This window comes from Megascapheus bottae, chromosome 1 (genome assembly GCF_031878675.1).
Source record: "Megascapheus bottae isolate mThoBot1 chromosome 1, mThoBot2.hap1, whole genome shotgun sequence".
NCBI lineage: Eukaryota > Metazoa > Chordata > Mammalia > Rodentia > Geomyidae > Megascapheus > Megascapheus bottae.
Window position 1 is genome coordinate 59878037 of NC_143509.1, and position 288358 is coordinate 60166394.

Sequence of the window (288358 nt, forward strand, 5' to 3'; positions counted from 1 at the left end):
TAGGCAAGCACTTTACCACTAGGTCAAACTCCCGGCCAGAGTTTTTGAGACATTTTTATAAAATGATTTTTGTACATGTTGGAAATGAATTATCAGTTTACATACTATATACCAACTACAAGCATATCTACAAAGTACCTCTCTAGTAAAATATGAAAAAGATTTGGGTGCTCAGTCTTGGCTTTTATTGTTGTTTGAGGCAAAAAAAATGGGTTCAGTATCCATAATTGAAAACAGAAAAAATGAAGGAAACCCTCCATGGTGTCTCTGATCCTTCTCTTCTTCTCCTCCATACCTGTCTTTTAACTACCTTGTATACATAGCTCCAAGGAAGAGCATCTGTCTCATTGGCTGGCCTTGCCAGTTTCTTGTCTTTTTTGTAGTACTGGGAATTGAACTCAAGGCCTGGTGCTTGTTACCTGAGCCATGGCCCCTGTCTTTTTGTCTTTAGTTTGTTTTCTCTTACCTTGAACTGTGATTTTCCTACCTCTGCCTCATATGTGGCTGGGATTGTAGGTGTGAGTGAGTCCAGGCTCTTGTTGTCTTCCTGATCCTGTGTCTCTTCCTTCACTATAATCAACAAAATAGTAGGAACAACATGGCAGCCTGTGGATCTGCAGCTGGTTTGCTGTGTGGTAGTCTTGTGTGCCCCTTGAGAGCTCCAGAGTTTTGGAATGTTGGGACTGTGGCATTTCACTCGGATAGCTGTAATAATCTGGGAGAAAAGCTACCAGTGTTGCAGTTACTTGGGGAGGGGAATGGATTAAAAGGAAGGTAACAGGACTCAGTCTCTTATTGGGTTGGAGCAGCAATAAGAATATTTTGTTTGTCGCTGTGAATGGACACACAAAGAATGTAGATAAGTCCTAAGGGCTCTGAATTTGTCATGGCTCCATGACAGTCATCATTACCATTAACATGAATGGGTGCCTGTCAGTAAACAGTATGGACTCCTTCCCAAACAGGGATGAGTACGAGGAGGTCTGGAGTGACCACTCAATTAGAATAGGACTGAAAAGGACAGACAGAATGTTATATGGAGATTGCATTTTTTTTGTGTGTATGTGGGTCATGTGGCTTGAACTCGGCCTGGTCGCTGTCCCTGAACTCTTCAGTTCAAGGCTACTGCCCTACCTGTGAGCCAAGCCCCACTTCCCTTTTTCTAGAAGTTAATTGCTGATAAGAGTCTCAGGTCCTTTTGTGCCCAGGCTGGCTTTGAACCTTGATCCTCAGATCTCAGCCTCCTGAGTAGCTAGGATTACAGGTGTGAGCCACTGTGTCCAGCCGATATTGCGTGTTTACAGAGATCTTGACTTTTGTTTCCTTTTAATGCCATGGAAGGAATAGAAGTTGTCTTTCTTTACTAACACTAAGCACTCATGCTTTTCATATTTTTGTTCAAATCTTACTAAAGAGTTTCCTTTTTTTTTTTTGGAGATTAGCTAATGGTATATTACATAAGGAAAATTCCCATGTTCTATTCCCCAGATAATTCTCTAGCTTTCTATCTCAAGTCAGCAATTTGGAGGCTGTGGCTCCTTGGACATGGGTGGAATGGTAATGGAGGAGAAAGTTGACTAGGAAACTTGAGGATTCATGTTTGAGAACACAAATCTCTTGCTCAATGGAAACAGAAAGTAGTAAAAAGCATGACAAAACACTTTCTCTTTTTCTGTTATTAGCAAGTCTCTTTTTATCTTTATGTTGGAAACTACTGAACTGTACCTTCTACTTTTCTACAAATAAGTATTTCAGCTAGGATTCTTTATCAGTCCCTTTCATAACTGGTTAAGGAATTTTTTTTTGCCAGTCCTGGGTCTTGAACTCATGGCCTGGAAACTGTCCTTTGGATACTTTTTGCTCAAGGCTAGTGTTCTGTCACTTGAGCCATAGCACCACTTCTGGTTTTTTCTGAGTATTTGGTCCCAAGGAATCAAACCCAGGGCTCCATGCATGCTAGATAAGCACTCTATCACCAGGCTACACTCCTAGCCGTATGTTGGATTCTTGTCTGCATTTTCCCTCTCTTATTTTCTTCACTTGTCTACCCTTTCCACCTTAACTACACCTCACCCTATTTGAGTACCCACTTCCTGGAGTTTTCTTTTCTGTTTCTTTTTTCTTTCTTTTTCTTTTTATTGTCAGTCCTGCACTTGAACTCAGGGCCTGAGAACTGTCCTTTCTCAAGGCTAAAGCCCTATTACTTGAGTCACAACCCCACTTCTAGCTTTTTCTATGTATTTAGTACCAAAGGATTGAATGCGGGTCTTTGTGCATGTTAGGCAAGCACTCTACAACAAGGACAAACTCCTGGCTCTGGAGTTTTATTTTCTTGAACTTTGATTTTGGCTCTTAAAAGGAATGACACTATTGAGATCTATATACTTCAATCAATTCATTTGTATACGTTTGCATGCCACCCTATGTATTTATGTACTTGTGAGTTTGTAAGCTAAATCTAGCTTCCATGTATAAAGAAAAACGTGGATCCTTGGCCTCTCTGGACCAATTGCCAAAGCAATTGGAACCTGAGAGGTGGTGCTCGTAATGCCATCATTCTAAAGGGCAAATGTTTCCCAGATATACCTTAGCCGGAAATCTGGCCCCAGGGCTGCTGAAGTCCATCCCCTGCTCCTGGCCACAGGTCTGGTAAACAAAGCCGTCCGTGACTCCCGTGACTCTTTCAGCTTTGTTTTCCCAATCAAGCAATCTGATCCAAAAAACCGCAAAGCCAAATCACAAGAGAAAAAGACTTTCTGAAGTGTTTGGATCCCGAATTTAGTGGAGACACAAGTTTCCTGTCCCGCCCCCCCCAAAAAAAACCCCTGAAGAATACCCCTTTTTTTTGTTGTTGTTGTTCTTTGTATTTTTTTCTTCTACCCCTTTTTATTTGCATTTTTAGGTGTTCTTATTTTTTCTTTGCCATTTTACCTACACCTTTTTTTTTTTAATGGGCTGGTACATATTTTTATGGCATTTATACATCATGATGGTTTTATGCATACTTTATTGATATGACAGGCTCTTGAGATAAGAGGGGCAGATAAGGAAATGGAAGTCTTGAACAGGTATGTCCTTGCTGGAAATATCGTGGTGCCAGAGTCCAAGGCAAAGTGGAGTCTTTTGATTTCCAGCACAGTACCGTATTTGCTTTCATTAGGGCTGCTTCATTCTTTTTTTTTTTTTTTTTCCAGTTCTGGAGTTTGAACTCAGTGCCAGAGCATTGTCCTTAGGCTTTTTTTCCCCCTCAAGGCCAGTGGTCTGCCATTTGAGCCACAGCACCCCTTCCAGCTTTTTTTCTATGTATATGGTACTGATGAATCGAACCCAGGTCTTTTTGCATGCTAGGCAAGCACTCTATCACTAGGCCAAACTCCCAGCCCCCAGCTCTTTCATTCTTTGAGGTAGTTTTCCTGAATGCTAGTTGCTACAGAGAATTGATTTCTTCTGGACCTTAAGATGTACACTTAAAAAATTCATCTGGGGGGCTGGGAATTTAGTCTAGCAGTAGCATGCTTGCCTAGCATGCATGAAGGCCCGGGTTTGATTTCTCGGTACCATATACATAGAAAAAGCCAGAAGTGGTACTGTGGCTTAGGTGATAGACCTCTAGCCTTGAAAAACATCAAGAGCAGTGCTCAGGTCCTGAGTTCAAGACCCAGGACTGGCAACAAAAAATTCATCTGGTTTCTTTGAACTCGCACTCTAGTTTTCTGCTCTTGTCCCAATTGGCTGGGTTTCCTGGGAACCTCCGAATGCTCTGCCAGCCTTGAAGCATCCACTTTATCCAAGTCTCATGTATCAAACAGTCCCCTATGAGAGGCACTGACATACTCTACATGATGGAGAATATTCAGAGACGTGTAAGTTCACAAAGAAATGTGAAGCTGTTTACTTGCATTGATTTGTAATACAGGGATAACTTTTATTATACCTGCTGAGAGACCCCAGAGATCTCCAGTGCACACACAAAGGAGTAGCTCAGAGGCCTAAGCCAGCCTGCTACAGGTGCAGGCACCATTGTTCCATTGACAGTTGTTCAAATAAGTAGTGAATATTCAGTGCAATTACGATGAATATGTGTGTGCGTGTATAAGTGAATTAGAAAAAGAAAGATATTTTGGCAGAGATGTTGGTAAAGAAGAGCATGATAAACATTTGCTCTGCATCAGTTTCTGTTTTTAAAAACAATATTTCAGTACTAGGAATTGAATCCAGAGCCTTGCATGTTCTTGGCAACAGACCCCTCCCTGAGTTACTTAAATTGTAATGTTCTCATATTTCTATCTCATATCACATATAAGTGTGTGTGTGTGTGTGTGTGTGTGTGTGTGTGCATACATGCACACGCGTGCATGCACACAAATCTATATTAAGTTCCCCAAGTTGGTAAGAGGAGGTTAGGATTTGAATTCAGGTCCCCTTTTTTCCCCTAGAACATCACAAGAAGGTGATATTCTCACTGCTCATTTTTGTTGCTAGGATTCCAGAAATCTAATAGGCCTAGTTCATTTCTCCATGGTTGAGTAGGAGTTTGACTGTAAAGCTATTATTACTCATGGCTCCTGCTTGATGGCTAGTCAACATGGACCCATAGATCTGGTCATTGGGCTTATTGCAGGAAGTGGAAGCAGCATGGCATTAGTTGGTTTGTTCTATCTTAGACTTCCTGACTTCCAAAGTGGCTCCTCTTGCTTCTGTGCTGAACTAGCAGCTCCCCAGGGAACTTCACATCCAGTCCTGTTTATTCCAGCTGATGAAGAAACAAATGTCCCGGCTGCCATACACATGCAGCGTGCTTTCAAATGTTACATATAAATAGCGTGGCAGGAGCCTGAGCTGCCACCTAGGGAAGGAAATGGCCCAACAAGAGAGGAAGGTGATTTGTCTGGTGTGGTGATTAAGAAAACATTGCCTGGCATTTGCTGGCATGCTGTTCTGGGGTTGAGTAATCTTTTATTATTTTTTCCTCACCACTTGAACAGCAGGCAGACTGCTGGGAAAGAGAGAAGCGTCATCAGACAGACAGCCTGGTCTTTCTCCAGCCCAGCCAACTGCCAGCTCCCCAATCCACGTGCTCCACTCCTTTGCCTTCTTGGTCTAGGAAGGCTGGACCTGGGTCTTTCTAAGCTGTGGTTCAGGGGTCTGGGGTTTGCCGTGAGCCCCATTTCCATCCGCAGAAGTGAGCAGGAAGAGGAGAAGGCAAGCCTTTATGGAAGAAGACCTAAGTGGACGTCAGAACTAGCAGAACAGAAGCTGCCCTGAGGTCAACTTGAAAACCTCACAGTGGTGAATGGGAGCATTCCAATGGCTGGACCCTGCAGGGGGCTCTCAGGTCTCCATCCATCTCAGATGAAAAGCTCTGGCCATGGTGGATGCTTGGGTTCAAAGCCTGGATTGGTATAGGGAGGTGCAAAGTTCATCTTCAGTGGTGGGGCACCATCCATGGGTGTCCACGAGGGATGATGTTAAGGTTCTAAGCAGGAAATGAACCAGAGAGGAGCAGGGAACAGGGAAAGAGGGCTTACTGAAGGCCCTGTTTTCCCCTTAGTTCTTTCTTGGTAGAAAAGTCAGGCTATTAAAGAATTAAGGAGCAACAGGTGGGCCATCTTTCCCTATCCACTAGTGGTTTTTGATGCTCCTATTGCTATGTCTGCAATAGCAGAAATGAAGAGTATCAACTAATTGTCACTCCTTAGTATGAATTAGTTTTCCAAGAAGCTTTCTCTTGGCCTGGTTAAGATCCACTCACAAGGAAAAGTGGATGTTGTAGGCAAGAGAGCACTTGGAAACATAAAGGAATCAGGCAAGAAAGTGTGGTCAGGTTGAGGAAAGCTTAGCCCAGTATGTTTCTCCTCTCCTTGTTTTCCCCCTTCCCTTTCTTCATCTCCTTTCAAAAAAAAAAAAAAAAAAACAACAACAAACCCAGAGGATTTTTCTCATACCTGCTTTTTATCTCATACCTGCTTCCTGGAGAGGCAAGGTGAGGCAGTGAGCCCTTTAGTCCTTGGGATCAGGGGTCAAGTGCCTGTCACATGTTGGCCACCAGGTACTCTGGACAGGTGTGCCCTCCCCTCCTCTGCCTTGCTCTGAGGTGCTTCCCGTGTCTGAGTTGGTTGTCCACAGGTGATGAGTATGTTTCTATCCTCAGGCTACAGTAAGCTGCTGGCATTAGAGCCGTACCATGGTCTTCAGACACAGAAGGAAAAGGACCACACAAAATATCCTGAGCATTGGTTCTTCAAGTCAATGCCCAGAGATCCAGCTGCTTTCCAGTACAGCATGGTAGGGTGGACATCCCATGTGAATTTCCATCCTCTCCCCCTTCGTCCGCATCCATGAGGCCCTTCTATTGGAAACCCCATTTTGTTGGACTCAGAAGGAGCCATTTTGGTCACTGATAGATGTAGTAACATGCGGGACTAGCTGTCGAATTCTGTTTTTGTTTTGTTAAAAAATACTTAAACTGCTTGACCACCTGTGTGTGATGCTCTCCTTTAAAAGCTCAGCCCCACAGAAGGTCGGGGTTGCTCTCTGTCAGGTGGGGAGAAGCCGCTGCGTTGCTATTATTACAGTAGAAGTAAAAGGAAGTGGATACGTGGTAAAGTCCGCTTTATTTACTAGCCTTAAGCAAACAAAGTGGCGTGTTGTGAGAACTTCCTTCTGGACCATAAATGGAAACCATTCAGAAGAGAAATATTTTGACAGCAAACAAAACTCCCCATAGATCACTTAAGTAGCTGGCCCATATCTCACCTGTTTTAAGTTGAGACCATTCAGGAAAAGGATTGAGTGGAGAATGGAGGTAGTTAGGGATCACTTTACAAGACAAGGGAAGTAATTTGAACCAGTGTTAACTAGAAATCAGGGAATGGTCTGGAGAAGAAGAGAGTCTGAAGGTGGCCTCTGGGAACCACCAGATTCTCCATAGACAGGGGCCACAGTAGAACAAAGGCACGAGGTACATTTTAGAAATCTTTTCCTTCTCCAACCTTCCTCTCCCAGGACCCCAGACAGGACAGAGATAAACAGAAACGTGGAAAGAAAACACTGAGAAGTACAAGCTATTTGCTATTCAGTTGGCAATGCCAATACAAACCAAATTCCTTTGAATGTCATTATGTCCCCAAATTAAAAATACACAGGGTGACAGGGGTAGTCTCTTCTTTCTAAATCCTCTTTGTATTATAGTCCAAGAAATCATGGCAAAATCTTAGACTAGGATGAAAGATACGGAGATACCTGAGTGTGTAGAGGAACTCCACACACAACTTACTCACACTTAACAGTGTGAGTAAGATCTGCATCTGTCATTGCCGAGCCCAGATGAATAGGAGAGAACAGGATCCAGCACCAAGTCCACAGCACTAGAAGGAGGTATGGCGGTGATGCTTCATACTCAATATTCAATTCTGCTCCAGAAGAACATGGTACCCAGGAGAACCCAAAACTGAAATAGAAAAGGGGGGAAAAGTGTTTTAGAAACAACTCCTACTGGAAAAAAAATGAAGTTTATTCAGGCTTAGTGACCCTATGTTGTTGTTTGGCAATGATTTTTTTTTAATGATTTAAATGATTAACATGAATAGTTCAAGGGGGTTTCATTGTAATTCTGTAAATGTGAATAAGTTCACCCCCCTATTATCTTCCCTTAACCCTGACTCCAGCACTAGATTAGACATTTATTTTCATTAATTAATTTATACTCCTCCAATGCCAATGTTTGGACCCAGGATCTAGAGCTCCTTTACTTGCTTGCTTGATGTTCTGCCATTTGAACTATACTTCCAGTCATGCCTTTTGCTGGTTATTTTGGAGATGGAATCTCAAGGGCTTCCCCCAGAGCTGGCCTTGAATTGTGACTCTCAGAGCTTAGCCTCCTGAGTAGCTGGGCTTACAGGCATGAAACTTTGAGAAGTCCTAGTAATATGGTATGAATAGAAGCTTGCTCATTACCATCTTTGCTTTATTCAAATGAATAAGTCATTACTGTGTGCTCTGCTTGATACTAGTTCCTGCCTTGTGTCAGACAATAGGGGAGTAGTTCCATGACAGATATGTACAGTGTTCCTAAAACACCTGGGAGGGCAGATTGAGGGTTCTGGATTTCCCTCAGCCTCTGTCTCCCAAAGCATGGTACGTAGATACCCATCCTTTCAGTGTCCTGTTACATCAAGAATATTTCAATAATAAGACCTCATTTGTCTTTTCCCAGCTCATGGGTGCCAACGAAAGCATCTTATGATGAAATGACTGCTGAAGTCAGCAAGAGTCAAGGCAGAGGCACCAAACTGTGTTTGGAACAGTATTCTCCCTGCTCCAAACGTGCAGTAAAAAAAAAAAAGCCAGCCTGGGCACTAAAGTCTGTGAAACTCTTATCTCCAATTAGCCACCAGAAAACCTGAAATAGTGCTGTAGCTCAAGGGATAGGGCTGTAGCTTTGAGCTAAACAGCTCAGGGACAACGACCCGGCCCAGGAGTAGGTCTGTAGTCTTGAGCTGAAGAGCTTAAGTGTGACAGTGCCCAGGCCCAGAGTTCAAACCCCTGGACTGATAAAAAAAAATCTAGCTATTGGGGGGAAGTAAAAACTAGGAAGATTGTGGTCAAGGCATTAGCCTGGGCAGGAAAGAAGCTCTATCTCAAAAATAACCAGTGCAGAAAAGAGTTGGAGGCATGATTCAGTAATGTTGCTTAGCAAGTATTCAACCCTGAGTTCTAAAACCCACTTTTTCTCAAAAAGAATATGCATAATATGTGAAGATGAGGTTGTTTTTTTTTTGCCAGCTCTGGACCTTGAGCTCAGGGCCTGAGCATTGTCCTTGGACTTTCTCAAGGCAAGAGATCCATCACTTGAGCCCCAGCACCACTTGTGGCTTTTTTCTTTTCTTCTTTTATTTTTGTTTTATTGAGTAATATCATCTTTTACAAAGATGACTAAATATGACGGTAGCTGTCAGTTTTCTGTCTGGAGTAGTTTTGTTGGCAGTGAGTCAAATTATTCTAGGATGTTAGGGGAGGGACCCCCTTATGTCTTTATGGTAGAGCTTAATGTTCAGCCAAGACTGAGAACTAGATAAAGGTCAGCAGGAAATGATGAGGTTGGCAGGGGCTGATGTTTGGAGAGAGCTCAGTGAGTTAGTGTTGGGCAGGAAACATCTAAATAGCAACAGGACAGTCCTTGAGATGCTGTTGCAACAAACTACTAAGACTGGGAGACCTGCAGTTACAGGTTGGGGTTCAGTAAGAAGTCCAGACCAGGGAAATTTGCCTTCCATCTCCCAGATGGCAAGTGCATCCCAGACAGCAGCAGAAGGGTCTGGCAGTAACACACCTTAAGGGAACCCACAGTTCTTGCTCTGGTGTCAGAAGTTTCCCCACTGGCTTCCAACCACAAAGTCTGGTGTCTAGACAGGTGTGGGGGAGGAAACCAATGGCCAGGTCAAGGCCTCTCATTGTCACTCCCCTTCCAGATAGAAAGTACACACTGGGTGGTACTCACAGTCCAGCAGAGAATGGCAAATCCAAACCAGGCAACACCCCAGGCGTGTCGATTCATTGGTCCAGAGATCAGTTCATAGCAGCCCTAGGAGAGGAGATAGACCACATTGGTGTAAGAACCAGGACAAAATATAGAAAGTCTGAGTACCAGTGGCTCATGCCTATAAACCTAGCTATTCAGGAGGGTGAGATCTGAGGATTACAGTTTGAAGTTAGCCAGGGCAGAAAAGCCTGTGAGAGAATCTCATCCCCACTTAACCATCAGATAGCCAAAAAATGGAGCTGTGGCCAGCACCCAGGCCCAGACCCAGCACAAGCTGGTGGGAGGCTGAGTCCTATTTGGTTCAATGCCCCCTCCCCCCCCGCCCCGCCCCAAGCTCAGTTTCACAACTGTGCTATTTCAACATCTCTGCCCACAGCCAGCCATTAAAAATGTGTTGCTGGGGGAACATAGATAATATTATTGAATAATTATTCTACAGCGTATTTATTTGTGTCATTGTTACTCTCTCTAGCACAATTGCTATTGTAGCATGACATGTCTCCATATTGAGTGAATTGATAACATAGTCTTAATAAAACTTGAACTCTTTTTCCTCTCAAAAGATTTTCTTAGCCAGGCACAGTGGCTCACACCTGTAATCTTAGCTACTCAGGAGGCTGAGATCTGATGATCAAGGTTCAAAGCTAGCCCGTGCACAAAAGGACCTGAAACTCTTATCTCCAGTTAACCTCTAGAAAATGGGAAATGGGGCTTGACTCAAGGGTAGGGTGTGGTAGCCTTGAGCTGAAGAGCTCAGGGACAGTGTGTAGGCAAAGTTCAAGTCACATGACCACCCCCCCCCCACGCAAATTTTCTTAGGAAGGTGCTGGTGGATCATGCCTGTAACCCTAACTACTGAGGAGGCTGAGATCTGAGGATTGTGGTTCAAAGCCTGCCCACATAGGACACTCTCAGAGACTCATCTCCAATTAACCACTGGAAAATTGGAAGTGGTTCTGTGGCTCAAAATGGTACAGCACGAGCCTTGAGCTGAAGAGCTCAGGGACAGCAACCAGGCTCTGAGTTCAACCTCCACGACTGACCAACTCCCCCCCCCCCCCCCCCCCCCCCGCCCAAAATAAGATTTTTGTGGTGACTTGAGAACAGGTTTTTGTTTTGTTCTGCAATTGTTAGTGTTCAAATTCAAATCTTTGTGTTTGCTAGGCAGGCACTCTACTAATTAAGCCACACCCACAGCCATTTTTGTGCTTTAATTATTTTTCAAGTAGGGTCTTTTTGCCTAGCCTAGCCCTAATTTTTTTGCCTAGTTTCTCCTAGAACTGTAATCCTTCTGATCTCCACCTCTCCAAGTAGCTAAGATAACAAACATGAGCCAGCATGTCCAATGGATTTTTATTTTTCTTGGGGTACTGGGGTTTAAAATCAGTGTCTTGTACATAGTAGATAAGTAATTTACTATTTGACCATGGCTCCAACCCAGAGTTACTTTTTAATTTCTTTAAAAGTAAAACTAGAGGTCTTCTGTTATCAGTGGAAATTATTTTTAAAGGAATCCTAATGACAGTTTGTAAATACTCTTTTGACATTGTATTTGAACATACCCATATTGGAATCTGTTCTTAAGATCTTGAAAAGCCATTATGTGTGTGTGTGTGTGTGTGTGTGTGTGTGTGCGCACGTGTGTGTGTGTGTGTGTGTGTGTGCAAGAGTGATTCATTTTTGTATTTATCCATTCATTCATCCATACATGTCTGAATTATATAAGTATATGTGGCCTATCTGTCCTAGTCACTATGAAAATTCCCACAGTAATAATAGAACTGTCATCTGAACAACTGGGGAACCCCCCATTTCCCCCCTAATTAGGAGATGCAATGATCAGAGCTGATTCCATGGACTATGATATCCAGATGTCCTAGACTTTTGACCAGTCACCAAATGTCCTAAGCTTACCTTCAGCCTCAGGTCCATACCCCACTTCTCTGTTCTTACTTTGATTATTCCCCCATTTAATCTTCTCCTTTAAAAAATAATAGGTATCACACTTCACAAAGATGCCCTCAAACAAAACCTTGGTATTATCTTTAACTTGCATTTCTTTTTCTTTTTTGCCAGTCCTGGGCTTGAGCTCAGGGTCTGAGCACTGTCCTTGAGCTTTTCTCATGGTTAGAGCTCTACCACTTGAGCCACAGTACCACTTCTGGCTTTTTCTATGTGGTACTGAAGGAATTGAATCCAGGTCTTCATGCATGCTAGGCAAGCACTCTACCACTAGGCCAAACTCCTGGCCTCTAACCTGCATTTCTTTACTCAACAACATCCAACTTTTAAGCAATCCCTGGAATCCAAATACTTCTCATTCTTACCTTGTACAACATTGGTCCACCAGAACCACACTTGAGGATTATGGTAACCTCCTAATTTGTCACTCAGAGCTGTGTCCACACTCACAATCTGAACCCATCTTTGCCTTCTAGCTATCTTGCATTCTGACTCTGCCAGACTGATGCTCTTGGTATTCCTCTAAAAATCTAAGGATGTGTCCACTGCAGGGCCTCTGCACTTTCTGCTTCCTTCCCCTATCTACCACTGTCATATTTCCTCACTTAATTTAGAACTCTGCAAATGTCATCATGACATAACCTTTCCTGAATATCTCCTTATTCCTTCCTACTACATCTGCTTTATTTCTGCTCATGGCATTTGTGATAACCTGGAATTTCACCATACAATTGTTTTGGCATTCTATTATGCTCTCCCATAACAGAATAAAAGCTCTCCTAGGGCAAGGATTTTACGTTGCTCATTGTGAATCTCCAGACCCTAAAATAAGTGTTTGGCACCTAGTAAACACAGAATGAAGGCAACACAAATTTTTGGTTCATCCCCATCTCAACTCTTCCTATTTTCTGTGGAACATGGTATTAAGTTGTGATTAAGGCAGCATACTTCTCTATATGCTTGATGGCTCACAAAACACTCTCAATATCCTGAAAATCTCAGGTAATGGTCATTTATCTAATAATATATCAAGAACCTTGCTTATGCCATGTACCAGGAGTTGTTATCTGTGGCAAGGCAAAAATAGGTTTTGCTTCCATGAAGCTCACAGACAAAACAAAACAAGACAAACCTTGGATTGAAGAAAAAAAGATCTCCTTAGTGTGTTTTCATGATGCTAATCAGTTTATTAGTGCTTTACTGCATTGGGTCCATCATGATAATCTTGAGATGCAGTCATCAGGATTTGCACAATGCATTTATGGGTCTGAGGCAACAGGATAGAGAATACATACTTGTACCCATTCTGCTGTGTGAAATTCTAGATGATATCTAGAATCACCTTCCTAGTGTGTTATTTTTTGTAGCTGTAGCAGCACACATGTATATTATACATATTGGAAAGGTAAAATATAGAGGTACAATCAGAGACACTCCTTTCTTCATTCCCCATTCATCCCTTCATCAAGCACTTATGGAGTGTCTTCTCGGTACCTGAAATCACACTAAGGACTGAGGATACAGTATATAGCCCTTAAAGGAGGGTTACATGGGTCTGGGTGATGAATTTTTTTTGAAGAGAAAAGTATAATTAATATTGGGGTTGTCCATTTTGCATTGAATAAAAATTTCCTGAAGGTTAGAATGGGGTATGGAATCTAGGGAACCAGTGTAGAGAAAATAAGAAAGAGTTGACAGATGTAATATGGTGTTGAAGGTGAAGAGTTAGAGTGAGAACCTAGGAGCAGAGGGAACCAGAGGCAGGAAACTGGTAGAGGGGTGAGGTTGAGTGGTGATGATTTGAAGTTATGGAACAGCGTGAAGGGAACTGAGATGGAGACTGAAGTCAGATGAGGCCAAGGTACTGGAAAGGCAAGTTGACAAAATGAGTGTGTAGATCCCAGCACAGTGACAGGGGAATGCTAGTTTGGATCTTTCCCTCAAATCTCATCTATCTGAATTTCAGAAAATAAGGATTTTAGGTTTTCTCTCGACTAGACTGTTAACTGTGCTAGGGAGACAAGAGTTGCTATGAAATAAACAGATTATCTTTTCTTTTTCCCAAGAGGTGATGCAGTTTGTATATCATGACAATCCAGTCTAGGCTGGTTGGTATGTGTCAATTCTAGTATTGAAATATTGAAAGCTTTTTTTGGTGCCAGTCCTGTGGCATGAACTTAGGGCCTGGGAACTGTCTCTGAGATTCTTTTGCTCAAGGCTAGTGCTATACTACTTGGTTCATGGCTCTACTTCTGGCTTTTTAGAGCTAAGAGCCTTTTCTGCCCAGGCTGGTTTTGGATTGCCGTCCTCAGACCTCAGCCTCATGGGAAGCTAGGATTACAGGCAGGATCTACTGGAGCCCAGCATGAACTATTGAAAGCATTTGGAGTCCTGACAGTGATAGTCATATTTCATACTGTGATTCTATGCAACACATTTAGCTCTTATTATAGGCTGAAGAATGCTGATTAAGACAATGGCAAAGCAATGTTGCTATAAAATGAATGAAGGTTGCTCTGGGCACTGCTGCAAAACCATCTTTGTCACTCCACGTTCATCCTGGATGAGTGGCTACCATCTTAGGGCAGGTGCCCTGCAGGGTATGATATGATGATAGGTAGAGTCCTGACATACAGTATATAGTATTATTTTCCATATCAAAGATCTGATGCTTCCAAATTATTTAATAAAACATATATAACTAGGTTTCCTCAAAGAGGTACCTCCCAAAGCAGAGCCCAGTATTTCAGTGTACAGGGATGGTGGGAATAAATAGGAGAGCTCACCTGGGCTTTTACTACTAATAAGTGTCAGCTTAGACTGGGAACACTGGAGTCAGAATGCTTGGCTTTGAAGGCAGACTGACACTTACTAATTGGATGATGGTATGGATTAGCGTCTCTATATCTCAGCTTCCCTTCTGTAAAGTAGGCATCCACATCTGAGAATCAAAGATGTTAGTATATATGTACATATATGGCTGTGTATATATGTATATATGTATACACATATATCACTTAGGACAGAGTCTGGGGCTGGGAGTTTGGTCTGCTGGTAGAGTGCTTGCCTAGCATGCAAGAAGCCCTGGGTTCAATTTCTCAGTACCTCATACATAGAAGAAGCCAGAAGTGGTGCTGTGGCTCAAGTGGTTGAGCTCTAGCTTTGAGGAACACCCAAGGACAGTGGTCAGGCCCTGAGCTCAAGCCCCAGGACTGTCAAAAAACAAAAAGAACAGAGTCTGGCTAAGAACTCAGTGAATGTTTTATGATCATCATCAGATCATCATTGGCTTGGAAGCACTTTTTCATCTGTATGGAAACCATTTCTGGCCCCAACCAGTAATCTAACATTTTATTAACACGTCCTATACTGCTGTGGAATATGAATGTGAATCTATAATTGCTGCATTTAGCCCATGTTGCTTGGAAACTGACAAAATGTTTCTTCTTTGCACATCATCCAGTTTATAGTTTGAAGATGTTTTGCAGATCTTTGCTTAATGTATTTCTTGAAAAACCAATTCTAGACATCATACAAATTGTCTCCACTTAAGCAAAGTTGAATTTTCCTGTTGCCATCCTGGCATTCTGTTAATTTTATTTGAATGTAAAATTTCCCAGATTAGATCTAGATTAGCATTCAGTGTCCTCACAGAGAAGGAAAGGTATAGGGGAAAAGGCAGGATTTCTTACTGGGAGATCATGACTTAGATTTGATGGCTCCTGTCTTCACAGAGCATAAGTTCACAGAGCAGGTTCTGGCAGAGGAGGGGACTCACTTGATTGTGGTAGTAACCAGGTACACCCAGTTTGCAGGCCTCCAGGTTGAGGGGTTCTTTGAGGTTGTTCATAACGCAGCACTGGCGGGGCCAAGGGTAGTCAGCATCATTGTTCTCAGTCCTGAAGGCTGATGTGTACTCCTGCCAGTCTGATGGGCCATTCACACCACAGCAATGGTCCTGACAGAAGAAGAAAAAGAGATGAGTTTCTTATTCCTGGAACCATCAATGTAGCAACTGGGATGTGGAAAATGTCTTTGTTTTTTTTTTTAAAAAAATTATAATTATTATTGTACAGTCGCTATTCAGAGGGGTTACAGTTACGCGAATCAGATAATGAGCAATGCACTATGTCGCCCCTTCCATTGCTCCCTCCCAGTCTTTCCCTCTGGTCAACATCCATAAAATATCCAGTTCATTTCCCACATTACTGTCTATAGAGTATCACTACTCTATTTAGGCCCTGCTTTACCCTTCAAAATACAACCTAGATGTCCCTCAGTGGATGAGTAGATCAAGAAAATCTCTCTCTCTCTCTCTCTCTCTCTCTCTCTCTCTCTCTCTCTCTCTCTCTCTCTCTCTCTCACACACACACACACACACACACACACACACACACACACACACACTGGAATTCTACTCATCATTAGAAAGAATGATATTGTACTATTTGTAAGGAGATGGAAAGATTTGGGAAAAAATTATATTAAGCGAAGTAAATCAGGGCCAAAGAAACATAGGCTGCATGGTTCCTCTCAATTTTGGTAACTAGAGTATGCTTATAAATTTACAAGTAATTCTATGAAGCCAGAATAACCCTCATCCCAAAACCAGAGAGGGACTCATCAAAGGAAGAGAACTATAGACCTATTTCTTTAATGAACATTGATGCAAAACTTCTCACCAAAATACTGGCCAACCATCTACAACAACTCATCAGATATTATATACTATGATCAAACAGGATTCATCACAGAGATGCAAAGTGGTTTCAATATATGCAAGTCAATTAACATAATTCATCACATCAACAGGATCAAGGACAGGAATCACATGATTGTCCCAAAAGAGGCAGAAAAACCATTTAACAAGATCCAATACCCCTTTAGGCTAAAAGCTCGGGAGAAACTAGGAATTCATAGAACATTCCTCAATATAATAGAGACTGTGTTATGACAAACCTACAGCTAGCATCATACTTAACGGCGAAAAGCTAAAGCCATTTCCTCTAAAATCAGGAATGAGACAAGGATTCCCACTCTCTCCACTCCTCTTCAGGATAATATTACAATTCCTAGTCAGAGCAATAAGGCAAGAAGCAAGCATACAGGGGATCCAAATAGGGAAAGAAGTGAAACTTTCCCTCTTTGCAGATGACATGGTTCTGTATTTAAAGAATCCTATAGACTCCACTCCCAAGTTGCTTGAGTTGATTTGAAACTTGGCAAAGCAGCAGGGTATAAAATTAACCCTCAAAAATCAATGGCTTTCCTGTATGCCAACAACGAGAAGAGCAAGGCAGAAATCAGGAAAGCAACTCCTCTTGCAGTTGCCTCAAAGAAAATAAATTATTTAGGAATTAGCTTAACTAAGGGTGTAAAGGACCTTTATAATGAAAACTTTAAAAACTTGAAAAAGGAAATTAAAGCAGAACTGAGGAAGTGGAAAATCCTCCCATGCTCCTGGATTTGAAGAATTAACATTGTGAAAATGGCAATCTTGCCAAGGGCTAACTGCAAATTCAATGAAATATCCATCAATATTCCAATGTCATTCTTTAAGGAAATAGAGGAAGCAACTCAACCATTAATATGGAATAATAAAAAACCCTATATAGCAAAAACAATCCTTAGCAGAAAGAACAGTGCTAGAGGAATATCAGTACCAAACTTCAGACTTTATTACATAGCTATAGTAATAAAAACATTTTGGTACTGGCACAAGAACAGGCCTGAAGACCAATAGAATAGAACTGAAGATCCAGAAATCCACCCACAGACCTATGGGCACCTAATCTTGATAAGGAAGCCCCCCCACCCAAAAAAAATAGAATGGAAGAAAGACAACCTCTTCAACATATAGTGCTGGCAGAATTGGTTAAGCATCTGAAGAAAAATAAGTTGGATCCTTCTATGTCACCCTGCACCAGAATTAATTCCAAATGGATCAAAGACCTTGAGGTAAAAGCAGATTCCCTGAAAACTTTGCAGAAAGAAATACTAGATACATTAGGGCTCCTTGAAACAGGTTGAAACTTTCTTGATAAAGGCCCATAAACACAATAAATCAAAGAAGCTTTGGACAAATGGGACTGCATTAAACTGCAAAGCTTCTGTAAGGCAAAGGACATACCTAGCAGGTTAAGTAGAAAGCTCATAGAGTAGGAGAAGATCTTCACTAGCTGTACAACAGACAAGCGCCTCATATCTAAAACATGCCTACAGCTCAAAAAGTTGAATCTCTCGAAAACAAATCTTCAAAGAAACAACCATCCAATTAAAAGATGGGCTAAAGACTTAGAGACTTCTCTGAAGAGGAAATAAGAATGGCGTATAGACATAAGAAGAAATTCTCAATATTTCTGCCATAAAATAAATGCAAATCAAAACAACTTTGAGATTCCACCTCACTCCAGTTAGAATGGCTATGAATAAGAATTCTAATAACAACAGATGCTGGAGGGGATGTGGCCAGGAGGGATCACTACTACACTGTTGGTGGGAGTGTAAACTCATTCAATCACTCTGGAATGCAGTATGGCGGTTCCTCAAAAGACTAAATAAATACAGAGCTCCCCTATGACCCAGCAATTCCACTCATTGGCATTTACCCAAATGTCCAGAAACAAGGGCATGCTAAATTTACTAACATGATGTTCATTGCAGCATTATTTATCTTAGCTAAGATATGGAAGCAACTGAGATGCCCCTGAGTAGGTGAATGGATTAAGAGGATGTGGTATTTATACACAATGGAATTTTATGCTGCCATCAGAAAGAATGACATCACCCCATTGATAAAGAAATGGAAAGACTTGGAAAAAATCATAGTAAATGAAGTAAGCCAGATCCAAAGGAACATAGGCTTCAAAAGCTATGTATATATGGTTATATAGGATGAGACTAAATGAAATGAACTCTAGGGAATGAAAACAAGAGGTTTATCTTTGTGACTGTTGTTCTTAATGTACTATGTGAAGTTATTTCTTTTGTCTTTTTTCCCCCTAATGGTTATTCTCATGTAGTTAATGTATCTATTTTTGTTACCTGGTATATTGTATATATGTTTGTTTCTTTGAAATAGGGAAGGGAAGGGGGAAAACAAGATGATTGGGAGGGGGTAGGGGGAAGAACAGGGGGACAAAAACATGAGAAGGGGTATCAATGTTTGAGAAGTAATGCACCCAATGTCTGATTATACTAACAATAACAAAATTTGACAAGTGAACACACTGAATGACTAGGATAAATAACACCAAGACATGATAATTTATATATCACATCTTATATTTGCTACAAAAATATCTCCCAAGTAGAGCTGAAGGTTTTGACAGCTTATATTTTAGACCATGAGGCATATGTATATGACTTTGCTACTCATTAATAAGCTTGTGATTTGAACTCTATAAGTGTCATTGTTCTTAACTATAAAGTTGGGATAAATACAGAGCTCATCTTTTTTTTATTTTAATATTCTTTTTTATTGTAATTAATAGAAGGTTACATTATATTCACCAGATAGAAGATGCATCACTTCACAATCTATATTTTTTTTGTTTACTGTTTACCTATTACAAATTCCATTTAAACTTGATCTCATTTTTACAATTATTTCTTCTAGACAGATTATTAGAACTATAATTGCTGGGTCAAAACATAGGCATCTTTCATCTTAATAGATGTTAGATAAACCAAGTTTTAAAAGTCTTGCAGACAATATGTTTTCTCCACTATATTAGCCCTGGATATTTTTGAATTTTCAAAATTTTTTGCCAGTATGATAGGTGAAGGCTAGAGCTCTACCACTTGATCCACAGCACCACTTCCACCTTTTTTCTATGTATGTGGTACTGAGGAATCAAACCCAAGTCTTGAAATATAGTATTTTAACATTCATTGGGTTGGCCTAACAAATGATAGATCTGTATTGTTGTTTCAAATGTTTATTAGCTATTTTTTTTCTTCTGAGAAATGTTCCCATATTTTGCCCATTCTCTTTTTTGTCGACTGTGGGGCTTGAACTCTGGACCTGGGCGCTGTCCCTGAGCTCTTCAGCTCAAGGCTAGTGCTCTACCACTTGAGCCAGAGAGCACTTCTGGATTAGTGGTTAACTGGAGATAAGAATGTCAACAACTTTCCCGCCTGAGCTGGCTTTGAACCGTCATCCTCAGATCTCAGCCTCTTGAGTAGCTAGGATCACAGGCATGAGTTCAGTGTCCAGCTTGCTCATTCTTTTTTATTTATTTTTATTAGAGAATTTATTAACATTGGTTTTCACATCATATTTCAAATGACATGTTTAACAATTATTCAAGAAGGGAATCTCTATATACAATCACTGGCACTTAGATTTTAGAACATAATTAAAATTAGGCTGAGAGTTTGTATGTCATAGATACATATTAATCTATGTAATAAAATATTATGTAGGATTTGTATGTCATAGATACATATTAATCTATGTTATAAAACATGTCTATAGAGTCATAAACAGCTTAGAGCTCATCTTGCAGAATGTTAGGAAGATTAAATGAGTTGAGGTCACTGGCTTAGAGTAAATTCTTAATATTTATGAATATTCATACAAGCCCTTATTAACTATATGTTATGAATACTAACATTATAACACAATAATGCCAGAGTAGAATAGTTATCTAGTATTACATATGAGCAAGTTTAAAAGCAGAAAATTAAACATTTTAGTGATGAGGAAATTATGAATAGTTATTCTTGTTTTTACATTTTCCTAGAGTAATGTCACATTACTTTTGGGAAGGGAAAGATAAACTGAAAAAAAGAAAACAAAGTAAAACCTGGTGTCATACAGCTATGCTTTTACATGGGAAAGGAAAATTTTCTTAAACTTTGGACAGAACTGGAGATAGAATAAAACAATTCTATCACTTTCTTTCCCTATCACAAATTGTGAGTTAGCTCTCAACTTTTAGGGAAAAAATGTATCCAAGGAAACTTGATGACAAAAACTCTCTTTTGGTCATTGTATTGTAAGAAATAGCTAAGCAGGAGAAATAATCATTCTATGTATGTATTTAATGTGGACTTTTTAGAGAAAAATGATTTAGCTGAGCCAGGCTTACTTAAGACTAGGATTTGGGGTCAAGAGCTTGGCCTAGTGGTAGAGTGCTTGCCTAGCATGTATGAAGCTCCAGCTTCAATTCCCAGTACCACATTAAACAGAAAAAAGCCAAAAGTGGTGCTGTGGCCCAAGTGATAGAGTGTTAGCCTTGAGAAAAACCCAAGGACAGAACTCAGGCCTAAGTTCAAGCCCAGAACTTGAGTGATTAAATCAAGTCAGATCCTCTGATCCTTAGCAGAACTAGCTCTTTTTTTTCTTTTTTTGGTGGATCGTGAGACTTGAACTCTGGGCCTGGGTTTTGTCCCTGAGCTCTTCAGCTCAAATCTACCGCCCTATCCCTGGAGCCACAGATGCACTTCCCGTTTTCTAGTGGTTAACTGGAGATAAGAGTCTCATGTACTGTAGTGTCCAGGCTGGCTTTGAATGGAGAGCCTTAGATCTCAGCCTCCTGAGTAGCTAGGATTACAGGAGTGAGCCACCACGCCCCGCCAGAACTAGCTTTTAAGAGACGTCAAACATGTCCAAAAAGCAAAATAGGCATTGGTTCATTATATGGAGTATAGAAGACAACATTAATTATCATCATCATTATTATTTTCTTTTCTTTTTTTTTTTTTTTGCCAGTCCTGGGCTTGAGCTCAGGGCTTGAGCACTGTCCTTGGACTTTCTCAAGGCTAGAGCTCTACCACTTGAGCCTCAGCACCACTTCTGGCTTTTTTCTATGTATGTGGTACCAAGGAATCGAACCCGGGTCTTCGTGCATGCTAGGCAAGCACTTTAACTACTAGGCCAAACTCCCGGCCCCCATCATTATTATTTTCAATAATAAAGAGGCCTGAGTTCAAATGTATGATTGATTTAAATTTCTTTAATCTACTCCCTTCAAAAGACTGCTAATCACTATCACAACTTAAAATATAGACCTTGAGAATTCCATAATGTCACGTGTGAAACATGTTCCCACTTCCTCCCCTCTCCCCCTTCCGCCCCCCCCCCCCCCGCCCCCTCCCCAGTCAGTCACAGAGAGTGAACTGTAACTAGTCTCTTTCTGAAGGATTTTTCCTTGAGGCACTGGCTTCAATCTTGCTCACATCTCCCAGATTACTCCATCACTCAGGACTCCATGTCTTACCTGAAGCATGAGCCTGTCCCAGGTTTGGGTGACCCCATTGTTCTTCCATTGGTCATCATTGGTTGGGGGACTGTTGTTTTGGTATCTGATCAGCATCTGCTTCAGGAAGAGGTTGGGAGTGAACTACAAGGGAGGAAGCAACCCAGGAGGTAAAGTTAGCGGCCTGCTTTCTAAGAAAAGGGAACTGGCTTTCTTGGTCTGTGACTGAGGATGTTACACAGTTCTCTTGAAGTAAAACTATACTCAGAGGCACCAAGTCCCATTGGCCAAGGTTGATTCAGCCTGGCTAAAGCCCCTAGATGGGCAAGAATCCCTTATGTTAAAAAAATTCTGTCTGGGGGGCCGGGAGTTTGGCCTAGTGGTAGAGTGTTTGCCTAGCATGCACGAAGACCCGGGTTCGATTCCTCGATACCACATACATAGCAAAAAAAAAGCCGTAAGCGGTGCTGAGGCTCAAGTGGTAGAGAAAGTCCAAGGACAGTGCTCAGGCCCTGAGCTCAAGCCCCCGCGACTGGCACCAAAAAAAAAAAAAATTCTGTCTGACCAGGTTGGATAGGAAACAGCAAAGGAAGAGGAAGGTACTAGATGGAGAGCTAAATCTTAGATGAAGTAGACTATGGATCATGTCACTGGAGGGCTGAGGCCAAGGCCATAGAAGAGCAAGAACAAGTGTAAAGGTCACCAGCTTGAGTCCTAGGACTCAGGTTGCCTTGGCTCAAAATGTGTGCCTTTTCTCTTAAGTACTGTGTGTTTTTAGATAGAAAGAGAGACTTCATCATTTTTTTTTTTTTGCCAGTCCTGGGGCTTGAACTCAGGGCCTGAGCACTATTCTTGGGCTTTCTCAAGGCTAGAGCTCTACCACTTGAGCCTCAGCACCACTTCTGGCTTTTTCTATGTATGTGGTACTAAGGAATCAAATCCAGGTCTCATGCATGCTTGGCAGGCACTCTACCACTAGGCCAAACTCTATCATTTGTGTGCCTCATTTGTTTATGAAGAAATTAAAAATGCTTAGGTTTCTAAGCATTAAGGTTCTCTCTCTCTCTCTCTCTCTCTCTCTCTCTGTCTCTCTCTCTCTCTCTCTCTCTCTCTCTCTCTATATATATATATATATATATGTTCTTTAGGTATACATCAGCATGCTTGGCACATAGAAAGGACTGCCAACATGTCAGCTATGTTATTCTGGCAACACTGGTTCACTTGATCAGTTTGCTCTGTGCTCTTTGGGGGTGTACTCACAAAGTCACGCTGTGTTGCTGCTGTGATACAAGATGCCACTTCAAAACCATATACTATAAACATCATTATGAAGTACTGGAAAGGAAGGAAATGAGAAGAAAGAATTACGTTTAGCTTCTAAGAAAGAATTCCCCAAATGATTGCTGTGACTTCGCTGCATGTTCATCTAAATAGAATCATCCAACCATTCATGGAACTAGTTATTCCACAAACCTTCTTTTTCTCAGCTGCTAGGCTGGGAATAAGATTTGGTGCTAAGTAGTCCATCTCTCTTCTTTTCTCCAGAGAGCAAATGGCCATTGTATATGGGGCTTTTGCATCCAGGACCCTGTATGTCTGTTTTAATTGGAAAAGGCCAAGATGTGAGAATGAACTCATATATTGTGTATGTGTGTGTGTGTACATGTATGTACATACTCAGTGGCATGCAAGAGAACTTTAGTGTATCACACATGACAGCCTTATAAATTTCTGATAGTGATATTTTTGTCTTTATTGATTGCAGAGGTCAGGAAAATAGGAACCAATATGTGTTTAAGACCTCCTGGTCTTCCTGAGCAATGCCAAGATAGAAGCAGGGGTGCCCTGACTCACTGGCATTCTCCTCTCCCACCCCCTCACTCCAGCACCTCTGCCACAGGGCTTACTCTGTGGTGTTGATGTTGTTGTGGATGTGGGTCCACGTGCAGCCCAGGAGTTCTCAGGATGACTATACATGAGACTGCCCCTCATCAGTTCGATCTTTAGGACACAAGGTCTGAGTTAGTGTCCTTCTTGACGGTGGGAGGCTCTCTGAGCAAGACCTTTTGCTGCCTTCACTAACCAGCCCAGGAAAAATGTTCTGGCTGCACACAGGAGACCTTCAGAGAACACATAATGTTCTCTTTAATGGCTGCCACCTTGCTCATTATCAGAGAGTTTCTGGCTCCTCTTACAGAGCCTTAGAACCCTTCAGTAGTTCTCCACAAAGGACGTCCCAGTGTTCCCTCTCAGCTCAGTTTTTAGGGCTATGTCACACACACGCACACACACACACACACACACACACACACACACACACACACACACACACACACGAGGACTGGTCAAAAGTAAGCCTGGGATTCAGATGAAGGTTATCTTTTGGGGCTACCAGTTTCTCCTCTCCTTTTCCCCTATCCTTTCAAAGTAGGTGCATTTGTCCTAGAATAGTCACTAAGGAATCATAGAAGGTACATGTTGTGCATTCCCTGCTTGCTGGGACAATGGTTAGGTCAGAGGAAAAGTAAACCAACAAGCCCCTTAAGTTGCTAGGTTCATACTATACGAGAGAAATTCAAGCCCTGTAGCATGCAGGATAGGAATGTTATTTCAGGGGGTAGGTAGAGTGTGTGTGTGTGTGTGTGTGTGTGTGTGTGTGTGTGTGTGTGTGTGTGTGTGTGTGTGTAGGTCCATTACAATCAAGAAACTACTGCCCTGGGACACAGAGGTAGAAAAAAGAGGTTTCAGGCTCAACTTAGGTCTGTATCAGCTCTTGCCAGCAAGCAAGAACTGCCTGTGTTTTGGGACAGAGTGTACATCAAGGTTGCCTGGGGGTTCTCAGCACTGTGAAGGACAATGGAGAAAATGTAGGCCATTATAGAAGAGCTTCCAACCCTGAACTCAAAAGTCCTCAAAAAGGCTCATGCTTTCTCTGAAAAATTCACATGGACCTTATATTTTATATCCCAATGCATCAGTGCCTGATAAGTATTTAGATAATATTTAAAAACTACTGAATGCCAAGGGTAAGGTCTAGTAAATTCATTTCTACTGTATCTTCTCCTTTAGCTCATGGAATTCCTGGGTGTTTCAGTTGGGGCCAAGCAGATACCATGGAGAAGCACAGATCTGGATGAGACTCATTTTGGTCACCTCCAAGCATCTCCTCCTGGATTCCCTGAACCATGACTTTCCCAATTTGGAATGGCAGAGGGCAGCCTTGCCCCTTGCGGATTCATGGCAGCGAGTTTTTCCTCTTTCTCCCTCCTCACTCAGAACTCTCTGCTCCCATAGCAAACCAAACATTGTGCTCAACCAAGAAGAGACAGTCCACCAGGGAAATAGCAATAGAGCGTTTTCAGGTCTTACCACCAGAAGAATTTTCCTGTTGGACTTCATGATGCCTACAATGGCTAGAACCGACAAGCAGAAGAGACAGATGCCCACAAACATGCCAATCCAGGCAGCCCCATAGATATCATCATTGTTGGTGGCCTCAAGCAGGGGGTACAGGCTGTGTTGGTCGGACACAAAGAAGATACACTCTGCAGTCAGGGCGATGCCACACATCTGGGAGCAAGGTAAGAATGGGGTCGGGTCATTCTGGTGTCCAGCAGCACAGTCTGGGAAGTGGGCAGGGAAAGGACGGAGTGGGTTCTTGAGACTGACTCCTTTGCCTGCATGGGCTCTGTATAACCAACCTTAACTCTCCATTGCCAGAAAGCCAAACAACTATTTTCACCCTGCTACCCTCTTCCATATGCCTTCTTTCTTCCATACCTCTTTCCACAGTTACTCTGTTACAGGGAGAGATGAAACCTTTGTAATTATCAGCTCAGTGTCCATATTTTATAGATAAAGACTATTGGCACGTAAAGATGATGACTTGTTCAGAACCACACAGGGAATTGAGGCAGAGCTGAATCAAGCACTTGTTTGACTCCCAAACAAGTACTCTGCCTCCCATTCCCTTATCTACACAGCTTGGCCTCTCCCATCTGTATAAGAGAACAAGAGGATGCTAACATCTGCCTCCAACCACCTTAACAGAATCCTCAAATCAAAGTAAAATCAGAAAGAAGCAAGATGTGCATGTGTGATAGGTGTGTTTGATTCTGACCGTGGTAGACATGACTCCAAAGATTCTTTTGTTTTTGTTGTTTTGTCTCTAATTGTCGGGATAATGTATAGAATGGTTACAGTTACATTTTTCAGGTAGTAGGTGCATTACTTCTCAGACATCGATACCCCTTCTCATGTTTTTGTCGATTCTTATATTTTGAAGCCAGAAGAGGAATCCTTATTGTTTTAAAATCACATTGCTATGTGACTGTACAGTTAAATACTATCTAACACTTTGTCATCACATTTCTAAACTTGACGAAAATCAATAGGGAACCCAATCACGCTGTCATTGACTTTCTTTAAGCTATCTTTTCTTTTGTTTTTTTTGGTGCCAAAACTGGGGCTTGAACTCAGGGCTTGGATGCTCTTCTTTAGCTGTTTTGCTCAAGGCTAGCATTCGACCTCTTGATCCATAGCTCCACTTTAGGCCTTTTGCTGATTAATTGGAAATAAGAGTCTTATAGACTTTCTTGAGACTCTTCTGAGATGGCTGTGAACCACTACCCTCAGATCTCAGCTCCTGAGTAGCTAGACTTACAAAGGCAGTATCTGCTAGTGCCTAGCTACACTCTCACTTTTGATTACTCTAAAATCATGTGCGCAGGAAGAGTATACTTTTCTGAAAAATGCTCATTACTTACACCAACAATCACATGTCCAAAAATCAGTAGGCCCTGGAAGCAACGGACAGTAGAATCATCTTTGGCCATCTTTAGCGCTTCCTAGAGACTGAAAGCACAGTTGAGAACATTGCATGTTAAAAGGAACAATTGACAGACAATGATATAGTTTCCATAACTTGATTAAATCATGATACCATTGGCTTTATTTATCCCAAAGCATCCAAGCCAAGTTCATTGGACCTTCTAGTAATGGAGGAAAGTTGCTTAGCAATCTCAGTAATTTTATGAAGGAGCAAGAGGAGGGAGAGAATGAGGAGACAAGGGAGAGGGGGGGAAGAAAAATAAGGAAAGAGAAAAAGGAGGAGGAGGAGAAGGGGGAGGTGGCAATGGCGGTGGCGGTGGCTGCATCACTGATGGTAAAGGACTGAGTCTGATCAGTGCTTTCAGAAGTTCTGTAAAGTCAAGAGTGTACCAGCAGCATCCTTTGAAGAGATGAATGGAGCCCTGCAAAGCCAGCAATCAGTGAAGGCATCAACAGACAGGAGGTGGTAATGATTGGGCAGGGCTGGCTCACATGGAGGGTCCCTGGCATAGCACTTTCTGAGGGCAAACCAAAACCCACAGGGTCACACAGCCAAATGGTTATCTGGTCATCTATGGACCATGGGCTGTTAAAAAACCATGATTTTCTGAATGTTTGTAATCTTATGTGTAATCCATAGAAGAGCTGGCAAGTGGCAAAGTTCTCTGTCACAGAACAGGGGAAGAGGAACAGATATTCCATTCATTGTATGGTGACACTCTACCAGTAACTTCACATACGTATATCTAAGTCTCATAGCCCAGAATAGTAGACAAGGGAACCCCACTTTTCTGATCAGAAAACTCGAGCTGAAAATGTTGTTCCATGAATGAAGTTCCCTGGGGTCCTATAGTGGCAGTGACAGAGCTGGGGAGTGTCCTTGACCTGAGTGACTCCTGGGCCCAGGTGTTCCTCTAAGGCTCTCCCTGGCTCTTAGAAAACATACAAAGCTTAAGGCCAGATGCAGCAGCATGTGGGAAGTTCCCTGGGGCTTTTGTGAAAGAAACAAGAGTTTAAGTGTTTGGACCAAAGGATTTAACTACTGCAATTGAAAAACACATGGAGAAAAGTCACTGACATCTGTCAGCATTTAAATAAAGTAATTAATCCATTTGTGCATTCATGCTCTAAACCAAAAGATATTGCATTTTGAGGTATGCAATGACATGCCAGGGAAGTGATGGCATGCTAGGATTTTGTGCTTTAGAGTGGGAAATGCTTGTAATACATTAGTGAGACCACACTGTGGGCTCTCTGAAGTGGGAAAATGTAAACACTGCAGCTTGTTTATGGTAACCCTGTGTCAGAGGAAGGTGGAGTGGGCAACATTCCAAGAAAGAGGCAAGTTAGGGAGGAGAGGCTCAAGAACAAGGTGCCCACAATACTGCAAATTCACATCTGGCTGAACTTCTAGCTTGTGGAAGGGTTGGATGGAAGGGAAGCATTTTGTTTTTGCCAGTCCTGGGGCTTGAACTCAGGACCTGAGCACTGTCCTTGGGGTTTCTCAAGGCTAGCACTCTACCACTTGAGCCACATCACCACTTCCAGCTTTTTTCTGTGTACATGGTACAGAGGAATTGAACCCGGGTCTTTGTGCATGCTAGGCAATCACTTTACCACTAGGCGAAACTCCCAGCCTGAGGCAAGCATTTATTTGATTCAAGCTAATTTTTTAACTTCATTGTTGCATTGTTTAGATGTATGAATAACTTACCAAGTAATTTATTTATTTCTTTATTTTTGCTAGTCCTGGGACTTGAATTCAGGGCCTGGGCAATGCCCTTGAGTTTTCCCCAAGGCTATCACTCTAACATTCTAGCTTTTCTAGCTTTTCTATGTATGTGGTACTGAGGAATTGAACCTGGGTCTTTGTACATGCTAGGCAAACACTCTACCACTAGGCCCCCTTCCAAGTAAATTAAATATCTCTAAATATTTCTCCTCAAGTTTCCTGGGAAGCGGTGGGAATTTAGGGAGTTGAAATGTTTGCCTTTGGCTCTGAATCTGGCACTGCATGGAGCCCTCCCTCAATATTTGCTGGAGGAACTGAAGAATCCGATCCCTCTCCGGACTTTCTGTTTGGTAATGCCATTCATTTCTTTGCAGTAATTGTTACATGTTAGACAAAATGAGCCTTCACCTTGATAAGCTTAAACATTTTTTTTTTGTTGTTTCTCTTCTCCTTGGGAGAATCTAACTCATATAGCTGGATCAGTCACATTGTGAAGTTCATTACTAGTGTGTACAGACATTAACCATGACCAGTTGGGTGAGTCTCTAAACTAGATGCACAAATAGACTGATAGTTCAGATAACAGAAGTACAGAGAGTAAAGGACAAATATGAGGAGAGGCCGACTTCAGCACCATTACTGACCTTCATTACACGGCTTGGGCACCCCTCTGTCAGGTAATAGGCTATTCGTGGTAGTCTGTGGGGCTCAAAAAATTAAGAATACAATTTCTCCTTTCAAGGAGTTTAAAGTGTAATTACAGAAACTATGCACAATAGGATAAAAGGGAATATAGAAAGGTATGGAGAAATCAAAGGAGCCAGAATCCTCAGCAAAATTCCTATGCTAGTGATTCCATCATGCCCTGTTTTCCAAAGATGACTCGGTCCCACAGTGTTTGAGAAGAGAAGGGGAAAGGGCAAATAAACAAATATTTCATGGGAGATTTCAAGAGTGAGATTAGGGTGAAAAAAAATGCAGGTCAGAAAGGGAGACAAGAAGGACTGAGGCAGACAGGAGTCTACATGAAAGAGACCTAGAGGAGGACATAGGAGGAAATGGCAGGGAGGTAGCTCAGTTGTGGAAGGCAAGAATGATGGGTAAAATATTTTGAAATATCAGGTCATAGAATTTCTATTCCTTTTCACTTCTTTATCTCTTAGGCCATTGGCAGGTGGTCAATTAGAAAGCTATTCTTGTTTCCCAAATAGCAAAATGGCGACATGGAGCTGCTAGCCAATGGGGCATCTGTGAGCTCTCGGGGCTGTTAGCTGCTTTGTGTTCATGATCAACAGGCTATGCCATGTGTACTCCTTCCAAATCTTCATTTGCTTCCTTTTGCCTTTTAAACAAGTTACCATCAATGTAGTGCCTTAAAAGGTGCATTTTCTATGTGTGAAATGAGTATCGCTGGGCTAGTATCTCAGCATTGGCAAGGCTGCTGTCTTTAAAGGGGAGAATTTGATTTCTTCAATTTTGAAGTCGTTGAAAGGGAAGCTTGGAAATAAGGGCTGCCCTTCGACACCTTGCCAAAGAATACAGTCTGAAATTTAAATCCAGTCCTGTTTGGTCCCAGAGCATTAGCTCCATGGCTTATAAAGTCCTGCTATCCTGCTAATGTCCTCAGGCAATAATGTTTGGTCTCTTCCTTTGCTCAGATTTGTATTGGTTTTGGTATTTGTATTTGTTCAGCTTTTATGAACATCAAGAACACCAGGCTTTCTTTTCCCTTTTCTCTGGCTTATTTCCCCCCCTCTCTAACACCTCACCCCAGCACAGTGCTGTTCTCACACTCTTCCAAGAAGCCTGCTTCCATGTATCCCTAACCTACAGCTCTCCCTTCTAACTGGAGGAGCTAGAGCTCTTGAAAATTCAACGTGCAATACAAATACAAGGAGAGAGTCAGCATTCTGGAGACTTTGTTCCAGTACTAAAGACTAGGTTGGGATTTGCAGCATTTCCCCAAACAGCCCTGGATGTCAAGAGGAAGCCTAGTCTAGCTTTCTGGAGCTCACAGGATGGTCTCCTGGCTGTGGTTTAATGATAACCATACTGGACTTGGCATTCGAATGCCAGTTTTCAAGTCCTGGTTTTGCCCTGTCAGGATTTAATCTGGCCAAAGGACCCTCTTAGTGCCTGCTTGTGTAAAACACAATTTATTTGGCTGGGACTGTTATGAGATAAACTTATGGAGAAGCTTCTGGCAAACACACTGCCCACAGACTTGAGAAATGATTCATAGTGACCAGAGGCTATTCAGGAAGGCCTGCATGTTGATCTTGGGCTTTGATTTGTGTACCAGAGACCAATGGGGCACAGGAAGATTCGAAAGGTGACATTTTCTATAGCCAATCACCAAAGGCAGCTCCTAGATTGGGAGCTGGCCTTCTGCCCACTTTCTCTGTTTCCTGGCGGAATTGTTCTTCTAGAGAGGTGTGGGCACCTTCTATACAGTCATCCAATTGCGTTCTTTCCAGAGTTTTTATGGCTGTCTTCATTCAGGGAGTTTAAAAAAAAATCTCTTTCAGATGTCTGAGAAAGATTTTCTGTTGTGCTGGGGTGTGGCCAGAGTCAGGTACCAAGTTGCTCTTCTCTGTGGGAGGGTCCTCTGCATTCCAGCAGCATTCCTGAGCAGTTAACTCCTGCCCCTGCCCATCTCTCTGGCTTTGGACTGCCCCGAGGCCTAGGCTCTGGACTGCAGAGGTTACTGGGGTAAGGCTGAGATTTTCCTTTGTGCTATGGCTCAAAAGCTGCTTTTTCCCCACACAGGACTCTGGTTTGTTTCCTGTTCGCATTCTTTTATCTAGGTTCCAACTATGAGTTTGTGTACTCTTTTTTTTTTTTTTTTTTGCCAGTCCTGGGCTTGAGCTCAGGGCCTGAGCACTGTCCTTGGACTTTCTCAAGGCTAGAGCTCTACCACTTGAGCCTCAGCACCACTTCCGGCTTTTTTCTATGTATGTGGTACCAAGGAATCGAACCCGGGTCTTTGTGCATGCTAGGCAAGCACTTTAACCACTAGGCCAAACTCCCGGTCCCTGTGTACTCTTTTTAAAAATGACTATCTTTAAGTATGTGTATAAGGGAGCGGAATCACTCCTTCTATTGTTTGCCTCCTTCTTTCTCTTCCCCATACATTCCCTCGTTACCTGGCTCCATTTTCACATATGGACATTGAATATTATGACTACATCCCATCACTGTTTCTCTCTTCTGTCCTCTCTTCCCTCAACCTATTCCCCTTTCCTCTCCAAAACAAAACATGTTTCTGCTTCTTGCTATTATTTCCTGTACTTGTATTGTACAGGTCTTCAACTACAAAGTGCTGACACTCCATTATATTTTTCCTTCCAGGTCCAAGGTGGAACAGTGCCTTATTCATAATAAGCACACAATTATTTTGCTAAATAAAAGGATAGATAAGTTTATGTGAAGGAATGTGTGGGTATATATGTTACATGTTAGTGATTTGCCCAGCACTTACTGCAGAACAGAGTATAATGAAACAGGAAAAAAACCCATAGGCATTGGACAGATCTTGGTTGAAGGCTTAGCTTTACCAATTGATGATTTTGTGGATCTCTAGGAAGTTAGTAAACCTTGTCAATGGGCAGGGTCATATCTAGCTGCAAGGGGTTTTGTAAAATTTAAATGAGAATCAGTGAAGCTCTCACAGTATTAGTGGTTAAACTAATATTAGTTTCTTTCACCCTTGCCTTGAGGAAGACAATCCATTGTTATTTAGCCAGGGAATGGTGAAGACTTCTAAAGTATGGATTTCCTTGTTTTTCTGAACAAACTAACAAAAGCAGACCTTCCAGGTGCTGGTGGCTCATGCCTGTAATCCTAGATGCTCAGGAGTTTGAGTTCTGAGGTTCAAAGCTAACATGGGTAGACAAATCTGAGAGACTCTTATCTCCACTTAATCAGCAAAAAGGCAGAAGTGGGCATGTCACTTAAGTGGGAGAGTATCATTCTTGTATGAAAAGGCCAAGCAATAGTATAAGGCCCTGAGTTCAAGTCCCAATACTTACCATCCCCCCAAAAGAAAAGAAAAAAGTAATCACGTTGCAGACTCCAGTGTGCAGCTCCTAATTTTCCCATTTCTTAATTTTCCCAGGGAAGGGAAGAGCCCATGGAGACCCCTCCCTCCCCCAGAAAGTCCTTCCTGTGACCTGTCACTACAAGGACTTAAATTGCTCAACATCCTATAGTTTCTTTGTTTTGAGAAGTGCTGATTTAAAAAAAAAAAACAAACTTGAGATGAATTTCTTGCTGCTATCCCTGCCCTTCACACCTTTATTTAGTTTGTTTTTGTTATAAAAATTAATCATATTCATAGTGTGATGCTTCCGGATACATCTAATAGGTCTAAGAACAATGGCTTCCTGAACAAACCAGGGTTGAAGGCAGAGAGAAGTGAGATTCACCTGCTGAGCATGAGATCATCTTTTCAGGTTCATTACCTTTTTTTCACCAAGTTTCTGCATCAGGGAACATACAAACCACACCTCAAGTACTTCTCATTCTGGAGAAATGTGTATTTAACAAAAGAAGGGGAAAAAAAAAGAGAAATAGGAGAGGGGAAAATCCAGAAACACAATCTGCCTTAGCTTTGACCCTGAGACCCAGGCCTAGAGAAGACACTGTATGCCTTAGAATAGATATGGGTTGGGAGGTTTGGGATGAGAAGAAACCTGAGGTAGGATGGGCCCTTGACAGTGATGGAGTAGGTGCAGCATATTTCCGTGGCTGTGACCTTTACAGCACCATACCATCTCTATTTTTTTTCTTTTCTTTAAAGCTGTGTTGATATGTGGCAAACTAGTAGTTACATGTAGCTATGTGAAATCAAGTGAATTCTATTTAATAGAAGAATTATTGAACAGAAGTCCAACTTCAGTTCTTTAGTTGCTCAAGCTACACTCAGAACTCCATAACCCCAGCTGGTCAACAGACCCCTCTGGGACATTTCCATCACATAGAAAGTTCTATTAGGATTGTTCTACATTCTTCCCTATCATGATTTCATCCATCACCTGAGGTCAAGGGCTTAAATGCAAGCAGTGGCACAGTGGCTTACCAATGTGGGGGTGCCAGTGGATGCCAGCTCCACAGCAGGAACATGGCGGAAAATGTGAGATCTGAACATCTCCTCATAAAGATGTCTCTGTACCAGTTAGGCCACAGTGACCTACAGGGTTCAGATGCCAGAACATCTGATACACGGGAGTTTAGAGCTCATTAGACACTGCGATCCTAGCTACTCAGGAGGCTGACATCAGAGGATCCAGGTTTGAAGCTTGCCTGAGCAGAAGTCAATGAGAGTCATCTTTCATTAACCAGCCAAATAGCTGAAAGCACAGATGTAGTTGAAGAGGTAGAGCTCCAGCCTTGAGTAAAAGAGCCTTGTGAAAATGTGAGGCCCTGAGTTCAAACCCTAGTACCACACAGAAAAAGAATGTAAGGCAAGGCAACAAGGAAATGCTGACATCTCGCTTGCTTTTCTTAACTAAATGATTGGTCAAGTCCTCTTAGTATCTGAAAGACCATGCCTGTTCCCAAGTATTTCAGAAAATGTAGCTGAGTTGTTTTAAAAGAATATCAAGATTTATCTTATTGACTATTTAGGTGTTAACCTAATTCCTCTTTGAATTTCAGCTTGGCTGTATATATATATATATATATATACACACATATATAATATCCATATATATTATACACACATATATTATATACATATATGCACATAGATACATATATACACATATTACATTATATACATATATGTATATATTATATACACATATATTATATACATATACATTATATATACATATATATTATGTTGGTCCTAGGGCTTGATCTCAGGTCCTGGACACTGTCTATGGTCTTGTTTTGCTCAAGGCTGGTGCCTTATCATTTGAGTCCTAGTTCTCCTTCCGATTCTTCAGTGGTTAATTGGAAGGGTCTCATGGACTTTCCTTCCCCTGGCTGCCTTTGAATCGTGGCCTTCAGATCTCAGGCTCCCGAGTTGCTAGAGATTATAGGTGCCCAGCTGTGTTGATTTTTAAGTCTAGTAAAGCAGAAAGCCAAACAGCCTGTTGTAAATAGAAAGAAAATATTGCTTTCCTCCATGAGAAGTTTAATCAAAAGAACACTCCTTCACAGAGTTTGAAAACTATAATACCAATTCTGTTTTATATATGTAGATGTACATGACATAATATATATGATACTATATATAGTGCAACATTACACATAACATTATACTTGACATGCCTATACATAAAATTTCAGTTATTTCCTCTTGGGAGTTTTACTCCAACATGCAAGAAATTATTAGTTATCATTTTCTTTAATTTTAAAAAGAAGGCAAAATTAGAAAAATTTCTTAAGCATCTTTTAAGAAATCACAACTGTAGAGGATAAAGTTAATTTGTTGACTTATTCCAAGCAATGCATTGATCAATTAGAACTGTTTTCACAAATACATTGCTTCACCAATTCCATTAAGGGTTGACAAGGAGATTTCTGAAGCTATCAGAATGATTTCTGATAGAAAAGATCAGAAACTTTCTGAGGGGTGAAGGGAAAGATTGTTAGGGAGAATGATGCAGAAGGGTGATGATATCTTAAGTAACAAAAAGCGACAGACTGAGTTGAGAATATAAATTCTTCTTTTCCTTCTCACCCCACTGTTTGTTCTCAAGAAAACTGTACCTTGAGAGGGGCGGTGGGTTCCTGTGAGATGTTCTCCTGGAGCAGTGGCTGCTTCTTCCTCCTCCTTCTGTTTCCCAGTTCACTCTGAAGTCTGCTGAGAGCTGCTCCAGGTGCCGTTCCACCCAGCGGCCCTTCTGTGAACCTCTGGTCCCAGGGCAGGGTGGTATGAGATTGAGAGACTGCATCTCACATGGGCTGAGCCAGACACTGCCTGAACCTGCCTGGCTGAGGCTGGGAGTAGCTGAAGCTGTATTGGCTGAGCTAGGGTTCAGTTCATTACTTCTTTGGATTTTTTTCCCTCTAAGTCCAGGCTTTTCTTCCTCAAATACAAACTCAGGATTTGTAAACTTTTAGTTGACTTGTTTTCATTGCTATGATTTGATCATGATGTGTATTCTAAGGCCGGTTTATCATCACTTTTTTTTTTTTTTGCCAGTCCTGGGCCTTGAGCTCAGGGCCTGAGCACTGTCTTGGACTTTCTCAAGGCTAGAATCCTACCACTTGAGCCACAGCACCACTTCTGGCTTTTTTTCTATGCATGTGGTACTGAGGAATCGAACCTGGGTCTTCGTGCATGCTAGGCAAGCACTCTACCACTAGGCCAAACTCCCGGCCCTATCATCACTTTTAAGGATGCTGATACTTGATTGCTTGCACAGTATGTGTCTAATTTCAGGGACTTTTGTTTTCCTCCCTCCCTCCCTCTTCCTAGTTTCCTCTTCCTCTCTCTCTCTCTCTCTCTCTCTCTCTCTCTCTCTCTCTCTCTCTCTCTCTCTCTCTCTCTCTCTCTCTCTCTCTGTAATGGGACTTAAACTCAGGGCCTTGCACCGTGTACTTTTTTGCCCTCCAGTCCTGGGGCTTGAAGTCAAACTCTGGGCAGTGTCCTTGAGCTTCTTTTGCTCAAAGCTAACACTCTACTACTTGAGCCATTTGAGTGTCACTTCTGGCTTTTTCTATTCATATAGTGCTAAGGAATTGAGCCCAGAGATTCATGCATGCTAGTCAGGCACTCTACCACTAAGCCAAATTCCCAGCCCTGGTCTCACACCCTTGCTTGGCTTTTTAGTTCAATGCTGGTACTCTACCACTTGAGTCACATTTCTACTTCCCACTTTTGTTAGTTAATTAGAGAGAAGACTCTCACAGACTTTTCTGTTTAAGCTGGCTTCAAACATCAGTCTTCTGATCTCAGCCTCGTGAGTAGCTAGGATTACAGGTATGAACCACTGGTTCCCAGTGGCCTAGTTTTTGTTTCTTAAACTTTGTCATGTTATATTCCTGGGGTAACTGCCCATATAATACTCTCATACTGAGTGGTCCAAAGACTAATTAAGAAGCAACATATCCTGGAATCAAACAGATCTTAGACTGTAGCTGGCACTTCTCTCTTGTGAAAAGGAGTCTTGTGGATCCTTTTGATGACAATAAACCTTTCGTTTGTTCTTTGTATCTGGATGTCTGCATGGTTTTCTGGCAAAGCCTAATGTAGTCTAACAGTGGTCTTTCTATTTCTTTTTCCTAAGTACCTGGGATTATAAGCATGAGCCACTATACCCAGCCCACAAAGCAATTATTGAAAGGGTCGGAAAACAGGTGATGACAGATCTTGCCAGGAGCCGGGCCATAAGCTCCCCTGGGAGGAGGACCACAGGACATGTATCTGTGTCCCCCACAATGTCTTCTTCCTCAGCCATCTAGGGCCTGGTTAGAGAGTGGTAACTCACAGATGAGAATTCTATGCAGAAATTAAAAAGGAGGTCTCAAATCAATGTTTACTAACATAGGAATAAGCTCAGTCATTCATTCAGCTGTTATTTATTGAAAGCTGGTGATGGAAGAGTGTTTGTGTGACTTGACACACAAAAAAAACTTGTCTATGTGAACAAAAAGGAATGCATGGCAAATAGCAACATAAATATATTTTGATAGTAAAATATATAGGATTAATATAACTGTATCTATATCATGATGATCATAAAAGAATCATTCTAAAGAACATGTACTTTTCTGGGAATCTTTTTAATCATAAGGAATTAACAAGGAAGCAAACAAGCAGTATGTTTGTGTGACTACAGGGCCTGTTATGGAAGCCTTGTATTTCTTTAAGTGGTCCCTTCAATGAATGATAATGCATTGTTTTATTTGGAGAATAAAGCCAATGTATATGTTACAGACAATTATCACCTACATTTTCACCCAGTGAGGAGCATAAGAAAGATTTAGGTATAGAATCCTGAGTGGAAGGTCCTTTGGTAGAAAGCTCCTGGCTGAGTGTCATCGCTGGTGGTGTCCTTTATGTATACGGGTGGTTTTGATGATGATTGGAAATGGCTCTAGTGGCAAATGACTAAAGCACTTATACAGGTCATTGGAGAAAACCTTAGTGACTCATAATTCACTCTCTTCCTGTACCTGCCAACACATAGAGTTGAGAACTCTCCAAGGTTCTACCCAGAGTGTCTTTCCCTCAATGTTTTTTTTTTTTTTTTTTTTGGTGGTACTGGAATTTGAACTTGGGGCCTTGTGCCTGAGTAGACATGCTACCATGTAAGCTACAACCCCAACCTTTTGTTTTTTTTTATGCACTTAGTTATTTTTCAAGCTAGGGTCACACTATTCTAGCCAATATGGAGCCCAATTCTACTTCTTCCTTCTATAGCTGACATACCACACTTTTGATTGCTTGGGATAGGGTCTTACAAACTTTTTTTTTTCCCGCCTGGATGAAAACCTAGAACTGTGATCTTTTGCAATAGCCTCTTGAGTAGCTGGGATTAGAGATGGGACCTTTGTAGATGGTTCCTTATCTGTCTTTGAGTGTTCTCAATCCTCAGCTGTAGAGTCTGTGGCTTATCCTATCTGCTCTGTTTCTAGAAATTATAAAATATTTCTGGTCTCTCTTCCTCCAATTGAATATTATGGTTTATTTATTTCATTTGATAAGTTTTCTACAATTTTAAAGGAATTTGGGGAGAACTTTTAAGGAAGATGAAACAAAATAAGAACAAGACAACAATGTTACTCTGCCTAAGTAATATATCCTGTTTATAATAACAAGCCAAACCACTACAATCCATCTACTTCTGGCTTGTTACAAATACTGCCAAGACTGCAGGAGTTACTAAATTATATATACATATATTATATATATTGTGGCATGTGACAAGTTTTCCAAGTTTCTCTATACCAAACTTATCACTTGGTTGATAGTTATTGTTTCTACTTTTTGGCTATTGAGTGTTTATAGAAACATTTGCATGTATACATTTGTGTTTGGGTGGAAATAGGGTTTCAAGTCTCAATTACATATATATATATATCATTTATATAAAACATTAAGACCGTGCTGGGGATCAGAGCCAGAGTGTTACATATGCCATGTAAGTGATCTTCCACTGAATTATATATCTTAAACCTCTGCTCTCAGTTAAATAATGGATACAAAGATTCAAGGAGAGGTACACAGCCATCTAGAACTATGTTTACCTACATTCATATGTCCAACTAACCACCAAAAAAGCCAAAAGTGGAGCTATAGTTCAAGTGTTAGAGTACTAGCTTTCGGCAAATAAAAGCTAAGGAGAGCACCTAGGCTCTGAGTTCAAGTCCCAGGATCTATCTATCTATCTATCTGTCTGTCTGTCTGTCTGTCTGTCTCTCTCTCTCTCTCTCTCTCTCTCTCTCTCTCTCTCTCTCTCTCTCTCTCTCTCTCTCTCTCTCTCTTATATATGAGACCAACAAGTGAGACATGGAGGATGAGAGAAATAGCAAAATCACATAGTGTGTGCCTTTTCATGTTTGACTTCCTTTACATAACATATTATTTCCCAGGCTCATCCATGTCACAATTGTGTGTCTCTGCTTCATATTTTTTTGGCCATCATTTTTTGTGCTATGCTGCTGCATAATATTCCACTGTATGGCTTGTATCCATTTTCCCCACTTTGAATGAAAAATATTTGACCAAGGTAGGAAGCACACAATAACATTTTCCACTGCCATCATTTTTTATTGTACAGTTCAGTAGTGCTAAGATTATTCACATTGTCATGCACAGGTCCTCAACGTTTCTATCTTATACAACATAAAGTCCACTAGACATCTTGATTCCTCCCCTCCAGCCCCAATAACTAGTATCCTATTCCCTGTTTCTATGAATTTGATACTTTACATACATGATGGAAGTGGAATCACAAAACATTTATCTTTTGTCTCCAAGGGTCATCTCTTGTGGCATTGTGACAAGCTTTCCCAATTTCTCTATAGGAAACTTCTCTTTTATTCCTTGGTTGACAGACATTGTTTCTATTCCTTGGCTATTCTAAGTGCTTCTAGGAACATTTGCATACATACATTTGCCTTTGGGTGGAAATAGGCTTTCAAGTCTCTAGGTCCATTCCTCCCAGCAGTGAATTGCTGGGTAATATGACAATACAGTGTTTAACTTTCTGAGAAACCACTCAACTGTTTTCCCAAGCATCAGCACCACTTTCTAGTCCTGCCTTCAGAGCATAAGGATTTTGTTGGCTCCACGTTCTTGCCAACACTTCTTACTGTTGGTCTTTTTTGATTGTAGTCACCCTAGTGAATGTAAGTTGATAGTATCATTATGGCTTTAATTTACACTTTCCCATATGATCAATAATAACATGGTCTTTAAGTGGAAGAGAGGAGGGGACAGGCCCAGGAAAAATCTTTTTCGGTGTGGAGCAAGGCGATTGGGGAATTGAGGAAGATCAAATTGTCAGGATTGCTCAGATACAATTACTCTATTTTTTTTTTTAAAGAAATACTGGTCTTGGGTTTGAACTCAGGGCCTGGGTGCTATCCCTGAGTCTTTGTGCTCAATGCTACTGCTCTACCACTTGAACCACAGCTCCACTTCCCACTTTCTGGAAATTTATTAGAGATGAGAATCTTATAGATTTTCCTGCTTGGGTTAGCTTTGGACCATGGTCTCCTGAGAGCTAGGATTATAGTTATGAGCCATCAGCACCTTGTAACAATTGCGCTTATTATCTACCTTAACTATACTGAGGCACTCAAGCCTCCTCTCTGTAACTATCTCGTAATCAAACATCCTTGCAGACCATGCTTTTCAATGGCTGATTCCCTGACATTGAACCTTCTGTTCCCTGTTTTTATTCTACATGGCCACCATATCCCTTGCCTATTTTACTCTGAGAGGGCCACTACTCTGAGAAGGCCAATTTGCGGACTCCTTTCCTCTTCTGTTTGACAGCTAGCTCCTCTTAGATTCTTACCTGTGGTGGCCCACAGATTCTTACCTGGCCCAAGGATTTCTTCTTACCACTTCAGAACTAAGAACAGAACATTGCACTTTTACCTCCCTGACATTCTACACTAAATGTGTCCTATTAGTGCAGAGCCTGAGGCATGCATACGAAGCTCTGTCTGCATCTTTTCCTCCTCTGCTAAATGTGTCCAGACTGGCTCAGTGGATCATCCTCTCTAGTTCACTGCGTAATCATGAAAGATAAAAATGACAGTTATGAAAGGCATCACGGAAGCCCATGGGTAGGGCTCAAGTGGCTGCTTTAAGAAAGTTGGGAAAGCTATGGCACTAAATTCAACGATTAATTGCAGATGTTCTTGATAGTATCCACATTTTTGATTAATAGTAGTAGTGTACCAAATCGTTGACTAATTTTGTTCATCCAGTTTATAACCTTAGCTATGTTGCCCATTGTAAATCTGCCAGCTTTCACTTAATTTTGCAAGCCAGAACCAGCAGGCAAACCCCTTCTCTGTGTAGAAAAGATTTATGGAGTCTGAGCATATACATACATCAGATGGACAGCTGAATGAAAAAAGCTAGACTAACCTGGAAGCTATGAGATTTATGTGTGCCTGTGTGTATATGTAATTATGAAAAAGGACAGAAAATTGAAAAAGGAGATTTTGTGTTGTGATTGTTCAAATAGCAGCTTAAATCATCATAATGCAGCTGCACAATTATACTGAGTCATCAGTTAAACAGTATAAAGAATTGGATCTGGTGTGCAGTGTTCACAAAGAAGACCTAAAAATGGTTCAGTTCACAAATGTAGTATTAGATCATTGTCTCAGTTCTGATTTCTGGGCAGATAATCTCATAGCAAGTTCAAAGGTTTAGCTGTGGGATACCAGTTGAACTGGCTACACATTGTACAGGATGTAGATATCCTTCAGAGAATATAGGCAATGAGGAAGTAACCTGCCTCACCCACAGGTGTGTACAGATTATTATAACATGCTTGAACTGTATACAGCTCAGACATGAATTATCTCTGCAAGAAGACTAAACCCTATCCACAAATGGCAGAGTGTGATAGGAAGTGATGGAAAAAAGAAACTAATAAACATATATTGCAGTTACTATGAAACATGAAGGAGATATTTCAATAATTATCTATACTACAAAAACAAAATGTCAGTCGTTCAGTTATTTAAGGCTGGAGACAGAGCTCAAATGGGAGAGTGTTTGTTTAGCAGACAAAATGCCCTGAGTTGAAAACCTCAATACCTTAAAAAAAGTTATTTTGCACACATGTTCTGATTAAAATTTTGGAAATAGCTCGGTGAAATGATAGGTTTTAAAAACACCTTATGGGAAATATGTATGTCTAATAATTGTTTTTAATACTCTCTGGGACTTGTTACTTACTATTCATGAATTTAGGGGAGGGAAGGTAAACATTGAAATAGCAACACATGGATAATTGTGAATATTTCTGTAAGATTATTCAGAAATAACATATAATTGGTATGTGATGTTTACGAAGATATACCATATATTTTTACTTAAAAATAGGAATGCATTTAAGTAGAGTTACCACCAAGGCCAACTCAAAAGCCGTTTTTCAGAGTGAGGAACAGAACACGATTGACACTGATGATGGAAATCAGTACTGAAGAGAGATTCATTCCTTCTAAGTCTCACATTTGATTTCTGTTTCTGATCATATTCTGTACCTAAGGAGAATGAAAAAGAATTATTTTTCCAACTTGTAATCTTGGTGTATTTAGAATTACTATCTCTTGTAGGGGCCATAGGTATGCAGAGATTTCCATACAGTAGTCCTTGTACTGAATGTGAATTACAAAGACTTTGACAAGCATACATACATATACAAGCACACATGTTATCATTTCTAGGGGAGCTATTATAAAGCATGAACAGGATGCTTAGGGCAGTGACCATGTTCTATGTGACATTATAATAGTAGGTATAGGTCACAAGCATTTCTCAAAGCATGTATTTGAGAAATGACCCGAATGGCGTCTATAAATTATTCACAGAGAGAACATTAATGCCTATGGTAGATGTTCATGTACCAATCATACCCCAACAATGCAAAAGGTTAATAGGAAAAATTAAGGAATGGGGTAGGAACTCACGGTGCATCCTGCTAAATTTTTCTGTAATCTGATACTATAGTAGAACATAAAACCCATCAGTTAAAAAAAGTACCCCAGGTTTTTTTTTTTTGCCAGTCCTGGGCTTGAGCTCAGGGTCTGAGCATTGTCCTTGGACTTTCTCAAGGCCAGAGCTCTACCACTTAAGCCTCAGCACCACTTCTGGCTTTTTTTTTCTATGTATGTGGTACTAAGGAATCGAACCTGCGTCTTTGTGCATGCTAGGCATGCACTCTACCACTAGGCCAAACTCCCAACACCATACCCCAGTTTTTAAGAAAGTAAAAACAAAAAACAAACTTCGAAGCCACTAGGGGAGAAAATGGAGTGATAAAAGAAGGCAAAAGGAGAATGAGAGAATCAGAGCAGGTCAGACAAATAGCATAAGGAAAATGAGATTTAAAGTAAATATACCACCAGTTATATCTAAGGAAGGAAAAGCTTGTCATAGTTGAATAGTGATACTAAAAAAGCAAAGTTCAAGGATATGTGTTGATGAGAAACAAACCCTAAAGCTTAAGAACTGAGAAAGTTTAGAATAAATGAAGATGGAAAAGATATTTCACTTAAGTATTAATTCATATGCACTTAACAACATAAGTGCCACTCATATGTGCAGTCTAAATTGGCAGAACTCTAGGAGAGTGGCCAATCAAATTTATATTGTAGGGCTTGAAATACATGTTTGCCAAACTTGACATAATAAATATATTTAGATCACTTTCAGTGATTATAAACCTTTTTTCCAATTTCAACTAATTTATTCACAATAATCAATTGTATGCTGTGTTATAAATGTCAACACATTTCAAAGATTTGACACCATACAAAGTATCCATTAGCAAAATGCAGCTGATAGAAAAACCAAGGGACAACTACAAAATCCAATATCTGATAATGTATATAAATAATCATGTTCAGATAGCCTGAGTTGAAGAAATCATAAATTAGAAACTAAATAAAAAATCACATTTCAATTTATGTGATAAAGTGCTAACTGTAATATTACCTTTTTTTTAAAGGAAGATTTACTTCCGGTGTGCAGATTAACCACTTTGAAATGCAAAGACAGCTAGGATTTATAGATAAAGCGTAATCTCTGTCATCTGAACAAACAGAATCTAAACCAAAACAACTACCTGGAAGTTCAGGAGATGAAGCAGACAGGCAGAGGTGGGGTATGTGTAAGCAGTGTGGTAGATATATAAACTTGGAGTAAATGACCGACATGGACTGAAGACCTCATGCTTTCAACTTTGACCACATGGCAGGCATAGTCACAATTACCGGTGTGGCTGTGAAAGGATACTTAATCCTATGATAGAAATCTCTGGCCTTCTGGATGGAAAACTCATGGGGAGTCATCTGTGTAGACATGAGTAATTACTGAAAAGAGTGAGGAACAATTTTTTACAAGAGACAAAGGGGTCCATCAGTTCTAGCTATACAAAACTCAATTTGACTCTTGAAGTATTTACTCACAGGACAGATGCAAGGTAATATGGCAAATGCTTCAAGAATTGATCCAAGATATGACCTATCTATCACAGAAAGCAACATAAGGCTTACAGTTTGCATTTAAGTATGTGATAGCCAGATAAAACAAAAATACCATTCACCAGAGGAATAACTACACATAATAATGTTCACAATATCCAAGACACACTAAAATGACCAGAAAACCTAGAAAATGCATTCCAGCTGATGCCAACTTTAAGGTGATCCCATTGTGGAGATAACTGACAATTCTTTTAAAACAGGTGAGATACTTTTGCTCAGTAAAGGAAATATCACAAAACAGGAAATATAGAAAAAAACTAGAGAAGATAAAATACAGAAAAGTTTAAAGTACAGATATGTGCCAAATAGTTTTATTGGGGGGGAAAGGGATTGTGGGGCTTGAACGCTAGGCCTGCGCTTTGTCACTGAGCTCTTCAGCTCTAGCGCTCTACTCCTTGAGCCACAGTGCCACTTTCCGTTTTCTGGTGGTTAATTGCAGTTATGAGTCTTACAGACTTTTGTGCCTGGTCTGGCTTTGAACCATGATCCTCATATCTCAGCCTCCTTAGTAGCTAGGATTACTGGTGTGAGCTACTGGTGGCCAGCTCAAATAGAAATTTTATTATTGAAAATAGTTGAAAACGATTGCTAGATGAGTTTAATAGGAGAATATGGATGTCAGAGGAGTAAGTGAGCTTAAAATAGTAATAAATTATTTTATCTAAAGAAAGAAGAAAGGGCTGGGAGTTTGGCCTAGTGGTTAAAGTGCTTGCCTAGCATGCACAAAGACCCGGGTTTGATTCCTTGGTACCACATACATACAAAAAAGCCGGAAGTGTTGCTGAGGCTCAAGTGGTAGAGCTCTAGCCTTGAGAAAGTCCAAGAACAGTGCTCAGGCCCTGAGCTCAAGCCCAGGACTGGCAAAAAAAAAAAAAAAAGAAGAAAGAAGAAAGCAATCATTGCTATAGTCCTACTAGATGCCAAGTTTACTAGAAGAACCTTGGTCTTGGACTTCTCAGTCCTTAGAGTTGTAAAAAAATAAAATAAATTTCCATCCTTCATAAGCTACCTGTTTTATGGTGTTCTGTTATAGTAGTCCAAATGGACAAAGACAAGATTGCCTCCAAGTACATCAACCAAATCCAGGAATAACACAAAAATTATTTACGACATATTCCAGCACATATCAAGGTAAAGGTCACAGTTTCCTGTAACAAGAAGTTACCAGTAAAAATTACCAGGGATTTTTTTTTTTTTTGCCAATCCGAGGGCTTGAACTCAGGGCCTAAGAACTGTCGAGCTTTCTCAATGCTAGAATCCAGGACTTTGTGCATGCTAGGCAAGCACGCTTGCCACTAGGCCAAACTCCCGGCCCCAGGATTTTTTTTTTTTTTAGCAGTGGTATCAGCAAGGTGGTAGCATAATGGGCTGCCAATTATATCCTTCCCCTCTATCAATATTTCTGTTTCCATACACATAGTTCTTTTTTTGTGAGAGCTTAGGAATTGAGTTCTAACTCATCTAAGCCCTAGATCATGGCAGTAGGCCAGCCTTTATCTAGAGACCTGAACAAATGCATTTCACATGCCTAGAGGAAGCCTCTCCTATATCCATCAACCTGTGACATCTCTAAACCCTGAAGTAGACCTTTATTCTAGTTCCTACTCCAAAGCACAAGGCTTATGTCTGATCTATTCAGGGACCAGGCGGGATAGGTAGTTGCTCATTAGAGTTCCTGCTAATAGGTGCTCTGGTGTTAGTTCATACAACAGTATCAGCATCAGCCACAGTACCTGGATCCAACTCAATTGGCTCACAAGTACAGGTAATCCCATCGGCTCTGAGACATAACAGGAAACTTTAACTTGCACAACCAGTCTTTGGAGATGGGATTTTGCTCCTGAAAGTGCACAGGTAATACCATACATATAACAAAAGAGTCAGGCTTGTGGTGCTCACGAAGGAAATTAAGAATGTTCCGTAATTGAAAAGGAGATACTTCAAATGTCTGGAAAAGAGGTTGACAAACTTATTTTAAGGAAACTATCAGTAAAATCAGAAAAAATGAATGACACTGAAAGTTTAGTAATAAAGTGTGAAGCCATAAGAAAGATCACACAAAAGAGACTTAAGCAGTGCAGATTTAACTCATGACTTACACATGTAAGATAAACTGTCTAACACTAGCCTCCAAATCAGCCCAAATTCTTAAACTTGTTGAGCATTATGGTTGAGCTAATATTTTAATTGTCATCATGAAAGCTTTCTGTCTAGTTAAAAATGACTTTTCAACTGCTTTTTGTTTTCTTTCACAGTGATGACTCATATTGTGGTTGTGTTTAATAACTTCTGTAAACACTGGTTTATAAATACTTCTAGGATGATACTTTACATGTACTAGTTTTAGAAACTCCAAGAGGATAATACTATTTTTGATGGGTGTAGAATGAATTACTTTTAAGTGTGTATATATATATATATATATATATTTTTTTTTTTTTTGCCTGTCCTGGAGTTTGAACTCAGGGGCTAGGCCCTGTCCTTGGACACTTTTTGCTCAAGGCTGGCACTCTGCCACTTGAGCCACAGAACCACTTCCAGATTTTTTGGTGTATTTGGTACTGAAGAATTGAACCCAGGCCTCATGCATGCTAGTCAAGCATTCTACCATTAGGCCAAAATTCATTCTAGTCCCTAGAATGAATTACTTTTAACAAAAAATGTATAAAAATGTACTTGAGCACTTGAATTATAAATCAGAATAAAAGTGGAAACACTTGTTAAAAAAAAAGGACCACACAAACATCAACCAATTTCGAGGCAGGCCATTGAATTGATCTAAGTAGATGAACAAAAAGGAAAATAATTGAAAAAGAAATAAAGAAATGAAGAAAGCCCTCAAAAGTATAAACATACAAATTATAGAAAAAAATCAGAAGAGAGAAGAAAACTTTGTAAGGAAATGATGTCTGATAACTCCCCAAATGGTGAGAAGAAAATGCATACACAGATCCATAAAGCTGAAACAATCTCAAGTAAGTTCAGTCAATAGACTACTTTGAGACATATTATAATCAATTTGACAAAGTCAAAATATAGAAAGACCTTCTTGAAATCAACAAGAGAGAAGAAATGAAGGCATCACATATAAGGACTCTCAGAAGGGCTGTTGGTAAACTTCTCAAAAGAAACTTTGTAAGCCAGGAGAGAGTAAGGTATCATATTCATATTCCTGAGAGAAAAATTTTCTAAGAACTTTCAACTTTTTCCAAGGCTATAGTTTGGATCTGCAAAGTCTTCCAAAGGTCCTTTGGGTAAAAGACTTCTAATCCCTAGCAAGATGCTTTGGAATGGAAAGAATCTTTAAGAAATAAGGACTAGTGCGAGATCACTGGGGCGTGTCTGGAAGTTGTGAATGCCATCATCTTCCTCTCTTTGACCACTCATTAGTAAAGTGAGATATTTTGCTCTGACATGCACTCTTCCCATGATGTATGGTCATAGGTCAGATGTGCATGTACTAAACCACCCTAATTCTGAGCTAAAATAAACATTTTTTCTCTGTAAGTCAATCATCTCTGGTATTTGTTATAGTAACCAAAAACTGACTCACACAGGTGGAAAGCCATCTGTCAGGAATGGAGAAAACAGGCTAGAGATATGTCTGAGTAGTAAAGTGACTGCCAAGCATGTAGGAGTCCCTGAGTTTGACACTTAATATGACAAAAAGGAGGAGAAAGAAAAAGAAGGAAAGGAAAAGGGAAGAAGAGAGAGAGGAGGAAGAGAAGAAATAAGGATATTATAAAACAAAGAACAAAAGAGCTAAAAATGGATAAAATGCTAGCAGTAATTTCTAACCTCTTAATTTTATTATGTTCTCAAATCAAAAGACAAATAGATTACAAAACATGATTCAACAGTATGCAACATACTTGAGATTCAATTTTGCTTTAATGACACACACACACACATACACACACACTGACATGAAATGATGGACAAGTTATATTCCAGCATACAGCAGGGGTAGCAATACTTACTTCAGACTAAACTCTAAGTAAAAAGAATGGCAAAAGAGTCAAAGAAAGTAATTTCATAATAAACAATAATAGAGTCAATTAATCAGGAGGAAATACACAGTTTCAATGCGCCCAACTGGGCTATGCAAATATCGATGATATATACAAATATTAATATATCTATAGAATAAGATGGCATATGATGTATTTTAAACAATGGGTAGATAATACAGACAGAAAATCAATGCAGAACAAAACTTCAGGCTGAACTATTTACCATAGCAAAGATATGGAACCAACCCAGATGCCTCTCAGTTGAGTGGATCAACAAGATGTGGTATTTATACACAATGTAATTCTATGCTGCCATCAGAAAGAATGACATTGCCCCATTTGTAAGGAAATGAAAAGACTTAGAAAAAATCATATTAAGTGAAGTAAGCCAGACTCAAAGGAACAAAGGCTCAATGGTTTCCCTCATTTGTTCTAATCAGTAGAAACCTTAGGCTCTTCTAGCAGAGATTTGCAATAGAACAAAACCTAGATACATAAGGCCATTAGAATGATGCTAAATGAAAGGACCTCCAGGATATAGAAACAAAAGCCATATAATGAGTGATTGTTGTCCTTAATGTACTATGTTATCTCTCATCTCTTTTGCTGTCCCTTGGTTATCTCATATTGTTATAGTATTTTATCTTGTTATCTGATATATTGTATGTATGTTTATTTGAAATAGAATAAGGAAGGGGGGAAAACAAGATGAGGGGTGAGGGTAGGGGGAGGAAAATGGGGACCAAGACATGAGAAAGGGTATCAATGTTTGTGAAGTAATGCACCTTTTATTAATTATAATAAAAATAGATGAAAAAACTTCAGGCTGACTGAAATGAAAAGATATATATTAAACATTTTATTCAGTAGTTATAAAACACATCTCCTTCTTAAGCACACATAGAGAATTCTCCATATCTATTTTTTTTGTCAGTTGTGTGGCTTGAACTCTGGGCATGCGTACTGTCCCTGAGCTCTTCAGCTCAAGGCTAATGCCCTACCACTTGAGACACAGAGCCACTTTTGGTTTTCTGATCGTTAATTGGAGATAAGAGTCTTATGAACCTCCGTGCCCAGGCTGGCTTTGAACTGTGGTCCTCAGATCTCAGCCTCTGAGTAGGTAGGATTACAGATGTGAGCCACCATGCCCAGCTCCTCCATATCTTTTGAGTACATAATGGAATGAAACTGCAAATCAGTTTGAAGATTCACACATACATAGGAATCAGTCACTTCTCTTCAGAACAATCAGTGAATCAGGAAAAATAATCAAAAGACAAATTAAAAAAAAACTCGTTGGGATAGTAGAAACATAGCAAATCTTATTGGGATACAACAAAAGTCATTCATTCTAAAAGGGATGTATAGTAATGATTTCCAGGTAAACAAACTAAATTCCAAATCTATCATAGGAAGGAAATATTGAGGCAGATATAAATGCAAAAACACATGACAGATAACAGAAGCTAAGAGTATGTTCTTTGAAAAGATAAAACAATATACATGTAGTCAGGCTAAAACATTTAAAATAAAAGATAAGATTTGAATAAATAAAATTAGAAATGAAAAAATTCAATTGACACCACAGAAATACAAAAGACTATAAGAGACAAAGAAACACATGCATGATTCTGAATTATCATGAACTAAACATAACTGTAACTGCCATCAATAACAATGATTAGGTGCATTCCTACAAAAAAAACCCTTTCCAGGGCCAGGAGTGTGACTTAGTGGTAGAGTGCTTGCCTAGCATGCATGAAGCCCTGGGTTCAATTCCTCAGTACCATATACAGAGCTATAATAATCAAAACAGCTTGGTACTGGGAAGAACAGGCCTGAAGACCAATGGAATAGAACTGAGGACCCAGATATTAAACCACAGACCTATGGCCACCTAATCTTTGACAAAGGAGCCAAAAAAATAGAATGGAAGAAAGACAGCCTCTTCAACAAGTGGTACTGGCAGAACTGGTTAAGCACCTGCAGAAAACTAAAGTTGGATCCTTCTTTGTCACTCTGCACTAGAATTAACTCCAAATGGATCAAAGACCTCGAGGTAAAAGCTGACACACTGAAAACTTTACAAGAAGGAAGAGGAAACACACTAGGCCTCCTTGGTACAGGTAGAAACTTTCTTAATAAGGACCAAGAATCACAACAAATCAGAGAAAGGCTAGATAAGTGGGACTGCATTAAACTGCAGAGCTTCTGTATGGCAAAGGACATAGCTAGTAAATTAATTAGGAAGCCTACAGAATAGGAGAAGATCTTCACTAACCATACAACGGACAAAGGCCTCATATCTAAAATGTATCAACAGCTCAAAAAAATTGAACCACTCCAAAACTAATCTCCAAAGAAACAACCATCCCATCAAAAGATGGGCCAAAGACTTAAAAAGAATCTTCTCTGAAGAAGAAATAAGAATGGCCTATAGACACATGAAGAAATGCTTGACATCTCTGGTCATAAAAGAAATGCAAATCAAAACAACGCTAAGATTCCATCTCACTCCAATTAGAATGGCCAGGATCAAGAAATGTAATAACAACAGATGCTGGAGGGGATGTGGCCAGGAGGGATCACTACTACACTGCTGGTGGGAGTGTAAACTCATTCAACCACTATGGAAAGCAGTATGGCAGTTCCTCAAAAAACTAAACATAGAGCTCCCCTATGACCCAGCAATTCCACTACTTGGCATTTACCCAATCATTCAGAAACAAGGGCATACTAAATCCACTAGCACAAGGATGTTCATTGCAGCACTATTTACCATAGCAAAGATATGGAACCAACCCAGATGTCCCTCAGTTGATGAGTGGATCAACAAGATGTGATATTTATACACAATGGAATTCCATGCTGCTGTCAGAAAGAACGACTTCTCCCCATTTGTAAGGAAATGGAAAGATTTAGAAAAAATCCTATTAAGTGAAGTAAGCCAGACACAAAGGAATGTAGGCTCAATGGTTTCCCTCATTTGCCATAATCAGTAGAAACCTTGGACTCTTCTAGCAGAGATTTGCAATAGAGCAAAACCTAGATACATAAGGCCATACAATAGGATGCTAAATGAAAGGACCTCTAGGATATAGAAACATAAGCCATATAATGAGTGGTTGTTGTCCTTAATGTACTATGTTATCTCTCAGCTCTTTTGCTGTCCCTTGGTTATCTCATATTGGTACAGTATCTCACTTTGTTATCTGATATATTGTATATATGCGTATCTGGTTATTTGAAATTGGATAGGAAAGGGGGGAAAACAAGATGAGGGTGGGGGTGGGGGGAGGGAAATGGGGACCAAGACATGAGAAAGGGTATCAATGTATGTGAAGTAATGCACCTTCCATCTGGCGAATATCATGTAACCCTTCTATTAATTACAATAAAAATATATGGAAAAAAAGCATAAGCAAGCAGAATAGCTTTGACTGTGGAGGAGGGATCATGAAAGTTCTAAGGACACATACACCCCCTCCCCTCCACATATACCCCCCTCCCCACCTCTTGCTTGGACACAAGATGCCACCAGGGCATTCTAAAGCCAAATGTCACTGAGCGCTTCCGCGTGACACTCTTTTTTGGTGACACTTTTATTTTTACTATTCATTTACCAAAATGACACACACTAAAAACATGAATAGTAAGTGACCATTATAAGGACCTAGAGCTACTGGAATCTCATAAAATGCTGGTGGGAATGCAAATTGGTACAGTCACTTTGGAAAATTATTTGAAATGATCTACTAAAGCTAAGTACACACATTCTTCACAATCTATCAATTACCTTTCAAGCTTTGTACTGAAGAGAAACATGTCCCTGAGAATCAGGTAGAAGGTACACAGTAAAAAAAAAATCTCTAATTGCTCTAAGTTGAAAATGACTGTATGACCATGAACAATAGAAAAAATTGTAGTAGAATACCACACAGCAATGAAAATGAATGAAGGGCAGCTACACACACTAGATGGATCACTTACAGATATAATTTGGAGAAAAATAAATCATATACAAGCAAATACATACAGTGTATGATTCCTACAGACAGTATCATTCCTTTTATATATGGTCTAAAAAATCTGACAAATCTTTGCAACTGCTTTTTTTTTTTTTGGTGGGTCATGGGGCTTGAACTCGGCCTGGGTGCTATCCCTGAGCTCTTCAGCTCAGGACTACTGCCCTCCCCACTGGGCCTGGGCATTGTCCCTGAGCTCTTCAGCCCAAGGCTACCACCCTACTCTTGAACCAAGTCCCAACTTCTGTTTTCTAGAGTTTAATTGGGCTAAGAGTCTCAGGTCCTTTTGTGCCTGGGCTAGCTTTGAACCTTGATCATCAGATCTCAGTAACTAGGATTATAGGCATGAGCCACCGTGCCCGGCTCACAACTGCCCTTAAATGAGTCATGTTTAGTGCTAAAATTATAAAGCAAACTGAAGAAGATAAAAGCTGGAATCCCCCTATGGTTAATCTTGTGGTTACTGTATCTAACTTTGTTACCTGGTATATTGTGTATGTTTATTTGAAATAGGGAAGGGAAGGGGGGAAAACAAAATGATTAGGAGGGGGCGGAGGGAAGGAAAGCTGGAAAAAAGCATGAGAAGGGGTATCAATGTGTGAGAAGTAATGCACCTACTACCTGATGAATGTAACTATAACCCCTCTGCACACATTACCCTGACAAAAAAAAAGCCAGAATCACTGATCTCTGGAAGAGAAACAGTTTTCAGAGATGTTGTAGTGTTTCTTTTTGTTGTTGTTGTTGTTGCTGTTAATTTGGCTGGCAGTTACAGTTAATGTTTTGTTCATGATAATTCAGAGGCATGCATGTTTTTCTTTGTACAAATTTCTGCCTATATTTTGGCTACATTTTTCAACAATGAGAACCAAAACGTTGTTCTTTTCCTCCTACTTCATACCTGGTACAGCATAAACAGCAGTGGATCATCTGGCTTTTCATAGACTAGGTTTTCAGTGATCTGCTGAGAGAAAGCATAAGACATCCCATTTTCATTCTGAGAGAAACTTAAGATAGTCCGCTCATAACATGATGAGGAAAATTACCAATTATATCTTCAAGAGACTTGTACCTGATGTCTAATCCCTCTGAAGAGCTTTATCATTTCCCATTTACTCCTTTTGGTGAATACATATTAACATACTTGCACACTTCTCCATAACATTATTTCCCCCATTACTGTAAATCCCCTTCCTTTCATTTCTGAAAAGGCACAATGAAAGCATTGAGAGGTTTACCTGGAATATTTGCAGAATTCGGTGTTTCTCCATGTATTGGAGTGCAATTTGATAGGGGTCTTCATAAACGATAGAAGGGAACCTTCCGTAATCTTGAAAGCTGCTGGCATCAAAAACTCCCCCCGAAAAATCACCCTGAAAGAAAATATCCACCCCCACAAAAAGACTTTAATAAAATTTTAAAAAGCTCCAGCAATGTTTGCTGCTGCTATGGATGGAATCTAGATTGGAAGAAAACTTACTACCAAGAGTTGGAGGAAAGAGAGGTGTGTGTGTGTGTGTGTGTGTGTGTGTGTGTGTGTGTGTGTGTGTGTGTAGAACCACCATATCCTTCAGGTAATGTAAGTCTTAGCATCTCCAATCTATCTCAAATACTTTTCCTTTACCGAGTTTTCAAATGAATTCCAAATCCTTTTCTTTTGGCAGAAAGAAATCTACACTGGAGAAGCACTTAAATATCACGTAGGAGCTAAACTAGAACTTGAGCTCTTAAGAATACTAAATCTTGGTCCACTGATCCTCCCTGAGGGTACAAACATCTTTTGCATCTTTCTCTGGCCTTCTGCAAAACTTGACTTATTCCTCATATTGAGCCAACATGGGCTCCTTGTCACCCCTCTCACCAAACCCTCCCCGGGCCCCTTCTCCAGGAGCATCCCAGGTAGGGAAATGGCTCTTGTCACCACTGGACTTACTTGTGTGGTTTGAACTCCTTCTTGGCTGGGGAGATAGGCTGCCTTGCTTGAGATAGTAGGCAATTTATGGCTAATTACTTGGCCTTGCACTTGATAGGCACTGTGGGACGCAACATCTATGGGTCTGTAGGTTGGCAAAACCATGGTACTTTCTATTTCAACCTCAGTGCTAACTGAAAGCTGGTCTTTGACATTGCTTGAGCTGTCCTCAAATTTGCAGGGCTCTATTCTGAAGTACTGCTCACCACCCACCAGCTCAGTAAAGATCTGATCCTCTAATTGGCTAAATGCTTCATTATAGGGTGGGGTGTAGTCTTCCCGGGCATCCTCTTCGAAGATGTCATTTTCTCTCTCCTCATCCATGTCTGGTATAAATGGCCCGGCAGACTGTTCTCCCCTGAATTCAGTGTCATCAGTAGATGCTCCTGTTCTACGATTCACTTGGTCTGTTTTCCCGGAGAGCCTGGAAGTTCCTTGACCAGACAGAGAAGGAAATCTGTAGTCAGTCTGCGCAGAACCTCTTCCATCAGATGAGGGCAACTTCCCACTACTCTTTTCTGATGCTCTTCTCTCAGAGGGCTGAGATATTTTATGATCAGTGGTCTGGGAAGTTCTTATTTCTGTCTGGCTAGAAAATTTCCATTCAGCCTGCTGAGTATTCTTCCTTTCAGTTTCCTTAGACAGTTTTTGTCTAGTCAGCTCATACATTTCCTGTCTAGTCTGACCAGATTGGTCAATCTGTCCAGTTTGGTTGGATGTTGTGCCGTAAGGCTGATCAGGTGAGCTTTGGGCAGTGTGATCAGCATTGGTTTGGTTCTTCACCTCCTTCCCTTTAGCATGGTCCTTCTGGATGTCTTCCCTGTTTTTCTTTTGGCCAGCAGTTGAGGGTGTGGTTGGGTTTCCTTGTTTCCAGGATTCAGCTGGCTCGTCTTCCGGAGGCTGATCCATCTTCTGCTCTGTCCCAGACTGGCCTCAGTTGTTAGGCACTATGGGTAAGAACTTGGGTGTGGTTGCCTAGGTGATTACCAGGATTCCAAGGTGGGCTTTGTCCTGCTGCCTGGCAAGTCAGGTGGGAGGGGAGACACCCAGGGTTTGGCTTGGTCAAAGCTACTCTCACAAAAACTGACTGTGGGTCAACTCTGTTGTTGTGAACTAGAGCCATGACACTTTCTCTGGGGAAGAGGTGCTTCCCATCTGATCTGCTCCACAACCTGCCTAGCAGAAGGGCCTCAGAGCCCTGCAGGTTCACAGTGAGTGGGGCCCTCTCAGGTACTGCCTGTGTAATTAGTGCCCTTCCCCAGGCCACACGAGGGACACTCAGTGGAGTGGAAGTTACTATTGCTGCCACATCAAATGGCTCTCCATCAGGTTCTGACTTGTGTGTGATTCTGGGTGTGCTGTGTGGTATGTTGGCATCAGGCCCATGCTAGGAAATAGAACTGTGAAATTTTATCCTTTCTAGACAGTCTGGTGAATCTTGGTGGCAACAAAGCCATACCATATCCTTTTGCCTTTTTAGAATGTATTTATCACTACTAACTTTATAAATAATGCCAGTGCTGCATTCAGCAGCACCAGAAAGACCTCCTACTCTTAATGATACCTTCCTTACAAGGAGAGATGGTTTATGTATCTATGTATGTATGTATGTATGTATGTATGTATGTATGTATGTATGTATGTATGTATGTATCTATCTATCTATCTATCTATCTATCTATCTATCTATCTATCTATCATCTACCATCTATCTGTCTGTCTCAGTGAGAAAAAACTGTTCTGAGAAGCGCAGGGTCTTATGGAACAGATAGCAAATGGAATACCTATCAAGTGCAGAATTTATACCTGGTGCCGGTTGGTGGTGGCAGAGGCCAGGTATTAATGCTTCCTTCTCTTCCTTTTGAGTTTCATCTTAATAGTGCAATTCAGGACCTTCAGGCTCTCCATTTCAGGAAGAGGCAGCATGGAAGTGGTGCTTGCTGAGATATTTGCCTTTGTCTCTCCAAAGCCTAATGGGAGGCAAATGAGTGGAGTGCAAGACTTGCCCTGAAGGAGAAAGAAGAATCTCCACAGGATCAGGTTGTGTAGTTCAGTAGCCTTTCTCTCTGAAGACACCACGGAGTTTCTGAACCTTATTATTAATAGTACATGGAATGTTGTCCTTGGTTTCTTCTTGGTACTTAGTAATTATTTTTTAAAATTATCTTTACATAGTTGTACAAAGGAGTTGCCATTCAACAAAGAAATTTATGAATCCTGACCAAATCCTTTGCAAAAAGAAAATGTCTAAACTTTGAGCTGTGTTGAACATTTCTTCCACTAGAGAGCAGCAAAGACTCATGAAGCAATAGTTCTGCTATGAGGTTTGGAGTATCATTTCAAGGGAAAATTGGGGAAAAATGCATTTGCCATTAGTTTAAAAAATTTGCTGATATAAATTAAACTTTAATAATGCGTTAAGTTTAGTAAAGGAAATCGTGTTAGATTGCAGCACAATTTTCTTATGGTATTTTTTTATTGACATTTATTACTTGTTTTCTTTATTTCTGAAATGAACATTCAATTCTGTGTTAGATACTATGTTATTCTTGAGAATATAAGGCATAATTTCTGTGTCAGAAAACCTTGTTTTATAATTTTTGAAGTCATCGTTAAAATGAAGACTTATCTTGGTGCAATGTCAGACTGTTTCTCACAGAGTTTAAGAAAACACCACCAACGGCAGGGAGTGGCACCTGACCCTCCAGCTCTCATGGTGAGTCTTGGAGGAGATGAGCTCTTGTGAGCCTTAACTGCTGCTCTTGTAAGTAATCAAATGCTTTGTCTCTGATCCAGGAATCTCAGGTAGAACCTAACTTGTTAAGCACATAAGCCCTCATATAAGACTGTGAGGTTAGACCTCACAGTCTTCATGATTCTGGAATGCTAGCTGCCTTTGGAAAGTGGGAAGGTCATCTAGACCGTGTCAAAGGAAACTGAGTGGGGCAGAGGAGCCCTCTGAGTGGGTTTTTTTTTCTGATTCTGACCCTTTTTTTTTTGCTCACTTTTTAACTCTTTAAGAAACAATGTATCTATTATTTTACACAAGTGCTTTCATAGTTCATGGCTATATGGTTCTTACTGTGGAGGGGAAGGCCTTGGTTTAAAGAAAGATTACACATTCTCAGATCTGAGCATGAGCTCTAATTTGGTGGTGCATGCGTGCATGCATGTGTGCGTGCATGCATGTGTGTGCATGCATGTTTGCATGTGTGAGAGAGGGAGAGGAAAGACAGCCACAGAGATAGATCAATATAACTTTCTATCATCACTTTAAAACAACCATTTTCTTTGAGCTTTTTCTTTAGCTTATTTTAAAGTGGCATTAGTGTTTCCTAACTTCATAATGAGGCGGGTGGTGGAAAACTTACTTTCAGTATTTCAGGGCCTCTTCTTTTTTTTTTTTTTTTGCCAGTCCTGGGCTTGGGCTCAGGGCCTGAGCACTGTCCTTGGACTTTCTCAAGGCTAGAGCTCTACCACCTGAGCCTCAGCACCACTTCCGGAGGAATCAAACCTGGGTTTTCATGCATGCTAGGCAAGCACTTTAACCACTAGGCCAAACTCCCGGCCCCAGGGCCTCTTCTTTTATGTGGTGTTAAAAATAGAGCTGCCATGGGGCTGGGAGTTTGTCCTAGTGGTAGAGTGCTTGCCTAGCATGCACGAAGATCCAGGTTCAATTCTTTGGTACCACATACTTAGAAAAAGCCAGAAGTGGTGCTGAGGCTCAAGTGGTAGAGTTCTAGCCTTGAGAAAAATCCAAGGACAGTGCTCAGGCCCTGAGCTTTAGCCTAGGACTGGCAAAAAAAAATAGAGCTGCTTTTTTCTCGGATTTTCTGCTTTTGCTCACCTATCTGCCTGTGGGGTCAATAGGCTTGTTCCTTTCATCCTCCTCTGCGCAGTTTTCCTTGCTCCCAGTGGCTTCTCTTCATTGCTCCCACTCCTAGCTCTAATACTGTGGGCATTGCATTCTTGGAAGACACGAGCATCCTCCACATGAGACAGAAAGATGCTTCTCTCCTTTTCCCAGAAAATAAGAGGTATGGCTTCACACAGCTAAGTAGTTTGCTTCCACTCATCTGTATTTGGCAGTTTATAGGACCATTTTGTTTGTTTGTTGATAGTACCACGGTTTAAACTCAGAGTCTGATGATAGTTCGAGGTACTCTGCCACTTGAACCACATTTTCAGCCTGTTTTGCTTTATTTTTCACATAGGGTTTCAGGCTATCCTCCAGCTGGCCTCGAAGTGAGATCTTCCTTTCTAGACCTTCTGTATGATTCAAATTACAGGCACTTAGCACTGTGTCCTGCTGACTTTTAAGTTCTTGCCTTTAGCCTAAGCTATCTCCCAACCATGATTCTCCTATCTCTGTCTCCCAGTCACTTACAACTATTACCTACAACTATCCATACCATTCTCTTGACCAGTCCTGCCAGGTGGGATTCCCAATAAGACAGTTTGCTTTGTGAAAATGTCCCTTAAAATGTGTTAGAATTGTTTCTTGGTTGTATTTATGCTACCTTCTATTCTTAATTTCATGTCTTTCTCAGAAGTGATCATGTTGATTAGTTGGATGAATAAATAATCTTAGATGTTCTATTTTTACAATGAATTATTCATCTATTTATTTCAGGTTAACTATTCTTTGGGGCCTATTATTTGCACCTAGCCCTATGAGACAGACACAAGAGACAGGAAGAGAAATGAGACACAGAGCCCACACTACAGGAGCTGTGGCAGATACATCTGTTTGCTAGCATTAGGGAATCTGTCCCCAAATGAAGAGAAAGACAGAAGAGAAGGACGTTAATTCCAAATAACAAGAAGAAACATAGAATTTCACGATCACCAAAGTCTTTAGAAAATATCTAGAAAACTTGAATAGAAAGCAATGAATGCTCTTAAATTTCATGTTAACACAGAGGGAAATAAACATAAAAATAGAAGTGAAAGAAATAGAAAAGAATAAGAGAGAACCAAATGGCTGAAAAATGGAACTATGAGGATGAAAAGTGAGTCAAAAATAAATAATGATGATTGTCTCTCTCTATGCTTTGGCGAATAATCAGATGTTGCAATAAGAAAAGATGAAACAAGTTAGGGACTAGTAAAAGTTAGAAACATTGAATATCTATCATTGAAAAGCACATATATATTGGCAGCATGGAAACATATATATAATAAATATAATATATAATAAAACACATAATGTATAATATATAAAATATTTATATATAAATCAATGCCTCATATATATTTAAAACCCAGCAAATATTACCCAAACTTATGACTTAACTTTTTTTAGTAGAAGGAAAATCATTAATATATGAATAGATTTTTTTTTGGTCTGGAGGGAAGTAGTTAAGCTGGAATATAAAGCAACTGTTGCCCTAGGTATGGTCTATCTTCCTTTTAAAGATGCAAATTAAGCATGGACTTTCAAATGCTACTTAGGGTAGGAAAGTTACAATTAGTTGCAATAATAATTGTGCTCTATGGGTCTTGCTTTGTTTTATAGTGGCTTTAATTAAAGGCCTAGTGATGTCGGAAAGTCACATTAATTATTCATCTGCAAACATTTACATAGACTTCCCTGTTCCCCTTCAATAAATTATCAACTTCACATCTCCATAATTTAATCAAAATTGCTAAAAATATACCATCTTCAGTTTCAGCCCCTCCTCTCTGGTCTTTATCTCTCCAGGGTTATTTGCAGTTAGAAAAGATGTCCCACTGTTAGTAAGAAAGGAGAGAAGAAAATTTGTCTGCAAGAAACCGTGCAGCTCTTAGTTACTTTTTCCCCACACTGTCTTATTGATTGGTAGGGAGCTGTGATTTGCAAATGTCCATAATTTTTTTTTCAGAGCAAAATGAGAGGTACCATAAACTCTTGCTATTCTTAAAAACCACATGGTTCTGAATCTATTAATAGAAACATAATATTCAGGAATACAGGGACAATTTCCCCCATAATGCTCAGTATGTGAAGAATCAAAGCTTCAACTACTAAGTATAGAAAATCCATGAAAAGGGAAACTTTCAGGGGCTAGAGATAAGAAGCAAGACTAAGCAAGGTTAGAGAGTCATATGTAAAATTAAAAATGCCATTTATGAAAAAAAAACTTTTTCAAGGGACAGATGTGCACTTTGATAGGTAAGCAGTTACTCTATTGCTCTGAAATTTGACTTTTTAGAGGTACATTGGAAGCTGGTTAAATTCAAGGAGTCTTGAAAAGTAGTGATGAGGAAAACAGATTCTGGAGTCAGCAAGACTAGAGTTCAAATTTTACCTTCCCCACTAGGGCTCCAATTCTTTTGAGCTTTTAAAGTCTTAGTACTTAGTGTTTTCCTAGTTGGTCATTTGATTACAGAACAAGACCAAACTCAATATAATGGAGTTGCTGTCAGGAAATAGTGAACTAGCCTGTCTCTATAGAGATTGGAAAGACTTTTCAGCATTTCTTACCTCCAGTGTTCTAGTTTCTCTTCTTTCTTTTTTTAAATATATTTTTTTATTATAATTAATAGAAGGGTTACATTATATTCACCAGGTAGAAGGTACATTACTTAATCAATATTGCTACCCCTTCTCATGTTTTTGTCCCCATTTCTCTCCACCACCCTCTCCCCTCATCTTGTTTTCCCCCTTCCCTATCCTATTTCAAATAAACATATATACAATATATCAGATAACAAGATAAGATACTGTAACAATATGAGATAACCAAGGAACACCGAAAGAGATGAGAAATAACATAGTACATTAAGAACAACAATCACATATTATATGGCTCTTGTTTCTATATCCTGGAGGTCCTTTCATTTAGGGTCATCCTATATGGCTATGTATCTAGGTTTTGCTCTATTGTAAACCTCTGCTAGGAGAGTCCAAGGTTTCTACTGATTATGACAAATGAGGGAAACCATTGAGCCTATGTTCCTTTGAGTCTGGCTTACTTCACTTAATATGATTTTTTCTAAGTCTTTTCATTTCCTTATAAATGGGGTGATGTCATTCTTTCTGATGGCAGCATAGAATTCCATTGTGTATAAATACCACATCTTGTTGATCCACTCATCAACTGAGAGCATCTGGGTTGGTTCCATATCTTTGCTATGGTAAATAGTGCTGCAATGAACATCATTGTGCTAGTGAATTTAATATGCCCTTGTTTCTGAATGATTGGGTAAATGCCAAGTAGTGGAATTGCTGAGTCATAGGGGAGTTCTATGTTTAGTCTTTTGAGGAACTGCCATACTGCTTTCCATAGTGGTTGTTATTACATCTGTTGTTATTACATTTCTTGATTTTAGCCATTCTAACTGGAGTGAGGTGGAATCTCAGAGCTGTTTTATTTGCATTTCTTTTATGGCCATTCTTATTTTTATTTAGAGAAGTCTCTCTTTAAGTCTTTGGCTCATCTTTTAATGGGATGGTTGTTTCTTTGGAAATTAGTTTTGGAGTGATTCAAATTTTTTATTAAAGAATTTATTAACATTGATGTTTGTATCATATGGAGAGATTCAATTTTCTGAGCTGTTGATATATTTTAGATATGAGGCCTTTGTCTGTTGTATGGTTAGTGAAGATCTTATCCCTCTCTGTGGGCTTTCTTTTTTTTTTATAATTTTTATTGTGATTAATAGAAGGGTTACATTATATTCACCAGATGGAAGGTGCATAACTTCACAAACATTGATACCCTTTCTCATGACATGGTCCCCATTTCCCTCCCCCCCTCCCTCCCCCCCCCCCCCGCTAATCTTGATTTCCCCCCTTCCCAATCCAATTTCAAATAACCAATTAAGCACATATAAAATATATCAGATAACAAGGTGAAATATTATAACAATATGAGATAACCAAAGGATGGCAAAAAAGATGAGAGATAACATAGTACATTAAGGACAACAGTCACTCATTATATGGCTTTTGTTTCCTTATCCTGGAGGTCCTTACATTTAGTGTTGTACTATTTGGCCTAATGTCTCTAGATTTTGTTCCATTGTAAATCTCTGCTAGGAGAGCCCAAGGTTTCTATTGATTCTGACAAATGAGGGAGACTATTGAGCCTATGTTCCCTTGAGTCTGGCTTACTTCACTTAATAGGATTTTTTCTAAGTATTTCCATTTCCTTATAAATGGGGTGATGTTGTTCTTTCTGACAGCAGCATAGAATTCCATTGTGTATAAATACCACATCTTGTTGATTCACTCATCAACTGAGAGGCATCTGGGTTGGTTCCATTCATCAACTGAGAGGCATCTGGGTTGGTTCCATATCTTTGCTATGGTAAATAGTGCTGCAATGAACATCCTTGTGCTAATGGATTTAGTATGCCCTTGTTTCTGATCTATTGGATAAATGCCAAGTAGTGGAATTGCTGGGTCATAGGGGAGCTCTATGTTTAGTCTTTTGAGGAACTGCCACACTGCTTTCCATAGTGGTTGAACGAGTTTGCACTCCCACCAACAGTATAGTAGTGATCCCTCCTGGCCACATCCCCTCCAGCATCTGTTGTTATTACATTTCTTGATCCTGGCCATTCTAACTGGAGTGAGGTGGAATCTCAGAGCTGTTTTATTTGCATTTCTTTTATGGCCATTCTTATTTCTTCTTTAGAGAAGTCTCTCTTTAAGTCTTTGGCTCATCTTTTAATGGGATGGTTGTTTCTTTGGAAATTAGTTTTGGAGTGATTCAAATTTTTTATTAAAGAATTTATTAACATTGATGTTTGTATCATATGGAGTGATTCAATTTTCTGAGCTGTTGATATATTTTAGATATGAGGCCTTTGTCTGTTGTATGGTTAGTGAAGATCTTATCCCTCTCTGTGGGCTTTCTATTTAGCTTGCTAGCTATGTCTTTTGCCATACAGAAGCTCTGCAGTTTAATGCAGTCCCACTTATCCAGACTTTCTTCGATTTGTTGTGTTTCTGGGTCTTTATTAAGAAAGGTTCAACCTGTGCCAAGGAGACCTGTGTATCTCCTATTCCTTCTTGTAAAGTTTTCAGTGTATCTGCTTTTACCTCGATGTCTTTGATCCATTTGGAGTTAATTCTAGTGCAGGGTGACGTAGAAGGATCCAACTTTAGTTTTCTGCAGGTTCTTAACCAGTTCTGCCAGCACCACTTGTTGAAGAGGCTGTTTTTCTTCCATTCTATTTTTTTTGGCTCCCTTATCAAGATTATGTGGCCATAGATCTGTAGGTTGATTTCTGGGTCTTCAGTTCTATTCCATTGGTCCTCAGGCCTGTTCTTGTGCCAGTACCAAGCTGTTTAGTCTCTCTTATTTTTGTGCAAGGCTTCTATTTCCTGTGGATGTGAAAGAACTAAGTAAATTGAGATGTGCCTCACAGCTTGGTGCTAGTGGTGCACGTCTATCATCCTAACTATGCGGGAGGCTGAGTTCTGAGGATCTCTGTTCAAAACTAGCCCAAACAGGAAAGTCTAGGTGACTGTTACCTCCAATTAACCACCAAAAAACCAGAAGTGGAGCTGTGGCTCAAAGTGGTAGAGTGCTAGCCTTGAGTCAAAGAGCTCAGGGACAGCTCATATGTCCTGAGTCCAAACCCTATGTCCAAACAATTAAAACAAATAAGGACATGCACCTTACATTTGTGGCTTCAAAGATGAGAAATTGCTAAGATGCCAGCACTTCCTTCACTGGTTTTAGAAGAGAAGATACTATCTCACATCCAGCTGTTTAGGATTTGGGGCAGAAAGGAAGAAGGTGATTTCCATGATTCATGTCCAAATTTTACAGTAGCCAAGACAATCTCTACAGAGTGGGAGGATTCACATTTCCTGACCTCAACGCTGGAGAAATCAAGTCAGGCAGGAGCTGGGCTGTCGTGTTTTCCCAGTGTATGCAAGGCCCGTTGTCCCACACTCAGAATCAAAGAAAGAAAATGACAGTGTGATTCTGGCAGGAAGACAGATATGCAGATAAATGGAATATAATTTGTAGATCCAGAAAGTATACGTATGTCCATACATATGGTCATTTTTTTCTTTTGACATGATGCCCACATGTTCAATAGGAAAAGAATAGTCGAGCAAATGGTGCAAGGACTATGAGAGAAGCAGACATTGCATACAAAATAAGGAAATAGTAATCCTATCTTACATGTTATGCATAAAGTAACACAAAGGAACCAAGAAATAAATAGTCAAGCCAGAGATATAAAACTCTTAGAAGAAAAATATAGATCTAGTTTTTTCAGAAACTTGGATTAGAGAATGGTTTCTTAAATATGACACTATGTTTATATTTTAGGTCTCACTTCCACGTATGAAAGAACACAGGCACATAGCCTCAAACTTAGTGTTTTCTTCAACTGTGACATGCACTAACTGTGAACCTCACTCAGTGTTCCTACTCAGTTTGCATGTATACTTTTATTCATTTATTTATTTATGTTTTGCATGTATGCTTTTCTAAAAGGCAGTAGTCATTAGCAGATAGCAGTTATCAAAAGATTAAGGTTTTCTGATTATGTAATTTCTCAGAATTTATTTCTTATGTCCTTGGACAGTGTAAGCCAGATTATGATTGGTCTGGTGGTTTTACTTTTTCTGATTAATTAATTTTTTAAAAAACCAGCATGTGTTAATTATGCAAAGGAATTTTATTGTGATATTTCTATATATGCACTTAATTGTACTTTGATCAAGTCCAATTTTATTACTCTCTCAAACACTTTCCTCCTGTCTGCCCTTCTTATATTAAAAAATTGCTTTTGGGCCCAGAGTTTGGCCTAGGGGATTAAATTCCCACCAGTGGCTCAAGTCTATAATCCTAGCTACTTAGAAGGCTGAGATCTGAGGATCATGGTTTATAGCCAGCCCAAGCAGTAAGGTCTTTGAGACTCTTATCTCCAATGAACTTCTAAAAGAGCCACAAGTGGAGCTGGGGCTCAAGTGGTAGAACACTATACTTAAGCAAAAAGAAGCCCAGGAATCGCCCTTAGGTCCAGAGTTCAAACACTAGGACACACACACACACACACACACACACACACACACACACACACACACACACACTTCCCTCCAACAACATATATGCCTGGACATTGTCCCTGAGCTCTTCAGCTCAAGACTACTGCCCTATCCCTTGAGCCACTTCCAGTTTTCTAGTGATTAATTGGAGATAAGAGTCTCTTGGCTTTGTATTGCCTGGGCTGGCTTTAAATGGTGATCCTCAGATCTCAGCCTCCTGAGTAGCTAGGATGACAGGCATGAACCCTTGCGCTCAGCTCAAGTATGACTTTTTTCTAGCTGTAAACCTGACACCTAATTCGCCAAGGTTTTCATCATACTCTATGACAGTGACTATGGAAGATTTTAGGCTCAGTGTACCCTTAGCACTCCCTGCTCTCACAGCTCTCCTTCCTTCTCAAAAATGTCTCCTCATTGTTTCAAGAAACCTGTCTGACTGTGTGTGTTCATGAACAATTCGATGCTGTCCCTTCCTGTGTAAGTCTCCTGGCCCAGAGCTCTTGAGGATCTTTGTTTGATGCATGTGCTGGCATGAAAGCCCTGTTCATGGCAGAGTTGGAAAATGGGAAAGACTTCTTTCCCATTCTCTATTTCCCTAGATCATCTAGACACAAGGTAGCTATGTGGTGTTTAGATGCTCCTCTTCTCAGTGCACTTCTTATGTCAATTTATTTACTCTAATATTGCTTTCAGAGTCTCATGAATCCACGCACCCTAACAAATATGGAGACAAATGGATGGCATGCAGATGATCATTCAGCTTTTCTTTTTTATTCTTTATGGGTCTATATACCATTCTACCTCCCTTAAAGCTACTCCAAACTTCAAACAAAAACAAAGAAACTCATCAACCAATGAAAAGAATGATGAAAAAAATTGAAAAGAAGTTTAAACATTGGCCACAGATACTTGACTACTACTGTTCTTCAGAAATAATGAATCTTAGTACTTAGTGCACCCTGGTACACTTTAAAAAACATAATTGTATTGTTATTATAAAGGGATTGTATTATTAAGGGGCTATTGTTTCATAAGGCATAAGTTTTGAGACAATGTCACCTCTTCTGTCTCTTTTCTCTATTTTCTCCCTCTTCTTTACCCACACGTTGCACAGTTCATTAGTTATTAGTGCCTAGTACAGTTTTATAAAGCAATCTCCATTAGTTAAATGGAGTCTGCATAAAATATCATTGGTCGGTTTTGATTTGGGTATGTCTGCTTATTCAGTTCAACTCAGCATTTCATCATTTTTGTCTCAACTATTCTGGATATTTAGCAATTAAAGCAATATTGTATTATACTATTTTAGTATATTACTTATACCAGAAATTCTTCTACACAAAACTTCAGAAAATAGATAAGTCCCTTTCTTTTGAAGATCAGTTCTTTTTGTTGTCAAGTTTTGAAGGTGTAAGAAAAACACATGGAATACTGGGCCTAGGGTTAAGTCAGTCTATCTGCCTTTTTTTTTTTTTTGCCTGGAAGAACTGTGATATAGAGTGCAGAGAAAATGCATCCTGGAGTCAGGAGCATCTTCACGTTCCTGTGTTCTTGATGGAGGTGTTTTGTGAGCTTCAGCTTCCTCCTTTGTAAACAGAATTGATTTCCCAGTGTTCCTTGCAGGGTTATGAAAAGATGCAAAGTACCTTGTACAGAGGAACAGCTCCCACAGATGTTTCTTCCTCCTACCCACTGCCTCTCCCTCCACGGAATTATCTTGGGCTTTAGTGAATCATTGCTATATAGAATTTTAGAGCTTGGAAGAAATAGGTCTCGTTTTTATTGCCATGACGACAGAATCAGAGAAGTGAAAAATTTTCTTCCTGAAACAGTGAACAACTGTTAACAAAGTAGCACCTTTTTAATTGGTGGCAAGTATGTGATTTCTTTCCTTCTTTTTCTCCCCTTGGCTAGTTTCTCTAATCCTATTCCCTTGTTCTGAAAGAGATAAAAAGAATTGATTATGGATTTTTTTCTTCCTATAAAGACGGGAGCAATGGTTTCTAGCACTTTTGCATCTCCTGCCGTGCCTTTGGCAGAAGATCATGGGAAGAACCTGGGTGTTATTATTATTATTATTATTTGAACTTAGCTCTTTTCATGGCTGAAGTCTAGATACTTGTCAGACACGTTTAAGCCATGGGTATACTTTACTCATAATACTGTATCTCAATGAATTACAAAGGTCAACTAGTCTTCTATTCTCCATTAAAATAAGATTGTTTCCAAAAAAGATTTTGAAAAGAATTTAAGTCAGAATTTAAGTGGCTCATGCCTGCACTTCTAGCTACTCTGGAGGCTGAGATCCAGAGGAGCATAGTTTGAGGCCAGACTGGACAGAAAGGCCCATAAGATGTCCAAAGTAATCAGCATAAAGCTGAGCTGCAGAGAGACAAAGATCACGTGTTTTCCTCTTGTATATGGAAGTGAGATACAAATCATAAATATATAGAAGCATATTTAGGGCCATATGCATATATGCACAAACATATTCATTAAAGTATGGTATGTGCAGATGAAGATTTCATTGGTCTAACTCCTTTGAGCAATTAACTTATAGCCCTAGAAGTCTAAGAATAATGCCTAGAATTTGACAATGTCACATTGTTTGGAAAAAGGATCTTTGCAGATATTAAAAAATCAAGAATTTTTGACCCGAGGATATCATCAGATTACTTAATTCAGGTGAACAGTAACTGTAGCTCATGTTCATTTCATCATTGTAAAAATAGAAATATATGTTACTTGCTATTTATGCTTTGTTATGCTTTTTATGTTATGAGGAAAGGGGTGTTATCATGGGTCTTATAGACACCAACGTATACTAAGATACCATTATGAAAAAAAAATTCACCAGTTGGAAGGGGGGAAAACCAAGATGGGTGGAGGGTGTGGCGGGGGGGAGGGAAATAGGTACCAAGACATGTGAAATGGTATCAATGTATGTGAATTAATGCACCTTCTATCTGGCAAATACCATGTAACTCTTTTACTAATTACAATAAAAAATGCAAAAAAAATTCACCAGTTGATGTGAATAAATTTGAGTAAAAAAATGTAATTTTAGAAAATAGACCTAACTAAGCTGATGTAGAAAATTAAAAAATAAAAGACTCAAGGGGTGTTTTATTTTAGAAAGTGTCCTAAGCCACTTAAGAGGTAAGGATCATGGTTCAAGGCCAACCCAACCACCACCCCAAAAAAATCTACAAAACTCCACCTTAACCAATAGCTGGACTCATCATAAAAGTACCATAGTAGTATATAGTATAAATAAGAAAATTATACTCCAGGCTAGCCTGGACATAAATTAAAAGTAGAATAAATTAAAATGAAAATGATAGCCACAAGGAGAGTGGCTCTAGTGATAGAGCATTTGCCATTTACACCAGTGTCTAAAATATCAAATACTCGTGAATATACTTACCTAACAATGGAGAAGAAACTACATCATCTTATTGTAAGAATTGAAAGGATCCAAAGTACTTTGATTTACATACTCTGTTTGGGGTATGTAGAATGTTACAAGGATATTTCTCCTTGAATAGATCTGTAGTTTCAATAAAACCCCATTCAAAATCTTAGGATATTTTACTATGGAAATTGAAAGTCTGATTTTAAAGTTCACATGGAAGTATAAAAGACTGAAAATCATCAGTTTTCAGATGGGTGATGAATCCGGAGAATTCAAACTTTCAGGCAAGAAGATTATTATAAACCTGCAATATGCCAGGTGTCAGTGGGTCACATCTGCTGGTTTACATCCTAGCTACCAAGGAGGCTGATATCTTGTGCTTTGAAGGCAGCCTGGGTGGGAAAGTCTGTGAGACTAGTATCTCCAGTTAACCACTAAAAAGCCAGAAGTGAAGCTGTGGCTCAAGAAAAAAGTTCAAGGACAGAGCATGATAATCCTTGTCCAATGTTCCTCACTTAAAGAAAATAATTGTTTGAAATGGCTTTGGATGTTGGGGTATCGATAGTATAGGACTAAGGACTCCAACTTGAAAGAAACTCAGCAAGGCAAAGTTTACTTCTGCAGATGGGTGAGCCATCAGCCCCAAATCTGGCAAGCAAGTACACAGAGAAGACAGGTTACTCCCTTGTTTATCTCTAGCCCAGCAAGCCACGCCCCTCTGCTGATTGGCTGAGCTCCGGTTCACTGTCTGCAAGAAGGTGTGGCTTAATTAATAGACTGGAATTAAAAATTCAAGGACCAGGAGTTTGGCCTAGTGGTAGAGTGCTTGCCTAGCATGCACCAAGAGACCGGTTGGATTCTTCAGTACCACACACATAGATGGTTAGATGGCTCTAACCTTGTGGTAGAGCTCTAGTCTTGAGAAAACCCAAGGACAGTGCTAAGGCCCTGAGTTCAAAAAAGAAAAAAAAAATTAAAATTCAAGGACCCTGTAACAGGATGTGTATAGCAGGATAAAGGTCCTTTGTAGCTAAATTGCAGTTAACAAGAACTAAGCCACCTAAACAGGAACCCTTCAGAAGATTTTCTACAGAAATGGTAGGACAAAAGGTGAGTCCATTCAGCAGTGATACTCACTAGACACTTGTTAGAAATGAACTTTACAACTGGGGGGGTGGTGATTGGAAGGGGAAAGAGTGAGAGAAAATGGGTGAGGGGATAACACTTTTTTTTTTTTTAAAGAAATTACTCTTTCCTGATTTAGGTAATTGCACATCACGTTTATAGTAAAATTTAAATTTAAATTAAAAAATATTGGTAGAATGGAAGCAAATGACTTTGGTAGACAAGATGCTTTTCTCACATCATTTGGGGAGGAGTGAGCAGGATAAATGAAGTGTTTGCTTTCTTTTTTTCGTGATTTTTTTTTTTTTTGCCATTTGTGGGGCTTGAATTCAGGGCCTGAGCACTGTCCTTGGACTTTTCTCAAGGCTAGAGCTCCACTACTTGAGCCACAGCACCACTTCCGGTTTCTATCTATGTGTGTGGTACTGAGGATTCAAACCGGGGTCTTCGTGCATGCTAGACAAGCACTCTACCTCTAGGCCAAACTTCTGGCCCCTAAGTGTTTGCTTCCTAAGGGAGGATGAGGTAGAGTATTTGAAGCTACAAGTTGAAATAGCAGGCAGTCTGTCTTGGAGAGCCAAGAGCCAGGCTCTGTTGGTACTGGGGTAGGAAGTGGATGGAAGAAGTGCCCATTCACTATCTTGACATCACTGATGCTGCCCTGAAAGGACCAGTCATCACAGCTCTTAGAAACATTCCCACCAGAGTGTAAACTTGCCAATAACTCTGGAGACCAGTATGGTGATTCCTCAAAAGAGTAAACATGACCTCTCCTGTGACCCAGCAATCCCACTTCCGGGCATTTACCCAAATGGCCAGAAACAAGGGCATACTAAACCTACCAGAACAATCACATTCACTGCAGCATTATTCACCCTAGCTAAGATATGAAACCAACCCAGATGCCCCTCAATAGATGAATGTATCATCATGGAATTCTATGCTGCCATCAGGAAGAACAACATTGCTCCATTTGAAAGGAAATGAAAAGACTTGGGAAGAATCATATTAAGTAAAGTAAGCCAGATCAAAGAAACATAGGCTCCATGGTTTCCCTCATTTATAATAATATATGTTTAGAATTCTCCTAACCGAGGATCACAATAGCTCAAAAGCTATGTACATATGTCCATAGGGGATGAGGCTAAGCAAAATGAACACTAGGATATGGAAACAAGAGGTTTATCTTTGTGATTGTTGTTATTAATGTACTATGTGAAGACATTTCTCTTCTTAAGGTTTATCTCATGTTTTTACTGTATCTGACTTTGGTATCTGGTATATTGTGTATACGTTTATTTGTTATTTGAAAAGGGAAAAACAAGACAAGTGGGAGGGGATAGGGGGAAGGAAAGAGGGAGAAAAACATGAGACAGGATAACGATGTTCAAGAAGTAATGTACCCACTACCTGATGAATGTAACTGTAACCCCTCTGTACAATATCCCAAGGATAAAATAAAATTTTTTTAAAAAAGAAATGAAACATTCCCATCAATAAGCTAAGCTTTATCTTGTAATGCCCTCCAGTAGTGCTAAGCTACAGCCAGGATGGGAGTAGATGGATCCAGCAACAAGACACCTAGAATTAATTCCTGGGTCATCTAACTAATCTACTTACCTACTTGTTCATTTTTTATAACATAATACTGTGACTGCAGATATATTCTTTTGATGTAATCTCATTTTTTTGTTGTTTCCTCTTTCTATATTGTCATAGGAACTTTCTGTACTTGTTGAGTTGATAAAGGCTTGCATGAGAGTGGGAGGGAAAAGTTGGTTGTCAGATAATGACATGGTGAAGTAACAATGCACTGAAGTCTCTCATTTTAAGATCGATACACAGGTTTTATTCTGCCAAAATACCTTGATTCCAGGCATTAAGTGAACTCAAATATTTGCATATGGCTGTAAAGTACAATGCAATGAAAGGTTTTAGATGAAAATGCCATGTCTAGAAACTGGATATTTCATCCTCTGGGTGACAGATTTTCAAGTCAAACTGATTCTACTAATAATAGTAATAACAGCAGCTTACAGTATTTGGCATGCTGATTATCTGCCTGGCACCATACCGGGCATTTTCACACATATTACCTCATCGAAACTTGTGAGAAGGAATTTTAATTCAGTTTTATGAGTGTTGTAGTTGAGGCAGAGAGATGTAAAAATGACCTTCCAGGGGTTTAGGAATGAAACTGAGCAACCCTTTTATCATTGAGAAGTTCAATTTTATATTTGCTTTACGTAATTCTAGTCATGATTATAGAAATCTCTATTATAGAGATCTGCCAAAAGCTCTAGGACAAATATAATATATTATTCCCCAAATTCTGGTGTGCAATGTAAAATAGTTTGATGTTAAAAAACAAACTATAGTTGAATGTTAGTACACACACATATAGAACCTACATAAAACAGATTCACTTGGGTTCCTAAAAATCTACATTGAGCCAATGGCTTGTGCACAATTTATAAAGTAATTTCAAGGAGCAGGAGTAGTTTATGTAAGAAGTGAAAAGGGGCAATCCCACTCTCTAGCATTTACCCAAATGTCCAAAAACAAGGGAATACCATTAGCCACTAGCACAACGTTGTGCTAGCCACTAGCACTATTTACCATAGAACCAACCCAGGTGCCCCTCAGTAGATGAATGGATCAAGAAGATATGATACTTATACGCAATGGAAGTCTATGCTGCCATCAGAAAGAATGGCATCACCCCATTCATAAGGAAATGGAAAGACTTGGAAAAAATCATATTAAGTGAAGTAAGCCAGACCCAAAGGAACATATAGGCTCCATGGCTTCCCTCATTTGTAATAATTAGTACACACCTAGGATTCTCCTAGCAGAGGATTACAATACCTCAAAAGCTATGTACATATGGCCATATAGGATGAGATCAAACGAAATGAACTCTAGGATATGGAAACAAGAGGTTTATCTTTGTGATTGTGGTTTTCAATGTACTATGTGCAGTTATTTCTTTTTTTTCCCCTTATGGTTAATCACATGTGGTTACTGTATCTGACTTTGTTATCTGGTATACTGTATGTACATTTATTTGTTTATCTGAAATAGGGAAGGGAAGGAGGGAAAACAAGATGATTAGGAGGGGGTAAGGGGACCAAAAGGAGGACAAAAACATGAAAAAGGGTATCAATGTTCAAGAAGTAATGCACCCACTACCTGGTGAATGTAACTGTAACCTCTCAATACATTACCTTGACAGTTAAAAAAAAGAAGTGAAAAGGGGAAGAGGAAAAGCCAATGAAAAGTTCACTTGTTTTGGGTTGATTAATGTTGATTATGCCAGAACCTTCTGAGAAGGCTGAGGAAATGTGGGTAAGAATTAGCACTTGAAGGAATTTCCATGGACACATACTGCTCATGAATCAAGAAGAGTGCTGGGAGTGGAGTGTGCTTATGCGTTTCACACATCAAGACCACTTGTTTCCACCAGTGTCTCAGGCAGTAGTGCCAGGGAAGTTTTTGCACAGAAAGAGAGCAAGACACTGCCAGATGACCTTGTGAAAATCTGATCCAAGCCCATATTGAAGCAGAGAATGAAGAGGTCACAGGTGGGTTCTAATCTATTGAGGAAGGCTTAGCAGTATATGTAGATATTGGTAATAATGGTTAGGTGTGTGTGGATTTTTTTAAAAAAAGATATTAGAATCTAATTTATTCCTTATTATGTTGCCATAGAAACAGCAGAAGCTCACTGTTATTAAATTCCAATTTTTAAATGGTTCATGCCTGATTTTATTATTAAGAACATATAAAACACCCATTATTTATTTAGTCTTTTATGATTATTAAATTAAAAAATGAGATTATGGGATTATTTTTTCAGCAGGTGGTATGTATATGATTGTAGAAGACTGTCCATTAATTAATAATACAGAAGATAAACTAAAACTTTTTGTTATTTTTGTAATTATTACTTTTGTCATTACTTTTTGTAATGATTAGTTTTGTAATAAAAAGTAGCACAAATATAATCAGTTCTAAAGGGAAATTGTCAATTAAGTTGTGAATTCAAATAGGGGTGTCAGGGTACTTGGTTTTTATGCTTTGGGTATATTATTTAAGAGTGGTATGATCTTAGTTTGTTGTTCTTGGGGCCTGAATTCAGGGCTTGGGGGCTGTCCCTGGATTTCTTTTGCTCAAGGCTAATACTCTACCACCTGAACCACAGCACCACTTTGGCTTTTTGTGAGTTAATTGGAGATAAGAAGCCCATGTCCAGGGATGACTAGAAAGCAGAGATCCTCAGATCTCACTCTCCTGAGTAGCTAGGATTAGCGATGTGAACTACTGTGCCAGCTTCCTTCTTTCTTCCCTCCCTTCCTCCCTCCCTCCCTCCGTCCCTCCCTCCCTCCCTCCCTTCCCTCCCTCCCTCCCTCCCTCCCTCCCTTCCTTCCTTCCTTCTTTCCTTCCTTCCCTCCCTCCCTCCCTCCCTTATTTCCTTCCTTCCTTCCTTCCTTCCTTCCTTCCTTCCTTCCTTCCTTCCTTCCTTCCTTCCTTCCTTCTTTCCTTCCTTCCTTCCCTCCCTCTCTCCCTCCCTCCCCTCTTTCTTCCCTTCTTTTCCCTTTTTGTGCTGCTACAGGGGCTAGAATTGAGGATCTAGGTTCTCTTTCTGAGAGTTTTTGCTCAAGGATAGAGCTCTACAACTTGAGCAACAGCTCTACTTCCAGCTTTTGGGGGGTTTATTAGAGATAAAGTCTTATTATTTTCCTGCCCAGGCTGACTTCAAACTATAATCCTCAAATATCAATCTTCTGAGTAGCTAGGATTATAAGCTTGAGCTACTGGCACCTGGCTTTCTTAATCATTTCTTGATTTTGAATTGTTTCAAAGTACTTTTCCTAAGCTGGATGCTAGTAGCTCATGTGCGTAATATTAGTTCTTGAAAAGGCTAAGAGCAGGAGGTTTGAAGTTTGAAGCAGTAAGATTTTTAAGAGCAACCAACGAAAAGTGAACTAGAGGTGTGGTGTCAGACCAGCAATCACGAAAATCCTAAATTGAAACCTCAGTACCACCAAACAAACAAAAAACAAAGATGAAAAGGAAATGGGGCTCAAGCCTGGAATACCAGCTACTTAGGAGGCTGGGATCTGAGGGTCAAGGTTCAAGGAACTAGGGCTGTGGGTCAAAGAGTGCTGGCCTTGAGCAAAAGAGTTCAGGGACAGCACCCAGGTCCAGAATTCAAGATCCACAACTGACTAATCCCCTTGACCCCTCACCCCCCCAAAAAGAAAATGTTTTTCCTAATACCCAAGTGTATTTGGGTTTGTAACTGATATCTACATGGGTTAGAGAAGATATGCTGAAAAAATTGTCTGGAAGACTGATTCATTCACTCACCTTTTCAAAATGTTGATTTGGTATTTATAGTATGTTATTTACTGTTGACAATTCAGTGCTGAATAAAAACAAAGAAATTCTCAGTCTCACGGATTAGATTGGGTGAAAAAGGCAATAAACAAAATTATTAAGTAAAATTACAAGTAAAAATAATACTAAATTAATTAAAATTCAAATTAATATGTTAGTGATTGAGTGCTAAAAAATAGAAGGATCAGATTTTTTTTCATTTCAAAACAATTTATTATGACTATTTTATCAGATATAAGAAATGTAAATAATTCCACCCAATGTCATTTATAAATGCATCATAACGGGCTTATAGAATATTATTTACATTTTTCTTAAACTATGAAAAAAATAAAAATCTAGAAGGATCAGATTTTATAATACTTTTTTTTTTCCTATGTATATGGTACCGAGGAATCGAACCCAGGCCTCCGTGCATGCTAGGCAAGCACTCTACCACTAGGCCAAACTCCCCGCCTTTATAATACTTTTTAAAGCCATTTTATTTTAGATAGAATGGTAAATTAAAGCATTTAGGTGATATAAGAGAAAAGACCCCAGGGGTAGAAAAGCTATGCAGAAGAGAACTATTCAGAAATTTAGAGCAAGAACTTCAGCAGACACATATATGCCCCTGTGTATTCAGGAAACATTGAAGAAGTCAATATAATCAGAATAGTGTGAGTGAGGGCCAAGTAGAAAAGGTGATTGGAGAGGTTTCAGGATATTAGAGGGGCTAGGCCTTGTGATAAGAACAATAATTTCTCAAAGACACCCACTTCCTAATCCCCAGAACCAGCAAATCGGTTATCTCATGTGGCAAATAGGAATTAAGGTTGTACATAGATGTTAGTCAATTGACCGAGAAATAAGGAGATTATTCTAGGTTAAGTAGGGTCAATGTAATCAAAAGGATCTTTATTTGTGTGTGTGTGTGTGTGTGTGTGTGTGTGTGTGAGAGAGAGAGAGAGAGAGAGAGAGAGGAGAGAGAGAGAGAGAGAGAGAGAGAGAGAGAGAGAGAGAGAGAGAGGGAGTGTCCAGGGTATAAGGAGAGAGAGTGTCCAGGGTGTAAGGCTTGGTCTGGTGTTTGCTGGCTTTAAAGATGGAGGCAATGGTATGGACCCTGTACTAAAGAAAGAAGGTTCATACTATATGGCCTTATGTATCAAGGTTTTGCTCTATTGCAGATCTCTGCTAGTAGAACCCAAGGTTTCTACTGGTTATGACAAATGAGGGAAACCATTGAGCCTAAGTTCCTTTGAGTCTGGCTTACTTCACTTAATAGGATTTTTTCTAAGTCTTTTCATTTCCTAACAAATGGGGCGATGTCGTTCTTTCTGACAGCAGCATAGAATTCCATTGTGTACAAATACCACATCTTGTGATCCACTCATCAACTGAGGGATATCTAGGTTGGTTCCATATCTTTGCTATGGTGAATAATGCTGCAATAAACATTGTTGTGCTAGTGGATTTAGTATACCCTAGATTCTGGATGGTTGGGTAAATGCCAAGTAGTGGAATTGCTGGGTCATAGGGGAGTTCTATGTTTAGCCTTTTGAGGCACTGCCACACTGCTTTCCATAGTGGTTGAATGAGTTTGTACTCCCACCAACAGTGTAGTAGTGATCCCTCCTGGCCACATCCCCTCCAGCATTTGTTATTATTTGTTTTCCTGATCCTGGCCATTCTAACTGGAGTGAGGTGGAATCTTAGAGTTGTTTTGATTTGCATTTCTTTTATGACCAGAGATGTTGAGCATTTCTTCATGTGTGTATAGGCCATTTTTGTTTCTTGTTCAGAGAAGACTCTCTTTAAATCTTTGGCCCATTTTTTAATGGGATGGTTGTTTCTTTGGAGATTAGTTTTGGAGTGATTCAATTTTTTGAGTTGTTGATATATTTTAGATATGAGGCCTTTGTCCATTGTTTGGTTGGTGAAGATCTTCTCCCACTCTGTAGGCTTCCTAATTAGTTTACTAGCTATGTCCTTTGCCATAGTATGAAGCTAATTGAAAGGACCTCCAGGATATTGAAACAAAAGCCATATAACGAATGATTGTTGTCCTTAATGTACTATGTTATCTCTCATCTCCTTTGCTGTCCCTTGGGTATCTCATATTGTTACACTACCTCACTTTGTTATCTGATATATTGAATTTATTTGTATTTGATTATTTGAAATTTGATAGGGAAGGGGGGAAACCAAGATGGGGGGGGGGCGGTGGGGGGGAGGGTAAAGGGTACCAAGACATGTGAAAGGGTATCAATGTATGTGAATTAATGCACCTTCTATATGGCAAATATCATGTAACCCTTTTATTAATTACAATAAAAAATAAAGAAAGAAGGTGGGATCCAGGAGGTCCTAAGGATGCAGATTCTCACCTCAGAGTTCTCAGAAATGAAAGTAGTCCTGTGACACCTTGCTTTTAGCCCACTGAGTTTTACTTTGAATTTGTGACCTCAAAATCTGTAAAATAATACATTTGTGGTGTTTCTTGCAAATGTTGAAAGTAACTTTTGCAGTAGTGGTTGAAAAGTCACCCAGCATGGACTTTTGCCTTTTCTGGGAATGAAAATGAGTCAAAGGTCCTGAGTACAGCAGTGATCTGATGGAACCTGATAAGATCATTCTTGATGCTGTGTATAGAATATATCAATGTTCCCCCTTTCATATATATACATATATATATATGTATATTTGACTTGATTCTCCCCCCTTTTTTAATTAAAAACTCATCATCTTCTTTAAGGCTTTTTAAAAAAACTTCATTTGTGCTTTTTTTTTTTTTTTTTTTTTTTGCCAGTCCTGGCTTGAACTCAGGGCCTGAGCACTGTCCTTGGGCATTTCTCAAGGCTAGAGCTCTACCACTTGAGGCACAGCACAGCACCACTTCCGGCTTTTTCTATATCAAACCTGGGTTTATATGCATGCTAGGCAAGCACTCTACCACTAGGCCAAACTCTGGGCCCTCATGTGTGCTTTTGTAAGCCACATTGTCTTTTATTGTGAAAATGAAAATCTGAACTGCTCTTTAAATTTCTATGAAAACTCAGCAGGATTTTAAAACACTGAAATAGTTGTTTGCCTACACCTCAACTTACAAAATCAAGCAATATGGGTTTGGAGGAGATTGACTTAGGGAAAACTGGCGAAGAGACTGCACAATATTAAGAACTATTTTCCTTAAAAAGGACTACCAAAATTTTAAGTGACATATAAAATGTTATGTATATATTACTCTTGGAAAATCCTCTAAAACATTGTAATATCCCTGTAAAATTTCCATTAGAATGAATTCAAGAGCATTTTGTGACAATGTTCCCTGCTGGGGTAGTAGCTTTACCTAAAAATAAATGTGTTCATGAAGAAAGAGTTTCAAGGAGAAGTGCTAACTTTTCCCCAAGTAGATGAAAATGTTGTGAAACTTTTCCTTCAGTAATACCCACAGCAGTGTTAGAGATTGCAATGTAAGAGGGAATGGAGATGGTTATTTGCCTTTGTGTAAATCCAGCCTAGCAAGACTTGTCAAAGGAGTGGGAAGACATAGATATAAGAGACATGGGACCATACAATATTCTAAAATTTGAAAAGCCTGTTTTAACTAATAATTTGCCAGGTATATGAGCATACAATAAGTACTAGTTGCTTTGGCTGCTGTCTTACTCTGAGGATTCCGATATTTTCTTCTCCACTGCTCTATTGCTATTGCATAGTGGCTCTTGCCTTTCACAAGAGGGAGAGGGTTTTCCTATCATGTTTAAAAGCATTCTGGGGTGGGGAGTGTGGCCTCGTGGAAGAGTGCTTGCCTAACATGCACAAGGCCCTGGGTTCCATTCCCTGATACCACATACACAGAAAAAGTTGGAAGTGGTGCTGTGGCTCAAGGGCAGAGTGCTAGCCTTGAGAAAGCTCAAGGACAGTACCTAGGCCTTGAGTTCAGGCCCCAGGCCTGGCAAGAAGAAGAAGAAAACATAATTCTGCTTTCTTCTAGACAGTGTCTGGATCTTAGTAGGTGGGTTAAAATAGTTACAAAATGAGGACCTGGGTCAAACAGGTATTTATTTGTTTTTTTTATTTACTCTTTATTTTTTATAATTTTACATTTTATCTAATATGTTCATATGTAAAAATTATATTTTTACATAAAAACAATATGTGACGTTATATAATTTTGGGGTGTGTGTGTGTGTGTGTGTGTGTGTGTGTGTGTGCTGGTCTTGGGACTTGCACTCAGGGCCTGGGCACTGTTGCTGAGTTTTTCTTTTTTGCTCAAGGCTAGCTCTCTACTACTTGAGTCACAGCTCCACTTCTGGCTGGCCTTCCTTCATTCCTTTGTTCCTTCTTTCTCTTTAATGCTGATTAATTGGATGTAAGGGTTTCACAGAGTTTCTAGTCTGGGTTGGTTTTGAACCATAATCCTCAGATCTCAGCTTTCTGATCAGCTAGGATTACAGACATGCGCCACCAGCATCCAGCCTATAAAGTTATTTACTAGATGCTTCATAATCCATCTTTCAAGCAGGAAAATCTCTAAAATCTAGTATGTACAATCAAAGCACATCTCAGCTTAACCACATGTGACTGGTGACTGCCATGTCAGACAGGGAAGAGCTACTGAAAAATATTTCTCCCCTTTTCAGAATTTAAAGTGTCTCATTCAGGGGCTTAATTTACATGTCATTCAATTCTCCTGTTGAAATCCTACAATCCAATGACCTTCCATAAAGTTACAGAGCTGAGTCACCCTCTCCTCAACCCAACATTAAGTCTTCGCCATCATTTCTAACAGGTCCTCTGCAATCACTATCAGTTCCTAGTTTGCTTTCAAATAGGTCTTTTCTACTTTTAAAATTGTTGCTTTAAATAAAACCCTCCCTCAATGTATCCCCACCTTTAAATACGATCAACCTTTAGTTCATACGTATGAGTGGAGCAGGGTCTGAGGCCTTCATGTGTTGAGGAGAGTCTGTAGAGCTCCGTGGAGAAGCCCTTTGTCTGGCCCATGTAGGTCCTTGTCTCTGATGTAGAAAATAATTTCAGACAGAGGGACAAGGTAAGGCAAGAAATGAACAGAGTTTTCATTAGGAAGCAAATAGGCAGAGAAACACTTCCTAGACCGAAGTGTGGGTGTATTAAAGAGATCCAAGGAATTGCTTTTCACATCTGGGGTGTACATGCTAAATAAAGTTAGGGCAGGGGATTTTGCTTAATCATTCCTTTCGACAAGTGTTTCTTTGTTCTGAAATTCTGGGTACATTTCAACCATTTTTGTTGAAATTGTATTCTGACATGTCATTCAGATCCTGAGATACTATGGCTTTCTCAGTTGGGTAGCTGTAACACAGATGTCTACTTTTTGTGCCTTTTTATAAGAATTTTTTTTCTCCTAGCTGGGTTCGGTGGCTCATGCTTGTAATCCTAGCTACTCAGGAGAATGAGATCTGAGGATCAAGGTTCAAAGCCAGCCCAGGAACTAAAGACCAAGAGACTCTTATCTCCAATTATCCTCTAGAAAAGGGGAAGTGGCCTGTGGCTCAAAGGGCAGGGTGTTAGCCTTGAGCTGAAGAGCTCAGACATAGCAACCAGGCCAAGTTCAAGCCCCATGATGCATTAAAAAAAAAAAAAAAGGTTTTTTTTTTTCTCCTCAGGGAAAAGGTGAGAGATTGGGAAAGTAAATATGCTAAAGATATACTATAGACATATTTAAAGATAGAATAAGCCTATTAGAATTATTAAATACAGAAAAGTTATAGAGGGGGTAAATTTAACCTGAGTATATTATATGCATGCATGGAAAAGGCACAATATACATTTTTGTAAAATTAAATACAGTAGTAATTTTCCTGATCATAGGAATTGTTAAACCACATTTTTTTTCTGAGTTATTTTCTTTAACATATGTATGGTTACTTTTCAGGAAGTATTCATCATTTGGGCAAGTCAGTAGTGTTATTTTTCCGCTATCTGCTGTATCTCAGTGTGAGAGTGTGAGTAAAGGGGAAGTCTGGGGCGTTCCTAATCCAGATACTTATTAATATGGTGTTTCTGCTTAGACCCTGGCTCAAGATTTCCCTGTTTCATTTCCCAAAAACTATCTTACCTCACTACTAATTAAAAACCAGCTAATTCCAACATAATTCACATTTAGCTTTGGAAAGCCTTCTAGTTCCATCATTTTTACTTAATGATGTTTTTTCCTAAGCTACCTATAAAACTAATCTTCTCTTTTTGAATAAAAATTAACAATCATGGAAAGAGATGGTTCTGCATTTTGATTGAGAAAAACTTCAGTTTAGACAATCCATATTTAAAATTTTACAAGTTCACTCTATTCTCATTCCATCCATGTTTCTGAGCCCAGATGACTATTATAACTACAGCAGATTCCTCTTTTTTTTTTTTTTTTTTGGTGGGTCATGGGGCTTGAACTCAGCCTGGGTGTTGTCCCTGAGCTCTTCAGCTCAAAGCTACTGCCCAACCCCTGGGCCTGGGCACTGTCCCTGAGCTCTTCAGCTCAAGTCTACTGCCCTACCCTTGAGCCAAGCCCCACTTCCCGTTTTCTTGGTGCCGGGCTGACTTTGAACCTTGATCCTTAGATCTCAGAATAGCTAGGTGTGAGCCACAGCGCCTGGCTCTTTTTTTTTTTTTTTTTTTTTTAATATTTCTTGCTTTTTTTTTTTCTTCCCAATGTTTTTCCTTGTTAAAGTTAGGCAGCTCCAGGTACTATAGAGGTGAGAATGTGGTAAATATACATGTTTCACTATTATTAATGTGGAGGATAAATGGCAGTGAGGATGGCATTGGGTCAAGGTGAGATAAAAGGTGGAGATGACTTCATTGTTTCCAGAGGTATCTTTAGGATATGTTTTCAAATGTTGTCTATACAGATAAATGCAAAAATGATAGGTTTGTAGGAAAAGCTAACTATAGGGTGAATGTTAGAAGACTTTGGCTCTAGGTGTAGCCATTGTTAATTGCAGTCCCTGAGATGTCCTTTCATCTTTGTGAGATTCAATATCTTTCCATGAAAAGGGGGGATGCCTTGTTATCCTTTTGGGGTTGCTATGAAGATCAAACTAAATAATATACTTGAAAAGTTTGACATTTACAAAGCTAATGCCTTATACATTTATACAATGTATGGTATGTGTATGTATGATGCATTTATACAAGTGTGTGTGTGTGTGTGTGTGTGTGTGTGTGTATGCTCATGTGTTGTGTTTTGCTAGTTGTGGGGCTTGAACTCAGTGCCTAGGTGCTATCCCTGAATTTTTTTTGCTTGAGGCTAGGGCTCTACTAGCTTGAGTCACAGGTCTACTTCCAATTTTCTGGTGGATAATTGGAAATGAGAGTCTCAGCGACTTTCTTGCCCCTGCTGGCTTCAAACTGTGATCCTCAGATCTCATCTCCTAAGTAGCTAGAATCAATGCCCAGCCATGTGTGTTGTTTTTGTACTCACAATGTACAAGGGATGTAAAGAAATCCTACATGGTCATAAGGCAGATTGGGATGAAAGGATGAGTGAAATTCATTATTACTGATAAAGATTTATTCAGAGTAAAACCAGTCTCAGTCTCCATGATAACACTTTACTTCTGTTCCCTGTAAGAGGGTGCTTGGAAAGCTTCACATCCAACCCTTGAAGCTTTCAATACTTACGAATCTGCTTCCTTGGGTCCACTATCAACCCCAGTGCCTCTGGGCAGCCAAACTATGTCCTGAAATCTGACCATTCTTCCTCTTCCCTTTAGAAGTCACACTTCTGTTTCTATTAAAAACCCCACCAAACTGTGGGTTCCCTGTCCTCCTAAGGTATCCGCCAGCTCTAATAGGGCAAGGCAGAGGCTACTGTGGAGAATGCTCTTTCCCTTCTGATTCAGGAGGGCACAGATGTATCCTGGGCGCAACTAGGACTTGGACAGATAATCCATCTCACACTTTTTGTTTGCTCATCAACCCGTGGGCGCCTTAACACACGTAAATATTTTAGTCAATATTTACTGAATTGACGTAATATGTATAATTGAATACCTTGCTTTTCCTGGGCTTGTAAGCCTGGATTACTAGGTTATGTATTTCACTGAAAAGCAACTTATCTGAACATATAAACATGGAATTATCGTGAAGTAAACTGAATGTCCTGAGTAGTACTTATTCAGTTTACTGTACGGCTTCCTTGTTTTTCTCTTTCTATTTACATTCCCTAGGAACAGGATAGAGAGAATAAAATATATCTGGTGATGACATAACTGTAAATTTAAACTTCAGCTATTAATATGATTGGGAAGTAGTGAGCAAAGTCGACGCATCCCTGATGCATCATCCAAATACATCTCGTTAAAAGCTATTGACATGTTTCCTTTGTTTTTTATTTTTTAAATAAAAACTTGGAAATAGAATAGCAATAGGCTCAAAAACAATTCCAGCTGGACACCCGTGGCTGACACCTGTAATCCTCGCCACCCCTGCGGCTGAGCTCTGAGGACTGTGATTCAAAGCCGGCCTAGGCAGGACAGTCGCTGAGACTCTTATCCCCCGTAAGCTGCTCGGAAAGAGCTGGAAGTGGACCTGGACACACACAGACACAGACTCCCCATCTCGGTGGAGCCGGGCAGAGGCCGCCCAGGTGGCTGCAGCCGGCGCTGCCGTCCGCAGGTGGCCGCCAGGAGGCGCTCGGGAGCCGCCGCGGTTGCCCTGGAGACGGGGCGCGCGAGTGGGCGGTGCGGCGCCGAACGGGGCGGTGCGGGGCGGTGCGGAGCCCCCGTCGCGGGGCCGGAGCGGAGCGGACAGGGAGTTGAGGAGGGGGGAGTGTCTCCGCGGAGGTGCCGGGTAGCCGAGGCGCGGCCGGCGAGCCCGGGACGCCCGCGGGATGGCAGCGGGGCGGCGGCGCAGCCCGTAGCGCTTCCCAGTGTCCCGAGGTCCCCCCCCCCCCCGCCCCCATCTCCTCACCGCCCCGCGCTCCCCTCAGCACCTCCCGCGGCGGAGACCCGGAGCGCGGCGGGCGGCGGACGCGCTGTCTGAGGCCCCGGCATGACTTCTCGGGGCTGCCCAGTGGGCGCCCTGCTGCTCCTCTCGCTGCACGGTGAGTAGCGGGGCGCGCGGCGCCGGCGCCGGCGGAGCCCGCCGGGACGGGACGGGCGGTGGAGGGGAGGAGGAGGGGGAGGACGGGGCTCCCCGCCCGGCCGCGCGCCCACCGCCGCGCAGGGGAGCGGACCCTCGGGCAGGGAAAACTTTGTCAGGGGGCCTGGCCTCCTGCGGAGCGGTGACTCCTACCCTGAAGGGGGGTTTGGAGAGGCTCTCCGGGCAAAGTTCTCCTCCTCCTCCTCCACGAGTGGGGGCGGTTCAACCCTGGCAGGTTCAGCCCCTTCCCCTACCCCCTCCACCCAGGACGTGGGTTGTGCAACACGCAGGATGGATCAGTGTGTGTGTGTGTGTGGGGGTTGACGGGTAGGGGTCGCCTCCCAGTCCCCACTGAATCGTCCTCAACAGGGCCAAGGGCCGCCCCCGGCCTTCCCTGCGGGCCCGGGGCGGGGGGCGGGTGGGTGGGGGGCTTTGGTTTCGCGTGGACACCGTGTCCGATGGGATCCAGTGGGTTGTTTTGTTCTTGTTTTTTGTTTCCTGTTCCCTTGTAAACCGATGGTTGAGGTTTACTGAGCTGGATCCAGAAGGGTTCCAGTTATTTTCATGTGCGAGTTCTTGGAGTCACCAGTGGGTCCTCCTTTGAACCGGGAAAGAGGCTTTTAGGAGATCCTGAACCAACCTGGATTCAGCTGGCTTGAATTGCATCGATTTTCCTGTAGCGGGTGGAGAGAAAAGAAATGTCGGAACTTTTCGCATAGCTCTTCCGCGGGAGCCAGGGAAGGACAATTAGGTGTTGGTGTCCTTTATCTTAAGTTCCTGCTGACCTGCTATGGTGTGCGGATGATAATTAAGTCACATCCATCCTGTGCATCTTGCAGACTCCTGGTCTTGACTGCTTCTGTCGTGGGACTCCTCAGAACAGGCTAGTTTTTCTTTCTTTTCCAGCTCCTTCTTTCTGGTGTGAAATAAGACAGTACATGTTAATGAAAAGTATTGCATAAGAACAGCTCAAATTTTGCTTTTAAAAAAAGGTATGTTAAATCTGTCTTTATGTATAACACACGCTGCTCCCCTTTCATGTATAGGTATGCTGTTAAATCTGTCTTTATATATTACAGCACACACTGCTCCCCTTTCGTGTATAGTTCATCTTTGCATTCTTGTACAGAGTGGAGTGAATTCACAGAGCCAGCCTTACAAGGTCATCAGATTCCTTTCTGCTTTACGCAGAACTATTCTTAAAGCAATGCTAGGATGCTTTAAAAAACAAACAAACAACAAACTTCCAAAGACATTATAGACTTAGTGATAACTTGTTCTGTAGAGGTCCTTTTCAGTCTCCAAAATGTGCTCATTTATCCAGCAGATATTTTCAAGTGATCATCCTGTGAATTGGGGACCAGGTAGGGAAGATTTCCGTGGGTTGCAAAGATGCATGAAAAGAAAAAAAAAACAGTCTATAAGCATGCATAGATATTTGTGGTGCAAGATCTCCCTCCCCCCCTCTCCCCCTCTCTTCTCCCTTCCTTCCCTCCCTCTCTCCCTCTCTCCCCTCTGTCCCTCTCTCCCCCTCCCTCCTCCTTACCCTCCCTCAACCTCTCTCCCCCTCTCTCCTTCCTTCCCTCCCTCTCTCCCTCACCCCCTCAAGATATTGTAATAGTTAAGATTTCATGGAAAAGGTGACTTTGGATCTAGACTTTGAGTTGGCTAGATGAGGATGATTGGGCTTCAGTATCCCAGGAAACAGCAGCCTGAAGGAAGGAAGGAAGGATGTAAAGGGAAAAGTGCAGGGTAGCAGCAGCAGTGGCTCCTCCTCCTTCCCCTTCCCCTTCCCCTTCCTCTCCTCTTCCCCCTTCCCCTCCTCCTCTCCCTCCCCCCCCTCCTCTGCATTGGGGCTTGAATTCACCATCTTGGTACTGTTTCTTAGTTTTTTTCCCCCCTCAAAGATGGCACTCTACCACTTGAGCCACAACCCCACTTCTGGCCATATGGTAGTTAATAGGAGTTGAGTTTTATGGACTCCTTCTTCCCAGGCTGGCATCATACCATGTTCCTCAGTCCTCAGCATCCTGAGTAGCTAGGAGTAAAGATGTGAGCCACTAGTGTCCAGCTAGAATTTCTTTTTGGAACCTGTTACTATTCTGGCTAGGGGCCATTGCTGGAGCAGAGGTGTACATGGAGAAAAGGCAGGACAGGAAGCTCAGGGCAAGCTTGTACACAGTTTTGAATGCTGGATTCAAGTTTTATTTAGAATGCTTTGGCAACAACTGTGGTGTTTGGTTTCCACATGATGGGAGGGAAAAAGGATGCACAGCCAGGGTGCCTGTTTGTGATCCTCCAGGAGGATCTTGGGCTCTGACTGCCTTGAGTTCTCTAGCCAGGTAATGTTAAAACTGGTTTGATTGAACTGCTCTGTAGGCCTCAGAATTCTGCTGTGGTTCCACTGCACAGGGGCACATGGAGACAGGAATAAAGCACCAAGGGCAAACCAGAGGCCTGAGAAAGAAGGAGGGCAAGAAATTTTGGTTACTTCTGTTAAAACTCTGGAATAACTTTAAAGGGAATTGGTGTGGTTCTACAGTGAGTAAGAAATACCTAAAAAGGGAAGTGGCGCTGTGACTCAAGTGGTAGAACATTGGCCTTGATCTGAAGAGCTCAGGGACAGTGCCCAGGCCTGGAGTTCAAGATCCACAACTGACAAAAATGTTCCTTCTAATTTTACGGAAAATTTTTTGTGTGTGCTGGTACTGGGAGTTGAACTCAGGGTCTCACCTACCCTTCTCCCTACTGAGCTTGCTTGCACACGAACAGCACTCTACAACTTGAGCCCTACCTCTAAACCGAATATATATTTTTTCTTTTAGTCCTACTGAGAAGAAAACTGAGGGCTTCATGCTTGCTAGGCAGATGAGTCGTGCTTTCAGCTCCTGGAATCTCCTAAATCTTGTCATTATGAAAGAATACAAAATGTATTGTCAACTTCAATTTCTCCTCTCTGAATTAAATTAGGTGACCATTTTGGGACAGTTAACTATCAAAAAATCAGGTTTGACTCACAAGAAAGGTGACAACGACTGTATAGGAATTTTAGTGAAGTTAAATTTATTCAACATCTATTCAGGAAGCAATTTAAATATTAAACCACCCAATGCTTTAAAAAATATTAAGCTTAGAACTGTTGTCAGACCCAGAATAACAATGCAATGGAAGAGATAACTTGTTTTGGCTCCTCTTCCCCCTCCCGCTGAGAACAGTAAGTGGCACATTTTCCAACGGGTTCTCACACTCTGATCACAGAAAACATTCATAATGAGATTCTCGTTTGATTCTTCATACTCACACCATGTGATCTGGTGTCAAGCAAGGTGGTGTGGGAAGTGCAGGGCTCTTCTGTGGCAATGGGTAATGCAACAAATGGAACCCACATTGTTATACTTGACGAGCTGAATAAACTTACCACCTCCCGTGGTAAGTTTATATAGAATAAGGGTCCAAAAGCCATATAATGAATGATTGTTGTCCTTAATGTACTATGTTGTCTCTCATCTCCTTTGCTGTCCCTTGGTTATCTCATATTGTTATAGTATCTCACTTTGTTATCTGATGTATTGAATTTATTTGTATTTGGATATTTGAAATTTGATAGGGAAGGGGGGAAAACCAAGACGGGTGGGGAGGTGTGGTGGGGGAGGGAAATGGGTACCAAGACATGTGAAAGGGTATCAATGTATGTGAATTAATGCACCTTCTATCTGGCAAATATCATGTAACCCTTTTACTAATTACAATAAAAAAAAGAGAAAAAAAAGAATAAGGGTCCTATAGGTGCTGTCACCCGGACTGAGAGCAACAGCATATTTGTGCTTAGAAGTATGTTTTGGCCTTTGGAACTAGGATTGCTGAATTCCTGGTTTCTCACTTGAGATAGCACTTCACCTCACTTTCTGCTTCATTTGAGGAGTCCGGCTGGCACTTCCTCTCTCCCTTGTCCTTCACTTTACCATCTGGACCATGGGGGAATTCTCTCTATTAGTTACTGGTTTGTGAGCCACTGTCAGTCCTGGGTCACGTTCAAAAGCCACCTGACTTGAGATGAGTTTGATCGTATTGTGCCAGTGTTACTAAATCTCCTATGAAAGTTTCAGGTCCTTGATCCAGGTTGTTGTATTTGACTTCCTCCGTCTATGGAGGCTCCAGTGGTGGTTTGCATTCGTGATCTGTTTTACATTATAGACATGTGACGTTGGGGAGAGAAAGCATGTTTCCTAATTTGCAAGGACTTAGTTGATCCAGGTCCTTATTAGATTCTACATCAGTTCTAAGTGGCACTGCTCAGCCCCATTCACATAGGAAGAATTATATTTAACAAATGTCACTAAAAATTTCATATTTACAGAACAGGATTATGCTAAAACATAGCAAAGACTATTCCGTGAAGTGTTTTGAAGATGTTTACATACTGGTTTTTCTACATATAGCATTTAACTTTTTGCATCTTCAGAGAAAGATAAGCTGACATAGTTCAAGACAGACTAGGAAGGGTGTTGTAAATCAGTTGACATCCTACAAGCTCTGAGTTCAGGAATACCTTGTGCTACATGGATCCTTTGGGAGCATTTTCAGAGCATTAGGGTTAGCTGTGCGCATGACTCATTACAGGTGGAGAGTTTGGGTAAGATGGCTGGTTAATGTATGGCGGCCCTGTGGACTGTCAGTGCTGCCCTTTTCACTGAATGTCGCCAATGGGTAATAACACAGTGTGACACTTGTGAAATCATGGGGCCACTTCTAGGCCAGCCTTAAGGGACTCACTCATTAGCACAGTAATTTAAGACACAGAGAAGAAATGTAAATGTGATTAAAGTCTGTGGATGGCCACAGCAGTGGCCTTCAGAGAACCCTTCTCCACCTTTGCCCAGCCAATACCCACTGTTCTCAAAGACTCTGTATACTCTGCATTCTCATTGATCTTGACCTTTTTCTGGTCCTGTTTGGAGAATGGCATCTTCTTTTGCTGGTTGTAACAGATTCGTCCAAGCTAAGAGAGATAGTCATTCCCAACTGCCCTGTCTACTTCAAGTTGAGATTAAGAAAGAGTCAAGCAGGCAGTCCAGACAGCTCCCGGAAGCTGGGGAAGATGGGGAGTATGGTCATAGCGATGAGGTGGATTTCTTCTCATGTTATCATTCCTCCCCCTCCGTACCCTTCCCTCCCCCCTCCTCTCTCTTCTTTCCTCCACCCCTGCCTTTCTCATACGTATACATCTCTTATTTGTAAACAAATGTCTTAGTGATGTGGTCAGTATATTGATGCACATGCCAGAAAAGTACACTGCTTTTCTTTTTAAAAGAAAACTATAATTTTCCTTAGGGGTTGGTGTGACTGTGTCAGATACAACTACACTAAACTTTGAATTTTTTTTTCTGAAAGAGGCAGTAGAGATCCAGTCTCACAGTTGTTGCTGTTGTTAATTCTGTATCTCATTTGGAATTTGTTTAAAATTATAAGACAGACTTTTGAAAATTGATTCTTGGCCTACCTGTTTTTGAACACTTTGAAAAAAATATTTTCCCTGAGGAATTCTGAATGTTTTGCTCTACATAGTGAAGAACTGTCTCATACTTTGAGCAGTTTGTTGTAAACCTTAATGTTTCCCAGTTTTATGTCTGGGATGTTCTTGGTCTCAGAGCCATTCTTCCAAGAACAGAGAACATTGTTTAAAAGGGTGAAGGAACCTTTCTCTCCAAATGGCTATTTAGGTATTTGGAAGCATTCATAGGCCATACACAATTACCATATAAGCAGACTGCTGTGAGCAGCCAGTAAGTGCATGAGAAGTGTTTAAGGGCCTTTTCTGCCCGATAGCATAACATTCTTTCTCCCTCCACACAGCATTGTGGAGGATGGTCTTTTAGAAAGATGAGCACCAGCCAGGCGAGGTGGCTCACGTCTGTAATCCTAGCTACTCAGGAGGCTGAGATCAGAGGATCACAGTTCAAAGCTAGCCAGGGCATGAAAAGTCCATGAGACTCTTACCTCCAGTTATCCACCAGAAAACCAGAAGTGGCATTGTGGCTCAAGTGGTAGAGTGTTAGAATTAAGCTGAAGAGCTCAGGGACAGAGCCCAGACCCAGAGTCAAGCCCCATGACACCACCCCCCCCCTCCAAAGGAAGATGAGTATTAGCTGAGTCAGCCCCATGTGGGGATTATCATATCTTCTTCCTGATTTTTCCACCCATTCCCTTCCCCCAAAGCCTGCATATGGCCATTCATAGTTTATGCTAGCGTGATTCACACACTACTGGACCATCATCTCAATCTGCAGTGTTGTTTATACTCCCCCAAAATATCAGAAGTCAATTACTACTCATAACAAATTCCTCAGCCATGTGCTGGAGCTGCTTAAATAACAGTAAACATCAAACATGGATCAGGGTGCTTGTTCTTTGGTTCTTTGGGCCAAGTTCGTCCCTGTCAGTTACACAACTTCTGTTAGCTCCCCTAGGTTACGACCTGTTTGCCAAAACACATAGCACATGGCAGAAGCAGAGCCCACAGGAGCTAAGCATCATTTCTTGTGGTGTTAACGTAGTCACACATTTTTGGCTTTGGGTATTTAAGAAAGTTTGAAGTCTAGTCCATTTATGTGAATTGCCCATGTGTAAATACAGATGGCCATGCTAGCTTTTGTTGGCCAGGATAGTGTTCAGAGCATGTGGAAGACACGGAAGCTGTGTATAGCAAAGATTCTCAGATTTCTGTCCTTAAAGAGTATTTTGGACCATAGTTTATGTGCTCTATGTCTGTTTTTGCTATAATAGAAATTAAAAGTGAAACAGTTTAAAAGTGCATATTAAAATTCTTTGACTGGGCTTAACTTTTTAGGAATTTTTAAATTATTATAAAGATGATATACAGAGGTGTTACAGTTACACAAGTCAGGTAAAGAGTACATTTTTTATGGACAATGTCACCTCTTTCCTCCCTCTCTCCTAGTTTTCCTCTTCTCTCCCCACCCACAAATCACATAGTTCATTTTCAACGTAGTGTCCAGTGAGCACCACTGTTGCATTTGTTCACTCCTCGCCCCTCCATTTCTGTGCCTCCCGTACACTTCCAAAGACATATAAAAAAACAAACAGAAAAAAACCTCGTTTCCATTTCCTGGAGCTCATTTCCATATTATTTGTATGATCAGATGTACATAGGCATTTCGCCTTTCTTTTCTTTTCCTAAAAAATATCCTCCTTTGCTCTCACTGTGTATGAATGCCTAGAGACCTGTATAGGTTGTTATGTTCCAGTATATTTTAGATCTTGGGCTTGACTTTTTTTTTTTGTCAGTCCCGGGGCTTGAACTTAGGGCCTGAGCACTGTCCTTGGGCCTTTTCTTCTCAAGGCTAGTGCCATACCACTTGAACCACAGCACTACTTCCAGCTTTTTCTATGTATGTGGTATTGAGGAATTGATACCAGGGCTTTGTGCATGCTAGGTAAGCACTCTTCCAGTAGGCCAATCTCCCGGCCCCATTGGGCTTGACTTTTGAAGGTGGAAAATTCTCAAACAAAACATATTAACACTCAGGACCATATGCTCACTCAGCTTATTTGCTCACAGTTGGTGTTCTGTCATTTGAGCCATACCCCCAGCTCAGCTTTTTTGATGGTTAAAGATGAAGAGTGGTGAACTATTATGCATGGCTGGCTTTGAAATTACATAGTAGTTTGAATTCTCTCCTCCAATACCAATACCTCCAATTCTCTCCTCCAATACCCTGTATGTGTTTGCTTGTATATATATCACATTTTCTAGATCTAGTCATCCATTGAGGGGCATCTGAGCTGTTTCTATTACTTGGTTAGGGTGAATAGAGCAAAAGCTGCGAATTGCACTGTGGGAAGGAGGAGTTCTTAAAGAGGAGTCTTTGAGAGCAGTTAGGGCACATCCTTGTTTGGTTTTATGGCACTGGTAGGTTTTGTGCCATCATTGTTTTTTTCCAGATGATCTTTCTGCATTTCCTGAAAGAGAACATTATGTACAAAGCCAGGCAGGGTTTGAGATGGACAGTGTGGGTCATGTTAGAAGAACTAAAAGAAATTTGAAGTCAGAAATATACTACATACTATGTTAGTCTTGTTAAGCAGACTCTTACATTATTAAATTTCCTTCTGAAAATAAGCCACGTTGGGGGTTACAGAGAGGTTACAGTTACATGAGTCAGGTGGTAAGTACAGTTCTTTTTGAACCATGACACCTTTCTCTCTCCTAGTTTTTCCCTCCCTTCCGTATCCATAAGATGTACAGTTCTTTTTCCATATAATGTTGTGGATGTTCACGCTTTGTTCCACCTTTTCTGTGCCTCCTTTATCCTCCCAAAGGAAAAGAAAATCGATCAGATGTTAGGTCACAAAGAAAATGCATGCACAACAATTGAAATTATTCCTTATATTCTGTCAGACCACAACAGAATAAATTATATTTCAAGAGCAAAAGCCATCACAAAAACTCTCGTAACTGTTGGAGATGAATGACCCTGAATGATGAGTGGGTCATTGAGGAGATTAGAAGGGAAATTTAAACATTTATGGAATTCAATAAAAATGAACACATGAAATACTAGCTATTCTGGTATATAGTAAAGGTAGTACACAGAGAATAATTTATACCACTGTGTTCCTATATCAAGAAATTGGGGAAAACTCAAATCAACACTTTCATAATGTGCCTCAAGCACCTTGAAAAGCAAACAAAACTGCAAACTAGTAGACAGAAACAAATAATAAAAAGTAAATCAGAAGTACACAAATTAGAGAATTAAAAACCCAGAGAATTAACAAAAGAGTTAGTTCTTTTAAAAAATAAAAAAAATGGACAGACCTTTACCAAATTTGACCAAAAAAATAAAGAGAACCAAAAGTAATAAAATTAGAGATGAGGGGCTGGGAGTTTGGCCTACTGGCAGAGTGCTTGCCTAGCATACACAGAGACCCTGGTTCGATTCCTTGTACCACATACATAGAAAAAGCCAGAAGTGATGCTGTGGCTCAAGTGGTATGGCACAGCCTTGAGAAAAAAAGCCCAAGGACAGTGCCCAGGCCCTGAGTTCAAGACCCAGGATGGGCAAAAAATTAAACAAAAAAATTAAAATTAGTGATGAAAATGGGGACATCACAACAGAAGTAAGCATGATTCAGAATACTAGGGAATACTTTGCAAACCCTTATGCCAATGAATTAGAGAATCTTTGATAACTGGAAGCATTTCTAGAGGACACACTGATATACCTAAACTGAGTCAAGAAAATTTAACCCAACTAAACAGATCCATAACTATTAATGAAATTGAAATTGCAATAAAGGGCCCCCATCCAAAAATAGCCAGGACCAGGTGGAGTTATAGCTGAACTCTGTAAGGCCTTCAAAGGAGAACTGACTCCTAGATGCCTCAGATTCTTTAATGAAAATGAAATGGAAAGATCACTACCAAGTTCATTCTATGAAGCCAGCATAACACTCATGGCAAATCAGATAGGGACCCATCAAAGAACTATAGATCCATCTCTTTGCTAAACGTTGATGTAGAACTTCCCAATATTCTGGCCAGTTGAATTCAACAACTAACCAAAAAGTAATACGCTGTGATCAAATGGGATTCATTCCAGGGGTGCAAAGCCAGTTCAATATACACAAGTCAATGTAATTCAAGATACCAGTAGAAGCAAGGAAAGAACTATGTGGTCATCTAAGTCGATACAGAAAAAACATTCAACAAGGTTCAATACCCTTTTATGATAAAAGCTCTGGAGGAGCTAGAAATCCATAAAACTTTGAACAAGATAATAAAGACTGGCCAGGTACCGGTGTCTCATGCCTGTAATTCTAGCTACTCAGGATGCTGAGATCTGTGGATCATAGTTCAGTCTGGGCACAAAAAATCCACCAGACTTTTATCTTCAGTTAACCACCAGAAAACTGGAAGTGGTGCTGTGGCTCAAGTGGTAGAGTGCTATCCTTGAGCTTAGGAGTTCAGGGACAGTGCCCAGGCTCAGAGTTCAGGCCCCACAACAACAAAAAAGGCTGTAGGTAACAAACCTACAGCCAGCATTGCACTTAATGGCAGAATGTTAAAAGCATTCCCTCTAAAACCAGGAACCAGACAAGGATTTCCACTCTTTCCACTCCATTTCAACATACATAGTACCGGAATTCCTAGCAAGAGCAATAAGGCAAGAGAGAAACATCAAGGGGATCCAAACAGGAAAAGAAGAAGTAAAGCTATCCCTATTTGCAGATGACATGATCCTGTACTTAAAGAACCCTAGATTCCTCACCCAAGCTATTTGAGTTGATATAAAATAAAATCAACCCACAAAACTCAGTAGCTTTTATGTATGTCAACAATGAAAAGAAGGAGACTGAAACCAGGAAAGCAAGTCCATTTGTTTTAGGAACCCCTCCCCATCTGAAAAAAAATCCTTGGCATTAACTTCACCAAAGATATGAAGGATCTCTATGTGAAAACTTGAAAAATGTAAAAAAAAAAGAAATTGAACCAGATTTAAGGAAATGGACAGTAAGAATTAACATCATAAAAATGGCAGTCCTGCCCAGAGCAGTTTACAAATTCAATGCAAGACTCATCAAAATCCCAACTGTCTTCAAAGAAATAGAGAAAGCAGCCTTAAAATTCATGAGGAACAATAAGAGACCCAGATTAGCAAAAAGAGTCCTTAACAGGAAGAACAGTGCTGGAGGAATAGCAATGCCAAACTTCAAACTTTATTACAAAGCCATGGTAATTAAAACAGCTTGGCACTGGCACAAGGATAGAAACCCCGAAAAAATCCCACGAACATATATCCACCAAATGTTTGATAAGGGAGCCCAAAACACTTGTCAGTCAATTCTTAATTTGTGACCCCATTGTCCTCAGGGCATGTTGTGGTCACCCACTGGCCAACTTATTTGGTTAATTGCAGCTTAATATTTGCACTACTTTGGACAGATTAGTTGTGACTCTGCCATGCTCCCCATTGGTTATTTTGAATCCAGAGGGTCGACACTCCGGTCTCATTAGTGAGAAAGTGTGATGCTGTGAACTGCAGGGAGTTGGACCAGCGAGGCCTCTTAGAGCCCTGTAATTCCATAATGTCCTTGATCTGATGAAGCCGCTCAGGAAATCTCTTCACAATTTCCATGACCAAGCCATCTGCCTGCATTAAAATAAATCAAATCTGCTTACTCCTTCAGTGCCTCACAAACATTCTATAAACTGATGATGATGAGGTCCATGCACACAAAAATAATTTGCTGTCTTCAGCACTTCCTCCCGAGTCCTCTGCACAGACTTCAGACACACCATCCGCCTCTGCTGGGCACAGAGGCCCATCATGTGCCTTGTGTTTCTCATCTGTGGCAAGTGAGCGAGGGCGGTACTCACAGGTTCAGATTAAATGCTGTGAAATCTTTGCCTGTCCCTCCTCATGGGTGTGACCTAAGTGCACATGCACTCCTATAGTTGTACATGTCACCCTTCCTATATGTGCTGCTGCGAATTTACATCTCTGGGTGGATTTTGCATGTGGCCCAATTCCTGAGATTATTTAGAGGAGGACCAGGTTGGTTGTGACTGTATCACACTGTGTGTGTGCTTGGATTTGTAGGCAAATAGGTAATTGTTTTAGAATCGAAAACCATTGACTCTTTAAAACAACCTCCTCCTCCCCCTCCCACTTCCCCTCCTTCTCCTCCTCCTCCTCCTCCTCCTTTTCTTATTCTGCTGTTCCTAGAGCTTGAACGCAGCGCAGCGTCTGGGTGCTATAGCCGAGCTTTTGTGCCCAAGGCTGACACTCTGCTACTTGAATAACAGCTACACTTCCAGCTCTTTTTGGTGATCAGTTGGAGAGATAAGAGTCTCCTGGACTTTCCTGTCCAGGCTAACCTTGAACCATGATCCTCAGCTCTCAGCCTCCTGAATAGTTGGGATTATAGTCATGAGCCACTGGTGTCTGGCTAAAGCCTTTCTTCTTACTATTGTTTTCCATATCAGCCTTTTAATTTATGTCCTTTTCATTTTCAGTTTCCTCTAGTCCACAGTTAAATAGTTGGACTTGGCCCTTTACTTTGATCTGTCCCTTGCTCCTTGCCAACTTGATTTTCTGCCTGACATTTTGTTACCTTTCTTTGTCAGCAACAATGACAACAAACTCTAAAAGTCATAAAGGATGGGATCCAAAGTTTATGACTTCCCATGATTCCCGCTCAGATCCCACTGTCCCTCTGTGGATACTTTGTTCAGCTTTGTTGGTGTCCTTCCCACAATACCTCACACTCTCATCTTGTCCTGGAACCACCTCCTCCCCCAGGCCCAACCCACATCTGCTCCCCAGAGTGCCTGACTGCACTGGAAGTGTATTTTCCTCTTGTAGCTCCCTAAGCATTTATAGGTTGTGACTTTCTTTGGCACCTATTCCCAAACTCTGAGCCCCCCAGGATAAATGGTCCTTGGTCCTTAATTTATGAAGTCAATGGGTGGATTTTAGAGCTTCACTTCTTTGCAGTGGTAGATCTTGTATTAGGTAATAGGTAATTCAGTTCTGTGATTTCACAGAGAGAAAGTTTTTGTGTGCTTTAGGTCTTTCTGAGCCTCCCGTTTGCCACTGCTGTGCTCCTGCCAGCAGACTCACTGCTAGTTGACAGATACAGGAGAGAATACCATAGTTATAAAAGTATGGTATTATTTTGATGTATTATATTGCCAGATGCCTAGGAGTTGGGGAAAGCACATCTCTGGGAGGTGTCTAGAGAGGATTAAGTAAGGGGTGAAGAAATACTATCTAGATGGTATAGCTCACCTTCCATGAAGTTGTATTGTCAATGTTAGGTACCCGATCTGCTCCCTTAGCCATTTCTATGGCACCTCACTGTGTGGGTGTGTGCATGCAGATAGCCTTCCACCCTCATTGCTTTCTGGCTGCCTTGAGGTGAACAGCTGCCCTCTGCCACACACACCTGTTGTCTTGATGTTCTGCCTCTGTGTATGCACACAGTAAGGGAGCAAGTCCACAGGGTCTGAAGCCAAAATGAATCTTTCCTCCTTCTAAGTTACTCTCTTAGGTATTTGTTATAGCAGCAAAATGCTGATGAACATGATCATTGATGTGTCTGCATCTGTATGATATTAAGACAAAAGGGAGTCATGTTTTAGTGGCTTCTTTTCTGAGAAGGGCTAAGATGTTCTTTTGTACTTCTTAGAATCTGGACTAAAAGGTAGACTGAACTTGATAATTTTCTGCCAGCTTACCAAGATTGTTTCTCTCTGACTGTCTTATCCAGTGACAAAAATGATTTCCCATTTGTTGGGAGGCAGCAGCATTGCCTGGTGGTACATTAGTGCTCAGCACAAACTCCTGAAATTTGAACACTGCATTTCTATGGAATGTCAGCTTCCTGGCGGAAGTTTAAATTTTCAGAAACTGTCCAGTGGCCTGCAGCCTCTGCAGCTTGTGTAGGGTTGCCCTGGTTATGTGGGTCCTCCTCAAGGTTGGCCCTGTCTATCCTTTCAGCTCATTCTTTCAACTCCCCATGCCCCTTCACCCCTCAAGCTGCTCTGCCTTTGTGCTCGTCCTCAGCATCCTCTGTGCATCAATTTGTTAGTGCATTTCTCTCAGAAGTTTCCTAAGAAGCAGATTAAATGCATTCCCTGCAACTAGAAACTTCTGTCAGTACATTTTCCAGCAGGGGTTGGGACAAAAACAGAGAACTTTGCAGGGGTATAAGAGCTGAGCCTCTTCTCTTCTGATTTAGGATGCTTTGATGATCCCCCTTCTCTCTTTTTCTCTTTCTCTCCCCCCTCTCCCTCCCCCTGCCTCTCCCCCCCCCTTCTCTCTCTCATAAATCAAGATCTTGAAGTAAAACGCCAGGGAGAGTCAAGGAACCTGCAAGTTCGAGTATTTATCTGATCCATCTCAGAGAATCATGGCCAAGGTTATTTAAAGAGGCTGTTTAAATGGTTGGATTAGCCCGAGATGACCAGATTAGACTGGATTTAGTAATCTTCCTGACTGCTGCTACCATAGCATGGGTTGAATGGTGGGAGGATGAGTGATTAGTGGTAGGAAGAGCATGTCAGTTTGAGGGAAAACAGCACAGCTTTGCCTATGTGAATCTGTTAACAAGGGAATGTAAATTTCTCCATGTTGTTTTTTCTAGATAGAACTGGATTTGGAGGCCTGGCCAGTCCCAGGTGATCTCCAGTCCTCATCTAGCCAGATAGAGCACATCTTGAACTCTTGTCTGTCCTAGTGTATTTTCAGCTGATACACGGATGTAGCAGCAAGCGTATAAAACAACTGCGTGCACCGTACTAGAGAGGTTATTGAATCTCAATAAGTGATCTTTTCTTTATTTGCTTGATCACTTGGGGTGCTTTAAAAAAATACTGGGATTTGGCAGGCTTTTTTCTGATTTTGCAGTGCCTACAGTGAGCTGAATGTGGTTAAACAGCTTGGAACACTGGAGTTGAATAGGCTCTGGGCATATGTGCCAGGAGGTGGCTTGCCAAGTCATTCTGCATCCAGTGCCAGCTCTGACGAGCCTCAGTCCTGCTGCTGCCACTTTCATACCCCCTAAGTCACACTTGAGGCTTCTGTTCATAGTGTCGCAAACTTCCCGGCTAGATGGCAAGTTGTTGGGTACTCACCATGTGCCATGAATCACCTAGACATTTTGTGTGCATTTATTCCTACGTCCTTAAAGTAATCCTGTGAGATATGAGAACTTCAGTCCTCTATTTCCAAGGAAATTTTGGTGTACTTAGTGGAGTAGGATGAAGTTCAGCACCTGGAATTAAGAGTACTTAATCTGTGAAGTGCCAGGACGGTATCTGGCTTACCCATCAGTCAGCTCAGTTTGATAGGCCCCATGCTAGAGCCTCACTAGAGAAGAACAGAGGAAGTACTTGTGGGATCCATGTCTGGCTTTGTCAAGACTTTTTGAACCTTAAATATGGAAAAGCATGCCACCTTAGGCTCTGGGAAATGTGGAACACTAAACTTCCCAGTTACAGTAAAGACAGAGCAGCTTTGCTTTTGTCCTCTACCACCCGTGTCTCCATCTGGCTGGTCGGTGTCCATCTTTGTGGTGTACCTATTGGATAATAACAGTGTTGGCCATACATGTGTTTAAGACTTTATTCATTTGAACTAAATGAAAAGAAGTGCTAAAAGATGGATGTCAAATTGAAAGGATGTTAAAAATGACTATATTCATGTGTTCTGGAGACCACTAGCATTGCTTGGCAGTTGTACCTGTTGTGTACGACACTGAAGATCACAGGTAAGAGTCTAGACATGCTTTTTGCCTTCAGTAATTTTTTTAAGAAGGGAGGACACAATTTTGAATGTCTACTGGGTTCTAGTCTTGGAGTATGCATTATGCAATAAACTTTTACTGGCCTAGTTCTATCTTATAAGCAAGAAAGGTGTTGAGAAAGATTAAAGATACCACATAATTCCTTTCTTCTCCCTTTCTCCTTCTTTTCCTCCCTCCCTCCATCATTTCCCTCCCTTCATCCTTTCCCCCCTCCCTCCCTCCTTTCCCCCCCTTCCCTCCCTGCTTTCCTACTCACCTCCCTTACTCTCTTTTTTTTGTCCTAGTTCTTGAGCTTGAACTTAGGGCCTGAACTTTTGTGCTCAAAACTAGTGCTATACTAGTGCCACAGCTCCACTTCTAGCTTTTTTGTGTTTAATTGGGGATAATAAGCTCATGGACTCTTCTACATGGCCTCTCCTGGCTTTGAACCATGACCCTCAGATCTCAGCTTCCTGAGTAGCAAGGATTACAGGTGTGAGCTACTGAGACTCAGATACATAATTCATTTCTTATAATTCATTAAATCCATTTTCCTTCTTGAAGAAACAGAACAAAACATTACTTCCACCTTGAAATCCCCTCACTATTATATTTTTTCTGGGCTTAGAAAGACAATGTATATTTAATGTCCAAGCTTTGACACCACTTTCAGTGCAAAGTTTTTTCCATACTTAGTTTTCTCATCCCTTTGCCCGTGTAATTATTTTACACTAGTCCTTACCAATTTACTGTGATTTATGTACTTATCTACTGTGTAGCTGAGGCTGGACATTCATCTGGAACAAGTGGGCACTGCTGGAGCCTTGCAGGGTCTGACTGAGAGATGCTTAGCAGAAGCCTGTGCACTGGGCCGCCAGAAGGCTTGGGGACTGAGCCGAGTGGGCTCATGGAAAGGAGCATTGGTAGTTCTTACCGGGAAGTCATGTGAGTTAAATTTGTATACCACAATTATTATTTCAGCTCTTTAAAAACTACCCCCTAATGGTGTCTCTTTTCTTTTGTTTCCTCAAAATTAATTATGTTTTGGTAGCCATGGCAACTCATCCGAAGCTCCATTAGATGTGTGATCTGTTCACATCGAAGAGTTTGCCTCAGCATTCTAAACATTTTCCCACATAGTCAATAATTCTGTCCTACCTGGTTCTCTTCTTTCTGGTGAAAATTGTCTGGTCCCTTCAGATTTCTGAAGATGACAGAGAAAGAACTAATAAAATGAGCCACAACTTTATAAATCAGTTCTTGCCGTTACTTGCTTGTATTGACCTACTTTTCAGCACTTGTTACTTGAGACCCTTTCATCCCTGGCTCAGCCCACTCTGCTTTAGGTTGGTTCCTTAACTCCTAGGGCCAGTGCATCCTCCCTGTTGGGGCACCCACACCTTCCCCTCCTCCTCTGGATCCTCTGTCCTGTGGGACTACTGAGTGCCTCCTGCCTCGGACTGGTCCAGCCTGTTACACTGTATTTGCAGCTCTTCTTCTGTGCCACTGCTGCTTACCTGTCTCCAAGCTCCCTAGCCTGATCTGTTAGAAGAGTCAAACCCCCACCATAGATGGATGAGATGATTGAGTCTTTTTTTTTTCTTTTTTCTGTCAGTCAGGCCTTGTTGCCTCTGAATCTTCCCTTTTGAGGGTGGGGCCGGTAGTCTATTCTGCTGCATGTCTGGGCTGAAGGAAGAATCTTGTGATGCTTCCTTTTCTGTGGTCCTTTCCTTACAAAGCTACTCTGTTTTTTTAATACCTATTTCCTAAATATTTACCCAGTGCCTGTTTTATGCTGGGCTCTGATAGATACTAATGATCTATATCAGGGAAGGAAACAAGAGAATATGGAAGTGTGGTTCAAATGGTAGAGCCCCAGCCTTGGAACAAAAGAAGAGCTGGAGGTCCTGAGTTCAAGACTGTCATAGACGCACAAAAACTAACCAAACAAAAACTATCACCCACAAAACTTCCTAACAACAAGAACAAAAACCTTAAATCCAAACAAGTGAACTTAGCATCTAAGGTGATTAAAAAAAAAGTAAATGAGATAGCACTAAAATTCCCCTTTCCAGTTCCTCCTCCTTAAAATGTTTATCCACTATAACAGAGGCCTGTACAGAATGGTGTGAGTGCTACAGAAAACAATCCTAATGAGCACTTAAGTCTGGGTAAACGTTTTTCAGACTTTTGCTCTTCCCTCAACCCCCCAGTACATGGGCCCCTGGGGGAATGGATAGGGTTGCATTGGTGCAGCTAGTTGTGTGTAAGAGGCTAGATCTCCCACAGGTGATTGTCCTGTGGCTGGAGTACTGTTAAGAGCCATTTCATTTTGTTTGAGACAGTTATTGCTTAATACTGCTTTTTTTTTTTTTACCACCATGTCTTAAACAGGGAAGTGATGGCTTATGGACTCAGAAAAAAATGTTAATTTCTCTGACTATGCTTTTATAATTTTTTGAAGGGGCTATCAATATCAATAAGATTTGAAGTTTATCAGCAGCAATACATATTGCCACAGATGACAATTTGTTTTCATTTTTGCTCAACTAATTTTTTTTTTGCCAGTCCTGGGCTTGGGTTCAGGGCCTGAGCACTGTCCCTGGATTTTCTCAAGGCTAGGGCTCTACCACTTGAGCCACAGCACCACTTCTGGGTTTTTTCTATGTATGTGGTACCGAGGAATCGAACCCGGGTCTTCGTGCATGCTAGGCAAGCACTCTACCACTAGCCAAACTCCCGGCCCCCTCAACTAATTTTTTGACATCAGAAATGTAAAATGAGGAACTGAAGGCATGTCTCAAGTGGTAGAACACCAGCAGGGGTGAACAGAATGACTGCTTGTGGTCCTGAAGTAAAGTTTCAGTATTGGCACAACAAAAGCACAACTGTTCCATTTTTGTTTTATTTTAGAAATATTTTAAAGTTGTTTTAGTATTTACTAAGTAAATATATATTTAGTTTACATGGGGCTCATACAGTCTCAAGGGAATAAAAATGATATATATATATATACACACAGGATATGTAAATATGTATTGATTACCTCTGGTTTTGATGTTAGTGATTTCATACTGAAAGGGGACAATTTCTTCTACATGTAGTTTGTGTCCTTGTGAAAATTTATGTAATTGTCAGAGTCCCAGAATTGTAGATACTGAAAACACCCTTTACTCTTTTCATTTTCCCCTCCCAGCTTTTGTAATTCCTGTATGTCACATGTAGTTTATAAAACCAGACAAACTAAAGTGGCCTTTTCAGTACTTCATAGGTAAACGTAAAGTCTGGACCAGAATTCAAAGACTATAATCATGAAGCACTTAGGTGAAATAATACAAGTAAGCAATATTCAATGACTTAACTTTTCTGCCTTGTTTAATTAGGTTTAACCTCTGTAGGGACAAATATCACATTTCACTAAGGCCTTTCTGTCTTTACCTCCTAACCTCGGTCAGAATTTTATGTAAGACAAAATATCCACATGCAGTGAGTGACATGGTACAGCTGTGTGTGCAGCTGTGGTGGGGTTTCTTAGGCACAGTGATGTGCTGCATCTAGTGGTTAGAACACATGCCAGGGACCCTTCCCTAAGTTACTTTGATTCTTTTCTCTTGGCCTCATATTCTAGACTGGCTGAGATGAAACAGCGAAGAAAACACTCAGATTTTGCTTCAGAATCTGCAGCAGCTGGAGTGAACGTCAAACAGATGGGCTTTTCCACCCTGATTATCCTAACTTCCTAAATTTAGAAATACATGCTTTAAAAAAATGTAAATTACCCAAGGGGGTGGTGTAGCACATGCCAGGCAGTGCTAACGAGTGCAAATCGATGTCATCTGCTGACTTAGATGGAGCTCAGCCTCTGCTGCTGGCACTCAGCTGTTTCCTTCCTTCAGGTTTGTTCACATCACTGCTTACCTTTCTGAAAAATGTAGTGCCAGGCTTCTGTTCCCCTCCTGATCAAATATTACTTTAAGCTGTGGAAGCATATACAGTGTCTTAAATCAAAATAGTGTTTCACTTGTCTTACTGTTCATAACGGATGGAGTAGGAGAGGAGAGAGCCACTGAGGAGAAGCCTGTCCTGTCTCACCTTTGCTATCAACTAACAGGTTGAATTTAGGCAGGACACATCTCCATTTTGGGTGGGTGGGTTGGATTTAGTGGTCTCTAAGTTACCTTTGAATTACAAGTCACAAGATACTTTACTTTGTTTTCGTGAAATTAAATATATCTATATATGCTGGAGGGGATGTGGCCAGGAGGGATCACTACTACACTGTTGGTAGGAGTGCAAACTCGTTCAACCACTATGGAAAGCAGTGTGGCAGTTCCTCAAAAGACTAAACATAGAACTCCCCTATGACCCAGCAGTTCCACTACTTGGCATTTACCCAACCATCCAGAAACAAGGGCATACTAAATCCACTAGCACAACAATGTTCATTGCACCACTATTCACTATAGCAAAGATATGGAACCAACCTAGATGTCCCTCAGTTGATGAGTGGATCAACAAGTTGTGGTATTTGTACACAATGGAATTCTATGCTGCTGTCAGAAAGAATGACATCACCCCATTTGTTAGGAAATGGAAAGACTTAGAAAAAATCCTATTAAGTGAAGTAAGCCAGACTCAAAGGAACTTAGGCTCAATGGTTTCCCTCACTTGTCATAATCAGTAGAAACCTTGGGCTCTACTAGCAGAGATCTGCAATAGAGCAAAATCTTGATACATAAGGCCATATAGTATGAAGCTAATTGAAAGGACCTCCAGGATATTGAAACAAAAGCCATATAACGAATGATTGTTGTCCTTAATGTACTATGTTGTCTCTCATCTCCTTTGCTGTCCCTTGGTTATCTCATATTGTTATAGTATCTCACTTTGTTATCTGATATATTGAATTTATTTGTATTTGGTTATTTGAAATTTGATAGGGAAGGGGGGAAAACCAAGACGGGTGGGGGGTGTGGGGGGGGAGGGAAATGGGTACCAAGACATGTGAAAGGGTATCAATGTATGTGAATTAATGCACCTTCTATCTGGCAAATATCATGTAACCCTTCTACTAATTACAATAAAAAATGCAAAAAAATAAATATATCTATAATTTTTTTGCCAGTCCTGGGCTTGAGCTCAGGGCCTGAGCAGTGTCGGACTTTCTCAAGGCTAGAGCTCTACCACTTGAGCCTCAGCACCACTTCCAGCTTTTTTCTATGTGTGTGGTACCGAGGAATTGAGCCCGAGTCTGTGTGCATGCTAGGCAAGCACTCTACCACTAGGCCAAACTCCTGGCCCTTGTAACTTATTTTAAACAGTATCATCTCCCCAGAATCTAGCATAGGGGATGTTTAAACATTGCCAGAAGAATCAACATCTGCTGTATTCTGTTTTGTATTTCTTCTTTTGGGTTTAACAACAGTGGGGTCTGAAATCAGGTGCTTGTGCTTTCTAGTCAGGTAGTCTACTACTTGATCATTCTATGTGCTTGTTTTATTCCTTAATTATACTTTGAATAGGGTCTTGTCTTGATATCTGGCCTGTCCCAGACTATGATCCTCCTTTTCCCATGTAGCTGGATGGACAGAGCTGCATCACTCCTGTTAGTTTAAATCAAGTCTTGTGAACTTCTTGCTAGTCTTTTTAAACTACAATTCTACTGATCTCTGCCTTTTAAGTAATTAGAATTATAGATGTCAGCCACTGTTCCTGCTTTTTAAATCTTTTTTTTTAAATCAGTATATTAATTATACAAAAGGGCTTCATTGTGATTTTTTACATGCATGTCTTTGATCAGTTTCCCCCCATTTGTTTCTCTTTCTTATTCTTCCTCACTTCCTTTTAAAAATAATTTTTTTTGGCTAGTACTGGGGCTTGAACTCAGGGCCTTGGCACTGTCCTTAGCAACAGCACCACTTCTGCCTTTTTTTATTATGTAGTACCAAGGAATCAAACCTGGGTCTTTGTGCCTGCTAGGCAAGCACTCTACCACTAGGCCAAACTCTTGGCCCCTAAAAATAATTTTACTACGTTTTATTATTCTCTTTTCGTATATATGTACACAAGTACCTTGATCATATTCATCTTGTCTTCAGTTTTTAAATTAGCAAAGATTGATGGAGAAGATTGTTTAGGACCTCAGTGTTTTATTAACCACTTATTCCTTTCTGTATCTTGTAGTTAAGAGGAGGGAACACACAGTAATCTTGGGGCATTTCTCTTTTCTTTTGTTATTTCTTTTTTGTTGCCCTTTGGTTAATCTTGTATTGTTACTGTATCTGACTTTGTTACCTGGTATATTGTATATATGTTTATTTGTTTATTTGAAAAAGGAAAGGGAACAGGGGAAAACAAGATGTTTCTGAGGGAGTGGGGGGAGGGAGATGGGGACAAAAACATGAGAAGGGGTATCAATGTGTAAGAAGTAATATACTAACTACTACCTGATGACTGTAACTGTAACCCCTATATACATTATCTCAACAATTAAAAAACAAGAAAAATCAATTTAATTTCAATGGAGCACAAACTAATTTAAAGCCATCTTTTTTCTTATTTGAGTGAAAGAGATATAAATTAGAGATACATTGACTAAAACCTATACAGCCACAGCTAAGAACTTATCAAGGCTTGGGAAGTATTATGAATAATGCTGAAAATAATAGGCCTTTGCACTTCTTCTCATCCTTGTCTTGAGGAACCAGTGATTGATAGCTGAAGTTCTAGATTTCCCAGAAGTCTCCAAGAATCCTCTGGCAATCTTGTCTTCCAAAACGTTTTTCAGACATCCTAATTTCCCTGTGCGTTGCTTTTCTTACATTCCTGAGAATGGGTTTCTTTTACTCTCCTGCCCCCCCAGCAGAAGTGTGTAACCCCCTGGCAGAAGTGTGTAAAGCTAAGTTAGCAGCCATTCTCACAAGTATGGTATCTTTCCATTCATCTAAATTGCCCAACTTTCAATAACTGTTAAATTTTGTTGAAATAATTGCAACTTTTGAGAGATACCATGATTTTGTGGGGAGAGTTTAGACAATGAGTTGCCTTTGCCTTCCTTGTATTTCTTTAACTAGAATGTGTTAATTGCGCTCTCATACTCCTAGTCTTGCCACAGTTGGTGTGTACAAACCCACCTCAATTTTCTTTTCCTTAAAATACGACTATGAAAAAAAAAAAGAAAAAAAAAAGAAAAAAATACGACTATGAAAGGACTTGACTTACCTTAGCCAGGTGCGGTGGCTCACACCTATAATCCTAGCTACTCAGGACACTGAGATCTGTGATCTTGCTTCAAAGCTAGCCTGGGCACAAGAGGACCTAAGACTGTTATCTCTAGTTAACCTCTAGAAAACGGGAAGTGGGCTTGACTCAAAGGACGGTAGCCTTGAGCTGAAGAGCTCAGGGACGGCACCCAGGCAAAAAAAAAAAAAAGGACTTACTGGGTCAGTGAGAGGTGTGAGCAAGCTAATTTATTTATTTATTTTTTAGCAAGCTAATTTATGTGCCTTGGTTTTATGTCATTAGCCAAATGCAAGGTGCCTGGTGTTCCTGGGTGTTTCACTTCAGGATCTCCTCTGGCAGCCCTTATCACCAGTCCAGTAAGTGCACCAAGTGTCTCCTTCTCTTCGTCTCTCTCCTGGAAGTTCCTAAATACAAAACAGTTTTGGTGGAAATCCATTTCTGTGCTATTCTTGCACATGAAGTGCTCATAGAACCAAGTGCTCATAGAGGCTCTTGGGTAGAATGTCCTCCCTTCAACTACAAGAAAAGGCAGACATCATTCTGGTTTTAGAAATAGAGATGGGAGCTGCGGGCTGTGAAGCAAGCTGCTCTTTGGTTGGCAGTGAGTGAGGACATGAGGGTGAGATCCCAGGTGGGTCTGGTCCTAACTTCACTATTCATGCCTCATAAGAAGGACCGAAAGTAGGTACTGGTAATCCCTTCAAAGAATATGATGATGATATATACTCAATAATTTACATTACAATAAAGATAGAGAACAATTTTGTTTACCATTAAAGATAATTAATGTCCTTTTGTATCCACCTTTCCCTCTGCCACAGGTCGAGAAAGCCACGGACATATTTTCTGTGACTACAGAAAGCCACTGGCATGTTTTCTGCCACTATAGATTTGTGTGCATTTGATAGATTTTATGTAAATGAAATCACATAAATGTTTATTCAGTCAAGTGTTGGCATCATAGTAGTTCTTGCCAGGTAGTGAGTTGTGGAACATTTTGACTTCTCTTTTCAGAAAGAATTAGTGTGAAATCAGTGTTACATAAATGATTCCCTCTTCAGTCTCCTTCATTGGAAGGTTTTTGATAACAAATTCCATGTATGTAGTAAATATAGAATTATTCAAAATTTCCATTTTTCATGTGTCAGTTTTAATCACTTTGTACTATGCAGTGATTTCATTTTTAACTAATTTTTTCTGTTGGCATAAATATGTTTATATTATTCTTTTGTTACTCATCACAATTATGTAAATTCTGTGGTAAATTTTTTCATATATTTTTATTGTAATTAATAGAAGGGTTATATTATATTCATCAGATACAAGGTGCATTACTTTACAAACATTGATACCCTTTATCATGTCTTGGCCTCCATTTCCCTCCCCCCACCTCCACCCCTCATCTTGTTTTTCCCCCTTCCTATCCTATTTCAAATAAACAAATAAACATATATATATATATAATATATCAGATAACCAGGTGAAATACTGTAACAATATGAGATAACCAATGGACAGCAGAAGAGATGAGAGATAACATAGTATATTAAGGACAACAATCACTCATTATATGGCTTTTGTTTCTATTTCCTGGAGGTCCTTTCATTTAGCGACATCCTATATGGCCTTATGTATCTAGGTTTTGCTCTATTGTAAATCTCTGCTAGGAGAGCCCAAGGTTTCTACTGATTATGACAAATGAGAGAAACCATTGAGCCTATGTTCTTTTGAGTCTGGCTTATTTCACTTAATATGATTTTTTCTTTTTTTTGCCAGTCCTGGGCTTGAGCTCAGGGCCTGAGCACTGTCCTTGGACTTTCTCAAGGCTAGAGCTCTACCACTTGAGCCTCAGCACCACTTCCGGCTTTTTTCTATGTATGTGGTACCGAGGAATCGAACCCGGGTCCTCATGCATGCTAGGCAAGCACCTTAACCACTAGGCCAAACTCCCGGCCCTTAATATGATTTTTTCTAAGTCTCTCCATTTTCTTACAAATGGGGCGATGTCATTCTTTCTGACAGCAGCATAGAATTCCATTGTGTATAAATATCTATGGTGAATTTTTAAAAAACTTTCTTGATGTTGTCATCTTGTTTTCTCTTTACAACTTTTTTGATTAGTCTAGTCATGGGCTTATCAGCTTTGTCAGTACTTTTACTGAGCCAGATTTTGGCTTTGTTTATTTTCCCTATTATTTTTGTTTCATGTTTTGTTGATTTTTTTCCCCCTGATGTTTGTCATTTCCTTGCATTTACCAGTTTGATTTTGCTCTTTTTCTAGTTTCTTGTGGTGTACTTAAGCTCCTCATTTTCCCAAGAGCAGCATGTACTGCTGTCACTGGTCTTGAGAGCACTGTTCTAGTGCATCCTACAATTTCCTGTATGCTGTAATTTTTCACTTGAATTCACTTCAAAATATTCCTGATTTCCATTGTTTGTCCATTGATAAATGAATCAACACATCGTACTCAAGCACTTGAAGGTTCCCTAGATGAATGATTGCTGTTGATTTCCAAAGTTAAGTCCTTCTCTTGGTAAGAACAGTCTGTGTGATTTCATTTTCTTTAATTTAATTAGGACTTATTTTATGACAAAACACTGGTTTTCTTTTGTATGTGTGTTGTAAGGTTGTTGGTATTTATGACTTCTTTGTATTGTTACTTTGATCCTTTTATTCTTTACTGATGTTTGGCATCAATGTTTCTATCAGTCACTGAAAGAGGGTTGTTAAACTCTTCTGCTGTGTGGAATGATGTTTCCATTTAGTTCTGTCAATTTTTGTTTCTGTGTACTGAGGATCTGTTATTAGGTACATACATGTTTATGATTGTTTCCTTCTTGTGTTTGTATGTATGTGTGTGAGTGTGTTTATGTGTGAGATTTAAGAAAGGATGGACTCCTGTGAACTTGGGGGACTAGCAAGTCCATTATTTATAAAACTGATGTTTCAGTTTAGGTCCAGAACAGAAGCTGGTATAGAATTAGAAAGAGTTGGTATTCTATTGAGGCTATCAGGCTGGGTTCTCTGGATGTTCTAGGGAGTGTCATTTTTTCTGTTCAGGTCTTCAGCTGATTGGATGAGGCCCACCCACATGTGTAATGCCATTTTTCTTTATTCATTCACCCAGTTTAAAAGTTAATCTTATTCTATGACATACAAACCCTTAGCCTAATTTTGATTAAGTTCTAAATACTAAGTCCCAGTGATTGTAAATAGAGATTCCCTTCTTGAACACTTGTTTGTTAAACTTGTCATTTAAAATATGATGTAAAAATCAACGTTAATAACTTCTTTAATAAAAAATTTTTAACAAAGTTAATCTTATGAGGCTAAGTGAAACAAACTCTAGGATGTGGAAACACCTAGAGTATAGTTCTTAATGTACTGTACAAAGCTCGCTCCTTCCTTTCTTTCTCTTTCTTTCTTTCTTTCTTTCTTTCTTTCTTTCTTTCTTTCTTTCTTTCTTTCTTTCTTTCTTTCTTTCCTTCCTCTCCCTCTCCCTCTCCCTCTCCCTCTCCCTCCCTCTCCCTCTTTCTTTCTTGGTTGTGGGGCTTGAACTCTGGGCCTGGGCACTGTCCCTGAGCTCTTCAGCTCAAGGCTACCACCCTGCCCCTTGAGCCACAGCACTACATCCGGTTTTCTGGTCGTTAATTGGAGGTAAGAGTCTCATGGACTTTAGTGCTGGGCTGGCTTGAACATAGATCCTTATATCTCAGCCTCCTGAGTAGCTAAAATTACAGGTGTGAGCTAATAACTCACCCAGCTTATGTGAAGCTATTTCTTTTCTTTTCCTCTTAAGGTTTATCCATGTTGTTATTGTATCTGACTTTGATACCTGATATATTTTATATACATTTATTTGTATATTTGAAAATGGGAAGGTAAGGGGAAAACAAGATGAGTTGGGAGGGGGTAGGGGGAGAGAAAGTGGGAGAAAACATGAGAAGGGGTAACAATGTTCAAAAAGTATTGTACCACACTACCTGATTAATGTAACTGTAACCCCTCTGTACATCACACCAACAATAAAATAAAATAAAAAAGATTAATCTTAGCCAGGTGCCAGTGATCTACTCAGGAGACTGAGATCTGATGATCACATTTAGAAGGCAGTCTAGGCAGGAATTCCTATGAGATGCTTATCACCAATTAACCAACAAAAAGCCAGAAGGGGAGCCATGGTTGAAGTGATAAATTGCTAACCTTGACAATAAAAGCACCCAGGCCCTGAGTTCAAAGCTCAGTGCTAATGCATGTGCTTGCATGTACATGCATGTGCACACACTCCCACACCCACCCACACACTAATCCCAAAACATTTTCACAAAGAGCTGCCAGAATAATATTTGACTAAAAATTTGAGTATCACTATAGTTTAGTCATATAAGTTGACGTATAAAATAAATGAATAACTGTATATGTTTATTTGCAAAAAGAATTTAAGTTCTAATTCAAGAATATCCTAGGGACAATAAAACACAGTCACTGAGTGTGTGGAGATATGAGGATGAGTGCAATTAGCATTTGACACTGTTGACTGTTTTATCGCCCTAGACTCCCCTTTCCTCTTGTTTTCGAAATTCTCCAGCCATGCAGAGGACCACTGAACACTCAGGTTGGGCTGGATGTATGGCAGAGGGAGGAATGGGGAAAAGTAAGAGCAAAATGGACTTTCCTGAAAAGCTTTTACAGTACAACTTTGTTACTGTTTGATTTAGAAGTTTTGAAACCCAAAGTCCAAGGCCACATTCCAAAGCCAAGTGAATATAGTAAGATTATCTCCTACTGTATTTGTATTGGTTTATGTTTCAGAATCTCAACTTCTGGTTTTCTTGTGATTAATTGGAGATAAGAGTCTCACAATCTTCAAAAGACCATAGGCTCCGTGGTTTCCCTCATTTGTAATAATTAGTATACATCTAGGACTCTTCTAGCAGAGGATTACAGTAGCTCAAAATCTAGATACATAAGGTCATATAGGGTGAGGCTAAATGAAAGGATCTTTAGGATATGGAAACAAGAGCTTTATCTTGTGTGATTGTTGCTCTTAATGTACTATGCTATTTCTCTTCTCTTTTTTGCTCTTATGGTTAATTTCATATTGTTATTATATCTGACTTTGTTACCTGGTATATTGTATATATGTTCATTTGTTTATTTGAAATAGGAGAGGGAAGAGGGGAAAACAAGATGTTTGGGAGGGGATGGGGGGAAGGTAATGGGGACAAAAACATGAGAGGGGGTGTCAATGTGTAAGACATAATGTACTACCTACTACCTGATGAATGTAACTGTAATCTCTATACATTATCCCAACAACAACAACAAAAAGAGTCTCAGGTTCTTTAGTACCCAAGCCAGCTTTGAATCTTAATTCTCAGATCTCAGCCTCCTGAGTAGCTAGGATTATAGGTGTGAGCCACCACCTGGCTGTTCTTTACTTTTTTTTTATTGTAATTAGTAAAATGGTTACATGATATTTGCCAGATAGAAGGTGCATTAATTCACATACATTGATACCCTTTCACATGTCTTGGTACCCGTTTCCCTCCCCCCCTACACCCCCCACCCGTCTTTACTTTTTTGAAGACACAAAAGAAGGGACCAGAGAGAGAAGAAAACTTAACATGAGAAGCCGTGGGAGGATTGAGCACAGGAGATCTTGGTCGAGATTGGGAGATGGATTAAGTATAATTCATGTGTGAGGAGAGGAATTGCTTTCATTTCATTTAATGCTTTTTTTTTTTTAAGGTACTAAAGTTTGAACTCAGGACCTTGTACTTGGTAGGCAGGCACTTTACCGCTGAGCTATGCCTCCAGCCCTTTCATTTCTTTTAGTAAGACTAAAAGTGTGAGGTTCTTGCCTTGAGCTAAAAGGCTGCCATGGGAGTAGGAGTTAGGGACAATGAATCTTTGGTAGAACCTTTCTCTGTCTGTTAAGAACATACCGTAATATAAATAATAGAAGTACCCGTTTGAAGTTAGTGAATTAAGAAACCAAATGGTTTTTGTTCATTTAATTTTTTTTTTTTTGCCAGTCCTGGGGGCTTGGATACTTTTTTGTTTTTCTCAAGGCTAGTGCTCTGCCACTTGAGCCACAGCACCACTTCTGGCTTTTTCTGGGTATGTGGTACCTGGGAATTGAGGGCTTCATCCATGCTAGCTGAGCACAATCCCAACCCTGTTCATTTAATTTTCTGTTTTTTGTTCCCCAGAAACTTTGGGTATCAATTGGTAACTGGTCCTGTAGGCATCTTCCTTGTTCTCACCTCCTTTTGACTCAGCACCTCATTTCTCAAAGCTGCTGTGTAAGTTAAATTTTGCATTCTTGCGTTTTGGAGGAGGTGATTGCTGTTACCACAGAGCGTGTCTCTAGCCCTGCTGGTTATTTTTCAGGTAGGGCCTTACTTCCTGCCTGGGCCTGCACCTGCATGTGATTAATTTACTTATTTTAGCTTCAGATAGCTAGGATATCAGGAACAGCACCCTTGTATCTCTCTCTTCTTTGAGATGGGGTCTTCAGGAATTTTTTCTTGTGGGCTGGCCTTGAACTTTGGTCCTAACAACTGCAACCCCCAAATAGCTCGGATTACAGCCACTGGTACCTAGCTTTATTTTTGATAGTTTTTAAAGCCTATATTTATTAAATATTCACATAAATATATTCACATATATTTATCATATATATCATATTCAACTATTTACATTTATTTTATTAATTTATTTCTGTGATGGTAGGGTTTGAACTCAGGGCCTGGATGTTGTCTCTCAGCTCTTTTAAGGCTGGTGCTCTATTACTTGAGACACAGCTCCACTTCTGGCCTTTAGATGGCTAATTGGAGATAAGCCTCTCATAGACTTTCCTGTCCAGGCTGGCTTCTTAATGTGATCCTTAGATCTTAGCCTCCTGAATAGCTAGGATTACAGGCATGAGTCATCAGAACCTGGCCTACGTTTATTTTTAATATATGATTTAATACAGCCTTATGAGTGAGACATTTTCACCTTTTAAATTTAGCAAGTGGCACATCATGTGATTGGCAAAATAATATTTTTATACCTCTTTCCTTACTCAATTTTTAATTAGGAAATATGAAGTCCTTCATATTTATACTTCTTTTTCCTTATTGCCCTGAGAAAGTGAGCAAAACATTGTAGCTGCTGTTTCAACTGTTGTTGGATCCTAGAAAGCATTAGGGATACAAGTCTAAAATTATGTCATGTACCTCAAGGGAGTACATTCTGAACAATTTTAAGGATATCTAACATATATAATCAAATATACTGATATGTTCCTTACTTACCTGTTTTCCGTACAAATAATAACGCTTTAATATCCATTTCCGTCTCAATTTTTATAGTTTCTCTACAATATCTCAATGTATTGGTATTATTGCCCTGCTGTGATGGATGCTTAGTTCCAAGTCTTTTATTATTATGTTCAAATGAGTAGCTTGGTATATACATTATTTGGCGTCTATAATGATTGCATAATTTACTTCAGATTAGCCAAATGAAGTAAAGTAATAATTGGAATTTTTGAATGACTTGCTTTGGAGAGAAGGAATAGACTTAAGTACTGTTGTAGTGTGACTATGAAATGTTTCCTAGACCCTGGGGGCTTGGTTGCCAGCTGGTGGGGGCGTTGGGGAAATGATGGACAAGTGGAGAAATGTGTTACTGTGATCCTGTCCTTGGGGGATCCATCCATCCATCCATCCATCCATCCATCCATCCATCCATGCATCTATCTATCTATCTATCTATCTATCTATCTATCTATCTATCTATCTATCTATCTATAGGTTTTTTGTGGGTTCTGGGACTTGAACTAGGTCTGGGCATTGTCCCTGAGCTCTTCAACTCAAGGCTACTGCCCTACCCCTGAGCCAAGCCCCACTTCTTATTTTCTAGGGGTTAATTGGAGATTAGAGTCTTAGGTCCTTTTGTGCCGTGCTGGCTTTGAACCTTCATCCTCAAATCTCAGCCTCCTGAGTAGCTAGGATTAAAGGTGTGAGCCATCACGCCTGGCCTCATTGGGAACTATATCTTGCCAATCCCCCCCTTTTTTTTCTTTTCAGAGATAATTCATTCTTATGTGAAGTCAAAATGTGGAAGCAATACCATAAGTTACAGAAATAAGCTCTGGAAACAAAGTTTTTATTTTTTACTTAATACTAAAATACTGCTTGGTGTACTGCATTTTTAGATGCTCATATATGACATTGTAACATAAAGTTTAAAAATTCTGTCCTTTAAAGACAATTTTATTTCTCCAACAAATTTTCAAAGTATGTGAGTATACACTTTTGTCATCTCTGAGTTGTCTAAGTTGCTATTATTTGTTGATTTCAGTATTTTCTGTCTTAACTACACAATAATTTCTGTCTTAACTATCACAATAAATAAATTATCAAAATAGGGACATCTGTACATAAATTATACTTGTAGTTGGACTTCATCAAACCTTGATAACTGTTGGAAATTATATGAAATGCATTTTTTGGGTCCCATGACTATATACGTCCTGGAAAATTATCAAATGTCTCCAATCTTTGCTTTCTTCATCTCACATGCAAGAAGTGAAATCAGTCACCCCCCATATCCTTTTTGATTATTTACAACTGTGATACAATTTAAAAGGAACTTAGTGCTTTTAAGTTAACTATATAAATGTATAATTATGTATTTTTTTTTTTGCCAGTCCTGGGCTTGGGCTCAGGGCCTGAGCACTGTCCCTGGATTTTCTCAAGACTAGGGCTCTACCACTTGAGCCACAGCACTACTTCTGGCTTTTTGCTATGTATGTGGTACCTAGAAATCGAACCCGAGTCTTCGTGCATGCTAGACAAGCCCTCTACCACTAGGCCAAACTCCCGGTCCCTGTATTTTTAATATATATTTTCATTTTATTATTATCGAGGTGATGTATAGAGGGGTTACAGTTACATTTGCCAAACAGTAGGTGCATTACTTCTTATGCATTGATACCCTTTCTTATGTTTTTGTCCCCATTTCCCTCCCTGCAACCCCTTGCCAAGCCCCTTTCTGTTTTGCTCTTCTTCTTTACTTCCTGTCTACCATCAAGAGAGGACTCTCTGCTACAAAATCCTACTACCTAACATGCTGCCTTGAGCATGCAACAGAGCAAAGGGATTGTAGACTGAATCCCCACAAACTGTAAGCCAAAGTATGTCCTCCCTCCTTTAAGTTTTTTTTTTTTTTTTTTTTGTCACAGCGGTGAATGGTTTGATGAGTACAAGTGCTTACTGTCTAAGTAGTTACTCATGGTGTAAGTTTTGTTTGGTGTGTGTGTGTGTTGGCCAAGTATTCTACTAAACTATACACCCAGCCTGAGAATTATATTTTGTGCTTATTTTAAAACACCCAACAATTTTAGGGCTTTCTTTTAAAAACGTAATAAAAGATAATTTATTTCAAATTACTATTTGCAAGTATATTTTTGCACATAACACAGCATGAGGCAGATAATATTTAGTTACTATAAATGAAAAGGCAATTTGATGTTATGTTCACTTTTCTTTTATTTCCCATTCGATTTTGAAGTATTGGATACTGCTTCATATTATTTCTCTGTTCCCATACTTTATCTCAAACAATTTGCACACAGGTCATGGAATTGGAGTCATATGCATGAAAATCCCTATTCTTTTATGTTTTCCTGTTGAAAACATGGTCCTTGGTTTATGGTAGCCCTTAATCAATGTGAAGTGAGTTGATCAAACTGGCTGCAAATGCACCTCACTTTTCACCTTTGTCTTTTGTTGTTGTTGTTGGTTGTGAGACTTGAACTCTGGGCTTTTGAGCCTTGTCCCGGCCCCCTTTACTCCATTTTATTTTTTTATTGATAAATTTTAAGAGATCCTTTATGTGCCTCTCACATGTATGATTTAAGTACTTCCTCTCATTTTTTTATCTTTTCACTTTTTGATGGTATTATTTGAAGCTCAAAATGTTTTTAATTTGAGTTAAGTTTAATTTATCCATTTAAAAAAATTTCTCACTTCTGCTTTTGGCATTACTATGTTAGAAATCCTCACTTAACTCTGTCCAGATTTCTTGAGTCTCTATTCTTTCCTTGAACCTTTTCCCTCCAATCCCAAGGTTGCTGTGGTATAATTGTAGTTCTTTTCAGTGTCTGCATTTGTATAGTCCTAGAATTAGGGTCATAACATTAAATCCAGAAATGTGATATGCCATAACTATATGTGTACTTAAAGATGAAGGTGAGGATTTTGCCTGTTTGTCCTGCCACTTTTTTATGAGTTATTTGGTACAATCTGTTAATGAAGATATAGTAGTTTTTATCTAATGAATAAAGACTTTTACAGGCCCAATTGATGTATATATAATTTTTTTTTTTGCTGAGTGTTCAAGTAACTATGTAAATTAACCTGTGCTGGAATCTTGGACTATAGCTTAAGTTTGATTAATAAAGAGGAGGGTTGGGATAAAACCTAGCAGTATAGGTTGGTAACTGGGAAGACATATAACATTCAAATTATGTCTTCCATGTAAAATTAAAAAAATTGCTAACTTTAGTAGTTTTTTGTGTTTACTTCACATTTGGGAATATTGAATGTTTAAGATCCCATTTGTCTTCTCCATCATGCCAGCTTAAGGAATCGCTAATTGTTCATTCTTGTTGGAAAGTACTGATTTCCATTTGAATATAACTGTCTTTTCCCTGAAACTTTCCTATGGTTGATGTGAGCAAATACAGAAGCCTTCTGTTTGTGGACTGAATGTTCAGCCAGCCATGACGTAGCCAGTATTATCAATGAAGCTTATTCATCACTTTCCTTACTAGTGCATTGTGTGGTGCTGGCTGAGGATCTTGGAGATGTTGAATGGAATGCCTCCCTGTGCTTACCTCCATACACTGTTGCTGTTAAGTGATTCTGTTCTCTGTCTTTCTAAGACCTTGTGGATAATTAGATCTTTTTGTTTTTTGTTGATCCCCAGTAGTGTTTTGCAGATGCTGGGTACTGACTGAGAATTTGTTCATTTTATTAATTCAATGGAAGGCAATTCATGCTCTTAGAAGATAATTCTTGTTTTATTCTTTTATTTATGAACATTCATCTCATATCCAACATCATTTTACAAAGGTCTAGTAGGCAGTATTACGTTTTTTTAAAAAAATAAAATGAAGTTGATGATTTTAGGTTAATAGCTTTATTAGTTTTTGATCGATGCAGACTTTTAAATATTTAACTGAATGAATTTGTTGAACATTTAGATGGATTCACAGGTTAATTGTTGGATTTCACTTGTATAGATATAGCTACATGCACACAAAAAAGGGCATTTTTCTGGTTCATACTAGAATACTGTAGACTTTGTTTGCCAACTAAGCCTACTGTGTATTTTTTTTTGCTTGAATCTTGTGTTCTTAAATGTAGCAGGAACGTATTATGAATAACCTTATAAAAATCAGTTTTCCATAGTCTAGATAGTGGGTCTACCCACACAATGGCATTGTAATAAGTGATGTTCTCTTTGTGTGAATTGTGAATAATGTGATGGTACAGGATATTCATGATAAAACAAGAATTGCATTTTTCCCCTGAATCCTCCCAACAGTCTTCTTTTCTTTTTCAAAGTATTCCATGAAAAAAATGCTACATGCTTATTCTATAATCCTCACTTCTAGTCCTTTCTACCAAGAGTTCTAGTTTCAAGGACTCACAGAACCTGCACCTTCCTTTCAAAGAAGGTACGATTCTCTGGACCTTTGTGGAGTTTGTTTTGGGACTGAGATGGGTATTCATTCCTTGGAGATGAGTCCAGAGGAGCTGATTGTTTTCATTTGTGGGGACATTTCAGAAAGTATCTATTTCTTTCTAATAAGAATTCCTCCATTTAGGGAATGCTTGAACCTATTGGATTTCTTCAGGTGGAAAATGAGTTTTGATTTGATCCCTAAAGTTAAGTACTTCAGGTCTGCTTAGAGGTCCACACAAAGTTCTAGAGGGACCCAAGGGATCTTAGAGTTGTCCTGGGGATAAGAGCAATATTGTCTTAGTTCCCTGTCAAATCTCCCACTAAATAGTGAGCCTTGCATAGAATGTGCAAAATGTATATTGACTATAACCTTTTATTCATTCTTCCATTTATGTATGATTCTACTTAAGATGATTAAAGCCAAAGATCTTTGTAGCATTTCACATTTTGTCTTCTATAACTCTCAAATTTCCCAGTAATACCCCATCCAGTACTTCTATTCACTAGTTTTGACCTTTTAATTCTATAATTCATACTTCATCCGACAGTCTGTCTCCTGTTTCTGGGTAAAATACTTGTCATCTTAACTGTACTTTCTTATCCCCCTGATCACAGAGTGTTAGCAGGCTACTTACTGAATTCAGAGCACACTAACTGATTATAGATTCTGATCTATACTGCTAAGTCAAGAAGAAGTAGGACTGTATAATATATAAAACATTTCTCTAAGCCATTGTCTCTTGCAGATTTTTAATGACATAATATTCTTTCCCTGTATAGAGTATTCTGGTATGTTCAGCACAAGTCTGTGTTTATCTTTCTATCTTTCCTCTTCAGATCTACTGAGGAATAACTTTAATGAATGCATGTCAGGTTTTGCTGCTCATAAAACCTTCAGTGGTTCCCTGCTGTGTCTTTTAGAAAGCCCAAAGCTTACACTGGGAAATGATAGCAGACTGTATCTTCAAGGAACATTCTGTGACATGTCGTTCATGTCATCAGATGTTTCTTTTTTTTTTTTCTTCCCACTGAGTTTCTCCCGGGTACTGTCTCTTCCTTTGCAATTCAGGGTCACATCCTCATTTGTCCTCCCCTGTGCTGGTATGGTGTAGGAAGCTTAGAAACAGTACTTCCATGACTGCATTGCTGCTTAAACTCTGTGGGCTGCTGATTTTGTAAAACATGACAAAAATGAAAAAGAAAATAAAAAAGTTTAAAAAAATAAAAAAGTTAAAAATTACCAAATACAAGTCTGATTTAAAAATTATTAGATTCACCTGATTTTATTTTTTCCATATATTTTTTATTATAATTAATAGAAGGGTTACATTATATTCACCAGATAGACGGTGCATTACTTCACAAACATTGATACCCTTTCTCATGATGTGGTCCCCATTTCCCTCCCCCCTCCACCCCTGCTTATCTTGATTTCCCTCCTTCCCTATCCAATTTCAATTAACCAATTAAGCATATATAAAATATGCTTAACAAGATTTTAAAATTACTGTTCAGTTCCTTTAAAAGTTTGTGATATTTACTGTTAATTTCTCTATTTAGCAATTACTTTTTTCTGGGCCCCAAACAAGCCAGAGACCCCTAGTCTCTGGGCTACATTGTGAGTATGTCTAATACGTCACACTTACCAAAGCTTGTCACTTGATTTCTTCAGAGACGGGCTGTGAGCAGCAAACTTTTGTTTTGTCTGGATGCACATCTCTGCTCCTTTCCCTGGAAAAATTGGGGCTTCAGGTAGTACATAACACAGGTTGCCAGTAGATGTTCGTTGACTGAATTAAATGCAACATTGCCTTATAATCACAAATTGTCTTATGTGTTTGGTTTAGAGAGCCACTTGGGTCAAAATTTATATTTCAGTTGATGTGAATATTGCTTGGAACCTCCTGATGCCATTGCTATGGAAAGGGCCTAGTGGAGTCGAGAGCTGAGGCAGTGGTGTTGTTAGGTCTGTGAGAAATCCTGAGAGCAGAGGGTGACATCCTCAGATTTGTGGCACAAGTGATAAAGAGTGGCTCCTTGCTGTAGGGAGGAGGGTAGAACTGGTAGTATCAGCAACCTGAGGAGATGGCCTGCATCCAGGTTTTTTTTTTCTTGGCTCGCTTCTTGTTTTTCTGCTTATGGAAACTACGGGGCAGATGCCATTCCATCCTCTAGAATTCCCACCTGAGGCCAGCCCACCCTTTCCTCTACTTCCACTCAGGTCTCCTTTGTATGTCTGTAGAAGCTGCATTTTTTTCCAGTCCTGAGGCTTGAACTCAGGGCCTAGGCTCTGTCCCTGAACTTCTTTTGCTCAAAGCCTAGTGCTCTACCACTTGAGCCACAGGGCCACTTCCAGTTTTTTGTGTTCATTTGGTACTGAAGAATCAAACCCAGGGCTTCAGGCTTGCTACACAAGCACTCTACTAGGCCCCATTTCCAGTCCACAGAGGCTGCATTTTTAAAGTTGTATTCCTGGTTTCATAAGCCTAACTCTTGTCTCTCTTTCTGTGAACTTGGAGTAGTGCTGCCTTGTGGTGGGAAACACTGCCAAGGAGTTCTAGCCCAGGCTTCACTGCCCACTGACTGCTTTATAATCTATGCTGGCCATCCTCCTTTTGTAACTTGTTCTCACTTGAAATTCAAACTGAATTTTTTCTAGAGCTGCTTTTTAACTTTTCCCATGTTTACTCGCCTTTCTTTCAGTAATTTAACTCTGGCGAGTGTCTTCATTACTGACATACGTGTACTGTGCCAGCAGTTAGCCGAATACATTGCCCTTCTCTTGGATTTATTTTTTCTACCAGTATACTGTAATTTCCTCAAAGACTCGTTCATCTTTACGCCAGCTGTTCACCCATTGTCTCAATTCATGCCTGTTGGTTGATTTGCTAAGCTTGATGTCTTTGGACTTGCATCAGAGTTTGTTGAACAGTTTGCCTATCAAATGAAAAAGCTTGCATCGGTTCTGTATTTGATCCCCAATGAATGCATGGCAGAACTGTTGAGGTTGTAAAAGTCACAAAGCCCAGTTAAATGTAATGCTGACACAAACACAAATGGAAGACAGAAGGGGGCTGTGGTTATTCATTCATTGCTCTTAGGAAGAACTGACTGATTATTAGCTTGAGGGAAGGTAGGGGTTGATATTTCTCCAAGCCTCTGTGGCCTCTGGCAGCAGAGAATAAGACCCAAATGCTCCGCTCACAGATTGTCTGCCCCCTGAGGCAGACTGCCAAAATTGTCTGGTCACATGTCTGGTGAGTTACTGCTACATTTTTTCCTCCCCTGTAGTTTTCAAGGCTACTATTGGACACTCTGCTGTCCCTGAATTGTAGCCCTTTCAGTGCTCTGAGTGATGAACTCTTTAAGCATTGTCTAGCAACTGAAGCAATCTTTGTGGGGTCTGGGTCACCTCCACTAAGTAGGCCAGACATATTTTTTAATGGCTCTACTGGGCAAGACGCCCAGGTACTTGACTTACTCCAGACTTGAAGTTCTAACTGACACTAACTTATAGTCTTTAATATCTATGTTTCCCCTAGAACTTTCACAAACCCAGGGTTTGGGAAAGAGCATGCAGTCTGCACTCATTCCTTGAGGAGAGGAGTGCTTGTTCTCTGGATGACCACAAGAAAGAACTCACAGTTAGCTGGCTTTGGTTTTCTACTTATAGATCTTTTTACTATATATTGAGCCATGTGCTTTACCATGTCTTTCAAATGTGATGTTTAAGTACCATTAAAAGGTTAGTGCTTTGAGTTGTGTTTGCAGTGGTGGTAAACAATTTAAACTGAACCGATTTAGACTGTTCTCTAGTTCATGGTTTGCAAGCTTTGTGAATGAATGTCTAATGGAATGAAACTGGTTAATACTTAAATCTATTGACCAACTAAACTTTGCTTCAAACTATGTTTTAAGTAATAGCTGTGTTCTTGGACAACCCATTAACCTCTTCTGCTGAGTAATGTGGAATAAAGGAAAAACTGGGACTGGAAAAGGACTTGGAAATACTTCTCTGTTTTACCTTTTTATATATTTTTTTCTCTTTAATTTCTGTATTCCTCTTTTAAGCAAGAAACATATTGAGGTCATGTAAAATTTATGTCTCAGTATTGCCCCATTCCCTTTCAAGCTATTTCACCTTGAAACATTTTGCTTTTCTGGGAGCTGTAGTTTCTTCCTTAGGATACAGCTATGATATGACTTAACTCAGTGAGTACTTTGAATATTAAATAATGTGGTAAAGGTGTGTACTTGGTACAGTGTGCTGCTAACCTGGGAGGACTTCAGTGAATGTTCCTGTCCACTTTCCTTTCACATTCAGCCTTAAAAATACTATTTACTGTAAGTCCCTTGTATATGCTTTTACTGAAACATGAAGAGAAAATTACAAATAACATCAAATGGAAGTTGAAGTACTTACTTAGTGGAATTCATTCTAGTTCCATAAGTATTTATTGTACATCAGGCGTTGTGCATTGGAAAGAATTTGACTGGCTGGTTAGCAGTCTGCTGAATCATGCAGATAAGTAAGCAGACTTTCCCATGAGGTCTGGTGGGTGCTGTGGAGGCACAGCCAGTTTGCCTGCCATACAATACTGTGAAAAAGCACGTTTTCTTTCCAAAAGGGAGAAGGGATGAGTGAGGGGTGGCCAAAAGCCAGGGAACAAATGGAAATAAAGGACTTTTTTTTGGTAGGCTCTAGAACTTGAACTCTGGGCCTGGTCATTGTCCCTGAGCTCTTCAGCTCAAGGCTACCAGCCTTCCCCTTGAGCCACAGTGCCGCTTCTGGTTTTCTGGTGATTCGTTGGAGATAAGAGTCTCACAGACTTTTTAGTGCCCAGGGTGGCTTTGAACTACGATCCTCAGATCTCAGTCTCCTGAATAGCTAGGATTGAGATGTGAGCCACCATGCCCAGCTAAGAAAGGGCTTTTTAAGCTATGATGAGGGAGAGTATATTCCAATAGAGGAAATGCACCAAGGAAGTATAAGTAAGTACATGGTAGTAAGTACAAAGTAGTGTATAGTACAAAGTGTAAAGTACAAAGCATGTATAGTAGAGTAGTTGAGTATGAGTGTAGTGAGAGTGAGGCAGTTTGTACAGGTTCACCGCAATGTGCAGTGAAAATGACAAGACAGAAGAGAAAGCTGCTAGAAGCAATCTCAGGAAACCATTTTGTCATGCTTCGAAACTAGAGAGAATGGGGACCATTCATTCCAAGCCTCAGTATTGAGCTGTGACAGGATCAAATATGCGCCACTCATGTGCAGAGGGCACAGAGTTATGTTGGAAAGAGACAAGCCAAGAGGAAGGGGGGGGGGATGTTATGAGGCTGATGCAGAGTCAGAGGAGGGGTGGTGACAGGGAGGGATGAAGAAGAGAATTTAGGAGGTAAGATCTGTGATCACTGCATTGCAAGGATGGAAGAGCCAAGAATGATTTTCCTTAGGCTCCTTTTTTAGATGCTTCTAATTGGAATGGTAAATAAAAGAAGATCAGCTGTGGGAGAAAGATAAATTCAGCTTTAGACAAATTGAATTTGTTCTCCTTTGGGGCTTGTCAGAGATCAGGGCCAGAAATGCAGCTTTTTACCTTAATTGGTGATAATGATGTTAGAAACAAGTAAAATGGCACCTTTGTCCTAACATTGTGACAGAGACAAATTTATAATATACCCCAAATGAAGCAGCCACTAAAATTGTCCAGTAGATCTCATTTTCCTCCCACCTCAGTTCTCCCTTAATAGAGACAGAATAGTGCCTTTTAGTTTGAAATACAGCCTTGGAATTAAATAAGATTGAAATTTGAACAGTGTTGAATTTTAATATGATATTTTGCACAACTTTAAGCTGCATTTTAAAGGCCCAGCCTATCTTCTCTCATGACTCTCGGAGTGCCTTGGTAATTTATTATCGTCATCACGTTTACTACTATTTTATCATTAGTTCCAGACAGAAGTTGAAATGATCACGAACTCACCCCCTTCCCCCTGCTAGGACACATTCCCTAGACTGTAAGTGGGAAAAGAACGAATGGCTCAGCTTAGTCTTCTCACCTGACTCATCCTGCTTCTCCTTCCTTGGGGTATCCTGTGGTCTTAGCTTAAAACAACATGTCACTGAATGACAGCTGCCTGTCACTTTGAATTTTTGCTGCTTTGAAGTTTTTGGATGATTTCTACCCCTTTCCTTTCTTTTCCTAGCAAGGAGTGTAGACTTCACCTTATTTTGCAAGACTTAGAAAAATTCTCTCTCTCTCTCTCTCTCTCTCTCTCTCTCTCTCTCTCTCTCTCTCTCTCTCTCTCTCTCCCTCCCTCCCTCCCTCCCTCCCTCCCTCCCTCCCTCCCTCCCTCCCTCCCTAAAACTAGGGTTTGAACTTAGCACCTTGTTCTAGTCAGGCGCTCTTAACGCTTGAGCCTTTTTTTTTTTCTTTTTTGTCATTTATGGGGCTTGAACTCTGGGATTGGGCACTGTCCCTGAGCTCTTCAGCTCAAGGCTTATGTTCTACCACTTGAGCCACAGCACCACTTCTGGTTTTCTGGTGGTTAATTGGACAAAAGAGTCTCATACCTGGATTGGCTTTGAACCACAATATTCACATCTGAGCCTTCTGAGCAGCTAGGCTTACAGGTGTGAGCCACTGGCACTGGGCTTACATGAACCTTTTAAAATCTGTTTTTCTGGTATGCTTTTGTCTTTATGCCCAGGCTGACCTGGACCATACTCCTATTTAAGCTTCTAAAGCTTCTATGTAGTGGGGTGGATAAGTGAGTACCACCATACCCAGCTTGTTGATTGGGGTCGAGTCACATGAACTTTGTGCATGGGCAGGGCTTGAATCTTAATCTTCTTGATTACATCATCCTAAGTAGCTGGGATTTCTTTTTTTCCACATATTTTATTATAATTAATAGATGGGTTACATTATATTCACAAGATAGAAGGTGCATTACTTCACAAACATTGATACCCTTTCTCATGACATGGTCCCCATTTCCCTCCCCCTACCCCATCCCCTCATCTTGTTTTCCCCCCTTCCTTATCCGACTTTGGATAACCAAATACGCATATATACAATATATCAGATAACCAGGTGGAATACTGTAACAATATGAGATAACCAAGGGACAGCAAAAGAGATGAGAGATAACATAGTACATTAAGGACAACAATCACTCATTTTATGGCTTTTGTTTCTATATCCTGGAGATCCTTTCATTTAGCATCATTCTAATGGCCTTATGTATCTAGGTTTTGTTCTATTGTAAATCTCTGCTAGGAGAGCCCAAGGTTTCTACTGATTATGACAAGTGAGGGAAACCATTGAGCCTACGTTCCTTTGAGTCTGGCTTACTTCACTTAATAGGATTTTTTCTAAGTCTTTACATTTCCATACAAATAGAGTGATGTCGTTCTTTCTGACAGCAGCATGGAATTCCATTGTGTATAAATACCACATCTTGTTGATCTACTCATCAACTGAGGGGCACCTGGGTTGGTTCCACATCTTTGCTATGGTAAATAGTGCTGCAATGAACATCACTGTGCTAGTGGATTTAGTATGTCCTTGTTTTTGGACAATTGGGTAAATGCCTAGTAGTGGAATTGCTGGGTCATAGGGGAGCTCTATGTTTAGTCTTTTGAGGAACTGCCATACTGCTTTCCATAGTGGCTGAACGAGTTTACCTCCCACCAACAGTGTAGTAGTGATCCCTCCTGGCCACATCCCCTCCAGCATCTGTTGTTATTAGATTTCTTGATCCTGGCCATTCTAACTGGAGTGAGGTGGAGTCTTAGAGTTGTTTTGATTTGCATTTCTTTTATGGCCAGAGATGTCGAGCATTTCTTCATGTGCCATTCTCATTTCTTCTTCAGAGAAGATTCTCTTTAAGTCTTTCTTTGACCCATCTTTTAATGGGATGGTTCTTTTTTTGGAGATTGGTTTTGGGGTGATTCAATTTTTTGAGCTGTTGATACATTTTAGATATGAGGCCTTTGTCCGTTGTATGGTTAGTGAAGATCTTCTCCCACTCTGTAGGCTTTCTAGTTAATTTGCTAGCTATGTCCTTTGCCATACAGAAGCTCTGCAGTTTAATGTAGTCCCACTTATCTAGCCTTTCTCTGATTTGTTGTTTCTTGGTCCTTATTAAGAAAGTTTCAACCTGTGCCAAGGAGACCTAGTGTATCTCCTATTCCTTCTTGTAAAGTTTTCAGTGTATCTGCTTGTACCTCGAGGTCTTTGATCCATTTGGAGTTAATCCTGGTGCAGGGTGACAAAGAAGGATCCAACTTTAGTTTTCTGCATGTGCTTAACCAGTTCTGCCAGCACCACTTGTTGAAGGGGCTGTCTTTCTTCCATTCTATTTTTTGGCTCCCTTATCAAAGATTAGGTGGCCATAGGTCTATGGGTTAATATCTGTGTCCTCAATTCTATTCCATTGGTCTTCAGGCCTGTTTTTGTGCCAGTACCAAGCTGTTTTGGTCATTATGTAGCCAGGATTTCTTTATGGTCTGCCCATTATTTTTAAAAATGACCTTCTCATTAGTATCACCGTTTATTGTGATCTGTTTGTTTTCATGAATAGTCATGTTCATTATATGAACTTGGGTGCACTGATATTTGGTGGATATGTTTACCATTGTTACATTCTCATGACAGATTGCTCCCTTTGTCAATATGAGGTGATATTCTTAGTCTCCTTTGAGTGAATTTGGTTTTAAGTCTATTTTGTCATGTATGAATATACCTACTCTTGCTTTACTTTTGAACCCCATTTACTTGGAAAATTTTTTCCTGTCCATTTTCACTTTAAGACTGTGTTTGTCTTTGCCAGGGAAGTGAACTTTTGTAGACAACAAATGATTGTGAATTATATTTGATTGCCAGTCTGTGGTCCTTTGACTAAAAATTACTACTTTTGATCTTAAAAGTTACTATTGAAAAGTATGCATTCTTGGTCATTTTGTTCTTTTTTTTTTTGTCATGCTTGAATCTTTCCTACTCCTCATTCCTTATCTTCTCATCTAAAATCCAAATCTCAGGCTGTTCCCTGAATATGTTGAAGAATGGAGGCAGCAGAATGATTTCTGTACTGGATAGAGTGCTTTTATACCCCACACAGCAGCTATGCACTTTTCAGGAAGGGGAGGCTAGGGAAACTGAGTGATCCAAAGGACTCTGGCTTAGAGTGCTCAGCCCTGCCTGGCCCCAAGCCATTTGCAGCCAGGAAGCAGTTTCCAGAGGCTGTGCAATCTGTCAGCTGTGGGCTTGGAGTTCTTTCCATAGTGATCCTCAAGCAATGAGGCTTGCTTGTTGCCACAGGACGATCTTCCCAGTGTAAGGACTCCATTGCTTAGATTTCTCAGCAGATCCATGTGAGACTGTCCTTTTCTTCATGATCACCTCTCATAGTCCTCTTCTGCCCATGAAAATAAGTACTGGGCACTTATTTTGGTACCCAGAGTAGCCCAGTCTCAAGAAGTTGGGCCTGTCAAGATGATACCTAGCTAGAGCTCTTAGGGAGATAGGGAGTGAGAAAACAAACTTCTCCAATGCTATCCTGTTGTGCAGGAGGAGACTGACTCACAACCTCCCTCCCCTCCACTAGATTTAAATCTTACAGGAACTTGCAGGTGCTTATCCTTTGATTAGGGCTGTCAGTCTGTTGTCTTGTTAGTCTGTGGCTGTGGCTCCTTTCTCCCCCAGGGAACCAGGGTTGATGTCGCTGCCTGTTTCCTGTTTTTCTCCATGTCTTTCCATGTTCTTTAGCTGTACTTTCACAAACTCTTTCATGATTCCCACCATTCCTTTTTTTCTCTTTAGAATATAGCTTCTCATTTGTTTACTCAGACTCGTTTCATTTTGCAGTCACATGGAGGAAGCTTCTCTCTCTCTCTCTCTCTCTCTCTCTCTCTCTCTCTCTCTCTCTCTCTCTCCCCCTCTCTCTCCCCCTCCCTCCCCCCCCCCCCCCCCCCCCCCCTCTCTCTCTCTCTCTCTCTCTCTCTCTCTCTCTCTCTCTCTCTCTCTCTCTCTCTCTCATTGTAAGTCCTGAGCACTGAACTCAGGTCCTGAGCACTGTCCTTGGGTTTTCTCAAGGCTAGAGCTTTACCACTTGAGCCATAGCACCACTTTTGGCTTTTTTCTATGTGTGTGGTACTGAGGAATTGAACCCTCATCTTCATGCATGCTAGGCAAGCACTGTACTGCTAGGCAAGCACTCTTCTACTAGGCCACACTCCCGGCCCCTCTCTTTTTAAAGATTTCTTCTGTCCATTAAGTCAAGCTATTCTGGATGCAATTATAGTTGCCACCCTAATCCAAGTATATTTGTTGTGTATTCAGAGTTTCAGCTATTCAGTGAACCTCATTTTCTTAACCAAATCTTGAGTGTTTATTTCATTTTCAGTATCTTTATTTGTTAGTTTCTCCAAACTAAAATAAAATTTAATTACAAATAAATAAGATGAATGTAGTTAAGCATTTGGCCAGGTGAGTTTTGTACTTGGATATAATCTATTTCCTAAGGAATAGTAAGATGCAATGGAAAATTGAGTGGGCATAGACGTCAAATTGGTTTGATTTAAATTCTATATCTTAGTGGGGTTATTTAATTTTTGTGAGTCTGATTTCTCATTTATGTAACTGGGATAATAATATCTACCTTAATGAAGTGCTTATGTGCTTGAATGAGGCATATGTGTCTATAATGGTACCTGTCTCATAATAAGCACTCAGAAATACTTTAAGTCACTTAAATTTCTTCTCAGTGCTATTTCTAGTGCATTCTCAAGACGAATGGCTTTATCTCAATTCTTTAATATACCATTTTTACCAATAGCTGAAGGACAGTTCCTTAGCAGTGTCTAGGTGCACATCTTATGTATTTGAGAAGCAGCTTGGCATGGTATATTTCCTAACACATCATTTAGACTGAATCTCACTTATTAACTTAGAGTCATATTGAGGCTAGATTTTCCCACCTTCCTTGCAGTTATGTCAATGCCATGCACTTATTCTAACTAGCAGAATACAAATAGAAGTGGTTTGTGTCATTTATGAGCCAGAGCTTTCATAGTGGGGACTGTGGAGAACACCTATTGAGATGATGGATTCCCAAGGCCTTGCTGAAGTGGATTCCATGTGGAAGATAATCAACTTTAAGGTCCGTAGAGGACTTTGTACAAGCAAGAAAGAAGCTGTGTGAGGCATAGAGACCAATGGAGCAACCCATGTAGTTATATCTTGTATTCCTAGAGGAAGGATGAAGTAACCAGGAGAACTTAGTATAAGGCAGACATCTGAGTTGATGACAGTAGGATCTTAGAGGACATAGAGGACTAGAACATATGTCAAGTTACTATACCATGGTTTTGATATGAAACCATCTGAAATATGTTTAAAATGCATACCAAGGCAATACAAAACAAGAATTCACTATCATGAAGGAAGTGGATATGGTTTGGTTTATCCAATTTTTTCATATATTTTTTATTATAATTAATAGAAGGGTTACATTATATTTGCCAGATAGAAGGTACATTAATTCACGTACCACGTACATTGATACCCTTTCTCATGTCTTGGTTCCCATTTCCCTCCCCCCCACCCCTCATCTTGTTTTCCCCCCTTCTCTATCCAATTTCAAATAACCAAATACAAATATATCCAATATACCAGATAACAAAGTAAGATACTGTAACAATATGAGATAATCAAGGGAGAGTAAAAGAGATGAGAGATAACAGTACATTAAGGACAACAATCACTCATTATATGGCTTTTGTTTCTATATCCTAGAGGTCCTTTCATTTAGCGTCATACTATATAGCCTTATGTATCTAGGTTTTGCTCTATTGAAAATCTCTGCTAGGAGAGACCATGGTTTCTACTGATTATGACAAATGAGGGAAACCATTGAGCCTATGTCCTTTGAGTCTGGCTTACTTCACTTAATATGATTTTTTCTAAGTCTTTCCATTTCCTAACAAATGGGGCGATGTCATTCTTTCTGACAGCAGCATAGAATTCCATTGTGTACAAATAACAAGATGTGGTATTTGTACAGTTAACTTTTGTGTTGGGAAAAACCTGGTGAGTAACAAGATGAAACTCATTGCCCAAAGTTCCTCTGTTTTCCCTGTGTGCCACACAAAATGGAAATGGCTTTTATTCTTAAAAAGTGAGTTTTCAAGTATCTTTGAACACCTGACCAAAACATATAACAGGACACCTCAATATGTTTTCCATATTTTTTTTGCCAGTCTTGGGGCTTGTACTCAGGGCCTGAACATTGTCTCTGGGCTTTCTCAATACTAGTGCTCTACCACCTGAGCCACAGCACCACTTCTGGCTTTTTCTACATATGTGGTACTGAGGAATTGGGCCTGGGTCTTCATGCTTGTTAGGCAAGCACTCTACCATTAGGCCAAACTCTCTGCCCTTTTCCATATCATTTTTTTCTTTTAAGTTCTTCATGTATTTTTTTTAGCTTAATTCATACAAAGATGAACAAAGAAAGACCAGAATAAAGAGAAAGATAAATGCAAATACTGTATTAAGTTTCTTATTTAGATGTCTAAGAGGTCAACTCCATTTATTATTGATTTAAGCTGATATGTGAAAAAGAAACAGTCAATAGCATTATTTGATCATTGCTCATATGTCCTTTGTGTCCTTTATGCTTTCTTTTGAGGAAAATGTGAAGTTAAAACAAATACTTCTTAAATTTTCTTGAAATGGTGGCTGTTGCTATTCAGTATCAAAATAGCTGATTAAATTCATTTAAAACAGTTTTATACAGGGGAAGGTGACAGGGAGTTGAATTCTTAGAGAAGTTATCACTAATTTTAAAAGCTAGGATTATGAAAAGCAGTTTCTGAATCTGAGGTGATGGCATTCTATTGGATGGAGACTAGGGAGATTGGAGGCAGGGTTTGACCCTGGGTGATTTTCACTCTCTCCTGTTATCTTGTAGATATCAGGGCAGTAGAAACTTGGATATACATGATCAGAATATAAATTATGTTACAACTTTAGGGACAAAGTGACCCCTTGTTTTAGTTCTCAGCTTGTCCTCAGTCCTCACAATGGGGTGACAACTTTGTTTCTGTCTCTAGCTTCTTTGGTAGGAGTTTTGCCCTTACTTTTGCAGTGTCCTGGGAACTTCTTGGGAGCTACAGATCATGGTGTAATAGCAGTGGTAGATAATCTCCTTTGCAATATCAAGGGTGGGTGAGGGAGCCCGTAGGTATTCTGAGGGGGATGGTAGTTCTTTGTTTTGTTTTATTTTATTTTTCATATATTTTTTATTGTAATTAATAGAAGGGTTACATTATATTCACCAGATAGAAGGTGCATTACTTCACGTACATTGATACCCTTTTTCATGTCTTGGTCCCCATTTCCTTCTCCTCACCCCTGCCCCTCATCTTGTTTTCCTCCCTTCCCTATCTGACTTCAAATAACCAAATAAGCATATATACAATATATCAGATAACCAGGTGAAATACTGTAACAATATGAGATAACCAAGGACAGCAAAAGAGATGAGAAATAGCATAGTACATTAAGGACAACAATCACTCATTATATGGCTTTTGTTTCTATATCGTGGAGGTCCTTTCATTTAGCAGAGGATGGTAGTTTTGAGCTCATGCCTTAGAGACTTTGTCTGATTGTACAGACCCAATAGTACCAGAAGAGTCACAAAAGATAGTTTCAAGGTTTGAGCTTGTTGCCAATAACACAAAGTAAAAGATAAGAAAGCAACTTTTGATGAGGTAGAATTTCTGCATATGGGCCAGACTGGCCTTGAACTTGTTATTTTCCCTGCCTTGGCTTCCTGAATGCTGGGATTTCAAGCATGGACTATCTTGCCTGGATAACCAACTTGGTTTTAAGGAGACAATATTAACTGCAGTTTTGGAAATTGCATTTGAAGGAATGATAACTAGAATGGTAGTTGGAGATTTGACATTCCATCTGGAGGCACTGCCATCATATTTATAGATGTGCAGAGCTGTGGTTAGCAGTGATTTAGATAGTCTTTTTGCTGTTTACAATGACGTGGTTTCCCCACTTTGTATGATTGATGGAGTATATCTTTGGGATGACCATTCAGGGTTGTAGAAATAAATGGTTCACTGTATAAACTATCAGTGTTACCTTTTGAGGGTTTTACATTAAACAGGATTACACATTTATTTGTCACATAAAATGAGTGAATTTTTTGTTGTTAAGGAAAGGTGCTACTGAAGGAATAGATAAATGGGAAAACATGAAGATACATTGGACTTTGTGAACAAATGATTGCGCTTAAATTTTTCTTTTCAAGGCAAAGATTCTTCAATAAGAGGCGACAGAGAGAATGTCTTTTCTGTGGGACTTAATCTGCAGCCATCTGCTGCAGCATCTCATTATGTTCTTCATGTAATTAGAGCAATTAGGATGAGGCTTGTGCTACATATTGGTCTTGGAAAGTGGGCTGAGCTATTTCTAGGCTTGTTGAGAGGCTCGAGATTAATGGCCTAATCTTTTAGGTAAACTAATAGAAACTGAGAAACATTGAAGCTAGGAAAAGGAGAAAGGCAGGCCATTTCTGATATCTGTAATGGTGCTTATTCTCATTGTGTTAACTAGGTCTCCTAACAATTACATTTTTTAAGTGAGATTAACTCAGAGGTTGTAGAGAAGAATGATGGTAGAATGGGAGAGAGAAGATGGGGTCTGTGGTGTTGTAATAATGATGGAAATTTGGCTCCATATTAATGGAGTCTTGATCTCTGCAGATTAGAGAAATTGAGGAAGAAGGCAAAGTCAGAGATGTGCAGAGTTCTCTTTGGGTGAGCCAGTCATGGGACTGGCTTTCCTACTGAAGAAGGGCTAGGAGATTAGGTACTGTAACCATAGATGTGTTGGGCCAGTGTGGGATGTCCAGAAAGATGTGAGCATGCTCTGCGTTCTCTCAGGATCGTTGTGCTACTCAGCAACTTGGAAGGGCTTCTTATAAGAGCTGACAGTTTCACTTTTTTATCGACTTGCTTTTTGTTTTTGTTTTTAGTTATTTTTATATTGTAACTAATAGAAGGGTTACAGTTATACTCACCAGATAGAAGGTGCAATTACTTCACATACATTGATACTGCTTCTTCGACCTGCTTTTTCTTCATTGCAGTTGCTGGTACACCAGTGTCAATCTTTAGTGAGAATGCTGAATCAGAAGCATTGTGTTATTCTTCCGGCTCATCTTTTCAGGTCATTATCTATTCGAAGTCAGCCTAACTGTGGCAAGCCACCAGTTGCATTTTTACCATATGCTGCTCTGTCTCTTTTTTCATTCAAGCACTTTATCAAAGGCTTGTATTACCCACAGTGCCAACTTCTTAGACATATTAGATGAACTGGAAGGGCACTGATCTGTTTTATCTCCTGTTTTATGACTGAGTCCTGCTTACAGCCAGTCTAGGGCCTTCCATGTCTTTAAAATGTTCATGTTCAGCTCTGCCTCTCTTCACATGCCCTTATTCTTATCTAGTCCATACTTTCCCTTGGTTCTCTCAAGAATACCTAGTCTCACTATCCTAATTGTGTTCTACTACTTGTCTCTTAAGTGCCCAGCTCAGTTGTTTGTGGTAGATAGTAGTGACTGAAGCACAGGTCTTTGGAAGTAGCAGAAATTTGAGAAGTCAAGATGGCTCACTTGCTTTGAATTTCAAATTGCTGTGGCACCACGTCTTTGGGACCTAAGACAAGTCAGCTTACATAAATGACTGAGATCTTTATTCCATCCCTCTGTTTAATCTTTGGTCAGAGCCCTACTGTCACCAGATTCCAAGGCAACAAATTTCTCCTGACTAAGGCACTTGACAGAGAAACTAATTTCTTTCATTTTTGGGAGAATTATCCTAGATGCACTGAATGCATTCCACTTCTGGGTGTGTGTCCAGGGCCTGATACAGAACAGTTAATTCTAGGGTTGTTTATGCCTTGCTCTATTCAGATCAGGACTCATTTATGTGTGCCAGGCTACTGCTGGGCTTGGCATATGCTGGTGGGCAGGAGAGGCCTGGCTTCTGTCTCTATACATGACAAGCTCTGTCTGCTCTCTGCTGGGAGCAGCACGTGCTCCACGAGAGATCCTGATAAGAGAGCAGCCGAAAGAGCAATGCACTAGAAATGAAAGATCAAGAGTAAGCACTTGGAACAGAAATAAAAAAGACACATCAGAAATGGAGGGCTCAGACAGACTGCCTAAGGCCCTGAGTACTAACTTCAGTATTGAGAGAGAGAGAGAGAGAGAGAGAGAGAGAGAGAGAGAGAGAGAGAGAGAGAGAGAGAGAGAGAGAGAGAGAGAGAGAGGAGGGGGGAGGAAAAGGGAGGGGCGGGGAGGGGAATGCTATACACACTATTAACCTTTATGTTCAAGAAATATTGATTCTTGGCTAGGTGCTGTAGCTCATGCCTGTAACTCTAGCTACTCAGGAGGCTGAGATCTGAGAATCGTTGTTCAAAGCCAGCCTGGGCACTAAAGTTCATGAAACTCTTATCTCCAATTAACCTTTAGAAAACAGGAAGTGTCACTGTGGCTCCAGGGGTAGGGCGATAGCCTTGAGCTGAAGAGTTCAGGGACAGCACCAAGGCCTAGAGTTCAAGCCCTAAGACAAAGAAAAAAAATATATTCTTTATTAATATGTCCACTTCTTTGGTTCTTCAGGGGACACTGGAAGTCTAGTTTTGTTTTATGATTGTGAGATTCTAGTTTACCTATTATGAAAATGTCTTCTGCCTCCTTGAATTGTCTCTTAAAGTCATTAAGCTGGAGTTCGTATACATTTAACAACAATTAACAGCTCAAAAAACTAGCTGTTGACTTCTTTATAATGTAAAAAAGAAAAAGATTCTTGTCCTATGGAATCTGCATTTTGATGAGGAGAGAAGAACATACATATTTCAAGAGTAAGAAGTTAAGTGTTCCTAGAAAGTATGTTAGTAGGTTTATTGGAAAAAAGAGGAAGAACTAAGTTGGAAAGGCGGAAATGAGTTGAAATATAGTTGAATATTTTTTGAATAATTGAACAGTTTTCTACTTGAGCCATGCCCCTAGCTCAGAATTTTGCTTGTTATCATGGAAATGATTTCACAGATTTTCCTTTGAACCACATTGCTCTGGATCTCAGCTGACTAAGTAGCTTAAGATTATAGGCTTGAGCCACTAGTACCCAGCTGTGCCTTGCTTTTATTTTTTTCTTTTCTTTTTTATTGTCAGGGTAATATATAGAGAGGGCCCTTGCCCTCATTATTTAATGGGAGAAGTAACTGGAAGAAAAGTAGAAAATACGATATGAAAGTACAGTTGTTGGACAAAAGAAATACCTACCCTTTTTAAGTCCTTGTACCTGAACATTTTAATTTATAAATTAAGAAGAATTACATGTTTAAGTTAACATACTGCCAATGTCATATATGTATATATATTTAATAAAAATATTCAATTAAAATTGTAATTTTGTTGCTGCATACTAGAACAAATACTAAACAGGAAAATCTCTTAAGACCATAAAAAAGGAAGGGAGGTCATTGGTATTTTGTGCTTTAGGGCTTCTTCTTACTAAATCTTGATCTAGGATTGACATCGCCCCATTTGTTAGGAAATGGAAAGACTTAGAAAAAATCATATTAAGTGAAGTAAGCCAGACTCAAAGGAACTTAGGCTCAATGGTTTCCCTCATTCGTCATAATCAGTAGAAACCTTGGGCTCTACTAGCAGAGATTTGCAATAGAGCAAAATCTTGATACATAAGGACATATAATGTGAAGCTAATTAAAAGGACCTCCAGGATAGTGAAACAAAAGCTATATAATGAATGATTGTTGTCCTTAATGTACTATGTTGTCTCTCATCTCCTTTGCTGTCCCTTGGTTATCTCATATTGATATAGTATCTCACTTTGTTATCTAATATATTGAATTTATTTGTATTTGGATATTTGAAATTTGATAGGGAAGGGGGGAAAACCAAGACGGGTGGGGGGTGTGGGGGGGGAGGGAAATGGGTACCAAGACATGTGAAAGGGTATCAATGTATGTGAATTAACGCACCTTCTATCTGGCAAATATCATGTAACCCTTTTACTAATTACAATAAAAAAAAAAGATGGTACATGGTACTCATTGCTACCTTTAGACTTCATCTGCTCAAGCACAATGTGCAGGAGATTTTGCCATGCACTTGCATGTATGTTCATCCTTTTATCTTGTTGTATCTTATGTCATCTCATGACCATGAAGCAATTACCTTACAGTGGCTAAGTCCCTGGACTTTTTCCAGTTATTAATGTGTTCATGAGAATTGCTACTATTAACTAAGATAATTAGGCTTTTAAACTGAACTTTTAGCAGGGTGTGCTGAGACACGCCTAAAATTATAGCTCTAGGGAGGTCCATGTAGTAGGATAGTGACTTTAAAGCCAGCCTTTGCTCTATAACAAGTTCCTGGCAAGCTGGACCTACAGTGAGACCCTGTCTCAAAAGAAGCAACGTTTGGGTCAGGAGTTTGGCCTAGTGGTAGAGTGCTTGCCTAGCATGCACGAAGACCCTGGGTTCAATTCCTTGGCACCACATACATAGAAAAAAGCTGAAAGCAGTGCCGTGGCTCAAGGGTAGATCTTTAGCCTTGAGAAAAGTCCAAGGACAGTGCTCAGGCCCTGAGTTCAAGCCCCACAACTGGCAAAAAATATAAAATAAACAGCAACATTTTAAAAAATGCATTTTTGATTAGTATTAAAAACATGTTTAGGTGCCAGGTGTAGTGTAGATCAAGCCTGTAGTCCCAGTTGGTAAATATCGAGGGTAGCCTGGACAAAAGTTAGGGAGGTTACCATCTCCAGAGAAAGGCTAGGCAATGTGATGTTCAACACTAGTCCTGCAAATACTGAGACACTATCTGGAAAATAACTAACGTAAAACGACCAGCAGCTTGGCACAGATGGCATAGCCTACTTGCCTAATAAGCATAATGCCCTGAATTTAAATCCCAACACTGCCAGAAAGAAAGAAAGCAAAAACCAACACACCAATGTGATGTTTTATGGTTAATACTGTTATGTGCAAGTAGCTATTATTTATATTGCCTTTAGAATTTGCAGACTATGTTTGTATTTCTTTTCTCACTTAATTTCCACCATTGAATTATTGAACTAATAATAAATATGTAAAAGAGTACTCTTTAAAAAAAAAAAGAAAAAAGAAATGCTTGCAGTAAAGGTTTGTGAGTAATGATGCTTTAGCAGTATTTGCCAGTGTGATAATTGTTCAACTCTCACCCTGTGGCCCCCATCTGTGAGACCCCAGCATCTCTTTCAGGTACATCTAGGTAGTACAGCTACAGGAAGAGTTAGAATTCCCCCCCTCCCTCCCTCCCTTCCTTCCTTCCTCCTCTGTCTCTGTCTCTGCCTCTCTCTTTTCTTCCTTCCTTCCTTCCTTCCTTTCTTTTTTCTCTTTCTTTCTTTTTTTCTTTCTATCCCCCTCTCTCTCCTTGCCTCCCTCCCTCCCCCTTTCTCTTTCTCTCTTCTCCTCCCTCCCTCCCTTCCTTCTTTCCTTCCTCCTCTCTGTCTCTGCCTTTCTCTTTTCTTTCCTTCTCTCCTTCCTTCCTTCCTTCCTTCCTTCCTTCCTTCCTTCCTTCCTTCCTTCCTTCCTTCCTTCCTTCCTTCCTTCCTTCCTTCCCCCTCTCTCTCACTCTCTCTCTCCCCTTGCCTTCCTCCCTCCCCTTTCTCTTTCTCTCTTTCTCTCTTTCCCTCCCTCCCTTCCTCCCTCCCTCCCTCCCTCCCTCCCTCCCTCCCTCCCTTCTTTCTTTTCATACACCTTTCCTCTCCTCAACTCCAGAATCTAGCATTTTGTGATCCTGTAGAATTTAGAAATAACTCTTGAGGAAGGAGAAACTAGGCACTGTTAATAAATTGAGGCGACTGAGATTTAGTTTCTACCATTCAGTACAATTGGGGCCTCAAAGCAAAACAGCAGGGTGCATATATAAAAACAACCTGGTTTCTTGCACCACTGAACTTGTGCTTTGTGGCCATGGCTGTTGTCGACCTGCTTGTCCGTGTTCTCATCTGCAGGTTGCAGCAGGAATACTTTCAGAAGGACATGGTCTGGTGTACTTGTGCAGAGTGAGGGGCTACCTGGCCCCTGCTGCCTTTGCCTTACATCTGCCAGGTAGATTCTACTGTAGTGGGTCTCAAATGTCCTCAATAGCTCATTTGTATAAAGACTGGTTCCCTTAGTGGCTCATGCCTGTAATCCTAGCTAATCAAGGAGCTGAAATCTGAGGATCACAGTTTGAAGCCAGCCATTGCAGGAAAGTGCATGTGACACTTATCTCCAGTTAACCTCCAAAAAGTCTAGAAGTGGGGCTATGGCTCAAGTAGTAGAGCTCTAGCCTTGAGCAGAATAGCTCAGCTCAGTGATAGGGTCCAGGGCTTGAGTTCAAGCTCTAGGATCTCTCTGTCTCTCTTTCTGTCTCTGTCTGTCTCTGTCTCTCTCTCTCCTTTTTCTCTCTCCTCTCTCTGTCTCTGTCTCTGTCTCTGTCTGTCTCTGTCTCTCTGTCTGTCTCCCCCGCTCTCTCTCTTCCCCCATGTAGCACTGTTGGAAGGTGTCAGAAAAGGTCTTTGTCATGATTGGGGATGCTTCTAGGGGCCCCTAACCTCATCCTGTTTATTTTCCTCCATTCTTCCCTGCCTGGAAGGGAGTGATCTTGTTCCTTTAGATGCTTTTGCCTTGATGGGCCTCCACAGGTCCAAAGCAATGGGCCCCTACTCTGATGGAAATCTCTAGACTGTGAACCTGGATGAACATTTATTAGTGGATTATAGGATGCATTTGTTATAGGGAGAGAAACTGACTAGCACAGCTTCGCCCATCCCCACCCTGTTCTTTGTATGCTCTATTTTCCTATCTTGCATTCAGACCTGTGTTGTTGCCATCTTCCTCTCTTTACCTGTCTAAGCCCTATCTGTTTATAAAGTTCAGTTCAGATTCAGCTACTTTTTATACCTTTGCTTTCAAATTCAGTTTTGTAGGTTTCAAAAAATTATAATGCCACTTAGTCCCTAGTTACATTGTGCCATTTGTTCCTTGATTATTGTTATCATTATTTATTTTGTTTTTGTTCCATGCCCTTTAGTTTTTTTTTTCAATTTGTTGATAAGCCTCTTAGGAATAAGGGCATACCCCATATTTTTCTTGTGTTCTATTGAATGCTAGCACATGGGGGCATAGAAACTGAAGGGTTATTTGTTAATTAATAGGGTAGAAGCCATTGCTGTTTACATTGTGTAAACAGATGAATTTGATCTTTGTTTTATTCTTTATGTAATTCTCTATCTCTAGCGCCCTTGTACTTAGAGAAGCAGGCAGTGGGTGGATGTACTCTGCATGTCTGACAAGTAAAACAAAGCTGATTTGCTCTAATTTTAGAAAGCTTGATGGTGTTAATTTTTCAAGTGTCACTTAAAAAGAGGTGGTTAAATAAGTACTTGGAGTGCTTATAACACTAGTATATGTTGGTAAGGAGGCCTTTGGAGTTTGTGTATCGCAGGTCAACACTTGCTCAGTTATTGAAGGGATAAAGGGACTGTTGTTTTCTGTCTGCCAATACTTTCTAATTCTGATAAAAATCTTCTAATATTAAGGTACGATTTGGACATTTACAGCTTCAAATAAAGTCACTTTGTTATAGATTCTAATTCTGTGTTTGATGTACATGTTTGAAACAACACTGTATTCTTGCCCCATTCTGTGCTTTTAATTTTTTATTCAGTGGTAGGGACTTTTCCACACAAAGGGACTTTCTCCTTAGAGTTGGAAGAGGCTGTATCTCCTTTCCCCATATGACCTGTCTGGCTATGAGAATTCCTTGGGGGCCCAGAGTAGGCTGGAGGTCTGGGGAAGGAAGGAACTGAAACCCAAGAGGCTTTAGCACATGGGAATCTCATTCTATTCTGCTTCTCCCTTACCTCCTCCCCCAGTAACCTGGTGTGTTCCTCACAATCACAGAACACAGAAGCAGGCCACATGCCTTTCTTTACAGGTAACATAGAAAATTGCATCTTTTTATGTATGTAAAAATATGTAGTACACCTAATGTTTTAAAAACTCATGACCCTTTCAAATAATGAGTTTAGTAATCTACGTATAAGGAAAACACATGTGAGGCACTGTTGGTTGCATACTGTTTTCTTCTAGCTGTGACCCTGAAACTAGTCTAGATCACAGTAAGCTTATTGCTGTGCACTCAGTGGGAATAAGAAATAACTCACAGTGATGTTGGAAGGAATCACTACCGTATTCAGTGGCATTTCTTGCTGATGCATAATAAAATAAAGCAGATAAACTTCTACAAAAGAAAGCAGTGACATTTACTTTATTCATTTGCTTTCTTGTCACTTATTACATGAGATGTTTCTGAGAAGAAAAGGCACAGAGTACCTTGATAAAGAATGAGTGGGACAGTGGGGTGTTTGAGAAGGATTAGGAAAACGGGTAACAAAGATCAAGATAGATTGTACTTATAAGCTCATTTGTTGAGTGTGAACCCCTTTGTACAACCACTTAAAGATGATAGAATTATAATTAAAAAAGAAGTAACATCTAACTATGACTTGATAAATGGATAGGAATTAAAGAGCCAGAGCTGAAGAGATTGTTACCAGAAGTTCTGGAGGGCACAGAGAGGGGTGAATGGCAGAAGGTGGAGGCATTTTTTTTTTTTTTAGAAATGCTTCTATTAAGTTTTTCTTTCTTTTTTTTTTTTGCCAGTCCTGGGGATTGAACTCAGGGCCTGGGCACTGTCCTTGGATACTTTTTTGCTCAAGGTAGTGCTCTGCCACTTGAGCCACAGCACCACTTATGGTGCCACTTATAGTATATGTGGTACCAAGGAATTGAACCCAGGGTTTTGTGCATTTTAGGCAAGAACTCTACCACTAGGGCACACTTCCAGCCATTTATTAAGTTTTTAAAAGTTGACTTGGAATTAGTGATTGGCAAGTAGCTGTTCAAACTGAGATTGTTTTGGAGAATCAACCCGCCAAAAATGTTCAAAGAGAATATACAGAAAAAAACTAGCCAACAAATTTAACAAAGATCTTATCAGTGACTTCTATAAACATTTTTCTCTTTGATGTGATGAAAGAAATATCTCAACATTTACATGAGGGGCTTCATATATTAATTTTCCTTTCAGTTTAATAATTTTAGTGTTCTTGACATTTATGTTTAGGAACCTTTTAGAATTTATCTCAGTGAGAATCTACCAATATGGTTTTCTCAAGATTCTGAGATAACTTTTGAAAGGGTGTCTTTTCTTCCTTTCATTTCCCTTTATTTGCTTATCTTGTAGGTAGAATTACAGAGACTAGTAGGAGAGTGGTGCCATTACCTCCTCCTGTGCAGGCAAAGCCTGCCTTGTTCCAAGATGTCCTGGGGATAGGAAGAGGAGAGGGGGATTTTATTTGCTTGGTGAGCTTGCATAGACACAGCCTATAAAAGAGGAAAGTAGATATAAATAATGGGAAATGGCAGGTTTTTTTTTTCCACTTGAATTCCGTAAATTTAAATCTATGTGAGCGCTGTTAATGTGGTTTGGCTGCTTTTTATGTGGACAAATATAATGCTTGATATGTGTGATATGCTTCTTCATGTTACCTTTGCACAAACTGGAACCTATAACTCCTTGTATCTGATACATGATATAGAAGCGAATGTTTTGTTTTTAGTTCTGTCGCCTTTACATACAACAACGTCAAACTCTTGATACCACTCTGATTTTTAGCCTGTGTAAGTTAAAATTAAGCAAGTAAGATAAGCCAAATAACTGAGCTATACTCACAAAGGAGATGGTGGTATAGCGCAAAATAGCTGCAGTATGCTTTTTAATACCCTCCTCTGCCACAGATAGCCACAAGACTTTAGATCCATAGCATTTAATCTTCAGAGCTGTTTCCTCATCTGTGAAAAATAGAAATTATAATATTGATCTCATTAATGTCCACTGTGAGTGTTCAGTACATATGGAAGTGCACAGCGTAGGCATGTGTGCTTCTTAACCTCCAAGTAATATTACGGGTGAGTATGCCAAGTCCATTCTATTGCCAGTGTCAACAATAGGAACTATTATTGTATTCTGAGGCTAGCTTTGAGCTATGGGCTTTTGAGAGTGAAATGTAGAAACTTTCTAGAAAGAGTTTCAGACACTTGAATGGGTCTTTGCAAGTTTTTATAGATTAGGTAAGGTTTTTTTTCTTTTGAATGGAATGTTTTAAAAGTGATTCTTTCTGGGGTGTCACTGGAATTTGAACTCAGACTCTTCTGCTTGCTCTACCATTTGAGCCACATTGCCTACCATGCCTTTTATTTGGGATTGAGTCTAGCAAAATTTTCTGCCTGGGCTGACTGTGACCTATGATTCCTCAAATCTCAGCATCCTGAGCAGTTAGATTATAGGCATTAGTCACTGGTACCTATCTTCCTTTTGAACATTAAAATAGGTGGGTTACCTATGAAACAAGCCATTTGCTTAGAGTCTAAGAAAAATATAATGCTTAGCAAAAAATGTAAAATATATTCCTTTCTTTTCATTGTATCTCATCTATCTCTTCACTTTTCTTTATACATGTAATTTCCGTTGGCCCTCAAGTGTGTGTTTACATTAAGCTACCGTTCTTAACCTGTGACCTGCTGGTAGGAAGTCTTCCCTTCCTGTCCTCTTCCTTCTCTCTTTCATCTGGGCTGATTTTTCAGCTCATCCCCCTTGGTTATATTCACTGTAGCCATATGTAGATTAAATGGTCTATGAAACATTATGATTACTAGTTTAGTACAGTATACACACATACAGATAAGACCTTCCAGCTTTCTTGATTTCTTTCTGAGCTAAGTACACTTTTATTTTTAAAATCTGCAAAGCATATATGCAGATGTGGAGTGCCATGATACTTCAAAACTCTTTCCCGAGGTAATCCCATGAACAGAATGCTAGTGGTAAGTCAAGAGGGATAGCAGGAAGAATCCAAGAGAAATGAGCAGTTGCTGTCATAGTCTGAGATACAAAATCATTGCTGAGATGGAGTCCACTAAAAAAAAAATGGTGTGCTCACTGGGTGCCTTACCCAGGAATCTTGGCAGGAGCAACCAGTCACAAGACTGTCATCAATTAAGGTCAATGTCAATTAGGGGATATTAATTAAAATCATAGCTCCCCTGGGGAGAAAACATTGATTCTCTGTTTCTCTTTATAGATAAAAACATTGATATTTTGTTTCTGTAAATAGAAATATAAGGTGATTTCCAAGCCAAAAGAAAGGTAATAAACTGAGTATTTTGTTTTGTATTTGTGACAGGATCTGTTCAAGCCAGTTCTGGGATTGGCTTTGGGTGTTTCTGCCTCTATCTCCTGATGAGTAGGCTTATCAGTGTGTACCACTTAACTTGGCCTAATGTAATTAATGACAGTAACCTACCACCTTTAGGTTCCATGATTTCAAACACAACTCTTCCCATTGTCATTTTTGTTTTAGATAGGAGATGGGGCAGTGGGCTAGATAAATCTGAGTCTTCTCACCCATCAATGTCATTCTTCTCACTACTGTCCTTAGCAGGATGAAGCCGCTTCCGGTTCAGATTGAAATGAGGTAAGTGAAAAGAAAAAAGTATTTCTTCTCATGATTATGACGAATGAGGGAAATCATTGAGCCTAAGTTCCTTTGAGTCTGGCTTACTTCACTTAATATGATTTTTTCTAAGTCTTTCCATTTCCTAACAAATGGGGCGATGTCATTCTTTCTGACAGCAGCATAGAATTCCATTGTGTACAAATACCACAACTTGTTGATCCACTCATCAACTGAGGGACATCTAGGTTGGTTCCATATCTTTGCTATGGTGAATAGTGCTGCAGTGAACATCATTGTGCTAGTGGATTTAGTATGCCCTTGTTTCTGGATGGTTGGGTAAATGCCAAGTAGTGGAATTGCTGGGTCATAGGGGAGCTCTATGTTTAGTCTTTTGAGGCACTGCCATACTGCTTTCCATAGTGGTTGAACGAGTTTGCACTCCCACCAACAGTGTAGTAGTGATCCCTCCTGACCACATCCCCTCCAGCATCTGTTGTTACTAGTTTTCTTGATCCTGGCCATTCTAACTGGAGTGAGGTGGAATCTTAGAGTTGTTTTGATTTGCATTTCTTTTATGACCAGAGATGTTGAGCATTTCTTCATGTGTCTATAGGCCATTTTTGTTTCTTCTTCAGAGAGGACTCTCTTTAAGTCTTTGGCCCATTTTTTAATGGGATGGTTGTTACTTTGGAGGTTAGTTTTGGAGTGATTCAATTTTTTGAGTTGTTGATATATTTTAGATATGAGGCCTTTGTCCGTTGTTTGGTTGGTGAAGATCTTCTCCCACTCTGTAGGCTTCCTAATTAATTTACTAGCTATGTCCTTTCCATACAAAAGCTCTGCAGTTTAATGCAGTCCCACTTATCCAGCCTTTCTCTGATTTGTTGTGATTCTTGGTCCTTATTAAGAAAGTTTCAACCTGTGCCAAGGTGGCCTAGTGTATCTCCTATTCCTTCCTGTAAAGTTTTCAGTGTGTCAGCTTTTACCTCCAGGTCTTTGATCCATTTGGAGTTAATTCTAGTGCAAGATGACAAAGAAGGATCCAACTTTAGTTTTCTGCAGTGCTTAACCAGTTCTGCCAGCACAACTTGTTGAAGAGGCTGTCTTTCTTCCATTCTATTTTTTTGGCTCCCTTGTCAAAGATTAGGTGGCCATAGGTCTGTGGTTTAGTATCTGGGTCCTCAATTCTATTCCATTGGTCTTCAGGCCTGTTCTTGTGCCAGTACCAAGCTGTTTTGAGAATTATAGCTCTGTAATAGAAACCTTGGGCTCTACTAGCAGAGATCTGCAATAGAGCAAAATCTTGATACATAAGGCCATATAGTATGAAGCTAATTGAAAGGACCTCCAGGATATTGAAACAAAAGCCATATAACGAATGATTGTTGTCCTTAATGTACTATGTTGTCTCTCATCTCCTTTGCTGTCCCTTGGTTATCTCATATTGTTATAGTATCTCACTTTGTTATCTGATATATTGAATTTATTTGTATTTGGTTATTTGAAATTTGATAGGGAAGGGGGAAAAACCAAAATGGGTGGGGGGAAGGGGGGAAGGGTAATGGGTACCAAGACATGTGAAAGGGTATCAATGTATGTGAATTAATGCACCTTCTATCTGGCAAATATCATGTAACCCTTTTACTAATTACAATAAAAAATTCCTGAAAAATATTTCTTCTCCTAGTTTTTAATATTACTGTATGTTTGTAAAGTAACTTCTGAGTCTTGGGTGGCTTTAGTAATCATAGAATCCTGTTTTCAGAGAGACAGTCTATTACTACATACAAGGGGAGAGTTAGAATAGACTTCGAAGAACATACAGAATATTAGTCCTCAAATCTTTGCATGTATAAAATGACCTTATTAAAGGTATGTAATCTTGATGTTTTCCTCCTTAGATTCTGATTGAAGTGTGTCCAATAGGATCTTTGAATCAGCATTTGAAACAAGTGCCACAGCTAACCTTAAGGCACAGACCACCAACACTGGGGTTCCGACCTTGATTTGCCCACAGATGTGGTGTGTTTTCCACTGCTGGGGTCCTGTATGCCTATAGCATGCCCTGGGCAACTGCTTGTCAGTGACTTGTTTGTGGAAGCAGCCCAATCAAGTGTGATCTCTTTCAGGCATCATGTTAAATTTACTTAAATATTACAATTCAGTTTCTATTTTATTCAATTGTATTTTACTGCTGGGGTTATGTATAGAGGTATTATAGTTACATTTGTCAAGTAGTGGGTACATTACTTCTTTTATTTTTTATTGTAATTAATAAAAGGGTTACATGATATTTGCCAGATAGAAGGTGCATTAATTCACATACATTGATACCCTTTCACATGTCTTGGTACCCATTACCCTCTCCCCTACCCCCCGGTACATTACTTCTTAAACATTGATACCCTTTCTCATGTTTTTCTTCTAGTTTCCCTCCCCCACTCCCTTCCAGTCATCTTGATTTTCCCCTTCCCTATTTCAAATAAAGAAATAAATGTATATATATATATAGTAAACCAGATACCAAAGTCAGATACAGTAATAACATGAGATATATTATAAAGAGACAGACAGACAGAGAGGTGGGGGGGGGAGAAACTTCACATAGTTCTTTGATTCCTCTTTTCTTTTCTCCATTCTTCAGGGACACTCTAGTGCCCCTTCTTCTGCCTTGTGTACGGGCTCACACATCTATGAGTTGTATGTTTGTCTTTTACTTGAATTTTTTCTCCTAGTGCCTCATTGCTTGTTTGTGACTTCTAGATCTTGTTATTACCTATATTTCTAGGTACCTTTTGGGCATTTTCATCTGTCTGCAGAAGCTTCAAATTTAGTGTCTAGAATTGGCAAAGTCATCTTTCCCCAAATACCTCTTCCACATGTAAATCCCTTTGTTCCATAAATGGTCCCACCAGTGACCTACACAGAGTACATGACAACTAGAGTAAGTTATTTTAACATGTCCTTTCCTTTTTCTTCTATGCTACTGCTGGGCTTTGAACTTGGGGCTCAAGCATTGTCCCTGAGCTTTCTTGTTCAAGGCTAGCACTCTCCTATTGGGCCACAGCTCTATTTATGCTTATTTATGGCTTTTTGGTGGTTAATTGGAGATAAGAGTCTCATAGAATTTCCTGTCCATACTAGCTTCGAGCTACAATCCTCAGATCTGAGCCTCTCCTGAGTATAGTTAGGATTACAGGGATAAGCCACCAGCGCCTGGTCTCATTCTTCTTTTCTACATGACAAAGGTATTTCTAGTAGTCGTGGAATATAAATAAGCAACAGTCTCAGCAAAGAATGTTACTGAAATATAAATCATGCCAGTAACAAAATAAATACTGTGATACAAAAAGGAATTTGAAGTCAGCCACATGACAAAGAATGTAAGTTTTTCTGTCTCTTTTAAAATATCATTATCATCAGTATTACTTTCGTTGGTTACAGGGCTTGAACTCAGGGCCTGGGTGTTGTCCCTTCTACTCCAAGGCTAGCACTTCACCATTTGAGCTTGTTTTTGAGTAGTTAATTAAAGATGAGTCTCATGGGGACTTTTCTTTCTGGGCTGGTTTAAACTGAAATTCTCAGATTGCCTCCTGAGTAGCTAGGATTGCAGGCATGAGCCCCTGGTGCCAGTTTATTTTTTTATTATTTTCAAGTAGTGGTACAGAGATGTTTCATTTCAACATGTCAGTTTATGAGTAAAATGCATCTTGATTGATGCAAGACTTTATCTTAAAAAAATGGAAGAATTAGGGCCAGGGGTTTGGCCTATTAGTAGAGTACCTGCCTAGAATGCATGAAGACCAGGGTTCGATTACTTGGTATTATATACATATAAAACAGCTGGAAGTGGTGCTGTGTGGTTCAAGTAGTAGAACTCTAGCCTTTAGAAAGCCCAAGGACAGTGCTCAGGCCCTGAGTTCAAGGCCCAGGACTGGCAAAAAAAAATAAATGGAAGAATTATATGAACTAGGGTTGGATGAATGTGAAGATAAACTTCCGAAAGAGTGAACTCTGCTGTGTTCAAATAATGGTTTTCAGTTAGAAGGAGAGAAATAACTCACGTTATTCAAAATAGCAACAGCAATATTTTAGCCCTGTATGCATGTACATATGTATCCATTAGTTTACATGCACTCATGCCCATGTACACACATACACAGATGTTGATTCGAACTAAGGCTTCTTCCAGGCATACTATCCTAACATTGTGCAGCTCTAGTTGTCTTTTTGTCCCCTCTGAGGGGAACTTCTTAATAGTCATGGTTGCTTCTGTCCTTGGACCAATCCAGTAGTGCTAACTGGCTAAGCATAGCTTTGGTAGTCATACCTTTCGTGGGACCACCTTGTCCCTCTTGTTCCATTTATGAGGCACACTTGGTATGTTTTCTTTGAGGAGCTCATTCCAGGTTCCTGCCAGACATACATCTTGGTGGTTTTCAGTTAGAGGGCCAGAAGTCCCTTGCTGTCCCATCGTTATTCTCCCTGTCTTTACCAGTCCCACAGGTGATTCAGGCTACCTACAGGGCTTACATTTTGGAGCCAAACTAGCATCAGCTGTAATCTGATCTTGCTTGTGGTCTTCTGTTTTCCCCATAATCATTGCGACTTAAGTCCCTGTTTAAAGGAAAACCTTCCATACAGTGGGAGGGTGGGTGGCTTATTTGTATTTTTTTTGTCTTCTATGGGTGTTGCCTCCAAAGTGCAGTCCTAAACACTAGTGAAAATTGTAGTATGTCTCACCTTTTCTCTTTTATAAATATTATGTACTGTTGGTAAGTCCATAAAATTTAGTCAGGAGAAGCAGAAGCGTCAGCATGTGGAATTTATGGAGTGAGATGATGACTGATTTTAATGTAGAGAATCACACTTGCTGCTTTTGTGTTCTCCACAAGGCTTAACTCAATGCTGAGGACAGCCTTCGTCTCTAATAAATAACTGTCCCGGCGCTTCATGTTATTATAATAATGATGCTTTTGGTAATAATGAAATGTTGAGAAGCATCAATTAGAAAAATATCCCTCTTAATCTTTCACATCACAGACTGACCTTGTCAGTCAGCTTTCTACTCCATGCAATGAAGTCTAATGTTCTTTGTTTCTGAATTCATTCCAGTTGCCAAGGCATCACAACTTAAATGTTTATCCTTCTTGAAGTTAGCTATGGGGGATGTGTACTTGTTCCTTTGTGATAGTTTCTATGTGTTGTGGCTCATATCCTCACCCCTAGAGAGAGAGAGTTGGAGACTAATGAAATGCATGACTATAAGATTCCTGTCTGTAAGCCTCATGTCAGTTACATTGAATGCTATATGATAAAGTAAGAAAATGGAAACATTAAACCACCAAATTTATTTACAATGTAATCCTAAGCCCCTTTCCCTCTTCCCTCTTGAGCAGGGGTAGTGGGCCCAATGACAGTGATTATGATGGTTTCTGCTTCCTCACTGTAACTGTCAATTTTCATTTGTTTGTCTTCTTTTTTTTATACAATGTACTAGTCATGTTCATCATTGGCAAGGTTTATTATAACCTTTAAACCTCCCGAAGTTGAGATTTCTTTGTTTATTCTTTAAGTTCTTTTTTCATATATTTTTATTGTAATTAATAGAACAGTTACATTATATTCACCAGATAGAAGGTGTATTACTTCGCAAACATTGACACCCTTTCTCATGTCTTGGTCCCCATTTCCCTCCCCCCCCACCCCTCATCTTGTCTTCCTTCCTTTCCTATCCGATTTCAAATAACCAAATAAGCGTATATACAATATATCAGATAACCAGGTGAAATACTGTAACAATATGAGATAACCAAGGGACAGCAAAAGAGATGAGAGATAACATAGTACATTAAAGACAACAATCACTCATTATATGGCTTTTGTTTCTATATCCTGGAGGTCCTTTCATTTAGCATCATTCTAAATGGCCTTATGTATCAAGGTTTTGTTATATTGTAAATCTCTGTTAGGAGAGCCCAAGGTTTCTACTGACTATGACAAATGAGGAAAACCATTGAGCCTATGTTCCTTTGAGTCGGGCTTACTTCACCTAATATGATTTTTTCTAAGTCTTTCCATTTTCTTACAAATGGGGAGATGTCATTTTTTCTGACAGCAGCATAGAATTCCATTGTGTATAAATACCACATCTTGTTGATCCACTCATCAACTGAAGGGCATCTGGGTTGGTTCCATATCTTTGCTATGGTAAATAGTGCTGCAATGAACATCATTGTGCTAGTGGATTTAGTATGTCCTTGTTTCTGATCTATTGGGTAAAGAGATTTACATTTTTTTTCTACCTCTCAAGAAACACCATAGAGAAGTTTAGGGTGGCAATTAAGCCATGATTCTGAGAAACATCAGAAAAGAAATGATTTGCAAGTGATTGCAGAATAAGCAATGTTAACTTTAGGATTTCCTTTTTCCTCTGAACTTCCACTTTTGATTTTAGCACGTTTGATTTTAGCAGGAAGGCTTTCAGTCACAGTAAACCAAACCGTTTGCCATTGCTTCCTAATGAAACTGCAAACCTGTGACACGCTGAGCATCTAAGATTAAGAAGGATAACTCAAAAGTGTAATTCCTTAGAAAGCCTAACTCACAGCCCAACAAAATAAACACCAGGAATTGGGTACTTGGGGTCTGGAGAGAGGGTATATAAATGAGAAGAGGAAGGGGTGGGTGGGAGAATGCAGTAATAAAATTCAATGCGAAATTTTAAAAAGGGAAGTGGGAATGATGGATGAGAATGTTGAAAGGGATGTCTTGTATTCATTAACTCCTTGGTCCAGTGGCAACTCCTTTGTACAGCTACTTAGAGACAATAAACATATGTTAAAAAGAAATTTTGCCATAAGCATTAAGAAACTTAGGACTAAGACTAAAATATAAAATAAGTGATTACTCAGGAAATAATGTAGTCTGAGAGGAGAAAGAACACTGTCATTACAATTATGTGTGTGTGTATATATATATGTGTGTATGTGTGTGAGTGCATGTGTGTATGTGCATGTGTGTGTACTAGGATAGACTTATAACTTGCTAGACAAGCATAGTACAAAGCACAGTACCACTTGAGCTATGCCACAGTCCTTTTGCTTTTAGTTTATTTTTTAGTGACTTGGACCAAGTTTATCAAGATTGACTTCAAGCTGCCAGAATTTCATCTCCACTCCCCAAGTATCATAGATTTGGGCCACAATACCTGGCTTGTTAATAGAATAGGATCTGACTAACTTGTTCAGGCTGGCTTGTTTTGAACTGTAATCATTCTGTCTCTGCCTACTGATTACCTGGATTGCAAGTGTATATTACCATGCCTGCCCTTTTGGATAAGACTTGTTATATTTAAAATTCAGTTCTGATAAGGATTACTATGAACAACTCTATGCCCACAAATTTAATAACCTACCTGAAGTGGACCAATTCCTTGAAAGACACAGTCTTTCAAACTCATTTAAGAAGAAATAGATATTTTATTGAATAAATGGAATTGGTAATGGCTGTTACTGTTAATTTTATACATAAATCAGAGTGAGCTGTAGGTAGATGTTAGCATCTGAATCAGTGGATTCTTCCTTACTCCATCTGTCCGATTTAGGCCCCCAATTTATTGTGTAATGTCCATGCCCCTTAGTGGTGGGCCTGCTTTACTGAATCCACTGATTCCTTCACCAGGTGGATGGATAAATAAAGTGATGTATTATACTCATCCAAGATTACATAGCACCAAAAAGCAATGATCTAGCAAACTATGAAAAAATATAGAGGAAATTTAAAGGCATATCACCAAGTGAGGTTAATCTGAAATTACATCTTTGACATTTACATTGACCTAACAAAATGAGAGCCCCTTGACCTCCTTCCCATTTCTGATTAAACAAATTAATATTGTTCAGTATGAAGCAGAGTCTAAAAGTTGGAAATCCTTATATAAGCCTACTAGGAGAAACAGTGCTATTTTGCCTATTCTCAAAATTGGAAAGAATGGAAGAGTTTTGATACTACAGGAAAAAGACTTGGAGATAAAGGAATAGGCAAGAGCTTTCTCAATACGATTTCAATTGCCCAGGAAATATAAAGCAAGATTTAAAAAATGGGACTTAAATTAAAAAGCTTCTGAAATGGGAGGAAAAAAATGTTCATCAGATAAATGATTAGTATCCAGAATAGACAAGTATCTCAAATACCCTGGTTAACAAATGGGCAAATGAATTGAACAGATCGTTTTCAGAAGTAATAGTATGCATGCTCAATAAATACATGAAGAAAGCCACATGCACTGTAATGGCTCATGTGTGGTGTCCTCTCAAAGGGCTGTTGTAGGGCCTTTGCACTATCTAGACAGAAATCACAGATTTAGTTATTATGGTCCTTAATGTTGTTGGCCCTGAGGTCCAGAAACTCGAACTGGGCTTCCAAATCTACTTTCTATTCTGCTTAGCTTTTGAAGCTGGAGGTTCATTAATGTAGGTGTCAAAGCAGAGATTTAGTGTTCTGGGCTTAGAGTGCCAGCTGGGAGCAGCTGGAGTTACAACTCTGAGCTCAGTTGTCAGGATCCTCAGCTCCTGAATTCTGGGTGCCTCTGTTGAACTTGTCTTAATGACAAGAGCCAGCACTCACCTGCCTTGTTCCCTTGGCTCTTCATTGCCTCTTGTCACCATCTTCATATTCTTAGCTTCTTCATTTCTGCCCTTATTCCTTTCTAGAATTGTTCAGCTGTCTCTGAGCTTTGGCTGGCTGGAACTCTGAACTGCCCATCTCTGCACTGCCTCTGCTGGGGCAATAGAAACCCTGCGGTCTTGTCTGTTCTCTGTGCCCTCAGTCCTGCACTGCCTGCAATAATGATCACAAAACTGCTTCTGTAATGGGGAGGACAAGGGGTTGCATAGGGAAGTGGCATCCAGGATGAGTCCCAGGTTCTATCAGTCACAAGCCCCACATAGGCACAATGTACTTTGTGTCAATCACAAGCTCTTGGCTGAGTCCCTAGGGGATGCTCTTCCCCCTCCCAAACCTTGTGGAGATACACACTAGAAGGGGACTGGTGCAGGGGCTGGGGCAGGACATCAGGCTGATCCTTTGAAACAGGTGCAAGAAGGTCATCAAGAGAGGCCATGGAGGTGCTGGTTGGTGGATGCTGAAGTTCTGACTGGAACGAGGCCTGTGAAGAAGATATTTGTGGCTTCTTCAGCTTGGCGGCGTGTTCCTTGCAGCTGGAGCATGGCTTCCTCAAGGCATCTGTGAAGTGGTCAGAGGATCTTGGCCGCTTTGATGGCCGTCTGACTGGTGCCCTATGCTAGGTTGATAGCTCCTTCTCAAAGACAGCATGGCAGAAGGGAAGGGTAGTTTGACTCTCAAAAACTTAATTTCTTTGAAGAAAAAGTAAATTTGGATGGATGCTTAGAATAAATGTTAATTCACATTAACATTCTTATGTATGTGTGTGGACTTATGTATGCACATGAACTTTCTGCCCTGACTGACTTCAAACTACAATCCTCATATCTCAGCCTCCTGAATATCTAGGATCACAGACGTGATGCACAGGCACCTGGCTAATTGTTCATCTTCAAATAGTTATACAAAGGAGTTAGTTTACTGGGTCTGTTTATGTACCCAGTGCTTCTTGCTCAGAGTCACCTCTTCCATTATTGTACCCTCATATTGACTTTCTTAACACTATTTTAATTGTGTTTACTCCACCACTAGGCAGAAACTCTTAGGAAGAGTTGAAATCCTCTTATCCTTTTCCTGTAATAGTTTTAAGTGTTTGGTTGGTCGTGGGGCTTGAACCCAGAGCCTGTGTACTGTCCCTGAACTTCTGTCCTCAAGACAGGCACTCTACCACTTCATTGAAACATAGTTCCACGTTAGGTTTTCTGATGGTCTCACAGACTTTTCTGTCTTACCTGGCTTTGAACTACAATCCTTATATCTCAGAATCCTTGAGTAGCTTAGTGTGAGCTACCCAAGTTTGGATGTGTGTGTGTGTGTGTGTGTGTGTGTGTGTATATATGTGTGTGTGTATATATATATATGTATATATATATATATATTTGCCAGTCCTGGGGCATGAGGGCATGGTCACTGTCCTTGGGTTTTTTCCTCAAGGCTAGTGCTGTACCACTTGAGGCATAGCACCATTTCTGGCTTGTCCTGGGTATGTGGTACCAAGGACTTGAACCCAGGACTTCATGCATGCTAGGCAAGCACTTCACCACTATGACACGCTCCTGGCACTTGGTTATTTTTTTTACCTTCATTATCTGCCACTTGGTAAATGGCCAAATGGGTAATGCAATAGCAAGTAGTGGAATAGACTCAAAGAAACAGAGATCACATATTTTATATTCATAAAGACTTTGGGTTTTATTTCTGGGTAGTTGATATATGAACCAATGGCACTCTGCCTAAACTTTTTTATTCATGAATAAAAAATGGCCATAGATGTTACATTTAAGGTTCGTTTTCAAATTTCAGACATTCTAAAAGGGAGTATATATGTTAAGATGATCTATAGCAGCTAGATTTTGCCTTAATTTTACATGAAAATGGAAAGACTATATAGTCAGTTCTATAAGAAATCTTACGCATAGTGCATAAAGCCACCCCAAATAATACTTGGAGAGAGACTTTTAAGATTTTTAAGTTAGTGAAACTAGACCAGGAGAGCCCCAATATCAAATGTCACCTGGCTGCTACCTGGCTGCTAACTTGGTTTCTGAACAGAGTTTGTATAACTGATACTCTCATTAATAGAAAACTCACTGGAAGTAGAAACATGAATCCCAAGGTACTCCAAACCAAATAAAACATGGAAATGAAAACTAGTGCATACTGTGAGATTGGTATTATCTGTAAAATTTAAATGCTCTTTTTAAACTTTCCAATTCATAAAATGGAAAAACTGAGCAGTGGTAGGGCACACTGTTTTCTTCTTCTTTTTTTTGTTTTAGAAACTTATCTCAAGAACCACTCACCTGGAGAGAACCACTCTCTGTCAAACTCATGGATATTGCCTAGCCTTTTTCCCTCTGGATTTTGTTTTTCAAGCATATTCCTATCTCACTCACAGATCCAGCACAGATACACAATTAAATGGCACGTCACTAGATGTTGATGTGTGAGCATCTAGAGAAGGCTATTTTTATCAGTGCCTAATTAAACATTTGGAAATGATTGTTTTAACCCGAACTGCTTATCTGACTCAGCTCACATTTTACAGGCATTTCCATTGTTAGTAATCTATAGGTAGATATATAATAAATATGTGAGACACCATCTATACCCTATGAGTATTGCATATGTATGTCACCCCTCCACTCCCTCCCCACACCATACAAGAAGCACACATTCTGAGTACAGACTAGTTATAAGTGCTAATTCTAGGGGTAACTCATGACTAAGATGTGGACTGCTGAGTTTGTGGATTGTGTAGATACTTTCATTTTCCTGTTCATTGATGGCCTCATCCACAAACAAGGTGATGGTTCTCAGTGGAATCTGGTTTCAAGAATGGAGATGTTATTTTGAGGAAATTCTCATCAGGGAATTACATGGAGATGGAAAAATCTGTGGTATATCAGGACATAGTTTGGTCATCTGTGCTGGGGCCTACTGGAGTGGAATCAAACTCATCTGTATTATAATTTTCACATGAATAGCTACCCTCTTTGAAAAATGTTTATTTTTCATTATCTCCAAGTAGTTGTACAAAGGTGTTGACATTTAACAAAAGCAGTTTATGAATGCAATATATATTGATTAGTGTCAACCCTCTCTTCCCTGTCTACTTTGTTTCTACTCTAGGAACCGGATTTCATCTTTAAATCCTCAGATTATTTTGGATGTCTTCTTTTTTTGTTGTTTTTGTCAGTCATGAGACTTGACTTGAGCTCTTCAGCTCAAGGATACCGCCCTACCCCTTGAGCCACAGCACCACTTCCAGTTTTCTAATGGTTAATTGGAGATAAGAGTCTCACAGACTTTAGTGCCTGGGCTAGCTTTGAACCTTGATTCTTGGATCTCAGCCTCCTGAGTAACTAGGATTACAGATATGAACAATCATGTCTGGCTTGGATGTGTTCTTGATTGTTAATTAGTTGCAAGTCATATCACAATGTGGTCTTTTCAGCAGAGTCTCAAAACTTCACTTAATATTGAATAGCCATGGCATTGTGGAAGAATTACACTGGAGAGTTGTAATATACATTGTCCCTAGTCTATAGGGTGTTGGTGATTGGCCATAGCTTCAGCACACCATATGGTATACAAAGAATAGGTAGCATCTAGGATTGCCATGATTCTTGTCTCCTGCTGGCAAGTTTTTTGAGGAGGGGAGAACATAACATGGTAACATTAACTATGTAGAAGAAGCATATTAATACTAAATACTCACTGCACTTTAGATCTGAAAGATCTGTACAGTTTCCCCAGCCCTTTAAATCAGAAGATAAGAAGATCACACCCTTCCTTTCACACTGCTTTTTGGTACTTTTCATGCCTAACTCATCAGCGAGACCATTGCTAGAAGGGTGTCATCAGTTCACTTTCATTTCCTCTTATGCTAAAACAAACATCCCTCTCTCTACTGGCCTCTCTGAGGATCGTTTGGCTCAAAGTTGAAGTGTCATCCCCTGTGAAATTCAGAGAGTATAGTAGGGCTAGATAACTTAGGGAGCTCCACAGAACTCTGTGCCTGGGCCCGCAGTGTCCTTGGACTGGACTGCAGTGTGAGTTGCCTCCTTATTTCCCCACATGCCCAGCCATGTGGGTAACTCATTGATTGGCCATGGTTCCACATTGTTTCCATCCTGTGTCTGGAAGACTCAGTAGTGTGACAGGCCATACTTATTGAAAAATGCTCCTCAAATTATAACTAACCCTCAATGAAAAGTACGCCACCTGAAGAATAGACAAGTAAAAGTATACATCTGCATAATATTCATTTAGTGTTAATGTGATAACTCCATTAATTGCAGTATTTCCAACAAGTCTGTAAGGTTCTTGAAGGCAAGACTGCATCTCTTAAGTTTGCAGTCTGTTACAGATTCCTGCCATGTGGTGTCTGCCAAGTGTCAAACCCAATGGCCTGGTCCATGGGAGTCTGTGGGCAGGCCCCACAGAATCAGTGACCCACAGTGTCCTGAAGACCCAGACCCAGGCATTGCCCCCTTCTTTTTCTCCTCCCCGCAAACCACCACACACACAGGCCTTTCTGCTTACGTGGCAGTTCACTGACCATTCCTGAAAAGAATTAAGTTTATTCTTTCCTATTAGCAGTTAATAATATACCTGGCACCCAAATGCTTTTTGTTCCTCTCCTTAGTTTATGATGTTTATGTTCTTTATATCCTACTCCATTATTTTAATTAAAAAGAGATATTGAAGTATGTATTCCTATAATAAATTACCAGGTATAAACCTATCGGATGAATCTGTCACAAGACCTCCTTATTTAGTGAGGAAACCTAGGTTGCCATAAGATATAATAAGCAATAACTGGACAGTGGCCCTGTTGCAGTCCCTTCTAGAGAGGCCTTCTCTCTACTGCAGGCTCCTCACAAGCACGTGGCACCTTCTGAGATGGCTCCTAGGTTAGAAATGAAGCAGAAAGCAGTTCTTTTTGCCCTCAAAAGAGTAGGTCTCAGAGGACACACACTCATTCATCTGATGTCATTGTCATCCCTTCTGTGAGTTATGGTGTCAGGACACCACGTTGAAGATCAAAGTCAGAGATCAATAGTGCCCAAAGAGCGACCTTACTGAATTGCTATTACCTGACCTGCCATGCTTGTCAGTTGTGACTCCTTCAAGTTTTTACCTTTGAAACTCTGGAGATCTAGGGAGGGATAAGAAATGGGTCAGCAGTACAGTGTAGCAGAGACAGTTCTGTAACTAGGACTGTCTGGTTATTCCCAAGCAGTGATGGAGGTGAAAGTCTACTCTCCTGAAAAATACATTGAGGAATCGCTTGGGTCTCAAATGGTTTGTTTTGAGGTCAGAATTTGGTTTCATAGTAAAATAGACCCATCTGTTATGAAGAGCTATAAGTGTTACAAATAGAAATAACACTGAAAAATAATAGTTAACACTGTGCCTGGTTCATTCTAGTTTTAAAAGTTATCTACAGTTTTAGGATATTTAGAGGGAATGTGATTTTTTTTGGTTGGTGTGGAACTTGAACTCTGGGCCTGGGTACTGGGCCTCACAGACTTTTGTGCCTGGGCTGGCCTTTGGGATCCTCAGATCTCAGCCTCCTGAGTAGCTAGGATTATAGGCTTGAGCCACCAGCACCCAGTTTGTGTGTGTGTGTGTGTGTGTGTGTGTGTGTGTGTTTTCTAAACCAGCAGTTTCGTGACATTTATACACAACCACACACACAGTTGTCAACATGCAGGAATCATCTTCCTGTTTGTACTTAAAATGAATCCAGTATATTAAAGGATGAGATACAAAGGAAAAACAGAAAAGAACACTGGGAAAAAAGAAATAGTATGAAATAAAAATTAATCTATATAATTAGTGCATTGAGTGTATGTGTGTATATGTATGTATGCATATATATGTATGTAAGGTGTATAGTTTTTAATTTTCCTGTGCGTGTTTTACTGTTGCAATCCTGTGATTGCTGAGGAGAAGGTTGAATGATAAGAAAGAGCACCATGAACTTGAAAGTTTTTCTCTTTATCCTGTGCAGAAAGGAGAGTCCACTCCACCACTCTTGTCATTATACTGTCTTGTCATTATACTGTCCTATCTTCAAGGGTTAATTGCTCTTTTTGTAATACAGTATCTACTGCTGAGGGAAAGATGGCTCAATTCTACACTTAAAAATTACACAGAAGGTCTAGTTATCTTCTTTTTTATTTTTAACTCTGATGTTCTGTCACAGTCATCATTTTGGTGTAATCACATAATGGAAGAACATAAGGGTGAATGGGCAGTTTTGTTTCTGTGTGTGTGTGTGTGTGTGTGTGTGTGTGTGTGTGTGTGTGTTTTCTTTTCTATTTGTGTATTTAAATTTTTCTTTATTTCTTTAAATCTGCTGACATAGGGAGGAAAAGCTTAGAGAAAGTCCCTCGTGTAGAACAGTTGGGATTTGGTTAATCTGCTTAGAAATAACATTAATCGGGAATCAGACACTGTCAACAATACAGTGCCTTTTCCTAGCTCCTCCCTCACTCTTCCTGCTTGATTTTCCTGCTGCACCTTTACTTTCAGTTAGTTTTATTATTTCTTGCTGTTTTTACATTTCCCAAAGTCTCTTCTCTATTTTTCTTCACATTCTATTCCCAAACACACTACTTTATCATGGAAAGTATATTTAATGTTGAGGTTTTGCTTGGTACAGAATGTATTAACTCGTATATCAAAGTAATCCTTTTCTTAACAAGTGTTTCAGAGTCTTTTTTTTATGGTACTAGAGGATGATGACAGTGATAATAGTGAAGATTATAGATCACAGCTGCAGATATATGCCAAAATTAAGAGTATGATAAGAATTTTCTTGATATGTTTCATGCCATGGGGACAGTTATGTGTGTGTAGGTGAATCATACAATTTTCTTTTTTCGCTTTTTGTTTCTCATGGCTTGTAACTTTAGGTTATTTTCCTGTGATGAGATTTAATAGCTATTTATTAAAAGCCTCCTTTGTGTATATTTTTTCCAAATGTGAGATAGTTTTATCTCTTTCCTTAAAAATGCCAAAATGGGGGGCTGGAGTTTGGCCTACTGGTAAAGTGCTTGCCTAGCATGCATGACCTGCGTTTTATTCCTTGGTACCACATACATAGAAAAAAGCTGAAAGTGGTACTGAGGCTCAAGTGGTAGAGCTATAGCTTTGTGAAAGTCCAAGGACAGTGCTCAGGCCCTGAGCTTAAGCCCAGGACTGGCAAAAAAAAATGCCAAAATGGATAACTTACCTTAAAGAGTTTGAGTGAGATGTCATCTGTTGAATTGGCTGGATGCTTAGTCTCTTCTCCCATTCCCAGGAAGCTGTGTTGGGTAGTTATCAGGAAAAGTTCTGCAGTCACTATAGACATTGGCAGGGTCCCAGCTCCATGTGTTGAATAATCAGATTACCTAACCATCTTACAAGATATAAAACTTACTGTGCTTAGAACAGTCCTGGCAATAAGTTGTTGATGAATAGCATCAAGTACACTTAAGACATTTACCATAGTATGGTTTTGGGGAACTGGAAATACAGTTTTGACTTAGATTGCAAGTGAGAAAACCCCACGTGAAGAGAATTTGAGGTATTATGACAATGTCAAAGAAGGGCAGGATGCTTTAGGGGAAGGGAAGTGTAATGGGTTCAGGATGTCAAGAGGAATTTGAAATCAAGGATGAGTCATACCTAAGGATGAAGAAGAAAGAGAGAGTACAAGAAAGAGACACTATAATAATCTTTGAGTGGGAGGGCCCAGGGAACATATTGCTGAACTGGTCTGTGACAGAGCGGCTGGAGAGGGAGGCCATCCTCAGATCATGAGCAGCACCTTGGATGTTGTGGAAGGTTCTTGGGTACATTGTCAGGATCCAGTTAGGATACCATAGTGTCTGTCCATGTAGTGTCATAGGACAAGTTGTTGAAGCTCCAGATTTCTACACGCCAAATTTCTTTATTTAAAAAAATATTTTATGCTTCAATTAGCTTCATACTATATGGCCTTATGTATCAAGATTTTGCTCTATTGCAGATCTCTGCTAGTAGAGCCCAAGGCTTCTACTGATTATGACGAATGAGGGAAACCTAAGGACCTCCAGGATATTGAAACAAAAGCCATATAACGAATGATTGTTGTCCTTAATGTACTATGTTGTCTCTCATCTCCTTTGCTGTCCCTTGGGTATCTCATATTGTTACAGTATCTCACTTTGTTATCTGATATATTGAATTTATTTGTATTCGGTTATTTGAAATTTGATAGGGAAGGGGGGAAAACCAAGACGGGTGGCGGGGTGGGGGAGAGGGTAATGGGTACCAAGACATGTGAAAGGGTATCAGTGTATGTGAATTAATGCACCTTCTATCTGGCAAATATCATGTAACCCTTTTATTAATTACAATAAAAAATTAAAAAATATTTTATGTTCAGACGAATTCTTTAAACTAGTCAGGAGTGTAATGAGCACCGAAACAAGAATATTCAAAAAATTGAGACAAAGTTTAAAAATAGGGATCAGTTTGGAAAGACACTGATACTGGTGAACAAGAATAAAATACTTCAGTGGAGCCGTTTTTATCGAGAATTGGTTTCAGAATATAACATCCTTCCTGATGGCTTTAGATGGCTTTATTTGTTCATAAATAACTCTACTTGTTGATTTAGCCACTTTCATCATATGAATGCTTCATTAAACAAATGGAGCTTGCTCATCATAGCCAAGTGGGCTGTATTCAACGAAGTGGGGAAGTTGAGAGTACAGGCTTGTATTTAACAGCAAAGGACATTACTCTGGCCTCTTGCCATCTGGAAACTCTAGATAGCATTTCCCAATATAAGCCTTCAATCTGGTAACGAGACTGATAGGGTCATTTGACTACAGTGTCACGACATCAGACAGGCCTACCAAAGTATAAATTTTTCTGTAAATAAATCTAATCTAGGAAAGAATACTTTCTTCTCAGCCTAGACATTATCCAATTTTTCAAGATTTCTTCAGAAAACTAAGCAGTAAGGCATTTTGATTGTTTTCCCCACCCTGAAAAGGGTCAGTCTCTCACAAGCTCAGATCTGACTGGAGGATTACAGCTGCAATGAAATAAAGTCCTGAAGCAGTGATAAAGCAGTCCATTGATTCTGCCTGTTCCCCACCCCCTTATCCCTCGCCTTGACTCTAGACTGTAGTTCTGAAAGTGGGAGATGGGGAGAAAGGAACCAGACAAAAAATGGCCTTTATATAATCTTTGAGCCACTAAGATTTATTTAGAAATTATACTTATTAATTCTAAACTCATAAAAGTATGCAAGAAACGTGTATCTAAACCTATACATTTTTATTGTATTTTATTGTCGGGATAATGTATAGAGGAGTTACAGTTACATTCGTGAGGTGGTGGGTACATTGTTTCTCAAAACCTGATACCCCTACCCCTTCTCATGTTTCTATTCACCTTTCCCTCTCCCTTCCCCTCCCAGTCATCTTGTTTTCCCCCTTCCTTTCCCTATTTCAAATAAACCAATAAGTGTATATTCAGTATACCAGTATGCAAATTCAGATTCAGTAACCTCATGAGATTAACCATAAGTGGAAGACAAAAGAGAGAGAGAGAAAGGAAAACCTTTACATAGTACATTAAGAACAACAATCACAAAGATAAATCTCTTGTTTCGTTATGTTTAGTCTCTTCTGGTATGACCTTATGTACACAGCTTTTGAGCTATAGTGGTTCTCTGTTAGAATAATCCTAAATGTGTACTAATTGTTACAAATGAGGGCAACAACAGAGCCCATGCTGGGTCTGATTTACTTCACTTAATATGAGTTTTTCCAAGTCTTTCCATTTCCTTAAGAAAGGAGCGATGTCATTCTTTCTGATGGTAGCATACAATGTCATTGTGTATAAGTACCACATTTTCTTCATCCATTCGTCTACTAGGTAAGATTCTGTATCTTACCTATTAAACCTACACCTTTTATTTTCTTTTAATCAAGTCAGCTTTAAATATGAAACTCTTGGGCTGGGAGTTTGGCCTACTGGTAGAGTGCTTGCCTAGCATGCACCAAGACTTGGGTTTGATTCCTCAGTATCACATACATAGAAAAAGCCGGAAGTGGTGCTGAGGATCAAGTGATAGAGCTCTAGCCTTGAGAAAGTCCAAGTGCAGTGCTCAGACCCTGAGCTCAAGCCCAGGACTGGCAAAAATATATAAAAGTCTTTTCAAAACCAGAGTGGGAAATTTATCATTGATCATTGGAACTTTCCTTTCCATCCTGAGAAGTTTTAAACACTGCTAGAACTCCAGAGGACCCCTCTGTTTTCTGTGGAATAACTCCCCCATGGTAGTCCCTGTTGAAGCTTTGGAGTGTTTGAAGTCTTATGCTCCATCAACATGGGTGATTGAGTGTGACAGAGCCCCCATAGGCAGGACAGCCATTGTTTTAGAAGAGTTATCGTTTCCTTTGTCTTTGGAATGTGGAAGAATATGGATTCCCTCTCATCAAGGAACTTGAACAACTTCCATTGTTCTCCCAGAAGATCGTCTTCTCCTTACTTGGTCATTTTTCTTCCTCCTCAGTGAGTCTGGCGGGAGCTTGGAGCTTGGAGTTCACTGGCATTGAACAAGGTCAGCCTCCCACCTTGCAAAGCCTGTGAAGGGATTTCCAGAGAGGGCTAGGCGAGGATACATCATTTTATGTTAGTTGCCTTTGTACATAAACACTAAAACATACCATGTAAGGTGACAGGAAATGTAGTAGTTTGGAAGTGATCTTGTAAACCATTTAATATACAAAACCAGTGTGTAGTAAGACCTTACACATTCATTAATTAGCCACATTACAATATTTTCATTTAGTGTTATATTGATGGTCAAAATATGATTTAAGTAGTTACCACAGATATTATGTTTTTAGTTTCCATGGCAGTTTTTAAAAGATAATAATACAAATATTAAAGTAGGTAATTTTATCTTACTAAAATTTTCTTAAAATACAAAGGAAAAGTGATTTATTTAAATATCATAATATTACAGAATTGGGCTCCTTATTTTCCTTCAGAAAGCAGAAAAAATTGTAGAATTTTAATAGTGTGACTTTTCTTTCATTTAATAGAGCTATAACACTTAACTTGAATACATCAAGTTTCTAAGACATGTAGTGATAATACTTGTGGATTTTTCATGTTAGTAATACAAGCCAATGAGCATTTTGCAAATACTGATATTTAAAATTGAGGTAAAAGGATGATGTAGGTCCTAAGAGCCATGAGGCCCTTGGGAGCTTGTTCCAACAGTGGGCTGATCCTGAGCCACTAATGAGCACATGTCTCACAGGCATCAGAGAATAAATACTCTTCTGTGAAGCCTCAGTTAGAATGCTTAGTCCAGTCCTCATTCTGAGCTTCCAAGCTCCTAGCTCTGATGGGCATGCAAAGTGATGTCACTGCATTTTGGTCTAGCACTAGGCAGGTTACATAAAGCATCCTTGGTCAGTTCTCTTGGCTATCATGTGGAAGGTCCCTTTTAGGATCCTTAAGGATCTGCTGCCAGCTCCTTTCCTCTAGCATGTACTTCTTGGTCTGACATAACATGACTTTCTATCTGTTTTAAATCTTGAGAAATAGGTCTAAAGAAAGAGGATAGACAACTGTAATTTATGATTTCACCTCCTCAGAGGAAACATGGCCCTGTACTTCATGTCTTAAAAAAATTTAATTGCTAAGAGTCATACAGAATTCATGAGTTGACTTAAATTTTCCTGGATGAAAGTACTAAGAAAAGACTCAAGTCTGCAAAATGCTACCAATTCAGCTCTTAAATTATGCATTTTACATGTAAATATTGCAAATTGTAGGATGTTTTAAGTGAATTTTAAATCCAATATTTGACATTAAAGTTTCAATTCTTGCCTAGAATTTCAAACATGGAAATACATTCTAAACGAGATAGAGTCTTTGGTTGCTTTTTTTATTGGATGTTAGACATTTTCCTTGTGAAATTCCCCACGATAATAGAGAATGTCTTAAAACTTTTCTTAGTATCTCGTGGATGATATCTTAAGGTCTTGGTTGATTTTTAAAGTTCTTTTCTATGGAAAATTCTGATAAGTGGAATTTGTCAGAATTTCTGATAAATGGGAAGAACAGTCTGTTTCTGTGAATTGTTTCAATCCATTAGAAAATGAATGAGCCAGGTATATTAATAAAATTTTTGTTGCTCTATATGATTCTATTAATAACTGTCTCCATGTGCATAATACTATAGGTGATAGTATTGTCCTCATTTGCTTTCCTCTTCTTTTCTTTTCTTTGCCAGGGCTTGAACTCAGTACCTAGGTACTGTCCTTGCACTTTCTCAAGGCTAGAGCTTTACCACTTGAGCCACAGCACAACTTCCAGCTTTTTCTGTGAATGTGGTACCAAGAAATCAAACCCAGAGCTTCGTGCATGCTAGGCAAGCATTCTGACACTAGGCCATGCTACTGGCCCTCATCTGTGACATGATCTTTGGATCAATTTTTTTGTAGTAGGAAGGAAACTTTACAGGGAGTCAAAGATGCATCCCGGGTCTTAAGACCTTAAGCAAACCCCACTCTAGATCCCTTATTTTCATGGGGAATTGAGAGATTCGACTAAATCAGATTCATGGCATGTTTATTGATTTTATTGTGTACTACCTTGGACTTTGCAGTACATGGGGGATGATCTGATAAATAATCACTGATGAAAGCATGACTCTTGGTTGTGTTCGGACCCTGCCTTGAGAACTTGGATGAATTTTTCCATAAGAAGATAACACTTGAATCAATAAGAAGGATCAGTAGTGTATCAGGGTACTGTGGAGGAGGAAAAGCATAAAAGAGGGTTTGTTTATTTATTTAGGTGGCTTTCATAATTGGAGGTTGGGTAGTCAAATGGTAGTCTACAATGTAGAAGATCCAGAGAACCTGGTAACTGCTCAGTCTAAGCCATGAGAAGTCTTAGAACAAGGGGGTCAATGATGCACCTCAGTCCAAGGCTGCAGGCCTGAAATCTCCTTGGTTTGTCACTGCTGGGAGTCTACATTGAATGGCTGAAGAGGTGGGAATCTAATGGCTGTGGCTAATGGTTGATAGTAGTGAGTTAACCACTTTGAGATAGTTTCCCATGTCAGTGTTCTCTGGAAGCATCCTACCTCTGTCTCTGTCTGTCTCTTTCTGTCTTTCTGTCTGTCTCTCGCTCTTGTTCATTCTCTCTGTCTCTGTCTCTGTCTCTCTCTCTCTTTGACACACACACAGAACTGTGCTTTCCTACTGTGAGTTAGCTCTTGATCTAGGCTGGTTGATGATCAAGATTAACCATCACAAGTGAGTTCCTAAATGAAGTTCCCAAAAGGCTGGAGTTTAGAGCAGTGTGAATCAGACAGGAAAGATTCAGGATAGAGCGATAGCCCTGATTCAGTAAGTTGAGTTGATAAATCAGGCTAGATGATGTGTTGGGTTTAGCAGATAATGAGAGAGCCAAAGGAGTTAAGAATTCATAATTGTGGATTTGTCATGTTTAGTCCTGCTTGAAGCATTCCCTACCATAGGGAACACCAGAAAGGAGTCATATGTGGAGAGGAAAAGATCTGGTCCTCGAGAAGTTGACAAGGTGCCTTTGCCGTAGATGTATGGCGGTTTCTAGGGGCTGCTGGATATAGGAAATGGGGCTTGGGCTAGAGAGTGAAACTTGGGAAAGCCACTGGCATTTAAATGAGAGTTGAATGCGTGATAGTGGATGAGATTCTGTAGGGAAAGATAACCAACATTGAAAATCATGTTGGAGAGAAGGGGAACTGCGGAAGGGACCAGGAGATGTCTGTAGAGACGGAAGAAACCCAGAGGGGAACTTTATCATGGAAGCTGAAGAGAAAGTGTGTTTCAAGCCGAGGAGCAAAGTGTGCATCACTGATATAAGCTCCAAAAATCTTTTTTTTCAAGGGTTATGCGACCACTTGGAAGGGTTTGGAAAATCCAGGATAGATGTTTTCAGAAGTGGTGGAAAGAAAATAGATTGCAGATGGAGATCAGAGTCCAGAAGAGTGAGTACAAATAATTCTTTCTAAAGATCAGCATGAGGAATCAGAGAAAGAAGGGAGATCCTGGAGAAGACTGCAGAGTGTAGGGAGGTAAAAACTTTTTTTTCAATAGGAAAACCTAAGCATATTCAAAGACTGAAAGTTCCAGTGCAGAGAGAGAACTTAAAGTGACAAGAGAGGGACTATCAAGGAAAAGATTACTAAAGGGGCCCAAGGATGGAATTCAAAGCTCACATGAGGGGATAGCCCCAGAGAACCTCTCTCATCTTAACAGGAGAGAGGGAGGAGATGGGACAGACTGAACCTGATTTGTAGGTTCCATGCAGGAAATAGAGAGTTCTTATAGTTTGCAATGGTTCTTATGTAAAAGTTCATTCTGGTTTCCTGGTGTGTGTGTGTGTGTGTGTGTGTGTGTGTGTGTGTGTGTGTGTGTAACATGTTAATGCTATTTGTGGACTGATTTGTGTTGAGTTGTATATTCTAAGGTGTGTGTTTCCTGTAGAGAAGCTGTTTGGGTTCGAATCCAGCTGAACCTGCTTTCTATCTGCTTTCTAGAGTTAATAACCTTGGAATTTTAAGATTTTTCCCCAGGCCCCCAATTTTCCTGAGCAAATCCCCTATGGGATGAAAGAGCAGATCTGTGCCTGGTGTGGCTTGGTATGTGTGGTCAGCATACCTGAATGTCAGGCGGAAAATGTAGTCATGGTCATTCTGCACATCTGGTGCTGCCCTCACCAGCCCCAGACCCCTTTGATGATAAGATGGTAACAGGGGAGTCCTCTGTGGAAAGATAAGGCAACAGACTTACAGATAACTGACTTCTGGGGGGTGGCACCTAGCTAATTAGTTGCAAGAGACTACTCAACCCCGTCCTGATTTGCACAGCTTCACCCACTTCATCATAAGTTCTTAAAGTATCTTGTCTAGGATGCTTCAGGGTTAAGCATACACAAAAGTAAGAAATAGACACAGCTGGTCTCTCATGGCTTCTGCTGCCCCCGAGGCTGGTTGGCTGCCAGCAGGACACCTCTGTCTTAATAGCTCCCACTTCTGTCCTCTGGGTCTTGTCCCCTGCTTAGCCTGGCTTGGTAGTTTCCAACTAGCTACACTTTTCTCTTTCACTTCTTGGTTTGCTGGTTTATATTGGTTATTCTTTTTCTTCTTAAGATTTGTATAAAATTTATGTGAGTTCAACTTGCAGGTTGGTAAGTAGCAAAAGTGGTTGGTGAGGACAGGATAGGAGATTTCACCTCATCCTGTATGGTGATAGGTTGTACCTTTAGTTTGGAGTATCCTCTGAAGAGTACAGTGGTACTGTTACCATCTTGGCTTCCAAATATACCATTTATTTATTTATCTGTTTGTGTATAAGGTAGGCTCTCTCTCTTTCTAGCCCAGACTACATCTTGTCTCAGCCTTCTGAGTTTGGGAGTTATAGGCAGATAGCACCATACTCAGCCACTCAGCCTCACACTTATCCTAAAGTTTCTATCATAAGTTTGCCGTGCTATATTTTAACTTGTCTACTTCCATAGTCAACTCATGCTTGAATTCATTGCCTGTTGCATAATCCAGTCATCTTCTCTTTCCCTAAATTCTGAGATTCTTTCAACTTTCTTTTTTTTCTTTAATTTTATTTTTTATTATTGAGGTAATGTACAGAGGGGTTATAGTTACATTCATCAAGTAGTAGGTGCATTACTTCTCACACATTGATACCCCTTCTTATGTTTTTGTTCCCATTTCCCTCCACCTATCCCCTCCCAATCATGTTGTTTTCCCTCCTTCTTTCAACTTTCTTTTTAAAACTTAAGAGACTTTGCCTAGAAACAGACTTTTTCTGACCTGATCAAGTTCTTTATATTCTGTCACAGATGTCTCACTTTGTGAAGTATTTTACTCTGCAAAATTAACTCCTGAGAACATGATCAGACTGTGAAGAGAACATGAAGTTCTATAGAAGGAAGGTGTTATGTACGTTGATAAAAATTAACTGTAATCATAACAGTATGTTGTTGTGCCATCTTGGGGGGGGTTGAGATATTATCATTTGAAATAAAACAGTGGAGTTAGAGCTGTGGACTTTGTATTTTTCAGACATACTGGAACAGAATAGCTGCTAGGTAGGGTCTCCCTTGATCCATTTTAGTGGTGTCTTATTTCTGTGCTCTTCCATGGCATGAGCACAGGCACTCTCGGCTCTACTGATAAGCTGTGTTTTGACTTCCCAGGAGTTAGCCCTGATGAGTCACTGTTTGCCTCCTTTGAATTTTAATAGTCTCATTGAGATATAATTTACATTCCTCAAAACTCACCCTTTTATCAGTGATTTCTGCTAAATTTATGAGTTGTACAAGAATTGCAAGTGTCCACTTTTTAGCAGTTTTTCATCATGTCAAAATGTCTCATTAAGCATATTTGTATTAAGCCAGACTTCTTTCCCACTAGCTGAGACAGCCAGTAATCTGCTTCCCCTCTCTCTGGTTCTGCTTTTCTATACTGTAGATATACACAATCTTATGTTGTTTAATCATATGTTGTTATATCTGGTTTGGTTCATTTAGCAGAAATATTTTAAATTCCTAATCAAAAAGGATAAATTACTTTTAACAAGGTTTTATTAGCATAAATACTTGCAGAGACTCCATTTTGATATTTACAGCATGCATATAATATACTTGAACTAAACACAACCTGTATATATTATTTGGCTCTCTCTTCTTTAAAACATTTTTGGTCAGTTTCATTATCATTTAGCAGAATATATGTTATGTATATATGTATGCATGTATACATATTTATTTTTTTTCTTCATGGGTTTTGACCTGGGTGCTGTCCTTGAACAAAGCTAGAGCACTCTCCTACTTGAGACACAGCTCCACTTCTGGTAGAATTGGAGATAAGAGTCACACAGATTTTCTTGCTAGGTTGGCTTCAAACAATGATCCTCAAATCTCAACCTCCTGAGTTGGTAGGAGTCATCAGTGCCCTGAAGAGTAGACTGTTTTTGAGAGGCTCAAATGTTGTAGTAACATGCAAGTATCAATAGTTTTGATGCTCTTTATATCTGAATATCACTTTTTTGTTATACGGGTATACATCATTTTGTTCATCCATTCACCAGTAGATGGATACTTACTTCTATTTCACTACGTATGATATGAATACTGCCACTATGCAAACTCATGAACAAGTCTTTAGGTAGAAATATGTTTCATTTTGCTTGGATAGATTCCTAAGCAGTTGTATCATTAAGTTGTAATAGTACACATGCATGTGGACGCATGTGTGCATGCACACACATACACACTAACTTTTTAAGAAACGAACTATTCTACAAAGTGGTCATACTATCTTATTTTCCTGCCAGCAATGTGTAAAATGCTAATTTCTCTAAATCCTCATTGATACTTGGTGGTGTTTTGATTGTAACCAACCCAGTGGATGTGTATTGGTATCTTATTGTGGTTTTAGTGTATGTGTCTGTTTAAAATCAGGCTCTTTAACTTTTTTAACTGAGTTGTCTACTTCTTTATATATTCTGGGCCTTAGTCCTAACTTGTTTTCTTGTATGATTTATGGTGTTGCAACATACCTTTGACTGGTCTAGAGTAACTAGATTTTCTACTATTTATTTGTAGGAATTTTATAGATTTATCTTTAGGCCTATGAACATGGTAAATTGGTTCTGTATATTCTGAGAGGTATGGGTTCAAATCATCTTTCTTGTTCTCTCTACATGTTACATTAAGTTGTACCAGCACCATTTGTGTTGAAAGCAAAATTGCTAGTCTTTTCTCCATTTAATTGTCTTGTACCTTGGTTGAAAAGCATTTAGCCATAGGTGTGAGGGTTTGTTTGCATATTCTCAGTCGTGAGCCGGTTGACTATGTCTCTCCTTACATTAGTGCCAAGCTGTCCTGATTACTGTAAATCTACAGCAAATTTCTAATCATGTAGCACTATTTCACCCATCTTCATTAGTATTTTCCAATTATCTTTTGGTCATTTGTGTGGCTCTGAGATCCAATTGGAGAGAACTGACATTTCACAATTCATGAACGTTGTATATTTTTCACTTACATAGTCTTAACAGATTTCTTTCATTAGTGTTCTTTTTTTTAAAAAAAATTGTTTTTTATCAGTCCTGGACTTGTGCTCAGGGCCTGAGCACTGTCCTTGGCTTTTCTCAAGGTTAGAACTCTACCACTTGAGCCACAGCACCACTTCTGGCTTTTTCTTTCTATGTATGTGGTACCGAGGTCTTCGTGCATGTTAGGCCAGTACTCTACCACTAGGCCAAACTCCTGGCCCTCTTTCATTAGTGTTTTATATGCAGTTTTTATTGTATATGTTTCTCACATATTTTGTTTAATTTACGTATTTGTAAGTTTTCCTCCATACTATTGAATGATGCTGAGTGCTGTTAAGGATGCTTTTAAAAATAAACATTTTTTGCTCATCTCCCATCACCATTTAAAACTTTTGCTTAAATCCTCCTATATTTTACTTGAATTTACTTGAAATTCCCCTACATTTTACTTGCATTTAGCCAAATTCCGAGGATAATGTTATAAAAACCTCTAGTGTTTTCCAGCTTTCGAAACAAAGGGATGATCTATTTTAATTATGTTTTAGCAAGCAGTTGGTCAGCAGTCCTTGAGTAAGACTGTCATATCTTTCTGATCATATTATATGTGAGAATGATCATGTGATAAAGTAAAACAAGCTGATCTTTCTGAGGGGTTTTGAATTGTCAGGGGAGGAAAGCTGCTAACCTTGCTCTTTTCTCTGTAGGCCTTGCTGTGTCCTTGGAAGTATCAGAGAGTCCTGGGAGTATCCAGGTGGCCCGGGGTCAGACTGCAGTCCTGCCCTGCACTTTCTCCACCAGTGCTGCCCTTATTAACCTCAATGTCATTTGGATGGTCATTCCTCTCTCAAATGCTAACCAACCTGAGCAGGTACCTCAGTTCCATGTCATACTGTCCCGCAAATATCAGTCTTCATCGAAGAGGAGGGTAGGAGAGCCTCCTGCAGGAAAATTTGGTTTCTACAAGAAGATAGCAGTTTTTATTGTGCCTGTGCTGTTTTAGGTCCTTCCTCTATGCATTATTAATGATCTATCAGAGGAGGCTATCCTCTTTTTAAAAGGATCATCATCATCATCATCATCATCATCATCATCATCATCAAGTATTAAGATTCTTAATCTTAACAGATATAAAACTTAGAACCTGGAATGAAAAAGAAAAATTTAAAGAAGAAATTTTAAAGACGAAAATAGGAAAATACCAAGACAGAAAAGGCCAGATCTATCTATGTTTTGTTGTTTGTTTTGACAGTACTGGGGCTTGAACTCAAAGTCCTCATGCTCACTTTACTTTCTTGTTCATGGATTGAGGTCTTCCATTTGAGTCATGGCTATAATTCAGTTGCTTTGATGATCATTTTGGACATGGAGTCTCAGAGACTTTTCTGCTTTGGATGGCTTTGAACTGTGATCTTCCAGGTTTCAGCTTTACTAGTATCTAGGATTATAGGCACTTGGCTTATGCATGATATACTTTGTCAGGAACGGGCTGGTATTAACACAAGTGAGTATATATTTTTTAAGCAGAGATAAGTGGCATTAGATATTAGTTCTAGATTTGCAGAATTAGTTTCATAAGTATCTAAACAAAATTAGGCTTACTCACAGAGTCTCTCATAAATTACAATGTGACACACAAAAGAATGTACATGAAAATAGAAGCTAGCTTATTCTCAATAAAGAGTACAAGTGACAGGGAAAAGAGTCACCATTTGTGGTAACCATTGTAGAAAATAATGGTTTTTGCAAAAGCAACAATTCCATGAAGCTTTTCTACTTTAATAAGCTAATTACTATCTAAAATAATTGTTAAACTGAAGTTTCTGATATCAAATTCAGTAGAAACCCATTTTGTTTCTTGAAGCCATGTAATATTGTAGTTAGGCCACGCCTTTGAGGTGATTTTCGTTAACCTCATATTTTCTTGTTTAGTGATGGAGAAGATGTAAGAACAGAACTTGGCCTGGAGTTCCTCACATATACAGTCATGGACTGACCTCTCTTCTCCCCTTTTCTGACATTTATTGGTATTTGGTCTATAACTATAATTAATCATTTTGTTGTCTAGGAACTGTGAGAATGGCAGTGTAACTTTTCCTTTATTTTGGAATTAATATTTATGAATTGATGGAGTATCATTAAAGACATTTTCTGTGTTCTGATGATTCACATAAGAAAAATACCTTCTCACTTTTGGTGTGAGAATTTAAACCTCTTAAAGATAGCTGTTGGATAGGTATAATAACAAAATGCCAGGGACAGCTGTCATTAGAAGTACATTTTCTTAACAGTGTATGCAGGAATATTTGTTTTGTCTACTGGCTAGTTATTATGTATCAGGAGGCAGGAATGCAGTGACCAGTTTATTAATTTTGTTTTCTTTTGTAGGTCATCCTGTATCAGGGTGGACAGATGTTTGACGGAGCCCCCCGGTTCCATGGTAGGGTAGGATTTACAGGCACCATGCCAGCCACCAATGTCTCCATCTTCATTAACAACACTCAGCTCTCAGATACAGGCACCTACCAGTGTTTAGTCAACAACCTTCCAGACCGAGGGGGCAGGAACATTGGAGTCACTGGCCTCACAGTGCTAGGTGAGTGATGAAACTTCTTAGCCTCATGGACCATGTAGGAATCTGCTCTCTGGCCTGTTTGCTTTTGCCCTTCCTGGTTCACATTTAGTCTGGTTATGCTCCTTTCCTACCCTCCCACGACCTCTCCTCTACATCTCTGTGTTTTTTAATTTTTGTTATTTTTTGCCAGTCCTGGGGCCTGAACTCGGGGCCTGAGCACTGTTGTTGGGTTTTTTCAAGGCTAGAGCTCTATCACTTGAGCCACAGCACCATTTCTGGATTTTTTCTATATATGTGATACCAAGAAATTGAACCTGGGTTTTTGTCCATGCTAGGCAAGCACTCTACCACTAGGCCAAACCCCTGGCCCCATATCTCCGTGTTTTGTACGGAGTCTTCCCACCCATTTCTTATCTCAGGTGTTCTCATGTATTACATCATGTTTTCTGATGATACGAATTACTATCTGAAATGAACCTCTCTCTTTTTTTAGTTTTTACAGGACAGATGCTTCTGTTGAGAACATATTAAGTCATGATTAATTATTTTGCACACAGAAGAGTGGTTTCAGCATGCGTGAGCATGCAGTACTTCCTATGAAACAGAGTATAGCCCCACCAACTCAGCTTGGATACTCAGTTGTCCTGAGTATCGTGCGTGTGTGTGTGTGTGTGTGTGTGTGTGTGTGTGTGTGTGTGTGTGCATTCATGCATGCCAATCCTGGGCTCTCAGGGCCTGGATGCTGTCCCTGAGCTTTTTTACATAAGGCATGCATTCTGCCACTTGAGCCATAGCTCTTTTCTGCTGGATAAGAGCCTGGCTGGATTTCAGCTGTGATCCTTAGATCTTACCTTTTTGAGTAGCTATGATTACAGGCATGAGTCCCAGGTGCCCAGCCTCCTTTGAGTAATTTTAATAATTTCATTTTATTCTCACAGCTATCCTTGCTTGAATGATAAAGATTATCATCTTAATACCAAGGACCAAATAGATTTAGCACCTGAGGCCCTAAGACAATGAGTAGGACATGTTAAAATTTTGATCACCTTATTCAAACTAGTACTCTTTCCATCAAGCTATGCTGTTAAGACTCTGTCATGCTAAATTATATTCTAGGCTTTTTTAAGCATGCGAGATTCTTCAGCTCTCCCGTCTTATTTCCAAATGGATGCTCATGGTAGAGAGGTAACTGTGTTCACTTCATTTAGGGAGAAGTCTGTTACGACTCCATCCTACTCATGTCTTAGAACCTGCCTCTGTAGTCATATGTAAACTCACCCCTTTTCTCCTCCCACTGTGTAGTTGTTTGAGGATATTGATATTGGCGATTTTTGCCATTTTTCCCTCCTGGGCAAGGGTATGCTGTATAATTCTTTGTGCCATCTACTTTGTCTTTGAAGAGATTTCTTTTTAATGTTGAGTTATTTTTTCTTTTATTCCCTTTGGTTTATCACCTGTTGTCACTGTCTTTGATTCTGGTACCTGTGTCTTGTGTAAATGTTTATCTGATTTGGGGAAGGAAAGGGGATAGCAAAATGGTGAGACAAAGGATGAACCAATGCACTGGTGATACTCACAGGACACAATGTTGGAAATGAACTTTACAATTTAGAAGGGAAAGGAGTTGAAGGGGGAGTTAAAGCAGTAGAAAATGAGGGAGTTTGACAAGAAATATACTTATTCCCAGGCTGGGAGAGTGGCCTAGTGGTAGAGTGCTTGCCTAGCATGTACAAAACCCTGGGTTCTATTCCTCTGTACCACATACATAGAAAAAGCCAGAAGTGGTGCTGTGGTGCAAATGGCAGATCACTAGCCTTGAGCAAAAAAGTGTTCAAGGACAGTGCCCAGGCTTTGAGTTCAAGACCCAGGACTGGCAAAAAAATATTCCCTTATGTAACTATAATCACTCTGTATATCACCCTTACAATAAAAATTTAAAAACAACTAAGGACTAGGTTTCTGTTCTCAAAATACTATTCACTATGCTATACAAATAATTGTGTATAATTTTGAGAGTGGAATTAAATCTCATTCTTATACATGTAAGCTGGGTAACTGACTTCCCATGTAATTTGTTTAATTTTTTAATTTTTAAGGAGAAAAGCTTTCATTTTTTTTTCAGTAAGTACTACCTCCAATGAATTACTTTGGATTTTCCTTCACAACAGGCTTAGTGTCACAGATGTAAATCTAAGGGGGTGCACCCTGCCAGAGAGCTGAAGATTTGCTGAGATTCGCACTTTCCTTACCTTTCTTAAGTACACTCTTTCATTATTCCCTCTTTCCTCACCAGTCTTCTTCCTCACTGCTGTGTGTACTTTGCATTCATTTTTACATTTGTCTATTTATTTTATAAAGAGTGACACATTCACTGAAAAGTGATTATGATTAAAAAATAACATTACTTGTCCCTACACTCTTGGTGTCTGCTTTTCCTGGCATGAGTCCTTAAGAGATAGACTTCTTTAAAAAAAAATCATTGGATTTTGCTAGTACAAATCACCACCTCATTTATTATTGTTTCTTTGTGTATTTATTTTATTTTATTGAGGGGTTACAGTTACATTCATCAAATAGTAGGTATTTGTATTTTTATATTAATGATTACAAAATGTTATCTCTTTTTTTAAACCAATTTTCCTTTAATTTGAGCCCTATTGTAACTTGGTATAAAGTATTTTGTCTAGTTTTGTTTGTAAAGTAACTAATCCCCTTGTCTGGTGGGCTTAGAACTGGTAAGGTGAGTTTGTGCTTCTAGGAACTTGAATTTTCCACTATAGGGTCATTTCTGCAGTGTTTTAAATGATGATCAGTGAAAGTGAAGAATCAAAAGTAAAGTCAAACCAAGACCATAAGATGCTTTGAAGTATCAAAAGGTGTGGCTCTTGTCACAAATGTGTCCCTTGTCTGCTGAAATTTCAGGCCCTGCTCCTGCAACCATGTCTGTTCATTAGCGCATGACTATCTTCTGGCTTTGCTGGGTTCCTCCCGAGGTTCCCCATGACTGAATGGAGATGTGGGCTTTGCCATCCCTTGACTCACAGTGACCATGTGCCCTTTGATTACTCTCCCTATTCTAGTTCCTCCTTCTGCCCCACACTGCCAGATCCAAGGATCCCAGGACATTGGCAGTGATGTCATCCTGCTCTGTAGCTCTGAGGAGGGCATTCCTCGGCCGACTTACCTTTGGGAAAAGTTGGATAATACCCTCAAGCTACCTACAACAGCTACTCAGGGTAGGTATGGCACCCCTTAACCCATTTCATTACTTTCTGATGAAAGGTACTGAGGTTTTCAGAGTCATGAACTTGAATGCATTTTGAAAGATACCTCTGTTCTTTTCTTCTAGATGTTTTTGTGTGTCTAACTCGAAATTTGTCTTTCCTCTTTTGTATGCTGACTTTCTATATGCGTGGGTAACAGTATGTGGAGGTTCTGTTGGATCACAATGGATGCTGTAGATATCTAAATGGTATCTTTGTATTAGGTCTAACATAGCTGTTGAGGATTCTGCCTGAGAGCCCTCTTCCTGCTTAGAGGCGCAGGGTCTATTTTAGCGTGAGAGGTATCTGCAGTCACGAGATGGTTAAACCTTCTATATGAGCCTCCAGTTTGCCTTGAGGAGAAAGGTGGCGAAGAGAGCAGGGGAGCCCTCAGGACTGGGAGACCAAAGATTGCTCAGGATAAAGATGGAGGGACATGAGTACCCAGGGTGGTTTCTTACAAGTAAAACCAGTATTTGGATTTGATTTTAAGGGAAACATCCTTGAAAATTTGAGCAAGTTTTAAGAAATAAAGTGAGGAAAAATAAAAGGATACTATCATTCTTCTGTTTTAGTTTAGCAGTATTGAATGACTATCATCCCTAGCATAGGAAATGTTCCTTGTAGCATTCTTAGAGCAGATTCATAAATCTTAATTTAAATATAAAGCACTCGCACACCTATAATCCAGAGAATTGCAGTTTGAAGCCAGCCTGGGCAGCAAAGTCCTTAGGACTCCATCCCCAAAATAACCAAGAATAAAACAAGACAAAATACAGCCCACAAAAAGCCAAGCTCAGTCATATAAAAAATGAGTTAACAAGCCAAACCTGCACTAGGCCTGAGTTCTAGCCCTAATACCAGCAATAAACAACAACCAAATCCCTCTCTCTCTCTCTCTCTCTCTCTCTCTCTCTCTCTCTCTCTCTCTCTCTCTCTCTCTCTCTCTCTCTCTCTCTCTCTCTCTCTCTCTCTCTCCCCCCCCCCTCTCTCCCCTCTCTCCCCTCTCTCCCCTCTCTCCCCTCTCTCACACACACACACACACACACACACACACACACACACACACACACACACACGGCAATTAAGGAGGAAGCCCCAAATAGCCTTACTTGTCTTAACTTTGAATCCTGTTGGGAGTTTTTGCCTGCCTATCTCTCTGATAGGGTAAAGTCCTAAGCTGTTAGTGATCTTAGACAGTAAAGACCAGGTGCAAGACCTTGTCAGTTTCCTTAAGAATCCCAAAGGAATAATGATGGATTTTCCTGTTCTTAATTCACATAGTCCCAAATTCATCATTTAAAAGAACCCTCCTTTCAATATAGTTTGGGTTATTCTGATAATGAGTATTACAATATTGTGAAATACTGATTTGTTTATTGCTGAAAGTTTCAACTTTATTATGGTTTATTTGTGTGTGCGTGTGTGTACTAATTAATCTCATTAATGTCATAGTTAAAATGACTCTGTCTTAAAATGTTGAAAACAGTGTTCAAATTCCAGGTTTCCCAGTATCTGTTTCTTAACATCTCAGGCTAATGTTAGTTAACAATGTCATCTTCAGCCAAGGGCCAGTGGCTCACACTTGTAATCCTAGTTCCTCGGGAGACTGAGATCTGAGGATCATGATTCATAGCTAGCCCAGGCACAAAAAATCTATGAGACTTTTTTTTATTATTGTAATTAGTAAAAGGGTTACATGATATTTGCCAGATAGAAGGTGCATTAATTCACATACATTGATACCCTTTCACATGTCTTAGTACCCATTACCCTCCCCCCACCCCCCACCCATCTTGGTTTTCCCCCCTTCCCTATTCTATGAGACTCTTATCTCCAATTACCTGTCAGAAAACTGGAACTAGTGCTTTGGCTTAAGTGGTAAAGTGCTAGCCTTGAGTTGAAGGGCTCAGAGACAATGCCCAGGCCCGAATTGAGGCCCCATGACTGACCACAAAACAAAACAAAACAAAACAATGTCATCTTCAGAGGCTTCTGTGACAGCATTATTCCATGCCTATATTATGCAGTTTTTGTGGAATAATGGATACATTTTGGAATTACAAATGGACATTGACAATGGCTATTTTGTAATAAGTTGATAATTACTTGTAGAAAGAGCCTTGTGTTTCTGGCAGGAATGTTTCTGTCAAATAATTTGGTATATCATCTTTGCACCTTGAGTATTCTTGCTACTTTATGTACAAAAGTGGACTTGAATGCCAAAATAAAAACTTTCAGCTTTCATAATTTGAACTTTGGATTCATCCACAGAATTAGGTTGGATAACATTACTCATCTTAAAAATACACATTAGAGTCAGATTTTTAATTTGTGAACTAAGGATATGGTAGCATTTCTGCTGTATTCCTGTGAAAAACAACCAGAATCTAATTACGAGGAAATGTCAGACAAATGGTTATGAAGTTATGACTGTTGTGGTTTAGATATAGTTTGACTCTGTCTTTTGGAGGTCATTGTGTTTGAGGCCTGGTACTCTCTGTCCTCACTCTGATGGTGGTGATACTTTTAAGATGTAGGGCTTAGTATGAGTTTCTTACACAAAGTAAAGGTGTATCCTTCAAAGAGATTTAGGAAGGTTTTGTGGAATCCCTAAGGTCCCACAAGAGTAAATAGTTATAAAACCCCTGAATTGTTAAGTAGTGAAGTCTGTTCCCATGTCCTGCCCAGTCACTGGGGCTGCTGGATCCTGGACTTTTAGCCAGTTCTGCAAGGCTCAGAAAACCTGCCATGGAGTGCCATTTGTCCATGTCAGCTTGAGAATAGCCTTCGTAGGGCTTTGAACCAGGGTATCACGTGACACCCAGGGCTAAAGCCTTGAAAAGCAGCCTAGAACAAGAGCCCAGAGTGTTCCAGGGAGTTCCTTCCTTGTTAACTCTAGATGCTGCATTCCCAGTATATTCTGCAGTTACTCCAGAGAGATGGCAACGAGAAAGTAGGAGGCAGGGGTCCTGGATCAGCCCAAGCCTACCTAGAGAACTATCTTGCAAGGACATAACAAAAGGATACTATTTATAAACCAAGAAATGGGCATCATTTCTGGTCTTGTTTTTAAAAAAAACCAGAACACTGTCTTTTCTCTGCTCTGATTGCTGCCCTCACCTATTGTGTTTTAAGTTTTCTGTGACAGTATTTTTATTTCTGAGAGTTTCCTTTAGCTTTTATGACCTCACTTGTTATTCTTCACAGTGTGTTTAATCATTAGTGTAATCATGTTGTAATTACTTTCGTACAACTTCAGTGTTGTGTTTTCTGTATGCCGGTTCTCCTATTTGTTCTCCTTCCACTGTGACCCTTTCCTCCTGTAGCTCTTGGCTTGCATGGCTGATCTGAGTCTGCAGACAGTGTTTCTGCCATCTGCCCCAGGGATTTTTCACTCAGTAGATACTAGATGCATCAGCGATTACTGATACTTGAACACATTGGTGGAAATCTTACCTCCCAATCATTAATGGAGTGGCCTGTTTTGGTCCCCACTCTAAACAGAGAGCCCTCCCTCTTCCTGTCCATGTGGACTCTAGACTAAGTGTCCATCTGAGACCCCAATCCAGCTTCTGCTTCTTTGCCTTCTTCTCTCTGCTCCTGTGAGACATTAAAAAAATGCTTGACTATATATTTGAAATGATCACTGAGTAGACGTTATCTCCTTTTTATAGTTAGAAAGTGATGCACATGACCTTTGGTTAATCTCATATTGTCACTGTATCTAACTTTGTTATCTGGTATATTGTATATACGTTTATTTGTTTATTTGAAATAGGGAAGGAAAGGGGGAAAACAAGATGATTGGGAGGGGGCAAGGAGGAGGGAAACTGGGACAAAAACATGAAAAGGGGTATCAATGTGTGAGAAGTGATGTACCCACTACCTAATGAATGTAATTGTAACCCCTCTATACATTACCTGACAAAAAATAAAATTAAAAAATAACAAAAAGAAAAGAAAAGAATGTGGGAAATAGAAGATAATTATATAAACAGTTACTGTTTTTTTTTTGTTGTTGTTGTTGTTTTGCTAGTCCTGGGGATTGAACGCAGGGCCTGAGCACTGTCCTTGGGATTTTCTCAAGGCTAGCTCAGTTGAGCCACAGCACCACTTCTGGTTTTTTTATGTATGTGATACCAAGGAATTGAACCTGGGTCTTCGTGCATGCTAGTGAAAACTTTATTAGGCTATGCTCCTGGCCCCTACAATTTTGTTATAATGCTAGCCCATATAAAACTAATCCATTCATTTGTTTTCTTTTTTTAATTTTATTGTAAAGGTATTGTACAGAGGGGTTCCAGTTATATTAGTAAGACAATAAATACATTTCTTGTGGAATATTGTTATCTCCTCTAATTTTCCTCCACCCTGCTCCCAAGTTGTAACATTTCTAACATATGTATCTTTGTCCTTTGTCTATTTTGTTATTCCCCTTCCTTTCCCTAAATTACACACACACACACACACACACACACACACACACACACACACACACACACACAGGACACAGTATACTACAATCAAATACAGTGACTAAAGGGAAAAAAAAGAAAGAAAAAAGAAATATCTTCACACAGTACATTATAAATAACAACAACAAAGAAAAACCTCTTGTTTCCATATTTTGGAGTTCATTTTGATTAGCATCATTTTATATGGTCATATATGCACATAGCTGTTGAGCTATTGTGATCCTCTGCTGGGGCTGTCCTAGACATATACTAGTTACTACAAATGAGGAAAAACCATGGAGCCTTCGGGTCTGGCTTACGTCACTTAATAGAATTTTTTCCAAGTCTTTCCATTTCTTTATGAATGGGGTGCTGTCATTCTTTCTGACAGTGAAGTGACAGAGGGAGGAATTGGCTCCGGAGTTTGAAGAGGGACCATGTGCTTTGAGTGCAAACAGCCTGGTATCCATCTTCATTAACAGCTCTGTTTTGTTTCTGGTTAATCCTGTCTTATCAGTGTGGCTGTCTCCTTCTCTGATTAGCTTTGAGCCAGCTTTATACTATGGTATGTCAAACATCACTTAATCACATATTCTTTTTTTCATATATTTTTTATTGTAATTAATAGAAGGGTTACATGATATTTGCCAGATAGATTACAGTTCACCCTGTATCAGAAAACTAAGGAAAGAGAGTGGCTTCACCTTTTACAAATAACTTTTTAAAGCAATATTTTTTCATTTTTGAATATCATGTCCAAGTGCTGTTTAGAAAGTAACTGTTGTAAAAGTTCCCAAATGATCTCTTTGAAGATGTTAACAAAATTACCAGTTTGTTATGAGCTGATCAAATTTCTAGAGTTTCAAAGTTTAAGGAGAAAAGTACATGTGGAATTGTGGCTTGATTGCCCAGTGTTTTTTCTTCTTGCATAAGTGTTGAAGAGTGAGTTAGGTACATAGGTCTTTGCCTAATTCTAACCTCACAAAGATGGAATGATGAGGATGAATGTTAGAAAATGATAGAGTTTTTTTTATTAAAGAATTTATTAACATTGATTTTTATATCATATTTCAAATGACATATTTAACAAACAAGTATTCAAGAAGGGAATCTCTATATACAATCATTGGCACTTAGATTTTAGAACATAATTAAAATTAGGCTGAGGGTTTGTATGTCATAGATACATATTTACCTATGTAATAAAACATTATGTCTATAGAGTCATAGATTTTTATGTCTATGTAGTTGTGTTTATATTTCCAATACCATGTCCATAGCATTGGATACGCAAATAGAATGATAGAATTTTAAATGCCTTGCTGGGGAGCCAGGTGTATGATTATGAGCTGAATTCTTATACAGAGCTGATTTTATAGAGTGCTGCTACCCATATGTCTCTGTGAGCTTAGACAATCACATGGCTACTGTCAGGGAAGATAGTACCCAAGGTTGTGGTGACCAGGAAATAAGACATATTAAAGACATAGTATATTTATATTTCCAAGACCATGTCCATAACCTTGGGTAGCCAAATATTGAGTCATTGCTCTTGTACTGTTTGGATCTAATATCCACATATCAAGGAGATCATGTGCTTCCTGTTCCTTTATAACTCCATAGACATAAAAATCTATGATGATATATATACTCTATAGACATAATGTTTTATTATATAGATTAATATGTATCTATGACATACAAACACTCCACTTAATTTTAATTATGTTCTAAAATCTATGTGCCAGTGATTGCATATAGAGATTCCCTTCTTGAATACTTGTTTGTTAAACATGACATTTGAAATGTAAAAATCAGTGTTAATAAAAAAAAGGCAGTATAATATAGGGTGTCTTATCAATATGTTGACTAGTTTTTGAGGTTGTGATAGATTGAGATGAGAAGTGCAGTCTTTATCTCAATGTGATAATACTACCAGTTACAATGGGTTACATGGTGCCTTCAGAGATACAGAAGACAAAGTGCTAGGGGAACAGAAGAGGATGTCTAAAAAATGCGGTGTAAGAAGTCGAGTAGAATATAGGGGAGAGGATACCACTGTCTGAAGTTTGCTGCAGGACCCTGAGAATTCATTGCACCCCTTCTAGCCTTTGTAAAATAGATAACAGAATTTTGTGAATTTTTTTTCTTAGGGGGAGGGAATAGCTTTTGGTTTTAAAGAAAAGGAAGGAAATAATACATAAGTGTATATAAATAATTATATGTGTCATACAATCCAAATATCCAGGATTATCAAGCATTGTATCCTGACAGACATTTTTAAAATACCGGTATTTTATGGATTTAACTTTTCAAAAAAAAAAGCGCGTAAAAATAGAGTGCCTCCTTTTCCTGAGTAATATGTCAAAGAGAATTCAAGTATGGATGCTATGATTTGGAGGCATTCCTCACTACAGTCTGGTATGCTATGTTAGAAGTTTAAGGACAACCTAACAGCACTGGTATGTGGATGTCATTCAGATAATTCCTTCAGACCCATGGGCCAGTGTGGGGCAGTGGTTCTTTCCTGTTCCATGTTCCTGTTGATTTTGCAGGCTCTCATGAGACATTCTATAGTAACTTGAGTAATCTAGCCTTGGCTGGCCTGTAACTCTTTGTTGGAAATGCTTGCTTTCTTGTCTCATGAAGATCTGTCCTGTTCATCATTGTATAACAGTTCTCAGTATTCTCTAGCACAAGTATTTATAAATGAAGAAATGGATAAAGACCAGCATCTGCTTCTGTCTGCATTTGAGATAAGAAAGCTAGTAGCCACCTGGACACCAGATAGCTAAATCTTAGTTCCTTGTAAACAGAAGTCCATCCCAGGGCAGAAGAGCTCAAAGTGTGGCCCAGGCATGTTTGGACTTTATGCCAGAACTTTTTTCTTGTGCTGTTAGGAAGTTCTACCTAGTATTTTGTAGCAGTTTTGAATGTATTATGTTTCCTGGTAAAAGGCAGGAAAGAAAAGCCTAGAACTTAGAAGCTAAGACAGATATCCATCCAATTCTAATGTCTAATGACTAGATATGAATCTTATTTCCCAACTTACAGCTTCACTGTCTTTGATGTCCTGTGGGATTAATGATAAAAACACCTAAGAAAATCATGTAGGTCAAGGTTCAGATAACACATGTCAGATAATACATATGCAAGTGTAGCCAATGCCTGGTGTGTCTTCATAAACTATGATGGTATGGATGAGTTATCATGATGTAAACTGGCTATGTAATTCCCAGACCTCTGGATGTGGGGAGAAATACTGGCTGACAGCCCCAGCCCTGGCTGCTTTTCCCCTGCCTCTAACCCTGTGTCACGTCAAGTCCAGCCTTTCCCTAGGATGCTCCTGGCTCATGATGGAGCCCCTCGGAGCTACTGATGCACTCCCACTCCTGCAGGACATGCAACGCCTTTACTGAAAGATGGGCTTTAGGAATACTGTGAAACACTCTGTGACCCTTCCCAGACAGACTCCCCTCCCCCACCCCATAGACAGCACACTTGCTTAGGAGCCTGAGGTTCTCCCTGCTCTCTCCAGTTGCTTTCCCGTGGTCTTCCCCCGCCCCCCGCAGTAAACCTCATAGCTACCGAACTATGTTCTTTGTAGAACTGGAACTATCACAGTTGTCACAGTCACACCATACAGATCTGATGGCTTCTTCCTCTAATCTGAAGAGAAAGTTGTTATAAATGCTCAATTTATGTTAGCACAATGACTCATAATTAAAATGTGTTGTCCTGATCTTACATTCTTTAGGACAAGCCTTAGTCACTTGCATTTAGGCTATTAACACGCTGATCTGCAGGTTGAGTTTTGAAATTGTCCTTATTTGGGGCAGGCCACAGTAATTCCAGGCTTGAACATGTTGTAATGATTTTGGTGTTTAGCATTCAGGAACCAAAAATTCCTTCCCACCTGCACTAAAAATGGAGGAGAATTGGTAACTGTTCCATATATCTGTTGTCACAGTCTTACCTTTGAATGACTTTAATATTTATCCTCTTTACTAGATCCTTACGTTCTGTTTTTGTGACAGACCAGGTGCAGGGGACAGTCACCATCCGGAACCTTAGCGCTTTGTCTTCAGGGTTGTATCAGTGTGTGGCCTCTAATGCCATTGGAACCAGCACTTGTCTTTTGGATCTTCAGGTTATTTCCCGTAAGTACAGTGAGTTATGCTGCCACAATGAGGTGCAAAACCTGTTTAGATCAGGAAAACTAAAGGTTCTTCTTACTTGCTGTGAGGTTATCAGAACATTACATAGAAACCAATTTAGTTTTAATCATTATTAAATATGTTGTAAATATCATAAGTGTTCATTTCTTTTTTGTGCCAGTATAAGTGATTGACTCAGGGCCTTGCATGCTAGCTCATAGATAGATCCACATTTCCATCCATAATCCATAATTATACTTTTAAACCTCAGTGATATTATAACCTTCAAGAGAAAGTATTTTTCCTTAAGTTTATTAGAATCAAGCTAGTCCTTGCTTCATAGTGCTGTAAACATTATGATACCTGTAACAACTTTATAGCTGTGGCCAGACCTTCTTGGGTGTTTTCCTAATCCCTTATGTCTGCCTACTTAGCAATCATCTGGTTATGAAGGCAGCATTTGTTAATAGTTGAGAATTCTGTTTGGTTCCTGTTGCAAAAGGGAATGGAGCTATCTATATGAATCCCGGGAAATGGAAACATGGGGTTTTGTTGTTGTTGGTAGTGGTGGTATTTGTTTTTGCTTTTGGGGTTTTTTTAGGAGGAGAGCAGAAGAGGGTAAAGAAAAAGAGGTAGAAGGGTGAACAAATGTAGTCATGTTATTGAGTATACATTTAAAATGATTTATGTAACTTGTGGGCAAGGATGGGAGGGGGAAGCTGGGGGAAAACACAGGAAGAGGTGACATCATCCAAAAAAAGAAATGTACTCATTACCTGACTTATGAAAATGATAACTCCACTGTAAAACACCTTAACAATATTAAAAATTATATATGTATACTTTTTTAAAAGGGGAGTGATGCAACTGGGATGTGGCCAGAAAGTATCACAAGAAGTCCCAGTGTACACTGGGGCCCTCAGGCAGGATAGATAGATGTTGGTTTCTCCTGCCCTGCCCTAGCTGCGCTCTCCTGAAGCCTTGTGTGTTGTTAAATGGGCCATTCACTCAGGTATTGGGAGCCTCCCTAGCCACTAGGGGAAGTAGAATGTTCACTAGATTTAATCTGTACATAAATGCGGTCCTCTAGACAGATTTGGACATTTGAAGGAAGCTTACGTATGCTTATACAGTTGTATTGGTATATGTTGTTTCTCTATTTCTCTCTCTTTAAATATATTTCACAGCCCATCCCAGACGCGTTGGATTAATAGCTGGAGCTGTTGGCACTGGCGCAGTTGTTGTCATTATTTGCATTGCACTAATACTAGGGGCATTCTTTTACTGGAGAAGCAAAAATAAAGAGGAGGAGGAAGAAGAAATTCCTAATGAAATAAGGTTTGTATATCTGAAGCTGACCTGCATAGACTATGTATGTCTCTTCATCTCGATTGGGTTTTTTTTTGCATTTTTTATTGTAATTAGTAAAAGGGTTACATGATATTTGCTAGATAGAAGGTGCATTAATTTATGTACGTCTTGGTTTTCCCCCCTTCCCTATCAAATTTCAAATAACCAAATACAAGTAAATTCAGTATATCAGATAACAAGGTGAGATACTATAACAATATGAGATAACCAAGGGACAGCAAAGGAGATGAGAGACAACATAGTACATTAAGGACAACAATCATTCGTTATATGGCTTTTGTTTCAATATCCTGGAGGTCCTTTCAATTAGCTTCATACTATATGGCCTTATGTATCAAGATTTTGCTCTATTGCAGATCTCTGCTAGTAGAGCCCAAGGTTTCTACTGATTATGACGAATGAGGGAAACCATTGAGCCTAAGTTCCTTTGAGTCTGGCTTACTTCACTTAATATGAATCACTCCAAAACTAATCTCCAAAGTAACAACCATCCCATTAAAAAATGGGCCAAAGACTTAAAGAGAGTCTTCTCTGAAGAAGAAACAAAAATGGCCTATAGACACATGAAGAAATGCTCAACATCTCTGGTCATAAAAGAAATGCAAATCAAAACAACTCTTAAGATTCCACCTCACTCCAGTTAGAATGGCCAGGATCAGGAAAACGAATAATAACAGATGCTGGAGGGGATGTGGCCAGGAAGGATCACTACTACACTGTTGGTGGGAGTGCAAACTCGTTCAACCACTATGGAAAGCAGTGTGGCAGTGCCTCAAAAGGCTAAACATAGAACTCCCCTATGACCCAGCAATTCCATCTCGATTGTTAAGATTTCTAGGCTAATCTTATAACTGGTGGCTATGGGAATTAGAGTTGCCAACTGATATTTTACCCTTACATCATATCACTTTCCCTCATAGCAATAGTCAGCTGTATTCATTGAGTTAAGAGTTCTCCTATTCCTTCGTATTTCCAGTATGATCAGTGGTGCTACAATAATACATTAATTTAAAATATTCATTTACCATTGGCCCTTCTGATAGATGGGAGCATTCAGATGAAGGACTGTCTTAAAAAATATATCAGTTCCTATATGTAAATAGGCACAGCAGCATGGCTTAATGCGAATGAGTGTTTTAGGCTCCTTTTCAGTACTTTAACAAAATATCTGAGGCAGGTTACTTTTTTTAAAAATAGGCTTATTCTGACTCATATACTGGAAGGGTCAGGTCTAGTAATGCACGCTGTTTTTGCATCATAGCAGTGAACAAATTATCAGAGAGCAACTTACAGGAGGTAAGATTGCTTTTGGTTCATAGTTTCAGAGGATTTAGCTTGTGTTTGCTTGGCTTCATATATTTGGACAGAGCATCATGGGAGCTATTGTGGTGGGCAGGAAGCAAATGGAGATATCTGGGAGAAGATACCCTCTGCTTTCCTGGTAACCCACTTCCTTCAGTTAGGTGCCACTGCCTAAAATTTCCAGAATCTTCCAGAAGAGCACAATTACCCTGAAGCACATTAGTCTGGAGGAAGGCATTTCATCTTAACCATAAGAAGAGGCCCCATCTGTTGGTGGGCTTGGTAACAGCAGCCTCAAGCAGTACAGAACATTTCATGACAAGAGATGGGAAGGGCAATGGATGTGGGTGTGTTCCAGTCTGGGCTCCTCCTCTTCTTACTGAGCTGCCAGGGTTCAGTCAGGGAGGCTCCACCCTCATAACTTCATCTAATGCTAATCACCCCCAGACCCTCACCTCTAAATACCACATTCAGTGAAGTTTTCATTCTCTTAACTCACAGTGGCAGTCAAGTTTCAACATGTTCAGTTTCAATCCTAGTGGAAGAAAAGCAAACTATATAAAACCCATAGTAGACAGTTTAGACAGGAATCAGAATGCCTTCAGAAAAACAAATGTCCATAAGGAAAAATGACTGTTGTGGAGAGTTGAGGGTTCTAGCCCAGTCTCGGGTTTCAAGTCATCATATCTTCTGAACTGCTTCAGTGCCTCCGGTCTCCTGAGCATAGAGCACACAGACTTTCAGACCTGGCCTTCACCCTTACCTGCTCCCAGGTTTACTCTGTGTTCCAGTCTGTTTTTGCATCTCCTTCCACTGTCCCTTCACGAAAGCGTTGATCTGACTGAGAACTAGACCAGGTGTCATCTCCTCCCAAAGCTGTCTTTAGTCCCTTTCCCAGCCCTTCAGACTCACAAGTCTTTCCATTGGGTCACCTCATTTGACACTGTGCTTCGTGTGTATGTTTTTGCATGAAGCATCTAGTAGGATGTACTTGAGAAATGTTAAAGAAATGAAGGACTCTTAAATCCCTTCAATAATCTATTCCGTCAGTAATCGTAAATTATTGACTTCTGTTAGCCTCTTAGAATTCTTAAGGATTTGGGGCCATTTACCAGGCTCAATTCAATCCAGGCCCCAGAGCAGAGAGGAAACCTCTCAGTCAGCACACCACAGTCCATTCATGAGGCCCCGAAGGGATTAAAACCAAGGCCTCTAAAAATGACTTGAACAATTTCGTACCCGTAACTTGATTTCCCAGCTTTGTTATGTCAAGGAATTCATTTGATTTCTTCATAAGTTGTTTTGCTGTTACAGTTAAAGATATGTGTATATATGTATAATATTTTTAAGTTACATAAACTATGTTTATACATTTTCCAGTTATATTAGGAAAAGTGTTTTTTGTTATTTGGACAGAGCTGCTCCTTTTCCAATGTTAGAGACTGCTGTGAAGCTGAGGGACAGGGGAACAGTTTTTTTTTTTTTTTGCTCAAGGCTACTTTTTTGCTCTGCCACTTGAGCCACAGCTCCACTTCTGGCTTTTTCACTGTATTGAGCAATTGAACCCAGGGCTTCATAAATGCCAGGTGAGCATGCTACCAATAGGCTGTGCTCCCAGAAGAGTTTATATCTGGGGATCTGGTACTAAAAATTCACAGTTGTGTTATTTGATTCATGATGGGGGGATTTGTGTTTCAGATGTGGTTGCATTCCCATGGAAAGAAAGAGAGTAGACTAAATCTCAGGTAGATCCTAACAACTTCATTCTTGTTCGTGTTTAGAGAGGATGACCTCCCACCTAAGTGCTCTTCGGCCAAAGCCTTTCATACAGAGATCTCCTCGTCGGAAAACAACACACTGACTTCCTCCAATACCTACAACAGTCGATACTGGAACAACAATCCGGAAGCTCATAGAAACCCAGGCTCCCTCAGCCACTTGAGGGACTTGCGCCAGTCTTCCTCGCTCCACTCAGGCAGTGTCCATATCCCATCCATCTATGCCAATGGGAACCCTCTGGTTCCCGGTCCACCTAAGACTCTAATAGTGACAACCAGCCAAGGACCGTCACCTCAAGTGGTGCCCCGGAGCAATGGCTCTGTGTGCAGGAAGCCCCAGCCTCAGCACACGCACTCCTACACCATCAGCCAGGCCACACTGGAGAGGATAGGTGCAGTGCCTGTCATGGTGCCAGCCCAGAGCCGGGCAGGGTCCTTGGTATAGGACAGACACTCTTGAGAGAAAGTGCACAGGCTCTCTACAAGTGGCCAGGTGGAGCGGGTGAGGCCTGAAAAGACCCTCCATGCTGCTGTTACCTGACCATGGTCTAGTGTGATGGGACTTCCTGCTGCACGAAGCTTCACAACGTCTTGGTTTCACCTCCGTAGGCGTCCTGAGATTCTGTTCAAAAGCTGCACCTCCAAGATGTGCCAAGCACGGAGGAGATGAAGGAGCAGAATAGCAATTGCTAAAAAGCACCATGCTGCAGTCCAGACAGGCCTGATCTTTAATTCTTGCCTAACTTAATAATTTTCAAGAGACTAAAGAGCCAGATGGAGTTTAAGTAATGAGATCATCTAAAAAAAAGCATAGGTGTCGTTAGAAAAAAATGGCGAGCAGCCCTGTGATGTGCTGGGTATCTCCTGTCCCTCACGTGGATTTCTTCCAGCTCCACCAGGGCTAGCTCTCATCACAGGATTGAAACTTTCCACAACATTTGGTGAGAAATGGGGAAAAACAAAGGAAACATCTCTAAGCAACCCCTCCCTGTTTCTCTCTTCCTGGACTATGGATTTCACATTGGGAATTTTGCTGTATTGACAAGATTCTTGCTTGTTTTTGTTATTCCAGGCTCTATTGCGGGTCTACAACAATTCCTGTTTATTACTTCTGGAAAATGTCTTCAGCCAACCATTGGGTATATTTCCTTCTTTTTTTCAATAGGGAAAATTGACCCCCTGTTTAGAAATTGATATTGTGAGTTCACCAGCAGGTCTGTCACAAGGCAGCTCACACAGGGTGGTGGGTGGTCCAGTCCTTGGCCAGGCTGGCATCCTCCAGGGTGGGCTGTCAGGACTTCCAGGTTATTCCATAATGGCATCACCGGATGCCTCTGTACTGGGGAAGATAGTTTTTCCTCGTTTGACAAAAGAAGCTAATACAGGAAAGGTAGGAATTATTTTGGTTTTGTTACTTTGTCCAAAAGAATTCTTTTTGTAATGGAAATAAGTCGGAGAAACAGGGTACCTAAGTGTGCTTCCGGGAGCACGGGGAGTGTCTGCCCTGAATTTGACAGCTCAGGTCTGTAGTTTTGCCCTTGGTGCATTGGTGCATTTTATACACGGGACTGACCTCCTTCGGTGACTTAATTACCTAGTATGGCTGGCCAGCCTCGAAGCTCAAACTCCCTGCTCTGTCTTGTGCTGTGTGCACCAGGCCGTACATGGATTGTAACTATCTCGCCTTAATCTCATTTTAAGCAGTCCATAAGCAGTGTCTTCCCAGAGTCCATCCCTAAGTTATTTGTGATAGCAGCCCAGATTCAGGATTCTATAAGAGCACCTTTCCTTCCCTCCTGTGCAGGCACAGTCTCTTCTCACCACCCTTCTGCGCTGCTTTGCCTGCAAGCTGGGCATTCCAGGGCCACTTCCTGGTAATGTCAGTAAGTGGAAAGCAGGAGCTGCTGCCAGTACCACTTGTCTGTGAGAGGGTCATGCTCAGAATTTCAATGTTGATAAGCATTCACCTTAGCATTAGTTTTTCCACTTGATTGTTCTTGACTTTGTAAAACTTTAAATAAATGAATGTCTATACTTTTTATAAAAAAAGTGAAAATACCATGACATAGAAGAGATGAATACTATCAGATGCTGTTTAGAAAGCATTTATCTTGCATTTCTCTATTCTTTCTAATGATTTAAAACTCAATAAAGTTTATTCATATAAAATAAGTCATCATCAATGATCATATTTATGGATATGGTATTTTTTGTTGGTACTGGGGTTTGAACTCATGGCTGTGTTACTCTTGCTAAGTAGGTACTCTACTAATCCATACTTCCAAACTTTTTTTGCTAAAGTTACTTTTGAGGGTAAAGTTTTGCTTGTGACCTGATCAGCAGGGACCGTGACCCTATTTATACTTTCTGTTTTAGCTAGGATTATATACGCATGCAATCACACATAGCCTTTTCTGTTGAGATGCAGTGTCACTCTTTTTAAAGCTAGTCTCAAATGCAGTCCTTCCCATCTCAGTCTTCCATGTAGCTGATGTGAGAGGCACACATTTTTGCACTGAATTGCTGTTGATATAGGCCTCACAAACATTTTGACAGGACTGGCTTTAAACTGTGGCCCTCCAGCTCTCTGCCTCCAGTGTAGGTAGGATTACAGATATGGATTACTATGCCTGTGCTTGATATTATTTTAATGAAGCATTCCATTTTCTATTCTGTTAAATAATATTTTATGATCATTTTTAATGAGCATAGAGTATTTAAAAATCAACTTTTTTTGCCAGTCTTGGGGCTTGAACTCAGATCCTGGGCGCTGTCCTTGGACATTTTTTGCTCAAGGCTAGAATTCTGCCATTTGAACTGCAGTACCATTTCTAGCTTTTTCTGACTATGTGCTACCAAGAAATTGAACCTGGAGCTTTCTGAATGCTAGACAAGCACTCTACCAGTAGGCTCTGCTGCCAGCCTCTTATTGCAACTTTAAGGTGATTCCACCATCCATGACTAGATGGCCTTCTTTGTCTATTTAGCTGTTTCTATGTCTCATGAACACAGGGCCCAGGCCTGCTCTTTCTACCTCTGAGTCTTTAGCACCTACCATAGCACCCACTATGGATTTCTAGTAGATAAGTGCTGAAGGAAAAGGAAACTCAAATTGACAAGTCAAGGTAGAGGCATGGATATAAGTAAACATAAAGTGGATCAAACTTGGCTGGAAGAAACCATAAAACTTTCTTTTAATTTTTTTATTTTGATTGGCTACAGTTACATGCAGCTATAAGGGCTTGTAGAAATCACAAATATCCTTTGCTTAATTTCTTCTCCAGAGTGACATCTTGTGTAATATCACAAATTGACATGTATATAATCCTATCGCCTTAAAAATTTGGTGGTTGTGCGTGTAGTGCATGTGTGTATGTGGTGCACACAGTTATGTGCATTTTTTAAAAAGAAAATGCCTATGTAGTTGAGATTGCTTGCAAACATACCTTAGCCTTGTGTTGAAACTATAGGTATGTGCCACCATGCCCAGCTCTAGTTATATGCAGTTTTTACCACCTGTAGATTCACATGACTCCAGGACAATAGAGATGGAACATTCTGTATGCTGTTATCTCACGGCCTTCCCCATGTCTCTCATTTCTGAAAAACATTTTCTTTGTTCTCTATCATTTTGTCTTTTTGAGTGATATGCCATATATAATGTTTGAGGATTAATAATTTTTACATGTAGGGTAATTTATTTGAGATCCATCAAAGTTGTTGAATACCAATAACATGTTCCCTTTTATTGCAGAACCAAATTCTGTGGTACCGATATACCACAGTTCATTTAGCCATAAACTCACTGCTATAAATTTTTGTATGTAGGCTTCCATGTGAGCTTTAAGTTTTATTTCTCAGTTTCTGGGTTGCATGTGATATGTGAATGTTCAGTATTGGAAAACAAAAATGGCATGCTCTTTTCTCCAAAAGAGACTTCACATTTTCTCATCCATTCCAGCAAAGCAATGTACTTCTGGACATTAACAGTATTTTTTTTTTTTGGCTTTTGGTGGTACTGGTATTTGAACTTGGGGCCTTGAACTTGATAGGCAGGTACTCTTCCACTGAGCCATTTAACCACATCCAGGCCTTTTTTGCACTCTGTTTTTGAGAAAGGGTCTCCCTTCCTGTGTATGTGTGCACCTGAACCATAACCCTATATTTTGTTTCTCATCTTAACTGGGATGGTAGGCATGTACCATTATAGCCATCTTGTGAGGGATGATGTCCCATTGATCATTTTTTTGCCAGTCCTGGGACTTGAACTCAGGGCCTGAGCACCATCCGTGGGCTTTTTCCTCAAGGCTAGTGCTCTACCACTTGAGCCACAGCACCACTTCTGGATTTTCTAGGTCTGTAGTACCAGTGATGGGTCTTTGTACGTGCTAGGCAAGCACTTTACCACTAGGCCAAACTTCTGGGGCCCCCACTGATTTTTTGCCCAGGCTGTTCTGGAACCACATGTGCATGCCATTGAGCCCATCTGTTATTGAAAAGGGCTTAGTGAACTTTTCTGCCTGGACTGGCCAAGAACTATGATTCTCCTAGTCTCAGCCTCCCAAGGAGCTAGGATTACAAGAATGAGCCAGCAGTACCCAGATTTAATTCTTTATTTTCACTGTTTTGATAGGGACATAGTGATCATCTCTTGTATGTGTTTGATATTTTTGTATCTTCAGTGAAGTGCCTTGTGCATGTTTTCTAGTTTGCTTGTATTTTATTTTTTACTATTGAAATTTGAGGGTTTTTTTTATTATATTAGAGATGCAGGTACACCTTGTTGAATATTGTCTTAAATTTTTTTATGCTTTTAAAAATTGTTTATTGTAGTTCATGGGTGGGCTGATGTATAGAGGGATTACGTTCATCAGGTCGTGGGTACATTACTTCTTGAACATTGATATCCCTTCCCAAGTTTTTCTCCCACTTTTCCTCCCCCTACTTCCTCAATCATCATGTTTTTCTCTTCTCTCCCCTATTTCAAATAAAAAATAAACATACGTATAATATACAGGTACCAAAGTCAGATACAGTAACAACATGAGATTAACCATTAATGAGAAAAGGAAAAGCTTCACATAATACATTAAGAACAACAATCACAGCTAGGTGCAGTGGCTCATGCCTGTAATCCTAGCTACGCAGGAGGCTGAGATCTGAGGATCACTGTTCAAAGCCAGCCCAGGCACTACAGACTGTGAGATTCTTATCTCTGGTTAATTGCCGGGGCCAGCTGGCAGCAAACCAGGGTTCGCAGATTGGGGTTCCTGAAATAGGGGGCAAGGACTAGGAAAAAATAGAAGAGAGACAGACACACTGGGTCCGGGATGTCTGCAGCCCAAGTAAAGACTGCCTCCTTTATTCAACTCCAGCTTATATCCCTTCTTGAAACCAGGGAACTTCCAACTGTTACATTCATATGGTAAATCTCAGGTAATTTAAACAGAATAAGGCCATAAAACAATAAGACAATAAAGCCATGGTCTGATGCAAATCAAGGTACAATTTGATTCTACTCTGGCTCCCAACAGTTAATCACTATGAAAGGGGAAGTGGGGCTGTGGCCACAGGGAAGGTAGCCTTGAGCTGGAGAGGTCAAGGACAGTGCCCAGGCCCACAATGAAGCCCCATGACTCACACAAAAAAGAACTCACACACAAAGGATAACCTCTTGTTTCCATATCTTGGAGTCCATTTCGCTTAGCCTTACCCTATGTGGCTATGTGTACATAGGTTTTGAGCTATTATGATCCTCTATTAGGAGAATCCTAGATATATACTAATTATTAAAAATGAGAGAAACTATGGAGACTGTTTCTTTGGAACAGGCTTACTTCACATATGTTTTCCCCAAGTCTTTCCTGTTCCTTATGAATGGGGCAGTGTCATTTTTTCTGATGGCAGTATAGAATTCCTTTATGTATAAGTACCACATCTTGATCCATATATACAATATACCAGGTAACAAAGTCAGATACAGTAACAACATGAGATTAACCATGAGGGCAAAAAAGAGAAGAGAAATAATATAGTACATTAAGAACAACAATCACATAAAAGTTTGATTGCATTCTTGTAGCATTTACATAAAGAAAAAGCACAGATCTGAGGTGTACAGTTTGAAGAAGCTAATCATTTTGGAGAATATGTCTGAAAATTTTCTCTCTCCTAAACAAGCCTTGCAAATAGAATCCTGATTTGGTGTTGGACTTCAGACTCCATCTCCCCAAGGAATGCTGGTGGATAAGATTCAATCTTTAGAAAATGCTTTCAAGGATGAGTGCTGGTGTCTCATGCCTGTAGTTATACAACTTCATAAGGCTGTGAGGTAAAAGATCCAAACAAAACAAAAATCCAAAAGATTCTATCTCCTAACCCAAGTAGAAGTTAACTGCTCAAGTGGTAGAGTGTCAGTTGTGAGGAAGCAAATCAAGCGAGTGCAGAGCCCTGAGCTGTAAGAAAAAAAAAAAACAAGGCTAGCCTGCTTCATACTGCCCAACATAGGGTGAAGCCATTGCTCTTTGTTAGTGCTCAAATCTCATTACACAGTAGGTGTATGTGTGTGTCTGTGTCTGTGCATGTGTGTGCTTGTGCAGTCATCTCAGATATCATAGCTCCCAGAAGGCTCCAGTTTACATGAGATAATTGGCTGAGATAAGCCATCATCTGAATGTGGGGAATGGGAGCAACTGTTCCTGCCCCAGGACGAAATGCAGGCTCCTCTGGAGCAAGTCTCGACCTTCCCTGATCCAGAGGTGAAAACCGTCTTCCATGGGGTCGCAGTCTCTTAGGGTACCTGTCTGCATGAGTGGGAGCAGAAACATAGAGGATGTGGAGATTGGCTTTCTTTTTCCTTCTTGGGAGCATGGTACAGTTTCTTCCCCTAGCATCTGACAAGTGAGGAAATACTGCAGCATGTGTGCACAGTGATGTGTGCACAAGACCACCAACTCAGCATTATCAGTCTATAAGATTTTTGTTATTGCTCATTGGACAAAAGTACCAATTTTGTCACTTCAGAAATTTCTTGGAATATATGTTGGGATACTACATGAGTGCTGATATTCTACTACATATTGAATTTATTTAGGTAACCATGTGTAATATGAGAGCTAGTGCCAGAAAAGTACTGTAAGTGCCTGGCACAAATACGATGCTGAGTGAAGGATTTTAGTAATAAAGCAGCATGTATTCTATGGACAGTTTTTTTTTTATACCACTTAATCCTACAAGGTAAGATTTGGGGAAGGAAAGGAAGATTGGGAAATTGGGAGCAGAATATGCTTTGTTTCCAAATGATGTTGTATTTCATGACATGTTTGATAGACACACAACTATTTTCATTTTCTAAAAATATTACACTCACGTTGGGTCAGGTGGTCCATGCCTGTAATCTCAGTGGCTTGTCTTAGATCTTGCATGGACTTCTGCCTCCTTGATTTGGTTTTGAGTGCTCTTTAGTAACTCCTTTAGCTGACTTTCATTGAACTTTTGTCAGAATTCATTCAGCTTTCTGTATGTGGATTTCATGAATTTCTGTACTGATCTTTGATTAGTTTAATCATGTTCACATATATAGCCTTACTCATGCTTTCAAACTTTTCATTCATCATGTTTACCAGTAACATTTGTAGAGCATTTTGTGAATTCTCTCTCCTCTAGGCTTTTCATTGACTGCTCTGTTGCCTGTTTATTTTGAGTGGGAGATGAAATTCCTTGACTCCCCCTTTTTCCTGAGTTTCTTGTTCTGCCCATTTGGAAAGGAAAGGAAGACGAATACCACACAAGATTACAATTTTAAGATAAGAACTAACCCACTACTCTATAGCTGCACAGATTGTAGAGGTTCACAATCTTAGGTATTTTCACCCTTCCCACCCCTCTCTGTTTCTCTCTTTCCCTCTCTTCCTTTCTCTCTCCCCCCCCCCTCTCTGTCTCTGTCTTTCTCATTTTGTGCATTTGAAAGCAGATCCAGTATCACCGCTGAACAGAGTTTTAAGGCAAAAACCAACTCAATCACTATGAGATTTAAATCAATCTAGACCTATAGCATAATTTGACAAATGCAGATATAGTCTGGGTCAACAAGCAATTAACAAGCAAAGAACCAGAAATAGGAATAATGAAAGACAAGAGGAGAAAATAAGAGAAGAATTATTTAGAGAAGGATAGGACTAGAGTGAAGATACCTAAGACCTAAAGTGTGAGAGAAAGAAAAAAAGAATAGATGGAAAATGTTTTAAAAAGTTAAAAATAAAAGAAATACATAGCGATCAATAATTTAAAAAAACCTTAAATTATGTGAGTTTAAAGAATACTAAAATTAACACTAAGATTGAAAAGTAGGGGATTAGGTAATCAAAATATAATCTAAAATAAGTATGTACACAATGAAGGAGAAAACCTGATCGAAGTTGCTATGTTTCTAGGAGTGAAAAGAACCACAATGAAGCAAAAGGGGAAAAATGGAGAAAAATGGGCAAAAAAGGAAAAAGTCAAAAATGAAAACAGTGAAAAAAGCAAAATTAAAAAAAATTATAACCAGAAAAAAAGTCTTGTTTATTTGTGGTAACTTGTGTCTCCTCTTCATCCAGGATCTAGTCTCTTGATGGAGCTCCGATTGCCCTGTAATGACCAGCCTATCCCTTGGCTCAGTTGGTTTTTCCACTCAGTTTGTTTGAGTGGGCAGAAAAACTCTGCCCCACAGACTTGGGGTTCCTTTGACTGTCCGCCCAGGCCAATCCACTGTCAGGGCAGTCAGCCCTGTGTGTCCCACAGGCTGCTCTCTGCAGCCTGAACGTGGGTGGAGTTGTATCCTATCTGGAGTCAATGGTGAGCTTCAGACTCTTCCCTGAGCCAGCCTGGAGCCACTCCTGCTTTAGTCAGCTCAGCTGAGAGTGGCCAAAGGGCAGGGCTGCCTCTGGCTCCCTTCACCAGGAAAGGAAAGCTGCCCCAGGCCTGGGAGGAACTCCTACCTCCAGGGCAGGGAACCAGTCCCCAGGCTGAACTGACACTGGTCGGACTCCTCTCCACTTCTGAAAAATGGTGCTGTAGACACTTCACAGGCTCCATTTATCCACTAGCTTGTCTGGCAGGGTCTTTGCCAGTGGCCAAGATGGCGCTGTTGTTGGCTTGTGAGGCGGGGCTACCTTCCCAGTGCTGTTCTGTGAAAAAGAGTGAGGATGTCTTTTGTGGGGTACTGAGGCTTCCCCTTGGTTTTCAGAGCCATCTATGATCTGCATTCGTCTGTTGCCCACAGGATGAAGATTTCCACTCAGAGTCATCCAGGCTGCGCTGCAGGTAAGTGACCTCTGGTGCCTTCCTCTTGGTGCAGCTGCTCTGGAGAGCAGCAGCTTACTGTTTTCCTCAGAATTATGGGAATTTATAACATCCATTTGGGAAGAACTAATATATTTACTATGCTGAATTTTCCAATCCATTCTTTTAGGTCTATGATTGCTTCCATCAGAATTTTGTTATTTTCATGACTCAGCTAGTATACAGGTTTTATTGGATTTATACTCAGTTATTTCATTTTTAAAGCAATTCTTTTTTTTTGTCTGTTGCAGGGCTTAAACTATTGGCCTGGATGCTGTCCCTGAGCTCTTCAGCTCAAGGATACTGCTCCACCACTTGAGCCACAGTGCTACTTCCAGTTTTCTCCTGGTTAATTGGAGATAAGAGTCTCACTGACTTCTAGACTTTCCTGCCTAGGCTGGCTTTGAACCATGATCCTCAGATCTCAGCCTGCTGAGTAGCTAGCTTTACAGTCATGGGCTACCAATGCCCAGCTAAAGCAATTCTTAATAGCACCATACTTTAAATTTTAGTTACTATATAGTTGTTGATACTAAATTAAAATGTGATTGGATTTTGTGTATTAGTTTATATCCACACAACCTTACTGAATTTATAAGGTTTCTTTTTCATTTTTTTGTCATTGCCCTCCCGCCCCTGCACAATTTGTCATCTGTAAATGAGGGGGTTTTATTTCTTATTCGTCAGCCTGCATTCCTTTATTTTCTGTTTCTTACCTATTCCGATGGCTAAAACTTACCACACTATGTTAGATGAAAATGATGAGTGAAAGAATGTACTCTTTTTGATAGTTTTTATTGTAAAGATAGTATACAGAGGTGTCACAGTTATGTAAGTCAGATACTGTATTGAGTACATTTCTTTTTGAACAGTGTTTACCCCTCCCATATCTTCTCCCAGTTTTTTCCCTCCCGACCCCTTTTCCCCAAAGTTATATATAGTTCATTTCCAACACAGTGTCTGGTGTGCATCACTGCTGATTTAGTTTGCCCCTTATCCGACCACTTTTGTGCTTCCCCTTCCCGAGTCAGAAAAACTTACATACAGGATAAAAGGTATAGAAATAAAAAACAGTGACAAAAGGGGACAGTAGGAAAAATAATCACAAAAAATAAAATAAAACTCCATTTCTTAGAGTTCATTTCACTAAGCATCCTTTTATACGACCTTATGCACATAGCTATTTTACTACAAACTACTATATGAGTTGTAAGTTTTTGTAGATATTCTTTGCCAATTGAGTGTTTTTTTTTAACACTATTATTTTACTGAGGTTTAAAATAATCAGGATTGGATGCTGGATTTTTTAAAGTGCTTTTCTGAATTTCTTATTACAATTTGATTTTTAGACTGTTGATATACAGTATTACATTGAGCGATTTTTCAAATGTTGACTTTTGCACCATGACCAAAGAGGATTTAATACAGGTAAATACATGGAGATATCTAACTAGTTCAATTTCTTTGCTGTTTATAGGACTATTAACATCAAATATTTTTGTTTTTATTGAGGAGAATTAAAAAAATTGATTCACTTTTTATTACTGTCAGTTTTGTGAGCATGAAGTTGTTTGTAGTGTTTACTATCCTATGAGGAGCAAGATCTGCAGCAATATCTTTGTTTTCTTTATGATGGTTTATGTCTTACACATTTTTTTTTGTTTTCCATCTGATACCAGGAGTCAAGCTCACTACTTGATGTTTTATGTTCATTGGCAGGCACCCTACCATCTCAGCCATGCTCCAGCCTCTAAACTTTTCAAATTTTGCTCAATGTAATAGATTTTTTTTCAAAAGAGCAATTTTTATTTTTTGCCAGTCCTGGGCTTGAGCTCAGGGCCTGAGTACTGTCCTTGGACTTTCTCAAGGCTAGAGCTCTACCACTTGAGCCACAGCTCCATTTCTGGCTTTTTGCTATGTATGTGGTACCGAGGAATTGAACCTGGGTCTTCGTGCCTGCTAGGCAAACACTCTACAACATAAGAGCAACTTTTTTTTTGATAATTTCCCCCATTTTTTTTTCTGTTTTCCTCTTCACTGATATGTCTTTATTTTGTGTTTCACTGTTCTTATGTCTAGAGGAAAGAATAGTTGTTGATTTAAATCTCTTGATATCTTTTAATGTAAGCTCTTAGGGCTGTAATATTCCTCTAAGACTATTGCTTTAACCAAATCACACATATTTTGACATTATTTTATTCAGTTCTATCTATATATATTTTGGCCTTAAAACTTTTTAAAATTTTAATGTATAGAGGGGTTACAGTTATATTTGCCAGACTGAAGGTTCATTACTTCTCACACATTGATACCCCTTCTCATGTTTTTGTCCCCATTTTCCTCCCTTCACCCTCTGCCCTCATCATTTTCCCCTCCTATTTCAAATAAAAAATAAACATATATATAATATACCAGCTATCAAAGTGCAGACACTGTAACAATATGAGATTAACCAAAGGAGAAGAGAAAAAAACATAGTATATTAAGTCAGTTCTATATATTTTTTAAGCTTCATATGGTACTTTCTGTATTTTAATTTCTTGGTTATTGGGTTTATTAAAATTGTCTTTTTGTTAATATTTAGACAGTGTTGTTAGAGTAAAAGAACATATTCTCTGTGATTTTAAGTCTTTTAAATTTGTTGGGATTTGTTTAAAGTCCTTTCCAGGAAAGGTCTATATTAATTCATGTTCCATGGGTTATTAAGATAAATGTCTACTCTGTCTAGAAAAAGGCACATCTCCATTCTGACTAGAACTGGAAATCTGAGATTATTACTTTTAAAGCTGACCAGTTAAACCATATTTTGTTGTTGTTGTTGTTGTTGTTGGTTGTGAGGCTTGAACTCTGGGCCTGGGTGTTGTTCTTAAGCTGTTCAGCTCAACACTACCACCCTACCCCTTGAGCCACAACACCTCTCCCAGTCTTCTAATGGTTAATTGGAGATAAGAGTCTTATGGACATTAGTTCCTGGGCTGGCTTTGAACCATGATCCTCAGATTTCAGCCCTCTGAGTAGTTAGGATTACAGACGTGAGCCACCATGCTTGGCCAGTTAAACCAATTTTAGAGTGTTTTAATATTTGGAACCTTTAAGAATTTTCAATTACATATTAGATAAGGTTTGAATTGCTTGGCCTGACTCCTTCCATTCTAGCCATGTCCATCTGCAGCATCCCTTGAACTGTTTAGTTCTTTCCCCTTTTCCTTATTCCCTGTATCTCCCACCTGTAAATTACCTCTCAAGTTTTCCTGTACCCAAAATGAAATCTAAATGCTCTGGCTTCTGTAAATCCTCTTTCTGTCTGGTAAGAAGTAATGCTTCCTTTCATGATACATAGTATTATCTCCAAGTGACTCAGCTTGGTTTCTATTACATTTCTGTTATTTGCTCATATGATCAATCTCTCCTGCAGAACTGTAAGCTGAGTTATTCCATAACTGTTTTTTGAACTTGAACTATGTGTTTAATAAACATTGTTCTAGAAGAAAAGATGGAAAATAAGCCACAAATTGCTGGCCTCAAGGGCTCACCTTGATGTAGGCACATTTAAGTAAGATGTATATGAGCAGATCCTCAAGCAGACTGACATTTCTTTCATATCTTGGTTGTAGTTCTAACACTTAGTGGGAGGACAAAGATGTGCTGAATTCATGAAGATGAATTTATGTAGCATGCAAACATCAGACAATCCTCAAAACAAGGATATATCCACGTTGATTAAACGGATGCTAAATAATTGTGCTAGTTCTCTGGGTGGCATTTATTACATTAAAGAAACACTATTCTTTGATAAGGTTGAAGAGATTACATAATAAATGAATGGTTTGGTGGAATCCTGCCTTAAATTATGGAGTGCTTTGTGAATACTGTTGTGTGCTTACTACATAGCAGGCACTTATAAAATGTGTGATGAGCCCAGTGCTGGTAGCTCATTGCCTGTAATCCAAGCCACTCAGGGGTCTGAGATCTGAGGACTGAAGTTCAAAGCTAGCCAGGGCAGGCAAGTCAGTGAGACTACTAAACTAGAGAAAAAAGAAAAGCCAAAAGTGGAGCTGTGGCTCAAATGGTAGCCTTGAGTGCCCCCAGGCAGAGATTAAGCCCAGGTCTGGCATAGACACACACACACACACACACACACACACACACACACACACAAATCCGTGCCAGCAATTTGTTCATTTAATCTCATCATCATTCGAAAGATGTTGTCACCCATATTTTATGAGTCCAGAAAGTAAGTTGAGAGTAATAAGCCATTTGACTAAACAAACTGACAGATCATTTTTTCTTGATAGACACTTTTAGACACTGAGCCAAGTGTCTAAAAGAAAGATCTGGGGTCCTGGGAATTTGCTTTCTAATAGTTTTCTTGTGGACAATTCATTTGTGTTATGTCAAGCAAAACTCTTCCTTACAGAATGATGTTGAGAGGCCAAAGGAAATGCAGAGAAAAAGTGACTTGTATATTCTATGTATAACTATGTGAAACTTTTTTAAAATCACAACTCCCTGGTAAAGAAGTATTATTTACCCATGGTCGGCAAAAGTAGGACACAAAATGCTGACATAATTGCATTAATAATAGAGAATTATCAAACAAGAGAAGTGTAGGTGCCTACACTTTAACGATGTTGATTTAGGGGTTTCTGGGTGAATCTGTAACTACTCTTCATGAAGCACATTTCTTTGTCATTCATCAATTGTTCCTTTTTTCTACTTTTGTGCCCATGACATTCGACAAAATTGCGAAGTTCTTCAAAGCTCAACTTTATCTACAAAATAGCAAGTAATGAGTAGAATAAATGAATTGAATACATCTTAATAAATCAGTATGCTGTGTTGAAACCCCTTTGTACAACTATGTAAAGATAATAAGGACAAGGTCTTTGAAGTTGCGAGGACTCGATGGAAACATGCACAGAAAATGAAGATCCTGGTGGTGACTGGCTGCAGGAAACTCGTGACATCCATACCTGGTCATTTTTCAGCAGTTTTAACTTTCTAGACAGCAGCCCCATCTTATCCACCTGATCACTATTCCAAATCTTCTTGCCAGAGGCGCTGTGAGGAACTCTGGCACTGTGTTGGAGAAGACTCGGAACTATTTTCCTTTCCTTCCAAGGACCTTTGTTTCCTTTCTTCTCACATTTTGTTCCAAAATAGCACATTTTTGTCCTGATCACCATTGCTCTTATCTCACTGAGGACAATTAGAGGGGTGGAGAAAACATCAACTTTGACTCATGGCAGATAGTATGCTAATCACTTTGTATCTCATTTTAATTTTCACATCCAAATTTAATGTTATAGCTAATTTTGCAGATGAAGAAACAGGCTTAAATAAGTTAAAGATGAAGGTCATGAGCTATGTCAGTTATAGAGTCAAAGGCATTGCCATTTGTATGTATGTCATCATTTAGATCACTAATTGAGGTTGGGCACTGTGGTACTTACCTGTAATCGCATTACTTGGGAGGTGTCTATTGGGAGAATTGAAGTTGGAGGCCAGCACTGAATTAGTGAGACTTCATCTCAATGAGTAAGCTGCCTTGTTGGTGTAGGAATGTAATTCTTGCTTTGCAGAAATGGTGTATGGAAGGATTGTTGTCTAGGGCTAGCCTATGAAAAACCATGAGACCCTACTGAATAAGTAACAAAAAAAAGGGAGTGAGGCATGGCTGAGATGATAGAGCTCCTGCTTGGCCAATGTGAATTCAAACCCCAGTAAAACACACACACACACACACACACACACACACACACACACACACACACAGAGTTAATCAATGCAAGAGACCGTGGCACTGACACATTCAGTGGGCAAGGACCAATCTTGATACCTTATGGTCATTCCTGGCTTATTTTAAAAAGTTACTGAAAAAAATTTCTATCCTAGACTTAGGCTAATCCCTTTTTCCACATAGTCAAGCTTTGTCGCCCTTCCTTCATTTACTACACTTTTAGGGAGTCTCACAGCCTTTTTATTCCTCATCCAGGTGCTAGGGCATTTCTGGTTTGCATAAAATCTTGTTTACTTCTCTATCTTGAGCTGTAGGCAGTCAGGACCACAGGAGGAGCTTCACTCGGGCACACGTGTTGAGGGAGGCAAGGGGTCTCAGAAGACTGCATGGAAGAAATACTAAGTGGATGCCTTGTTTCACCGTGGACCTGAGAATCAGCCCTACTTGCATTTCTTTCCACTGTCAAAACAAGCTGCTTAGTTCTGGGAGGCTACACGATGGATGTCATGGTTACCACATCACAATTAGACTATATCAAATGGGTTCTTAACGGTATCTATTACTGGTTTACTTTGCTACATATTTAAATTCTATAAGAAGAAAAAAGTTCTCTTATAGAGATATAAGAGTTCTCTTATATAATGGCCTCCTCTTCATTACATTTCTCCTCCTAGTCATCTAGCAGTCCAGGCCCAATTTACTCCTCCAGGTTCACAGTGCCAATTTTTTTGTAAGCAGCGTCTTCACTCTGTAGCCCATGGCAGTCTCAAATTTGAGATGCTTGTGCCCCAGCCCCTAGAGTGCTGCGATTATAGGAATATGTCACCACACCCAGACAATCCATTATTAGGTTGTAAATGTAAGCTGTGGTTTACTGAGACCCTAGCCCTTTGCTATAGTGATCACAGGCTCCTAATGTAAATGTGAAAAATGGGTGGGAAGGGTGGTGACCTGGGAAACTCACCCTCCAAGCACTTGGCAGATGTTCAACACCCAAGAAGAATTGTCAATGCAGAATGGCCAGGTTTCATGGGACACAAAGAGAAGCTGGAGATACTATTTTTTGTCTCTTGAACCATATATGTAAGCTATCAATGGGGAAAAATTCAACTGTCGAGTTAACCATTCATGCTTGTGTAATGTCACATGGCCCGTGGCTTTGATTTTGGCTGTGATGGACTAGGTTCCTCTAGCAGCCCTGTGGCTTGATGCAGCTGGACGCTGTCTTCCAAATAGCACCTGGTAACCAGAAACCATGTGCTTAAAGCACTTCACACCCATTGACTCAGTCCCAAGACTGGCTCTGGGAGGTGACACCATTCCACCATGTCATGGATGAGGACCCTGAGGGATGAGAGATCAAAGCCATGAAACTTCACATTACAATAGCAGAACTGGGAGACAGTCACAGGCAGGCGGTTTGGGTCTTAACCTGCCATGTTGTAGTGTTTTCTGATCATTTGTGCTTCCAGAAGAAGAAAATGTGCATTTTCAATCACTTTTGAGATTTCAAGGAAGATCTGAATGGTGCCGCCAGTCTGGCCTTCTCCCTTGTTTTCCCAACAACAACCTGGTTGTGTGTTTGCAATGGAGGGAGAGGGGCTGGCTTCCTCCTCTTCCTTTATCAGCAAGGCTCTTGTGAAGTAATGGCACTGAAAGCCTCCATTGTATACCCCTCAGCTCTCCCTCCTCCTGCCCCCGAGAAGTCACACACACTGCCTGACCCTCCACACGGGTCCCAAGACCCAAGGAGGGAAAACTCCTTCTGCACAATGCACTGACTTGTGAGTGCACTTTGATAAAAAGCATAGCTATAATAGAGGCCTCTGCAGCCTTTTTTTTCTTCTTCTTTTCAAGTGCAGGGTTTTGAGTTATTTGCAAGGGGAATTAACTTCTAGATTGGTACAAGGAGTCTTTAGATGTGTTGCTGCTAGCACTTTTCCCCCCTCTCTCTATTTGATACAAGGGTGAAAGAATTTTAAATTTCAGGGAGGATAATCAGGGAAGAATCCCTTCTCAGTAGAACACAGCTGAAAGGGGCCAGAGGAATCTTTTATTTATCTCTGACTTATTATTCCATGTAAAGAAAAAAACACCCCAGATTCCTCTTTTCTGAATGAGAAGGCAAAACCCTGCCATAGGAATCTTGTCCTAGAAAACCTATCAATCCCTTTCTAAGAGGAAAAGTGAGCATAGAAAGGGAGAGCATAGAAGAGAGCTTTCATCTTCCCTTCCAGGAAAAAGAAATGCTGTATTGAGAGTCTGCCATGTGCCAGACACATTCCATACATTAGCTTCCTCGTTCTCACCTCACCCTGCACCTCAGGTAAGCACTGCTTTCTCCTGGAGGTGTTGCAGCCACCAGCATTTTTTCTTCCCTATCGAGGCCAATTCCTTCCTGCCCCAGTGTGGCTGTGGAGAAACAGGAACTGCTTACAGTTGCAAATAGGGAAGAGCAAGGGGTGGCTGAGCCCAAGAAGACAATTGTGCCTGTGATTCTTTCAGTATAGAAATTATTTATTTTTAAAGTTTTGTTTTTTCATTCTTTTGTGTCCCAGGACTTGAACTCCATCTCATCACTGACCCTGAGTGTGTGTGCTCAAGGCTAGTGCTCTACCACTTGAGCCACAGCTCCATTTGTGGAATTTTGGTGGTTAATTGGAGATGAGTCTCAGATTTTGCTGCCTAAGATGGCTTCAAAGTGTGATCCTCTGCTCTCAATTGTTCCAGTAGCTTGGATTATAGGCACGAGCCATTTGGTGCAAATGTTTATTATTATTTTATCTTCTTGTTTGGTAAGGCTGTAGATTCCTGGAGGGCTAAACTTCCTGCCACCTACCCTGCCCTTTGCCACCTCTGTTACCCTTACATGGAGCCCAGGTTGTGTACTTGCTGATTCAACTCTGTACTTTCCTCTCCACCTGAAGTTTCTTCCTCTAGATGATTGTGTTGGTCTCTCTTCCTGCCTGAATCACAGCCACTTCTAGACCCCATTCTCTATACTGTGGCAGAGTGAAAATGTGACATAACACCATTTCTTAAATCCCCCCTGCCCAGTTCCAAGAGTAACAAGCATAGCTGATACAGGCACCTGAAGCTTCTAAAGCTTCACAAGGCAGTTTGTGTTCTTGTTATGAGTCAGGGACCTACAAGCCAGGCATAGTGGCGCATGCTTATAATCCTAGAAACTTGAGAGGCTGACATAGGAAGGCTCACAGTTTGAAGCCCCAGTAAGACTTCCTTCACCTCATGTCAACGAATAGCTGGATGTAGTGGCACATATCTGTCAACTCAGCTGGGGAGGGAAGCATAAATAAGAGGATCATGGTCTGGCCCACTCCTCCCAAATGAGACTATTAGAAAATTGAAAGCAGGACGGGCTGGAGACATGGTACAGGTGGTAGCGCACCTGCATAGCAAGCTCAAGGCCCTGAGTTCATATCCCAGTCCCACCATTAAAAAAAAGCAGCCCCTAGTGTTCAGGTTTCTCAGAATACACATCACAGTCTCCCATTGGCCTCACTTCTCAGCCCCATCCCTCCATTAACTTTTCCAGTTGTACCAATCCCCCAGTTTCCCCCTAAATTCACCCTCCTTGTCTGTACTCCCTTTCTCTCCCTCTTTGACTTCCTGCTGTGGGCTTGTCTTTAACCTCAGCTCAGTTATGGCCTCCTCAGAGATGGTCAGGAAAAAGATCCTAGCAGACACTTAACAAACCAGGAAGTCCTGTTGTTATCCTGCTAGATTCTGTATGGGATGGGCTCACAGTTACTGAGATGACTGGGTCTGTTTAGCCTCTTCAGTCAAAATCTACCTAGGATGAGCAAGGTATGTTAATAGCTGCACATGCTCTGATGCTTCCACCACTGCATACTGTTCTTGGCTTGGGTTCAGGATACACAGCCCCGTCTTCACTAGACCATCTGGGTAACCATGGCTGGTTGGCATCAGCCTGGCTTTACTTGGCTCCAGTGAGTAAATCTGATGTCTGCGCTAATCAAGATAGTTATATCACATATATGAAGAAAACTTGGAACAAGGCATAAGCAAATATAATTATCAGCCCAACTATGTTGTTCCTATGCATGTAATGTGTGCCAGTACTGGGGCTTGAATGCAGGGCCTGGGTGCCTCCTTTTAGCTTTTTCACTCAAGTCCGATGTTCTGCTATTTGAGTCTTAGTTTTACCCATGACTTTTTGGTTAATTGGAGATGAGTTCTCAGGGACTTTCCTGCCTGGGCTGGGTTTGAACTGCTATCCTTGGATATCAGCCTTCTGAATAGCTAGAATGACAGGTGTTGAGCCATTTGGGCCTGGTTCACCCATTCCTATGTAGGCCTTACATTGTTTTTTCTAGACCTAAAGTCAGCCAGCTTCATCATGACTGGTAATTGGGAGAGCCTGCCATCAGAGGCGTCATATACAAAGATCTTCATTCTGAGGGACCCTTGTGAGGACCAGTGCTTTAGAACATATGAAGAAGCACCTTTGGGGCTTGGAATTTGGCCTAGTGGTAGAGTGCTTGCCTAGCATGCACAAAGACCTGGGTTTGAGTCCTTGGTACTACATACATAGAAAAAAAAATAAGGCTGGAAGTGGTGCTCTGGCTCAAGTGTAGGGCTCTAGCCTCGAGAAAAAGTCCAAGGACAGTGCTCAGGCCCTGAGTTCCAAAAATAAAAATAAACATAAAAAAAGAAGCATCTTTGAAAATTCTCTTTTCTTTCTGCCATCTTCCTCCAATCAGCAGAGCTATTGTCCCAAACATACTTCCTGATGGATAGATAGGTCTGAGCCATGGTGAAGGGAAAAAATACCTCTGGGAAAAAAACCTCTGCTAAACAGCATTTACCTGTTAAGGACCATGAGACATGATATTTGTCCCCCCCCCCTTTTTTTAACCTCATATTGCTTTATCCAGATCAAGATCCAAGCAAAGCCCTGCATTGTGTGGTGCAAATTACACTGTCCTCTCAGTACTTCCAGATTTTGCACAGTGTATTCAGTGGCTCTAGGGCGACACTTGCTGTACAATGTCAGAAACTACATCCCCTGAATCATTCACTGTTTGGATTTCCATAGGCTATGAGATATGAGTGGCTAGCCCTAGCACTGACCTCACGGGCTCTTCATGAAAACTTGTCTCTTCGTGTCATAGAATACTCATTCTTACTTATTTGACACCATAGTCTGAAAGGTAACACGGCAGGCCCACTGCATGCCCTGTGCTGCCACTGTGTGGCACAGGTGGGGATGAGCAGCGTGAGACACACTGGAACTACAAGCCAGGCCAGCAGGCTGCCATTGAACTGTGGCTTAGTAGTCCTGAGATTTTTCTGTGGCCCATAAAGCCCATCTTGCCTATGCAACTGGCTTTTTGTGTGGATAAAGTATAAGCAATGACTTTGTAAACTGTGTGCATTAAGTTATTGTACACAGAGTGGGGGCTTTACTCTGTGGGGTGTGCTGGAAGCAATAGTCGTAGAAGGAGCCATGTGTGATACCATTAGTAGTCATAAAAATAATGACAGTTGTATATTGTAGCTGTCTGCCCCAGGATGCCATGTTTGTGTGCGTCTGGATTAAGATTAACTATGAGAGAAGTTCATGTGGGAAAATTTTGCTTAGAACCCATTGTTCTCTTGTATGACACACACTCAAAACAGAATCTCTGCGCATGAGGTATCTTATATTGTATGATTGGTTAATGCTCCTCCAGACATAAGGTGGAAAACATTTATAAGTTCTCTTTTAAATGGATTCTAATGTGAGTTGAGTCCTTGTCAGTTGTATTAGGCAGTATTAGGACAGGTACAGTAGGAGCCGAGTCCTACCTTGTCAGGCGGAGGCTCCTCAAGTATGTGTCCCTGTGACCTCTAAAATTAGTGGAGTTTTTTCATTTTGCATTTGGCTTCTTGACACAAATTTCCCAATGTTAGCTCCATATCCCTTTCTAGCCATCCCACCCCCACAAGACAGTCCTTTAGGTTCCTAGACTCAACCACACACAAGGATCCAGTGTCCTGAGGGCCATGTGCAGGGGTTTGAACACAGGACCTTACACTTTCTAGGCAGATGCTGCACATCCTCAATGCTTTTTTTTTGCTTTAGTTATTTTCAGGCAAGTGAGGCCTGCCTGAGAACTTACCTATGTGCTCTGCACAGCTAGGATTACAAATTTCATACCAACGCACAGCCTTAGTATTTGAAATGAAATCTTGGTAACTTCTTGCTGGGGTTGGACTTGAATTGTGATCCTTCCAATCTTTGTCCCCCAAGTAGCTGGGATTACTGGTGTGTGTTCCTACCTCTTGATATTTAGCCACAACAGACTTTTGAGTTAAGATGAAATTTAAGGTATTCCAGTGGCATATAAACTGATTTCATAGATGTTGAAACTGAGTAATCAGAAAGTCTGTTTTATTCATGCTTTTTTTGTTGCTTTCTATGGGTCTTCCCCAATGAGAGAGACAGTTTTGTAATTTTAATTTTGTGTTCTTCCCCTAGTGTCTCAAATCCTTGGACTCCCTGTGTTACTGCTTGGGTTAAATGAGTTATTGAATTGCATTGCCCTCTTGTGGTCATTTGTGGTTGGTTAGCAAGAACCCAAGAAAATATCAAGATCTAGAAAAGTTATAGCAATTTTATTTTCATTTGTTTCATCTTTTTCACACAAAGGAGTCATATATTTGAATATGTACTTATCGAAATAAAATAAGAGAACAGGCTGAAGATAATTAAAAGTGTTGGAAGGGGGAGAGAGAGGAAAAGCAGCAGAAAAAGAAGTGATGAGACAAAGTGAAAGGCTAATCTTGTGAGTGTACTGGAGAAAGAAGCACCAAAATATTTGGAAAGAGACAGACTAGTAAAGATGCAGCAAGAGCACAGAACACATACATGAGGAAAGAGCCTTCAGTTACAGCAGTGATGGTGACAGCAAGAACTCTGTATGGCTGGTGCCATTTTCCTAGGAAGACCATCTAGTATTATGGAGTAAATTAAAATCAGCAGCCAGGGACTGGTAACTCACCCCCATAACCCCAGCTACTATGAGGCTGAGATCTGAGGAGCATGGTTTGAAAGCTAGTCCAGGCAGACAGGTTCAAAAGACTGACTCCAGTTCCCAGCAAAATGCTATATTGGAAACATGATTCAAGTGGTACATCACTCATTAAGAAGTTGAGGGAGAGCATGAGGCCCTGGGTTCAAGCCTGGTCTAAGCCAGGACCTGAGTTTCCATACCAGTGAGCCTACACACACACATATATGCAATGGGTGTGTTTCCTCAAGGGCGAGGGTTGGTAGAAGATGATTAGGAGTTTGTGCTCAGGGGACACCTGGCTTTTCTTACAGTTGGCAGAGAAGGGGCCACAGAGCAGCTAAAATATGATAAAAATAGGCAGTTACTATGTGGGTTCCAGTACTTCAAGGGTCCTGCCTAAGCCATTCAGATGGCAGGCACAGCAGGGTGACCTACACAGCATTCAGCCTGCCACCTTTGAAGACAGACACAGACACTTCTCCAGAGGCAGGGTGGAAGAGGCAGCAGGAGATTTCCCAAGCACTGTCCATTCACTGAGAAGTAATTGGGCCTACCCAAAGCTTTGTCTATCCCTCTGTCACATGCAGACCCTTGAGACTCAGTGCACGGTGAGGTTAGTGGCAGAACTGGCAAGGCCACTGGGAGGGCTTTGTGCGTAGAGGCTAAAGCCATGGGCTTTCATACACGGACTGGCTTTGAACCTCAATCCTCAGATCTCAGCATCCTAAGTAGTTAGGATTACAGGTGTGAGCCACTAGAGATAGGCTTCCTAAATATTTTATAGTTTGTATTTAATTATAATTTGAAGAATATCTTTATTGGGAATGACTTCTGATGATGAGTTATTTCACTCTTTATCTGGGCATGTTTCTATTTTGCTTTTAAGTCGGTTTGCTTTGTTTCTATTGAGAAGTCAGTAATTGTTAGTGTTTTGAGGCTTTTAAAACATCATTTTCTAGCTATTTTACTGTAATAAGCTTAATGGTTTCTTGATGCTTATTCTGGTTGTAGCATGTTGAATTTATTCAGTCCGTGGGTTGATTATTTTCATCAAATTTGTAAAAATTTTCACTGTATTTCTAAGAAAAATATCTCACCAAAATGATACCATCTCTCAGCTCTCCCACTGGAAAGCCAATCACATACTTGCTAGATGGCTTGATGTCGTTTTTGCCCTTCTCCTCTCTGCATATTCCCATGTTTCGGTTTACAAAAGGCTCTTTATATTCTCTTTATGTTCAGTGGTTGCCTTACTCAGCCTTCAGCTGCTGTGTGATCCATCTATGAATTATTTTTCCATTTCATTTCAGTTATCAGTTTTAAGTCACGTAATTCCTATTTTTATGTGAATTCCACTTACTTCTTGAGATTCATTTTCACTTAAGTTTTTAAAATATTTATATTAGCTATTTGCCGTTGTTTATTCATCACGATGTTTGCTATCTTTGGTGGTTCAGATTTCTTTACTTCTTGTGGCTGGTAACTTTTATTATGTGTTAGACATTGTATATGCTAGTTATTTAAAAAGAAATGCTGGTACTTCTTGTCTTCTTTTAATGAGGGTTGAGTTTTGTTTTGCCAGACAGTTCATGTAATGGATGATAATGTAAACAGATGTCCCCATGAGCTCACCTGTTTAACGTTTGGTTGCCAGCTGATAGGGTTTTGGGAAGTGATTATATCACAAGGATTTTTCATTTCATCAGTGGATTCACCTTCATAGCCAAATTGTTAGGAAGTCTTAACAGAAGAACACGCCAGTGGGAGTGAGTCTTTGAAAGGTCCATCTTCCGTCAACCCTACCTTTCTCTTTCTGTCTCCTGTCTGCTAGGAGGCAGGCCACATTTTTCCTCTACCAATTACTCATGGACATGATTTTCCACTTTACCCTGGGCCTGGAAGCAAATGGATTCAGCCAAACTCTGAATTGAAACCTCTACAACCATAAGCCTAAATAAGTCTTTCTTTTTCTAAGTAGTTTTGATCAGAAATGATGGAAAGTGACTAGCGGCACACTAGAAATCTGTAGTGGCCTTTGCCTTTATGGCTAGCATAAAGTATTTCTCTGGTTTTTGGGAGGTCTTAGTTGAATTTCTGGAGTGTAGGGCGAGTTCCTTTAAATTAGCGGCTTGGAATGCCTGCCTGTCTCAGCCCTCTGGAACCTCTGCAGTCTACACTTGTGGGGAAGATGCTCATTCCTAGTTACTCTTTCCCTTTTGCCTAATCCTGTCCTGGTTTCTCCATGTAATGAACCCATTGGGTAATGCATGAGCTTATCTCTCTGAACCATGGCCCAGATGTTACCTCTGCACAGAAAGCCAGAGAAGATAGGGTTCATCACAGTTCTTATCCTTCTTGATAAATTGTCTCTAGTCCAAGGAGTGAAGAGCATTTGCTCCCCAGATTTTGCCTAGTTTTTATTGTCAGTTACTGAGGGAATATCAGTTTGGTGTCAGTTATTGTCAAGGTCAGAAGCAGCAGTACGATGTCTTCTTTACCACTTTTTCTTATACTACTTACATTGTATTACTGAATCCTGAAAGCCTCATCTGTGGATTTGACTTCCCAAAGAGCCTTACCTCTAGCAACTCTCCAAATCATTTTAGCTTGTTTGCTTTCCTCATCCCTCCCTTCCTCCTCCCCTCCTCCATCCTCTTTCTTCCTTTCTTTTCTTTCTTCTTGACTTTGGAATTTTTATACTTTTTTACATCCATTTTTGAGGTAATTGCTCAATTCTTGACTCTGGCCTGACTTTCTCCTGAATCTTCAGGCTCTAACTCTAAAGCTTATACCACAGTAGTGCCCTTTTCCTAGCTTTTGTGATTGGACTTTCCATCTGTGGAAGTCGATTTCTGTCCTTGACAGACTAGGATGAGAGACAAGCCCCACCAGTCTCTACAGTCACTGTGGGAAACAGGGACACTTCAGTTAATGTGGATGTGACCTGACAGTCCCAGCCAGCGGCCTCCATGGTTATTCCTGCCGATAGCACACTCTTTGTAGCAAGCCTTATTAATAGGGACTTTGCCTTGGAATCTTTTTACCCTTTGAGGCCATGAGGCTGTCACATCCCTAGAATTATAGATTCCTGCAGTTCAGCTGCCGAATCCCCATACAGAACCAACATGGCTTTGCATGGCTTTGCACTGTCATGCTGAGATGCTTTTTCCAAAGGCTTTTTTTTTTTATTTTAAACAAAGATAGCATCCACATTCTCAGCCTATCCTTCTCTACTGTGCACCCTGGTGGGAACATACAACTATTCAAGTGAAAGGGTATAGGATGCTCATTCTTTTCATTACTCTGGACAGAAACTGTAGACTCATAGTGACATTCAGCCATACTTTTATTTTGTCATCTTTGCTTTATGAAAGGCTTAGCTTTTCACAGTTTATTTATAGAAACCCACATATCAAAGGAAGGAATAAGGGTGAATTTTTTTTTATGGGATAGGACTCTTAACACTGCAAATGTTACTCTTTTCTTTATCATCAAGCTATGCAGACTCTTTGGGAAAAGGCATAGAGAGACTGTGTCAAACTCCACTCCAAAGACAGTGATTATTATCTATTAGTTCTATTTAGTCCCATTTAAGAGGAAACATCTTTATGGAGTGATGCCAGAAGATAGAAGGTCCCATTTTAGGGCATTTTCTGGAGAGTATCTCAGACACCATTTACGGTTAATATGTTGTGACCTCAATCAGAGACCTTTTACAGAAAATTCCCAGATAATGCATTTCATGGACTCTGGGTCTTGTTGGCTCATTTCCTACTTTTTAACACTCTATTTAATTAAAGGAATTTCTTATCAAAGAATTAGGTAATTAGAAATTTAATATGGAAGCAGCACACAAGAAACCTTAAGTTCATGTAAAAGCCAAAAGATCTCATGTGGTCAACAGTGCCATCTTTGGCTCATCTGTGTGGTTATATTATCTGGCTCTCACAGAGGGGCATCCTTGAATCCTCTGGAATCCATCCTTTACCCCAGTTCCACTATCATTAGCTATTGTTTGAACTCTTGGGGGATAGAGAAGCTTTCTTCTTGTATCACACGTTCTTTTTTTTCTTTCTTTCTTTCTGCCTGTCCTGGGGCTTGAAACCTGAATCTGGGTGCTGTCCCTGAGTTTTTGTACTGAAGGTTGAGCACTCAGAGCCACAGCTTCTGTTTCTGGCTTCTTGATGGTTTGCTGGAGATAAGAGTCTTATGGACTGTCCTGCTAGGGTTGGCTTCAAACCTTGATCCTCACACCTCAGCCTCTGCACTAGGAAGAATTACAGGCACAAGCTACTGACACCCAGCTCACACATTCTTTTATGAAAGGCATGAAAGAGAAAAATAGAGTATATCCTTTACTCAGTGAGATTCCCTTTATCTTGCTGTAGTTATTTACTTCCATACTCTACTACTGACCAGCATGCCTCTGTTGGTCTTTGAAATGTGCTCCCAGTCAATTAGTCAGCTTCTGCCCTTCTTTAATGGTGCTCTTTGATTTTATAGTTATATTGCATTAGTAAACATTTTCTTAATAAACCATTCAGAGTCACATTCAAAATGAAAGACATTCATCCTGAGGCAAATAGGAACTCTGGTGCATTTCAGTGTGCTCCCAGAACAGTCTGATGTTCCTTCTAAGAAAGTACTCAAATTCCTATCCTAGTTGCTGAGTGGTAGATCACCACCAGTGCTGGCTTCTTATCTCTGAGCTGGTCTTGATTTTTCAGCCATTTAGTCCCCATTGAAGCAGCCAGTTTCTTTTCTTCACAACAACTGATTTTCTCTTAGGAGTTATTTCCTAGCTTCTCGGCACCATTTTGAGAAACAGGGGCCAGTTAGCTTTCTCCACCATTTGTCTTATGACATATGACACTGAACTACTGTGTCCATTGAAGGGTACAGTTGTCATAACATATGAGGCATAGCTTCATGTAAATGAACAGACCTTTATAAAAATTCCCAGGATTTCTGGGAGAATCTTCCTTATCTTATTCGCTCTGGAGATAATCTGAAATCCTTCCTCATACAACTTCTGAGAAAGTGGCTTTGCCTTAAAAGATCTGTATTTCTTATCTGAAATCGTGTGTGTGTGTGTGTGTGTGTGTGTGTGTGTGTGTGTGTGTGTGTGTGTGCCAGTCCTGGGGCCTGGGCAATGTCACTGAGCTTCTTTTTGCTCAAGGCTGGCTACCATTTGAGCTACAGCCTCATTTCTGGCTTTTTTTGGGGGGGGATAGTTTTGTTGGAGATAAGTCTCATGAACTTTCCTGTCTGGGATCGGCTTTAAACCACCATCCTCAGCTCCCAGCCCCTGAGTAGGTAGGACTATAGGCATGAGCCATAGGCACATGGCCTGAAAACCATTTTTAAAGAGGAAGAATTGTTCAAATGTATCAAATGTACTAGAACATTTTGTTCCAGAATCCCTTATGACTTCACAGTATAGGTCTTACTGCCTCAGTTTCCCAAGTGCAAAGTGAGGATAATAGTATTCAGCCCTTAAGGTTATTGAAAAACTAAGAGTTAACAGACACGAAGCACTGAGAATAATGGCTGAAATATTATTCAACAAATATAAACCACTATCATGATCATTTGAATAGACTTAGCAGTGGAAATGCATATTTTAAAAAGTATACTAGGAGAATATTCCATTTAAAATTCTTGCATGTCAACCTCCCCCAGTATCCCAGTAGGTCTCTTCTGGTAGAACCTGAATTTTAAAGCTGTGGCTAGGTCTTCCTACTTTCCAGTGGTTGAATTCTTGGGCTGACTTGCAAAGTGTCACTTGCAGAACACTTGCAGAACATTTGTTCTCAATGGCCTCTGGTCATAGGTGAGTCTCTGATTTTATAAGAGAATCTCTGATTTTATCTCTGTTTTTCTCTCTTCTTCTTCTGTCCCTAGCCACGGGTGAGGATGTATATATGGGCTGAGCTTGTCTTCTGACCTTTGGGGCTGAGTTTCTCTTAATAGCTAGCTCCACAGTTGAACCAGGTGCTCCTCGTCCCCCTTATTATTAATAATAATAATCTACGCAAATGTGATCCTAGTGTCATTCTCCATTATAAGTAATTGCCCATTTAGACTCAATATTATTTTCTCATAGTGCTGGAGTCTGCAAAATCCACTATCATTTGGTGTCTGCTGAGACTATTCACTGTCCTCTTCTGGGGTAGAAGGACAGAAATTGTGCCTCGTGTGGTGGAAGCGCTATGATCCCTCTCCAACTCATTTATAAGGCACCAATGCATTCATTACTTCATTTCTTCCCCAAGCCCTAACTTGTTATGATACACCATAATGAAGTCTAAGCTGTAACACATGAATTTTGGAGGCATTCAGATCAAAGCACTTCAACTAAAAAGTTATATCATTTCAGGCCAAAACTTAATCTTAAGTTCCATGGGTTATTATTCAAAATCCCCTACAAGAAGCTTAAAGTCAACATGATGTTGGAAGACTGGTGATGACGAGGCAGATATATTTCTAGAGGTGTTTATAGGTATTTGTTATCTATCAGATGACTATCACCGTGATCTTTCACACGTGTGCCCCGTGGCTTGTTCACCAAGGTGAGTTCTGGCTTAGGCTAGGAATTAATAGTAGTATCCCTTTATTACTCACAGAAGTGTATCCGTTTGGGCAATAGGTTATAAATTGACCAGACCTTGAACTGTTGTCTTCGAACTACATTCCAAATTGTTTTATACCCAAAGTTCACAATCTGACATCGATTTTCCATAGATCTCTACCTTTTTATTCAAGTTGGTGGTCCCTTTAGATAGCTGTTTTAACAGCTCTGTCACAAGGTTTCCAGGAGAGTTATGTTGCTTATGTGAGAAACCTAACATTTGTGGTGAAAGGATGTGATAAATTTAGGACACCAACCTACATAGAATAGAAAAATTTCTTCTCAGGTGATTTGTCTTCTGAAACTTTCTTTAGCAGGTAAAGGCTGGTAAAGAAGTCATCTATGCTTAGGTAAGGTGCCCTGTGCTTCCATCTATTTTAGGAATTATTATCTGCATTCCAATAAATTTTGTCCTGGCACCATATTCCTTGAACACAGGGATTGATATAAGGGCTAGGGAGAGAGTTATCGCTGAGAACCATGGCATGGATGTTGTCACATCCTACACTGTTAACATTAACAGAATGACTTGTGGTGTACATCAGAGCCTTGATAACCAGTAGCATCTCACAAGAAGACAATAGTCTGACCATCAAAGGCCCCAAACTCACACTGCTTGATATGAGGGAACAGTTGATAGCACATAACCCAGTTTTGCAGGACTGGCTACCCATATATCCTCAGACTCCAAACTTGATGTCTTGGGACCTCTAGCACAATATTCTTTCTTGACTTGCCTAATCTTCTATCTATAGAGTACACCTTTGTTTGGTTTGTACTTTGCTTTGTCTTGATAAAGCTACTCCTGTCTCCTCTATGTCCGCCCTTAAATTCTTTCTGATTAGACCTACGACTTTTTTGATACTCAGAAGCAACCCACTGAATCTTATGTAATAGTTTGGCAAGCCAAAACAGGACACTCCAGGAGACTCTACTTAGTGGCAGGTGACTTTATTGTTCTTTATTTTGATAAGACTGCCTGATTCCTATTAGTACTGCTTTATTCTATTCTCTCACTTTGGACCATTATTTTGGAAAACCTGCATGACAGCAGAGATTTATTGTTCCTTTCTCCTGTGCCTAGAAAGATCCAATAATTAACCATTAGGATGTCTTTTGTGTATTAAACTGCAACTACAGGGTTAACATGTAAAGATGTGAGGCTTGTTGTACATTTCCTTTTGGCCTTCCTTTTACTTGTACTAAGATAGTATTGCTATTCAAAGTTGTTTAAAAGTTTGTTGTCTTAGGTAGAATGTAACATTCTTTAACTCTGAGCACTATGTAAGACCAAAGGGAAAAAAACTATGTGAAGACACCTTTCAAAAATATTAGAGGCAAGTAAATTCACATATCAATATTCATGCATGGACAGTGGTCTTTATTTGTTTCATCCTGGCATAAATAAATTAATTTGTTTTTCTTTTTAAATTTGTTTGATTACAAAAAAAACTAGGTAAAAAGGAGCCAGAAAGTAGGATATGTGAAGAAGACTATGAAGAGAATAAACATTTGACATGAAAGGATTTTATATATAAATAAGGCTTTGTTCAAAAAACAAAGAGTTGTTTCAAAATGAAAACAGAAAGATAAGGACAAAAACCAGAAAGCTAAAAGCATGTTGCAGAAGGATTGTGTTAGGTTATGTTGAGATACAATTGATGGATTATGGTAGAGAATGAGGAGACATAAAAGAGTTGTTAGGTAGAAGCACATTTTCTGGATAAAAGGGTTTTTACATGGTCAAATAAGATTTTTGTCTTACAGGATTGTTCCAGAATGGAAATAGTCAAGTAAAGGCAAAAACCCAGGATGTTTAAAACTATGTTACAGAAGGATTGTGCTAGGGTTTTTGATAAGCTATACTTTCTAAAAACAAACAAACAACAAAAAACAATACTGTCTTGATAAATTTTTCAATGATTGTAAAAATTCCCCCTTAAGCCTCAATCAATCTGGGACACAAAAAGTGTGTTGTTAGTTTACTCTGAGATGGCCCATTCTCTTCGATGGCTGTATAGCCATACTATTCTGTTTTCTTTTGTCTGTCCTGGAGATTGAACTTAGGGCCCAGATACTCTCCCAGAATTCTTTTGACTCAAGGTTACTGGTCTATCACTTTGAGCCACAGATCCACTTCCAATTTTCTGGAGGTTGATTGGAGATAAGAGGCTCATGGGAGCTAGAATTACAGATGTGAGCCACCAATGCTCAGCTAGCCTTCCTATTCTTAATAAACTTGACTATTGCTTCCACTATGTTCATGTCTTGCTTTAAATATTCTTTCATGGAAGCATAAGAATCAAGAATCCAATGGACATAAACAGGAGTATTTTGTTATCGCTTTTGTTTTCCTAATGTCTTGAACAATGCTTGGCATAATATAAGTGCTGAAAAAATATTAATTGATCTGATAGTAGTCTAGCTTGATTGGTCTGAAGCTACTTCAGTCAGCTCTTAGATTGGTAAACATTGATTAATAAGTGCTATTGGCTGCTACTCTCCTATATCATAAAGTGAAAAAATCTCATATTAATCATGTATGCCACTCTCTCAGACTGTATTTCCAGTCTTGCATGTCTGAAACATTCTTTTTCTCCATCCAACATGGAGGTAAATAAAACTCTTTTTTGCCTGCTTACTTTTACTAAATCTGACAAACCCCCATGTTTCTGGTTTTCCCATTGTAAAGCTATACCTACCCAAGTGAGGAATTTCCTTCCTTTCCTTTCCTTTCCTTTCCTTTCCTTTCCTTTCCTTTCCTTTCCTTTCCTTTCCTTTCCTTTCCTTTCCTTTCCTTTCCTTCCTTCCTTCCTTCCCTCCCTCTTTCTTTCCTTTTCCTTCCTTCCTTCCTTCCTTCCTTCCTTCCTTCCTTCCTTCCTTCCTTCCTTCCTTCCTTCCTTCCTTCCTTCTTCCCTTCCCTTCCCTTCCCCTCCCTCCCTCCCTCCCTCCCTCCCTCCCTCCCTCCCTCCCTCCCTCCCTCCCTCCCTCCTTCTTTCTTTCTTTCTTTCTTTCTTTCTTTCTTTCTTTCTTTCTTTCTTTCTTTCTTTCTTTCTTTCTTTCTTTCTTTCTTTCTTCTGCCAGTCCTGGGATTGAGCTCAGAGCCTGAGCTCTGTTCTTGTGTTTTTTTTTTCTCAAGGCTAGAGCTCTACCACTTGAGCCACAATACCACTTCTGGCTTTTTCTATGTATGTGGTACTGAGGAATCGAACCCCAGTATTCGTGCATACTAGGCAAACACTGTACCACTAGGCCAAACTTCTGATAAGAACTTCCAGTAAGAAACTGTCACCAGTTCCAGTTCCAGAGAGAGCTCAACGACAGTCAGTGACTTGGATAATAGGTGTCACTGGCCAGTTATGAATTTAGAGCCCCAGACAAAAGAGTTGGTCATGACAAAGGAGACTGATCTAAATGAGAAAAGTCAACTTACAATAAGTTTCATTTTGTGCCTGTGATTCTGGTAAAAATGTTTGAAAGCAGTGGTTCACATATGGTGTTTAGACTATGTAGATTTGAATGACCCAAGCTATTCTTACTCTGCTTTATTATGAAAAAAGATTTAGCCATGTGGCAGATTGAAACAAAATCCAAAGTGTCTATAACAAGTTCTGCTTTTCAAGTGGGGTAGAGGTGACATATGTCCTATCATGTAGGCCAGAAAGGGAGAAAGGATGGAAAGCATAAAACTGAAATGCTGTCATGCTTTTTGAGAATACTAAATAGTGTAGATAACTGGTCAAAGGGCATGAATGAATCATATATGCATGCATATGTAACAATGAACCTAATGCTATAGGTTAGAGATGAAGAAGTACGTTACTCTGCGTGGTTAGGGAAGAAAAGGCATATGAGTAACATAGCAAGATGGCAATGACTTTTAAGGAGGGAGTTGGAAAATATTTTTATGAAATACAGGTGTCATTTCTATATAAATCACTCCATCATCCCAAATCTAAAATAATGGCCACCATGGTTTTAATTTTGGGGAAACTAAGAAGTAACTGAATTATATACTTTCTTTGTGTTGAGGATGGTAGTGGTTCTGAAGCTTTCATACATATAGATAGCCCTGGGGATCTTGAGCTACTCAGGTTTAGATCTAGTAGGCCTGGACTGGACAATCTGCTTTATCAACAGGACTTCTACATTGAATATTAAGGTAAGAGGCAAAGAAATACAGGTGAATATAGGCAAGAAATACAGGCGAAACATTATGTTTGGGGCTTGAGAAAAACAGAAAACTCTTTAGAACTTGAATCCTATAGGTTTTTAATTTCTTGAGTGAGAATGTTAGTTTTATAGCATGTGGGAAAGATGTAGTCAGTGTGTGTGTGTGTGTGTGTGTGTGTGTGTGTGTGTGTGTATGCGTGCATGCACACATGAGCTGATGCTAGAGCTTGAACTCTGGCCTTCTTGTTCTTGTTTGTTTGTATGTTTTGCTCACAGCTGGTGCTCTAACACTTCAAGTTATGCTTCCAGTATTCTGACTTTTTGTGGGTTAATTGGATTTGTCTGTCTGGGCTAGCTTTGAAACTTGATTCTCAAATCTCAGCTTCCTGAGTACGATTTCTAGTGTTCACCTTAGTTTGATTCAATCTTCAAGAGACAGTAAGAGGCCAGCTGACACCTGGTTTATAAGCACCTGCATATTTTTTTGTAATTTAGGATGCAAATCTTCCTAATTTTCTTTTTATAGCTCCCTTTTCTTTAATTATTTTCCTTTTAAAAATCTGCCTTATTTATTTATTTGTTATTTTCAAATTCCAATCTGCATTTTGCTCACATCTAATGCAATCTCAACAGGAAGAAAAGTGAAATTTGCTCTAAAAGTGTCACCCCTAATTAATAGCCTAGAAAGCCACCTTTTCATTAGTATTCAGACCTGGTTTCAGCCTAGGTCATTAATGGATTCCTTTCTCCCAGGATGGTAATTATATATGATGCCTGCTTCGGCTCTCTGCCAGTCTAGGAATATGAAGAGCTTTGTCTGTATGGTAGAGCCATGAGAGTTAACTACCCTGGCTGAGACTGGTTTACCAAGACAACTTCTTCTAAGGTTATAGATCTGCATAGCCTCCTTGCGAGGTTCATGGAATTTCTGATGACAGGAAGATACAGGTCTGTAGTTTGTTCACACAGTGTTATAAATCATATCACATGATTCATTCACCCTGAAGTGCTCAGGTATGGGTAAATTGCAACCATAAGAGTGCAGTTCTAATTTAAAAGTCTCCTCTATAACTCAGGATGAGTTCTGAAAGCTTTGTATGCATGATTCCTTAGCCTAAATAGTTGTATTCTACCCCTAAAGTCCTATATTAAAATCCAAAGTAAAGAGATCTTAGAAGGGTAGCTTATTTGCATCTGAAAACACAGTGAGAGTACACCATTCTCAAACCAGGAAATGGGCTTTCACCAGTCATGGAATGTGTTAGTAACTTGATCTTGGTCTTCCCAGATAATAACAGTATGAGGAATCAATTCTATGGTTTAGATAAAGCCCTCAAGACCATGAGGTTTTATTGTAATAACCTGGGTAGACTAAGATGTAAGATGTTTTCTAGAAACTCATTATTGCCTCAGCCGTCCATTTTGTTGACCATTCTCCACTCTAGAGGTTTACAGCCTGATGCACATCAAAGAACATCTGCATCCATTCTTATTTGAGGCATTATACTATTATCCCTTTCTAATTCTCTTTTATTGCTTCATCACTTTCATCATGGAAAAATTACTTGTCACTTGTCCTGCCTTATAGTCACAGGAAAATGTTATGTAAACATGGCCTTCACTTTTGCTAATATTTCTCACGGCTGTTGTTCAATGTGACACAGGAACATGGGCAGAGCTCTTCTTATGCAGCGAGAGAATGATTAAGGCAAAGCATGGAGAGGAGAGCCAGAAATGAGAACCAGGCCACAGACCAGGTAGAAAATGAATCATGTCCATTTGGTAGCACAGTTTTCAGGAAAATAAAATCATGCAAGTGGGCCTGCCATGCAAGGAAGGCATTGGAACCTGCAGTCATATAGAAACAAAAGGAATGGGGTCAAGAAAATAAGGAGATTGAGGCTTATATCAGTTGTACTGAAGCCATTTGTGTGTGTGTGTGTGTGTGTGTGTGTGTGTGTGTGTGTGTGTGTATCCATACACATGTGTGCTAACACTGGGGCTTGAACTCATGGTCTTTTAGCTTTTTTTTTTTCTCAAGGCTGGTACTCTACAACCTGAGCCACAATGCAACTTTTAGCATTCTGATAGTTAATTGGATATAAAAGTCTCACAGACTTTCCTGCCCAGAATGGTTTTGAACTTCCATCCTCAGAATTTAGCCTCCTGAATAACTAGGATAATAAGCTTGAGCCACTGGCACCTGACTTAGTTTATCAGTATTTGATGTTAAGGCCAACTCTATTCACTTAAGAAATAGTCTCTGACTTGATAGGTAGAAGTGAGTGAAATCAGTTCTAGAATGGAGTATGAATCAAAGTCATGAAGAGAAGGCCAGTTCCTTATTTATACATTACTCCAATGAGTTTAGATACCTATTGTACTTGAAGACCCAGAAATATTGCATACTAAAGCCATATGCATTTTCCTACTACCATAAATTCTATCACTCAACACATAGTGGATAACAGTGATTATTAAACTGAACTGAACTATATGTGAAAACGCTGGGACTTGATACATCAGAGCCTGCCTGTGTGAATTTGTCATAGAGAGAATTAATGAGTTAAGATGGGTAGAGATATTGACATATTAGAAGACAACAACATATGAAGGCTTTGTTGAGAGGGAGGGAATTATAAAAACAGACGGATGGACAGACAGATGGACAGACGGACAGACGGATATTATGAGAAACCCAAAGGCAGAGCATGTCAGAATTGGAGATGTCCTTATTGAAGGAGCTTCCAAAAGCCAGCAATGGCCAAATTCTTCCATTCATATTTTAAATGTTTGGTCCCCCGCTGGTGACTCTGTTTTGGGAGGTTGAGATAGAAACTTTGAGAGGTGGAGGCTAAATAAAGGAAAAGGGTTACTGAGTGAAGATCTTGGAAAGTTATACTTGTATATTGGACTGTATATTTCTCTGGAACTTTTAGCCAAATTTTTGGGAAAGTTAGGACTCCCCTTTCACAGCATCTTGTCTTTTAGATAATTCTTTCCCATTTTTCTGCTTCTAATGCTTGTTCTTCTAGGTGCATTTCAAATTCAGAGGTCAAAGAGAATGGTACTTTCTTCCTAACAAAATTTCAATTGTATTTCCTACTTATCGTTGAGATAGTCACGACACTTATGAGGTTATATGGTTTTAGATTTGGAAAAGTGCCTCATTTCTAGTTCATCCTCTGTTCCTTAGTAGCTGTGAGGTATAAATTCCTTGGCTAAATTCAGTTGGAAGATTAGATTACCCTTACCTCATTCTCAATTTCTTTATGTGAGAAAGTCACAAAGGCACTTTTTATGTTCTGCCTTTCTGAGATTTAAATGCCAGTCTAACTTTTTGTACCCTTGGCTCACTGTCCCAAGATAGTTTGACAATGGAGACATTTTAGAAGCCATAGGATATTTCATAACTTTTAATATTTTATAACAAATTAAATGTTAATTATATGCTGGTCAGGGAAGAAAATCACTGAAGTATTTAATTAACATTTAATTTATTAGTCATCAAATATTTAAGTAGCTCCTGTCTGAGAGACTTTTTACTCCTTATTCGTTCTCAGTAACAAGTTAGTGTTGGTCATTGCTACAGCCACTATTATTCCAACCATGCATGGTTCTTACAGATTTCTTTAAAAAGATCTTCAGTGGATTTACCAGTGACCCCAATAGGAATATTGTATTTGTAAAGTCTCCTCTCTTGTATCTCTTTTTTTTTGTTAGTCTAGTTGACTGCCAGTTGGATGTATTTTCTCACAGAAACCCTGTGTTTACACAGTACTTTATAATTTGAAAAGTGCTGCGATCTTGATTTCAGCATGTCATGAAACTTTCATGAAATTCACTCGTTTTTAAAAGCACTGCTATTTTGTAGGAGTTAGAATCTCAGAGGAGTTCTGTGCCTGCTCCAATGTCCCATGGTCAAGAATTTAAGGCGAAATTGGATCCTAGAGTTTCTTCCTATGCATCTTACATTGTGTTCGGTTCAATGTCAGGTAGTAATTTTAGCTAGAGGAAAGTCCTGAAGATACCTTAGCTGGCCATTTTTATCTTTTGTTACTAATTTATTGTGAAGAGAAACTGTAGCCTGAAAACTATTTTGTCGAATAAATTTTTATTTAAACAAAAATATCAGATCAATTTGTATAAATGTTTCATAGACATAAGGCAAATTGTGCATTCTCTATTTGAAGCAATATAGTTCTCAATGTACTTAGTTATTGGTTATATTACTCAATATTGATTGTGAGTCAGTTCTTTTAGGTGTCTGCTTATTTTTTTGTGTGGTAGATCTACTCACTTCTGAAAGAGTTAAAATGGATTTTTCTCCTAGGTTTGCACTTTTACTGAGTCCTTGCATTTCCAGTGCTTTTTGCTTAATGCATTTATGTGGTGTACTGTTTGTTGACTATTTTATTTATAGTCCTTCTTGTTACTTCAAAAAAGCATTTTCTAGAACCTTTTCTAGAACCATGTTTGACTGCAAAATTCTTCATTTAGCTTTATTTTTCTTTTTTCAATATATTTTTGTCTATTGGTTTCAACTTTTTATTATTACTTCATATATTTCTGGTAAGATTAGAGTTTTGTTTTTAAGGAAAAAAGCATCAGATTGTTGTCTTTTGTCTCTTAATGAAAGAAATTTATCATATGCATGGTGGAGATGACCCACCTGAATCTGCAGTCACTACACATGGATTCTTCTTTTCACCCTTGTTTTGTTTATCTATCTATCTATCTATCTATCTATCTATCTATCTATCTATCTATCTATCATGTGTGCAACTGAAGCACACAGAAGACACCCATTTAAAGGACATATAGAAATATTTTTATATGTATTTGTACAACCAAAATAGCATTCTTACCACCTTCAGAAGTTCTCTTATAGTTCGTTGTAACTTATTCCTTTCTTTGCTCATCATTATCTTGAAGGAATCACTCCTCTGCTTATTTTATTGGTTTTTGATCATGATGATCTGATCCAGGACCTTGCACTTTCTAGGAAAGTATTCTATTACTGAATTACATCTCCAGCCTGCCTCTAAGCTCCTTTCTCTATCTTATAATAGAGTCTTGCTATATAACTCAGGCTGGCTTAAATCTTATCCTGGTACTTCTACCTCATGAGTTCTAAGATTACAGGCATACACTGTCACACCTGGCTCATTCTTCTGCTTTTTACTAACATAGTTTGAATAGTCTAGACTTTTATATAACTGGAATCATTTGATATATTTTCTGTTTTGGTTTGATTTCTTTCAAAAGGTGTAATGATTTTGCCATTCATCCACATGGGCATATAAAAACATTTCTTTTCTTCTCCTTTGTAGGGATGTACCAGTTTGTTTTATCTAGCAGACATGGATTGTTTTCTGTTTTTAGAGTTTATAAGGAAGATGGTTCGCTGCTATCAAGATTCACATCGAAGTCTTGTAAGGACTCATGCTTTATATCCTGGGTAAACATGCAGGAATAAAACTGCTCAGTCTTAGGGTAGATATGTTTACCTTTCTAAGGCACTGCCAAATTGTCTTCTAAGTGGTTAAACTATTTTACATTCTGAGAATGCAGGAGAGCTCAGGTTCCTCATCCTGATCAATTCAAAGGATTAGTATAGGACCAAGATTCTATGTGACATATGGCTCTATTTTGTCACATAACATACAAAGAACCAGGAAAATGTGAATGATTCTCAAGCAGAAAGATAATTGACAGAGGCTGATCATGAGATGACTCTGATTTTTATTTTTGGTGGGTCACGGGGGCACCCTGGATGCTGTCCCTGAGCTCTTCAGCTCAAGGCTATGACCCTACCCTTGAGCCAACCCCCACTTCCCATTTTCTAGAGGTTAATTGCAGACAAGAGTCTCAGGTCCTTTTGTGCCCAGGCTGTCTTTAAGCCTTGATCTCAGATCTCAGCCTCCTGAATAGCTAGGATTACAGGTGTGAGCTACCACACCCGGCTGATTTTTCTTTATTTATTTTTACTGTAAAGATATGTTCAGAGATGTTACATTTACATCAGTCAGGTACATTTATTTTTGAACAGTGTACCTCTTCTCTTGTTTTCTTCCAGTTTTTTTCCTCCTAATCCTCCTCCTTCACAAATTGTATAGTCCATTTTCAACGTGGTGTCTAGTGAGTATCACTGCTGAATTTGTTCACCCTTTGTCCCCCCATGTCTGTGCTCTACCTTACCCTCCCCCAAATAGATAAACTTATATACAAGACAAAGAGTACAAAAATTGAAAAGAGTGACAAAGGCGAAAAAAATCTTCAAAATTACAAAAAAAGCAAAATAGCAAAAATATAAACACTCTCTCGTTTCCCTTTCTTGGAGCTCATTTCGATGAACCTCATCTTACATGATCATGTGCACATAGCTACTGAGCCTTTGTGATCCTCTCCTAAGAATATCCTCCTTTGGAGTAATTTTGAAATTACTAAGAAAAGCCTTTAAATTATCTGTTACATCTACCCCATGAGGTCCAATTAACATACTTGAATGAAGAGCAGGCACTCTCAGAAGAGAAATAAAATTTACATGAATGAAATGGAAATTTTGGAAGTAAAAATACATAGTCTCTAAGATATAACTGTTCACAGAATGAGCTCAGTGGGCCAGTGGAACAGATACAGAAACAATCAATGAATGTGAAGTTAGAACAATAAAAATGTCTTGTCTGAGGAACAAAGAATTTGAATGTTGACAAAATTAACAGAGCTTCAGAGACCTGTATAACTTATGACATGAACTTTCATGTCATAAGAGTCCTAGATTGAACAGAGAAAGAGATCAAGGCTCGAGACACATTTTCAGAAATAATGGTCCAAGCTTTCCAAATCTGAAACAAACATAACACCACATTCAAGAAGCACAATGAAGCTTAAACAAGACAAAGAGAACGGTGCCTAGATTTATCACAGTCAAACTAATGAAATTCAAAGAAAAATAAAACCCAACTCTTTGAAAATAGCTAAAGGTACAAAAGAGTGACATTGATGAAGAACCACTGTATTCATAAACTGTTCTGTTGAATGGCAACTACTTCATACAACTACCCAAAGAAAATAAAAATACATTAAAAAATAAGAAAGTGGCACATTTCATACAGGGAAACAATGATTAGAAGAACTGCGACTTTCTCAACAAAATAACACGTAGACTAGAAGAGAATAACATAAAACTGTAACTCCAGATGGTATGTCCAATGAAAATATCCACCAGAAATGAAGATAAAACAAAAATTTTCTTCCTCAGATAAAGGCATGCTGAGAACTCAAGCAAGGGCAGATCTACACAAAGAAAATGCCAAAGGAATAAAAGTATTTGAAATAGGGAAGAGAAGGGGAGAAAACAAGATGATTGGGAGAGGGTAGGGGAAGGAAATGGGGACAAAAACATGAGAAGGGGTATCAATGTGTGAGAAATAATGCACCTACTATCTGACGATTGTAACTGTAACCCCTCTATACAGTATCTTGACAATAAAATAAACAAAAAAAGAAAATGCCAAAGGAAGTCTCTCAGGGTGAAAAGGCTTTCAGAAATGAAGACCCAGACAGAGTGGCACATTCCTATAATCCTACCTTAGGAGAGAATCACACATACCAAGCAAGCTCAGGAATAAATATGGATCCTATTTGAAAAATAATAAAAATAACAAAGGCTGAGTATGTGGTTCAATTAGTAAAGGCCCCTCCTAGCAACTGAAAGGTCCTGAGTTCAAATCCTAGTATTGCAAGAAAGAGGAGTGGAGGACAGAACCAAGGGACAAATCTCTAGGTTTATATAAATAATAAATTTTTCTCTTAAAATTTTGATAATAATTATAACAGAAAACATTTTTTCTGAGATTTTTACATTTATGCATTAAAATGACTTTATATAAAGGTGAAGAATATTTCAGTATAAAAATTATGGAAGGAACTGTATGATTAGAAGGGTTTGAGTTTTTATATTAAACTGATAAGTAGATACAGAAGGTAAGTTAGATATCATAATACAGCAGCCACTAAAAATAAGACAAAACAAAAATATGAATTACCCAAAAGTCAATAGATAAATTAGCATGGAATACTGGACAGATTTAAATAATCCACATGAATGATTCTTTTTTATATTTATTATTTTTGTTTGTTCATGTTGTTTACTTTGTTAATTTGTAAGTTCTACTCTACTCCATTTCTTTTGCTATCATTCAAATTATGGTGTACAATTCTTTATTATTTTTAAATCTTTTCCCTTTCCTTATCAAGACCTTTAATCTTTATTCTACTTTCTTTTTCTTTCTTTCTTTTTTTGTTTTGTTGGTTGTGAGACTGAATTCTGGGTCTGAGCATTGTCCCTGAGCTATTCAGCTCAAGGCTAGTGCTCTGCTACTTGAGCCACAGTGCCACTTCTGGTTTTCTGATGGTTAATTGGAGTCTCATAGACTTAAGTGCCTGGGCTGGCTTTGAACTATGATCCTCAGATCTCAGCCTCCTGCGTAGCTAGGATTATATGTATGAGCCACTGATGCCCAGCTCATCCTTCTACTTTCTTGACCATCAAAGTTTTACTCCAATCAAGTCTTTAAGAACTCTTTTGCTTTTATGATTTCATAAATCCTTATTTATCATCAGTATAGAGGAGATGTTTGTAATCTATTAATGTCCTCTCATTTTGTTTCTGTTTTTAACCTTAAAATTTTGCTGAAATACCTTTTGTTCGTTCACGTTATTAAATGTTTTATGGTAGATTATTATTTCTCCTCTAATTTTAAATAGTACTCATTTCATGTATGTATTACTCATGACTCGTTTGTTAGGATCCATTTATAGCATCTATTAGTCTGTCTTCCCCCCACCCAACACACACACACTGCAGATCTCACTGCTTAATAATTTACTCTTTATGATATTGGGTTTTCTGTTCTAAATCATTTGTTGTCTGGCTAGAGTCCTTTCCTGAACATTTCCTTCTGGTGATGTATAAGTGATATGCATGTATGCACAAACTGCATTTACTCCTGATAGCTAAATAATATTAGGGTTGTATATACACTAACACAATCATTTTCCTCTCAGTTTGTAGGTGATAGTTCAGTGTCTTCTAGCTTCCAATGTAGCAGGGAAGAATTTCCTGCTAGAAATTCACTTATTTTTATTATTCTTGGAGTTCAACAATGTTAACATGTTGCCCTCAATTGTGCCACTTTTCAAGTCAAATTTGCCTAGAGTTGAGTATACATTTTTAATAAAAAAACTTGAATTTTCCTCTGTCTCAGGAAATTCTCTTTTTATTATTTGTTTGTTTAAAGCCTTTCCTCTCATCTGTCTCATTTGTGATTTGTAGAACTCTTATTCTTCCTGCTTTGGTTTCCTTCATCATCAATCTACAAGTCATTGATCTTCTCAAAATTTCCTTCTCCGAGCTGGGTGGTGGTGGCTCATACCTGTAACCCTAGCTACTCAGAAGGCTGAGATCTGAGGATAACAGTTCAAAGCCAGCCTAGGCATGAAAGTCTGTGAGACTCTTATCTCCAATTAACCACCAGAAAACTGGAAGTGGTGCTGTGGCTCACTGTGGTAGCTCACTGAGCTGATAGCTCAGGGACAGTGCTCCGGCCCAGAGTTCAAGCCCCATGAACGACAAAATTTTTTTTTCTTCTCCATACTTTGAGTCACATTGGTGACTACTTCTCTATACCAAATGTACTTAGATTGCCATTAAGCATGAGAATCCATTTTCAGTTCTTAACCATTGTGTGCGAGTATGCATTATATTTCAAATTTACTTTTGATCAGTGGTCATTTGCGAGTTCTGAAAGTTCTAGTTTGCCATGTGCCTTATTTGCTTAGTGTTTCTTTCTGTGGAACCAGATATGGTGTTTTCCTTTTTGTGACAGTGAGATCCTGACCCCGTTATTGAAATAGCTTAAGTGGCAGCAGTGCTGACTGTAGTGGGATCTGACCTGGGTTGATGGAGTGAAGACAGCTCTCTGGAATGTCTGGAGAAAAATCTTCCTCTCCTCAAATTCTTCACAGTTTCCTTCTGTGGTACAAGGGGAACCTACCCTATATATTTGCTATCTCAGCTTTTTGGGGACTTGCTAGTCCTCCTTCAAAATGTCAGTGTTTACTTATCCCTTTTGGGGGAGTTCTTTCAAAATCTGAATTTATCACCCGATACTGAGCTTCAGGTCTCCTGAGATTTCCCATTAGACGTGGGGCTAGTGCCTTTCTAGAATTTAGCTTCCTAACAGAAGGAGGAACAACAGGTTGTGTGGCTTTGTGGGGAGAATGGAGACATGTATCTGACTGCTCAGATCCCAGATTTCTACTTCCTGTGGAAGTTTACAAAAGCCTAAGTTGATTATGTGAAAAAGCAGCAAGGGGGGAGGGAATAGAATGTGAAGCCAAACAAATGGAAAGAAAACGTATGGACACATACTTGGAGACAAGTTTGGAGCTCTTTATATTTCTGATGTTAATGGATTGCCGCACAGTGCTCATTGACCAATGGCTTTGAGTAATCTAGGGTGGCTAGGATCATCAATAAAATAAGGAACAACTTTAGCCTTCATAATTATTTGAATCTATGCCCTCTAAATCATGAGAGGGGATTAAGCCAGTAGGCTCTGCCTTCATGAATGGGTACATGCTGTTACTGTGTGAGTGGCTTTCTTATAAAAGGATGGGCTGAGCTGGATTCAGTCATTGTGGTACCCGTAAGTGCTGTGGTCCATATTAGTAGGGTGTAGGGGACCTGGGAAGGCTTTCCATAATTAGGAATCTGGGCAAAAGTTTGAAGAATGCTTGGTAAATGGCCAGGAACATCTCAGTTTATGGCCCTTTTACTGTTTCTTAAATATTTTACATGCATGATTTTATTTAGTCCTTATGATTCCCATAATCTCTATATGGTTAAAGAAAATAGTTTTGAACAGTTTTAGTCATCTGTCCAATCCTACAGTCATGAAATTTGTGAATTTTTTGAATGGGTTTTAGGTCTAGGTCTATCTGTCTTGAATTTAGAAATCCAAAGTGCTGTTTTGGATTCTCCCACTGTGCAGAAAAATTTGCAAGAGGAGGAATCAATATTCCATGTGGGAAGAAGACTGTGAGCTCTTCCTTGGCTAAAATGACTTAGCTCCTCCTCCTCCCTCTCAGTCTGAAATTAGCTTCACAGAAACTTTGCCTTAAATTGGTGTTTAATAACTGATCTATGGTTTCTGGTTCATTACTGAATCACCTCACAGGGTGGCTCTGTCACTTAGGGTCAGATCAGTTGCAAATAACAGAAAATTTAAAATCAGATCATCTCAACCAATAAAGAGAATTTATTAGCTTGTATTACTGAGAGTCTACTACTAGATAGGTCTTTAGGATGGGCAGGATTTAGTGTACCACAGTGTTCTCACATTTCTTTCCGTGTGTGTGTGTGTGTGTGTGTGTGTGTGTGTGTGTGTGTGTGTGTGTGTGTGTGTGTTTTCCTGGCACCAATATTTTCCTTTTAGTCTCAAATTGCCTTCTAATTCACACATTTCCTATTCATATTTGGGTTATGTGTGTATAGAGACCTTTTGGAAGTCTTCCGGAAAAGAGAAGGTTCTTCTTTCACTCATACCCCTTAGACATCATTAGTATGACCTCATTGCCCCATGTTTTACCATAATCCTAACCTTGAGCCATTAACTCTAGTGTGGGGCAACACCACAGCCTATGAGACTCATGTCTAGAACCAGGTGTGCCTTTGGGTTCCCATTGAAGAACATGGGCTACTGTGGGAAAAATGTGATTACACCATGAAAACCTTGAGATGCTACCAGAAGGGAGAATAGATGGCGACAGTCATAGCACCTGTGACAGCCACATCAAGGACAAACTCAGGCATGTTACAACTGTGGTTAAAAATATTCTATGTCTGTTGAGTTTCAAGGGTGTGAAGGAGGATACATTTAGCCACAAACATCACACATCCTTTCATCCAACATAGCTCTGACCAGTGAATTATGGGAGATTAGTACAAATCTACAAAGTAATGATATTATTATTAATAATAAAACCTAAACTATCATAGAGCCACAAGTCCTTATCTTGGCTCATATTCTGAATTGGCTTACATTTGGACTTTGTTGTGTGCTTTATTTGTTTAGCCAAGAGAGGAAACAGATCATTTTTTATCTTGCCAAGGTCCAAAGACTGTTGAGTAATGTTGATCTTTCTAAGCTTTAATGTCATTCTCTGTTTATAATATATCTGAAAACACCTTTTCTGCACCTGAAAATGCATATTGGTTTCTGTTTACTGTTGCAAGAGATGCCTTTTATTAAGATGTAAGCAGCCAGAAATAAAATTATAGAAGGAGTCTTCAGTTTTGACCTTCTTGACTTTGTTGCTAATAAACTGTCAAGATAACACATTACCTTATACAGAGTACCTTAAAATATTCAAGACTCCACTGGTCAGATTCCTTAACCAAAGGAAAGATAAATCTGTGTATAAACAGGTAGATTACCAATTTATATTGTCTGTTTCTTGTTTATCAGTCACTGAAGTTCAAGGCCACAGTTGCTTCATTTTCCTGCTTGAAAGGTTAAGTTGGTATGTTTGGATAAGGACACATGGCTCTCCAATTGCTGACCTTGGAATGTCATTCAGACTAACACAGTCTTCCTCTAATGTAGCCTCAATTATTCACAAGTCTTTTAATCTTCTAAATTAACCAAATCCCTTCCACTGCCCTTGCCCAGGGCTCAGGATAGACCTTTATCAGTTAATGAAATTTGACTGCAAAATTTTGAGGTTTTTATCATTTCTGTTTAATTTTAAAACTCTTTTGATTTCTTCTATTACAAAAGCGATTGCTACAGAGAAGAACAGATTTGCCTTCCTGTCTGACAGCATTATTTTAAAACAATAGATTTTTATTCAAGTTATAACCAATGGAATATATTGGTCCTATCATACAAAGGCCAGACTTGGATATCAAATGTCTTCCCTTAATTAAAAACAAAAAAGAGCTCTCAGTTCCTCCTTCCCTCCCTTCCTTCTTCCTTTTCTTCCCTATTTTCTTTTTTCTTCCTTGTTCTTTTCTTTTTCTGGCCTTTCCCCTCTTCCTCTCTCTTCAAGGGCTGGAAGACAGATTTTTGTCATTCTCATTCAGCATGGATTAGATTGGTGTTAGAGGTTGCTCTATAGGTTTCTGGCTGACCTATAATTTCACTTATATGATATACTTTTCTGTCTTGAATTTATAACCCATATAATATTGAGGATGGGAATATAATACTTCTTCCCATGCCTGCCATGCCTGGATATTGAAGCCCATCCCAGCCCTTGGGCTGACACCAGAGTTGACATTTCATTTCTGGGGTCCTGTTTAGTGCTTTGAAGCCCCTTTCACCATGTCTGTCTCCCTTTCAGTTCCCTGTATGGATGGCCAGGACTGTTCTTTCCTGAAGCAATTCAGGTCAACAAGCCTGAGAAGACTGCCTGGTTTGGCCAGGTGCTGTAAAGGTCATCTCCACCCACCTTCATGGAACTCTCACTGTGTGCAGCCTCCACAGCCCTCTCCAAAGACCATTCACAGCTGGCTGATTTGTCCATCAAATACCAAGTGGGAAAATCTCTTTCCTTGGATTTAATCCCCACCCAGGAGCTTTTGCTTGCACACAGCCAAGGGCTGTTATAGTACCTAGGGTCAATGGCTCCCACCTGGGAGTCTGTGGTTTATTGCCATCTGATGTGCCAAAGCCATGCACGCTGCACTCGGTCTGGTCTGCAGTGCAGGCCTTGGCCTAGAAGTCTAAAGGAAACCACTTTTTCCAGGAGCAAGCACAGGTCACCATAGGACACCCTCTCTAGTGCTGGCACATGTCCACCCTGCCACTGCTACCCAGGTAGACTCCACTCTTCACTGAAAGCTGGATGGATCCTCCAACTGGATTTCTACTTCTTTCTCTGTCTGAGGCAGAGTGTGCACATTGAACCTATACTTGTTCAAGGGACAGCAGGGAGCATGTGCTGTTCAGATAGGCACAGCCATCTCTCCTGGACCTGGCCTGTTTTGGGTTGATGTTCCTGTTTACCACTTCCGGCATCCATTTTTATTCAACAGGAAATATTTTCTGTATCCAGACTATATGCCTTTATATTTTACATATACTGCCTTCTGTGTATTGCTGGGCAAATAACTTGGCTTTCTCTGGCTTCAGTTGTTTCTGCCATAAGTGTAGGCAAAGATAACATCTACCTCAGAGGGTTCCTCAAAGGAATACACTTAAGCCTGTGCCTGGCACATTGTAAATGCTCAATAAACATCCATAGTAATTTTTGCAATCATATCTATATTTGGTTGCACTTCTGTTATCTTGTCAGTGTTTTTCATGCTCATTATCTGATTTAAATCATCCAATAAATCTGAGAGGAAAAAATGATTGTGCTTTTTCTTCTCCTCCTCCTCCTCCTCCTCCTGCTCTCCTCCTCCTCCTCCTCCTCCTCCTCCTCCTCCTCCTCCTCCTCCTCCTCCTCCTCCTCCTCCTCTTCTTCTTCTTCTTCTTCTTCTTCTTCTTCTTCTTCTTCTTCTTCTTCTTCTTCTTCTTTTTCTTCTTCACCTTCTCCTCCTTTTCCTTCTCCTCCTTTTCCTTCTTTGATTCTGATTCTGATTCTGATTCTTCTCCAACATATGCAGAAACCAAGACTCAGGGGGAAAACAGTAATAGGCTTAAAGTTATGAATCTAACACTGGGGAAGATTGCTCATTTGGATTTTAGTCAATGTTAATTCTACAGTGTTGGTTTTTTAACTGTACTTTCCCTGCCCTATAGCTGGTTAACAGCTCAGACAAGCTCCCAATGTCTTTGACCTGACCCTATATCAGGAAGAAGGTCCTGAGCCTGTCTACCCTTCCCAGAACTTGGCTTTTGCAGAAACCCACACTTCTGCAAAATCTACCATATCTACATGGCCTCAAGAAAGGGTCTCCTGAGCACAGGTCCCTGCCACCTTCTTCCTTCCAGGTACCAGTCTTGCTGCCCACCCCTGGGGTTTGTTATCACTGTTTTATCATTTCCTTGTGGGCCCAAGAGAGGCTTCTTCCAACACCAGAGGAGTTCTGTGCAAGCTGTGCTCTGAACAAGAAAAAGGGGAAGCTGACAGGGCGAAGTTCATGCAGATGATCACCAAAGAGCAGGGCTGGGAATTCATGTTCTCAGTCATCTGAAATAGTTCAAGTGAGCACCAGCCCAGCGGAGTGTCTGATGCTATTTTCCCTTGGTTGATAACAGAGGGCCTTCAAAATAAGCCCAGATAGCTACTTGAAACAGCCAGGCAAAGGTTTCTAAAGATGGGTAAGTATGACAAAGACTCCGGGCATTTTATGAACATATGAAAAATTCAGATGTAACCTTTAAGCTGAGATAAACTCACCTCTCTCTCTGATCGTTTGTACTTAAGAAGTGTGTGTGCTCTGCCTCTGAGGGTGCTAAGAGGAATTACAAAGCTCCGTGGGCCCATGAGACTCTGAGGTCAACTGTGTTTGAGAAACGCTGGGCCAACTCTGTTCTGTAGTAAAAGACCTTTCTCCAGTTTAATATAATGCAACGTCCTTCACTGAAACTCTCTGGAGAAAATGTTGCTTGTTGCATTTCACAATGTTAGATTTGGGAAATTTTTCCTCTCCCCTCAAAGCCCATCAATTGAAGCAAGGATCCCAAGAGACTAGAGAGGTGAGTGACTGAGACTTAGTTCTGATACTTCCAGCAGCTCTGTGATCTAGTGAATCACCTCCTCTGTGAGGGAGACAGCATCTTAGCCACATGCTAAGAACATGGGGCCACCAAATGTGTTTCTATATTTGTTCCAAACACCCATCTTTGGTTTGTATTAGTGTATCTACTCCTATCACAGTCTTGAAAGACCCAGTCTTAAACGTTATAATCTTATAATCTTTAAAGATTAAAATTTCCTTGCATCAAGTTGAAAGAGTTTCTTCATGGCAAGGGACACAGCTAGCAAGATAAATAGAAAGCCCATAACATGGGAGAGCTTTCCTAGCTTTGCAACAGACAAGGACTTCATATCTAAAACATACTTAGAGCTCAAAAAATTAACTCCTGCCCCAAATAAACCATCAAAGAAACAATCTAGTTATTAAATGTGCCAACGGGGGGAGGGAAATGGGTACCAAGACATGTGAAAGGGTATCAATGTATGTGAATTAATGCACCTATTATCTGGCAAATATCATGTAACCCTTTTACTAATTACAATAAAAAAAATTAAATGGGCCAACAACTTAAAGAAAAAACTTCTCAGAAGAAGTAAGAATGGCCAGTAGACACATGAAGAACTGTTCAACATCTCTGGCCATAGAATAAATGCAAACCAAAACAACATTGCGATTCCACCTCAGCCCAATTAGAATGGCCATTATCAAGAAAACTAACAACATATGCTGGTGAGGATGTGGAAAAAAGGGAACACTGCTACCTTGTTACTAGAAATGTAAAGCACTCTGGAAAGAAGTATGGAGGTTCCTCGGAAGCCTAAACATAAAGCTTCCCTATGACAAAGCAATCCCACCTCTGGGCATTTACCCAATAGATTGCAAACAATGCCACACTAAAGTCACCAGCACAACCATGTCCATTGCATCATTTACCTAGCCAAGACTTGGAATAAACCCAGATCCCCTTCAGTGGATGAATGGATTAAGAAAATGTGAAATATATACACAATGAAATTCTATGCTTCCATCAGAAAGAATGACATTGCCCCATTTGTAAGGAAATGGAAAGACTTGGAAATAATTGTACTAAGTGAAGTAAGCCAGACTCAGAGGAGCATAGGCTCCATAGTTTCCATCATTTGTTGTAACTAGAATGTGCCTGTAAATTTACAAGTAATTACACTTGGACATAATAGCTCTACAGGACTCTACACACTGATAAAGTGAGATCAAAGGAGGATATGCTCGGGAGAGGATCACAAAGGATCAGGAGCTACGTGGGTATGATCTTATAAAATGATGTTTTTAGAAATGAACTCCAAGAAATGGAAACAGGATTTTTGTTATTTTGCTTTTTGTCTTTTGGGTTTTTGTTTTCTCCTTTGTTACTGTTTTTGATTTCTGTACCTTTTGTCTTGTATGTAAGTTTATCAGTCTTGGTAAGGGTAAAGGAGAACACAGAATAGTGGGAAAAGGGATGAAAAAACTGCAGCAGTGATTCTCACCATGTTAAAAATGAACTGTACAACTTGTGGGAGAGGGCGTTGGACAAAAAACTGGGAGGAAATGAGGGAAGAGGTGACATTGTTCAAGAATTGACTTATGTAACTGTAACCCCTTTCCATTACCTTTACAATACCAATAAAAATTTAAACAAAGATCGAAATCACTGATGTCTAAAATCTCAAAGGATTAAAATCCTAAACGTTGACATTCTGGAAGCTGAAACCCTGAAAACTGAAATCTCCTCCCCTCTTTTTTTTTTTTTTTAAAGAGAAAGAATATGAGGAGAGTAGAAGCTGAATTCTGGGTAAGAGGTTACTGAGTCTTCAATTGTTCACACGATAGATGCATTATGTTCAGGGAACAAATAATCTTGCAGAAAAGCATTATTTAGGGTGGGTAGGTATGAAATTCATTTTGAATCTTCAAGCCATAATGACAGATGTGGAATTAAGTGCAATCTAAAAGTGAATTTCAAGGTGTTTCTCTAAAGTTTTTTTTGTTGTTGTTGTTCACACTCAGTCCAAAGCATTTGGTGGAAAATTCAAAGGAATGAATTGGTTATGGGATATAGCAACAATGAAACTTCAGTTTAAAGATGTGTCATCTGTCTACATTAGCATTCCTTCCATCTGATGAAATTCTGGGGGATTTTTACTGAATTAAAGCTGCATTTGCTTGGAGAAGCCAGCAAAGTTACTGACTGGTTTGAAAATAATTACATGCACAGTAGGATAAGAAGACATTTGTGGTAAGCTATTGCTGTTTTATCACCAGTATTGTTTCTACTAAATTTGTGGGCTGTATACAAGTACATGGGGAATGTATTTCTGTGTACCTAAAAGATGAAGCATGGCACAGAAGATGAGAAAACTGACCAGAGAATGCTACTGTTGATGCATATCAAATCATAGGAGAATTTCAGAAATCTGGGCCACATAGAAAATTAATGTGAACTAATAAAATAACCCATGTATTTATTATAGTGTAAGTTAGTAATCATGAAAATAGTCTGGCTTTTGTGGGCTATCTCTGTGTAATTGCCTGGAATCTATTCCTTAAATATACCTTTTCTTTCTTTTTCCATCTTTCCCCCCCCTTTTTTAATGAGCTGATACTGGGGCTTGATTTCAAGACCTGGGCTCCAACCCTGAGTTTTTGTACTCAAGGCTAGTGTTCTACTATTTGAGTCATGGATTCACTGCTGACTGCTTTTCTTCCTCTCTCTCTCTCTCTCTCTCTCTCTCTCTCTCTCTCTCTCTCTCTCTCTCTCTCTCTCTCTCTCAGTTATTTGGAGATTAGATTCTTATGAACTTTCCTGCCAGGCAGGCATCAAATGGTTGGTCTCATATTTTCTCTTTAGTTTTCTTTCCTTGTCCAATAATTTTCCCCACTAAATTAAATTATGTGTTAGTTTTTTTTAACAAATAGCTAGGCCATGTATTTAACTCTCACATTATTTTCGATAATACAGGTACATATTAGATCAAGATGAGAAAGTTCTATTCACTTTTATACATTTATTTTGAGAGTCTGACTATGAGAGTATTTCTGTGTAGACAGGTGTAAAATCATTGACTATGTATTCATAAAGATCCTCACTTCCTCAGTTCCTATGTCTACACTTAACAAAATGATGTTTCTGGAGAACTTGGCTCTTGAGACTGATGTGATTGTGGTGGTGACTTGTATTATAACCAGCCCATAACTTTTTTTTTTTTGCCAGTTGGAGGGCTTGACTTCTGTTTGGGCTTGTGCCTGGTCCTTGGGTCCCTTTGCTCCAGGCTAGTGTTGTACCACTTGAGCCACAGTGCTACTTCCTGCTTCTTATGTGATTAATTGGAGGTTAGAGTCTCATGGACTTTCCTGCCTCGGCTGTTTTCAAACCACAGTCCTCAAATCTCAGCCTCTGAGATTATAAGCATGGGCCACTGGCACCCAGCCCCATAATATTTGTATGTGTTTATGAGATACAATGTGATATTACAATACACATAATGTGTAATGATCAATTCAAGGTAACTGCCAACCATTTCATTATGTTGCAAACATGTAAATCCTCATCAGGTAAGTTATTTTGAAAATTTCAGATAGTTCACCATATGACTTTTGCCAGTGCTAGGACTTGAATTCAAGGCTCTCATTCTCAAATTTTGTGTTTTTACTTTGCTTTTCCATTCATGATGAGTGCTCTATTACTGAAGCCACACTTTTACTTATAGCTCTTTAGCTTAGTTGATTGGAGATAAGAGTCTCTCCGATTTCTTTGCCCTGTAGTCTCCAAAACTTTGATCCTCAAATCTCAGCCTCCTGAGTAGGTAGGAGGAATGAGTAGGAGTAGTTATGGGAGTGAGTTGCCAGCAATAAGCCATCTTCTTTGCCTGTGCTATAGAATATTAGATACTACTTCTCTAACCAACTATATGCCTACACGCATTGGCCATTTATTGTATTTCCCCATTCTTCACCCATTTTTTTTGTGGGTCATGGGGCTTGAACTCAGCCTGGGTGCAGTCCCTGAGTTCTTCACCTTAAGGTGACCACTCTATGCCTGGGCCTGGGTGTTGTCCCTGAGCTCTTCAGCACATGGCTACCGCCCACTTCCAGTTTTCTAGAGGTTAACTGGAGATAACAGTCTCAGGTCCTTTTGTGCCCAGGCTGGCTTTGAACCTTGATCCTCAGATCTCAGCCTCCTGAGTAGCTAGGATTACAGGTTTGAGCCACTGTACCTCTTCTTCACCCAATTTTTACTGGCCTCTGTGAACAATTTCATTGTGCAATCAACTTTTTTCAAAAAATCTTTTTAAAAATTTTTTTTACAATGAACTTTTTGAAGCTTCTGTATTTAAACGAGAACATGGTATATTTGTCTTTCTGGGCCTGACTCTTTTCACTTAATCTAACTTTCTGCAGTTTCATCCATGTTGCTACAAGTGACGGGAACTCATTTGTTTTTATGGCAGAATGGTATTCCAGGGTGTATATATGCCACATTTTCTTTATCCACTCATCCATCAATGGACACCTAGGCCGATTCTATTTCTTGGCAATTGTGAACAGGCTATAACAGACATGGGAGTGTGGGCATCTCTCTGAGATACCAATTTCCTTCCTTTTGGAAATATACTCAGTACTCAGTGATGGAACTGATGAATCACATATGGTTCTATTTCTTTTCTTTTCTCATTTTTTTGTCCCCCTTTTCCTTTCCCCACTCCTTCCCAATCATCTTGTTTTCCCTCTTCCTTTCCCTGAGATGTTCTCTTTGAAAAGGTAATATTTACACCCAAAAGATGAGTGTGACTGATTGTATCTGACAAAGAACACAGCAGAAAAAGGCTTGATGTACTCTGGAAAGGTAAAATGGATGTAATGCTGGATACAGAGAGAAAGACAAGGTTCTAAGAGATGGAGGGATGAGATCTGAGAGGGCTTTCAGGGCTTGGGTGCTGATTTTGCAGTAGATGCAGTGTGATGCTTCTGAAGGTGTTGCTGAGGAGCACTGGATAAGAGAACAGATGTTAGGGGCGCTACTAGGAGAGTGTTGCCACTATTTCTCTTCATGGTGAATATGACCACTGCTTCTTATCCTTGGTGGAGGCCCTGTGCCCACTGCACTTTTATTGCTTGTAAAATCTCTTTTATATTCCATTATTATGAGTCCACTGTCATTGCCCTCACTCAGATGCTGTCCATGCTGTATTCTAATCTATGTTAGAATATTTCATCAGATGATCTTCGATTAAAATCCAATAACATTTAAAGCAAGGAAAAAAATCAGAATTAAGCAGTTCCCAGTGACATATGAGATCTGAATGAAAATCTGTTTCAAGCCTGTGGGGACTATGTCTGAGGCCCAGGTTTAAAAAGAAACCAACAATATTAACAATCCTCGCCTGCCTTTTACTGTATAATTCTCATGTCAGTGTGTGTGTGTGTGTGTGTGTGTGTGTGTGTGTGTGTGTGTGTGACTTGAAGTTAGAGCCTTGTATTCTCTCTTAGCATTTCCCCTCATGTTTGGTGCTCCATTCACTACTTGAGCACACTTCTACTTCTGGCTTTTTTTGTTGATTACTTAGAGCCTTGGATCTGTCTACCCTGACTGGCTTTGAACACTGATGGCCAGATCTCAGCCTCCTGAGTAGCTAGGAGTGTAGGCTTGTCTTTAACCTTAGCAACCAAATCCTTTCCTTCAATCTCCCAAAAGTTTGATGCCTATGTCATCTACTTGCTGTGTGCTGGATGTACCGTGCTATTATTATTATTATTATTATTGTTATTATTAAGCACTTTTTCAGTCTAGCACATCTCCCTCCTCTCTGACGTGCCCCACTATTGTTCATCACAGGGCAAAAAGTGGCATGAGGGAGTCAGTAGAAGGTTATTCCCACTAAGTTCCTATTCTGGATGTATGGATTGTCAGGTTGTTTTCAGTGTCTTGTTTTGGCAATGTTTCCCAGTAGTTGTAATTAGATGCATCTGCTTATATTTACTTCATTCCCTGGATGATTATACTCTATCCTCTTCTATGCAGGAGGAGGCCTTCTCCCTGAAACCCCTCCCTTGAAAAGAGCAAGCAAAGTGTGTCCTGTGCACCGTGACATGTTCGCTTAGAATCTCCATTAACATTCTTAATCCAAACAATGATTTTTGCTTTATGCAGCATTTCTTTCTAGGAATTTGAGCAATTGGCCTAATTGCCAGGGACAAAGCCCAGGCAATGTAGAAGGAGAGACAGAGCATAATGAATTCTGTCATTGAAGTGGGGGATGGCTTTCCTCCACCTCGCTCTAACAAATACCCAAGCCAGCTTGTTGAGAAGTAGCACTAGCAAGGAGTATGTGAAAGAATTCAATTGTGCAGTTTATGTGCAATTATTTTCAGTCCTGGCTACCAGAGTAGGAGTGGGAGAAAGGGGCTGAAATCAAGTCAGTTGCTTTTGTTGTGTGTTAAACTGGAGGAGGAGGAGATCTGCGTGGAGGTTCTCTATTATCTGTTATTCAGTTTTAAATATTTCAATTATGCTTCTCCATTGGTATGGAAAATTGAGAGTTGGCTATAAAATGCTTATAAAAATAACCATACTTGGAGCAGTTTAATTACTTTAATGAAATGGAGACAAATATTTGTAAGTGAAGAGCATGCTCATAGATAATGCAAGGAGAATGCATGCATTATTCAGCAAATGACTTAATTAGTTTTTAATTAGTAGAAATTACAATAATTTTTCAGCATATCTTTTATTGGAGTGGTTTTTAATAATAAGAAGCAAGTGGGTATCCTTTGTAGAGAGCCATTTACTGTAAAGCAGATAACAGATTTGTTGTTTCAACTAGAAAAATTCCAGTTCTACAATAAGCTAATTATAGCTCAACTTATCTTAGCAATGCTCAGTGCAGTGTTCCTATACTTTCCTGTGGGATTCACGAGGACTGGCAGGTGAATGGATCCTGGATCCTATTACTCATAAACACTTAAAGGTTTCCATTCATCCATCCATCTATCTATCTTCCTGACTCTCCATGCATCTGTCCATCCATCCATCCGTCTGTCCGTCCATTTATCCATCCATCTTCCCACTTGCATGATCATCCATTCATCCACCCACTCACCCACCTGTCCTCTTTCCATCTAGTTATCAAACAATCAAGCAGAGTGTGAATATTTCTTTCCTAACAGGAATAATAGTAGGTATTAGAAACTTGAAGGTTTTTTTAAGATCTAGGGCCTTAGAAAAGTTCAAAGTCTTACAGAAGAGTTAGATACAGAAATGAATTATTGCAATTCATTTTGTAAATTACTTCCTACAACCAAGTTTCAAATGGGCTAACAGCAAAAACAGTCTAACAAACAATTCCTACTCTGTGCTTCAGAGAAGCTGCCCATTAAAACTGACTTTGCAGGTGCTACAAGAATTTGTTAGTACAGGGTGGCTCATGCCTATAATCCTAGGTATTTAAGAGGCTGAGATGTGAGGATCATGCTTCAAAGCCAGCCTGGACAAAAAAAAATCGTGAGACTCTTGTCTCCAATTAACCACCAGAAAACCAGAAGTGGTGCTGTGGCTCAAGTGGTAGAGCACTAGCCTTGAGCTGAAGAATCAGGAACAATGCCCATGCCCATAGTTCAATTCCTACTACTGACAAAACAAAAGATCTTGTCATCTTTTGGAACATTTGGAATAAAACTTTGGCAGTGTGAAAATGAGTGTTTGATATGTTTAAGAAGCTATCAGAACTGTAAGGGAGTAGGTGGACCAGAAGTTTTCAATGCCATACTATGGAATAAACCTTGGTTAATATTTCCCTGATTATTAAAGTAATATATGCTCAATAAGGAGAGACTGGATAAAACCAAAATATTATAATGATAAAGTAAAAATTAATTGATACTTTTTTTGTCTTGATGCTTTTCCTTGCAACATATAAATTCACTTAAAAGTAAAAAAAAATATGAGATCATGCAGCATAAACAGCTTCTATCCTGATTCTTTTCACCTAGTGAAAAAGCATTTCACCATGTCATTCACAATTCCTGCTAAGTGTAATTTTAATGGTTTTGTAATATTCCACAATATGCATATATTTATGGCCTGCAATTTGTTAGTCTTTTGTCATTAGACATTTTTATTATTTCCATTTACTTCAATAATAAATAATGCTATAATAAACATATTTGCACATAATTTGTCCTCATTTTTGATGATTTCTTTAGGATATTTATCTAGAATTGAAATTACCAGGTCATATAAAAATTAACAGGGGCATAAGAATTTGAAGATTTTGGAGGCACATGCTTTTAGTGTTTTCACAATGGGAGATATTAAGTGAGATAAAGATATAAACATTACTGGACAACGGGGAATATTTACCATGTCTTCATCTTTTGATTATTTGTCAGCTTATTGAGAAAAAAATTAAAATCTTGCTGGTATTGGATACATTTCCTTAGATATAGTATTTATTTGACATGTCATTTAGGCGGGTACCCAAGAAGAGCTGTGTAGCTTCAGCAGCCACAGAGTTATTTATTTTTCTTGGAATTGCCTATGTGTTTGCCCTATTTTCCCATTGTGCTGAATATTTTCATTATTGTTTATTATTTTATTGACAGGTAAAATTTAGTCAAACACACCAAAATGTTCTCTTGAAGATTCCTTCCTTTCCTTAGTGTTTTGTGGATACCATTTGACCTAAGGTTCTCAAGCTCCACAGAGCAGGGCAACACCACACACACACACACACACACACACACACTGGCAAAAGGAAAAATGAAGCAGTAGTTTAGCTGTTCATTAAATTCGCTCTGTATGATGTCAACAAAATTTTGGCATGTGTGGCACTTGATAGTGTCTTCTTACACAGGATGTCTACTTCTTGGAAGTCCATAGGAATAAAGGAATTAGATGTGATGGTGGTGAAAGATCTGGAGAATAATGGAAGCTGTGACTGATAGAGGGACCAAATCAGGCCTTAGACATTTGACTATGATTGACAATAAGCCAGTGCATGTGCCATGTAAGCATATATGTGTATATTGTGTGTGTAGTCTCACGTGTCTCCTACTTCATATAGGCCTTTGAAATAGTTCAAGGAGAACTCGATGATTTCTTAATGTTTGCTTGAGTAGAAAACAAAGGGATTTGGATGGGAAAAAGGTCAGATTAATATCTAGACCTTTCACTCACTGTCTTTACAAAAAACCTATTAATTAATTTGGGGCCAAAGAGAAAGACATATTGAGCTTTAGCTAGAAATTCCCCTAAATCTTCCTATCCTAGTAATCTATGTCACATAACTTCATCCTCAAAAATTAAGAGGCAAATAACAAACATAGAAGTATACTCAAAATAATCATATAATATTCTGAAGAGAAAAGGCCCTGTTCTTTTAAGGAATTTAAAACAGATTTTTCCACGTTAACTTTTCCAAATAGAATTTTGAATATGTCACCAAGCTCTAGATGTCTCCCTTCAAAATATACCTGATAAGAAAGTTAGATATGAAAAGATAAATATAGAATTGTTGATAGTATGCTTATTTACAGGATTGAAGTATTGGCATTTGGGATCCAAACATTACTACTGACCCAGCCTTCAACTATCTCATGATATGTAAAATTGGGAATTGAGTAGCCCTCTTCCACATGGGACAACGAGTGTCATCTTTGATACAGGTGCCACACAAAGCTTATCTGAGAAAATTGGGTCACAGTCCTAGTAGGAAGATAACATGTAGGACTATTGTCTGACAAATGGGCTTCCTTGGCTAGTATCCTTGAGCTGTATGGACAGGAGACAGCCTAAGAAATGCCAGACTTTGAATACCTGCACGATGAGGGAAGCCTGTCCAGTTAGTGCAATGGCATTGCTTCAACAGCACTGTAGAAAGGCCAGTCTGTTACACAAGCATGTTGGGACTTAAGAACTTTGGTGACTTGGCTGGGAGTTTGGCCTACTGGTAAGACTGCTTGCCTAGCATGCACAAAGAGCTGAGTTCTATTCCTTGGTATCACATGCATAGAAAAAGCCAGAAGTGGTGCTGTGGCTCAAGTGGTAGAACTCTAGCCTTGAGAAAACCCAAGGGCAGTGCTCAGGTCCTGAGTTCAAGCCCCAGGACTGGCAAAAAGAACTTTTGTGATGTGGCTTGGTACTTCCCTGGTGCCCAGGCGATCCTGGCTGCCTTGTGTTGAGTCATTCATTGTTGTGGTTCTTTCTAAACCTGTGGAAGGTCCCTTGGTGAGAAATCAACTTGTTGGAAGTTATTTTAGTGTGTGAGACATTATTAGACTGACTACTTACTGACTTTCATTCTGGGATTTTAAAGAAACAGTTCTCATCTTGACAATATTTTTACAGTTCCTGACAAAGCTTACAAATGTCTTGGCTATCTCTGGAAGCTTCATAATGAATTTGACAATCAATACAAATGAGCCTCAGTTTGCCTGTCTATAAGATGGGCCACACACAGTGTGTGCTTATTTCACAGTATGAAATAAGAGAGTAGGAGAAACACTGTGAGTGTGTAAGTGGTATGCAGATGTGAGAGCTTACCATCCCGGTATCAGGCTTGGACATACCATGTTTGGATGCATCAATAAAGATATTACAGATATGTACACAAGCATATCAAGACTGGTTTCCTTTTGCATTGTACTCTCTGTTGGATAAATTAAGCTCTTCTAAAAGCAGGATATTTGGGCAGAATATCTGTTTTTACATAATAGACATTCTAGAGCCTGGAGATTTGGCTCCAACATTGCTTTTTCTCTATAGTCCAGCAGCATGCTTTAGTACCAGCAAGGGGAAACCTTACAGATTATGCCTCCTAACCACAAGGTGGTGCTAATGTATCCAGTAAGACACAACTCAGCTACTGAATCAAAAATGCTCTTCTTTTCAACCTTAATTTATGAGCAGGATTTATAACGCAGTGTCATAACTTTACCTTTCCTGAGCCATCAATTCTCTTCTTCTTCTTCTTTGAAAACATTCTCTTCCTACAAAATTACTTTTCTTTAAGATTAAGTTTGCTTTGAGACAAATCCACACATTGTGAATTAATGACTTTGGGCTTCCTTGGGGGTCAGTGCTGGCCTTGCTTCAGTGGGATTCTTTGAGAGTTGCTTTTGGGCTCATTTGCTGCACAAGACGGTTAGGTCTGATTTTAAATGTTCTTTGTTGAATGGTCACGTGGGAGAAGTGTATGAAAGCATTTTCTGTATTGATAAAATATTGCATTGTAGAATGAACTTTGTTTCTGATGTGATCATGGGCAAACACATTGGACCTTTTTGGGTCTCAGTTTATCTTTTCTTCTGCGGTAGTAATGATGAGAGCAAACTCTTCAGATTATTATGAAAATTAAAGGCAGATGACAATTTAGTCATTTTATGGTTTTTGTTGTTGTTTTTTCTGTGGGTCATGGAGCTTGATCTTGGGCCTGGGCACTGTCCCTAAGCCCTTCAGCTCAAGGCTACCACCCTACTCCTGAGCCTGGATGTTGTCCCAGACCTCTTTAGCTCAAGGCTACTTCCCTACCCTTGAGCCAAGTCCCACTTCCTGTTTTCTAGTGGTTAAGAGTCTCAGGTTCTTTTGTGCCTGTACTGGCTTTGAACCTTGATCCTCAGATCTCAGCCTCCTGAGTAGCTAGGATTACAGGTGTGAGCCACGTGCCAGGCTGTTTTTGGTTTTTATACTTGAATTTTATTGTAAGGTGATGCCCGAGTGTTACAGTTATGTAAGTGAGGCAATGAGTGCTTTTCTTTTTCAACAGTGTTATTCCCTTCCTCATTTTCTCCCACTTCCCCTCACCCAAACTCCCCTCCTCCAAGTTGTAAAGTTCATTTCGAACATAATGTCTAGTGTGGATCACAGTTGAAATGGTTCACCCTTATCCCACTATTTCTGGGATTCCCCTTCCTTTCTCCAGTTCAGGTAAACTTATATACAGGATAAAGGGTATTGAAATCAGCAGTAACAACAGGGAATAAACCAAAGGGAAAAAATTAAAGAAAGCAGAAATAACTGAAAACAGTACAACAAACAACCTTGTTTCAATTTCTTGGAGTTCATTTTGATAAACATCATTTCATATGGCCATAATAGCACCTAACACATAATAGCACATGTTGAGCCACTGTGATCCTTGTCTAAGAACATCTTCCTTTGTTCTCACTGTACAATGTTAAGAATGTTTTTAAATCATGTTCAACTGTAATTATCTGTTTTCTTAAACTATCGGGTTAAGTTGTAGATTTATAGACATAGCTTAGTTATTACAAATGAGGGAAACCATGCAGCCTATGTTTCTTTGGGTCTTCCTTACTTTGCTTAATATAATTTTTTCCAAGTCATTCCATTTCCTTACAAATGGGACAATGACACTCTTTCTGAGGGCAGCATAGAATTCCATTGTGTACATATGCCATTTTTCTTGATCCATTCATTCACTGAGGGACATCTGGGTTGGTTCCATATCTTAGCTATGGTACATAATACTGCAGTGAACATGGTTGCACTGATGGCATTAGTGTGGGCTGGTTTGTTATCATTTGGATAAATGCCAGGGAGTAGGATTACTGGGTCATAGGGAAGTTTAGTTTTATGAGGAACCTCCATACTGCTTTCCAGAGTGGTTGAACAAGTTTACACTCCCACCAACAGTGTAGTAGTGTTCCCTTTTGACCACATCTTTGGCATCTCTGGATATTGCCCATTCTAACTAGGGTAAAATGGAATCTCAATATTGTTTTAATTTGCATTTCTTTTATGGTCAGTGATGTTGAACATTGTCTCTATTGGTCCTTTTCATTTCTTCTTCAGAGAAGTCTCTCTGTAAGTCTTTAGCCCATTTATTGATGGGATTGTTGTTTCTTTGAGGATTTGTTTTGGGAGAGATTTAGTTTTTTGAACTCTAAGTGTATTTTAGATATGAGACGCTTGTGTGATGTATAGGTAGTAAAGATCTTCTCCTGATCTGTGGGCTTTCTATTTATCCTATTAGCTATGTATGTCTTTTGTCATGCAGAAACTCTTCAGTTTAATGCAATTCCATTTGCCAAGCTTTTCTTTGGTTTGCTGTGTTCCTGGATCTTAGGAAGTTTTGGCCTGTGCCAAAGAATCCTGATGTTTATCCTATCCATTCCTGTAACATTTTCAGGATAACTGGTCTTACCTTGAGGTCTTTGATCCATTTGGAATTGATTCTGGTGTAGGGTGATATATAGGGATTTAACTTCGGTTTTCCACATATGTACAGCCAATTCTGCCAGCACCATTTGTTGAAGAAGCTGTCTTTCTTCCATCTGGTGTTTTTGGCTCCCTTATCAAAGATTAGGTGGCCATTGGTCTGTGGATTCCTTTCTGGGTCTTCAATTCTATTCCATTGGTCCTCAGGCCTGTTCATGTGCCAGTACCAAGCTGTTTTTTTTTTAAATAATTATGGCTTTATAATAGTTTGAAGTTTTGGGTTGATATTCCTTTAAAACTGTTGCATTCCTTCTAGGGAATTTTTTGCTTTTCAGGGTCTTCTATTATTCCATATGAACTTTTGGATTGCTTCTTTTGTATCATTGAAGAATGTTATTGGAACTTTGATGGGTATTGCTTTGAATTTGTGGATAGCTTTGGGTTATATTGCTGTTTTCACAATGTTAGTCCTCCCCATTCAGGAGCATGGGGGTTTTCTCCACTTCCTTAAATCTGATTTAATTTCCTTTTTCAGGTTTTTAAAATTTTCATTACAGAGGTCCTTACCTCTTTGGTTAATTCCTAGTTCTTTTTGTTGTTTTTGAGGCTATTACAAATGGAGTTGCTTTCCTGATTTCAGCCTTGCTCTTTTCATTGTTGGCACACAGGAAAGCTATTAACCTTTGTGGGTTAATTTTATACCCTGCTACTTTGCCAAAGTTTCATATCAGCTCAAATATTCTTTAAATACAGGATTATGTCATCTGCCAAGAGGGAGTTTTACTTCTTCTTTCTCTATTTGAATCCCCTTTATCCTCTTGCCTTCTTGCCCTAGCTAAGAATGTAGTTGTTTCCACTCCTTGGTAAAATAGAATGATAGTAAGAGTTTTAGGGTTATAGGCTAGGTAAACAAGAGTAAATATATACAACCTGAAATATAATAGTTGATACATAAAGAATTCTCAGCAAGTACTATGCTACTGGTTGTTTTCAGGGAGTCTGTGCCTGTCTGTCACCTACCTGCAGATCCCTGAGGCTCTGCTCTTAGATCCTTAGGCACAAAGCTGTTCATAGGATTGAATCTGAAGTTGTAGGAGGTTTAGTCCCTTTTCCCCCTATTTTTTTTCTCCCCTTTCGCTTAATGGAAGAATACAAATTATTTCCATTTAATATTTTTTTTTACTACAGGGATTTGTCTTTCTGTAAAAACATTTGAATAAGAATTCAGGGGTCCTAGTTTTTCTTCCTAGCAACACTGTCAAGGTCCCTGGTGAGGCTGGAGCAGAAGTTAGCCCAATCCAGATCTAGAGGCTAGAAAATAAAATTCCTTATAAATTTAATGACTGGCATTTTACCCATTTGATGGTTCTTTAAATTTTTAATGGTAATTTTTTTCTTCCTATCTGACTAGGTTGTTATAAAGGTTAAAATGAGCACACATGATGTGAATGATAATATTGAAGTACTATGTCAGCATTAAAATATAAGTTGTTAGGTATTTGATTGTGTGTGTGAGTGTGTGTATATAAGAGGTCACAGTCTGAAAATGCTGAATTCAATGAAATATGGTTGACCTATGGATTTCAATCATAAATGAGAAAGCAAGGCTATTGCATTCTCTCCATCCCTCCTTTACTCACTATTTTCTTCCCTTCCTTCCATCTTTCCTTTCTTCCTTCTCTCTCTCTCTCTCTCTCTCTCTCTCTCTCTCTCTCTCTCTCTCTCTCTCTCTCTCTCTCTCTCTCTCTCTCTCTCTCTCTCTCTTTCTCATTCTCCTCCAACTCTCATCCTACACAGTCTGGTTCCAGTTTAAAATATAGGATAATTATTTGTCCCAATGGAGTTGAAAATGGAACAAACAGTAAAATATGGGTCATTCCTAACTGTGTTTGGGACATTTAGTAATTTTGCCCTCAGTGAAACATTAACATTGTTTTCAGCCCTTTTCTTCTCTTGAAGATATCTACTACTACAAAATGCTCCTAGACATGAATAGACACGGGGCATGGGGAGGCAGGGGATGGAGAAAAGAGCAGATCATAGAAGAGGGGAGGATGCAGGAGTTAGGAAAGAGGAGGAAGGCCGACAAAGAAGAAAAGAAGAATTGTAAGTTTCTGGAGTGAAGACAACTATTGGCTGTGTGGTCAGATGTGGGGTAGATGCAGGACAAGAAGTGCAAGAGTCAGGAAACCTGAGGGGGCTGGAGCTGCAGGTATGTGGCTTGCTGACCCTAGGAAATTTGTACAACCATGTTTAGTCTCACTTTTGCTTAATTCTGAGGTGGGATTAATAATAGCTATCTTTGCAGTGTTGTAGATACGTCAGCAGGGCACAGTGTCCAAGGTGTGTGTGTGTGTGTGTGTGTGTGTGTGTGTGTGTGTGTGTGTTGAGTTTTTACTCAGTGATGTAGGAGGTTAGGTTGACCAAGCTGGAGATATGGAGGTATGCACCTGTCCTGCCCCTTCGAAGTCTTTGATTGATGCTTCTATGAACAGTTCTGTGTAATTGTCATGTGTAAAGACTGCCCTTGAGAACATCTGACAGTGTCTAAATGTATGGCAGAGCTTTGAGGGCAGTCTTCTCTACATGTATTCTCAGATAATTTTCAACATGAACCAATACAGCTTGGGGACAGTCTTTCAGCTGTGCATATATCTAATCATATTGTTAGTCCCATGCCTCTATCTTAAGCATAATTGTGGAGGAAATGTTATATATTTTGCTAAAATCAAACAACACTGTACTTGCAATATCCCTAAAATATCCAGCCTCATTAAGTATTTTGAATGAATAGATGCTGTTGTGAATAGTTTGAAATCATTTCTTATGTGTCTCCATTTTCTAAGTACTGCATTTCTCTACAGTTTTCCCCGGGACCATTTCTTCTTTCTTTTACAAACTTAGGAAATAGGCCAAGTGGCTGATGCCTATAATTTTAGCTACTTGGGCTAAGTTTTAAGGATCAAAGTTGAAAGCCAGGAAAGTCCATCAGATTTTTGTCTCCATTTTACCAGCTAAACCCTAAAATGGAGGTGTGGTACAAGTGGCAGAGCATAAATCTTGAGCAAACAAAGCTAAAGGATAGTGCCTAGTCCTTAAGTTCAAACCTCAATGCCAACATAAACACAGAAAGAATTATTCAGCTTTCTTATATATTTTCTTTTCTAGTTGATTTTATCATATAAACATGGAATTCCTAAGTAGAAATAAATGCCAAAGCTCCCTTAGCATCTGGAACCTAATTTGACTGGATTTGGTTATATGTTTTCTTTCTTAAAAATATTGACTTTTTTTTTTAACACTTGGGACCAGTGACACACCTACTATCCAGGCTGTCTAGGCGGTTGAGAACAGAGGGTTGAAGTTTAAAGCCAGCCTGGACAGAAAAGTCTGAGACGCCATCCTCAGTCTGTTAAGCAGCAAAATTCAGGTTAAAAGAATGGTTCAAATGGTAGAATCAGAGTAAGCATGTGAATTTAAGCCTCACTAACAAGCTCAAAATAAAACTGATTCCTTTTGGTACTAGTTGGAATCTGAAGTTAGGGCACTGAGCTTTAGAGACAAGCAAACTACTGCCAAGCCCAGATTCCAACCCTTTTCTGTGCTGCTTATTTTTGTTTATTTATTTATTTATTTTTTGCCAGTCCTGGGCTTGAGCTCAGGGCCTGAGCACTGTCCTTGGACTTTCTCAAAGCTAGTGCTCTACCACTTGAGCCTCAGCACCACTTCCGGCTTTTTTCTATGTATGTGGTACCAAGAAATCGAACCCGAGTCTTCATGCATGCTACGCAAGCACTTTAACCACTAGTCCAAACTCCCGGCCCCGTGCTGCTTATTTTTGAGATAGGGCCTTGTTCTCTACCAAGGCATTCAGACTTGAGTGGCCAGCAACTGGCTAAAATAGTGATTCTCTCTTTACTAGAATATAAATAACAATGATGAATTGAGAATCTGTCTTAAAATATTGGAAGTACCTCTTCATGGCCTACCCTATTGGATCCTTGCAGCCTTTCATGGAGCTTAAACACCGATGTTGTCATTCACTGGCTGAGTGTCTCTTGGACCAGAAGGGTTATGGATTCAGGACTGTTCAGGATTTTGTAATAGTTGCATATACAGAATATGATATTTGGGGAGAAAGAACCCAAATATAAATTATATACCCTGTAGACATAGCTGGGAGGAAATTTTATACATAAGTAAAAAATTGTATGCATGATACAAAGTTTCATGTGTGGAGTTTTCTGCCTGTGGTGCTTGAAAGGTTTTGGATTTTGGAGCATTTCAGATTTTGGATTTTTGGGTTGGTGATGCTCATCCTACATTTCCATTTGAAAGACAAAGAAACAGCCTCAGGGCTTAAGGGACGGATGGCTATTTGTTGGTAGTTAGCTCTCCAAGTGTGGGTCTCTCACTTGATTTTTGAATGTCTTGTTATGCAAGCATTTTATTGTACATGTATTATTTTTGGACAAAAGTAAGTTACACACAGGTAAGAAGACCCTCATACATATATGCAGAGGAAATGCTGTCTAACAGAACATTTCTGCAAGAGTGGAAACATTCTATGTATGTATAAGAACAATTCAGTTGTGGTAGCCATTCTCAGTACGTGGTGACAGAAGACAGGAAATGTAGCTGGTGTGACTGAGGAAATGAATTTTTATCCATTCCATTTTTGAAATAGCTGTACATCAAATAGGCCCTTGCCCAGCTGTGAATGGGACAGAGCTCCTTATCTGCAAATTCCTTGCACCAAGTGTTAAGACAGCAGGTAAATCCAGGCCCTGGGAAGCAATGGGGGAATAATAAGGGAGAGATTATTGCAGGCCCTGAGCTTTTACCTAAAAATGACTATATTTTAAGTTGCAAGTGATTACTGAGTGTTTGTTTGTGGGGCAGGAAGATGAAAATGAGGAATCATGAACATGGGGGAATTAGGCTCCATTTCTGTACAACTTAGTCCTAATGTATAAATTTTAAATTCATTCCATGAACAAACCTCAGGTCCTTTGAGGCCTTTCCCCGGCTGAATTATTCTTCGAGGGTCATGTGGTCTTGTGTATGAGTCTTTGGTTATGTGCTCAGCTTTCTAATTGTGCCTATTTCAAAGAGTGGATCTCATCAGGGAGTTCTCTGATAGGTAATTGGTTTTGTCAGATCTTGCTTAAGAAAGAACATGATACTTCCTGATCCCCTCCTGCACAATCCTGCAACCAAAAGGCTTCAGAAGCACAGAGGCTGGATTTAGACTTACTTTGTATCTGGGCTCCAAAACTCTGAGTGAATCTGTAAATGTACTAGGTCTACTTTTCCTCAGCTCTGAGATGGACATGATGGTAATATTTCTGATCTTATAAGGGGGTGAGAAGATGAAATAAATATTTTGAACCGTGCCCAGAGGCTTATCAATGCTCATTGTTGATTTCACAGGCTCAGCTCCATGCTGATCTCTAGAGCTGATAGTATTTCTGTTTTTCTTTTCTTTTTTTCCTTTTTCCAGTCCTGGGGCTTGAACTCAGGATCTGGACACTGTTCTTGAACACTTTTGCTCAAGACTAGTCCTCTGCCATTTGAGCCACAGTGCCACTTCTGGATTTTTCTGAATATGTGGTACCGAGGTGTTGAACCCAGGGTTTTGTGCATGCTAGGCAAGCACTCTACCATTAGGCAATGCTCCAGGCCTGGGCTAATTGTATTTCTAAGGAACAAAGGAGGAATGAACGAATACCAGCTTTCCTTCAGTAGCTGCATAGACAGAAATTTACAGCTAACTCTCACCTAAATAAGCAGCTTCTTGAGGTGATTTCTGACCCCAATACACAGCGCTCACAAGTTTCCAATTTGGAAACTTGGGGCTTTTCCAGGCCTGCTGCATCTGCCAGACTTTTATTAACAATACGCAAGCTACCTGCCTACATTTCTTCTCTGGAATTCCAGAGAAGATGGAATGGCTTGGAGCATATTTCAGGTTCCAGCCCATTTCACTGACTGGATACTCGGCCTTATACATATTTCCTTTTTATTTCTAAAGGAGCATAATTTTGAAGTCAAGTTAGATTTGAATTTTTGGGGGTGGGGGAGACAGCAAGAGAGTGGTCTCATGTATTATTTCTTGTGAACTGTATTCCTTTTGGCAATAACATTTTTTTTTGCCATTCACTAATGTGGATGGCAACTTCTAATATTCTAATATTTCTTTTTTGATAATATAGGCCAAATCATTCATTCAACAAACTAGATTTACTGAGTGTCTGCAGTGCTATCTATGGACAATACAGGAGGTGCTGGAGAGGCAGTGTGTCCTGCTGGAGTATTGCACAAATAATTGCCAAATTATATTTTAGGTTTGAGTGTTATTATTACAACCTTGGATAGCCACTTCACTTAGAGCAATATACCTCAGTACCCACAGGTAGAAGGGCTGAAATGAAAATTGCTGAAGAAGACAATGGAAGCATTACCAGGTCTTTTGCTCCCTAGTTTACAGTTGTCTATCTCCTGGGCTCCCACCATTGCCCATTTTAAAGGATGCTGTGGGATGGAAGTGGGATGAATGGAATGGTGCTCTTATATAAAACAATCTCCCAATATTCTGGAGCACAGGGACAGCTAGACCTATAAGAAGTCTCCATTTTGAAGATGCATATTTAACAACCAACTTGAACTCACACCTCTTTTTTTCAGGCTGAAGACTCTGCTTGTCCTTGGCTTAATCAGTCATTCAGTAGGAATTTACAGAGCACAATGCACTGAGACGCACCTATAAGGCTGCCTTTTGGGTTTATTTGCTTTTCAAACACAAGCAGTTTAACCATGGCTCAATTTACCAAGCACTCTCTTTGAGGAAAGAGATGTAAATACTGACATCAAGTTCACTGGCTGAGGTAGTTCAGCCTCTGCTGGAGGTACCTGGGGAGATGTGCCTAAGTAGTGCTCTCCATATTGAAAAGGGATGGGTGGCTGTGGAAGGAAAGGGATTTGATGTGACTCTACTCAAACCATTTCAGTGCTCAGAACAGAGAACACAAAGAATCAAGAAAAGAATGAAAACCCCCTGCTTGTTAATATGTATATTTTATATGACATTTTTGAGATAGCGCTGCCATGTATACTATTTTAGTATCTTTTACTCCAAGTCAGTGAGTTTTGCAAAACCCCAGGAGGGTCGTGTTCCAGTTTGAACAAGCTGAAAATGTCTTAAAGAAGACAGAATAACGAGGAATTTTTTCTTTGTTTAATATTTTAGATCAAAGAATTGAGAGTTTCTGTCAGTTACCTTTTGCCTTTTGGGGGCCATGTTTGTTTTACTTACTGGAAGGTTTAAAATATGTATGTAGTATACACATAATCTGTATATATATACATCTATATTTATATAACAAATCCAAAGAAATCAATAATTTCAAATTATCATTAATATATTCTTTGAATTCCCCTTCATCCCAGTTTTGAACTGCTATAGATTCACCTCCTCAGCTTCTTAAGAAATGATAAGTTTGGGGCAGGGAAGCTGGCCTAGTGGTAGAGTGCTTGCCTAGCATGCATAAAGCCTTGGGTTCGAGTCCTTGGTACTACATACACAGAAAAAAGCCAGAAGTGGTGCTGTGGCTCAAGTGGTAGAGCTCTAACCTTGAGAAAGCCCAAGGACAGTGTTCAGGCCCTGAGTTTAAGCCCCAGGACTGGCAAAAGGAAAAAAGAGAGAAATGGTATGCTTATTTTGACTACAACTAAAGGGAGTCATGAGTCTGAAGTTTTATAAATTTATGATGGAAAAGAAAGGCATTTCAATTCTCCAAAACTTCACAGACTCAGAGGATGCCAACCTTACTGGTGCTGCCATCAGCCGTTCGTGGACCACGACAGACATGAGAAGCCCTAATGAAAGTTCAGATCAGCAGCACCTTCAATTCTCTAAACACCAACTTGGATAGTGTTTAAAATGTGTCTGGATAGTGAGGTGTTTTAAAGAATAAGGGCACGAACTGAAAAGGAAGTCAGTAGGGTCAAGTTATATCTCCCAACAAGCAGCCATATAACCAGGTGCTTGGTTGGGCAGCCCCAGGTGTTATCCCTAGTGCATTGCTGTTCTTTGTTGTGATTGAACTTAGATTCTGAAATTGGATTCAGAATCTCCTGTGAGTGGCTAATTTGAAAGGAGTTAAAAGTTTGTTTAAGGAATCAGGCAAAACTAGGATATCTGGCCAGATTGTCAGAAAAACAACTTACTTAGCTGGAGCTCTACCACTTGAGCCATGCCTTCAGCCCATAGCGGGAAAACAGTTCTTTAAAAGAATTACTTTATTGTTGTTTTAGAGGTGACCTATAATGGGGTTACCTTTACATACAGCAGTTAAAAGGTACATTTCCTTGTGCATAGTGTCACCTTTTCCGTCATTCTTTCTCATACCCTCCCTCCTTCCCATCTCCACTCCATTGTTGCATCAATGTCCAGGGCAGACAGTGCCCTCTATTGCTGCATTCTGACTCTTCCCTCCCTCATTCTGTGCCCTCCCCCGACCTTCCCACTCATGTACACATGAATACACCGTATATAAGTGAAAGATTACAGAGTAATCAGAAAAAGAAAAAAATTAAGAAAAATTGTTTCCAGCCAAGAGCATACGCCTCGTGGTAGAGTGCTCACCTAGCATGCGTGAAGCCCTGGGTTTGATGCCTTGGTACCACATGCCCAGAAAAAGCTGGAAGTGGCGCAGTGACTCAAATGGCAGAGTGTTAACCTTGAACAAAAAGTGTCCAAGGACAATTTCCAGGCACTGAGTTCAAGACCCAGGACTGCCCCCTCAAAAAGAAAAAAAATTTGTTTCCATATCTTTGGAGTTTGTTTCAGTGTGTGTATTGTTGTACAGACCCATGAAGAAGTGCTTGGGTATTGTGCCTTTGTGACTGTCTTGGGCTCACTGTGAGTGTGTAGAATCCTGTGTAATTTGTCATATCCCAGTGCATTTTAGGTCTAACTTATGCTTATCAGGGAGAACGTGTCATTTGTGTCTCTGATCTTGCCTTTCCTCACTTAACATGGTTTATTCTAGTTCCATCCATTTCCCTGCAAATGACACTATTTTATTATTCTTAATGGCTGTTTAAAATTTCATTCCATATATGTACTACAGTTTTTTGGATCTGTTCATCTATTGTGGGACATCTGGACTGTGTCCATAGGTTAGCTATTGGGAATAGTGTGGCAGTGAATGTGGATGTACAGGTGTCTTTGTCATATCCTAATTCATAATATTCATGGTAGATGTCAAGGTGTGGTATGGCTGTGTTGTAGGGAATGTCTGTGTTTTTAGATTTGTTTTTGGTGGGTCATGGGGCTTGAATTCGGCCTGGGCACTGTGCCTGAGCTCTTCAGCTCAAGGCTACTGATCTACCCTGGAGCCAAGCCCCACTTCCCATTTTCTAGAGGTTAATTGGAGATAAGAGTCTCAGGTCCTTTGTGCCTGGGCTGGCTTTGAACCTTGAACCTTGATCCTCAGATCTCAGCCTCCTGAGCAGCTAGGATTACAGGTGTGAGCCACTGCACCTGGCTTGTTTTAAGGTTTTTGAGGAGCCTCCAGACTACTTTCTAGAGTGGTTGTACTAGCTTACCTTCCTACCAGCAGTGCAGTAGGGTTCCTTTCCCCTCATATCCCTGTCAACATTTGTTGCTGTTTGACTTAGAAATGTTGGCCAGTGTAAGGGGGTGAGATGGTAGGTATCTCAAGGTTGTTTTGATTTGGATTTCCTTTATGGGATGAGCATTTTCTTACATATTTTATTTCATCTGTCTGTCTCCGTTTCTGTCTCTGTCTCTGTCTCTGTCTCTCTCTGCTATTCTTACTACCCAAAACAATTCTGTTTTCTTTTTCTTTCCAAAACAATTCTTATAACCGATTAGGGTTAACTATATCTTCCTGTAAGATGGTGACTATCCTTAAAACAATGGTGTATGTCAAGCAACCATTTTGACATGATAGGTTCATACATTATGAAGAAAGAAAAGCTGAGAGACAATGCCAACTCTAGAGGGGATTTTATTACCATTTCGTAAAAATTCTGAAGAATAGGGTGCTGCTTTTCACCTAGAGTTTAGCAGAAAGACTGAACAATAAACTTTCCAGCTGTTATAAATGTGTAAATTTGATACTGAAATTCTATATAAAATTCCCACAATATTTCTTTGAGGTTACAGTCTTGATTTAGATTTCTATCACTCATTCTCTACTTCTCTTTTTTTTCTTTTGGGAGAAAGTAGGAAAACTTTATTATTTTAAAGTGTTTGCTTTACAGGTATTGCTTTTTTCTTACAGCTCTTTTTTGAATGAATTTCTGTAGTGTAGTTTTATATTATCAAGTATATGAATTGGTAGACAGACTCCTTCCTTTTATTGAATACTGACTGGTTTCTGAAAGAATCTCAAGAATTGTGGTTGAAGGAGGGAAAATTCCAATGCTGCATTTAAATAAATACATGGAAGAAATAAGTTTGAGTAAATGCGTGAACCTTCATTTATTCATTTATTTTTTACCTTCTTTAAAAATAATCTTCAAAACTGAAGAGTGTCTGTGTGGCAAAAGATATAGATGGAAAGATAAATAGAAAGCCCACAGACTGGAAGAAGTTCTTCACTAGCTATACAACAGATAAGGGCCTCATATCTCTCATATCTAAAAATACTTTGAGCTCAAAAATTAACATCTCAAACAAATACTCCAAGAAACAATAACCCCATTAATAAGTAGGCTAAAGATTTAAAGAGAGACTTCTCCAAAGAAGAAATAAGAATGGCCATAAAAGAAATAACAATCTAAACAACATTGAGATTCCACCATAGCCAAGTTAAAATGGCCATTATCAAGAAAACTGCTAATAACATAATCTTGCAGCGATGTAGCCCAAAGAGAACTCTACTACACTGTTGGTGGGAATGTAAACTTGTTCAACCACTCTGGAAAGCAGTATGGAGGATCCTCAAAAGACTAAACATAGAGCTTCCCTATGACCCAGCAATCCTACTCCTGGACATTTACCCAAATGACCACAAATAAGACCATACTAAAGCTACCAGCACAACCATGTTTATTGCAGTATTATTTATCAAGCTAAGATAGAGAATCCACCTAGATAACCCTCAGTGAAAATATATACAATGGAATTCTGTGCTTCCATTAGGAAGAATGACATTGCCCCATTTGTAAGGAAATGGAAAGAGTTGGCCCAAAGAAACACATGCTGCATAGTTTCCCTCATTTGTAACATCTAGAATATGTTTATATCTCTAGCAGAGGATCACAATAGCTCAATAGCTATGTGCATATGACCATATAAAATCAACTCCAAGAATAGAAACAGGTTTTTATAATGTACTGTTAGTAGTTTTTTTTCCTTTTTTGCCTGTTTTCCTTTTGCTTATGCCTGTTGTCCTTGCCTTTTGATTTCTGTACCCTTTGTCTTGTATATATGTTTATCTGATTTGATGAAGAAGGGAAGGGGGAATTACAGAACAACAACCACACATTATATGCTCTTGTTTCCATATCCTGGAGGTCCTTACATTTAGCCTCATCCTATATGGCCTTATGTATCTAGGTTTTGTCCTATCGTAATCCTCTACTAGAAGAGTCCAAGGTTTGTACTAATTATTATAATATAATATAATATAATATAATCACACAGTGTTCTAACTTACTTAACTTTGAAGAAATTGGGGTCTCCAGTTATATGTATAATTTATGACCTGCATAGTTCTGCATAGCCTGGGGTCCCCTGCACTTCATTGTGTGAAAGTATAAAAGAGGAATGGGGTACATCAAAAGAGGAGATAAAATTCCAAGGACAATCTTCTAAGTTACCTTGCAGTAAGGAACATGTGGGGAAATATGAAACAGATGTCTCAACAAAATCAAGCTTAAGTGTGTTTGAAATAAATTAATTTTATCTTTGATTGAAATGTAACCAAGGAAAAAATTGTTCATTTTCAGGGTAGGTCACTATTACTCTGAATATGTGTAGCCTGTTGACTTTGGTAGCTCACTTTTTCTTGCTTTCTTTCATTCATTCATTCTTTTTTGAGTATATTCAAGTGATTTTTCACACCTTGCATTAGAATTACTCAGGGAGTTAAATTTCAAACATGTAGGGTGCACCTGATGCTAATTAGCTCAGAATTCCTGGAGATATGGGGGGAGCTGGGAGCCAGTTCTGTCATCAGCATTGCTTCTTCCTGTTTCAGGGTGATTCAGATGTGTAGTCAACTTGGAGAGCCAATGTCACAGGCAAGTGGGTCCTAAACTTGAGTGTGTGTCAGAATCCTCCCAAGAGCATATTACAACAGAGTCTGTGTTTGACTTCCAAGGTTTTCTCAATAAGGAGGCTTAAGAATGGGACTTAAGAATTAGTATTTCTTAAATGCCAACTGGCTTGAGATTAATTTTGAAAGCCACTATGACTCTAGAATTTCTGGTGTGTTTATAGGACTTGAATGGATAGGATGGAAATATTCAAGCTATAGCATTGAATTTGGATTAGTTTGGTCAAAGCAGATGATATACCAGGTATTAGAAATGAAGTAACCATGAGCTTCTGCTCCTATGGTCATATTTAAATATGAATGCTGTTTTGTTTCTAGTAGATTTAACCAAGTCTTGGGATACTCCTCCAGCATCTAATTCCTATAGGCTGAAATTGTGTCATAAATGCAAATACCTCAACACTGCATACTACTTAGCACAGGTGTCATAAGATGCTAGGATATATTGGGAATGTTGTGCATCCCTGTAATTGTCTGTAAGAGTGGGCACAGTGGAAGCTTTCAGATTGGGATAAATGTCCTTTCTCTGGGAAGACTGCAGCTTGCTTTATTTATTTATTTATTTATTTATTTATTTATTTATTTATTTATTTTGATTGGACTTAACAGTTTTCACAGCCTGGCCACCTCTTGTTTCAGCATGGTGCAGGCTTCCCCCCACCTCTTCTATTATAAATATCTGCACAACTCTCTTAGCTTTACTAGTCCCATTAAAGTGTCATTAGGTTTCCCATTAGCAGCTAGTGTTGATGGTTTCCTGCAGAGTCCTCAGCGTGATGCTCCTTGCAAGGAATCTGAGCTGGGGGAGCAGAAGAGAAAAGAAGATTCCACTATTTGCCTCCCAAATTGCAAACCCAAAAGTGAGGCTGGAAGGAAAAAATGTCCTTCTCTAGGCAAGCTGGCAGCAGAAACAGCAGTGTGTGAATATACCCCCCAAAGAACAACTTCTATTTAATTTATTTGCTACTTTTTGTTTGAGATGACTTTTCCAATCCCCAGATTCTTCCAATTGTCAGTACTTGAGAGTTTCCAGTTTGGTGTCAACCTACATCTTTGATGAAGGAGTGAGTACTAGATAATCCAGAGGTGAGCATAAGCCACTGCAGGGACAATTGCATAGTTCTTTTCCATGTAGACTTTCTTAGAAAATCAATCATCTGTCATACAGAAAGAGAACAAAATGAGAGGAGAGAGAAGAGAGAGGAAAGTAAGGAGACAGAGGAGAGAGAAGGGAAAAAGAAGGGAGAGGGGAGAGAATGGAGAGAGGAGAGAAAGAAAGGAGAGATGAAAGAGAGGGGAAGAGAGAGGAGAGAGGATTGAGAAAGGGGAGGGAAAGGGGTGAGAGAAGTACAAAAAAGAGTTAAGAAGGGCGGGGAGTTTGGCCTAGTGCTAGAGTGCTTGCCTAGCATGCACAAAAATCCAGGTTCCATTCCTCAGTACCACATACATAGAAAAAGCCAGAAGTGGTGCTGTGGTTCAAGTGGGAGACCACTGGCCTTGAGAAAGCCCAAGCATAGAGCTCAGGCCCTTCGTTCAAGCCCCAGGACTGGCAATAAAAGAGCTAAGAAACCAAGAAGCCAGGAACTATAGGTAACATCAGCCCCATGGGATGGAGTGAAGCAATGCATAAGGGAGAGGGATGGGAGAAAGCTGGGTGGGGTTGGAGCAAGTGACAACCACTCCCTCTGTCAGATGGTCTTGTGTCCAGAATAGAAACTGCATGCTGACTACTCTGAAGTTTTGTTTGGAGACTTGTGTAGGTTTATGTGTACTGTGCTTTCTCAGAAAAAAATAAAACCAAACAAACCAGGAGTTAGTAGTTGGATCTGAAAAAGGGTTGGCAGGAACCTACACAGAATTAAGTTACTTAGGCCCATTTGTGGCTTTACATCAAGCACTTAGTTCTTTGGAATTGAAGAGGCTTTAAGGAAGGGACTATTTGTGGACTAAAGTGACTAATACTTGCTTGAGTCAGCCAGAGTCAACAGTAGTAGAAATTTACTTCTTTGACCAGTGTTGATGATGTCTCTTGGGAGATGGGCCCATGTATGTAAATGTGTGTGTATGGGATGGTGAGTAATATCTATGATGCTGGTAGGATATCACCATAACTGGAATTGTGGTATGGAAGAGTGAAGGAACAAAAAAGAAAGGCCCCAACTTCTCTGTCCTTCCATATCTCAGCCTCCTGCTAACTTAAATGCAAAGGCAAATTTGAATGAGCATGGATGAAATGGTCTGCAAGTTTAGATTGTGGAGCACAGAGAATGGCAGAAAAGGAATCAGGTGGTTTGGATAGGCAAAAGAAGTATCAATCTGCCCACAGAGCCTACTTGTCTACCAAATGTTCTTTCTACTAGCTTCAAGTACTTTGTATTTAGGCCACAATGAGGTCTACCCAGCAGAGTACAGTGGAAAATGTGATTTCCCCTGCTCCTGCTTTTAAATAAATAAAATTTAAAGAAACATACAACTAGGGTACAGTTTAAAAAGTTACTTATCAATTGCTTATAATGATTAATATCAGTCTTCAAAAAACCTGCATCTCTGAAGACAGAATACTATCACTTCAAAATCGATGGCATAGCAAGTCCTTTTAAATGTATGCCCATTCCTGGCTGTGGGTACCCTCAGGTCTTTGTTACCAAGGCAATTATCAGGCTTAACCTGTTCTCAATTAACTAAACAATGTCATCTTACAGAAAAATTTAACTTTCCTCTCTTTGGATGCCTACCTTTCCTTTCATGCTGTTTGGAGGATAAGAAAAAGAAAAAGATCCTAATTACACCACTAGTTCCATTTTCTGGCTCCACTTCACTATGATTGTGCTTTTTCTGATTAGGAGAAAATTTGCTTTCTCTGACTGCTGCTTAGATTTAGCTCTCTGCCCTTTCCAGCTGAAGAAGAGAGTCCTAATTTACACTGAATACATACGTTTAGTCATTACCACTAAATGTGACCACATCTTGGTGAGAATCTCCTGTAGTTCTATTGTCTGGCTTTGGTGCGGCCTGGCTTCTTTTCAGGGCATTCACTAAAGTTTGAGTCCATGACAAAGCCTGTGCCTGGTATAATCATTCAGTTAAGAGTGGGAGTGATTGATTTCTTTTTCTTATGAAGGACGTATGTCCTTTGGCCTAGGACCACCCCCATTGAAGGAAGGAAGTCTTAAGAGTCAGCACCTTGGAGAGCGCTTGGGCATGTGACAGTGAAGCACATGCTCAGGAATGGATGGACTACTCAGGATAAGCTTTCCATGGGCAAGCTGCTCATCCTGTCAAGAAACTTATGTGATAACCCAAATGGAAGCTCTTAAAAAACTGATGTCTATTTACCAGGTGCTCTGCAGTAAGAATGGCATAGTGGAGTTACATATGGCACTTCCTTCCCACAGGTGATGTTTCAAGAGTTGATGGCCTTTGTTGCATCAGTTTCATTTATGCTGGTTTTATTGGCTATCATGATTACATAATTTCATTTGACAATAAATAAATAGATGACATTAATGCAAGAAGAAAACATCTCTATGAAAGATTTGATAAAGCAGATTGCTAAGAGGTTTCCAATAAAGGATGGTCAGAACATTTGCACAAAAGAAAAAGCTTAAAAATAAGTATTTTGTCTACAGAAATTAGATGCTGTGTCTTATAGAGGTGATATTGGTGAAAAAGATAATGGGAGACTCCTCTCAGCAGGCACATGCTAAAAGTAGCAGCCTTAACTCCACATTTATATAATTTTCAATTGTCTTATTTTGGTCACCAATCAACTGTCGGTTCCTATTGCATTCACTGTTTCTTCAATTCATGTGTGCTCTGTGGTTTCTTATTCTTTACTCCTAGTTCTGTAGATTTTGAGAACTCTTGGAAGGCTTACATGTGTGTCATTAGCTGTGACTTTAAACTTTTTGTTCCCCATATTATGGCTTTTGCATCACTTGTGTTCTGTGTGTTCTCTTTGTTCAGTGTCTCTTACTCCTAGCTAAGAAGTTCAGATGCCTTGATTTTTCTGTCAAAGTATTACACGAAACATTGAAATGCACAGTCAACTTTTCTGTGGAGGGGAAAGGAAAGGCAGGACAAAGTTTTACATTGTGGAAACAAAGACAAATAAGTGGAGGGAATACATTCTCATTCTTTTTTATCATAATGTATAGACGGGTCACAGTTACATTTGCCAGACAGAGGGTACATTGCTTCTCACATATTGACATCCCCTCTCATGTTTTTGTCCCCATTTCCTTCCACCACCCCCTTCCAATCATCTTGTTTCCCCCCTTCCCTTTCATATTTCAAATAAACAAATGTATATGCAATATACCAGGTAACAATGTCAGATACTGTAACAATATGAGATTAACCAAAGGGCAAAAAAGGAGAAATAACATAGTACATTAAGATTAACAATCACATAAGATAAAGCTCTTGTTCCCATATCCTAGATATCCTTTTATTCAGTCTCATCCTATATGACCTTATGTAGCTAGGTTTTTCGCTATTGTAATCCTCTGCTAGGAGAGTCCTAGGTGTGTACTAATTATTACAAATGAGGGAAACGATTGAGCCTATGTTCCTTTGGGTCTGGCTTACTTCATTTAATATGATTTTTCCAAGTCTTTCCATTTCCTTACAAATGGGGTGATGTCATTCTTTCAGATGGCAGCATAAATACCACATCTTCTTGATCCAATCATCCACTGAGGGGCATCTGGGTAGGTCCCATATCTTTGCTTACATTCTAATTCTTGTTAAGTCCTTTGGCCATTTTGCTGGTTGTGAGACTCACCACACACAGCTCCGTTTTCACATCACTGCCCAATCTCTTCTAATTTCACTTTGCCCTCTGTTCTTGTTTATGTCAACACAAATACATCTAACCCTTTACTTTCCTTTTTTGCTAAACCTTGTGTGGAATTTCATCTCATGCTTGCCTCAGGCATTGTATGGGTACACTCATACACATACAGTCATTCAGTACTTAGTACTCAAATGCTTCAGAAATCAAAAGTGAGCAATATTAATGATTCCTCTGGGATAAAAGACAAATTTAAAAAAATATTCTGGGTAAACCCAAGTCTACTATTTATCAAGACATTTTTCCTAATCAAGGACAATTTTATTCTTCAGAAGAATTCTGGGGTTACCTGATAAATCTATTTATGCCATTACACATACTTCCAAATTCGTTCAAGCTCAAATAGTCAGTTCTTTGTCTGGTTAAGGGGATGTGTCATTAGTTGAAACACAATATACTAGTTCCCATGCCATCACCATGTCCTTATCCTATCCAACGTCAGCTTTTCCATCTATGGCATAGAGAATATTATCACCTTCTTACATACTCAAGTTTAAACAAAGACAGTAAGACATTTTAGAGAGGACTGAATTATAGACTGGTAAGGTTTATTGTGATGGTTGTTTCTTCATTTTTGAGGTGATTTAGTAAGAGTCAGAAGTCATAGGGGTTCTGCAACTTCATTAGCCTGGATCATTTCCCTGAATTTTAATCAACTTAGCATCTTACTTGTGCCCTTTTATTCTTCCTCCCCAATCTAAACCTGATGCTTTGAAATAATTCCACCAGTAATCCTGAATTCTGACCTTTCAGCCTCCTTGATATTTCTGTCTTGGACCTCTACCCAGAACATTCATCCAATCACCTTGAATTGTATGTAGTTGAGTCAGGTTATTGTGATGCTGATAAATGAGAACTAAATTGAAGCCTTTGGTCTCATTTTCCTTGCTCCCCTTATTTCCAGATATGGAAGTTAATGGGCTTGGATTGGCTGCTAACACCGAGCCTCATCAAAGACCATTTTCTTTAAGGGCATTAGCTGCAATTTGTTGATTGGGTGGAGGCCTGAATCATTTTGGGTGTAAAATTGTATTATGGCCCACAAAATCGGTTAGAGCTGAAATTCAAGCTCCTGCTCCCACATTTGTCAATTTGAACAATAACACAGTGACTTTAGACTCAAAAGCCAGGTAGGTTGACAAGATAAGCAGTTAAGAAAAGTCTCAAGCTATTAGGACATAGTAAGCAGCTCTCCCTTTTCTCAGAGAGTAGGCATACAGGGACCCTTTTCTGTGTGGCAAGGTCTGCTTGAATGGAGGATCTTATCTATTCAGTTCATCCTTAGCAGACAGTGAAAGCTGCTTGGATTGCTTGCTCTCTCTCTTTCTCTCTCTCTCTTTTTCTCTCTGATTGGCTCTTTAACCTTTTCTACATCAGTCACACTGCTACCTCCAGTGGCTACCAATCCCATCCCTATTGCTAAAGATAGAGCTTATTTCATGTCCCTCAATTTTGTTGTTCCATTTCAGCAATGGCATGTTGGATTATAATGCTTTACTTGAACTAATTCCTTCCCTAGATTTCCCAAACACCGTGCCCTTCTGTTTGTGTCACCCCTACAGAGCGATGCCTTCTAGGTTTCTTGATATCAAAATATTGGGCTTTCCATGGTTCATCCTCACACATTTGCTTTATCCTGTACATGTTTATGCTCATCCTTGGTCAAAGATTGAGACATCATGTATCATTTGTTCTCATGAACTGACATGGTGAATTGAAACCCCTTTGTACCACTATTAAAGATCATGTAAAAGCTTAAGAAAAGGTATATGATACAAAAAAATACCATGTACCAAGCTAAATATTTCCAAGTGTCTATTTCTGACTTGAACCCTTACTACAGACTTGCAATGCACATAGAGAGGTGTTTGTTCAGTTCCTTATGCGAATTGTAATAGATGTTGAAATGTTAATTCTGCCTCATGGTAACTTCTGTGCTTCCACAGACAGGTCTTTCTAAGCCTCTCCTTAGAGGTACATGGCAAGTTTCAGTTGCTCAGTTGCAAACTCTTGAAGTCAGTCTTATGCTTTTGATTCACAAATCACTGCAGTGCACTGGTGTGTTTTGTTGGTTTTAGCCTTAATACATCTGTGTATTCAGAATCTGATCATCTTAATACTTCATTTGCTATCACTCTGATCCCAGTCACCATCTTTATTCACTTGAATAATTGCAAATAACTTCAATTTATTGTAATTCCCCCCTTCAGCTCTGCCATCCTAAAAGTACATTTTCAACATGGCAGTTATAGTCAAGGATCTTTTCAAAACTAAAGGTAGAGTATATTATGTCTGTTTTCAAAGACTTACAGGGATTTGCATTTACCCTCAGTAGCAGAATTTTTTTCCAAAAACTGATGATGTTCAATTTTAAATTTGATTCTGAGCTGATGTCCTAAGTTTCCCTTTAGACTGTCATCAGTGGCCAATCTTGTTTCCAACACTCCAGCCATATTCTTCCCTTAGGAAATTTTTACTTACTATTTCTTGTGCCTGAAAGTTTTTCCAGACTTGTACTTGAGGAGTTCTCTCATCTCCACGGGGTCTTTGTACAAATATCACCTCTCAGTGGCGTTTGCCCCATTACCCTACTTAAAATCAAAACATACACTAAATCCCTATTCCTCTTGTTTCTGTATTTTAGAATGTATTATAAAGGAAATAATAAAAAGTAAAAGTATTTGCACATGTGTCACTGAAAATAATAGGTGAATTTTTTTTTGCCAGCCATAGGGCTTGAACTCAGGGCCTGAGCACTGTCCTTGGGCTTTCTCAAGGCTAGAGCTCTACCACTTGAACCACCGTACCTCTCCCAGCTTTTTTCTATGTATGTGGTACTGAGGAATGGAGCCTGGGTCTTCATGCATGCTAGGCAAGCACTTTGACCACTTGGCCTAATTCTTGGCCAACAGGTGAGATTTTTCTTGAAGGCAGCAATGTCTTAAATTTTCCAAATACTTCTAAAAATCAAGAACAAAGTCAGCACACCTTCAAATTCTGTTGAAAAGTATAATAGATTGAACCCAGGACCTTGTGCTTGTTGGGGAATTGTCCTATCATTAGTCTACAGTCTTAGTATGAAGAGGTGACTTTGGTTGCTCTACTTGTAATACTTTTCACCCTCTCCTACTTTCTTTATTAAAAGTTATAGTTTTATCTCAGTATATTTCCAAGCCCTTTGTATGTTAATCATATCTTAAATATCCTAATATTGTGGAATATTTTAAGGTTGTAGATATACATAACCTTAGCCAACATAATTAGGATCTTGGAAGGCAAGTCAAGGCAAATTTGAAACTATAAGAACTTTCAAGTGGAGTTTGCCTCTAGATATCAGATTGAAGGAAAAGACTCAAGGCCTATCCCTTCTCTGTTTTCCTAGCTCTGCAAGTAACCAGCCTTTTCTATCTAGAGCAACATTGCAAACCACTCCTGACCCTATTAAAAAGTAATAAATTATTTAAATATAGCTTAGCCTGCTTTCAAATGTGACACATTTAAAATACATTTGAAATATAAGTGAATTATTCATTTACCAAAGAGCAGGCTTTTGCTAAAATAGTTCAGGATGAAAAAGCAGCATATGCAATTATCTAATTGTCACCTACTTGCATTCTAACAACCATATGTACTTTCCCATTCATTTTTCTTATTTCAGTCCTCAGGCTGAAAAGGTCTCAAACAGAATTTGAGAATTCTGAGGCTTTTGATTAGATCTACGCCTACTGGTGATCCAGCTGCTGATGGTTCCATATCAGGAAACTTTGGGAGGAGAGATTTATGTGTTTGGAGAGAGCCAATGCTTTCTGAGCTCTTGGTTAAGTACAGATCCAATTATTTAAGAAGCTGCAAACTAAAATTTAAGATATGTGTTTTTATGTAATTCTGTCTTCTTCCCTCTTCCTCTCTCTCATTTTCTACCCTTCTGTTTAGGAGAGGCCAGGTTTATTTTGCCTGTGTTAGAGATAATCTTATGAGGTAGGCAGTTAGTGAAAACGGGGATGTTTTCAATAAAACCTTCTATTCCTCCAGACAAAGAAACTATAGAGACTTAAGTCTCTATAGTTTGGGAGGAACCTTAAAGTATAGTCAAGACTGGTGTTTCTCCACCAAATTGCACATTAGGATCATCATAGGCTTTAAAAAACACATTAATGTTGTAGGCCAGTTGAAATCAGCTTTGGGAGGATTATGCCTGGAACAAGAACAAACAGCCCTACTGTTTACGTTGTGAAACCAGGAATGGGAACCATGATCTCTATAAATCTCTCTGAGGCCTACATCTCTTCTGGGCCACTGTCACTTGGCCCAGATTTATCTGGTTTCAGACCTTCAAGGAAGAAGTGCTCACTTTCCTTCAAGTGTTTCCTTTCTGCAGAAAAGCTCTATAGATAATTCTACCGTGTACTCACACAAAAGCCATTTCCTCTTACCTTCTAGCCATTGTTTCTGATTCTGTTATTTTGGGACCACCAAAATCCAAATCTTACTTTTCCACGTGGAAGTCTTTTAAACACTGAAGAAAAATTTACTTCATTCATTCTTTTTTTTTTTTTTAAATCAAGTATCTAAGTGCCTGTTATAAGTGGAGACCTGTGCTGGGATCTGCTACATAAGTAAAGAAATGGTCCTTGCACTCATGATAGTGTAGGGAGGAAGATGAAAAAAACAGTGCTGTTGAGACAGCTCAACAGTGTACTGTCTCCTCCTTATCTCCTTGTCCTAACATCTTACTTCAGTGTATCTTACTCTGGTGTATCTCTGTCTCTTGAGGTGCACATTTGAATCAAATTGTCTTCATCATAATAGTGTGCAGCTCTAAGCAGAGGCTACGTATGCCAGATGTGATTCGAATATGCTGAGGAGAGTGGTAGCATCTATTCCTTCTGCTAGATACTCTGCTGGCGCATCATGAGCCAGCAGACAACGCCATCAGGACTTCTTTGTGTATGCAGAGCATCAAGTATGAAGCAAACCTAGCTTTGGGGTATATAGAGGAGCAAGGAAGGCAAGGCTGATGTCAAAGGTATGTGTTAGAGTAATGTAACATCCCTGAACCTTAGGTATCTTTTCTCAGATTAGATGTGAGATCACATGTGGATGTTTTAGGTGCTCATCCAGGGATGAGCATAAGATACAGCCCGAAAAGGGTCACGGTGGTCCATGGGAAACATTTCCGTTGAGAATGGAAGCAGCAATTTGATAAAATATTATTGTTGTTGTTGTTAGTGTTGTTTGTGTGCCAGTCCTGGGGCTTAGACTCAGGTCCTAGGCACTGTCCTTTGAGCTTTTGGTTCTCAAGGCTTGCACTCTACCACTTGAGCCATGTTAGTGTCATGCCTGGGCTGACTTTAAACTGAACTCCTTGGATCTTGAGTAACTAGTATTAGAGGCATCAGCCACTGGCAACTGGCTTGGTGACACATTTTTAGAGCCAAATTTTCATCCGTCTGCTCACCAATTCTGGAAGCAAACTTCTGGGTGCAAACTTGGCTAATGTCATCTCATTTTTTCAGTTCTTTTTGTCTTGGTTTTATATCCAATGGTGGAGTACATGTACTGATTTTCATTATTAATGGTTTTGTGGGAAATTTTGTACCAGTGACATCTTTAATCTATTAACGTGTCAGTGTTAAGTAGGAATCCCCATCCCTGATATTTTTCAGCATTGGCCCCAATCTACTCTCCCTTTATGCTTTCTTGTTAGGATTTCAATAATATATGCCACTGTACACTTGGATTTTTGCATTCACATTTGGTGAAATGGTTCACAAATGTTTATAACAAAGTAAATCCTGCTCTCCTGAAACCACAAAGGATATAAAGATCCTAGATCAAGGATCAAAGTTCTACCATCAGAACCAGTAAGTATTCACTGAGGCACTGGGATATACTGGATTGAAATGGAAGTCATTTTTGTAATATAACAGGAATGATTTAGGCAAGGCTGCTTCCTGCTGTTGTCTTTCTCTGTACCTCCCCAGGAAGAACAAGGAAAGCACAGCAAATACTGTGTCTATACATGTGTTGTGTGTTCTAGCTCAGTGAGCACGCTCAGGAGAGTCTGGGATGTTGCTTAATGAAAGGAGAGTGGGGCTTGAGGATCTGAGAGGAAGAGAAAGAATGAGGGAGGAACTTCATGTTTTATGGCATCTGAAAGACTTCACTCTTCTTGCCACTGGGCGCACTGGCTAACTCAAACTGTGCTTGTAGACATATATGGGAGTGGTGTTTGGAAACAGACCTTTATCTACCTGCCCAATGTTCTCAACTTTCCCAACTTTAGCCTTTGAGTTTCAAATGGTCAACTCCACAAGGGGCAAACTTGTGCCAAGGCCAGGGGCCTGTTCACTTCTGCTAACCTATTCTTCTCTGAGACATTTGACTTTGCTGGCAAATGTAGCCGGGAGATTCTTCCCTTGTACTACTTTACTCTGCCCTTTCACTTGATTTTTATCCTTCTGTGTATCTTTCTCTCACTTGGTCCTATCACCCCCTCAGCTATGGGAGCATCTGGAAATTGAATATTTGGTTCTCTGACACAATTATCTTTCTGTATGTTTTCATTTGAATGTCTCAGGATTTAACTACCACTTAAATCATGTTTCAAAATCATTTTTTCCAACCCTAGAGCACAACACACATTATCAATTATCCATTAAAGTTAAATATTGTAATTATAATTATTGTTCTTTTTTCTTATATCCACCAATATTTGCTGCTGTTAACTCATTGTTAATCCTTAATATCAAGTACTTCAAGTGCTCCATTTTTTTCTTCTCTTGGATTCTTTCTCATCAGTGGCATTTTTTTTTGGTAGGGGGCTGCACTGGGGTTTGAACTCAGTGCCTCATGCATGCTTGCTTGGCAAATGCTCTATCACTTGAACTATACTGCAAGAGCCTTTTGTTTTTGTTTATTTTTACAGATCAGAGGTGTGGGTGTGTGTTGCTTTTAATTATCCTCCTTCTTGTGCTTCCTGCTTAGCTGGGATTACAGATGTGAAACACCACATTTATTTTGTTTGTTGAGTCTTGCATTTTTTTTTCAGGCTGGCCTTGACCTTTAATCCTCTTGTGTCTGCTTCTATAATAGAGATTAAACACATGTTTCGCCACATATGGTTTTTAGTGGTATTCTTATTCTCACAGAGAGCCAGGTATATTTAAATTTTGTTTGTTTCTGGCCAACAAATATGGACATCTCTATTTCAGATACTGTGGTAAAATTGCTGAGGAGACTATGAAGCCAAAGATATTATATTCATTCTAGGAAGTAAGAGTTCATATCCAAATGGGAGAATTAGACAAGAAGCACATAATCATAGAAAGTATAGTTTATCATGTGAATGAGAAAAGCAGTGAGAATCTGGATGTGTATAATTTGGGAGTGACCTGTCCTAGATGTGAAGGACAGCTAGGGTTTGTATATTTAGGGGCCTGGTCTACCCTGGAAAGCTTCTCTGAAGAGATGATATTTTATGTGAGATCTAACTTGATGAATCAGGGATGGACATTGCAGGAATAAAACAATTCCAGCATTTCTGAGCTTTTGGAATAGGATTGGCTGTCACAGTGGCAAAGAAAATCATGTAAATAGAAAAAGGAAAGAGAATTGGAAAGGGCAGACATAAGGGCATTGGCTTGGAGGCTCTTGTAAGGGTGCAGGAAAGGACAAGAAGGTTCCTTATGTAAGTGGAGAGAAGTGGCTGGCTTTGGCACCAAATTCAAACCCCTGTAAGTCTGATAATACTTTACATTCAGCTATTCAACCCAGGCCATTACATTTTCCTGTGTGTACTTGTATTTATACTTTTCTTTTTAACCTTGATCCTGTTAATTCATTCCAGAGTGATGGATACATTTTTAAACTGGAGTCCTTGTTAGGGTTTGCTCACAAGGAAGTGCTATTCCTCTGCCTCTTATTCTCTACCTTAATTAGGGGGCCATGAGTCCTTGTGCCTTGTACTCATGCCAGAATCTGAGTCAGCACTGTTGAAACTAACTTCTACTAGGTTGATGCAGTATGTATTTGTGTGCTGTATGAGAGTCTAGCTCCAGGCACAAATAATCTGTGAGACTTGGTGGTGGACTTTGAAAAATATACAGATTTTTAGGCTCAGTGACAAGAGGTTATGACCCAGCAATTTGGGGATGAAGCCCAATGTGTTAGTCAGCTTTCTGTCAGTACAACAAAAACTTGTGAAAATCAAACTGACAAAACTAGCTCCGTTTTGGAACTTCTATTCCATGATCCATTCTCCCCATGGCTCTGTGGTGAGGTGATGCATCATACCAGGAAGACATGTGAGGCAAAACTTCTCACTGCACAGCCAGAGAACAAATGAAGGGAAGAGAGCTGGGTCTCAGAATTTCCTTTGGGGAGACCTAAAGATTTCTTTCAAGGCCTGCTCACAAAGCTTTCTTCATCTCCCAAGAGCCCCACTGTGGGAACCAAGCCTCAATCCATGGGTCTTAAGGAAATCACGTAAGTTCCAAACAATAGCACCCTGTATTTGATGACTGTATTTGACATACTCCAGTTTCAAAGGAACAGGCAAGTTTGGCTTGCTTTAAGGCATCACTTATCATTATTTCACTTGCTCTGAAGAGTCACAATTGTTTTCCAAATCTAGTCTCTGTCTTCTCTGTGTTACCTTACCCAAGCTCCTTTCTTCTCTGACTGCAACAACTTTTCTCACTTTTCAAGCCTTCTGTTTTGTGTGTTTTTTGTTCTATGGCTGGGGTGCTCTGATGTCTTCTCTGCAGGCATAGCCACCTGTGAAGAGAGGTGCCATGCCACTGAGGGCTGCTTCTAGCTGGGTGACTGACAGAGAGGATTTCCTGAGATTCTTTATCAAGCAAACCCCAGATTTGCAAAGATGAGTTACTGGATAGAGCATGGGAGAAATGACAATCCTAAGAAAGTCTATTTGAGAATGCTGCCCTTTTTCATGTATCCACCAATTAGATTCACTCCCTTTTGGTCTTTAGATTCAAAATAAATAAATAAAACTTTAGATAAACATGACCGTGGTGCATCTGTTTTAATGTTTCTAATCTTCTGACTACTAGAGCAAAAAATTAATATCTTCCTTCCTTGGTAAGAGTGAAAACATAGATGCAATAGAAGTAAAGAACAGATGCAGTTTATCTCTGGGAAAGATTGCGTATGGGTGTGTGTATGTGTGTGTGTTCACATATTCTGATTAGCATCAATTTAATATTTTTATGGAGCTGTAGCAATAGATAATGTTAGATATGTGAAAAATATCAAAATTGGATCCCTGACCGAATATACTTTATAGGCATAAGTGCATTATCAGGTATCCAAGAGCCAAAGAAATAACATGAAGGGAAGTTTACTTGGTGTTGAAATACAGATTCATTACTTGTTAGTATTCTCTGATGTATATTCTTAAAATCACAGGTCTTTTCAAATGTCCTTTAATTTCAGCTATTGTCAGCCTACTGACAAGTGATCATCGAGCTAGTGCAGATAGCAAGAGAACACATATTTGCATTCTCTAACATTGTCACAGAGACCTGAGTGAAGAGGAACACAGATGAATTATAAATTTAAATTGTAGTGCGTGTGTGTGTGTGTGTGTGTGTGTGTGTGTGTGTGTGTGTGTGTGTGTGTGGCTGAAATGGAGAAGAAGGTAAGGCTGGGAGGAGGAGGAAGAATAACTTGCTTTTACTCATAGCACAGAAGATAAATCAACACAGAAGATTAAAAAATGTAAAAAGCTTTTCTCATTCGCTTCGCTTCCTTGTGGTGGCTTTGAATGTGCTTGGCAGCAGTGGGCCATGTCAGGCCACCTGTGCAGTTAGCAAATTGCTCATGGTATTTAAAGGGCTCCTTTATTAATCGCCTCAAGCAGCCCTTTGGGAAACGGAGGCTCACTTTAGAATGTGTTCTGCAGTTTTGCTTTCCTTGAGGCACAGTTTTATTTTGTTTGGTTTGGTTAGTAGGTGCTTTGCTCATCCCCCACACAGACCGTAGGGATCCAGATGGGAAAAGACTTTCTTTTCTTTACATTTTACCTCATTTAACAGGATTTGGGCCAAAGTTGCTGGTCTGTGAGTCCTTCAGTTCTAGTCAGTATTGGAATGGGATCCAAAAGGGGTGTTAATATATTGCTACATTATGAATGGTACCCCCGAGTGTTGAATTACATAGCAATGTTCAATAAATAAATGACAAGAAAGGAAGAGACAACTAAGGGATGGAATAAATGGATTTCTTTTCTTCCTTTTTTTTTCCAGAGGAAGTTGAGGCTAGTTTAGGTTCAGTCCAAATCTGTCTGTCTGTATTCTGGATATGGGGTTAATCCTGGTCCTCTCATTTGTTCTTGTGGAGGTTTGGAAAACCACCTAGTTTCTTTGATTTCAACTTGTTTATCTATAAAACAAGTTGAGCAATAACTCCAGCTGTGTTATACATAGATAACACAGCACACACACATTCTCTGCATATGTGTGCATTTATGAATAATGTCTAAGTAAACATACCACCAGCATTAACTTGATATAGGGTAATACTCAATATTAAATATTAATCATGTCCATAATTAATATTCATTAGTAATATTAACAACAAACATTAATGCTCATTAATATTAACAATGGACATTAACAATGAGAATCATACTCGGATGTGTTGCAATCCAGTGTTAGTTTTTCTCAGAACAGTGAGGAAACAAGTCAGAGCATGATGGTGTGCCTCTTAGTCTGAAGTTTAGCTCCCAGTAGGTGTTCGTACATCAAAAGGACAAAACTATTCTGAATGCCTCAGTTATCGTATAAATTACTAGTGAGAGTCTGCAATATTTTTCATTGTTGTTGAAAGCCCAAAACATTGGTTGAAAGCTAACTGATTCTGTGTCACACAATGTGAAAGACACATGTTTTATCGTGTATTGGCTTTGGCTCATGGCTCCAGAATCAAGTAGAAAGACTGCACAATGGGGTTCCCTGCACAAAGATGAAGGAGCAAATAAGCCTGCTCTGGCTGCCCTGGATTCCTCTTCCAGGCTCTGTTGATCCCCCCCATGATGCTTTCTACAGTAATAAATTACTTACCAAGCCTGCAGCCTGTCCTGAAGAATTTGTCATATTTGTCCCCTGGTATGAGGGTTGCTTCCTCCTTACTGCTCTTTTCATTATTGGTGTCTGTGCTCTCTTCACGCATTTATTAATGGAATTAGCACATTTCCAATGTTTGTGCACACTTAATGAGGTATTGGCATTTTGATGGCAGAAATGAAAAGTGAGACCCATGGGTGAGAATTTTTATTGAACTTCAATATATTTTAGTTTCTACGATGCGCCACTTACAAAGTCACAATCTATTGTGCAGCACGAACTCATACATGACCCTACAGCCTCTGATACTCTTGTGGATAAAAGTGTAAGATAATTAAGGCAAGCTTATTAGACAAACCAGCTCTAACTGAGAGTTCAAATTTATTTAAAAGAAATCAGTTTTAACAACCATAAACACCTTCAACTATATAAAATCTGTTTGGTGGTATGCAAGTATATACAAACGTAATAACTGACATGTGGTAGATTCCAGGAGAACTCAAAGAGAGTAAAGTAGTTCTTTAGAAAGACAAAGTCAAAGCTCAATGAAATAAACACCAGGAAACAGAGATTCAAAAGGGGTAAAGTGGAGTCATGGGATGAGGATAGATGAATTAAGAAGAGAGTGCAGTCAAGAATTGAATGTACATTCTATGAAATTAAGAAGAGCAATGGAAAATGTGTGTAGGGGAAGGATGGGTGAGAATTTTGAAAAGGGTGATGTTGATCAAGATATATTGTATCCCTAAACCATTTTTATTATATCCCAACTCCTTTGTACAACTATTTGAAGATTAAAAAATATTAGAATGCAATATCAAGTTGTAAATTCCCCTGGATGAATTGAGTCAATGTTGTCTTGGTAGAAAATAATAAACCTATCCAACCTGGCTCAAGCAGGACCCTTGAGTGACTGAGTTCCTAAGCACAGAAAATGGAATTGAAGTTTATCACTAATTAGTGATAGACTTTTTTTTTTTTGCCAGTCTTGGGGCTTGAGCTCAGGGCCTGAGCACTGTCCTTGGGCTTTCTCAAGGCTAGAGTTCTACCACTTGAGCCACAGCACCATTTCTGACTTTTTCTATATATGTGGTACTGAGGAATTGAACCCAGGTCTTAAAGCATGTTAGGAAAGCACTACTTTTTTTTGTCTGTCTGTCTGCTGTCATTCTTATGCTTCATTTGGCTGAAATTGGCTCTCCTTGATGAACTCAGTTCTTGAGTTTAGGATAAAAGCTCAAACTAGTCAGCATCTCTAAACTCCAAGTATAGATGCCTAAGAAAAAGATTGCCTTAAGAAGTAAGAGACATTGTCTATTATATGCTTTGTCTTGCGTGATTCCTTTACAATAACGCTGTAAAAGGCCAGGTTAGTATGGGCATAAAACAGATGTAGCTGCATTGTTTTATAACTTGTGCTTACTATTGAAGGCCAAATCTACATATTTACACCAGTGGCACTGCTTAAGGACATTTTCGGAAGAACTTAAACCCTAATCATTTGTGTATGAAATCACTAAAAAATTATGTAGAATTCACATGCATTAGCTTTCGTATTTATTTTGTTTTCCTCGGAGGTGAGATTGTGCCTTATTCTTAGTACAAACTCACAACAATTGTGTCTTTTTTATTTGGTTATTCAAATGATTATTCTTTTCCTTTTCTCATCTTTATTCACTACTTGTTATCTATTTTCTTCTTTATTTCATTCTTATTCTTTCTCTCTGTTTCTCCTCAGGAATGAAAAGATGTGCGTGGGTGTCGTAGCAAAGAGGAGCGAGGAAAAATTGAGCAATGACAAGTTTGAAAGTAGCAAAATTATTTTAGTAACTCAATGTCTTTGGAGGCTACATATTGATGTATAATTTATACACAAATGCAAATAGTCATGTAAATTGGTACGTATTTTAGCTCTAAGAAAAATGACTGCCCACATGTTCTATGAAGTCCTTTCTTACACTTTGAAGTTGAAAAATCAAGGAGGTTTTAGAATAATTCAAGATGTCGTATGAGGCCTTTATGTGCACATAGAATGACAGGAACAAGTGAAAGCAATGGAAACAGAAGAGGGAGAAGAAGAAATGGAAGAAAAAAATAGACAAGAATTTAGCTAGGATGATATAGAAAGCAGAAGAACAGAGTAAGTGGAGGTTCTGCGCAAATGGAGGGGTGCCAAGGTAGGCATATAGAGGTCATTGTCTAGAATGCATTTATTTGGCTAGAGGAAAGATCACAGTATCTTTGTATAATATCTTTACAGTTACCTGACTGTAGAGGAGCACATTCTTTCACTTTGACTGGACATGTTCATGCAGAACAAAAAGACATGAACTTTTACAGCATCCTTGTGGGAGAGGAGTAAGAACTGAGCAGTCTGGATGCAAAGGTCAGGCTTGCAAAGAGCCGCTCCCTGGCTCAGAACCCCTATGTAAGCACTGACCACGTGTCAGAGGCTGTGAGCCTCAGAATCCTACTTTGGGAAATGACTGTGTGGACACCCTGGGGTGGGGAGAGTCAATGGGAGATAACTCAGAACAGACCAGATCACTCAGATCTCTTGAGTGATCATGGTTTAGGAGAAAATATGCCCGATGGCTGGGAGGTCTTGGGATGAGGGCTGCCAGGGCTACTTATTCTGTGGATCTTTTGGCTCCATTGGGTTGACTGACTACAACCCTAGTACTCCTGTCATATTTCACCCCTGGATGAAGAAAGAAGAGGACCTAGGTGCTGTGCTAGGTAGTCACTGAACTTGTAAGTAGCAGATATGGAATGTGAATTCAGGTCTGTCTCACTTCAAACCTTGTCTACCGCTTATCTTTTCTCATTCCTCCATGTCAACCTTAGAACAATCACGGTAGCCCAGTTTTCAGCTAGTAAGCTACACAACTATAATAAACAAGCATCGCCTACTTGCTGTTGCAGCCTGAGAGAAGGTAAATTTGCTGCAGCAAATGGTTGGATACATGGGTTGTCATAAGAGACCAGACCAAGGAATCTGGGTCTTTAGATTTTCTGAAACAAAAATTGTGACACATGGTATGATAGGATAATTTTGTGCTGCCTAATGCTGTGAGATCAGACCAGGAAACAGATCGAAGACAAAATATTTTTACTTTGAGGTATTTGAAAGCCTGACGAATAGCAGAATTTTAAATATAAATTGCCCCAGGAAATCTGAAGGTACTTGTTTGCTATTTTTGGTATTTTTAGTATAACATTTCTAAAAGGACAGCAGGTCTTTGAGATAAGAGTCCACCTACAGTGACCAGCTCCCCAATAAAAACTTCCGGTTTGACCTCTCAAAAATAAATGTTCCACTGGAGCATGCAAGGAAGCAAAGCTATACTACATGTCTGTGCATGTTATGGAACTACCTAGAATATTACTGATAAATCAGTTGTTCAAGAGTATATAGAAAGGACTTGGTTGTTGGAAGAATTAATGAACAGATCTTTGAGGGACCAGTAAGGGCAAAACAGTGTAAGGGAGCCAGATGCAATTCTATGATAGATATGAGTAAAAACATAAAGAGAAAAAGCAAGATGGAGAACCACACACAAATGTAATCAATTCTTTCTCCTCATGGGGATGTGAATGGGGCTCTTTGTGAGTGACATGTGCAGACTTGACATGGCTGCTGGGCAGTGAGCTTTTCCTGCATTTCTGAACTGAGCAGTTATCTTCTCTGTACCTCACACTCTTAGCTGCTTCTGTCTGAAAGGTCTTTTCATCCATTCTATCTATTTTCCTTGAAGGCCCAGGCTATGTGTCTCCTCCCTGAATTCTAACTGGTGCTTTTGACTCCCACATACAACCACACTCAGCCACTGGCTGAAGTGGAATCTCTGGGACTGTTGTTGTTGTTGTTAAACCTGAACTTGCCTTGAATTGCAGTCACCTCTTTCTGCTTCCCAAGTAGCTAGAACTAGAGACTTGAGCTACTGTATTCCAACAACAATTAATAACAGATATTTACTATGCATCTGGTGATATGATATGAGACTCGGTACTAATATAGGTAACAAACAAAGAAGACTCAGTGTCTGCTCTGGTGAGGCTTTCTCCACTTGGTGACACTACTGAGCTTTTAGATTTTTTTGTAGAGTACATTCTATTATTCATAATACTTACATATTGTTTGAAATTATTTATTTATGTGCTTGTGTGTCCTGTTAAGACTTAATCCTTGAGGACAAGCACTATGTCTTAATCAAGTTTTTATTTTCGGTACCCAGTAGAGTGTCTGGAAAATAACAGTAACTAAGCACTCATAGATATAATGGAAGATTTTTTTTTGCATTTTTGCCTTTAAAATTTGTGAACTCATTTTCATCCATCCATCATCTTCCAACACTCATTTTTCACAGAGGCGAGCCTCCAAGGGGAATCATTTGGTATCTGCTAGAGGCATTTTTTCATGTCTAATATCTGTCTTAGGGTGATCAACCAAAACTGTGGCAGAATGATTGTGGTAGGTGACATTAAAATGTGTTTGCTTTGTTCCATGTAGCTAGTAACTGAAACTTTTGATAAACCAATGTACATTATTGGGAATTGTTTTAATTTTTCATTATATGATTCTTTTATCTAGCAAGATCTTCTAGTACACTTGAAATATGATTCACTTTACAGAACATTGATTTACAAATAGCTTTATCAGCAGTGTATCTATTGTTTGAATTATACAGTAGTCCTGTATGGAAGCAGGATGAATGATAAGTTAATTAAGAACAGGGAACATAAAGCTTTAATCAATAGACATAACAAATCAAATGTACTTCAGACTAATATTATGGCCAGGTAAGTGGTGGGGAGAGGGAAAGATAAAAGTAGATGTGCATATGTAGTGAGGTGAGGGGGAATGGGGTACTCAGGGGAAAAGGAAGGATGCAGAAAAGGGAGACTGGGGATAAGAGATCTAAGGATGGGGGTGGGGCTGACAGCAGCAAGAAAGGGCATCCAGAGACCAGGAATTACCATCCATCAGACTTGAGAGCAAGCAGTAGCAATTCAGGTGTGCACTCAACCTAGACATTGCCAGCAAGGGCCAGTGAAGGACTGTGACTTGAGGGATGTAGTCAATAGCTAGAGAACCATGGGCAGAGAAGGGCCAGACAGGCAGCAGCTGGCACACATGACCTTGGTCTCATACACAAACTTGCCCTAAGAGAATGTGTGCAGATGAAGTGATTGATCAAAGCTGAACTTAGTAAGAAACATGAACAATGGTGGCTTTGTGCTTGTATGCCTTTAAACATCTTGCAAAGAATCGTTTAAATTGTCCATAAGGAATAAAGCACTGAGCTCATTACTACTAGAAACATACAGACAGGGATTGAGAGTTTATGGAACAAGATTAATATATAATAAACAATGGTGTTAGGATCAACTATACCTGTCAAGAACACTTCCATAATATTTCAAAAGGTCACTTAATACTTATTCTATAGTTAACATATTATTAAGAATGTCATAATGAAAATGTTTAGACCACAGAAAGCTTACCCACCAATTAAATTTTTTAATTTTATGTTTTTATTATAATTAATAGAAGGGTTACATTATATTCACCAGATAGAAGGTGCATTACTTCACAAACATTGATACCCTTTCTCATGTCTTGGTCCCCATTTCCCTCCCCCACCCCCACCCCTCATCTTGTTTTCCCCCTTCCCTATCCTATTTCAAATAACCAAATAAACATATATTCAATATATTAGATAACAAGGTAAAATACTGTAACTATATAAGATAACCAAGGGGCAGCAAAAGAGATGAGAGATAACATGATACATTAAGGACAACAATCACTCATTATATGGCTTTTGTTTCTATATGCTGGAGGTCCTTTCATTTAGAGTCATTCTATATGGCCTTATGTATCTAGGTTTTGCTCTATTGTAAACAACTGCCAGGAAAGCCAAGGTTTCAACTGATTATGACAAATGAGCCACCCATTCTATTTATGTAATGACTTTTTTCTTTATAACTAATAGACGTGTGTGTGTGTGTGTGTGTGTGTGTGTGTGAGAGAGAGAGAGAGAGAGAGAGAGAGAGTGAGAGAGAGAGAGAGAGAGAGAATACCGAGGCTTGAACTCAGGGTCCTGGATGCTGTATTTAGCTTTTCTTGTTCAAGGCTAGTGTTTTACCACTTGAGTCACAGCTTTACTGCTGGCTTTTTGGTGGCTAATTGGAGATGAGCCTCACAGGCTTTCCTGCCTAGGCTGGCTTTGAACTATAATCCTTAGATCTCAGCCTTCTGTAATCCTGCTAGGATTACAGGTATAAGCCACTAGCACCCGGCTTTGAATAGACATTTATTTTTAAAGAGCAGTTTAACAATTATAGAAAAATTGAACAAAATATGGAGCATTTTCTGCAAACCCCTAGCAACTTATCTTTTTGGGTATTCATTATAATCCTAAATAATCATTTTCCTTGATTTTTTAAAAATGCTGGATAGTATTTGTTGATTTCCATGCAGCATTAGCTCTTTATCCCCCTTTTGTTCTTGCACCATGTTTACCATATCAGTATATTTCATTTGCATTTATACATTGTTCTGGGAAATTTTCTTGCTTTGACAATAGATTTATTAGAAAAAAATGAAACCTCCAACAGATTTGCAGTGTTATATTATGGGAAGTGCCCCTCAGGCTTAGTGCTTGGCCTTGAGAGGACCTTGTCCTGATTCAGTAAGTCATTGATGCTCAAAAAGAGAATGGGTTAAGGTCCAATGAATTGTGGTTTAGTTTCTTTTTTATCACAAGTTTTTATGTCCTCTACAATTTTTTGCATGTTTTTAAAAAAATTTTGTTGCATTAACTTCCAGTGCATTTTTTTCCTACACAGAACATATAAAGATTTTCCTGATCCTAAGTGGAAAGAGAAAGAGTAAAGATTTTATTTTGCCCATTCATTTGACCAACGACTTAAACATATACTCATTTTTAAGAATTAAAACATTTTTTACAACCTTTAAAATATTATCTGAGCCAGGCGTAGTAGCTCACGCCTGCAATCCTACCTACTCAGGAGGCTGAGATCGGAGGATCAAGGTTCAAAGCCAGCCTAGGCACAAAAGAACCAGAGACTCTTATCTCCAATTAACCTCTAGAAAACGGGAAGTGGGGCTGGGCTCAAGGGCAGGGTGGTAGCCTTGAGCTGAAGAGCTCAGAGACAGCTCCCAAGCCGAGTTCAAGCCCCATGACCCACCCCCCAAAAATTATCTGAGCTGGTAGTTTGGCCTAATGGTGGAGCGTTTCCCTAGCATGCACAAAGACCCAGGTTTGATTCCTCAGTACTGCATACATAGAAAAATATTATCTGATTGTCTTATAGCACTGAAGGTCTCTGTTGAGCATGATTGTGTCACGTGTTTCACTAATTCACACACATATATGTGTATATATATACATATATATATGTATATATATGTATATATAGGCACTGTCTTAGGGCTTTCTCAAGGCTAACGCTCTAGCAGAACCATAGCATCACTTCTGGCTTTTTTTTTTTTTTATTTTCCTGTGTATGTGGTACCTACGAATCAAACCTAGGAATTCATACATGCTATGCAAGCACTCTACCACTAGGCCAAACTCCCAGAGATACTCTTTTTTAAGTACCTCTTTTAGTACCTTAAATTATATGTATTTTTTGGTCATGGGGCTTGAACTCAGGGCCTTCCTTGCACACTATCCCTGAGCATTTTCAATCAAGGCTAGTACACTACTACTTTTTTTTTTTTTGCCAGTCCTGGGGCTTGAACTCAGAGCCTGAGCACTGTCTTTGGGCTTTCTCAAGGCTAGAGCTCTACTACTTGAGCCACAGCACTAGTTCCGGCTTTTTCTATATATGTGGTAGTGAGGAATCGAACCTGGGTCTTTGTGAATGCTAGGCAAGCACTCTACCACTAGGCCAAACTCCCGGCCTGATGCTCTACTACTTTGAGCCACAGCTCTAATCTGTTTTTTAGGTAGTTAATTGGAGATGAGTCTCATAGAGTTTTTTCCCTAGGCTGGCCTTGAACCATGATCCTCAGATCCTGAGTATCTAGAATTACACACCTGAGCCACAAGCACATGATTTTTAATACCTTTATAAAGTACATATTTTAGGATTATTTTCTTTGATTCTTGGAATTTTGCAAATTCTACATGGGCTTTTAGGTCTGAATTTTCATTCTGAAGATTCTTGGGTAAAGTTTTGTGAGATCCTACCTTATATACTAAGAGTATGTATGTAATAAATACATACATGTACTGAATATATACATTTATATGTAGGCATAACAATATAAACAATATAATTATATGTACCTATATATACATGTAAAATATATTACATGTATATGTAAATAGATGTGCATATAATTGCCCAGGAGTACTATGCATGTTTCTATATTTCTGGAGCTCTCATGAAATAGGTGTTAGAGGCCAAGTATGATAATCTACACTCGTAATCTCAACTACTGGAGAGGCAGAAGTAGAAGGACTCTGGTAGAGGCCTTCTAGGCAAAAGGGTAAGACCTTATCTGAGTATTA

At 39.6% G+C, this 288358-nt stretch overlaps 3 protein-coding genes and 1 long non-coding RNA gene across 10 annotated transcripts; 2 read left to right on the forward strand and 2 right to left on the reverse strand.

Moving 5' to 3' along the window:
• Nucleotides 1-6595: 6595 nt before the first annotated feature.
• Upk1b (uroplakin 1B) lies at nt 6596-35161 on the reverse strand. The gene is made up of 8 exons (XM_090332256.1): nt 34994-35161; nt 26478-26565; nt 25081-25281; nt 22972-23046; nt 21730-21852; nt 15282-15461; nt 9500-9583; nt 6596-7450 (listed from the first exon to the last, which is right to left on the reverse strand). Exons 2-8 carry the CDS (start codon nt 26544-26546, stop codon nt 7400-7402), a joined length of 783 nt encoding a protein of 260 aa, XP_090188382.1. The 5' UTR covers nt 26547-26565; nt 34994-35161; the 3' UTR covers nt 6596-7399.
• Nucleotides 35162-38995: 3834 nt separating this feature from the next.
• Nucleotides 38996-54922, reverse strand: Tex55 (testis expressed 55). 6 transcript variants are annotated; one of them, XR_016537799.1, is made up of 5 exons: nt 53944-54922; nt 53249-53383; nt 52912-52971; nt 41830-41968; nt 39488-39574 (listed from the first exon to the last, which is right to left on the reverse strand). XR_016537799.1 is itself a non-coding variant. In XM_090345940.1 (4 exons), the coding sequence occupies exons 1-4, from the start codon at nt 54889-54891 to the stop codon at nt 39473-39475; spliced, it is 1245 nt and encodes a 414-aa protein (XP_090202066.1). In that variant the 5' UTR covers nt 54892-54922; the 3' UTR covers nt 38996-39472. The 6 variants fall into 6 exon arrangements, 4 of the variants coding, with proteins under 4 accessions (XP_090202066.1, XP_090202058.1, XP_090202079.1 ...); XR_016537798.1 differs by having other exon boundaries at nt 52912-52974; XM_090345940.1 differs by lacking the exon at nt 41830-41968 and having other exon boundaries at nt 38996-39574.
• Nucleotides 54923-55867: 945 nt separating this feature from the next.
• On the forward strand, nt 55868-59079 carry LOC150069304 (uncharacterized). The gene is made up of 4 exons (XR_016535370.1): nt 55868-56022; nt 56158-56698; nt 57882-58019; nt 58616-59079. It is a non-coding gene; the product is annotated as an uncharacterized LOC150069304 (long non-coding RNA).
• A 24591-nt stretch (nt 59080-83670) lies between these two features.
• On the forward strand, nt 83671-191907 carry Igsf11 (immunoglobulin superfamily member 11). Of its 2 annotated transcripts, none has more exons than XM_090345979.1 (7): nt 83671-83994; nt 171540-171703; nt 173221-173428; nt 176488-176643; nt 185165-185287; nt 186472-186622; nt 189739-191907. In XM_090345979.1, exons 1-7 carry the CDS (start codon nt 83943-83945, stop codon nt 190178-190180), a joined length of 1296 nt encoding a protein of 431 aa, XP_090202105.1. In that variant the 5' UTR covers nt 83671-83942; the 3' UTR covers nt 190181-191907. The 2 variants fall into 2 exon arrangements, with proteins under 2 accessions (XP_090202105.1, XP_090202113.1); XM_090345987.1 differs by lacking the exon at nt 83671-83994 and adding an exon at nt 168665-168716.
• The last annotated feature ends 96451 nt before the right edge of the window (nt 191908-288358 follow it).

Coding starts and splice junctions, on each gene's coding strand:
- Igsf11 (XM_090345979.1), top strand. CDS start 83,943: ATGACTTCTCGGGGCTGCCCAGTGGGCGCCCTGCTGCTCCTCTCGCTG. Junction 176,644..185,164: donor ACCTACAACAGCTACTCAGG/GTAGGTATGGCA, acceptor TTTTTGTGACAG/ACCAGGTGCAGGGGACAGTC. Junction 185,288..186,471: donor GGATCTTCAGGTTATTTCCC/GTAAGTACAGTG, acceptor TATATTTCACAG/CCCATCCCAGACGCGTTGGA.
- Tex55 (XM_090345932.1), bottom strand. CDS start 54,891: ATGGATCAGCCTCCGGAAGACGAGCCAGCTGAATCCTGGAAACAAGGA. Junction 52,975..53,248: donor GAATTCTGCAAATATTCCAG/GTAAACCTCTCA, acceptor GCTTTCTCTCAG/CAGATCACTGAAAACCTAGT. Junction 39,575..52,911: donor TGCTGTTTATGCTGTACCAG/GTATGAAGTAGG, acceptor TACATTCACTAG/GGTGACTACAATCAAAAAAG.
- Upk1b (XM_090332256.1), bottom strand. CDS start 26,546: ATGGCCAAAGATGATTCTACTGTCCGTTGCTTCCAGGGCCTACTGATT. Junction 15,462..21,729: donor GGGACAGGCTCATGCTTCAG/GTAAGACATGGA, acceptor TTCTTCTGTCAG/GACCATTGCTGTGGTGTGAA. Junction 7,451..9,499: donor TTGCCATTCTCTGCTGGACT/GTGAGTACCACC, acceptor TTTCTATTTCAG/TTTTGGGTTCTCCTGGGTAC.